This window comes from Elgaria multicarinata, chromosome 4, assembly GCF_023053635.1.
Source record: "Elgaria multicarinata webbii isolate HBS135686 ecotype San Diego chromosome 4, rElgMul1.1.pri, whole genome shotgun sequence".
In the NCBI taxonomy this organism is placed as follows: domain Eukaryota; kingdom Metazoa; phylum Chordata; class Lepidosauria; order Squamata; family Anguidae; genus Elgaria; species Elgaria multicarinata.
In genome coordinates, this window is record NC_086174.1 from 45,517,988 (window position 1) to 45,757,559 (window position 239,572).

Below are 239,572 nucleotides of genomic sequence, written 5' to 3' on the forward strand. Positions count from 1 at the left end.
AACTGCAGTGAAATTTGTTGGGAATACTGCAACCTCATTTGCAAGTTATTGAAAGGGGGCAGTGTTGCAATTAGTTAGTTCATGAGAATATTGACCACAGCTAGCCTTATGATCTCTATAGCCTACAGTGTGGTTTCCTGTGATTTCTTCCTTTTGCTCCCCCCCCCTCTTTCTGAGCTCCACCTTTGCTAAGAGCCGGTGTGTTTTCTTTCTTGCTCCTGCCTGTGTAATGAAATACAAAATGGACTGAACAAACTTCTTTTAAAACTTCACAGTGTACTTGCATGTTATATGTAAGAACATTTGAGATTAAATTATTTTCCCTCTTCTTCACTAAAGAAGGCTGTGGTCTTTTATTGTTAAGATAGCCTATGTGTTTGTGGCACTGGTAAATGCTCGTTCTGTTTTTCTTTTTGTTTTTTCTCTACTCACTGCCTTTCTAACAGGAGGCATCATTGCCAAATAATCCCATCAGTATGTAAAAAGCTGGTATCCAGAAAAGGGCCTTTCTTCCTTCAGGACAGCAGAACTGAATGGAAAAATTCTCAGCAGTTGAAGCCAGCTGAACACATGGAATCTACAAACCAGCTGAACACTTGGTTCTCCAACAAGAAACTTTCACCAAAACCATTCCCCTTGGAGATACTGAAGGAAACAAGCAAGTTTTATCTTATTGATTCCAGCTCAGAGAACTACTTACTATAAATTACTATACCTTTTGCAGTTCTACTATATAAGTGCATGCTTTGGGTTGTAGTTACATTTTCTTTTCCAACTTGTCATCCCTAGTTTGGGGCTTTGGAGAACAGATGTTGATCATTGCTTCAAAGCCCATGTATGATATCAAAGGTCCAAGTCTAAAATGTTGCCTGCCCAGATTAACTGCAGAGAACTATGGCTCATTTGACTACAGATTCCAGCAGTTATTTTCAGAAGAGCTTCTATACATACTTGGGTGGCAATTATTTATATTGCCTTTTGAACCAGCTCCTTCTGAACAGTCAGTATAAGTACATAACAAACAAGAACACTGTTTAATGATGGAAATGAGGGAAATGTCCACAGTGACTCATTCATAATTCCCTCAAATTAATTTCTAAGAAGACATGCCATTTCCAGCCACTAAGAGCTGGAGGGTAGGGAATTCAGTGTGGTAGAATCACAAGGAATCATGCTCTAATTTGTGTGGCCAATTTTTGCACATAGTTTGCTTACCAACATCATTTCCCTCTTTTGATGTTATTTTGTGAGCCCCAGTTGCTGCCTGACATTGTGCTTCAATTGCAACTCCAATGGAAACTGCCACCTCATAGGAGCTTTTACATGAGATGCATCCAATTTTTTCCCCCTCTAAGGATCTATGGATCCATAAGCCGTTTAGTCAGTGGGAGAGTTTGCAGGACACAACCACTCATGGGTAATTTATTGGAACAACCTACAATGTGCCCAACAGATGATAAAACTCAGGGCTTAGCTAGACCTAAAGCTTATCCCAGGCAAATGGAGGGGTCGTCCCTGCCTGCTCCTGGGATCCCCTGTGTGTCATTTGGATGCACAGGGATGATCCCGGGACGATCCCAGGATATAGGCCTGGTGTAGCTATGGCCTTAGCGCGGATTGTTCTCTCCCACCTTCCCTTTCAATCCTCCATGTAGTGTCCCAGGGTTTTGAGTACCCTCCCCTTTTCGTGGCTCCCATTTGGAGCAGTAATGGGAGCCACAAAAAGAGGGGAGGGCACATCTCTCTTAAAAGGATTTGCTGGAGACTCAGGGAAGTGTCGAATGCAAGCAGGACACCCACAAGTGTCAGCCCAACACTTAAAAACTCAGGAATCACCTTGCTAAGTGGTTGATTCCCCCGCCCTTTCCCTGATCAGTCACTATCAAAGGAACAGTGTCAAATTAGACTATATGCTGTCTCATCTTGTCAATTTCCTTGTATGTTTCATACTGCACTTCCTTTCCTTTGACAGCTGAAACCTACACAGGGGTTGCCTCTCCTTGTCACAGAGACTCTTTTTCACAGATATCCACATGCCACCCCACCCTTCCCCTTCCTGTTTGCACTGACCACGGCAACTTTTGACAGCTGTCAAACATAGTTGTGGGTAAGGCAAAAGAGTGGGTGGGGGGGAAGGGTGGTGTGCGATTTTATATAGAATGAATGCTGCCAAGTCGGGGAAGGGTGGATGGAAAGGGAGCACCTCTAAGGGTCGGGTCCACCCCTTAAATCCTGGTGAAGTGGGTAATGTTGAGCACTTGAGAGCTGGGGGAGAAATGTTTAGTATTACCCACTTCTCAAGGGGATCCCCAGGATTTTAAGCACGAACCCGACTCTTGGAGGTGACCTAATCCTAGATCATTGAGCAGGTTCTCTGATCTGATTTTCAAAGGGCATCCATCTCTCCACACCGCCAGATTACTCATCAAAAAACTGCTCTGTTTTCAGAGAACTGAGCTATTATTGTCAATGGAAATTAACAAAAATGCATGCAACTCTGCCATTTTTAAAGATAAAGAGATGAAACCTCGCAACCTGGTAGCTCTTAAATAGGGCTTTAGCCATGCCAACTTTAAAACAGATCCCTTCATCCCTTGATTTTTAGGAAAAAATTTTTTTAAAAAAAATCCCCTTCAAACCATTCCTCCACCTCTCTCTCTCTCTCTCTCTCTCTCTCTCTCTCTCACTCACTCACACACACACACACACACACACACAACTGTACAGGACATTTTGCTGATGCACAGTTGTGCACCTCCAGTTCATAAAAATGGAGATCTGCTTCAGTTTATAAAAATAGAAATCTGCTGAGTTCCCTGACCGTTTGCTCTAATGTGGTGAAATGCGGGTGTGGGTGTGCTCTCCCTATGAGAGGTCAGACAAGAACAAACATAAATATAATACCGTTATATATATTCTCAAAGCATATAAACTTGAGTCATGTCTTCAAAACAGGAGATCAATAGCAAACTTTTCTCTTGCTGCTCCTTCTTCTCTTGACTTTACGCCTGGCTGAGTTGTGTCCATACCTGTGGTACACAGATCAGCTTTTTGCACAAAATTCTTTTCCATATCCTAATATTGGCTTGTGAGACTGTATGGATCTACACTGCCTGCCAGAAATCATCACTTCCTGGGACATCATCACTTCATTATTTTCATAATGTGAGCCATTTTTGCTAAATCCTTCCTTTCAGACATCAATTTTTCAAGAATTAAGAAAATTGGTTATAGTTTCATTCTAGCTCAGACACAACTCCCATAATTTAAACATATGATACCAAGTCAACACACATGGGGGACTTCAATTTTTGTAGGAAGTTAGTTTCTGAAAGTCCTGCAAGCTCTCTTGAGAGAATATGAACTCCATATGGGAGTAGAACTTGGACTCTTTCTCACTCCACAAGCTAGCAAATGAATGAGTTCCAGGGCAGGAAAAATGCGTTATATCATTTGCAATCCATCCCCCTAAGCACTGTGATTGGAGGGTGGGGACAGGGAGGATGCTGTGGCTATTAGTTAGCCACAGATGTCAATCTCAAAACTACCCCTCTCTCACCCATCAACGACAGCATCTTCCTAATATGCTCCGTTAATATGTTCAGTTAGTTGTCCATCAACATGAAATGTGCCCTCACGTTGCCTAAAAATCCTTCGGATAAATATGGATCCATTCAGAGTTCCAAACGATCTTCTAACCACAACACGGGTTTCCACCAGTTTTAAAACTGCCACCTAACTGCACCGTGATTTTGGAGGTCTGTTGGAGGTCTGTCAAACCCCTGGATTTTCAGTGCAGAGCGCACACCCCTACTGTTCACACAGTAGCCAACCAGTTGTCAGCCAGGGACCCACAAGCAGGGCATGGTCCCACCCATGTTCCCCAACAACTGGTGCCTCTGATACTGGGAAGGAGTGGGAGGGGAACAATCCCTGATTAGCCCGATTGTCTGCTGGGTGTACAAATTACCCACTGTAGGTTGTTTGCAATACAACCCACATTGCATAGCTTGTCACCTACAATGGGCTGTTGTCTCATGTGAACTCATGCATCACATATATCCACAGTTGCCTGATTGTGTATAGCAGCCTTCCCAAACGTAGAGTTCTCCAGATGTGTTAGGCTAAAACTCCCATCAACCCCAGTCATCATGGCCAATATATATGTGGCCATCAGAACCATTAGGCAAGACTATTTCACCGTCACTTTTCCTGCCTTAGTTTCAGCAAGGATTTCTTAAACTGACCATTCTGCTTTGGAACCTCTTTTGGAAGTTGTGACCATCTCTCCTTCGGCATGCCCTACACCGAGCAGCCTGCTTTTTGTCTCCCTCGTGGCAAACTTGCAAAGAAGAGCTTCCGAACTGGGTCCAAGTCTGTACTTCATGGCATGACACCAAAGCTTTTTTGAAAGCCTCGTTTCAATGAGCAAAGAACCAAGATAGTATGATGGACAGTTTATTGTCCACGTCTGAATCCTTAAAAAAAATCTGTCACCTAAACAAGCAAATCAAATCATAATTATGTTAACATTTAAAATATTCTCTGGTAAACAAATCAGTCAGGGAAAATGCGCCATAACTGTGTATACTGAGAGTATTAAAAAGTGCATTAAAACTGGTGGGAAAATTGAATTTTATCATTTAAAAGTGTATTTTGATGGGATGACACATGACTAACCACAAAAGTCTATTGTCTTACCTCTGCTTCCTAAAAAGGAAATGAAACCACAAAACTTACAGTCAAACATCACAGTCATACCATAGTATATATCTTTTGTCTGGTATGCTGCCTCCAGCAGTAGTTAAATATCTGGCAATTCCAAGCAAATAGAACAGAAAACATAATGCACCTGGCCAGTTTTGGATGGAAATTTCACAAATGGCATGAGATGGTGGTGGGGAAAGAATGCCCTCTCAGTCTCTTTGGCTGGTCAATTTACACCCTAAAGCACAGAGCTCCAAATGCTGGATTTCTTGTCTATCTGACATAGCTGCATAAATTACTGTTATGTATAATCTGTCTGAACATCACTGTGACTGGGGGACATGACTAATCTCTCTCAACAGTGACAGAAAGGAACCTGTCTATACATTGGTCAACTTCAGCTATCAACAGGGCATAAAAACAGAAGTTGCTTTTCCCCGCTCTGTGTGATTTCTTTCCCCAAACATTCTACTGTCCCCCATCCCCAACTGCAGTGGCAATCTCTCTTCCAGACATTCTGCCTTGCTTTTCTACTTTGAACTTTTCTCTCATAGCCAGCTCAAAACATTCTGCTGCCTGAGGTGAAGGAGCAAATGACACCTCTCTCCCAACTCAAGATGCATAATATTCAAGGCTGGCCAAGTTATTTTGGCAGAAAAGTCCACAAGTACCCCTCCCCTCCTGGGAGTAAGAATACAAGAATAAATTAAATAGCTAACCATTTTCTGTATTTTCATGACCCGCAGAATCAGCTGCCTGAGGTGGCCACCTCACTCAGCCTAATGATAGGGCTGGTCCTGCCTCTCACCTTTAGACAGTGCAGCAACTAAACTAGCCTGAAGACGTGGCTGCCCATTTGTTCAGTAAGTGTCTGCTTTCAGAGCCAACCTAAGAAGGTACAAGTGCAACCACATATCACAAAAGGGGAGGGGATAGTTGTTTGGGAATAAATAGGTGATGTTGCAAAGTACATCTAGTAATTAAATCTGAATGATAGTTTCCTGTCTTCCACAACATGAACACTGATGCCTATATAACCAGGAACAGACAGAAAATAGATCTCCACATGCTTTGGATTTCAGCTCCCATCCTTCCTGACCATTGGCCAAGCTGATAGAGGCTTCTGTGAGTTGAAATCCAAAATATCTGGAGAGCTATATTCTGCCCACCCCTGCAGTATACAATTCAACCTCCACAACTCACAAAGTTCTGAGATTTAGTGCATCATTAGTGATCCAAGGTTTACATATACAGTATAAGGCTACAAGCTCAACCCCTGCTATCACCAATAAAAGTATTGCTGTAAAAAGGACTGGATACATTTGCCTAAGACACTGGAACAGTATCAGTCAGTGTAAACCGAATTGGGTTAGATGGCACAACGTGGCTCCTTAACCTCAAATCTTTCACATGGCTTTGCATTCTGTTTAGAATACAAGCTTTGATACTCAGAATCCAAACTGTTGGGTCACTCAAACCATCTGATGAATGGTTTGAGTGACCCAAACCATTCATCAGATGACATGAATGAAAACTCATTTTCTCTTTCAATGATGCACAGACTATTATGGATGAGTCATTAAAGCATGCTAGATACATCAGCTCATTTTCTGGTAGTCTGCTTTGCCCTTCTCTTGATTGCTGATGTCAGGATAATTTCCTCTTGAGTGGTGTTGCTCCCTACTACATCATCTTCCTTTCACCTGAACATCATAGAAATCAAAAGTCAGTGAGAAAATAATGTAGGTTTTCTCAAACCTTTTCTTAGTGATGCTTGAATCTTTTCTCATGCACTTACATATACCAAATTAAAAAAATAACTTTAGTAAAAGAAAAAGGAAGTGCATCATAATTTGACATTTTTAATTTATAAATGAATTTTGTTTGTCAATCCCAAGAGACAGAAATAATTAACCATAACCCCTAAAAATTGTGAAATTTAAATAGAAACTAATTTGTTTGTTCTCAATTCTTACTCATGAACAAAACATCAGCCATGTTTTTAAATTGTTGAAAACAATCTTTTGAAACCAGGATCATTGGAAATCTACTTTCCAAAAGTGAAAGCTGCAATTGACTTTAGGTTGTAAACCTTGGAAGCCGGGCTGTTGTACGTTTTATTTATTGCAAAGAGTTGAAGGCACATAAATCATGGCAATGTAGTTAATTCTATATTAACAGTTTAGATTGCAATTGTCATCCTTTGTTCATTCACTTTTAACAGAAATTCTAGTCGTCTGTTTCCAAATTGTTGCATTGGTACCGACTCTTGGTTTTTGAGGGGCCTTGGGCAAGGCACCCTCAGTGTCCCCCACTCCCTCAGCAAGTCATTGTCACCAGGTGCTATTGCTCCTCATCTTCTTTTTCATCATTGCTACAATGTGCTTGCTTGGCAGGTAGAGAGGCAGTGAGCAAGCAGGTCATGGCATCTATTGTTCAACATTTTCACCACCACCATTGTAAGGGCCAGAGTGAGAGGCAGGTGAAAAATCAAGCTGCAATGGTGAAAGACAGGAGCAAGCCAGGGGAGCACTTGTCAGTGGGCCCCTGATGGGGTGTGGGCACTTGGCAGGTGCCGAACCATGGCTACCCTTGATAACAGCCCTGGATTTCATTCTAGTGTTTGGTGTCTTGTCCTCCAATTTCCCCCCTCCGCCCAGATCCAGTTTGTTAAACATTGAAAAAACAGTTGTAGCACCAGGCTGTACTGAGACTTTTCATGGCTCCTGTGCATTTAATTAATAGCTTCTTGCTTGCAGGTTCTACCACTGATGAGCATAGCAGCAGGATTACTGAAGAATATCTTATTTTAACTACACATTGATATCTACTCCTGTTCTCTCTCTCTCTCTCTGTGTTTTTTTTTTTCATTTTTATACAGTGAATTATACATCTACTAATTAGCACTATTTCACTGTCTAAAAGTTAAAAGAAAACACGAGAGGAAGAAAGTAATAAAATCCCCCCTCCCCTGCTTAATAGAAACTAACATTAAGGATGAGTCTCTAACATTGTTCTCATGAACACCTCTCTTGGCTGCTGCCAGGCTTCCTGCCCCTTCTAAGTTTTATTTTGTTTGTTAAGACACTTTTTGTAATTAATTATGTTTGAATTGGGAGGCTGGCCTGCTACAAAGCAAAATGGCCCTCCAGCACCATCTTTATTTGGGTTTAGAAGTGTGGTTTTGTGTTTTGGAGGTCCGACCCCACCCCGGCTTGTATTTAGGCTCTTGGGAAAGTTACTTTTCTTTTATTCGAACCAGTTTATCTTCTGGGCAATGAGCACTTTGTGACTGGCTATGCCCACCATCACAACCATTTTGTGAAGAGACAAAGCTCCATCTGATGAGTATTTTTACTGCACATTCATTACTGGGCACTCACGATTTACTCACATGACGTTGTCTGCCTCTCACGCGTCTTCCGCCCCTTCTGGCCTTTGTTGTGCCGCAACCCCCACCCCCCCAGAGAAAGTCCGGTTGCTGTTCTCTCCTACCGGACTGAATGAGGCTAATTACTTCCTGTTTTCGGGAAGCGACATGGAAGCGGCAACAGAGAAGCGATGGGAGCCATGCGTTTGACCTAGATGTGATGCAGCTTACAGTTCCCAGCCCACCCATGGCTGTGATTTATGAGAATGCCTATGACATTCTGCCAAAATTCCAAATGTGCCCACCAACCCCAAAAGGCTGGGGACCACTGGCCAAGGGTTTATTTGTTCCACACAGGCTGGTTATGAGCGCAGAATACACAAAGAAGGGTGTCTTGATTTCTTCTTATTTACGGAGGGCTTGTTATATGAACCTTTTTACTTCTAGTTGCTGACTAAAGTGTGTGATGCTACTTGGGATTTTGGGAGAAACAAATTTAGGATCTACTGAAGGGAACTGAGGTTTCATCTGGTTTTTTCACTTCCTAGGCATGTTCAAAGCTTGATTGTATTATCTTTTCCATAGCCCTTTCAGATCATTAGATACAAGTTACTAAATTTAAAAACTGTTAAATAAGAATGTTGCCATGCCAGAATATACAATACATCTTTGGGAAACCATCAGTCTTTTGTGTAGGAAGAATTGTTTGACAAACCTCTAAATGATTTCACTGGGAATTTGTTCTGGCTCAAATGTGTTTATTCCTTTGCTGCTTGCTAGCACTTACTGCCCATTAATAACAAGTGAACACAACAGCTTATTTGATTCCTTTATGAACTGTGGATGTTTCAAGAGTTTTGACATCAACAGGATAGGGAAAGGGAATATGGCAACAAGCCCAGGAAAAGGCAAGTTGAGCGGCATTGGGAATTGGACACAAAGACAATAAGCCTTCAAGCCAGTCTTCATTAAATAGTTTTATATCCATTGGAGAGAGAATTATGATGTAATATATGCCATGTGGAGACTTATGGATGTTAACAGGAGTATTATATAAAGTCATATAAATCTATAGTGTGACCACATACAGATTACTATGTGCAATTCTGGTCACTTATCTTGAAAAAGATAGTCCAAAATTGGAGAAAGTGCAAAGAAGGGCAACTAAAATAGTCAAGAGGTTGGAGTGTTTTCATTATGAACAAAGGCTGAAGACCAAAGAACATTTTTATTTAAAAGTGGGGCATTGTAAATGCTGTAGAAAATCTGGAAAGACAAAAAATATTTTCTCACAACTCAATGGAACTTAGAGTCATCCACAAATTTTACTAGCAGTACATTCCAGGCAAATAAAGGAAGCAATTCTTCAGCGAATGTGTTATGGAAACCTGGCAATAAACTATACTAAGACAAAGATAATGGTCTTCGGCAGCTGCAGACCTACACACAAATGGACTTTGGACCAACAGGTCATTGACCAGGTTCGCTCATTTAGATATCTGGGTATTCTCTTTAGTGAGTCCCTCTGTGGAAAGGGCATAGGGAGGCAGCGAAATTGAAAGCCCAAAAAACTATAGGGGCTCTAATGAAGTTTTATTATAATAAAGGGGGACAATTGATCGAACCTGCCCTAAAAATCTTTAACACCAAAGCTGCTTTATGGGTCTGAAATCTGGGGGTCTGACAACACCACGACCGAAGCCTTGGAGATTGTGCAGAACAACTTCCTTCGAAAACTTTTCTCTCTTCCATCTGGTACCCCTGAAGCTTTTTTGCGCACAGAAGCTGGTAGTCCTTCACTTAGGGCAAGAATTGAGAGTGCGCAGCTAAAATATTTTAAACGAATCGCCATCTTGCAAAATGAGCGTCTTCCTACTAAGTGTTTTCTAGAAATGGATAACAATTGTCATTGGATGGCAATATTCCAAAAGCTCCTGTATAGTTATCATCTCCCTGAATTGAAGTTTGCCCTAGGCATGGATAAGAAGAAACTAAGGGATTGGTGTTTTGGGGTAGATTCCAGGAGGGACATGCAACTTATTAAAAATTCTAAATTCTCTCGGTGGTTCCCTCTTCTAAAAACAGAACACTATAGAGCATGTTATCTGTCCAAACTGAGGCCACTGCCCCTGAGAAATGCTTTCATTGAATTGAGGTTTCAAGTGATGCCAACTTGAATCGAGATTATGTATCTGTGGTCAACAACAAGTGGAAGACATAGCACACTATATGTTAACTTGCCCTCTGTATAGGGACCCAAGAGAGAGACTCCTGAAACTGCTGCTGACATATGGAGGCATGAATGCCCAAGCAGAAGCAGTTCTCTTCCTCCTTGGCGATACCAACAGTTATGTCACTCATAGAGTGGCCCTGTTTGCACTGGCAGCGAAAAAGATTAGGAAGAGAGAACTAGATAAAATTGCTATAAACTGCCACGGAGACTCAGAGTGCTGAGCGAGATGAGAGCTTTAGTCACAGTAAGTTTGGGCTTGTCTGTATGGTTCTCTTGGTTATTTTGGACTGTTGTGTACTTTTATAGTTGTATGCTTTTCTATGGATGTATTTGTTATGGCTGTAAGGGTTAAGAGGATCTTGGGACTGGCATGTTTTTTAATGCATGAATTTTATGGTTTTACGGTTCTATAGGAGGGGAGATAAGATCCAGACCAGCTGCGTGAGGGGGAGAAGACGGAGCCATCCGATTGTAACTGTCTTGTGGCCTTGAGTGATTAGCCATCCCGGGCTGAAGTGTGAAGTAACTCCTCGCATCAAAGCTGAAGGGAGGGGGGAATGGAGTGAAAAGGATAGTATAAAGAAACCCTGTGAAAAGAACAGGGAAGAGTCGGCTGAGTCTGGTCTGGGTGACGTATGATCTGTAGTTTTAGTTTTTAGCTTGCTTACTCTGGGTTCTGGTACTTTATGCATGTAACTAAGTTTTATTCTGCTGAATCCCATGTATTTCCTACCCTTATCCTGAATAAATTGTCTTAAACCTCATTCTGTGTGAGCTTTGAGTGTCCAAACCAAGGGTCCGTGCTAAATCCAGTCTGAAGCCAGCGGTTTGCTGGGCGTTTCTTCCTTTACAATGGCCTTTGGCTAGCACAATAAACTGATGATGATGATGGTGTTATGGAATTCATTGTGAGGTGATTAGGTGTTGCAACAGCCATTAGCTTAGGTATCTATCTTTAAAAAAAAGATGAGGAATTCTACTAATGGCTATTAGTTATAATAATTATTAGTGACTATTAGTTATAATAATTAATTTGAGTGGAAGCTCTATTTCAGGTGTGCAACAGCATGTTTTCAAAAAGCATAGTAGGGATGAGTGAGAATTTTGTTCAGGTTTTTTTTATATAAAAACATACTAAAATTCATAAACTGCTTCAAAAATGGAATGGAAATAACTTGAACTCACAAAACAAACAAACAAAGGAAGGAAGGAAGCTTTCACCATCCATCCAGAGGGCCTTGAATGCTTAGGTCTTAAAAATCTGGATCCAAATCCATGAATTCAGCCATGTTTGCAGTGCAGAATTACAGCTGACATCTTTTTTTCTGGAAGGTTCCAGATCTCTAGCAGTAACGTGGCAGGCAGGTACAACATGGTTCTCTCTGTGTTGGGAATAGCTATGCCTATTTAATTTGGCCAGTGCAGATGGCTAAGAAATTCATTCAGCTGGGTTTTCAGTCGGAATTTACCAAAATTGGTAAACTTCTTCATAAATGGGACAGAAATAATTTTAGATTTTAAAACTTTGCTTTAAAAAATAAAGACACTCTGTAGAACTGTGGTAAAGTGATTATAACCTTTTCCTTTTTTTAAGAAATAGCAAGCTAATGAAATTACAACAAAAAGTATTGTGGTAACGTAGGGCACAAACCTATGCATATTTAAAAAGCAAACAGTCCTAAAACGAATGCTGGGAGTTGTAGGACTTTTTTTCTTTGTTAACATGCATAGGATTGCACCCTTAAAGATTTGTTTTTGAAGCAACAGCTTAACACGGCTACACATCTGGAAATTATTACAAGGAAATTATGTCTTTGCTTTGGTTACTTTTTAAGAGTCCACCCACGTGATGAATATGAAAAGCTTTATGTTCTATCATGCAGCTTGTCAACATTAAAAAACCCTGCCAATAAAAAGATTGACACCTGCCCCTACCTAGAAAATCCTCCTCCCCAAACTGCTGCATTGTTACACTCTGTGGCATTAATAATTCTTGGCAATCTAACTAGAATGCTCCTTCTTCCATCTATTACTCTGTGTTTTACTGAATGGAATGGATCCACTAATGCTGTGTTCTTGTTCATGCCTCATTGGAGTTAGTACTATTGAACTCAGGACTTACATCTGAATTGACAAGCATAGGATTGGGTTAGAAGGGTGACTCAGATGCTACTTCTAGCAGATAAGTAAAATGGCATCCCAGTCTGTTTGATTCCACTATAAATTCCAGTTTGATGACACACGTTTTTCCTACAGATAATTTTTTTCACTTCACTATAGTTGTATATTACTTGCAAATTGACATGAATTGACTTGCTTACGACAGGCATGTTGGGAAAATGGTGAATATCCTAGTAAGTTCCTTGCACATCATCTTAAACAGCAACAACACTGAAATGTTGTTTGAGCTAGCAAATAAGAGTGACAAAATATGTACTTCTACATATATAAACTTTCAGTTTTTAAAGTTTCATACTAATGTTTACAGCACCGATAGTGAAATATTGGTACAAAATGCAGACTCACTTTTTTCTCACGTTAATCTTTTATGTTTAGATTCCTCACAACAACAGCTTCTTTTGGCTCCTTTGCATTTGGAAGAAACTATGAATGCAATCACAAATATCAATATGGGTAAATCACCTGGTCTGGATGGATTTCCAATTAAGTGGTATAAAACATTCTCCAGCCTTTATAATTATGTTTTTGAATCAAGCTCCCTTTCTTCACCATTAAATAATGCTTATATTTTCATGATTCCTAAGCCTGGAAAGGATCATACTTCTTGGGCTATCGATTTATATCATTAATTAATGTAGATATCAAAATATTGATAGCAATTTTGTCCAATAGCCTGCAACAAGTTACTGGAGCATTGGCTTGACAAGATCAGGTTGGATTTATTAAAAACAAACAGGTTGCTGATTAGTTGAACATCTGGTTGCCTCACATTGTGAAATAACTGACCAGGCTGCCATTATTTATTTATTTATTTATTTGGCAGAAAAGGTCTTTGACAAAATTCATTGGAAATTTATTTTTACAACATTGACTAATTTTGGTTTTCATATAAAGCTTTGAAATGGGTTAAAATCCAATACTTGGCCCTGAGAGCTAGAATGATGACTAATGGTTTACTTTAATGGCGTTCCCCACCCCCCTACTTGGACAGGGCACCAAACAAGGATGTCTAATTTCTCCATTGATATTCGATTTATGTTTGGAACCCCTGGCTTGTGCTACTAGACAAAACAGTAGCATTCATGGTTTTGTGCATGCCTCCTTAGAATTTATAATTATCCTCTATGGTGATAATCTTTTGCTGTTCATCTTGAAACTCCAATCGTCAGTTCCAACTCTGATGATTTGCCTTGCTATTCAGTTAACTGGTCGAAATCAGAAATAATGTCAATTGGAGATAGGGTACACTCTAATGTATTAGCTAACTGGCAATTTCAATGGTGCCCAGATTTCATTACTTGTTTGGGAATAATTATCTCTAAAGATATATCTCAAATGATCAAGTCAATTAAAGATATTTCACAAGATATAGACAGATGGGCATCTTTAAAGTTGAGTTTATAGGGTAAGGTTAATACATTTAAGATGAATACTACACCATGAATTGTTTATGTTATAGGTGGGATCTCCTTAGTTATACCTGACAAATATTTCCAAAAGCTTAATTCTGTCTTTCACAATTTTTGGAAGTTATTTTCCACCAAGAATACTCTAAGTTTGAAAAGGATGCAATTCCCAGTGGGAAAAAAGTGGGTTTGGCTTTCCAGATCTTGCTACATATCATCAGGCTTATCTACTGACCTGTACTAAATTTTGATCTTTTCCATGTGGATGATTTTTCACCTTGGTCAGTTTTGGAATCTTGTCTGGAGCTTCTCTCCAAATGGATGACACTAGTTTCTCATCATATTAAGGTGGACAGAGCTCTTCCCAAAATGTTAGTGATCAGCAACATGTGGCATATGCCATGTCAATTACAGTTTGACCCATTGTCCTTGCCAAATTGTCTCTATAGGGAAAGCCAGATTTTAAAATGGGAAAGAAAAGAGTCTTCAGTAGGAATCAAACAGCGAATTGGAATGTCCTATTTTGCCTAATCAATGGACCACCAGTTTGGCATCTATATCTGATATGTCAATGGACCTTTGGCTATGCCTTATTCAGCAAAAACTCATGTTTCAGGTCTAATGGACTCCACAACATCTCTTTAATATAGGTTGATTTAACTTAGCTAATTGTTGGAGGTGTAATGCAGTTAATGCTTATTTTATTCATGTTTTGGGAGGAAGTTATCATACAGATAAACTTTGTATCAGAAAGCTCTTTCATATTTACTGATGTACATGTTATCTTAAATTATTTACCTGCTTTTTGGAATGTAACAAATGGTCAGTGTAAATTGATTTTTCATGTCCTCTTGACTGCTAAAAGACTGCTACTACAATACCAGAAAGATAAAAGCTCATGCCTATAATGTTGTGGATTAAAGACCGAACAACACAAGCAACATACCTAAGAGTGGTATATAGGTGCCACTCACGAATGGACTTGTATTTGGATTTTTGGTTTGCTTTTACTGAAGTTTATGTGACATCTATTCCTTTTGCCTTTTTGTAGAAAGTTGTAATATTTGGAACTTAGGCTTTTAAAGCACGTAGCTATATTTCCATATATATTTTTAAACAATATAGTTTTGTTTTGTTGAAATCTACAATTAAAAAAATATTAAAAACATGAACCAAGTATAGTTAATAAGCTCTTTAGTTCTATTATGCAGCATTTCTTAGCAATTATTAGTTGTAGTGTCATATCTCTCTACATAATTGGTTACAACTATGTATAATTATTGTCCACAGGCTTCTGCTTTGTCCCATTGTTAGCAAGGGCATTAAACACAACCAGAGCTTAAGTGGATCATTGTAGCTCATTCATACATCACTTTCGTCATTTATCTGTGTAATCTAATTCTCTTCTCCCAGACTTTAAATGTCTTGCGAGTCAGGTGAATGTTGTCACTTCAGACAATTGAGAACTTAGACAATATTTACTATTTTAAACTTTGACAACAGTCTAAATTTAAAAACAAATTTTGCACAAGTACACTATTTGAACTCACATGCTCAATGCCCAATAGGTATGAAGGCTGTAATTTAATTTTGAAAAGGAAATGCTGGAACACTTACTTTAAACTAACCTGCCCCAACCTGGTGTCCCCAGAAGCTTTTGACTACACTCTCCATAGTCCCAGTCGTGCTGGCTGGGTCAGATGGGAATTGTAGTCCAAAACTTCTGTAGGGCACCAGGCTTTCTGCCAGGCTCTGGGGAAGGAGATTGGCAGGGAACAACAGCCTGCTTTCCGTGGAGGGCTGAAGCGGGAAGAGTAAATCCACATCGATTTCTCTGAGTCGAAAAACATACCAGCCGCGAACAGCGCAATTCTACAAATACCTACTTAGAAGTAAGTCCCACAGAATTAAATAAACAGGGCTTGTTTCCATGTAAATGAACATAGGATTGCACCTCAGAAAGCGAACTCTCCCAAGTTTACTGAACAATTTAGGGTGCAATTTTGTGCATGTTTAGACAGAAAAAAGTCCTCTAATTCCCAGCATGCCTGGCTGGACCAGGCTAGGAGTTTTCCTATCTAAACATGCCCAGGATTGCACCCTTAAGGTACTAGGGAAGGGGCGTCACACCCAAAGCTGGAGCAAGGAAACAATCCCCGAGCTCCCCACCACAGACGTCCTTCCTCGTCTCCTGCACGCGCTGTGTCGTAAAGGCTCCCCGCAACTCGGCGTTGTTGCGCAAGGCACGCTGGGTAGCGTTCCTTGGTTACCGTTGCTACGAAGGGCCTAGCGCCCCCATCGCTGGTCTCCCGCCAGCAGAAAGTTTGATTAGCGAGATGGTGAAGCAAACGATCCAGATCTATGCCCGGGTGAAACCCCTTGGCAGGAAGCAGCCGCCGGGGGTAGGTGCAGAAAAGGACCAAGGTTGGGGAAAGCATAGGGGGGTGGGACGCGAAGGATGACCGAAGCCGCCGTATCGGGTTACCGAGGGAAGGAATGACAGGAGGCAGGACGGAGCCTGGCGCGGTGGCTTGCGTGTATTACGTGAGGATGCACCTTAGCGGGGAACCCTGTTGTGGAGACTTGGTGGAAGAACTGAGCGGGGCGGGTCTCCTGCTTTGTGCTACGTGTGAAAGAACACGGTACTAGCATAGGTGCTCCATGAGAAGATGTAGACGTGGTTACGTAGAAAGAATGTGTGCATAACCGGCAATGGAAGGCATACTACGGTTGAATTCAGATGATTCACGTCTTTAACAGGTCCTAACGTTCTCGTGATTTGAAGCGTTCATCGCAGAAGTCGTTCTACCCGACCTCAAATATCTTAAAAGTTTATGCTTTTCTAGGAGATAATGCAACCCATTCTCACCCTATATCTCCATGAGAACGGATTGTTGGATAGGCGGGTACACGTGAATTGGAATGACTAAATGAGGATGTAAGAAGATAACGATTCTTCCAAATTAGTTTTTTTAAAAAAAGAAAGAAAGAAAGAAGTTCTGTAGAACTGTGGTAAAGTGATTATAACGTAGTTTTTCTTAAAGAATAGCAAGCCAATGAAATTCTAACAAGGAATCTTGTGGCAACTTAAAGGCTTACTTTTGATGCAACAGCAACCTGTCTGGAAATCGTTACAAGAAATTTGGTTACCTTTTGGTTACCTTTTAACAATTGCATGTCTGGCAAGTTTGCAAGTTAATCTCCTGCCCATATGATGAATAAGAAAAGCTTTATGTAGTGCCATGCAGCTTTTCAACATTCAAAAACCAGGCCAGTAAAAAGATTGACAACTGTCCCTTTCTGGAATTATCCTCCTGTCCCAAATTGCTGTATTGTCACAACCTGTGGCATTCATACTTCTTGGCAATCTTCCTAGAATGCTCCTCCTTCCACCTACTACCTTATATTTTACTGGATGGATTGGACCCATTAAGGCTTTATTCTTGTTCATGCTTATTTGGAGTTAGTTCTGGGCTTACATCTGAATTGATATACATAGGATTGGGTTTGCAAGGGTGATTCAGATACTACTTCTTGTAAATAGGTAAAGTGGCTTCCTAGCCTGTTTTATTACACTTTTAATTCCAGTGTGATAGCATAGATGCGTTTTCTACAAATAAATTTTATAATTACTTGCTAATTGACATGAATCTAAACCCTTCTTGACATTACAAATTTTGTTATGGGAATTATTTGTAGATATATTCCTAATAATAAAATAGTCTTCATGGAAGTTGTTCTCAGACCCTGCATTTTAGGCATAAGGATAATTTATGCTGTGATCTTTAAGGAATGGAATAATTTCACCAAGGGAAACATCATTTACAAAGACCACATATATATTTTGTAGATATATTCAGTTGATGAAGATGAGACGTCAACATTCAGTTTGGAGATTATTGTGCCACGTGATTTGGCAGATGGATTTGTGAATAATAAACGTGAAAGCTACAAGTTTAAGTAAGTTAATTTGGGTTCTGTGTTTGTGCATATGTACTGTTGTAAATGTTGTATGTTTAAACATTTGAAATGGCAAAACCAAAAGACATCATCTGATAATAGTTCATTGTCTCACTGGACAGCTTGTAACCCTTTTTTCCTCACTGATCTCTGTGCTGTAAAGGGGGAGGGTATTACATAGGATGTTCTAACATGGAGTTTGAGAGGTTGCAGCAGCTCCCCAGTTTCCCCTCAGATGTATGGGCTTCTTAAATTGTATCCTTCCCTTTTCTGTCTATCAGTACCACTTCCAGTTCTAATCTTGCCCTGATTATAAAGTTGGGGAGCCAACAAATCGTAATACCCAACAAGTTTAATTCACTTGAAAGAAATAAGATGAATTAGGTCAGTTTTCTTCCCACCTTCATAATATTTCTGTTAGTACCATACTATCAAAAACCTCTTTAACAGTCTGCATACTTTTATTTATGAATAACTGAAAAAATAGACTCATAGAACAGCGTCATTGGAAGGGACTTGAAAGGTAATCTAGTCCAACCTCCTGCCAATGCAGGAAATCCTCTGCTAGAGTATCCCTGATAGGGTTGGCTTCTGCTTAACAGCTTTTAATAAAGGGGAGTCCATCAACTTCCATGGCAGTCAGTCCCACAGTTCAACACCTCATACCATGAGGAAGTTATTCCTAATTTTGAGTCAGAATCTCCTGTCTTGTAATTTGAACTTGCTGTTTCAGGCCCTAAAACAAATTGCATATTTGAGGGGCTATCCTGCCATCTAATAATCACTTCAGTCTAAATGTATCCAAGTTCTTCATCCTTTCCTCACAGGACTTGGTCTTCAGGTTCTTACCACTTTTGTTGCCATCTGCTGGACAATAAATGTTCCAAATGTTGTATTATGTAGTATTAGTCGTAATATATTAAATGTATTCTCTAAATTTCATCTCATTTCCTAATACTATTTACTATCTTATTGGCTTTAAGATTTGGAATTGATTATAATTGCTGGATATAACCTCCAGGTTTGCCAAATGTGGATTTCATTAAGTTTTTTTAATGTTTATTATCATGAGGCGGCACTATTTTGCCTATAACTGTGTTGTGGAGGGAGAAAAAACTCAGAATAGACACTTTACAGCCCAATTCATTGCATTTTTACTTGGAAGTAAGTCCTGCTGATTTCAGTGGGGCTTTCTCCCAAATTGGTGTGCATGGAATGCCTTTGGGTTTAATCCAAATGTGTCCCTCCACCAGCAAAACTGGCATGTCTGGGAGAATGGATTCCCCTTCCCCTGCAATCCCCTTCCCTCCAAATCTGCTAGGCCGAGTTGGGAAACCCTCTGAAGCAGATTGGAGGGATGTGCAGAGAGGTGTGTTGGCGAGGAGAGGAAGGAGAAGTCCTATTGTGTGCACGGATGTTGGCTTGGGCAATGTCAGAAGTTGCACTTTGTTAATTATTTTGCACCTAAGCACCAAGCAGTAGTGTTTAGTATTGTTTAGGTTTTGAATTTAAAGCAGTTAATGTGTAGTGCAATCAAATAATTAATATAACTCCTTTCTGGTGGACACCAGTGAATTGTCTTGAGAGGCAGAACTCTAAATAATGCTTCTAGGGCACTTGCAGTAGAACAAAATAGAGAAGTTCAGAATACGGTAGTTTCTTTTAGAGAAAGTGTGGCAGAGGTGTTCTAAGGAGAAAAGGTCTCCTATCCAGAGGCTGCAGTAATCACTTTGAAATACATCTTATTGTAAGTGTAATACCACTTAAGGTGATAAACCTTCAGATTTTTATTTATGTTAGGAGATGGAAATATAGCACAATTCTTCTGAAGTATTTGATCCTCTACTAAATTACCTTTTTGTTCTAGAGAAGAAACTGAAAATAATCTGTACTGTTTATATGTTCTATTTGGTTCTAGGGTTGCATATATAAGATCCTGCGTGGGGCCATTTGGAAATGTTGATCCCCATGACAGTAATAAAATAGTTGGCTTTTTTTAAGCAGTATCATTTTATCAGAAGATTTTATTGTACAGATTTTGTCAAAGCAGCAGTGTTTACAGTCTTTTGTGGATTCAATAGTACAACAACATAGTGTGGTAAAGACTACAGGGAAAACATTGTACTGGGTTATGTAAGTCCAGTGATGTAAACATTGACTTAGTTACAAACAGAGAAAAAAGGGGGGGGGGAGAGAAACAAGTACTGTTTTAAGATTCTGCATGACCAGTTGTTTATAACTTTCAGATTTCAGAAAGTTTTTAATCAGGAATCAAAGCAAGATGAAATTTTTGAAGCCATTGCCAAGCCAGTTGCAGAATGGTAAGTGTAATTCTTTTAAGTGATCTGTGTGGGAAGTTTCATTTATCAAACCAATTTCTGATAATTATCCGTATTACTTTAAAAGTGGATTGTACATTCATTGGAAGGCTTCTGTTCCAAAAATGATATCTCTAAAGCATGGGAAGAGGAATTGTAACCCTCCAGATGTTTTGGCCTACAAGTCCCTTCATCCCTTATCATTGGCTTTGTTGGCTAGGGCTGATGGGAGCTGTAGGCTAAGACATCCACAGGCCACAAATTGCTCACCCCTGTTCTGAAGGGTAACAAGTGGCAGATGAGGGTGTCAAGGTAGGCATGTGCAAAGTGATGCACTTTGGGACAAAAACACCTTAACTATGCCTAGACGTTCAAAACTGGCTGTGTGTACCCAGGAAAGAGATCTTGATATCTCTGTAGAAAGTTATTTGCAATGATCTCCAAGACAACATCTTTACACTGCAGAAGTGAAAAATGCAAGAGTTAATGTTTTGATAGTCAAAAGGAAATACTATGTCACACAGTGCATAATTAATGGAGGGTAGGTATATCAATCAATGATAGCCATTATACCTAAATTTAGAGGCAGTGTCCCCCTGAGTACTAGATTTTTGGGACTGGAAGGGGAACATGATCACCTTATTGCTCTGCTTAAATGCTTTGTGACTGGTTACTGTTAGAGACAGGTAGCAGAAGTAGATGGCCTTGGCTGCTCCTGCAAATCAACTTTTATGTTCTTGTGTAATGTATGTTTGTACATGTGTGTTTTCTCAGTACTGACAGATTAATTATCCATTTAATACTTTTTAAATGTTCTGTTAGATAGTCAGAGTAGATCCTTTCCACCTTGATTGTGAGTGTGGGAGAGTAGTTAAAGGATGTCAAGTGGTAACTGTTATATGTTATCTTGGATAATGCTCTGTACATGCATCTGCTCTCTGCTTGTGACTCTGATTGCATGTTGTGTTCTGTGTGGGCGTAGTGGAGTGCCTGGGAGTATAGGTTGAGCTAAATATGTGACAGAATGAAATGGGATTGATCTGGTAGAGAATCCTGAGGTGATAGAATGACTACTTCAGACATTGCTGGAGAATGGTGGGCAGTTGCATTTTTGAATGCATCTATTTGCAGGGAGAGCCCCTTGCAAATAGAATATTACCATTGCAGGGAGCATGCTGGGTTAGAACATTTCTCTCTCATGTGCTAGGTTTTTTAAAAAAAAGCTTGTGGGAAGTATTAAAAGAAAAGGGGAAAGCTTTTTAAAAGTGGTACAACATTTCAGAATTCTGTCACCTCATTTTGCTGTATTTGTAGACCAGAGCTTGAAGTTACCCATTTCTGTACCTCAATCCCCCACCTCTATATAAGAATATGATATCATTATAGCCTTATACATTCTTAAATTGATTAGAGATAATTTAGAGTGAAATCCTATGCATGTTTAGACAGAAAAAAACCTCCATGGTGACTGGAGGATGCTGGGAGTTGTAGGACGTTTTTCTGTCTAAACATGCGTAGGAGTGCACTCTTAAGAAACCAATAGCGCTAAAGGGGCATTTTGATGAATATATCTGTTTCAATACGAGATGAACAGGCTCTAACTAGCAAGAAAAATCTTATACTTGAACACTCATTCAGTGGGCCCTTCAAGCATTTTTAATAATGAGCAATCTCAATCCTTGCTGTTTTAAGTAAATTGAATACAAATTCTTGTATATATTTTAAATGAATCTGCTGAATGTATATTTTAGGCTAATCCTAATTATAAATCATGCAGATTGTTTTTAGGGTAAACTGGTTGATTTGGGAGTAGTGCTGATCTGATTTTTTGGGGGGAGGGGGGAGGTTGCTTTTCATATTGAAAATCTTATTCCATATTTGAAAGAGCAGTGAATCCCTAGAAGAAGTAATTAAATCCCTTTTTATGTGAATTTAGGACCCGCCCACTTGCTTGGCAAATCACATGCCATGAGAAGAGGAGGGATCTCATTGAGCTATGTATATTATTGCTGATAACTATGCATGTCTACTCAGAAGTAAGCCCCATTGAATTCTGCAGGGCTCATTCCTATTCACCTTGATGAATCTAAGCAGGTCTGGGTTTGGTCAATGCCTGGGTGGTAGATCTCTTGGAACCCTATGTAAGTGGGTTCCTTGAGTAAATTCCATGATGTAAGAGAGGCAGGGGTATAAATGTATTTATTGAAGTGACTGAAGTATCTATCTGTAAGATTGTAGCTTTAAAGTGGCTGCAGCATATGGCAACTCTCTGCTATCCATGATATGTACCCACCATTCTCTGTTTTATGACATTGAGGTTTGTCTGAGCAGTTTAGGAATAAAGGTGGGATCAAAGTCTGAACGGAAAATTATGGAGGAAATGGGGATGTGTGCATCTTTCTGGATGTAAATATTAAAACATGAAAGCAAATTTTGCCTATTGTACATTAAAGAATATAATTTAAATTTTAAAAGCAACATTATAAAGTTAAAGTAAGTGGCCACCTTGTAAAGTTAGTGTCTATCCCTTGAAACTTTCTCTGAAATTCTCTCCATCCACCTTCCACTGAAAGCAGTAGAAAATCATCCATACTCTCATGTAAAGATGTGAAGGCCTGGAAAAAAACCAGAAAATATAATATATATATATATATATATATATATATATATATATATATACATATATATTCTGTTTCCCCCTGAAGCCTTCCGCCCCCCCAGACCTACAAAGTCCTTACAGTTCAGGACCTTGTAGCTCCATTTGTTGCACACATACACACACACACACACACACAAAAGTGAAAAGTTAATTCAATTTGTAACAATTGTTTGAATACACTGTACTTTTAATATATCAAATGTGATAATTTTATGCCAAACCAACTTGTACATGATTACATTTTATGTTCCTAAAGAAACAAAGTGACTTTCAACCTGTAAAGAGTGTTAATATTGCATTTCCCCCAAAATTTCCCCCAAAATTTCTGTTTCTCCTGAAAAAGTTCCAGAAATTTTACATCTCTAGATCTGAAAAAGTAGGGTGGGGCATTTTTGGCACACCTCTAGACTATATATGCTTCGCATATCCCGATCTAGCCATCCATCTAAACCCAGTTACAAGGGCATGTCTATAAGTAAGCGTGTAGAGGGAGGAAGGGAGGGGGGAGGATTGCGGACTTACCTGCTTCAGCGATCCCCCCACCCCCCAGTGTCTAGACAGCAGTGTGACATCCTGGAAGGGAAGAGGGACGTCATGGCGACCATTTTTTTTAAAGAGAAGCCCAGTTGTGCGGCGAAAAAGGTAAAACAACAACAACAACAAAAACCTGCCCCCAACCTGCCTGCCCCCAAGGGCATGGAGCCTCCCCGTGCAGCTCCGTGCCCAGCTCCGCTACTCACAGGGAGGAAGGAAGAAGCTGGGAGTGGATGCCACATTGCCTGCGGTCCTCGGTATGGTCCTGGGACCGTGGGCAAAATCGGGGAAACTGAGGTCTTGGTTATCCCAGGAAAATGTAGGAGTCATCCCTGCTTGCCCCCAGGATCTCCTGTGTGTCATTTAGATTACCTCAGGACGACCCCGGGGGAAAAGGCTGGTGTAGACATGTCCCAAGTTACACTTGGACCAAAGCAAGAAGTAATGAAGCAAGAAGGTTGGCTAAATGGGGACATACTATGTTTATGTATAGATATTGGAGGGAGCACACACTGTTGAGCCCCATGGGACTATTCCAAATGAGTGTTGTGCCAACACTATGAGTGGATTGAACCTTATATGTTGATTAGCAGCTAAATCCACTTTGATTATTAACTGGCAAACTTAAGTCTTTTTTTTAAAAAAATCCACTTGTATGTGTTTTTATTTTGGATTCAGTTTAAGGATCTAGTTTTGTCCAGGTTTTTTCCAAATATGGCTTCACACAGTTTTGGAGAAATAACAAAATATTTGATTAATAGTCTTAATCTGCAGCAGCAAAAGTCCTTCTTACCATGTTTGTGTTCTTTCTAAACTATGTTGTAATTTAGTCTATTGTTCTGGAGTAATACTGCTTGTTTCCAAATAGTTAAATAACAACACTGTTCTGTTTTCATTTAGAGAACTGTGGGATGTTTTCACTTGCTGGTAATTGCAGTTTTATTGCAACATAGCTCATTATTTGAACTATGCTTTGGAAGTACAGTTTTTTTTAAAAAAAATATTATTATGCACAATGTTATTTTTAAACTGTATCTATAAATATGTTCATATTCTATAGAGTTGTAGAATAGGGCTCCAGCTGCTTTTACAGTATAATTGAGTATGCCAAAATCCCTTTATAGTTTGTTAAAGTTAGATTAATTGTTGCTGTTTTTATATTGTGCAGTTCTTCATAATAATTTTGTTTTTGTTATCTTAAACAAAACACAAAGATTGGTTTGTCAGTTTGGCAGGTCAGTTCTTTTGGAAGCATAAATGAACATGTTCCTAAAAATAAAAGTATACCAGTAAGTGAAGGAACAGCTTTGCTGATGTGTTTCCAGGAATGTAACACAGCACAAATATCAATGTAATTCTTCAATAGAATTCTGAAGCTGTTTGTCATATGATCACATGGAAACTAACTTCAATATTTCATCAGAATATATCCAGAACAATGTCAAAACATTAAAAGAGGGTACATGCATGATGCTAATTAGTTTCCAGAGTCTTGCTGGCAGGATAAAGACTTGAATAATTTCTCCCCTATTTTTGGCTTTCTTTGAACTTTTTTCCCTTGTTGTTGCAATATTCTATTCATTTCAGTATTTAGGTCTGTAATCTCATCCACACTTAGTCAAGAACAAGACCCATTCAATGAGGTTCACTTCTTACTAGCTTGCCTGGGAAGTCTGACTGCTTGGATCACATGGACTCCTTTATCTTCATTTGAAATGCTACCTTACAACACCATAAAGAATGCTTATTCTCTTAAGGGATTTCAGCATTTGTCTTCTTTCAGTGATAAAGCTGAGACATTTCTTGATTTTCTAGTCTTTTGCTAGAGTGTGTGTTCTAAACCAGCAATAGCCAATTTCTGTTTTCTCAGAATCTAGTATAGTTTCAAAACAGTAGTCCAAGGGCCAGTTGCTGCAAGTAGCATAATTCTTTTTTGTTTTTAAACAGGCATTATTAACATAATGTCAACCTTCAACCCCATAGCAGGTCTTGAACTTGCAAACCAAGGTCAGGCAGGTATCCAACCTATGCACCACTATTGGTCAGGATAGAGTTTTATAAGAAATGAGACAGGCCGACAAGAGCCATCTGAACACCTAATAGATCAGATTGTCTGTTCCTAGCTACACTCTCATCTTTGCTTTGCCTTCATTGCCTTGTCTAGAATTTTCCTAAACATCACTTCCTCTTGCTTTTTTTTGGAGAGGGGGCAGGGCCTGTACCTGTACATAAGCCATTCCAATTGATGCAACTATTTGATACTCTGTTATTTTTGAATTTAGAGAAATGTTGCTTTGAACCCAGCATCTTTAGGATCCTTTGTGAGTTGAAAATCAAATGGTCAAATGTCCATTTGAAGATTGGGAGTAGAGATCATAGCATGGCAGGCAGTCCCCAAGGTGTTTTACAATAGCAATTGTAGTAAAGCAAAAAGAGATCTCAAAATGAAGATTGCCTCATCTAGGGCTGGATGCAGATGTAACATTTCTAATTTCCTAATCATGATTAAGAATTTAATCTGTATTTATTCTGTTTTAAACTTGTTAATATTTTAATTTTATGTTTTATTTTACTATTGTATTTTATGGTTTTAATCTTCTTTTGTGAACTGCTCAGAGAAGTTTAGCTATTAGATGCTATAGAAATGTGTGTTTTGTTTTATTTAAAAAAAAAAGGAAACTAGAGCATGCTGTGACTTGCATGTGTTCTCGTTCTCTATGTTTGAATGTGAAATCTTTATTTACATGGTTTCCTTTAATTATAATGTCATATTACATGAATGTTAGCATTAACTAGGATTGCCTCATAACAAGGGTTAAAACTATGGTTCAGATGTTACGGTAACCCACAATGCGTTAAATAAGCTACGATAGCATATTTAACCCATGGTGGGGTATCATGTCACCTGTCAGGATTTTGTAACCCATAATGGCTTATTTGCCCAAAATAACTCATGCAGATAACACATGTTCTGCATTAGGACTTATTTAAAACAGTATGGATTATTGTGTCATCTGGTGGACACCATGGGTTATTTTAGTCACCTGAGGAGTCATGCAGCAAGAGTGATCAAAACCACTCTTCCCTGAGTTTAGTGCTTAGGAACACCTTAACGGGACCAAGCCAGCAGTGTCAATCAGGAGAAATGAGCAATTTCCCCATTAGAAACAAGTTAGAGCAAATAAGCCAGCAGTGTCAATGGGGGAAATGCACATTTTCTCATTTGCGCTAAAGTGCTATAGCTCTTTACCGATCCTTGGAGCCAATTAAAGTGAACAAGCCTGCAGGGTCAATGGGAGGAAAACCCACAGTGTCAATGGTCCTGCAAATGCCCAAGGCATTGTTGGCATCACCCCCTTTTGGATGCACCTCGGATTTTTGCTCCTTTCCCAGTTAGTGTGCAGGGTTCTCTCAATAGGTGAAACAGTGCCACTGCTTAGGTGGGAGGACTGCAGCAGGACAGGGGGTGGGGGGATAACTCAGGTGCTGCACACAGTGGCTTAATAAGCTACTCATAGTATCTTATTAGCTCACGTGTGGCAGGGGATCATGGGTTATTTACAGAATAAGCTGCTGTGAGTAGCTTATTAAGCCACCATGGCTTAAGGTGATGTCCATTCATGGCCAAACCTTGATTTACGTCTGCAGTCCTGGTTGATGCTACCGATGGTTAATGCTGATGCACACATAAAGCAAACTATGGGAGAGAGGGAGGATTCATGCATTTGAGGGCAGGAGGGTGGAGGAATGAGTCCACTACATCTTGCCATTCTTTCAGCTTTGGGAATATTAGATCTGTGTCTGTCCTAAATATGCTACTCCTAGAATATGTTTTACTGGGCATCTTCATCTAATGAAGCACAGATTTGCACATTTTGGATATACAAATATTGTATGAATGTGTTGCTTTCCATATGTATGTTATGCAGGAGAATATGTGTCACTCTTCATTGCCTTCTTCCACAAAGAACAGCTATTACCCATTATTCTTTGTTCATTGTCCTAGCCATTCAGCTGTGGTGCAGCATATCACATTTTCCATCCTCTTGAGCTTGTTTTGTGGCTCAGTTGAGTGCAGCTGTAGCATGTTGATTCTGGACATGTAGGTGCTTTTTGCTGGTACAGTAGGTTGCCGGGCAATTTAACTGGCAGAAGAAGGGTTTCCAACACAGTGGCTGCATGAAGAAAAGGCTTTAAAAACACATTTATGCTACCTAAATACTGAAAAGAAAGATACTGTCGGTTTTTCATTTATAGATAATTTAGTGCTTCTGGTGCTTTAGACTGTAAATTCCTTGGAACAAGAGTTGTCATTTAGTGTTATATGTACACAGCATCTGGAACAGCACGTTCCTAACCTGGCTAAGCATACTCTGTCTCATATATTCTAACCAGAAGATTTATTATTGGAGTTTGAAGTTTTTGTGTTATTGTAGTTTACTTTAAACTTTAAAGAATGCATAACCAGAATAGCTGTTCTTAACACAATTTCCTCTGGAAATTGCAACTTAAAAGTACAAATGGCAGATATTTTTTTCATGGTCTAAGTCAAGGGTAAGGAACCTCTTTCAGACCGAGGGCCTAATTCAGTTTTGAAGAAGTTTGTGGGGGCTGCATTCCAATGATGGGTGGGAATAAAGGTGGTGGGACCAAAAGCAAATGGGTGGGGCTGAAAATACAATAAATAAATAAATACCATTCTATTGTACCATAAAGCTCTTACTGCTAGGATCGAAGCCTTAGGGGAGTCATTTCAACTGTTCAGAGTAGGGGGGGAAACAGCACAAAAGCCAGGAAATCACCAAATAATTGATGATTGGGGGAAAAGGGCTAGGGCCTGGGGAAGAGGGGGTGGCCCTTTGGGGAGCCCCATAGGAAGAGGGAATCCCAGAGGGTCAGATTGGAATCCCTCAAGGGCTGCATTTGTTCCCTGGGCCTGAGGTTCCCCACCCCTGATCTAAGTGGTATACTGCAGTGGCTTTTAAAACTTAATCCTTGGATCACTACCTTGGCAGTGGTACACATATTAGCCTAAGACCCTGGTCAGCAACTGCTTTTATGGGAAAGCCATCTTAAGCAGGAGGTTGAGATTGGTGGGCCAGTCCTTCCATTTCACAAAATGGACATGTCTGATGCTACAGCGTCTTGTCCTTCCATGCAGTTTTCTTGTCAACTGACAGTTCTCAAAGGTTCAGATTTGGCTGCGACTTAGGCCTTGATCCTTTTCATAGAAATGTTTCCTTTTCTCAGAAATGCTCCTAAATGCTGAACACTTCAAACAGTAACTCTGATATCCATATAGCCTATTTTTAAAATATCACTTTCATTGGACTCTGAATATTGCAACATGAAATCTGAAGTATTATTCATGAATGAATGATAAATTAGACGTCTGTGATCAGTGGAATCGAAACTTCTATTCACAGTACAGTACTTAGCTGCAGTAGGAAGCCAAACATGCATTTATATCCACAGAGACAACGTAGCTCGAACTCCTCTGATAAATCATTCCAGAAGTAGTCTGGAAAGAACAGGGGAGTCCTGATGTTTATGTTGCCAACTACTAAGTCCCTGACTACCGTCCTGCTGTGTTCAACCCTGCCCTGCACAACAACTGTGCAGATGGGCATGCATGGGAGAGATATGGTGATGGTGAGGCCATAGGAAACTTGCAGATTCCAATGGATACTGTCAGATTCTGCAGTGCCATTGGTCTCATTTCCTAGTTGAACTTGTCACCATTGACACTTCCCCAGTCTGAATGCCTGCTTACATGAAGCTGAATAAAGCTGACAAGACATTCCAGAGTTCAATGCACAAAAAGTGGATGGGGTGGTGGTGGGTCACCAAACTGCTTGCATTGTTAATTAACCAGTAGGTCAGAGGTATTCCAACTCTATGGAGGTGGATGCACATGCAATCCTGTGCTGAAGACTTCATTTCACATTGGTAACCACTTCTATGAAATGTGGGGGAAATTAACATCTGGAATATCATGTACTGCTAAATCAAAATAAAATCCCCACCCTTGGAAACCCGTAGGAAGCAGCATAAGGCTAGTACCAACCAATGCCCAGTGGTTGAGAATGATGTACCGGAAGCAGTGACGGTTCCTGATCTTTTTATATCTCTTGGTTGACATGGTACGCAGTGGTGAAACTCTATAATAGACAAACATGCATCACATCCTTATTCTTATTAGTGTAAGTGGCTTGACATAGAAGCCTGAAGAATCTATTTACAGCATGGTGGGGGAAGAAAATAATGCCCTTTTTGAATGCCACTTTGACATGATTATAGGGTTTTTATTTAGCATGATTTGAGTTTGTTTTCTTCCTTCCTTTTTCAATCTTGCTAAAAATGAAGTGTCAGAAGTGTACAGATTAAAGTGTTTTCTTGAAAGGCTTTTTCAGCTATGAAACCATGGATTTGAATTTATGTCAAGTATCATTTTTCATCAAACTGCTATTGTAAGGTGTATCTTTTAAGATTTATTTTGACACAAATTGCAGATTTTCCAACCGTTATTAAAGTTACTTATAGATTATAGTATGACGGTACATTTTATGAAATATTTGATTAATTTTTTTTCTTCCCACAGTCACTTTAGTTTTACAAGTTTACATATTTTACACTGCTTAAATTAAACAAACATCACACATCTTTTTTTATACCAGTTGTCATCAGTTTCTGTTGAAGTGGATGTATCCAGTATATCTTTGCACTGAAAAAAAATCAGAGCTGCCAAAAAAGGACTGAACATAGCTATGAAATGAAAAGCATTGCTAAATAGATTTTGTGCTGCAGATTTGGCATGGACACAAAGAGGTGTAATATTGAGATATTTTGTTTATTTTAATTAAGGAACTTTTATCTGCACTTCAGTTGAGAGAAAATATTTAAGTATGAGCCCTTTCCAAAGGGAAATCCTCTTTGAAAAGAATCTGTCTGAAAACTTAAAATTGAGGGTAAACTTTATTTTTGTCATAAACATCCGTACTTCAGAGTTCAGTTTGCCAACTCCATGCCAACTCCATTGTGGATCGAAAGTGCTTCTGTGATGGATAAAATGAAAGTGAAAAGTTGTCTGGAAAATAATCTAGGGAAGGGGTGTAGTAGAAATCATGATAGTTGATACATTTTGCTAGTAGGGATTTAAGAAAAGCTTGAAATGCTTCTAGACTTGATTAGTGATTGATTGAAAAAGGATGTTTGCATATGCTTTCTATTATTTGGCCTTCTTCCATAGCTATTGAAATGCCACTTCATTTAAATTGTCAGTGTTTAAAGGCTGCCATTACATTTCAAATAACAATAATGTGCATCAAATGTTTAAAATGTATTTAAGAAAACTCAAGCAAGGTGATAACTACTCCAGGGCTTACTACTCCTGCACTTGGGACTTGTGGGAACTTTCATGTAGGGGGAAATATAGCATGCTTGCTGTTTTGGTAGTAGCATTCCAACTGTAGAACTCCCTTGTATCTTCCTTAATGATTTTTAAATGAGTGGTTTATTCTGCAAGGCCTTTTATCTGTTTTAATTCTTGCCTCCTTGTGGTTTTGTTTTCATAGCTTCTTTTAATGCTTTTTGATTTTTACAATCTAATTGTTATTTTCTTTTAATGTTGTAAATCACCTTTGGGGCTCTTTTGAAGGCCACAAGGTGGTATATAAATTATTTGCTATCAGAGGTTCCTGGCACGAATCCAGGACTTGGAGAAACTAACACTGCTGATTGCATAATGTTTTAACTTAAAAGATCTTTATACCTCTGTGTACTTTATAGTATTGAATTAGGTAAATATTGTTAAAAGAACATGCCTCTTCAGAATCTTAAGGTACAATCCTGTGCATGTTTAGACAAAAACAATATCCATGCTGTCTAGGGCATGCTGGGATTTGTAGGGGTTTTTATGTCTAGACATACACAGGATTATGCCCTTATAAACAGCAGTCATATGAGTATATCCACCAGCCTAGTCTGGTAGAAATATCCATACTTCTTAATGTGAAACTGTAATATTGCAAAGGCTCACAGTTAAGTTTCAGCAGGTCACCTTTTTTGGATTATGGGTCTTTGATTTTGTTTGAAGTATAGAGATAATTAATTAAATAAAGCATTTCTGTAACCATGTAAATCTCAACTACCTAAAAGAAAAACATGGATGAGAATTTAACTTTTAGAAAGTTTGCCTACTGTACACATGGGGCAGAGGTATGCTGGAACTGGTTGCTTGGCTCCCCTTCCCTATCTGTCACTTGTTGCCTCCTTCATATGTTCTTCTCCAAATCCAGATCCCTTTAAGATGGAAATTGGCTGGAATTTAAAAGTTTTGCCAGCTTAATTAAACATCATTAAAAACAATACCCAAAGCATCTTCCTCCTCCCAGGTTCAAAACAGCTTCTTTGATTACTTTGTTTAGTTTCCTGTTGGAGGGCTGTTGTCTCACACAGATATCAGATGTGTGTTGGAAGTCACATAGCCCAGTGAGGGCTATGTGACTTCAACATTAGCATGGGATTTGGAATTCTTGTTAGACTTGGCTAATTTTCAGACTTTTCTTTCATTGATTAATAAAAGCCTTTCTACTAATCAGTTAAAAAAATAGTTCAACCCAGTGAAGTATTCAAACAAACTGGGTGGGTTCGGACGTCACACTAAGCTACTCTGCAAATAAGCTACGAAGGGTTGGTGGTATGCCCTACAGATGATAGAGTTTGTCATGGCTTGTTCTCCCTCTCCCTTCCACTCGGTGCTCCAGCCGCTCAGGCATGTATCCCTGCCACCTTTGTGGCAGAACCTTTCTTGTCTCCTCACCCTGGTCTCCTCCCAACTCTGATCACTACCCCTTTTTATTTGCCACCTTTTAAAAAAAATCTTTTGTTGCTTCAGGAGAATGCAAATGTGTTTGTAATCCCCCCTCTCCATTCTTTGACAAGTGTGCAAGATTGCACTTTTGCTTGTCCAATATTATTATTATTATTATTTATTTATATAGCACCATCAATGTACATGGTGCTGTACAGAGTAAAACAGTAAGTAGCAAGACCCTGCGGCATAGGCTTACATTATGAGAACTTTTGCTTTGTCAATGTCCTTGTTAAGTTGCAGCTGTGAACTGGAGCACTGAAGTGGCATAAGTAACATACAAGGACATTGACAAAGCAAGAGCAGGCAGGTTAATTTGTACACACAGTTGACAAGGAGGGGGGATAATACTAAGGGAGAGGAGGAATCCATTTGTGCAGTTGAGAAGCACAAGAAAGGTGGGGAAATGCAACAGCAATAAGTGCACCAAAGTGGGGAGTAATAACTGCTCTGTCTATTTGCCAGTATTTTTCTTTTTATTGTTCCTTACTGTTGCTCTTGTGCAAGAGCAAGTGGGGCCATCACACTAAATTCCTTCACAATCTACAACTTTGTCAATGTCCTTGTATGATACCTACTCTACTTCTGTGCTTCCACTGACAACATATAAGGACATTTGCAAGACAAGACTAAACATATTGTGCAGGTGAAAAGTCGAGAAGCACCAAAAAAGGAAACAAATGCAAGAGCCATAAGTATACCAAAGGGGTATGCTACCATTCAGTTGACTAACCCATGAGGGTATCTTTTTTCAGTTGGCCAATCAAAAGCTCTAGTGGGAAAAATGTCCCAATCCCGAAGCATCTCTATCTCTTAGAGAGGTCGTCAAGGCCAGTAACTGCCTCAGTACCCTTGATTAAACCTTTGCTTTGAATAGTGTACTTAATCTTTCCAAGTTCAGATCCAATGGAAAATTGTGGTTTAATGAATCCTGGAAGTATTACATTCCAGTGTGAGAGAGGAAGGGGATACCTTGGATACAAGGCTCTTCTTTGGTCTGATTGGTTTATTAGACCAAGATCATTGTATTTGAGCCAGCCCTCCAGTCTCCACCTCTAAGACTGGGGGAAAAGCTTGCTTTGTCATATAACTAGTGTCAAGACTGAAGAGCTTATCACCCAAGAATCCAAACATACTCGAGGGAAAGGAATTGCTTAGTTTCAATTCAAAAAATGCAGCATTCAATTTATCCTAAAGTTAACAAATAACTCTTTCATTTTAACAATATGGTATGACGTATGAAAAAACAATTACTTCTCTTCCAAATGAAGGTGGAATATTTGGCTATTAACCAGGTAAAAAGTAAATACTTCTGACAGTTCTAATATTTTTGTTGTGAGCACATGCTGGCTTTCTTTGGCATCTTATTGTGTGCTTTTCTTTGACATTTTGCTATTGTAGATTATACTGAGCCATCTGGCAAATGCTTAGGCTTCCAGATAAATGAGTTGGAGGCCCTTTGCCTCCCTCATGGCACCAGACTAGCAGTTGACCTACACATGGCCCCATCCTCCTAGGAACACAAGGAAGGTTTTGCTTTTTTAGGTTTGACTTATTTATAACTTTTCTCATAAACAAGAGTGCACACAAATACTACTTTCTTCTTCTTCTTTTATATAATGTAAGTTAGGTCTTTGAGCTGGAGAAATCCAGTACAAATCTCCATTTGAAGTTTAGAAAATCTTATCAAGCGAATAATTCTTCCTTGATTACTTTATCAAAATGACATGTTTCCATTGATATGGTGGTAGGGAGATTATAGAATTATGGGGGAAAGTATAAATTATACATTGAGTTTGTACAAAACTCTGTCATTTGCATTTAAAGCCTGTTCAGGAGGTAAAATCAGAAATGACTAATAGTTTGCTCAAATAATTCTTAAATGCCTCTAGAAATTTGAGTGTCCCATGTAGTGCTCCTGCATTTAAAAGCTAGTATAAAATGTCCAATAGTAAGGGTGAATTGATTTTGTCTGCTTGGACATAAATTAATCTCTAGAGTGCCCTTTTATCTTGGCTCAGATGTTCTAGACTTATCAAGGCTAAAGTGTCCTTTAATAGAATTGCCCTGGGAAAAACAAGCTGTTTGGGTTCTGTGCGACATCTTCAGAGCTTTCAGGATAGTAATGGAGAAAATCAGAGCTAGCTATTCTTCTAAGATGCCATATGTAATATGTGCAGCAAAGAAGGAAAAGTGGACACAGCAATGTAATGTCAGTAATTGTAGAAATTGGACTTTTGTAGACACAGCACAATCATTCCTACATTAATAATTAATTTTAATACAGAGCATTTTATATCTTATTGACTGTATATACTGCAGTCAATAAGGCATGTATGTACAGCAGTCAACTGGTGGTACTTCCAATATCACAATAAGCCCCCCTGAAAATAAGCCACAGCAGGTTGTTTGTTTGCTTGCAAATCCACGTTACTCCTGACAGATGATTGGGTGCTCTGAGGCTTGCCGCTGCTTATTTCCCCCTTAGTCTTCCTGCCCACTCCGGGCATGTATCCCCTGGGCCTTTGCAACACAACCCATCTCATATCTGTGTCCCTACAGAGGGAAATGTTTCCAGCTTCCCGCCCCACACCAATTGCTACTGCTTTTCTGCACAATTTACCCATTCACAGACTTTCTAAAAACATATCAGTGCTTTGGAAGTATGCAAATAACTTTAGTTTTTAATTTTATCTTTATTTTTCTGTTGTTCCCAAGCAGTGCACACGTTCACCTATTTCCCCTCTGTAGATGTTGAAATCCCACTTGTCAATTTCATCCTCTCCTTGCATAAGGTCCAAAAGCAACAGCTGAACAGGACAGAGGTATTGGGGTGGGTGGGTGAAAGTCCTGCAGGAGTATGTGTGTACTTACTATGAAAATGGGTTCTTTAATTATTATTTTTTCTGTTCACAAGTGGGCAAGTAATTATACTTTCGGAGTTTGGGGTCAAGGAAAGTGAAGTGAGGGAGGAGACTGAAGTCGGGCAGCAGCTATACTTGAGTGACCAGATACAAAATAGAGCAGGGATCCTGCTTCTTTAACTGTTGTGATGAAGAGGGAGCTTCACCAGGTGCTGCATGCACACAAATGGCACCTGCTGAAGTTCTCTTTTCTATAAGACTGTTAAAGATACACGAGTTCTGTTATGCTTTCCATATGGTCAACCTTTGTGAGCACATATTTCACACAGATTGAGAAGGTAATAGCAGATAGAACCCTAAATATGGATGAATAACCCCCTCCCAAATAGTGGTTCTTCTTCGTGGTCTCTATGCATCACACATATGGGCTTTGCGCCTGCGCAGAGACCAGACCGGAACCTTCTATAGCTGAGTGGAACGTTTTTGGCGGGAACCCCTCCCCCACGCTACCGTGCATGTCCATGGGGTTCCCGCCCTTACCTCAGTTCTTCGTCGTCCGCCATTGTGCACAGACCTGTTTAACCGAACCTCTAGCGTTTTTCTTATTAACTTTATTTTCTCTTTTACGATCTTCTTCGTTTTTCGATCTTTTTCTAAGACTTTTCTTATATTAAAAAAAAAAAAAAATTAAATTATTGAAGATAGTTTTCCTCAGCGACTTCGGTCGCGTGAGGCCTGTATGGCAGTTGAAACACCGTTTACGAAGTGTGTGAAGTGTGGGGCCAAGCTTCCACCTATTGACGGACACTCCCTCTGTGTCCTTTGTTTGTGCTAAGGCCATATCGTTGAGGCCTGCCATCATTGCATGTCGTTTACAAAACAAACGAGGAAAAGCAGAGCTGACGACTTCCCTCCATCTTGGGGGGAAAAAGCTCTCAGAGCCACGGAGGCTCCTACTATGGATAAAACGGCAGTCAGTAAGTCCGTTACCGACAAAACGGCAGCGAGTAAGTCCGTTACCGACAAAACGGCAGCCAGTAAGACCGTTGATGACCGTTGCACTGAGGTGCCTGAGAATTCCAGAGCGGCTAATAGGGCTCAGATACCCCTAACGCCTGGACGGTCACTGGTGAGTTCCGCGGCCAGGAAAATCTCCAAAAGGGCCCGGACTCCCAAATCTTCGATGATGGACAAAACGGCAGCCAGTAAGTCCGTTGATGACCGTTGCACTGAGGTGCCTGAATATTCCAGAGCGGCTAATAGGGCTCAGATACCCCTAACGCCTGGACGGTCACTGGCGAGTTCCGCGGCCAGGAAAATCTCCAAAAAAGGCCCGGGCTCCCAAATCTTCGACGATCGACAAAACGGCAGCCAGTAAGTCCGTTGATGACCGTTGCACTGAGGTGCCTGAATATTCCAGAGCGGCTAATAGGGCTCAGATACCCCTAACGCCTGGACGGTCACTGGCGAGTTCCGCGGCCAGGAAAATCTCCAAAAAAGGCCCGGACTCCCAAATCTTCTTCGGAAATGGAGCGGCGGAACCGGCTAGGAGTCACTCTACTCCTCCTGTCATACCGACCGCTTCGATACCGAGGCCTCCCTCGGTATCGAGATTCCAGCCGCTACCGATGGCTACGGTACCGACGCACCCTCCCAGTCTATCGGAGGGCGAGTTGCGGGATTCGGTTTCAGCGGCCTCTTTCCGAGAGCCTAGCAGGCCGTGAGAGGTTCAGGGACTAATCCCTCTACCGCCTTCGGAATGGGATCGATATCGCCCACTTCCAGGGTGACCACCAGTTCCCTCAAGAAGAGTATTATGCGCACCCTTCGCTTACATCGAGGGTGTGTCATCTACCGCTGCCTCCACCGCCCGCCCACCAATGTCCACGGTGTCGACGCCTCGACACCGTACCCAGCCATCGGCATCGACTGCCGCGGTTACCACGATACCGACGGAGCATGTGTCATCTACTGCTGCCTCCACCGCCCGCCCACCAATGTCCACGGTGTCGACGCCTCGACACCGTACACAGCCATCGGCATCGACTGCCGCGGTTACCACGATACCGACGGAGCATGTATACCTCCAGGTGGTTACAGTATCCTTGCCTGAAGAAAATTATTCATCGGATTCTGAATTGGGGTTGTCGGCTACTCCATCGATGCCTTCACCATAAGATGAGGTTCATGACAACGACCCTTCTTCCCCTTCCGACGATATGGTCAGATCTTCTGACCATATGCTTAGAATGGCTCAGGCATTAGGACTGGTGATCCAGCACCACATGCTTTAAAGCAAATGGCTCAATTATTCTGGAAAACACCGGCTATGTCTCAGGCCACATCGTAAAGGCTAGAGACCCTCTATCGAGTCTAACAAGAAAATGTACAGTTTCTGGTCCAACATCCCAAACCTAATTCGATCGTAGGGAGTCGGTTCAAGGCCGCTTACAGAAGGCACATTCTGCACCTGTGGACAGAGAGGGCAGAAAGTTGGACCTTACGGGCCGGAGGATTTACTCCTCTGCTTCTTTGGGCATCAGCCTACGAGGCTACCATGGCACGATACCAGCTCTTCCTCTGGGAGAAAATAGGATCACTAGGTGAACATCTCCCAGAGGACAAAAAAAAGAGCGGGCACGAGTCTTCCAAAGTGAAGCTTCAGCCATAGCCAGGCAACAAGTGTCGACAGCGCGACACCAAGTTGACTGCCATTCCAAGTCGATGATGGGACCCGTGTCCTTGAGGAGACATGCTTGGCTCCGCTCCGCTAATCTGGCTCATGACACCAAAGCCAGGATTTAGAACATGCCTTACGATGGCGAGGGCTTGTTTAATAGCAGGACAAGACCTTGGACTCTATATACAAGGCTTGCACAACAGCCAAGAAAATAAGTTTCTCTGCTCAGCCTGCTCAATACAAGCTGAGACGGTGAACAAGACCGCCTGCTTAACAACAACAGCAGCGGCCCTACTATCAAAGCCAACAGAGGCAGCAACAACAACAACTCCAGAGTAAGCGGCCATATCAGTCTACATTTCAACAAGACAAGCGTCAGCCTGACTTCACCAAGAAGCAGTGACTTTGACTTCTTTGTCCCACGTCCACCTCCCTTTGCGAACCGCCTAGCACCCCATTACCATCAATGGGAGTCAATGGCATCAGACTCCTGCGTGTTCACTATCATCAACTTGGGGTATGCCATCGAGCTCGATGTCCTTCCTCCTTCGGGGGTGAAAGTAACGGCGCCATCCCTTCCTCTGCTTCCGGAGGTACAGACCTCTGCTATTGAAGAGAGCCATCTCTCCCGTACCCGCAGAGGAACTCAACCAGGGTTTTTTCTCGCGCTACTTCACGGTCCCGAAGAAATATGAGGTCTTCGGCCGATCATGGACTTAAAGCAGTTAAACAAATTCATCATTCCAAGGAAGTTCCGTATGACAACGGTTACTTTTATTCTGCAGCTCCTACACTTGGACGATTGGCTTCTGGTAGCGGACAGCAGTTGCACGCTCCAGAAGGACATTTCAACCACCCTCAACCTGTTGGACTTGTTGGGTTTGTGGGTCAACGAGGAGAAGTCCATCTTGACCCCACATCAGAAGCTCGACTTTATAGGGGTAACTCTGTCGTCTCGAGATGGGAGAGCATACTTACCGTCGACCAGAGCGAACACCTTACAGCAGTTAGCCATCGATACCGAGAGCCGCCGAAAAGTTTCGGCATGGACAATTCAGAGGCTATTAGGCTTGATGCAGTCATCAGGTTTGCAAGACTCAGAATGAGAATATTGCAAGCCTGGGTTTTAAGAACTTTCGATCTTCGACACGATGCCCGGTGAGCTTACCTGTCGATCCTGACGCAAGTAAGGGCATCTCTGAAATAGTGGTTTTCGATGTCGACGCTCCTAGAAGGGGTTTCGTTCCAACAAAACACTCCTTCGGTAACGATCACGACGGATGCATCGTTGATCGGATGGGGAGCACACTGCGACTCCCTCACAGCTCAGGGCCGTTGGCCTCCTTCCCAGAGGGAACATCATATCTACCACTGCTAGCGGTTGAGAATGCAATAAGAACTTTTTCACAATTGATCGAGGGCCTAAACGTCCTGATCGCGATGGACAACACCACGGTGGTGGTGTACATCAACAAACAAGGTGGGACAAGGTCTCACCCTCTGAATCGATCGGCACTCAGGATTTGCATCTGGTGCATAAAGAGAAATACTCACCTGACGGCGACCCATGTAGCGGGCAATGAAAACATCTTCGCGGACGCCCTCAGCAGGTCTTTCCACGTCGACCACGAATGGGAGCTCGATACCGAAGTAAGAGACGTTCTCTTTCGGTACTGGAGCCTCCCTGCTGTCGATGTCTTCGCTACCGAAGAAAACGCAGCTTGTTCCAGGTTCTGCAGCAGAGCAGGAAGAGGAAAGCACTCGCTAGGAGATGCTTTCACCAGAACCTGGAAAGGAAATCTTCTTTACATCTTTCCTCTGTTTCCACTGTTGACGAAGGTGCTGGCCAAAATCCAGTCGGACAGGTCGGACTACATCCTTATCACACCGTGGTGGCCTCGACAGACGTGGTTCTCCACGCCCTTCGACTGTCGGACGGGAATTACATCAGACTCCCGCCGATACCGACACTGTTGTCTCGACATCAGGGCAGGTTTCGACACGCAAACCCGTCGACCGTCAAGATGACGGCATGGAGGATATCATCCACTCCTCCTCTCGTATCAAAGATTTAACTGTAGACCATATATTTTTGGCATCACTAAAGCCTTCAACAAGAAAATCTTATGCGGCAAAGTGGCAAAGATTTCAAACTTTTGCCTTGGAAAACGATCAAGCACCTGAATCTTGCCCTTTAGCGTTAATCCTCAAATACCTACTGACACTTTATCAGCAGGGACTCGAACTCACTTCCATCAGAGTTCACTTAGCAGCTATTACGTCTTTCATCGAGGCATGATTGGTTTTACACCTTTTGTGCGTCCAACATCGAGGAAATTTTTAAAAGGGCTTAAAAATATGATACCGACAGTAAAGAGTATCGTTCCACCATGGAGCCTATCAGTGGTGTTACAGGCATTGACAAAGAAGCCCTTCGAGCCCATGGCCTTATCTGACCTTAGGCTTCTAACATTCAATACTGTCTTTTTAGTAGCCATCACTTCTGCTAGACGTGCAAGTGAGCTTAGAGCTCTCAAGATAGTTGCTCCTTACACTATCTTTCACAAAGATAAGGTTGTGTTACGCACAGACCCTGCCTTCTTGCCTAAGGTAGTGTCAACCTTTCATCTGTCCCAATATATCACTCTACCAGCTTTCTTTCCGAATCCTACATCACCTGTAGAGTCTGCTTTACATACACTTGATGTAAGGAGAACTCTTGCCTTTTACAAGGCTAGGACAAGGAATTTTAGAAAAACAAAGCAATTGTTTATTTGTTATGGGGAGCCTTATAAGGGACTCCCTGTTTCATGTCGGCGTCTGTCACGCTGGATTGTAGACACAATTGAACTTGCCTACTCTATCTCTAAACTAGAACTGGTGAAACCTGTGACAGCTCATTCTACCAGAGCCGTCACAACATCTGTGGTTTTCGGCAGAGGTGTTCCTTTGACAGAAGTCTGTAGAGCTGCAACGTGGTCCACTCCATCCACGTTTGTTAGGCACTACAGTTTGGACACCCGTGCTAGGCATGACTGCTCGTTGGGAGGACAGTGCTCTCGGAGATCTTCAGATGATGCACCAACCCACCTCCAAATATATGTCAGCTTGCTACTCGCCCATATGTGTGATGCATAGAGACCACGAAGAAGAAATGCAGGTTGCTTACCTGTAACTGTAGTTCTTCGAGTGGTCATCTATGCATTCACACAACCCACCCACCATCCCCACTTGGTGGTGTGAGACTTATAAATGACACAGTTATGTGTGGAATGTACTTGTATTTTATTTACACTCATGTTTATGGGGGCACAATGTCGGACTCCTGTAAACTGAGGTAAGGGCGGGAACCCCATGGACATGCACGGTAGCGTGGGGGAGGGGTTCCCGCCAAAAACGTTCCACTCAGCTATAGAAGGTTCCGGTCTGGTCTCTGCGCAGGCGCAAAGCCCATATGTGTGAATGCATAGATGACCACTCGAAGAACTACAGTTACAGGTAAGCAACCTGCATTTCCTCCTCCTCTTCCCTCATATATGGAACTGGAGGGGATAGTCTTTGTTCTGGGTCTGTGATTGTTTTGCAAAATAAGATATACCCTTCCCTGACCTTCGCTGAGGAAGACATTATTCCTCAAAATTCCTTCTTTTGCTGGCTTTTAACCTTAGGCCTAGTCTTCTGCCAGACTCTAGGTAATGTATGCATTAGTAGAAAGGATTTAGCCCAACTACCCTTATATGTCCTTTAGTTTTCTTTAAAAAAAATCATATTGGAAGTTTGGAATAGGTCTCCTGATTTCTCTGCTTCCCTGCATTTCTCTATTTCCATGTTTTTTCCCCTCTCTCTTTACTTCTTCTCCCTATTTTTGTCTTTTGGTCTACCAAAGTGTGGCATTATAGAAATCTCTGGGCTGCTGGTGTTGCCCTTATGATCCCTGTTCAGATCCCTGGACAAGCCATGCCATCATTGTGGCCCCTTAATATTGCACTTCATAAATTAATACTTTCAGGATGTCTGATATTTAATTGTAGAACTGTCAGAATCTTAGTTCAAGATAATCATGGATATAGGAATGACCTTGCAGAAACAGTTCTTTTTCTTCTGAGTGATATCAACAGTTATGTGACACGTAAAGTGGCTTTGTTTGCACTGGCAGCAAAAAAGATAAGGAAAAGAGAACTAGACAAAATTGCCATAAACTGCCATGGAGATTCAGACTGATGAGTGAAAGCTGAGTTTTAGTTATGGTAAATTTCAAGCTATCTGTGTATTTTTGAGGTGTTTGTATTACTGTATATATGTATGGATGCTTTCTTTTGATGTATTTGTCATGGCCTTTGGCTAGTACAATAAACTTTGGATTGATAGTTCAAGATAAGGTGACATTTCTTTTCATCTTAAAGATAAAGGTAATATCCAGTCATATTAATAAAGTTTTCCATGGCTATACTAATCATACCAAATATCTGTTTGTTACACATGAGTAATATATGGTGTGCATATTTATTCATCCAATTTCAGCGCTTTAGGTGGCTACAATGGCACTATATTTGCCTACGGACAGACGGGCAGCGGCAAGACCTTTACCATTACTGGTGGAGCAGAACGTTACAGTGATCGAGGCATCATTCCACGAACATTATCTTACATTTTTCAACAGTTGCAAAAGGTACCGGCCATTCTTTCCGCTGTTTTTCTTTAAAAACAATTAATTAACTAATATAGGGATATCCCTAAGAAAATAAATCTTAATTTTATGTTGCTCTTTGAATTAAATATACCAGGGAAAGGAAAGAAGCAAATCAGCCCTCACATTTGCCATACTACAATAAGAGCAGATGACTGCATGTGAATTTCACTCATGTTTGGATCAGCTATATGCACTCATTTCATTATTTAAAGTTGAAATGCTTATAAATGCTTTGATTTTAAGAATTCTAAGGATCAAGTTTAAATCAGTTTTGGTCATTCACAAGGTCAATATAACACACATTTTGACCAAAAAAAAATCTGCGAGGAAAACCTGTTTCACTCAGAAAAAATTAAAGCAATGGCATAATTCTGATGGAAATATTTGGGTTTTCAGAAATGTCCAGAATGTTTTGGCAACACTGATGGGAGAGGAACAATGGGTTAATTGGTGCAGTTGGGTCAGAGAATGTTGTGATTGGGCTTAGCGATCATGTTTGCTGGGAGTAACAAGATGGTGTATAAGGCAATAAGACAAAGCTACACTGGAAATTTGACCAATGGACAAGTCCAAAATTCAAAGTCATAAAAGCTAGAATTGTCATAAGCAGAAGAGTTTCCCATGTAAAAGTTAAGGTCAACCACAAGACACATCTGGCAGACACAGCAGTAGGAGCTGAGTGAGTGGTATAGCAAGTGTTGAAAGGTAGGTAAAGAGAAAGACCGATGATAGCAAGGAGAAAAGCATAGTAGCAAGGCACATTTATTGGTCTGCAGAAAGCAGTATTATGAAGACAGTCCTGATACAAGGGTATTTGCTCCATATGACTGATAAGTGACTAAGCACTCTCATATAGGTGTGGTTATTGGCAGCAGTACCCAAGGTTCAACCTCTGCATCATCACAAACATTTAAGGTGGGGAGTTAGGGTAAAGTGAAACCTTGTATAGAAACTGTTCCTACATTTTCAAACCTTTCTCAATAAATTGAATGAGATTCTAAAGAGGATAGATTCTGAATCAGATGCGTAGTTGCATTAAGAAAATATATTTATTGCTATAATGCAGGTTTTCACAGAAGGAGTTGTTGACATTCTACCTTCTCTGTGTGGGCCCTTTATGGTCAAGTATGTATTTGAAATACTGATGAATGACATGTAAGAGGCTGATTCATAGGACAAAGCAAAGAAGGGATAGGTATTAGGCAACAATCTTTTTGTAGCTACAACTGCAGACCATATAAGCCAGGTACATCTGTGAACAGTAAAAACAATATGGCTTGGAGCAACAGTGTTAAATAGTTACAGGACCAAGACAAATGTCTGTGGGTGATACTGAGAAGTACCTGCAGGACCAGCACTTTTTTAAAAAAATATTTTTTTCTGTAACAAATGGAGCTACACACCCCTGAACTGTAAGGAACACTTAAACTGTAAGGAACTTATTTGGTTTTGCCAGTTTATGAGGAGCGGGCAAAAACAATTTTTAAAAAAACAGAAGAAACCATCAACATTAGTAACAAAGAAAAATATTTATGTCTCTGCTAGTCCTTCACAGTGTCAAGCAGACATTAAGCACTCATTCCCATAAAAAGAACTGAGAAAAAGGAGAGACCAAGATTCAATGAATATGCATGAAATATAATCAGACTCATTTTCTGAGCTATAGCTATTACTATCAGTTTCACTCTCTGCTTCAATGGCAGAGCCCCCTAGAGGCTCAAAATCCATCTTGCTCTTGCATTTGAGAGTTGTAGTCTCAACTTACAACCTAGGACTTGTTTGTCCTCGGTGCACAGAAATTGTAATCTGATACCGTACATAGTTTTTAGAAATCATTTGGAGAAGTAAATATCTAAACACCTTGTCTTAAACATTTCATTCATCGTGCTAAAATAAAGTATTCCATATTTTTTCTTAATATTTTTTTTCAATTTTTCCAACTTTTTTGGGGGAAAACAAACAAGGCTTCAGGGGGGAAATGGGGGGGGGACTTTTTACCCCAGTTTTTTCTGGTTTTTTCCCAGGCCTTCACATCTTTAGTCACGAGGGAGTAGTAGTAGAATCGGGATGACTAATTACTGAATGTGTTGGAAAAGTGGATTTGTCTTTCTGTGTCCACACTTTATTGTATCTGATCTTTCACTGCTGTCTGTGCTGGAAGATCTTAGCCGTCAGACATCTGTTTCAGTTCTTGGTACTGACAAATGACTACTACAGCATTTGCCTATAAATCAAACTCTGTTGTTGTATTGTCTTTTTGTAGATGCTATATTCATACAATGGGGAAACCCAGTAAGGCAATCATGAAGCTACTATGGGGAAATACACATGTGTGGACTACAGGGCTTTATCCAGTGAATTATGTCAGTTTAATGACTAAAAATAGAGCTAACATCTGGATATACTTTCAGCAACCTCCTGGTTCTCAAACAGGAATCCCTCCAGGAGTACAAAGGCTCAGGGACAGGAATGCATCTTCATGTCTATGGATTGGTGAAGTGTACTCTTAGGAGATAGAGAACAGCTTGTGTGATCATAAGTTCTCTCCATCCCTTCTGCTTTTTGTCAGCATTGTAGTTAGGGCTAATCAGGGTTCTCACTTAACCAAAATTTAAAACCAGGATTTAAAGCTGGCTGGAAATCTTGCATAAATGGGAACCCTACTTAGTCTTAACTATGCTTAATGTCAGTGTTGGCATAATTCTTAGTTGCACTTAAAGCAGGAGGGAGGAATCCTTTTGGGAAGGGAGGGGATAGGTGGAGGAAACATGCAATTCTACAGCTTGCTCATGGATTCTTCTCCATACTTAAGAGTATGTGTGTGCACTGAGACTATCCGTTTCAATACCCAACACTACTTCATATTGTTAGTAATATTTTTCCCAATAAAAGTTTGAGTATAGCTTTGATATTTCCCTTGGGTAATGTAACACTTGTAAGTAAATAAATGAAGAATCATATGTGTTAACCCTTAAACAAAACATAGTGGAAATTTTAACTAATTGGGGACTGATAAATTAATGAGGAGGTAAGTCTTCATGTCAAGTAAAAAGATGTGAGAACCTGAGAGTGAAGACTGCTCAACTTATTTTGCCAAGAGGAAATGAAAGGACCTTGGTATTTTTCCATTATATTTCATGAAAGAGAAAATATAATTTTGTTTATATGTTGAAATATCAGTCTGTCACCTCATTAACTATCTGAGGCAAAGCCAAAAGAGAACATTAATGTCCTTCTGACTTCAGTCCTTCATATATTCTTTCACCATCATTGCTAATTGGTCCAAGTGTTAAGCTACATTGATTTATAAGCTACTATTGGTAGAAAGGTGGCATGAAGCTACTTAAAATAAATACGAAACATACTTTTAATAAGTCAAGTTAAAATGTGACAATAACATATGTTTTAAAATAGATGTACTTAGTAATCTCCATTTTTTGGGAGGGAGGGTAAATTCACAACAATATTTTTTTCACTACCTGCTGCTAATGCAGTAGTTAGAAGCAAACTGAGTGGGAAGGTGCTCACTCCATCTCTAAGGAGCACACACTTATGCTAGGACCTCCCCTTTTAGGAAGGGTGGGCTGTGCCAACTTCCTTGGCTAAAAGTTCTGAATTGAACTCTGTATAGCTGCATACAGGCAAATAAACAGTTCCAGGTGAGGAGGAGCTTCAGATTGGGAAAACATCATTTTAAAAAAAGATTTCCCGCCACAGTGGCTCCTCTCTAAATTAGAAGGGTGGGGCGAGCAGCTGAATTTAACAATTTAATAAGCTGTGGTAGATGCAAGTACAGATCACCTGTCATTACATCTAGTTAGACCCTCAGATAAAATGTGCAATTATAAAATAGCTGTTAGAAGCATTATAGTAGGTCTTTAATAATGGCTTCAGCTTGTGATGGAAATTAATTTCTATCTCTGTCAATCACAGCTTCACAGTTAATTATTGTGAATTTTATATTGTTTGGATTTGTCTTGTAACAAGGAGAGAATTCTTCCTGTCTGCAGAAAACAGTTGGGTTGTATTACATTCTAGCAGAGCTGAACAGAAAGTAAGCTTGTAGGGGACAGCTGACAGCATATGCTGGGTCAGAGTTTTTTTTATTAAAAGGGAAAAAAAACTAGCATGCCAGAGGAGTTTCTAAATGAAGTACAGCTTTGATATATTTTTAAAGATAGCATAATATGAAGGTTTGCACCATTTTAGTAACGTGCTTCATAAAAAATATATCTTAGAAATAAATTATAAATGTTATGCAATTTAACAACCAAATTAATACAGTATATGTGTCCTAGACAGATTCCCATCATGTATATGGAAATGTGTCCATAAAGATGGGTTATGATTGCTTGGATAGGTGACTTCTAGCTCCAACTTTCCTTTCAAGCTGGCTTTGCCTTGCCTTTCTTTGTTTTGGCCTCTGCTTCTTTCTGTTCTTGGGACTTTTGCCTGTGTCCTTGTTTCCTCAAGTCCTGTAGTGCCACTCAGAGTGCAATCCTATGCATGTCTACTCAGAAGTAAATCTCATGGAGTTCAGTGGAGCTTACACCTAGGTAAGTGGGTATAGGATTGTAGCCTTAGTTGTGTTTTCATAGAGACGTCTGTGCTGGTTGTTGCTCTGTATGCCCACGTTATTTCTTGACCCTTTTCTTCCAAAACTGAAAGCCATGGGATTTTACTCCCTTTCCTTACTGTGAAGTATCATGGTTGGCTGGTATGCAGATAGTTCTGAGATGCAAGTGGGGACTAGAGAACTAGCGGTTGATGTCACAATGATACTGATCACCCCTAAAGGAGGGAGAATTGATGCTGTTTCCCATAAAGGGAGATGCCTTTATGGGATTTTCCCCCAGATGAAAGACTGCAGGTTCTCAGATACAGCTGATTACTTTCCACTCCCCCTCTTGCCTGAGTGAAGTTATTCTGGAGAAGATGAATGAACTCACAAGGATATGGGAGATTTTTGGAACCAAGATTAGCAAGTAACTAGTTACATGTGACTAAAGAAGTCCTATGAGGACATTTTCCCTTTATTTTCAGTGTGCTGCTGTTGCTCTTTTATGGCAGTCTTACCATTTTTTATGACTGCTTTTCTCATATGTATATAAAAAGGCAAATTGTCACCATGCTTATAATGGAAAATCAATAATTGAAAAGGAAAAATACTTCTATTAATACAGAAAGCCATATTTGAGTAACAAATGTAACTTGAATTGAAAATGCATCCAGAATGAGATATGGTAAGAAGGCAAATAGCACAGAACTTGGCCATATTGGTAACCTACCCTCATTTTTTAGGCAAGTACTGAATTGTTCTTTTTATTTTTCTTCCAATTCAGGATAGCAGCAAAGTATACACCACACATATTTCCTACTTAGAAATTTACAACGAGTGTGGTTATGATCTACTGGATCCACGGCATGAAGCCTCCAGACTAGAAGATTTGCCGTACGTAACACATTTTTTAAAATCAGCACAAATTGTTTCCCTGGTCCAAAATTCCAGCCCTCCTTAGATGCCCTTTCACTTTGTCCTTTTTAAAATATCATATGTGCTGATGGATTTATATGCAATTATTCTTAAAATGTTTTCTTCCCCATACCTTTTAGGCACTAAATATGTCAATATCACATTATATAAAAACACATTCATTTAAAAGCACATCCAAATTAAAATTTCTATTTAATAGTGGTTGCAGCATATTCTGGCATGAGATCTGAATTTACAGAGATCTGTCAACCGTATTGTTTAATGGTGTTGCTGTTTGTAAAATTACTGCTGTTTTTTCGGCAAAGTGTTTTTTCATCATGACTCCTAATTTTTGGGAATAACATATAATCAGCTAATGAAACCTCAGGGTTGCGATATAGTTTTCATGGAGAAGTACTCAAACTAGATTTTTCACAGATAGAACTAAGACAAAACAATAAGACATCTGTGAGTTGAACAAGCTACAAAAATCCAGGTGTCTGGTAGCCCTGGCAAATACTGCTGCTGGAATCTGGGCTGTTATTGTACACCTAGATTTTTGCTCCACTGTTTTGTTCTGGATTTTTGATCAATATACACAATCCTTTCGACAGTGATATATTACTAATGTAATGTAATCAATACATTAGTTTGATTATAAAGTATTACATAAATGGTCTCCTATATCAAATTGCAAAAAAGAGAAAAAAGTGAGAGAGGGAACATCGGTACTGTCCAGTATTTTTACTCATGATTCCAGCTGTATTACTAGCTTTGTTTCTATAGATAGTCTGTTTCCATCCTACAACACAGGTAGTAATGTCTAAAATACATAAGGATTAGTCCTAACTTGGATCTTGATGTGGAAAAGTACTGTTAACTATCCATAATGATGGAGAGGAGGCAGAAGCAAGGTTTTTGTTTTCTCTATAAACAAAGAATGTTTTCCATTTGGCTAAGTAGATGGAATTTGTAGACTCCTTTAAAGCTGAGTGGAATATGCGTAAAACAGTATTAGCCAAGTTGTACTGTACAAACTCTTTGGTTGCATCAGCCAAGCTGTAAAACTAGAAAGAGAACCTAATATCTAAGGACTTGGGATTTTTTTCTTTTAGAAAAATGCATGCTTGTTCAGCACCCCAGGTCCAGATAAGCCCTACTGCTCCCCCAGCCAGATTATGTAAGCTTCTACTTCTGGGCATCAGGGCTCTGACTCCAACTGGTCAAAGTCTTCAGCAGCCTGGCCTATATTTCCTGGGCATCTCTTGCACTTCCTGATTAATGCCCAGGGTCCTCCAAGAATAATTCTGAAAGAAATTCCACTTCTGTAGAGAAACTACTCCTCAAAAAAATTCACTGTCTACAATCCCTGTAAGTTCTCTCTTCCTTTTTTGCTGCTGGCTAGGCTTCCTGTACACACTCCAGTGACTGTAAATCCACAGTCATGAAACATCCTGCTTACTCCAGGACCCAACCAGTCAGAGTGCCCCCCTCAGATCTGTTACCTCAGTGTAACATAACTAATTGACATTACATCCAAACTAACATGGCCGTGGCTTATCTCTGAAAACAGGACTTGAAGCCTCCAGAGGCCACCATTAAAATGTTTCTGTTCTTCACACTCCTGACATTAGAGACATTGGAGCAGAAACATACAGTATCATGACATTTCAGTCTGGTTTTCACAGTGAGTCAGTGACAGGAATAATCTGGCTTGCCAGTTCTAAGGGTTTGTTTACATTGGGCTTCCTGACCACTAAATTGATCATGATGTGCAGCTTCAGCCTTCCACCTCCACAGCAAGCTCATCTGTGTTTATACATTATTATGTGGTATAATACACCCCTTTTTAAACTAACAGTCTTTTTTTGGTAGTAGCTACCACCCAAAATCATCACAGATTTTATACTTTTTATATACTTTTGTAGTTTTTATAGTATTTCATTGTATATCCATTGCCTATTTGTATATTTTTGTATGATGCTTATTCTGTACACCATTTTTGAGAGAGTTTTTCCCTTAAAGGCAGCCTAAAAATAATGAAGCAAAGAACTTCATCTCAAGTATCACTTCTGCGATCTAGGATTATCACTGAAATGGAATCTTCTAAAGTTCTAAAGATACAGTACAGAATTTCATAGTACAAAGACATATTTTGGAAATATTGGTCTTATTATTTATTTATTTATTTATTTATTGCCTTTCTATACTACACAATAGCTGAAGATCTCTGGGTGGTTCACAAAAATTAAAACCATCAAGTACAATTCAAGGTATAAAACAAGCCATAATAATAAAAAAAAAACAATATAAAAGTACAATATAAAAGCACAACCAGGATAAAACCGAGCAGCAAAGCAGAGATTTATACAGAGTTAAAATACAGATTTAAAACAGTGGAGTTAAAAGACTAAAATTATAAATCCTGTTGAAATTCTGGGAAAAGAAAAAGGTCTTCACCTGGTGTCGAGAACAGTATAACTTATTTTGTCATAGTAAGTATAATACGTTATACATAGAATGAGTTGAAGCGGGAGCAGGGAATAAACATTATTTTTTGATACAGAATATATGTGTGGCGTTACACCCCACAAGTCAATTCCAAATGTATGTCTGCAGTGTGTAAGTCTGTGGTTTTTAGAATGTTGGCCTGAGTGGGCGGAGTTAGAATGTCTTGGGAGGGGGGAGGAGTGATATATAAGGGAATGACTGAGGGGATTGAGAGTTCTTGTTCTTGTGCTTTTCAGGAAAGCTTTTCAGGGAGACTTGTTAGGTACTCTTAGAGTCTGTAGTGCTCTCTGTATTTATGGTACTTAAGTTCTGGGAAATTTGAGAGTCAGTGTAGTGAGTGGTGTCTTTAGGGTGTGGTGTGCACGTAGTGGAAGTATATTAATCAATACTGATAATAAAGAAAGTTCAAGAGTGATTGTGTGAGAGAAAGGAAAGCACGAATGTGAGAGTGACCGGATTGTATGGAAGGTTTCAAAAAGATTTTTAAATGTTGTTATTTGAAACAAAGCTTATGAACTTTTAAAAATAAATTTTGATTGTTTGTTTTAAAACTACCACAAAAATCCCACTTGTCTGTTTGGCATTTATCATTTTAAGTTTACACATACAGCACCCACTCTGACAATCATTCACCTCAGCAGATATAACTCACAGCACATTATTATATATATTAAAATCCATTCTCAATTTTAAACCCCTTTCTCCACATAGTTTATTATTATTATTATTATTATTTATTTATTTATTTATTTATTTATTTATTTATTTATTTATTTATATAGCACCATCAATGTACATGGTGCTGTACAGAGTAAAACAGTAAATAGCAAGACCCTGCCGCATAGGCTTACAATCTAATAAATTAGATTGTAAGCCTATGGAGGAAGGTGGGTTTTATCCCTTGCCTCAGGCGTATCAAGTGGTGGTGCTTGGCTTGAGCAGGGAGTAGCCTCGACCAGGTCTGGTGTTCAGAGCCTGTATCGCCCCATAAGAAGTGGTGGTAGTGGTAAGGTCTGGTGTTCAGAGCCTGTGTCGTGGCAATATGTTCTCCATACCATCATATAATCTCATCATTGCTTATTTATTGAACAGGTATTCCAAGGAAAAATAACATAATACTGAAAAGATGTTGTTCTCTTAACTGTTCTCTATTGTAATTTTTACAAGATTGACATCATTATTATTATTATTATTATTATTATTATTATTATTATTATTATTTACATTTATATACCACCCCCATAGCCAAAGCTCTCTGTGAGGTTTACAAAGAATAAAAACATGGAACATTAAAAACAAATATACAAAATTTAAAACTATAAAAAGCATAAAAACAGATTACATACAACATCGTCTTCATGTCATTGCCTTCACCTAAAATTTTCAAAGTTTTGAAGCATATAATTACCAGCATGACTGGTGGCGACAAGAAATAAATACATATATTTGAAATTGCTTCCTTTCATGAAAAGAAGAGATTAGTCTTTTCCCCTTGGCTATAGTATAGCTTCTAAAAACAAAAACAAAAGTATCTTGACAACTGCTTCTATTTTTTTTAAAAGCTACTTGGTAAGTTGCATCTTCTATTTGAACATTGCCACGCATATTATTGGTGTATGTCTCTATATAGAAGCCAGGCCCTAACATTCAGTGGGAGTATTCACATGTAATGCTAAACCATAGTTTTAGCACTATGTGCATGAGCAGAAAGGAGACCACAAGAAGGCTCAGGCTTGCATGTAACACCCCCCCACACACACATGACTGAGAGGAGAAATAAACCAGAACTCTGGGTAGTAACCAATAGGAGCTGTGTGTTTGCACCCAACCTACTGGCCCTGGTCCACATGCAGGTTTAGCTCTTCTGAGGTTTAGTGCTTCCAAGGGGAAGCACCGACGCAAGCAGAAAGAGGCAGTTTGCATCCCTTCCAGAAAGTAGTGTTTTCCTTGCATCACGGCTTGTCCCCAGAAGCATTATATCGCAACCATGCATAGTAGGACCTGAGCTGCCACGCATGGCTCCTTTTGGGAACTACCCTATTTCATATTAGCAGATTCTTGGCTTGTCATTCTATGCAAATAAGGAGCAGTGAGTTAAAAGAAATTCTTGTCGGTTTCTAAGCAAGCCACCATCAAACCTTGAGGTATTTTGCTGACTTGTTTAACAAATTAGAGTTTATTGTCCATCACTGTTGTTGATTCACACATAACATTAAACCAGGAATCTACTAAACTGTAATTGCATTCTGGTTTGTTCCTCCTCCTGGACACATGGGAAAGGGACCATGTGAGCTCAGTAATTCTTTCTGTTCGCCCTGGCTTCTTTCTGCTCATTCATGTACCACTAAATTATAGTTTAGCAGTACATGCAAATACTGCTAATATGTGTGAAACCAAGAACAGAACTGCTTTGTGTAAGGAAAAGGTGATACCTTGAAGATTAATGACTCTCCCTTACCCTACACTTAAAATGGGATCTAATTTGGGGATGGGAGATAATTGGGGCCAGCCAACAAATCCACTTACCAATAGATTAGGATAAAGAAGACTTTGATCTTGACAAGCAAGAATACTCAGAAAGGAAGGTTGTGTTACAGCAATTAAATTAGGCTGCCTGGGGTAGTTTTTGGGGAGAAAGTCTGTTCTCTAGTTTTGAAGGTGTTGGCAAGAGTTTCCTTCCTTCCCCAATTTCCTTCCTGGGAATACCACAGACTTGATTAGTACACTGTGGGGAGGGGGCTGGCTGCACCATTTTCAATCTCTCTGGTGTTGTTTAGTAGTGTGTTTTAGTTTCTTTTCCATGTGCAAAGCTGCATCCCCAACACACAGTTTCCTTACAAAGATATCAACAAACTCCTGCCACCTCATTCCAATTCAAGGTTGATTTCTAAAGAAAAATCAGGAAGATTTCTTTTGTATATCAGTTGACAACCTGCATGAGAGAAGGCAGAGAGTAATTTCTAATCTCCCTTTTACTTCCCTCGATGTCTCTCTCTCTGCTGCCTTTTTCTATTCCCCTTCCCCAATTTCATCAGCTCTCTCTCTCTCACACACTCCAACCTTTCTATGCCAGAATGAAAAAAGGCTGAATAAGATAAGAAACAAACAAACAAACAAAAAATCATGAAATGAGGCTGCTGCAAGGAAGGAAGAAAAATCTGGAGTGGATTTCTTTGAAGACAGGGAAAGATGGTGTCTCCTTGCCTTCTTAACCAGGGTTTTAAAAAGAGATGCTTGCTGTACTGTGCTGGGGTTTGCCAGGGAAGTGGGGCAATGTTTATTTTTTTTTAGAAAAGAGACCTATAGGAGGCTTAGGGAAGAAGGCCATCTACACTATTAGCCCTTTCCTTTAACTCTGTGGGAGGGGCAAGCTAGGTAGAAAAGGAAAGGCACTCTGTATGTTTTTCGAGGCACTTTTACTATATTCTTGATGGCTAATAAAAATATTTCTTGGCGTCTAAGCCTGGACATAATTTGTAGAGCCCTGTTGGGGACTGATGTGTTTTTTCCAAGACAAATATGGAAGTGAAAAGAGGCAATTTAGAGGTGGGTCAGGAGTAGAGTGAAAGGAAACGCGAGAAAGGGTGCTGGAGTTATGCTTCAAAGTACCACCATCTTGCCCATATTTTTTTGCATAGCTCTTTCTCTCGACGCACTCACAAAGAGAATTTATGTATTTGGGTAGTGGTGGTATGTACATGTGGAATATCCCCTGTCAGTGGGAGAGAAAACCTCAGGGAGCTGGTCTCTGAAACTACAGTCTGATGATTGGGTGGTGGGGAGGAAGTAAAGAGAAAGCCCATAGTTCACCAGATGATACATGACAGTGCAGAGCACATCCTCCCTCCCCTATTGTGCTCAGTCTGAGGAAAAGGTAAGTAGAAAGCGAAGTAGAAGACCCGCCCAGACCCCCCAACTCTATAAGAACTTTCAGCCTTGGAAAGAACATACAGGCTTGGGTGGCTCTAGCATTTCAAGTTCATGGTGAAGTGTACTTACATTTTCGAGGCAGTCCCCTTGGTCATTGCTATCCATCCAAACTATGGAATTCACTGTGACAAGAAGTAGTGATGGCCACCAATTTGGATAGACATCTGGCATCCCAGGCATAAATTTAGTATGATACCATATTGTTTTGGGTACACGCGGATAGTACTGTCTCTCGGTTTTTCTCATTTTTCTTTCTTATAGTTATAGCTATAGTAAGTATCACATGTGTGGTAACTTCTGCTCTTAGTCTTTTAGCTGGATTTTTGGAATCCAATGAAACTGGGTTTTCATTTGATTCCTCTTGTAGCATGGCTTCATTATATTTCTGTTTTCTTAGCAAAGTTTTCTTCAATATGCAGGACTTGTAACACTCATTTGTGCAGTGATACAGAAATTCAAAATCAGGAGCTAAATAATTAATTTGTTTCAGAACAATGGAATCAAAAACACGTGCCATACTTACTACAGCTGCAATCATAAGAAAGAAAAATGGGAAAACCCAAGAGACGGTGCTATCCACATTTGCCCAAAACAATATGGTGTCATACCAAATTTATGCCTGGGATGACAGATGTCTACCCAAGTTTTCCATGCCCTTTAGGCATGCCCTAACAGGATCCAGTGAGAAAAGTCGGCCACCTCACAATTCCTACAGGTCTTATTGCCAGGAACTGGTCTACAGGGGTGGGCTCTCCTTGCCGCTGAAACCTTTGAACTGACCGTGAATAGAGGTCAGGCAAATTCCTCTGTGCTCCCTCCAGCTCTGACAGTTCTAATGTTGTTGCTATGAGCGCCAGCAGGATAAATAAATGAATAAAATATGGATGCTGCAGTATTTCTACCTTTAATCCCAAACACCTCAATCTCTAGTCTTTATGGAACAAGTCAAATTGAAACATGCATTTTATTTACTGGGAAGGTTTGCTGTTAATATCCAAGAGCTGTGCAACTTACATTATCTTCTAAGAAATGTGCTCAAAAAATACAAATTGAGAAAACCTGTAGATTTACTTACTGTGAGAAAATTTACTCTGAGTTCTGAATAAAGCCTGCTATATAATTGTGGCCAAGTTTCACTCAGGCTCTTATTCTTTTCTCTCTCTCTTATAGAAAGGTGACAATAATGGAGGATCCTGAACAGAACATTCATCTGAAACATCTCTCTTTGCAGCAAGCAAACAATGAGGAGGAAGCACTGAACCTTCTTTTTTTAGGAGACACCAACAGGATGATTGCAGAGGTAAGTATCTTTGACCAGTAACAAACAATCTACATTTTTTTCTTGTCCTGACAGCATCAAAATGCTTAAGCTAATAGGATACCTGCCTAACCTAGCCAGGAATTTCTGATAAACTAATGACTTCTTTGTGAGCAAATATTAATTCTGAAAGCATCCATTGCTTTTGTTTTGCTTTCTAAGGCCTTTGTGACCCACAGTCCTATGTGACACAACCTTGATACTCATAAGTCTCCAACCTCGGAGGCTTGTGAGTACCCAAGTGCAGAGTGGGAGGAGAAACAGAGGTGATCATTGCCTCCATTACATCTCCCGCACTGCATTTCAGCTAGATGTGCTTTTTTGCTCACCTAGCTGAGGCATTGCGGAGGTGGAAAGAAGGAGGTCCGTGGAGAGGCATAAGATACAGCATAGGGTAGCCTCTCCATTACTTCCTTTCTCTCCATGCCAGCTGCAGGTTGGGGGACTTGGATTCCTGGGTCTGTGGTTCAAAATTCAAAATTCCTATGTTCCACCTCCAACTCTGTCTAGGGGGCCATAGGGTTGCTCCCTAAATCTCTTCTTTTAAATTGATATTTAATTCAGTTCACGGATCTTATGTAAACATGATGTTAGAGCACTTAATAGTATTTTGCACAAATGTTTGAAGGCTCAAAGTAAATTATACTGCATCTGGTTTTACAGAAAACTGGCTAATTTTACATTGGAGTGTTCTAAAACTATCCTTGAAATGCAGTGCATTTACACTGTTGTAGGTAGGCACAGCTCATATGCTTTTGGGTCTGAGGCATTGTGAGTCTCCTGACATGCTCATGGCATCTGCCTGCCTAAGTGTTTGCCTAATGGGAACTGTCTTTAAGCTGAAGACCTGGAATGTTTTCTCCCTCTCTGAGGGAGAGCGTCCACCATAAATGGAGGCCTCTGTGTGAGAGAGGGAAAGGGAGAATGAGTAGTATCTAGTAAACTTCCGTTTAACTAAATATTCATGCTGCATTATGGGGTGGGTGTGCACCAAATGTCAAAATGGGTTGAAGGTTACCTATTATCTGAAATGAAACTGGAATCAGAACATACTTCTAGGCATTGGTAATTGCCCCCAGGCCTCTGTGCCTGTTGTATCTTCACATCATAGACCAGGACTGACCTGCTGCCCCATCACCTTGCACAGTTGTCCAGGGGTCTCATCTACTATGGGAAGGGATAATTCTGGCTAGTCTCTCTGCCTGTGAGACCTCCAGCATGCCTGTAGACTGTGGGGCAGAATGTGAGGGCCTGATCCAGCCCGGAATTCTGTAGCTTATAGAATCATAGAATAGTAGAGTTGGAAGGAGCCTATAAGGCCATTGAGTCCAACTCCCTGCTTAATGCAGGAATCCACTTTAAAGCCTGCCTGACAGCTGCCTCTTGAATGCCTCTAGTGTGGGAGATCCCACAACCACCCTAGGTAATTGGTTCCATTGTCCATTGCTCTAACAGTCAGGAAGTTTTTCCGGATGTCCAGCCAGAATCTGACTTCCTGTAACTTGTGCCCATGTTCCGTGTCCTGCATTCTCGAATGATCAAGAAGAGTTCCTGGCCCTCCTCTGTGTGACAGCCTTTCAAGTATTTGAAGATTGCTATCATGTCCCCCAGTACCTCGCATGATTTAGAAGCTAAACTTCTATTAATGCATACCAAAATCGCATTTCCTTTTTTTTGCTGCCGACACTGTTGGTTCATATTCAGCTTGTGATCTACAACAATTCTAAGATACTTCTCGTTTGTTGTATTGCTGAGTCAAGTATCCCCCATCTTGTAACTGTGCATTCCAGGTGCAGGCGTTCCAGGTATGTACACATGGAGCTTCCTGCCCATAGCAGCTTTCCCATGCTTTTTAGAATGAAGGGAGCCAACCCGCACTTGCATTCTTGTATGTGAGAACTGGTCCCCATCTGCACAAGAGATTTAGCTAAATAGATATGATCTATCTGGACTAGGATAAATGCCTAGATATTCCAAAATAATGACTTCTTTGAGAATTGAACTTGCTATGTTGGCAGAAGACTTGTATCTGCATATATTAGTTGCCACTAAACAGCTCTAAATTGTGTGTGTGTGTGTGTGTGTGTGTGTGTGTGTGTGATGACTTTCAAGTGGAGAAGCTGAGGGCAGGAGGGGGATCTTGAACCCCTTCCCCCCCCGCTTCTGTCTCCCCCATGCAGTTGCTTTCCAAGTTGCTTCCCTCCTAGCTACATTTATTTGCAGTGTCAAACCCTAATTAAGATAAAAGTGACACGGGGGAGGATGTGGCAGCCAGAAGAGGAGTTCAGCACCCTTTTCCCAGCACTTCTCTTGAATTCACATCTACCCCCATCCTTGCTTTACGGCTGTCCATTTGGTGCAATGCAGCTGTTAGTTTGGATCTGCCATCTTAAACGACAATCCCAAATAATGCGTGAGAACTAAAATGTCACAGAAAATACATGTACATTAGCTTATTTGTTTTAAACAAACACTGTTTGTTTCAATGTTTCAATGATAATAAATCTTAATGGAGTTAGTATTGCTTGAGATTTATGCAAACTCTGTTATATGGGAAGTTAAGTACATGTTCCAATCCTAGACCAGTGTGAACTGGGAAAACATGATTTTGAGGCTTGCAAAATTCAAGGTGGATGGTGATCTGTGCACGCATTGGACTGTTTCTATGTACAATCCATCTTTATACGGGTATCATCATATGGTTTGTTGGGTTTTTTTAAACTCCTTTATGGTGTAATATAAGTTGTGTGTGAAGCCAGGACATAAGGAAGGAAAAATAAATAAGAGAACATGTTCACATCAGGTATCCTTTCTTTCCTCTTTGTGGTCTCTGGCATTACACATGTGAGCTCTGCATCTCTGCGGAGCCCCATTTCAGGAAACTTCTATAGCTGAGGAATTTTGGCAGGAGTCCTCCCCCAGCCATCCCAGTGCATATGTCCCTAGTAGGGTTCCTGCTTATTCCTGCAGAGGGGAACTTCTCTGCATTTAATCTTTCTGAAAGTGTTTTTCTGCTGAAGTTTTTATTAATTCTTATCTCTGTCTGTTGCATTTCATCTCTTTATTTTATTTTTATTATTGGTTGCTTTGATTTCACGATCTAGTGATCAAACGATGAACGTATGGCCCACCAGGCTCCTTTTCACAAGTCCATTGTGAAAACAAGTCATCTCTGACTGATGGCTGTTGTTTGTGCCTTTTCTGCCTGGAAGAAGGGCACAAAGTTGAAGCCTGACTGCATTGTCAGGTGTTTACCAAAAAGGCTGGAAAAAACCGATACGACTGGCTACAAGCCATTATCTGGAGGAAAGCACTGTAGGCTGTGGAGGAGTCTAAGGAAAATATTGCCCAGCCTTCTCCTAGCACCGTTGAGGGTGGGTCTGCCTCACCACAGCCTATACAAATGTTGAGGTTTGAAACTTTTTTCTCTCCATGTCTTATCTGGTTGTTGTCCCTGCTTCTCCATCTTCTCACACCTGAAAGTGAAGTAATTCCTTTGCGGGGTCCAGAACCTAACTCCTTCAGTTTGATGGACACTATCAAGTTGGAGCTTATTATATAACCAGATGTTATCATCTAAGCCATTTGAACAGTTGGTGAAAGAACAATCTTGGAAAGTGGCATTTTTGATTGCCACTACATCAACACAGTGCTTGGGTGAGCTATGTGTCTTGCACATTGACCCTCCTTACCTTACTTTTTACAGAGACAAGGTGGTTCTCCATCCCTACCCCAGCTTTCTGCCTAAAGTGATGTCTGAATTTCATCTTAACCGCAATGTTGTCCTCCCAGCTTTCTTTTCTCCACTATCAACTTCACATGAGTTGACACATCATGCTCTAGATGTTCTCCAGGTGTTGGCTTTTTATAAGTCAAGGACTGAGTCATTCAGATAGTCACCCCGTCCGTTTGTCTGTTATCATGGCAAGCATAAGGGGCTCCCAATCACAATCCAACGCTTCACCTTGTGGTTCATTGAGACAATTGAGTTGGTGTATGAGGTGACTGGCTCAAACCGTCTGCCCCAGTCCGAGCTCACTCTACTCATGCAGTAGTGACATTAGTCACATTTGACAGGAAATCACCATCCCTGCCTGAACTGGGGGTGGATGCCACCTGGTTGAGGCTGTCTACATTTATTTGGCACTATTCTCCGGACATTCGGAATAAAGCTGACTATTTCAGTTGCACTTTCCTCTCTCCTATTTTGCAGTAGGTCACCAGGTGGTAAGGTTGCTGGTGAGATACACAAAGACCATTAAGAAGAAAGATTGGTTGCTTATCTGTAACTGTCATTCTTAGAGTGGTCATCTGTGCATTCACACAACCCACCCACCATCCCCTCTTTGGTGTCATACTCGAGTTCGATGTGGGTACTGAAAACCCATCTTGGTTTCCAAGCTACAGTGTCAGTCTCAAGAAACTGAGAGAATAAGCAGGAACCTGCTAGGGACATGTGCCCTGGGATGGTGGGGAGGGTTCTATCCAAAGCTACTCAGCTATAGAAGTTTCCTGAAATGGGGCTCTGCACAGGCACAGAGTCCATACATGTGAATGCACAGATGACTATTCGAAGAACTAGAGTTACAAGTAAGTGACTTCTCTGTATTATGAACATGAACATGGTGGATCTAATGGCAGGATATACATATTCAGAAAGGCTCAGAAAGGAAAATCTGAAGTGGGAATAGCTGTTCACTTCAAATTTGTAAGCAGACTCTAGAGCAGCAAAATAATATTTTCAATGACATTTTTTCAAACTCAAGGCAAAATGATTTCTGATTTCTGGCACCTGGGAAGCAAGAATTTTTGGCACAATCAAATCACTTATTTTGGCTTGTGTGAAATGTCATGGTCTGGCTTTTTAAGAGTATTTGTATATTAACGCTAACTCTGCATATCTGGTTATGTTATCATCCAGAGTAGAAGTAAAACATTGTTTTGATTTTAACCTTTCAGTATTCCAGTTATTGCAGTGTACTACAAGAATGACTTCGTGATAATTTCTTAAAATTAGGTTACCAACTTCACATTGATAGAGACAAATTTAGAAGCTACTATGGTAACAAGAAAACATCTGCAAAACATAGTCCAGGCCTTGTGTGCATAGTCAAGTTCTTATGGCTTATTTTCATGTCCTTTCAGCAGAGCCAACGTTTTAAGGAAAAGTTATTAAAGTTACGTGTTTTTAAACCCGGAACACTAGAAGCAATCTCAAAACTTCAGCCAGCATTAGAGCTTTCATGAACTTAGTAAAAAGAATTGCATGGTAATTAATGCTTCTGAACTCATAATTCTAAATAAAAAACAGATCTGCTTTTGTAACCATTTCAGGGAAGGGGAGAGTTCCCTTTAGGTAGACCTTTTGTCCAGGGAAAGGTATATTTTGCTGTCACTTGAAGCATACATGTGGGGGACCAAGTCAAAACTTGATTTTTAAAAAAGGTTTTAGTCATCTGTTCCCAGTAGTTACTTTATTTCAGGAAGCTTATATGGCATTATCATGCCAGAATAACTGCTCTGTTCATGGATGTGAAGGAGCACTATGTCCTAAATTATGATTACGAGGTAGAACATATGCAGAGCCAGAGTTCTGCATGATGTTGGCACTACAGCAGCCAGATATTCTCATCAGTTTACAAGTGATTTGTCTCGTTGGTAGTTGGAGCTGCCCTATGCATAGATTTTGCTTCTTAGTATTATGGCCAAGGGGCAGTATCCAATTCAGCACTAGCATTATCATAAATTAGATTGTGCTAGTGTAAGCTATCTCTAGCACAATGTGATGGGTTTTCCAGGGAAACCTGTCGCACCAAGAAATGCTATTGGCGTTGCTCTAGAGGTTGCTTATATGAGCACAATGTAATTTATGTTAACACTAGCAAATTGGATACTATGCATGGTTTGTAGTTGCCTTGAAACCTTCTGATAAGTTTGTGCTGTCAGTCAATTGGAAAGTTGTTAACTATGTTGCATACTCATGATATTTCATCTGAAGTAAAAAAGGGAACATAGTCTGTCTTCATAACCTCAACTATGTCTTTGCATTTGACCTTTCTTGACCATAATTATAGGTGATCTGATCTATATATTCAGAATGAGCAAAATCCTGGTCTGAAACCACTTCTGAATGCATAAAGGGGATGGTATAGCTGAATACTCCCTTATCTAAACTCTGTGCTTCTGGAAAGCTGACATGTTGAGGGGAGGGGTTCTAGTCAGATGTGGAAGCACATTCAAAAGAATACAGTCTTGGACTTGCATGCTGAAGTGCTAAGAGTCTCAAGGGAATAGTGCCATATGCTTTTTTCTGAATGTGTAAATTGTCTCATGTGTATAAGTTAAATGTTTTAGTTCTGTATTTTATGTCATCTCCACAAAAGAGCCTAGTGCATTCATGTGATCTCAGTTTTATGGGCACATCAAATGACTAAAGATAGGTCAGGTGGTTTAAGAAAATTCAACGACTTTCTCACAGAAAGTCAAGATAGCAAGATATAGTGAAGCTGTAGCTAATCATTTTCTTCAGAACAATAATCATGAAAGGAGTTCTGCTAATTTTTCTGGCTTACAGAATTGCTTCAAGGGGAAGAATTCTAGCACGTTTTCCTGTCATCATTTCTCAACTCATCAATTTCTTGAGGCAGAGAAAGGTGGATTTCCGGGTGGGTTTCACTTTTTTTATGCCATCCATCCGACATAAATGAAATCGATATAAACTAAAGAGTGTGGTTACTATTTACAGTGCTTTCACAATTATGTAGGTCTTTCAAGCTGAAAAGGATTTTATGGTGTGCATAGTACTTTGAAGGATTTTATTTATCATTCAGCAACAAAATGGTTGAAATAATAGTTCATACTATGCAGAAACTTCACAAATCTCAAATCTTGTTTTGTTAGGAAGATAGATCAAAGTGGGCATGCAACTGAGTCTCCAAACCAGTATTCATTTTTCCTTAATGCAGTTGTAGCCTATTTTAATGAGAGAGGAAATGTTTATGTAGAGGATTTTATTGCTCTAGTTCTCTATTGCTTCAATTTAGGAATGCATATGAAGTTCTGTCACTTGTGTTTGAGTGTGCCTAGAGCAAAAAGTTTTGGCAGCATTCACATTTTGCTTAAATGGAAGTAAAGATTTTAAATATTTGAAGATGACCATGGAGACTTATTCCTAACCTCAGCATTGGGGTTACTTCTCTTTAAACTACTTTTATTATACTTGCGTGTATTCCATTACGTATTCCACATTTTCAAGCACCATTTCAATGTTTGAAGTATTTTAGCTGAAATGCTAAAACTTAGACCTCTTGACTTTTGGTCTTTAACAGATAATCTGGCACTTTTAGATAAATTGGTTTATTATCCATGCTCAGATGTCATTCCAAATTGTTACGAGATTTTTTTCTTTCTTTCCCCAAAACTTCTTTGTTGCTCTTTTATATCCTAAAATACCACTCGGGAGCAATGCCAGGTCCAGAAACACCCCCAAGCTGGAAACCTGATTCTTAAGTGGCAATGCAACCTCATCCAGAACAGGCTGTACCCCCAGTCCCAGATTAGCTTGCCTACTGACAACAATACTTCTGTCTTGTCTGGACTGAGCATCAACTTGTTAGCTCACATGCAATCTATAATGGCATCCAAACAGTGGTTTCAGACTTCAACAGCCTCCTTGAATCCAGTTGAAAAAGAGGCATAGAGGCGACTATCAGCAGCAGATGAGACCCAACCCAAAATTCCAGATGAACTCCCCCAGCAGCTTCATGTAGTCATCAAAAAGAGGGAACAAAATTGAGATCTGAGGAAACCTGCAGACCAAGTGTGAGCAACTGTGGGAGGTCTGGGGCCCATTTTCGCTCACTGGATTTCCCCTGTGGGCTCCCAATAGGTATCAGAGAATGCTCCCCTGACCAACCTGTAAATTTCTCAAATTATCCCAAAGCAAGATATCAAAAAACCAAATGACATAGGTCTCTAGGTCATTTACCCACAACGTGCTGCAAGACATTGCAAGGAGTAATGGCAAAAGCTCCACGTATGGTCCATAGGGCTTTATATGTAATGATTATCTTCTGCAATAACAAGTTATAAGCAGAGGCATAGTCTGACATCCATAGCCTGAAATGGACTAAAAACATGGATGATAGTACATCAGTAGAGTGCCTTGTCAGACCATTGGGCCCCATCCAGCCCAGTATTATGGATACTGACGGGCAGCAGCCATCCAGGGTTTCAGGGAGAATTCTTTCTTTACCTGGACATGCTGGGGATTGAACCTGGTATCTTCTGCATGTGCTCTGCCACTGATCTATGGCCCTAATTGCTGAACAGGGTAACTCAAAAAAAGAAAAAAAGGAAAAAAAAGAATGGGTATGCTTGTTCATACATTTTCCTATAAGCAAATAGATCATGGGTGTTGTATCTCCACTTCTTTCATTCAGTCAGTCTTTGATCAGGAATACTGATCCGCTACCAAGTATTTCTGTCTAAAAATAACAATATTGTGAGTATTTACATGTTGTTCTAGTCAAAACAAGATATTGAGGCAAATTACTGATGGGCTTGCTCATTCTCATAATTTGCTCTGTGATGGGGATACCTGTCTCCTTGAGAATATGGCAAGATGTTTTACCCTACCCAGTGCCTGTTTACCCTACCCTGTGCCTGTTTGCATTCTCTTACCCTCCTTATTGTTTTATTATGATTTTATTAGAATGTAAGCCTATGCGGGTCTTGCTATTTACTGTTTTACTCTGTACAGCACCATGTACATGGTGCTGTATAAATAAATAAATAAATAAATAAATAATAATAATAATAATAATAATAATAATAACTGTACCCAAAAGCTAAGAAGAGACTAGGGACAAAATACACCTGTAGAAGCCATATTGATACTTCGTCAGCAAGACATGTCCTTCTATATACTTGATGTTTTTATTTTTAATAATGCTTTCCACCAATTTACTTGCAACAGATGTTGAGCTAACTGAATCTTTGTCAAGATTGAAATTAGAGTACATGCAACGGCAGTAAGGAACTTTTGAAAATTCACATAAAATGTAAGAGCATGCCTAGGAGATGCTTGGGCTCATTCATTGTTTTAGTACTCAAATGTTTTAGTACGCAAATGTTCCCTGAAAAGGAAGAATAATATTTCATGGAAGAACTTTGCTTTGACATATTCCTTGGGCATCCAAACAGTAACTCTGTAAGAATGGAGTGAATTGGTATACACATTCACCCAAAACTAAAAGCCCCATGTAGATATTTTAAAAGATGTGTTGGGATAATTTGAATTTTGTTAAGATTGAGGGCAGGAAAATATTATTCAAAAAGCTATATTGGAAATACTTTCCCTGTTCAGTTCATTTGATCCATATTTCTACAAATACTTTCAATAAAATCAGCTGTAAGCTATTTATTTCCTCCAGATTTTATGCTGATGATCCACATTGCTATGGATGGTAACTTTTCATGTGACCATAGTGATAAATGTGTTATTACCTAATTTATTGGTTTCCTTCACAAACATTTGAGTCTGGTATCTTTGTTTTAATTTTGGCAACACTGCACAGTTTCATAATACCACAGTACTAGAAATATACAAGAAGAAAAATTTGAAATAGCTCTGCAGCAATTTTCTAACCAGAAGCTGATGCAATGCTGAATATTGTTCAAAGCTACAAGCCTTATTATAGCCAGACATTAAATACCACTAGTGAGCAACCAAGGTTGACCTAGAATGAACCACACTGGGTATTTTGAGATGGCACGTGATAGCCTATTTTGCCGTGTAATAGTTGTAAACTATGCAGTGATTGCTGATGTGTTGTTTTGGGGTGGTGGGAGAACAATATTTATCATGCGGAAACAATATTAACTCTGTCACAGGACTTGTTTGAATTAATAGAATGTTTCCTTTGTGCTCTTCTCATGATGCCATGAAGGATTGGAGCACTGTAATTTATGATGTCATGGAATCCCTTTATAGAAAAAGTTATTTGCAAATCACGGTAGTCTATCTATTTTTTTTCTAGCTATACATTTAGAATAGAAACCATCTGTTCTGAGATTGACCTGTTCTGTAATCTTCCTTCATCTTAATGAGTTCAGACACACATGTCTGAGATATTTTTAACAAGATAAAAAAAAGCTCTGAAACCACTAGCAAAATCTTGTAGCAGGCTTTAAGTCCTCATTCAAGATAGTTGTTGTTTTTTAATTTCAAGTTGTCTGAACAGCTGCATAGTGAATTTGCAGTGAAATTTCATCAAGGAGATGCACAAGTGGTGATGTTGACAAATGTGTTTCTGTGTGGTATGAGCAAAAAGTGTCAAACGGATAGAAGTGTTAAAGTTACATTTATGTTCCATTATTGCATTTCATAAGCAGCTTTCGTTTTTATTGGCTTACACATGTGGAAGTTTTCTCATGTGGAAGGCATATCTGCTAGAGCATAGAATAAATAGACTTCATGACTTTAAAATCAGGTCAGTATTTTTTTTTTCTCCCCCCCAGCCATCTCAGCCTAGTTCCACGATCTGGAGATTGTGAAAGCTTCCCCGCAATTTATTTGTTTGTTCGTTGCATTTTTGTTGGTGCTGAAAGGTATTTTCTGACTGTAGAGTTGGATCTTTCTAACAGACCATCCCAGTTTGCTTTGCTTTATGGAATAAGCAGTATATGATAAGGGGGGATGGGACAAGTTATGTCACGATAATAAGATTTAAGGAGTTTTTATAAAAACAACTTGCTATGCCACAGTGATTTCTACATCAGATCTGTTCAGTTTACAAATTGTAGAATGGGGCAAGGAAGGGGAAAAACTACTGATAACCTAGACTTTATAAGAAACAAAGTTTTGGTCTTTCTGAGATGTGCACTACTCCTAGGAATAATAATTCTGTAGGCTAGCATCCTTCTCTCAGAATGTCTGCAGTACTTATTTACCAGTGGCAAATATGCCATAAGCTGCCATGCCTGCATGGTAACATGTATTGTCTGCACTCTCCACCCAAGTGCTGTGATAATTGTGTCCAAATTTGTACCACATTGGAGATAGGTGGGTTCGCCCACTTGAGCTTCCTCTCTGGCAAAGGTTTTCTATAACTGGACATCTTGCAAATTCTTGTCCACTGCCTTTGTTTTTTCAAAAAGTGATATTGCACTGAGTTTGTTTTCTTAATCATACTTAGTAATTTGACATAATTCATGTCTTCACAATAAAATAGAACTGCATGATTTATATAGAACTAGCAATTCTTGCTAAATTTTATATGGGAAGAGAGAAGGACCAAAGGGTGGGTGGGTTACAGCAACTAAACCAAAGAATTTATTTGGTCCAGAATAACCCAACTAAGAAGCTCAGGGTGTGATTCTAATACACTGGAAATGGGCATACAGCGAAATACAAATGTATGTCAAACAGCAAGAGGCCACAAGCCAAGGTAATCTGCAATGTAGACATGGGGTGAAATCCAGTGACGTTTTCTGCTGATGGAGCTGCTTTCATTAGCAGAAATGGGAGGATTCAGTTCCCCTTTCCCCTGTGTGCCATCAAAATCTGCTCTAGAGGGTTTGGGGACCCTCTGGAGCAGATTTTCAGGGGTCATGGGACACTGAAGAGAGAAAGCCTAGGAGCTCCACTTGCATGCACCATTAACTTATGCCCGTGGTTCATTTTTAATTTATTTTTTACCTCTGTCACTATAATGCTTTAATATTTTGCTTTTTGGACTGGCTTTGCACAGGCAAAGGGGTTCTAAAACATATTGTACGTAGCAATAACTGCCTACTTGCGATAATTTGTAAGGATAAACAAATTAACCTAGACCTCCAATGACTCAGGAATCCTTTTGGTCAGAGTTTCTAACTTAACCTGCATCTTTTTCTGTACCAGAAAGTATAGATTTGTTTAAGATTTCTATATTTACTAAGTGCTTATTGAAAGAATGAACACCCATGCTTTTTTATAGTGGTGCTGTGGGAACATTTGTATTGTTGTTGAGTGTTTTCTTTTAGTCTGTGTGTTTATTTTATTTGTCCTTACTTGAAAATCAATAAAAAATAGTATTAAAAAAAAGTAAATTATTGCACATTGTGAAAAACGTATAACATAATTAATGTAACACATATTTATTTATTCAAAGCCTTTTTTACTTGCTCTTGTGCTGAAAAGGAATGCAGAGAGGCATATACAAGATGAATAAAACAAGCTAGTCCATGCCAATAGATTAATTGTCTAAAAAACATAAGAGCATAAAAAGAGAAGGGGAGGGGGGTAACAAACACATTAAGGCACTAATTTTAAAAGTTACATAGTAACCACCAGACTAATGTAGGGGTGTGATCCTATGCATGTTCATACAGAAAAAAGTCCTCCAGCTGCCAATATCCCCCAGTCATGGCATGCTGGGAGTTGTAGGGCTTTTTTTGGTCTAAACATGCATAGGATTGCATAGGATTTATAGCTTTTTAGTTTTTAAAAAATCACTAATGGAAGACATGATAAAGTTTAATAATAATAATAATAATAATAATTTGTTGCCCGCCTCTCCCTCTGGATCGAGGCAGGGTACAACACAAACACAAACACCATAAAATACATATAACTAATTAAAACATTTAAATCTAATACATTATTAAAAGCAGCACATTATTAAAAGGCATCTTAAAATTCAACTGGGTAGGCCTGCCGGAACAGATCAATCTTTATGGCTTTCTTAAATTCCGGAAGACTGTTAAGTTGACTAATCTCTCCCGGCAGGCCATTCCAGAGAATGGGAGCAGCAGAAGAAAAGGTCCTCTGGGTAATAGTTGTCAGCCTTGTTTTTGTTGACTGGAGTAAATTCTTTCCAGAGGACCTGAGTGTGCAGGGCGGATTGTACGGGAGAAGGTGATCCCGCAGGTATGTTTGTACTGGAGAATAGTGAACACAGAACTTTCTTTGCCTCTCTTACATAATACAACTTGGGATTCAGGACAGATAAGAGAATAGTTGTTTGTTTGTTTTGCACAACAAACAATTAATTTTTGGACTTTAATGCCACTTATATGGTGATGGCCTCTAGAATAGCTTTAAAAAGGGATTAGAAACATTCATAGGAGATAGTTTTACCAGTAGTTATTAGCCATGATAACTTGTTCAGAGACAGTATGGTCTGAATACCAGTTGCTCAGAACAACAGTACTGGAGGGCTATTGCCTTTGTGCTCTGCTTGCTTCCTGGAGGTCTTTAAGTTCACCACTATGGGAAATTGGATCCAGAACTTTGGGCTAATCCAGAAGATTTCTTATGTTCTTAAAAGGTTGGGTGCCCTCTTTAAAGGGCTTCTTCTGGCAGAGGCTTCCACTGGGAAGGGGGAGCCAGTTTTCATTAATTGGCCATGTGACCTATCCCCCCCTCCAAAAGAAAGCTGATCTGGGGGGGTCAGTGAACCTTCTAGAATAGGGTAAGAGTGCAGAGGGAAGTAATAGGTAGCAAAAACTGCCTCCTCTCTTTTTCTCCAGTGAAGCATACTGTGAGTGGGATTCTGCCCATGGGAAGTTTGAATCACAACGTGTTTCAATTCATCTTTATGACCTGTATTTTTCAAACTTGATCAGCAGATAACTTTCTCCTGTCATCTGTAAACTTTCTTGTTGGTCACTGTTAAGTAAATTGTATTATCTTTTCTCCTTCGAAGACTCCAATGAATCAAGCCTCCACACGTTCACACTGCATTTTCACAATTCACATCTCAAGCAAAGAACCAGGATCTGCAACCATTCGACGGTCCAAACTACATTTAGTGGATCTGGCTGGTTCAGAGCGTGTTGGGAAGACAGGAGTTGGAGGCCAGCTGCTAACAGAGGCCAAATATATCAATCTTTCATTACATTACTTGGAACAGGTAAAGTTGATATGAAGTCCAATTATTCATTTTATTACTACCTTAGAGAAGCACTTTGCTTTTAGAATGAACATGTTCCAATGCACTTGACATCAGGGCTATTTAATTTTGCTTCAGAGAGGAATATGATGTGCTTATCTGAGGTTACAATATGGTGGATGTAATTTCCATTATGTCATTTTCCTACACTATTTCTTTTAACAGAATTTCCTATTTAAAGACAATTTTAATAGCAACTGTTGAAATACAGTAATACTAATATTATTGTTCGATAACCAAAGGAAGGTAGGTGTATTTCATGGAAGGCTTTTAAAAAAGTTTAAAATAGGGCTGAATTGCTTCTTGTTTGGTTGTTAATACAATGGCCTCACATTAACCCTTTGTAAAAAAAAAGTGTTATTTTCAAGCTTTCCAGGGCTGGTTTAATAAGATCACTACATGATTTCTCGGAACCCTCAACACTGATTTGGCCAATCCAGCCCATTTCTCATAAAATGCTGACATTTAGATTCACTAATATTCTTTGTTATCAGAATAAAATTTAAAAAATACATTTCAGCAAAATTATACTATCAACATCTACATTTTTCCACCTTAGCATTTTACATGGTTTGTATTAGTGTCCCCATTATGTTGTTCATTACATTTTTTTCTTTGTTACACAAAACTTGGATCTCAAGCTTGAAGCATGGTAAAGTTGTATTAATAAGCTGTTAAATTATCACTACTGTGTTTATTGCTGCTGTTTTAATATAACTTGAACATTATCCATTTTTTCAAGTATTCTGCTTAAAAAAATAAAGGAATCATCACACCTGCTAGAAGTATTTTTCTTAAGTTTCAATGTAGGGTATTGTTTTCATAGCCCAATAAATATTAAGAATAATGGCAGCCTTTTGTTGATTTTGGAGTGCTCATGAACTTGGTGCTTTTTCCAAAAGTTTCTTTAAAGCGTTTATAACCCACAGTAACGGGGTACATGTCAACCCATGAAGCAGACATTTGTGGAGAATGTCAAAAGAAGAAGAAATGTACAATATGCTTTCTTTAACTATGTGCCTCACACTTTCCCCCCTTTGGTATATGGGAATTTAAAGTCGAACACTTAGATTTGCTGTAACTGAGAAATCTTTGCAAATAGTTTATTTTGTCTTCTGTAGCTAAATCATTGCTCTTGGACTAACCACATATTGAATAAATATCTTCAGCCTAAGGATTTTACCAGAACGTCTTTCATTGTTAAGCAGCTTCAGTGTCAGTGTAGTATCTGGAAAGTGCGACAAATTCAATGAAGGGAAATAAATTGAAGCTCCAGAGAAGACAGAGATGTTGATGGTTGTGGGTTCTCTCAACTTAGTTGATTTGCCTATTTGGACGAAGTCCCTCTCATCCTGGAGAAGCAGATTGACATCTTGGCAATTTCAATTCAGAGTTCTTCCCTTTGAATTATGAAGGGCTTCGAGGGTGGTTGCCATCTTAGGGCATCTGGACATGTCATATTCCTATATCTGGATGATTAGGTACTTGTAGTCCATTCAGAGGAATGTTGGCTCGTCACTGTCAAACTTAACAGTGATAATTGTGCAGAAGTTGGCTATAAGTTTGAAGAAACCAGCCTGTTATTTTACTCAAAAGATATGTGGGGATGTAGCTTTTTCTTGCTTATGTAAGTTTTTATTGATTGATGTTTCTTATGCTTTGGTGCACATTTTGGCATATATTATTCTAAAAACATGTTTAGGGTCAAAGTGTGTTTTATGGACTAATGTTATACCACTATTACAGTCAACAAAACTGTTCAATCTTAAAGGAAGCTTTTTCAGTATTAGAAAAACTTAAGTAGTCAAGAGCAAAATAATAAAGAGTTTAATAATGATTTTCCATTGCCATTCTTATTGCAGGTAATCATCGCTCTTTCAGAGAAAAACAGGTCTCATATTCCCTACAGGAATTCTATGATGACCTCGGTGCTAAGAGACAGCCTAGGAGGGAACTGTATGACTACAATGATTGCAACACTCTCAATAGAAAAAAGAAACATAGATGTATGTCTTCCATTTCTTATTATAATGTATTTTTAAAAATATTTTAGTTTATCTACTTAATTTCATTTTGATATGTTCCATTCTACCCAAACTTAATTTTATCGAATAGGCACTGGGAATGTGAAGCAATATTCAACTTTGTCTGCCTGCCGTTGGGACCGACCACTAACACAACAGGAAGGTAGCAGTTCCTAAACCAATCAGAAATGTGCTGCAACACTAATTTCCAGAATGGTGTAGATCAACAGAGCTCACAGGAGAGAGCTCCATTGACCTGTCCCATTCTGGAAACTTATATTTCAGCTCATTTCCAGGGATGTTTTAACAAGGGCTAGCTTCCTGTTGAAATGGTAGTCGCTCCCACAGGTGCAACAGAATGATTAGAGATGTGCATTTACCATTGAATATTTCCCAATCTTTTAATTATTTTGCTAATAGCAACAGAGTTTTGTCTAGCCTTAACCTGGAAGACTTTTTAAGTATCTATAATTACATAACAGCAATGTAAATGTGGGATTATACAGAAACGAATGGATCTTATGAAGATGATGCAAAGTCTTCAGGAGACGAATAGATCCCCCCCCCCGAAGAATTGATTTCCCCCCTGAATTTTTCTGTTTTGTGATTATGAAGAAAAACAAGATTGGTCTAATTCTGAGAAGTTCAAAGTCTCTATCATCTAAAAGTGAAGGGTTGTTTTGGTTGTGTGGGGGGGGGGGTTAGTGCATTGTGGAATACATTAACTTTTAAAAAGAAATAAATTGGCCCAATAAGTATTTGTTGGAGTCTAAACTACTTGGTTTCCATGAACCTACTCCCAGGTAATAGACATAGAATTGCAGCCTTAATTTGGGATATGATTATTTAATTTAATCATTTGCATTCTAAACATATGTATTGGTATGTCTATGACAATGTCATCAAAAAAGTTCTATGCCAACACAACATACAGTAGGATTCAGCCATAAGCATTAATTCTTCCTGGAGAACCTCTGTATGGGCCACTCATGAAGAGTATCTCTCTTGAAGAAGCTATAGGTATGTTAATTTTTCTATTCTGAACTTGCCTTCCAGCTAGTTCACCAAAGTGCTCTGAAGGTGGGGGAAGGTTGAATCCGTCCCTTTGTCATAGTCAGGTCACCTCCTGCTGAGGTTTAGATTTACAGTAGCTTTCACCCTCTGCAAGATGATGATCTGCCCCCCAAACTTCATCGATTGGCAGAATTCTGAAATGACCTGGGCAGTTGACACAATTGCTCCTAAATGCCCTCTCTGAAGTAGAGCTCATATCACACATTTCAGGAACTAAATATTTAAGAGAAAAGAGGGGGAACTGTGTGGGGGCTGCTGGTTTTGGTGGCAAACCATGTTTGGAATACCAGCTGATTCCATCCTCAGTTTTGATCTAGTAGCCTAAGTGGAGAACTGAACGTGTTTATTTTCTGCCAATATACAATTCAGTTGGCATTAATTTTAATAGGACTATATCAAGACTGCTGCTTTAGTTTGTTAATAGTAGCATATCTACCTGTTTACTTGGTTGCATGTTAAGAAGATATTTTGTCCAATTAGGAATCTATATCAACTTGTAGATTTGCTCAGCGAGTCGCCCTTATTAAGAATGAAGCAGTTCTAAATGAAGAAATTGACCCCAGATTGGTAAGCATTTTTTATTATTGTTTCTAATTAAAAATGACTGCTATTTCCATACTGAAAATTTCATAATTGATATACTTCATGGTTATGATGCTGGAAGACACAGTTATCTCAAGTGATGCAAAAATGTTACCTACCCAGTTCAATTTTAAGATGCCTTTTAAGAATGTGCTGCCTTTTAATAATGTATTAGTTTTATATGTTTTAATCAATTATATGTATTTTATGGTGTTTTGTATTTGTGTTGTACCCCACCTTGATCCAGAGGGAAAGGCGGGTAAGGAATAAATATATTATTATTATTATTATTATTATTATTATTATTATTATTATTATTATTATTATTTAATTTATTACATTTATATTCCAGCTTTTCCCATAGATACATAGCATTTATAGAAAATCTCCCAGCTAGGCAGACTTTCTTAGCTTCAGCAAGGTTGTTCTTTTGGGAGCCTTCAGATCATGACCTCCTATCTTCCTTTTTCACAAGGGATCACAGCAATGAAATGTGTGTGTTCATGCATGTATAAATCTGGTTAGTTTTAATTTACAATTAGTTATTTTGTCACCAACTTCCATGTATCTTTGGACACATCCAAACTTGCCACATTGTTAACTCCATCTCTACTCACTCAGTCAAACACTGGCCCGCTTTGCACGTAATGGGAAGCTACTAAAGGCCACAATTTTGAATATTGCATTGTGGTAGGGGCACACCCTAGCTTCTCATTATGTGCAAACCCAGGAAGGGTGTGTTTTGGGGTAGTTGACAAGTCACCCCAGAACCTATGGGCTGTTTTAGGGTTGCATATGGTTTTTCAACCACTTCAACAACCCATGCTCATTGGGTTCAAACATAACAATAAACTGTGATGTGCCCCTGCCATGCCCCAAATATTCAAAATGGCAGGCTGCCATGATGCAACAAGAAACCCCACAGGGAACTTCACCCACAGTAGCTTCTCGTTACATGCGAACCAGGTCAGTGTCTCAGGAACAAATATTTCTCAGGTTGTGTTACTACCCAAATATGAAAAGTGAAGTGGGAAAGCTGCAAAAAAGGTCACCTCTGCCCTTGACATTTTTCTTCCTCATAAGTGTACATACTCAGTCCTACTTCTTTTTCTTTCTTTTTTTACTTCTACCATTTTACTTTTGTTGCAGGTTTGAGAAAGTGAACACTTTGGGATTTGGTTTCTTCTTCCTGTAATATATGCTATCTAAACAAGCTCTCCTTCAGAAAATCCAAGAAGGGTTGGGAAAGGAGCAGGGATTTCATTTATATTTTATTTATTTATTTATTTTATTACATTTATATACCGCCCCACAGCCGAAGCTCTCTGGGCGGTTTACAATTAAAAATAGTAAACATTAAAAGTATACAAAAATTAAAAAAACATAAAAACAGTATAAAAACAACAGTATCCATTTATTTCTATGACAAAATACCAAAATTAGGAGCTCTGCAAGACCACAGAGGAACCCCAACAAAATCCTAGATCATGAATTTGCTATGTATCAATGGATATTTGATATTCCCCTCCCACTAGCAGAATAGACCACTAATGCAACAGGAACTAGCGGCTCCTGACACAACCAGAAACGAACAGCCATGTTCATTGGCAGAATGGGACAGGCCAGTAGAGCTCACAGAAGGGAGCTCTGTTGACCTGTCCTATTCTGTAAATGTGTGTTTTTGCTCATTTCTATGCTTATTCCAAGTACCAATAGTTCCTGTTGCATTAGCAGTCTGTTCTTCTAGCACTAGTGTAAGCACAGCAAGAGTATAGGATACTGCCCGATAAGTGACACCTATTTTATTTTTGCAGATGATTGCACGACTGAAAAAGGAAATTCAAGAGCTAAAAAATGAATTGTCCATGGTGACTGGGGAACAAAGATCAGAGGAACTCACACAGGAAGAGCTGCTACAGTAATGTTTGGTGTTCTTCTTTTTTGTTTTCTCTTATTTGAAATACTTTGTTTATTGGCATAATAAGAATCAATTCAATTCCTGGCACACTGATTTTAAGAGCCAGTACATCCCAAAGATTTCAGTAGAAGTTACTTCTAATTTCCAAGTAATATATTTCAATTAGGACCCAAACATTTCACTCTCCTGATACAACATCAAATTGCAGAAAATCCCAGGTTGTAGTAATTACTTGTCATGGAAAGCTGAACTAGACAGTGTGTAGTATTTTTCAGTTTCTATTTTACTTTCTTAAAGGCAAGAGAATGTGAAAACTGGGAATACTGTCATGTACTGATTATGGGGAACCAACACATGTAACTCACTTGATGTTCTTTTTGGCATCAGAAATATTAGATTCTGGTAGTGCATCTCAAATTTCTGGTAGTCACATGTCTGAGATGTGGTTCGGGGGAAGAAGGTGAACTGGTGGAATAGCATTAATAGTCTGATGGATGTGCTCATCTCTTGGAGACTAGTGGGAAGAAATGCAGTCAGAGAGGAGTTGGACCACCAGTTGTGGTCAGAGCAGGAAGATGTGAGGTGCCTGAGGATGTCCTCTGTGAGGAGGAGGAGAGGGGTATATCATGCTAACTCTCTTCTTGCTGGTCTGAAACTTTCTGCTTCTTCTGGAGGAAGATTCCTGTTGGCAAGAAGAGTAAAATCAGTTGTATGATAGTTCAAACCTGAAAAAGCATTCAAGAAATGTTCTTTGTGTTGAGAAATGCCGCAGTGCTAATTTCTTGTGTGCCAAAGTAAGCCTAAATTTACAATTTATGTCATGTCCAGATGTTTAGTATTGTAGCTCAGCTCTATATATGCAGAATATGTGACAATGTTTGTGAAACATATGGATTTGTGGGCTTAAGAATGTAGATCTATGATAGCAGGCTGCATAGTTTTATTTATGTGAACAGTTGCTGTTGAGTCCTCATGAGGGAATATGTTTTAGAAGTCTTAGGAAATAGGTAGGCCATCAGCTATTTTAAACTAGGTCAGCCCCCCACAAAAACATCCCTCTACAATAAGGAAGGATAATAAGATCCCTGTACAATAAGGATGGATCTAATTGCATGGGGTCCTTCAGAGTTTGTGGAGCTGACTGAATCAACTGATAGATTTCAGCACTACAGATGCTACCCACACATAACTGGATCCAAGGAGACCATATTATAAATGAGCTGCTTGGGACTGAGGTAGGCATGGATGTCCTTGTATCTCTAATTCTGGATGCAACTGTAGAGATGTCAACAGAGAACATTGATCTGGTGTGCACAATAAAAAGGCTTGTTTAAATAAGTGGTGCATGCTGGGCACCATTAGCCTAGGTCAGGTTGTCATGTCATCTGGACCTGGGCAGCATGGCTTCTTTGAGGGGGAAACAACCCTTAGGCCCAGTTTACATGGACATGCCCCTCTGATTTAAACTAGCCACTGTGGCTTGTCCTATCATGCAAACTGGGTGTGATTCCACAACCTCTTCCTAAGTATGGAATTATCATCAAGGAAAGCACAGGGCCAATGATACTACACTTACTTAAAAACAAGAATAGACCCAGCAATAGGAAGAGTGGTACACAGCGGTCTTCGCCCAGGTGTAAAACCATATTATTTTCCCAAATTAATTAATAAGTGCCATCCTGTGGATTTGCTTCAGTCTTTTTCATTGTAGCAGAGAGCATAGTCTGTTTATAAAGTTTATGATTTATATTTGGGTACATCTATATTCCAAATTAATTAATAAGTGCATAGAGAGCATAATGAAAAAATGAATCCCAACTTGCTCATCTATGACTGTTGCCAATTAAGTATGTCATCCTGTGGATTTGCTTCAGTCTTTTTCATTGTAGCAGGGAGCATAGTCTGTTTATAAAGTTTATGATTTATATTTGGGTACATCTATATTTCAAGGAAAAGAATGTGTTAAGATATGCACCTCGTTATCTGTAGAAACTCAAGAGAAGTGGCTACATGCAATTTAATGACTTAGTGGTTTTAAAGAATGAGTTTTAGATTTAAAATGCATCTAACATTTTCCTTATTTGCTTAAAATATTATAAATATGAGAACAATTGAACATTTATTTTTTAAAAAAATCATTTAAATTAAGGTTAGGTCCTAAGGTAAATGTAATATTTCCCCCCATAACTTTAGCACAATATGGAAATTAGGGATCTAGATCAGATGCTTGATCAAAGTCAAACTCTGGCCCAGTAGTGTACCAAGAACAGTTGGAAGAGAGTTAATTGGTTTTCATAGCAGATTCCCCAGATTAGATTCCCTAATCATACTTAAAAGACATTTATTCAGTTAAAAAAAAGCCCTCCACGACTATTTCATAACTTTTCTGGACAACTCTTCTGTAGCATGCTTCTTACTTTTTCTTCATGTCTTTTGGATATTTGATATAACTATGATCATGGTGCTCTTATTGCAGTCTTTGGAGAGTGTTAATTTCAAGTTTTGCTTTGATTAATTATATTATGTGTGGACCGTTTCTACCCATGTTTAAGCAGAACTAATAAGTCCCACTGAGTTACTCCCTGGTACGTCTGTTTAGGATTGCAGTTGTACAGCTCAATCGTATGCATAATTACCAGGGAATCTTTTCCATTGTTCAGTGTGACTTACTTGAAGTAAGCGTGCGTAGGATTGCAGCCTTGTGTGTAGTTTTGTATAATTCCAAAGTTTGCTGCTGGTGGTTTTTTTTGTTTTGTTTTTAACAGCTTTCACTTGAAATAGAATTTAGTGATTACTTAAGTGCTTCATAAAACTTTTTTAATTACTTCTTTAGATGCTATTGTCAGCCTTCCTTAAATGAAGCGGATGTATAATGGTTCATTTAAGCTAGTGTTCTTTGTTTACTATAAGTTGCCAGCAACTGTGCACATTTGAGAAAATGCAGATTAAATAGCAGTATGTTTCGTCTCTAAAGGAGATAGTACTGTATACTTAGAGGCTTCTGTATTATAGGCTTTTTAATGCTGGATTTAAACAGAATCTTTCTCCTTTTATACTTTATGAGGAGCATGCCAGAAGTAAAAGGGAGAGGCCTTTTTTGTTCGGACGTTGTTGGTATTTCTTCTTCCGCCAGATGAGCTCACTAGGAACTTGAGTTTGCCCAGAAAGTCAGGATTTCAAATCAAAACTGCTGTGTTCCATAGCACCCACGCATCCAGAACCTATGCCAGTTGGAACTCTTTAAGGCCCAGATTGAAAGTGCTGGCTTAGCACTTTAGTTTATAAATATCTTTACCTTTCTACTTTTATATTGACAAATGGACTAGAAATAGCCCTATGAATAAAGTAGGTAATATATCTTCTACCAGTATTAGGCTCTAAACCAAGTAGGTAAGGTGGACCCTCAAAATATAGTTAGGAAGGCACATAACCGACATTTTAAAAAGTCAGCCTTGTTTTTTATTTGCCCAAAGGGCAGTCAGCAACGTGTATGGAAATGAGGCTTAATTATAGCTTGAATTCTTTAACAGCTTCCCCTTGCTCTTTTTTAAATGCTATCTTTTACAGAGATACTTCAGACACCTACTTTGTGTCATTACCTATTAGTAAAATCTCTCAAAACAATTCTAATGACACTTGCAATTACAAAAGTGCAGAAAAAATATAATAAAAGTTCACTCTCCAAATTTCTGCAGCCAATAGTTAAACACTACAAGCATTAAAAGATAGTTAAAAAGGTTTTATTTTCTGACAAGCCTTCGGAAGATTTTTGTGGAAATATTTCGGCATTTAAATAGATAGCTGTGGCAGCTATGCATTATTATATTTTTTTGTTGCTGCATTGTGATTGTTTTGAAATTTTATATCTTTTATCTTAGCTATTATTTTAAGGCAAGCTGCTGTATGCTTTAATTTAAGGGAAACCAAGTTCACATGTGAGTAATACATATCACCTAGTCACTGCTCTGGCAGCTATGTTCTGGTCCGGTTGCAATTGCCAAAGTATTGACTAGGGTGCAGCACACAGAGGCTATAGCTAGACGGGGCGATTTATTATTATTATTATTATTATTATTATTATTATTATTATTATTTATTTATTTATTTATATAGCACCATCAATGTACATGGTGCTGTACAGAGTAAAACAGTAAATAGCAAGACCCTGCCGCATAGGCTTACAATCTAATAAAATCATAGTAAAACAATAAGGAGGGGAAGAGAATGCAAACAGGTACAGGGAAGGGTAAGCAGGCACAGGGTAGGGAAAAACTAACAGTAGAAAGTAACAGTAGAAGTCTGCACAACATCAAGTTTTAAAAGCTTTAGGAAAAAGAAAAGTTTTTAGCTGAGCTTTAAAAGCTGCGGTTGAACTTGTAGTTCTCAAATGTTCTGGAAGAGCGTTCCAGGCGTAAGGGGCAGCAGACGAAAATGGACGAAGCCGAGCAAGGGAAGTAGAGGCCCTTGGGCAGGCGAGAAACATGGCATCAGAGGAGCGAAGAGCACGAGCGGGGCAATAGTGTGAGATGAGAGAGGAGAGATAGGAAGGAGCTAGACCGTGAAAAGCTTTGAAGGTTAACAGGAGAAGTTCACCCCAGGATCGTCCCTTTGCATTCACATGACGCACAGGGCATCCCGGGAACAGGGAGGGATCATCCCTCTCTTGGCCTGAGATATCGTCCTACAGTTGTAGCCTGCTTTTTCCATGGCCTCGGGCTGATCCCAAGACGCGTTGGGGTTTGTCCCGGCTCCTTGCAAGTAACCGCAAGGAGCCGGGCACGGGTCATAGAGCTGAGCTCTGTGCCCATCCAGGTGGGGGAGTAGGGAAAAGTAGTTTTTTTAAAAAAATACTTACAATTTGTACATGAGCACTCATCCCCTTTAACACAAAAAAACCAAAATGGCGGGACGATGTCACGCGCCGCGTGTGAACCACGACAACAATCTTGTGATAAAAAAATCGCAAGACCGCCTCCCTCCGACCCCCCTCATCTAGTTGAGGCCTGAGTATATTACCTCATTATTGTACCACCACCAGTTTGTTTCAAGTGCTGTTTTTGAGCTTTAAGGCCGCAAACAGTCTGGGATTAGCATATTCTAAAGACTTTCTCTACCTATATGTACCTATATGAACATCATTGGTTCTTCTCCGTGTTTCCCCCACTTTGCCATCCACAGCAGCCCTTTAATCTGGGATTGCTGCTGGTGCAAAATCCCTCTGCCTGATTTTGGGTTATTACCCATCACACTGCAGCCCCATATGACACAGACCCCACTGTTCAGGAGCTCCCTATGTCTCTGGAGAGGGTTTTCAAAGATACAAAGGGCTACAGGAGGGAGGGAGGGTGGGTAGAGAAAGATTGGTTGTACAAGCTGCCTTCTGCTCATACAACCATTGGCTACAATGCTATATCCTTTTACAACTAAGTAAGATGTGTTTTTTCTTGGCAGTTTGTTTTAAAAAAAATGAACTGAAAATAGGGTATGCCGCCTCATGCCAGAGATTATACTGGATGACACCTGTATACCTTCCAAGGTCATATTATTTCAATAAAATGGTACAATATACTTTAATATTATTTAGGGTTCCCCCTCCCCCCAGTTTCCAGTGCAAAATGGTTTATGAACAAACTTTTGTTTGAAAGTAATTAAAACTAATACTAAGAAAGGGGACCTGCAGTCTGAATTAATTTATATATTATATATTATTATTATTATACTATTATCTCATGTGGTTCAAAAACATCCATTAGTCTCTGTTTTAAAATTATTTATACCACATAATGATTAGCATATTTATAACTGTTAAAGGTCATAGCCTGCTCGCCATGCTCATGATGTATTTTATTGAAATTGTGAGTTAGAACGATTACATGCCTAAATTAATGCCACACCTTTTTCATGGAAAGATCCAGCAATACAGTATGACTTTGGAATATTTATGTCACACACACACCACACAGCTGTGCCTCTCCATTAGTCCTTGTGCTACATGAATCCCGTCCAATTCCAGTGACTCTTCCACAAGACACATGATATGTCACAAAGTCTTGAACAATGGGAATAGATAATATGAAGATTTGCATAGCTGAAAATGTGCTTTTAACTTTATTTACAAGAATTCAGCTCAGTAACACAATATTCACTGATTTACATAGAAGTTGTTATTGGTTGGACAGTTGATATCTTTTTACTGATTTTATTTAGTAGTATGAATATTTCTACATATCTAAAGGAGTTAGAAAGATGACAGTTTTGGAGCAAAATTGCATTGAACATTAGGAACAGACAACAGTATCTTCCCCAGATTGTAAGGTTTTGGCAGGTACTTATTCATTTTTAATCTCTTTTTCATTGCATAGAATTTAGTATTTGGTGCCATCATCATCTTCATTGATGATAATTTAGCAAAGCTTTATTTTATTCTATAGCTTTCTCATTACAATATTCCTGGGAATTATTGATTGCTTTAATACTTCTCAACTTGCCTTTTGGCACCAAAAGAACTCTCAAATAAAATAATTTACAGCACAATCCCACCTACTCAGAAGTAAGTCTTATTAAGTTCAATGTGTCTTAATCCCAGGTAAGTGGGTATAAGACTTCATCCTTAGGCCGCAATCCTATGCAGTTCTATAACTCCCAGTATCCCCCCAGCCAGCCATTCCCATGGTGGGAATTGTAAGTCTTTTTTCTGTTGTAATATGCATAGGATTGCACCCTTAATTAGTTAAATAATATCTCTATTAAGTGGTAATGCATAACCTTCTCATATGTTTCTCAGTGTCTCACACCCTCTTCTTAGTCCTAGCATTAACAATTGTCCCTAGAAATACTTTCTTTTTTCTTGTTCAATACATTCTCTCTTCGCTGGTTTAATTTTCCTACTGATGCTCACAAGACTTATTTGGGTATCCCTTTTCTATTACAGTGATAGTTGTGTTTCAGGGTGCTTCCAGATCAGGCTTTAATAGCCTTCCTCATTTATCAAATTTTACAGGAATTCCAGACATTGTCATTGTCATCTTGTAATCCTCCTGTTGCTTCCTCCAACATTTTTCTTATTGCAGAAAATCCATTAAACAGGATGGAGGGTTGGGAGAGATAAATATCTGCACAGTGCCTTCTGATTGCTAGTGCTGGGAGCCATCCTTCTGGGAGCACCTTCAATTCATGCAGCACTAAGTAAATTAGGTCTTTAATTTAGTATTGGGATATTGTCCAAGTTTTACTGAAAGTTTATTTTTGAGTTCATGATTTCCAAAACACTTAGGGAGAGTTGTGTCCTTTTTAAAAAAGAGTCTCTTACCCTTTTTGCTATAGTTGACTGAAGGGCTTCAAAAAGAAAGGAATGGATGCTGTAGTAACCAAACTAAAATACTGCTTTATTCATTCAGATTTGTGAAAACATCTCCTACACACTCAGAAATATTAGGAAAAACTGCTTTGCTGGCAACTATTTTTAGAATGTTTGACGTTTGTTTGATGTGCTAAAAAGTCTATAGCTGATGCTAATGGGGATTCATAGTTCTTTAGATTAACTTCACTTTTGCACATGATATAACATACCAGGGGTCTGTGGTAAAAGGCAATAGCAGCCATAAATGAATAAATAAGGTCAAAGTGAGGGCTTCCAAAATTCCTTTCTGAGTAGAAGTCTTTCCTGTGTCTCATGGCCCTTCATCCTGAATATTATTGAAAGTTTTAAATGTAACTGTTCTACACTTGTAAAAGCACCTTATTGTTGGATCAAATAGAGACATCAGTTAAGTTATATTATCACACAAAAAGTATATTATTGATTTAAATGTGCAAGGATAATTGTTATTTTGCTCCAATCCAGATAAGAAAGTCTGTGTAAAAGAGGGGGGGGGATGGCATTCTGATCCTGCTCTAGTCAAGTGTAAATTATGTTTGTACATGTCTAGTTGCAACTGAATGGGGATGGGGACTCACTCTGAAACTATTCAGAATGGATAGGCGTTAGGCAACATCCACATTACCTTCAGTGGGAAGCACATTCAAATATGAGTCCCCATCTTCATCCTGATGTGATTAATCATGCATAAACATCCTTTTTATGTACAGCTAGAGTTGGATTTGGTGTTTTCCTTTTGTATAAGATCTAAATGAGGAGTTCTGTGGGCAAAATTATCTGCAACAATTGTTATGGTTTGTTGTTGGTGTGTGTGTGTGTGTGTGTGTTAAAGTAGATCATAACCCTATATGAATGGTTTATAAAAGAAAAACTAATATGTTTAGAAAGGGGTTAAATGAAGCCTTATTGCAAAATGAAACAAGTGTGGATGATTGTAAAAAGAAATTAAAAGAATATTTTGAGCTGAACTTAAATAAAGGCACAGATATAAGAATCGTTTGGGATGCAAGTAAAGCCTTTATTAGAGGTTACTTCATGCAACAAAATACACAGCTTAAGAGAAAAAGATAGGAGAAAACACAAAATATTTTGAAAGAGATAAAAAAAGAACTAAAGAATCATCCTGGAAAGACAAACATTCTCCAGCAAATTAAAATATTACAACAACAACTATGTTAACAACAAGATGTTTTATACTTTCTGATACATGTCTGATGCATTTTTTTAAAAGAAAAAAATTAGCTGGTTTACTATTTCTGTTGATAAAGAATAGGCCTTTGAAAATGATAAGGCAGATTCTACTGGGGAGATAATTTTCTCTGATAAAGCAGGGTTATGGCAACCTTCTGTATTTTCTGGTTTTAAGTCTATAAGCATGGCTAGCTGTAATTAGGTAAGTCCAATAAGAACATCTTTTTAAACAAATTAATCTTAAAAATAATTTTCGGTAGCAAAATGAGCGAAAGGGGCACCCCCACATTTTAGTCTGACTGTGCTATTATACTTTTTTCCCAATGAGAGCTCTAGGGTCTCTAGTGGATTACCTTTCAATACTCCCCTTAAACTAAGAGCAAACAGTGAGGGCACATACAGAGGCATTCTCAGGGACAGCTCCCCAGCTTTGAAATAAACATTTTGCAGAAGTTTTCCATAGCTTGAGCATATTGCAGAAGTGATTGCTGTTTAGACAGGCATTTACTTACTGAGGAGAGCAGGGAATAAGGTTTAGGGATATGTTTACTATGCTTGCCATCAGACATGCCCTTCTGTGAATGGAAAGTCTCTTTCCATTTGTAGAAGGGTCTCAGTCCAGTGAAGTCTCTTTTGTCAATTCCCTCTGTAATCCTACAGGACTGATAGTGAAAATCGCTTCCCTCCTTCCACCAGTAGTATCCTATGAACATCTCACCCAGTCTGGATCTCACCCTTTCTATCTCAACTTCCCAGAGTGATAGGAAGTTATGGGGACAGCCCTTTTTTCCCTTTTTCTTTTTTTTTACAAAGAATTAGGAACAGACAAACATCCAAACAATTATTTTTAGACTGCAATCTTATGCACAATTACCTGAGAGCAAGCCCTTATGGAAGATAGTAGGAGTTACTTTTAAGTAAACATACATAGGATTGTGCTGTAAGGTTTTAGTCTTTGAGGCAGCACCGCTTCCTCTAAACAACAGGAGCCAAAACTGCTGCCAGCTAACTGCAAATGCTCTGAATTTTATAGCTCAGTTTTCCAGTAGGCCAATAGAAAACAAAGTGAACTGGTTTAAATCAAGTCTCTATTAAATCATTCATTTAAATAAACAAGAAAATATTCCAGTTTAAACAATTGATTTAGATCCAAGTTTCCCATTCTGAAATTCATATATTTCCTGAGCAGTGATAGATTTTAACTCACTGCTCTAACAATTAGAACATGTTGGTTTGAAACTAAGTAGAGCTGTTATATAACCATTTTTAAAGGGATAATTCAAAATCCTGGCCAATGCAGCCCATATATCTGTAGAATTATATTTTATAGAAGGCATGTACACATCCAAGGAGACCGAGCAAAATCACTTACTTGGGAGCTAAAGCTACAATTCTGTGCAGCATTTGGAAACAAGTCGGAATGAATGAAATGGTGCTTACTTTTACTTAAACATTAATAACGTTCCTGAAGCAGAGATAGATATCACTTCATAAAATAGGGTTTCACTCTTACATGGAAAGTGAATGTCCATGCTGTTTGGCTAGTAGAATTATAAATATCAGAGTCCAGGTAGTTGGGCAACATGCAAGATCACTTCACACAAGAGGTATTCTAGTACCTGTGAAGACTTGCTAAAAGAAAAGTAGCCTTTCATACATTTTTAAGAAGGTCACAACTTCAATCTTTGGAGAGTAGTTATTTGAATTAAGCACAGGTTGTATTGAAAACCATTTTATCTTTAAAACTTAAAAACGTTAAATACAAATTATCATTTTCTTTTATGTTTATACACTCTATTAGAAAACTTTCAAAGTTGTGGTATATTAGAAGAAAAGGAGCATGCCTATTCTTGGTGTGTTGGCTTCAGAATTGACCACCTGCAGATGGAAGGACTCTTTCTGTCAATGGGAGCCTTCTGATCCAGTGGAGGTATCCTGCTGGCAGATAAGGCAACAATCTTCATTGATTCCCCCATCACCCTGCAGCCCCTTATGCTCCCTCTTTCTGCAGGCACAAGCATTCTTAGCAAAACTCTGTTCAGGGAATATTCCCACTGGTAGAAAGGAAGTTGGATCCTATCCAGAGTCTGATATTCATAGGCACTTTTTATCTTCTGAAGATGTGTACATTTTCTTAAAGATAGCCGTTTATTTTCTTTTATCCTGTATATTTAGGGTAGGCGAACAGATTAAAAGTTTTCTGGAAGATACAGATCCTGAGAGTATATTGGAGGTTGGAGCTGATATGCGAAAGATCAAATACTGTTTCAGCTATTTAAAGGTACATTTCATTGGTTCCATTTACAGGGTGAAGACTCTCCTTTGATTACTAGACATACCTGGGAGAAAAGGGACTAGGAAATACAGGGCAGAGATCAGAACCCCATGAAACCATACAACCAAGGCTTTAAATACACTGTGCATTTCTTAAAGGATAATTGTTTTTGGTTTGCAAACTGTAATTAAAAAAAAACCTCTGTTGTCTTAAAGACTGCTGGTTTGGATATAATGTTTAATAAACTGGGAATTAGTTTTATGCCCATGCACTCCCCCTTGCCCCCTCACCTTGGACATTGGCTTTGGTCCAGCTTGTTTGTTATTTAAACACAAGGCAATATCCAATGCTGCCCGTCCATGAGCAGGATCCACTGCTGCTTCTCTTCCACAATTGGCCAGCCCCACAATTTCCCTTCTGGAAACCCCACCCACCAGTTGTGGAACAAAGATTTAGCACTTCTGGGGGCAAGCCCTGAAATGAGTGGAAACAGTTGTTCATTCTTCATGGTCTCTGTGCATCACACATAGAGGCTCTGCGCCTATAGAGGTTTCATTCGGAAAACCTCTATAGCTGAGGAGATTTTGGCAGGAACCTGTGCACATATTATCCTATGCCATTGCCATGGCTTAAAAGAGAGGAAGCCTACATGCCACTCCCTCGTCCTTGGGTACCAAGATCTTTCCCACCAGGGGAGTCAACCTTTGTAGCAGCACAAGACGGCTGATACCAAGGGCAGCAGAACCCTACCTGCAAGCAGGCTCTTCAGTTTTGGTGCCCAGACAACGATCAGCCACACAGACCCCTGTCATGGAGGCAGATAAGGATGCAGAGTCGGCAGGTTCTCCAGCATACGACTACCATTCAGACTCCCTGTCTGTGTCACCAGTGGCTCCCTCGAAACCTTCACCAGAAGGAGCAGTAGGATCCCAGGACACGTAACGCCTTCAGAAGACATGGAGAGTTTTCCCAAGCACATTCTGAGAATGGCTCAAGCACTTGATGTAGAGAAGCAATAGCAAGTGGAAAGATCCAAAGACCCAGTCTTTGATACTGTTCTGATGGAGGCTACCTCATCACTCACTATTCCATACTTACCCCCTTTGCTCCAGATGATGCAACAATCTTGGAAGGCCCCAACATCAATGACCCCAGCTTCCAAAAGATTGGAGAACATGTACAGAGTACAAGAAAAGACGTTGGTTTTCTTTTTACACACCCACCATCTAAATCTGTGATAGTTCATTCGTCGCAAGGCAGGTCACAAAAAGTTCATCACCCGTTGATAAGGAAGTCAGAAGATGGCCTGCCAGATCTTTACCTCAGCATCCCTCAGTTTGAGAGTGGCCAGTTATCAAGCAATGATAGCCCGATATCAGCTCTTCTTATGGAAAAAAATCGGGTCACTATGTGACTACCTTCTTGATGACAAATGTGAACTGGGAGCCATGTAATCTGGCAAGACAGCAAATACATAGAGCACAGCACCAAACAGGCTGAGGGACCAAAGCCATGATGGGAGTGATCATGCTCTGGAGGCACACATGGTTGTGATCAGTGGGACTTACACAAGAAGCATGAGCAAGAATAGAGGATCTTCCTTTTGACAAGGTTGGATTGTTTCACTCCAAGATGGATGAAACAATGGATACGGTACAGAAAGCAAGAGCTACAGCTAGGGAAATGGACCTATGCCAACCACAGCAGCCCTTCTATCAGTGCAGATGGTACCGACAATATTACCAGGTTGAATAGACCCCAGGCGGACCATTCCTACAGGCAGCCATAAGGATCCTCGAAGTTCCTATCTTCATGCAGATGTCAAGACTTTGCTAAGAAACAGGATCTTTGACTACTCTACCCCCATTTGCAAAATCTCCCGCCTGTTTTCTTCGAATCCTGCCTCTCTCAATACATACACACCTGGGGGGAAATTACAGCGGATACATGGGTCCTCAGGATTGTGAGAGAAGGATACAGAATCGAATTTCACAGTGTTCCTCCTTTTTCAGGAATCAGATCTACCACCCACTCTCAAATCCTCTGGACAGTGGTGGGCACACTTCTGAAGAAGGAAACGATATGAGAGATCCATGATCATGAAGCCCACAGAGGGTTTCCCAGTATTTTACTACACTGAAAAAGGATGGGGGCCTAAGTCTGATTCTGGACCTCAGACTGATTCTGGACCTCAGAGGTGTCAGCTCTTTCAATAGCAACAGAAAATTCAGAATGGTCACTCTCACTTCCATTGTGTCCTTACTAAAAATGGCAATTGGTTTGTGACCACAGACTTCAGAGGCTACCAGAGCTATCGCTATATCGGTAGTGTTCAGAAGCAGTTTCTTTACCAGCACTCTGTAGAGCAGCCACATGGGCAAAGCCATCGACTTTCATAGAGCCAGTGGCTGGAGTGTTGGACTGGGAGTCATGAGATGCGAGTTCTCCATGGAAGCTCACTGGGTGGCTTTGGGCCAGTCACAGACTCTCAGCCCAACCTACCTCACAAGGATGTTGTGTGTGTGGGGGGGAATGGAGAGAAGGAGGGTTATGTATGCCACCTTGGGTTCCTTGGAGGAAAAAAGGTAGAATAAAAATGCAATAAATAAATCATTATTGTCTTGACGTCTGAGCCAGAGAGGACTGCTCTTTTGGAAATGCAGTACTGTTGGAAGTTTTACATTAAAGATGCCATGGTAAGTCAGCTTGGTAGTCACCCATATGTGTGATACACAGAGACCACGAAGAAGAAAGTAAGGTTTCTTACCTGCAGCTGAAGTTCTTTGAGTGGTCATCTGTGCATTCACACAACCCACCCATCATCCCCGTTCTGGTGTCAATGGTGTTTATACTATTAGTACCAAGTATCCCTCGGTACTGAGAGGCCACAATGGTCAGTCCCCTTGGAACTGAGGTACTGGGCAGGAACCCCTCGGAGTATGCGCACTGGGACAGTAGAGGAGGGTTCCCACCAAAATCTCAGTTCTAGAAGTTTCCCGAATGAAGTTCCACACAGGCGCAGAACCCATATGTGTGATGCAGAGAGACCACTCAGCTGCAATTACAGGTAAGCAACCTAACTTTCTAGAATGGCATAGGTCAGTGGAGCTCCCTTATATGAGTTCCACCAACCTGCCCAGTTCCAGAAACAAGCAGTTTCATTTATTTGGGGGCTTTCCCCCTGAAGTGCTAAAGCTCCATTCCTCAAGCTGTGGGTGTCATTTGTGAAAGCGGATTGGTGGGGCTGGATGCTTCCAGGTGTTCTCCATTGGATGTTGCCCGGAGTTTCCTGTTATGTCTGAATCAAGAAGCTAATTAATATTCAGTAACCAGGATCTGAGTTTCTGTACTTGCTCCCTTAAGCCTAAGTGTTACTCTCACTGCATTTCGTAGAGGAAAGCAATAGACTTAAGGAGAAGGATGACATAGGGGGGATCTACCCTACTGCTTCAAAGTGCTTTAAAGCGCTTTATAACAGTTTTGACTACTGTTGGGGCCCAGGACACACTGCATATACAGTTTTCAAAATGTTTTCAAAGTGCTTTAAAGCGCTTTAAAAGCAGTAGTGTAGATCCCCCCATGATCAAGCCAAAAGGGGGATTGACATTAGCAGAAATTCTGAATTGATGGAAGGAGTGGTGGCAGGTGGAGGGCCGTCAAGCTGGTCATTGTAGAGGCCTGCAATGTTTTTTGTTGTTTTTTACCTAGGCTAAAGAAGTTTATACAATCCCCTTCTTATTGGAAAACCAAGAAATGGAGTATTATTAATAGTATCTTGAATTAAATGAGCCCATAATTTTTTGTTTCTGTTTAATAGAGATTGGTTAATGATGAAAAACTTCCTAAAAACCATCTGCTTGCACCAGATATTCCTGCAGACAAAAGTGCTAATAGCACAATTGGGAATGAAGAGTTAAAGAAGCTGAAGGATCTTCTGCAGCAGCGGGACAATGAAATCAGTATCCTTTCTAAAAGGAGAATCATCACTATTTTAGTTCATTTGGAAGAATTGTTGGTTAAGGGATTTCTTCCCACTGGCACTAATATATCATGGTTTAATTTAAATGTTTGCTTCACCTTTTTTAAAATCAAACTCCAAGGTCTCATAGGATCTCCTGATTCTATAACAGGCTGATTTAATCTAGATGTAAAAACATTTGTGTTTTGCTTAGTTCTAACCCAAATCCAACTTTCTGGAAACGTTATATAAAGCAGAGTTTTTATAAAAGAAAAAAAGTAATGGAAAATAGTAATGCCATGTAAACAACTATTTATCACCTTTCAAAAAGTTGAATTTCCTGTAATTGTTATTTAATAAAATGTTGTGTATTTAGAGTACATGTAAATTTATATTCAATGTGAGATTTTGTATAATGTATATAAAACATAGCCTTTTCAGATTGTGCTGCCCTTTCTATTAATTCATAAAAATGAATACTTAGCTGTGTTAATAAGGTATCAAAAGTCAGTTGTTGTAGTTGTTCATAGAATTGTAGCAGATAACAACACTATCGTATTTCTGAACTGAGAGAAAAACATGATGAGCTTGAACCAGAACTGCTCTAAAATTCAACTTGTAGAACATTAATCACATTCTTTTGTTTAATAGCTATATATATTAAACAAACACAGGAATGCCAGTATAGTTAAGCTGAACAACTCAAACTGCATTCTACAATTTTAAACCCTGAAAGTTTCTATTATTATTATTTATTTATTTATTTATTTATTTATTTATTTATTTATATAGCACCATCAATGTACATGGTGCTGTACAGAGTAAAACAATTAATAAAACCTAGAAGTACTGGCCAAACTTCTGAAATTTGGTAAGGAGTTATTTACATCGGGAATGGAGAAATTCCAACCCATGGGCCAGATGCAGCCTTCAGAGGGTCCCCGTCTGATCCCCAGAGCCTCCCTTAATCCTCAGATTCTGTGCTTTGGATTTGGTGAAGGAAGGTGCTTCTTTTGTTTCACAACAAGCACAAAAAGCAGCACATTCACATTGCAATGCAGTTCCCAAATAGGTTGGGGAGGGGTTTTTTTTCTATCTGGAGGGTGTGGAGATCTGTGAAAAAAGAGATAGGAAGTTCCATTTTAAAAAGTTTGTGAGTAGGGGAAAGATCCTTTTTTAAAAAAATAGGGATAGGGTAAAGACGCGTTTGAATAGCATATATCTCCCCCATGACTAAGGTATGTAAATAGTGTGTGTGTGTGTGTGTGTGTGTGTGTGTGTGTGTGTGTGTGTGTGTGTCTTTATTGCTAGCTGAATAATAAAAAAGGGAAGAATTTTTATTTTTGTTTTCTTTTTCTTTTTTCCTGTCACGTAGCTGCTTGGTAACTTCATTTGGGAGTGTTTTTATTAGTAGGTTGAAAACAATTTGTGTTGGGGCAGATATCGTTTTCTCTGTCTATGCTTTAAAAGAAATTGTAGTATTTATTTATCATTGTGAAGTTTGGCTAAACATTTGTTCCCACCCATGAATTTTGTTGATGGTATTAGGCACGCTGCTTTCAACCTCAACCTCTCTCTTCCAATATAAAGTTAATACCTACCTTATAGGGTTCTTATATTGATTACCAAGATAATTCACATCAGTGCAGTTTTAAAGAGGAAGGGGCTCATTCCAGAACAAAGGGGGGCACTGCTTCTTTGTTTATATGAAAGAGTTGGGGGGTTGTGAAGTGTGTCTGTGGTGCTTGAAAGTAGTAAGGCTCAAATAGACATGGGGAATCTCCTGGCCACTGACCAGATCTAGCCCATAGAAGTCTCCCAGTTGGCCTGCAAACTTCTTCTGCAGCCCCCTTCTCCCCCCCTTATCTCTCATCACTGATCAGAGATAACAGCAGTTTAAATACCCTGCCAGATATTTAAACATTAAATACTTTTAAATTGTAGAACTGAGCTGTATTTGGTATGTCTGAAAGTTGTTGCACTGCAACAGCTTCTGCATAGAGTTGGACTGACTTCTGCATCCTGAAAGCTGTTACATTTGGTTTGCTGTCGGGTAGTTGTTATGCATAGAATTGAGCTGTGGCCTACATGTTTGGTAGGAAAATGTGCAAATTGGTGTGTATAACATGTGCCCTGCCCACTTGGCTTTGGCCCGCCCACTCTGCTCTTGTCCCCACTCCCAGCGTCCTTAATCCCTCCTATTGGCATACGCCCCTTGAGACCCTTCACAAATTGGAATTCAGCCCTGGACTGAAAAAGGTTCACTAGCCTTGGACTATGACAATCAGGCTCAGACCACTCAGAAGGATCTTGATAGTTAGGGAAGGAAGTACACCTGATCTACAACATGCATTTCACATGTTAATATACAAATGTCTTGGTAGAATAGAGAATTGAAGGACAGGTGCCAACATTCAATTTCCATGCATTTTGATACATGATTAAATTTGCTTGTAGGGTGAGGTATAAAACCATACAGTAAACCCACTTTTATTAGCTGTGCCTGAATATGCACTCCTTTCGTTTCATTGTTTGACCTACTGTACTTATAAGTATTATAGAGCCATAGTAAAGTCAAATTTTGTGTTTTCCCCCTTCCCAAGAGAGCTCATGTAATTGAATTAATTTCCTTTCCCAAGAAACAAGGATATTCAAATATTAATCTACTTGCAATTTCCATACTTTTTGGCACGTGAGTAAATTAGTAAATGAAAGCAACTGGACGTAAACAAATGCTATTAAACAAATGCTACAGTCTTGTCTATTCTGGCCGCTTAAAACTGCACCTCCATGCACCACACTTTCTGGTGGTCTTTCAACCCCTGTAACTCTTCTTCTGCAGGTTCGGAAAACAGTAAAACCCATGTCATTACTATATCAATGTTTATTCAGTTACATATTTTTAAATTCTAGATTCTACCAACTAAGGGCACAATGTTTATGCATGTTTAGGCAGAAAAGAATCCTACAACTCCCAGCATTCTCCAGCCAGCATGGTTTAATCTGGAAAGCTGGGAGTTGTAGGATATTGTCTGTCTAAACATGCATAGGATTGCTCCCTGGTTCTCTAATTCTCTTAGAAACTTTATTCTAAGCTGCAGTCTTGTGAATCTTTAAACAAAAGTTAATTAGCAAAGTAACTAGCAAAGTGTTCAACCAGAACATTAAACTGGTAGACTTGCTGTACTAGTTGTCACAGAGCAGCTTCAAAAACTTTCCTTATAACAAACTTTAGATATTTTAGTAAATATGTTAAAGAAGGAAAAAAAGAAAGCACAAGATGCACTTCTTCAAGTCAGAGCTTCGTCTAAGGAGATCTCAGTCTCAGAATGTCCTATTCTTTTGAAAAATACAGAAAATGAGCAAGTATTTTCTGTTACTTCGGAAACTAAATCTGGTTTTCTTCTCAGGAACACAGGTTAGTGACTTTATTGTATTCTCAAGTACTGAATTACTGAATGGCATCCCTTCAGGGAATGTGTTTAAGTGTGGAATAGGACAAAGGCTGGGAGTATATCACTTCTCTAATCCTTTTCCTTCTGTTTCATTTGAGAAGAAAGCTTGATGCATATCCTCCACAATGTCACCAGTAACTTTTATACTGAGGCGAGAAGATCCAGCATCCTCTAGAAAATGTGACTATGTACTATTTTCAGCGCCTCTATGATTTTGCTTGGACCAAAGTAGTAAAGGCCCCTGCACCAAATAAATTTAATACACATGGTATACTTAAAATATTGTTAGTGCGCTTTTGTTGGAAGCTCAAATTTAGTTTTTTAGTGCAGTATGATGTGTATCTATTCAAAAGAAAGCTCCATTCAGTTCAGTGGGACTTACTGCCAGTAAAGTGTGCACCTGTCTATGCTTACTTGTCAGCAATCCCACAGATCTCAATGAGGCTTATTTTTGAATATAGGCTTGATTTGCAAAACTCTTTAAAATTCAAATTGAAAGGACTGATATTTTATATTGGTGGTTTCTAAAGTCCTTATCCTTTTTTTAATACATGACCACCATTTAAATCATTTCCATTTAGGTTCAGCATTGGATTATTTATTTATTTATTATTATTTATTTATTACATTTATATCCCGCCTTTTTTCCTCCAAGGAATTATACCATAATGGTGATGACAGAGTGGATCAGATTGATGCTGTCTGGGTTTTTCCCCTGAAGCACTTTTATATTTGGTGGTAATTAATTCCTTTGAACTGGATGCAATGAAACCAGATCATTTATCCCAACTGTATAAGATAATGAGTTAGTATATTAGTTCTATATTAACTAATATTTTTGTAGTATAACCCCACAAAAGAGGTATTGTTTCTGGTACTGCTGTTTCCTACTGTAGTAAAAGATAGTACATTTTAGATAAACCAAAATTTTATTAAAGACAATTCACAAAGAACAAAATGATCAAACATGACAAATAACAGTTTTATATTCTGTAGAAAAAATGTGCACATCATTCATAATGATGTAAATATTATTTTTTAACAAGGCTCAAGCTGTAAGATGTTCTTCCTTGGTTTCTTAAACATTTTTGTATGAAAGTGAAATAAAATGAGATAAATGGTTTGGGAGAGAATTTACTTGGGGCAGTGGCACTTAAATAGCCTGTTAGGCAAATTAGATTTGACACGGGAGCAGTGACTGAAAAGCCCTCCTTTGTTTTATTGAAATAATGGGAAAGTCTTCATACTAAATGCCAGGACTGAAAAAAGACCATATTGTTCTCTTTAAAACAACAGCGGTCTAAGTGTGTTTATGTTGCTTAAGCATGTGTTCTAAATAGTCACCTGGAACTATTCAATGCTCTAGAAGTCCCCACATGACTCATTGCATCTTTTAACCTTTTGGGATTCCAGAAAAGAATTGCTTTGATTGCTGAAAGATATCTGAGCTGGGAGTTCTCATTCAAACAACCTGCGGCGTTAAGATGTTTCCACCATAAATTATGTTTTGGGTGTGTTAAAGTGCCATCAAGAATTAGATGATGAAATGAAGTTCTATATTCATCTAATCAAAATATACTTTGTCCAGACAAGGACAAGTAGAAAAAGGGATCCACTATTTATTTATTATTTTATTTATTACGTTTATATACCGCCTTTTTTCCTCCAAGGAACCCAAGGCAGCATACATAATTCTCCTCCTCTTCATGTTATCCTCACAACAACAATCCTGTGAGGTAGGTTGGGCTGAGAGTATGTGACTGGCCCAAAGTCACCCAGTGGATTTCCAAGGCCGACTGGGGATTAGAACCCAGATCTCCTGACTCCCAGTCCTTTTCTATCTGCACCCTCACCACCCTTGCCCCCCCCCCGTTACATTGGACATGACAGCAAATGTCTGCTTATCCTCAGGTTGAACTTCTCAGGTGCTTGTCCTGGGTGGTGGGAGTGGGAAAGACCGACGAGTTCAGTTCAGTTTGTTGGATCTAAGCCAATGTCATTTTTTAAAAAATAAAACAATCACTATTGCATGTTCATTTTTCACAAAGTATGCATATCAAAATGAAAGTTATAGAACTTTATGATTTTAGTATAAAGAAAGTTCTTAAAAATAAAATAAAATTGAACATATGCACATTTGGACCTCTTGTAAGGTGTCCCAAATTGTACTATGAAGAAAAAGAATGCTGTTTGAGTCGCTGAAAAATTTAAGTGATGTCAAAAATACTCCTTTTATTGAAAGCTAAAAGGTGGTTAATAAATATTCTCTAAAGTTAAACACTCCTAATAAGCTTGGTGATGAGATAGTGGCTGCGTTCAGACAACACGATGGTCAATGGTGGGGTAATAACTCAACAATTGTTTATCTAGGGGTATTCCCCACACAACATGATAATAATAACCATGGTGTGGATTAGGAATAGCATTGAATTGACTGTTAGTCCATGCTGAGTTGACTCACTCATCCCTGCCCTCTCATCCCCCCTTGGTCCTCCTGCTATTATCCCATCAGCCATTGCTGCTGAAAATCTATCGTGCCCGCTGGACTAGAGCAGCAGCTGTGGCTTTGACCGCTCTTGCCTTGCGACTCTGTGGCTGACGAATAATCAATGGTGCCCTCCAGACAACGTGATAACCAACAGTGGTTCAAATAGCCAACTCTGCACAGTGTTGGTTATTCGTGTTGGTTATTTCTGCCAAATAACCAACTGTTGGTTAAAAAAAAACTCTCCACATAACACGATAACCCACGGTGGGTTAAATAACCAACTAATGACTATTTCAAGCACCATTAGTTATTGTGTTGCCTGAACCCAGTCAGTGAAATATATAAGAAGAGGCCACTGGTGCTGAGCAGCAACCCAAGAGGGAAAGGGAGTTCCAACACACTTGATGGCAGAAGGCAAAAGATTGCCAAAGAATGAAGTAAAATGCTTAAATATAGTCAGTGTGCTTATTGTTACATAATGCCAGTGCTTCTCAAACTTTGGGTTGCAACCCACCAGTGAGACCCAACATGTTCCCAGTTGGGTATCCCCCCTCCCTTCATTGGGCTAACACTGCACCACCACAACATTGGCCAAAATGGAACCTTTTGCTTTTCTCCATAACAATGGTATAGGAGCCATTCACATAGACAAGAAAAAGTAAAAATATGCAGACAGGAATATAAGAATATAAGAAGGGCCATGCTGGATCAGACCAAGAGTCCATCTGGTCCAGCACTCTGTTCACATAGTGGCCAACCAGCTGTCGACCAGGGACCAACAAAGTAGGACATAGTGCAACAGCACCCTCTCACCCATGTTCTCCAGCAGCTGGTGCACACAGGCTTACTGCCTCGAATACTGGAGATAGCACACAACCATCACGGGTAGTAGCCTTTGATAGCCTTTGCCTCCAGGAATTTATCCAACCCCCTTTTAAAGCTATCCAAATTGGTGGCCATCACTACATCTTGTGGTAGTGAGTTCCATAATTTAACTATGTGCTATGAGAAGAAGTACTTCCTCTTATTTGTCCTGGATCTTCCACCAGTCAACTTCATGGGATGACCCCAGGTTCTAGTATTTTGAGAGAGGGAGAAAAATGTCTCCCTATCCACATTCCCCACACCATGCATAATTTTGTACACCTCTGTCATGTCTCCCCTTAGCCTCCGTTTTTCCAAGCTAAACAGTCCCAGTTGATATAACCTTCCTTCACAGGGGAGATGCTCCAGCCCCGTCATAATTTTAGTTTCCCTTTTTTGCACTTTTCCAGCTCTATAATATCCTTTTTTAGGTGTGGTGAACAGAACTGTACACAGTATTTTAAGTGTGGTCGCACCATAGATTTGTATAAAAGCACTACAAAGTATAAAAGCATACTTTGTACTGACAGAATGTTGGGAGTGTGAGATAAAATGTTGAAAACTGGTGGATATAGTATTTTAAAACACAATAAACTAACTTAGAACAGAGAACCATTGTATTTATTTCTCATCTATTTCTTTTCAAAGAAAAATAATTCAAAATATCAGAACCAAATTTAAGTTCACCTTGATACTGTTAGACTAAGGCTGCAGTCCTAACTCAGGAGTAAGCCCTATTGAATATCGTGGAAATTACTTCTGAGTACACATGCACTGGGTTGCACTGAACACTTGAAATTTGAATTTATCTCTCAATGATCCTGTGCTGTTTTAAGAAGGGTCTCATATCAAAGCCTAGGCTGACTTGGAATCCTCTCCTGCTTCATTATCAGTAGATAGGTTTTATAAAATAAATACCTTGGGTCTCAACCAATAATACAGAACTCCCAGGTAGATGTTATATGATATTATTTATTTATTTATTTATTTAGCACCAACAATGTACTTGGTGCTGTACAGAATATACAAATAAAACAGCAATACCCTGCCTAGAAGCTTACAGTCTAAAATCACATTAAAACATATGAAGGGGGGAATGGGTTTCTTAAAGCTGTGATGGTTTTCTTGGTATAAGTATTTTCCATGTTTCATTTATTTTATGTTACCAGTTTACAGTCAAGGAAAAATTTTAAATGTGTTGTTAAAATTTTATGTCATTTCCTTCTAATTTTTCATTTTGTAGCATATGTTATGTTTTCATTTGTACTTGTAGAAAATGCAAATCCTAATAACTATTTTAGTATCAGATTGTTATAAATCATCCTTTGCTGGAATTAACCTAGTTTTGTTCCGCATTGTTCTATTTGACAACCTCACTGCCTATCCTGAGCCTGAAAGCAGTTACACTAAGACTGCAATCCTATGCACACTTACTGAGAAGTAAGTTCCATGTACTGAGTCAATGTGTTTAGATTCATGCGGCACAATATCTACTTTTTTTTGAAGGGCACATGGAGGGAGTGGCAATAGCTATTTAAACAATCAATTACCAAAGTTCCCTCTTTTGTGCTCTAAGTTTTCTTGACATGAGGCCATGTAATGTAATCCCATGGCAGATGTCCTGTTAGGGTAAATGAATTATGGGCAGCCTGATGGATTTATATGCTGCTGTCAGTGCGGTGTAATTGTTTGCATAATTAGTTAGAATCCTATCATGTGTCACGGCTGTGTTATCGCTGTGAAACTGCAGGAGGTGAGGAACAATGGTTGTTCTTTTGGGTTCCTTATTTATTTTCAACACTGTGCTGGTGGTATAGTTGTAGCTACATGGCTTTATGCTGTCATCATGTCTCTGGTCATATATCAGTGTGGTGTCCCCAATGTCAACAAAGCTTCAGGATTCCACAGAACAGGGAATTTATTCACTACACTACATCCTATAACCATCTGGCATAATTGAATCATACTATAAGTCTCATTGAAACCAGTGGACAAATTTATCAAGACATAAATCCCATTGCTTTCAGTGGGTGTTCTTTATCACAACTAACTCTAGAATCATAGAATCATAGAATAGCAGAGTTGGAAGGGGCCTACAAGGCCATCGAGTCCAACCCCCTGCTCAATGCAGGAATCCACCCTAAAGCATCCCTGACAGATGGTTGTCCAGCTGCCTCTTGAATGCCTCTAGTGTGGGAGAGCCCACAACCTCCCTAGGTAGCTGATTCCACTGTCGCACTGCTCTAACAGTCAGGAAGTTTTTCCTGATGTCCAGCCGGAATCTGGCTTCCTTTAACTTGAGCCCGTTATTCCGTGTCCTGCACTCTGGGAGAATCGAGAAGAGATCCTGGCCCTCCTCTGTGTGACAACCTTTTAAGTATTTGAAGAGTGCTATCATGTCTCCCCTCAATCTTCTCTTCTCCAGGCTAAACATGCCTAGTTCTTTCAGTCTCTCTTCATAGGGCTTTGTTTCTAGACCTCTGATCATCCTCGTTGCCCTCTTCTGAACACGCTCCAGCTTGTCTGTGTCCTTCTTGAATTGTGGAGCCCAGAACTGGACGCAATACTCTAGATGAGGCCTAACCAGGGCCGAATAGAGAGGAACCAGTACCTCACGTGATTTGGAAGCTATACTTCTATTAATGCAGCCCAAAATAGCATTTGCCTTTCTTGCAGCCATATCGCACTGTTGGCTCATATTCAGCTTGTGATCTACAACAATTCCAAGATCTTTCTCATTTGTAGTATTGCTGAGCCAAGTGTCCCCCATCTTGTAACTGTGCATTTGGTTTCTATTCCCTAAATGTAGAACTTGGCATTTATCCCTATTAAATTTCATTCTGTTGTTTTCAGCCCAGCACTCCAGCCTATCAAGATCACTTTGAAGTTTGTTTCTGTCTTCCAGGGTATTAGCTATCCCACCCAATTTGGTGTCATCTGCAAATTTGATCAGCGTTCCCTGCACCTCCTCGTCCAAATCATTAATAAAAATGTTGAAGAGCACTGGGCCCAGGACTGAGCCCTGCGGCACCCCACTCGTTGCCTCTCCCCAGTTTGAGAAGGTTCCATTGATAAGTACTCTTTGAGTCCGATTCTGTAGCCAACTGTGGATCCACCTAATAGTTGTATCAGAGCCAAGTTCTGATAAATGCAAGACATATATTTTGATTTATTTATTTGTTGCATTTATATACCACTGAGTATAGTAAAATCTTGTATTCATTTATTTTTCTAATTCAAAATATATTTCTATCTTTTTTAAAAAACCAGCCTGACTTGAATTTTGGTATATATTAACATGGATTTTATGAAACCAAATTACTCTAACATTTAATTGCTTTAGATTTCTCAGGAATATTTACTCTTAATGCCTGTTATTTATTCAGAGATAAAGGCATCTGCTTGCCATCTTCTGTCTAGTCTGTTTGACAAACTACTGGCAACATATGCAAAACTCAGAGATCATTACAAAAGTAAACGTAAAATATATTAAATTTGAAATACTTTAATACTATATACCTGTCAAGCATGTGCAAGCTGACAGGTTTGACTGGAATGTAGAGAAATCCTTCATATTCTAATGAATACTAACTTTGGCACAAAGAAGAGAGATCTGTTACTTATTTAAGTTCTACTTTTCTCTTTCCCACTTGGTTAATTCTCTTCATTATCTTATCTATTTCCAATTGACTCATAAAAAGTGAGCCTGGGTAAAGCAGGAAAAGTAGAGTGATCTCACAGACTCCATTTGATTGCAAATATATATATATATATATATATATATTCTGGAAAGAATTGAAAACACTGGAGACAAACTTCTCCAGATGAGTTGGATATATTATTCTAGAATCCAACAAGAAGGCTGGAAAAACATGACCTTCAAATCTTTGAAGAAACATTCAGTGAGATCTGACTACACATCTTGATCAGAAATAAATATGAGGAGGTTTGACAAAGCAGCCAATAGGAATCCCTCCAACATCCATAAAACACTAACTGCAGACCACCTATCTTTATTATTTGTTGACTTTGGCAATTAAATTTTATTAGCTTTTTTTTCAACTTCACTTTCTTCTTCGTGGTCTCTGTGCATCACACATATGGGCTCTGCGCCTGCGCGAAGCCCCTCTTCGGGAAATTTGCATAGCTAAGAGCCATTTTGGGCAGGAACCCTCCCATCTCCACTTTGCATGTGCAGGAGGGTTCCCACCCAGATTCCCCAGTTCTTCTTCGACCGTCTTCGTGACTGCCTCGTAGGGAACCTTCTCCGTTTAAAACTTCTAAAATAGCTAAGATTTACCTTTCTTTCTAGTTTCTTCCTCTTCCACCTTCCTCTTCAACTCTCCTTCCTAAAAAAATAATAAAAAAAATTACCTCATTATTCTTCCCCTTTCTTTACTTCTATCCGGACCGCATGGGCCCCAAGTCCCCATTTAAAAAGTGTGCCTGCTGCGGGACAAAACTACTGCCGTCAGACGGCCATAACTTCTGCGTCATTTGCCTTGGAGAAGGACATAAGGTTGACACTTGCACTCACTGCGAAGCCTTCTCAAAGCAGACAAGGAGGCATAGGGCTAACAAATTGCGTGCCGAGCTGTGGGAGAAAGTACTCGCGGCGGTGGATAAACCGACCATGGCTTCAGAACAAGAGTCAGTAGTGCCTCCAGCTCCTGTCGTGCCTTCAGCTACTAGGGCAGACAGACCCCGCCAGGACCTCCCCGGTAACACTGGGGCGCTCCTTAACTGCCTCTCTGGCAAAAAAGCTATCAAAGAAGGCAAGAACTCCTAAGTCCACAGAACTCTCAAAGAAAAAGAAGGATAAACCAGCTCATAAGCACGGCCACAAGACCAAAATATCGACATCGACTAAAGTAACGCCGTCCGCCCCTGTTCGACCATCGACGCCACAAACAGCTTCGATAATTTTTCCATCGACATCGATGATCGAGCCGATACCGACCGCTTCATTGTAGGAGGGCGAAATAAGAGATAATGCATCTCTTCAACGGATGAGCCGACAACGTTCAGAATTGGGGTCAAGCAGGCGCTCAACCCCGGTGAGGGACTTGCCTGCTCTTGCAGAAGATAGACAGAGTTATCAGAGATCGCCTACTCTTTTCGATCGCAGGTCAGACCATCGACGTTCGCCCAACTCTGTTCGGTCAGTCGATATAGAGAAGGGGAGAGTTACTACTTCTCCAAACGGCACCGTTCTCGATCTTCTGTAAGAGAATGGGAAAGACAGTCGGAGTGGTCCCTTCTGCCTAGGCACACTTACTATTATAGAGACTGGCAAGATATTCAAGATCGCTATCATTATGACGGTCATCGACCATCGACCCCTTGACACCGACAGCCGCCTTCAGCGTCAGCCTCAAGGTCGGATCAAATCATAGACGTCGAACATCCAGCTCCACTTGCGATTATAGATGAACCTTACCTAGTCTTCCACCTGGATAAGGTAGTTCTTCGGCCAGATGTTCAATTTTTACCTAAGGTTGTTTCTAGCTTTCATGTTAATCAGGACATTGTCCCACCGACATTTTTTCCTTCCCCCTCTTCTCCTTTGGAAAAGACACTTCACTCATTAGATGTCAGAAGGGCTTTGGCCTTCTATAAGGATCGCACTGCTTCTTTCTGCCAATCGCAACGGTTATTTTTATGTCATGGACAGCATAACAAGGGTATGCCAGTGTCATCTCAGAGACTTTCTGCTTGGCTGGTGCAATGTATTACCTTGGCCTATCAACTGCAGAAGTTGGAACCCCCAACTTCAATCAGGGGACACTCCACAAGGGCTATAGCCACTTCATCAGCTTTTCATCGTGGAGTATCAGTGCCTGAGATATGCAGGGCAGCAACATGGGCTCGACCAATGACGTTTGTGTCACACTACAAACTTGATGTCAGGTCCAGATCCGATTGCTCTTTTGGCAGAGCAGTGCTGTCATCTATCCTCACATAAGGACACCAAACCTCCTCCAGTGAGTAAAGCTTGCTAATCGCCCATATGTGTAATGCACAGAGACCACTAAGAAGAAGGACAGGTTGCTTACTTGTAACTGTGGTTCTTCGAGTGGTCATCTGTGCAATCACACAACCCGCCCACCATACTCCCCTCTTGGTGTCTATCAAATATTATTATTATTAACATTTACTTCTAGTAAATTTTTCAGATACACCTGTAGGTGTTGATATTCCTCAGACAAGGCCTTTAGGTCTCAGAAGAACTGAGGAATCTGGGCGGGAACCCTCCTGCACATGCAAAGTGGAGACAGGAGGGTTCCCGCCCAAAATGGCTCTTAGCTATGGAAATTTCCCGAAGCAGGGCTTCGCGCAGGCTCAGAGCCCATATGTGTGACTGCACAGATGACCACTCGAAGAACCACAGTTACAGGTAAGCAACCTGTCCTTTTCATTCTGCTCCCCTATTATTGGTCATCTTCCTTTTTTATGGCTGGAATATTCCCATGGAAGTAGTAGTCTGAACCAACTTTGGGGGCATAGGAGGGTATCTTCTTTTATGTAGGTAGCTCCTGTGTGCAAGCACAAGGATTGCTGATCAGAGAAATTATTCTGCTTATAGAAAAATATGGGGAACTTCCTGTGTACAGAGATCCCTAGGAGCAACTGATTTTCCTGTTGCAATGCAGAGTGACAGTAAAAATCCTTTGCATGTTTACTCATAAGTAACTTTCATTATTTCTAATAGGATTGAAATATTATGGATTGCAGTCTCAGTGGTTAAGAATGTACAGTTTACTTTCTCCCTAAATATTGAACCTTAGAATATGTATTTTTCTAAACATGGCTATGCATTTTCTGAATCATATACACTGCCACAGAGCCCACTGCTAATGGACCCTCAGTGTTGGGCCACTCATGCTGGGCCTTGGCTGAGCCAGTAAATGGCTACTGCTGAACTTGGACTTTTTTTGGGTACTCCCCCATTACCCAAAGTGCTAGATATGTGGTCAGTAACCTACAGTTATGCTGAACTCTAAATGACCCAGAAATTACAAAATAACTTAAGCTAGTTTATTATGCTTCCTCAGTGTAAATGATATGCATATTTAGAAAAAGTCTTGACAATAGCAGTAGCAGCCAAACCAAAATCAAAATTCTATATTGTGGGCCAGAGGGCACCTGCTTGTTTCTGTCTCTTTCCCCTCCTCTTCTGTCTGACTCCATCCTACAGGACTAAAACCGTTTATAGGATATAGGCTCCACCCCTCCTTAATTGTTTCTTCCTGGGAGGAAGTAGAGCCACAACCTTTTCTAAACCACATAAAACATGTAAATATTAGGATGTTTCCATGTGTGCAATATGAGGGTGAGGGGTCAGGTACTCAGGAGGTCTCTTGAATCGTGTCCACAAAATTGAGAACTGGCCAATTTTTTAAAAAGGGCTGCAACACCCTTTTCATATTTATACATTAATTGATAGTCAGTCACATAGGACAGTGTAGAACATTTTCCAGTTGCAATTTTTATACTGAAAGCTTTGTGGGGCATGATTTTTTTCTGGCAAAACCAATTAACTAAATAAGATTACCGTTTTCTGTTCCATTTGCTGCCATTTGTTTGCCCTATCTACTTGCTGCTATGATGTGTGTATTTTCAGGTCAACACTTTTTTCCTTTCTGGATTTTCCCAGTCAATAAGGGAACACATATTGAACATGCTGACATCACAATATAATATAGGCACTAATATCTGGATACATGCTGATATCACTATTAGCAAATTAAGCCCATTCAGAATGAGGCAGTGCTTCCTTGAGTACTCACATGAGTAATACAAGCCAGATGATGATTATTATTATTTATTTATTTATATATCACCATCAATGTACATGGTGCTGTACAGAGTAAAACAGTAAAACAGTAAATAGCAAGACCCTGCCGCTTAGGCTTACATTCTAATTAAATCATGGTAAAACAATAAGGAGGGGAGGAGAATGCAAACAGGCACAGGGTAGGGTAAACAGGCACAGGGTAGGGTTGTTTTATGGCTGTTTTACCATGCCTTACAGGCGTGTTACTGATTTAGGATGCAACAAGGGCCAGATCTACACCAAGCAGGCTACAAAGCCCATTTGGGGGAGTTCTCCTTCAATAAGATTTCATTCTCTTTCATAGCAATCATTAAAAGAGTTGATAAAAAATGTTCATTAACAGCCCATGAACACCCTATCCCCAACCCCCACTTTTCACTTGTTATAAGTAGTTTCATGTCTAGGGATTTGCTAAATTGCTATATTTTGACTGAAAAAATTAAAAGAGGTTTATGTAATATTTTCCATCTGCAGTATTATAATTGAAAAAATCCTGGTGGGGAATTTGGGGTGAGGGATATTTATTCCCCAGACCATTTGTTTTTGTTTGTTTTTAAAGCTGGTAACTAAAGAATTTTAGTTCAATTAATTGTTTAAATTTAAATGTGCATGTTGTCAAATGACCTGAGTTGTGTTTTTTTTCTTGGTCTCCACCTGATGTATAAAGTATCCTTGCAGCAATGGTGAATATCTGAACGAAGCTTTGTAGGCTGCTCCAACCCCTCCTTCTTGCTGGCTAAGTTAGTGGCATCTGTGGCAGTTGAACTCATGTTTAAATTTGGTATTTTCTCAGTAATAGAAGAAAGGGAAAAGCCACAACTTAAAACTCCATGCAGCAAGAATTTTGCTGGCAGAAATGTAAAGGATGAAAAAAGCTTGTGTAAATGCGGTCAATGATCTCAGATGAATGGATTTCTTTTTATCAGAAATCACACATTTGTTATTGTCTGACACAATATTGTAAATAAAGACATGGATACTAATAGCGTGGGGGGAAGAGCTGATATTTATTACAACAGTTTTCAGAACAGTAAATTATCATACAATTTTTAAGACTTATTTCCAATTATGCCTACTGTCAACAGTCAACATGGGCAGGCATCTGCTGAGGCCTATTGCCAAGCAGAACCTCTAAACTGATATCTGATTTCAAATCTTAGCTGAGCTGCTGAAAAGCTGCTGCTTTATCTTGGAGTCCTTTTTTAATGTTGCGGACCTCTGTTCACCCTTGGCCTGTCACCACAGAGTCCACCTAGATACACCAGCGTAAGTGCTTTGGTGAAGAAGTGCAAGTGAGCAAGAGAAACGATTGGAAAGCAACAGCACTGGGGGAAGAGTGAGTCTGGGACTTAGCCAGCCAGCCTAGACCATGTATGTATATATTGGGTGGTGGAGGGTGGGGAGAAAAAACCTGGAGCAAACCCTGATTCCATTCCATGGGTGAAGCTTTAGCCTTGCAATTTGTTTGACCTTTTTATTCTCCCAGTATTTTAACAGTCTATAAATTAAATTTAACTTTGCTGTTTTAAATTTGTATTTTAAATTTGTATTTCTACACTGCTGCTGATTTTATCCTGGTTGTGCTTTTATATTGTATTTTATATTATGATTTTATACTGTTGTTTTATACTTTGAATGGTCTTAATTTTTGTGAACTGCCCAGAGAGCTTCAACTATTGGGCGGTATAGAAATGCAATAAATAAATAAATAAATTTATGACAGATGTTCCAAGTTTGGCAATTTATAAGTGATCTTGTACAAGACATGATAGAATACTGCTTGTTGTTTCCCCCAGCTCATATACTATGTGTGACTGGATATGGATTAATTTGAAGAAAGCAAAGTTGCTTACATATAACTGTTGTTCTTCAACATTCACCCTCCTGCCCTGCCCTTTGTTTGGAATGTTATGATACTCTACTTTTTATCCAGTTTTCTCCAGTTATTGAAGAAGAGATACCCCTTCTCTTTCTCCTTATACAGGGCTACACTCATAGGTTCTAGAACAGCTTTCTTCAACCACATGGCCTTCAGAGCCAGGGTTGTGTAGCGGCTAAAGTGTTGGACTGGGAATCGGGAGATCCGGGTTCTAGTCCCCACTCGGCTATGGAAACCACTGGGTGACTCTGGGCCAGTCACAGACTCTCAGCCCAACTCACCGCACAGGGTTGTTGTGAGGATGAAATGGAGAGGAAGTGTTCCTTGGAGGAAAAAAGGTGGGATATAAATGCAACAAATAAATAAATAATGTTTTGGCCTACAACTCCCAGAATTCCTGACCATGCTGGCTAGGGCATATGGAAGCCCAAAATATTTTGAAGATACTAGGTTGGAGAAGGCAGCTCTAGACTCTATGGCAGGGAGGGTAGGTACTCTTATGTCTAAATTGCAGTGCTTAAAGCAGGGCCAGCCCAACATATTTTGCTGCCTGTAGCAGGGTTGAAGGCTGATCATGTCATTTTGGGACCTGAGGCAGAAAATCCCACAAGCACCTCTCCCAATCCTTGGCAGTAAAACTACAAGAATAACAAATAATTCACTGCCTTATCATGAAACCCAAAATCCGCTACCTGAGGCAGCTACCTCGCTCTGCCTAATGGTAGGGCTGGCCTTGTCTTAAAAATGACCATTAGAGATAAGTCATTCTCATACTTCATTATATTCGTGTTTCATGTAACCATATAAGGAGCTACCTCATTTTATCCCCACAGTAGCCGTGTGGTAGGTTAGGCTGAAAGAGGATGGCTTGCTAAACGCCCAGTTAACTCTATAGTTGAGCACAGACTTGTGAATTTTCAGCATCTTCATAAAATGACAAATCCTAGAGCTCTTTAGAGGAAATCCTATCCATTAAATTTGTGAAAAGTCAATGCATGTTTATAGTATGGATGCCTTAAGATTGAGACTTGTTTCATTGGTTAGTGACTGTTTATTTTGTGCAGTGTTTTATTTTGTACGGTCATAGAGCAAACACCATGTCCTGAAATGATCTCCTCCTTAATCTGGATGCCGAGGGTGGGGAGGGAGTTGTCCAAGATCTTTATCAGATGCTTGTATCAATTTAAGAGTTTTTTTTGGTATTGGCCAATTTAACATTCTTACTCCATAATGAAGGACATCTATAGCTGAATTCAACGGTAACATCCCCAGTTAATTAAAAAAAAAAGCCTGATCTTCATTTTGTGAAGATGCTAGTATCCAAAGGCTAAGTAGAAATAACTGACCAAGAATAATGGGTTCATTTAGAAAATAAATTGCTCAGCAACATAGTTCAATGCATCAGGTAGGAAATCCTGATAATATAGAGTTTGTTTTATAGAAGGAAATAATTTTAATGCCTGAAAAAACAGAATTCTGTTTTGGATAAAAATGGAAAGCAGAATTCCAGTAGTGCTTCCTTATATGCAGTTTTGAAGGCTATAATAAAGGAATATTTGATTTTTAAAAATCAAGTTGGTTAGCTAGTGCTTAACTTCTGTATGGATTTCCCCCCTAAAGTATTTAAGTGTTCTATTATCGGGAAAGAGTTTTAAGCAATAATTAAAACGAGTGCTGTGCTGAACATTTATCCTACATTTTTTTCAATCATTCTCATTCAATTTGATAGAAAAGAAATTGCTTTAGAAAAGAAATTCAGTGGTGAAGAAAGATTTGGAGAAATTCCTATGCGTTGGGTTTGGGTTTCTTGTGCTTACCTTACTTCGGAGGTGGCTGGGTGTCCTGTTTTTCATTGTTACAATCATCTCTCCTGCAGATTGCGGCCTCCTCAGCTCTCCACACTTCAATTACAGCCCAGGGGAAGACAGCATTAGGTGAAATTTCAGATCAGGAAGCGAAGCGAATTTTCAGATCAGGAGCGAAGGAAACACACACTCACAGGCTGAGTTCGGACAACATGCTAATCAACTACGGGGGGAGTGGGGAGTAGTAGGAACAGAATGGGAAACAACTGTTGATTAGCGTGTTGCTCGAACTCAGCCACACACACACCACTCTCGGCCACCTCACAGCGATTAGGTAAGCTCAGAAACACCACAAAAATAAATTATAGAACATCATGAGAATGAGGCAGAACAATGGAAGCCTCTTTAATAGGGGAAGAAAACTTTCAGGAAATTGGAGGGCAGATTTTGGCACAGCATTAGCTCCACATCTTCCCTGGAGCTAGACGCAATACTGTCCCCCTTATACCTGCATTGTGATGGATGCAAAATGGGGGCCAGCCCACCAACATCATTTATGCTGTTGCCTCTGGCACTAGGAGCGCGTACCCACAAAAACACCTGCCTCCAAATCCTTACAAAACAAGGGAAGGAGCTGTGTTACAACTCCTGCAATGAACCCTACCTGTGAGAAATGTTGAGAATGTCTCTTCCCTATGGAGAAATTTGAGATGCCATTTGTGCACAGCTCTAATTAAAACAGGGAACACATACATGATTTGTGTGTGCATATTTCCCATTTATTTATTTATTTATTACATTTTTTATAGCGCCCAATAGCTGAAGCTCTCTGGGCAGTTCACAAAAATTAAAACCATAATAAAACAACCAACAGTCTAAAAACACAAATACAAAATACAGTGTAAAAAGCACAACCAGGATAAAACCATGCAGCAGAAATTGATATAAGATTAAAATACAGAATTAGAACAGTAACATTTAAATTTAAGTTAAAATTAGGTGTTAAAATACTATATTTCTAAAATGCTAGAAATATTAGTATTTCTCTAAAATACTCATTTTGCCGAGGCATTCCACTTTAAGGCTCTGTGTGGATGTAAAGTTCTCAAAATCCTAACCTTGTTTCATATGCAGAGCCACGTGTCTTCCTCCTCCTCTTTGCTTCTCCTACCTTACTAGGATTGCACTCATAACCAAAGTTTAAAAGCATGATTGTAGCGTGGCTTATGATAAACCTGGGTTTCAAGGAAACCTGATTAGTGTTAACCATAGTTAGTGCCAATCAAGATGTAATACCATACCACAATTAAAGCAAACCAATGAAGTAGGGGCGGGGGGGGGTAATTAGGGAACGGCAGATGTCTACTTTACTGTTAGCTTGTCACTATGGGAAACCAGACCAATATTGCTTCCCCCATCCAGGAGCACTGCAGCTGCTAGTCACCCCCACCTCCTCATTGTATTCACTTGTGAGTAACACTTCTGAATGAGGGATAAACAGCCACCATCCCATATTGGGCAAAATGCATTAACTGGTTTTGCAGACTTCATTTTGAAAAACAAGATGGCAGCCAATTCGAGCTGAGCAACTGCTTGGTTTCCATCCAAATGTACCACCATTGGGAGCATTTCAGGGGAAGGAGTGACTAGCAACTGCAGTCCTACTGCAAGTGGGGAGGTTCTGAGAGATGGTGGTGGCTGGTGCCAGGGAAGGGCATTGGCAGCACTGTTCTGTGGTCCAACAGGATTGGCACAAGCCCTGATAACTGATTATTAGACTGCTTTGGAAATCTGGAGGAAGAACTCTGATTCTACCTTTCTTCTATGATTATTATTTCTTCCTGTGTTACCATTCTTTTTGTGGATTCCCTTAAGTGTTTACCAACAACACAACTTTGATTGCTATTGATTGTTTGTTTTGATGATGCACAGATCCATCATTGACAAATGTAACAGTTGTGCTTAAGCACAGTTACTCTTATGCACTCCAAGTCATTGCAAAGAGATGTAAGCAGAAGGAGTAGAAAAGGGGTGGAATATTGTGCTGGGAGAGTGAACCATGTTAAAGATTATCTCTTCAATAATAAAAGTTATGGAATGGAAAAGAAGCTGGATGCAAAACTGTCATTACAAACTTACTTTTAAAACCAGAAGTGGAATGCCATGTGTCTCTTTTGGGAATATAAATGTTTCTTGGAAAATAGAAATATTGGAGAGGGATGTCGGCATTGGGGTTTTTCAGGCAGACATCCCTTTGTTTTTAAGCAGGTTTATTTAATTAACTAGATTCTGGTACAGAATTGTTTACAGCTGTAAGATCTATCACAGCATGCTGCATATTGAAATAGGATAGTATGACAAGTAGTTTCCATAATGTATCATAACTTTTTATCTTACCAGAAATAGACAACTTAAAAGCCTCAGAGAACTATTCAGGTGTTTGGGAATAATTATTATATTTTATTAGTAAAGCTTTAAGACTTAAGATTTAGTAGAAAAAACTGGTAGTCTGTGTCCTCTTCACACACACACACACACACACACACCTTTTTTTGTCAAGCAATAGAGGCTTACTTCCCAGTTCTTGTAGGAAGACTTTTATAAAGATGCTTTTAAGCAGACACTTGCCCAAGCTGTTTGCCAAGAAAAAGCTCCAGCAGCAACTTTAAATTTCGCTTTTCCTGACAGCTACAAATACTGAGAGAAACAAGGATACCAAAGTGGTCACTCACATGTGCTTTTCCCCCAACATGGGTATTCATATCTATCCTAGGGATAGTTCACACAGTACTGTGACAGAGATTGGGGGATGCAGGCATTAGGACCCAACTTACTGACCTTGTGACTCATGGCATACATGTGTACATCCATCTATGAATATACATGATTTCCTTTAAAATATAGGGGAGAGGAGGATGTGTGTATGGATAGATGGATGCCCATGGTCACATGTTAGGGTTTAAAGGAGGAAATGCACAGTCCTAATGTCTTGCCACATCTACAGAATTTTGGGTTAATGATTGAAAACCAGGCCTTAGAAACTGTAGTGTGACTTGAATCTAAATAACTGAAAATCAGAATATGCAAGATTGGGCATTCTCAGTGGCACACCCACCCCCACCCCCCCACACACACACCCTATTTATGGAACTGCCTCTCAGGAAAGGTGCAATTCGCCTCCACTATGAATACTTTTTAATGCAAGATAAAAACCTTATTTTCAAAGTTATTTGGCTCCTGCTTTGTTGGTTTTGGTGTTTGTAAGTTGCATTGTTATTGTTGCATTTTGCGTTGTTTTATTGTGACAGGGTTTTATTGTTTGTCTGGTACTTGTTTTTTTGATATTATAAGCTGTTCCGTGCTCCATTTGAAGGAAGGGCATGGTATAAGAATATTTGATGCTGCTGCTGCTGCTGCTGATGATGATGATATGTGAGTCTTCACTATTTTTGAAAAATCAGTGAAACTTCAAGGGCAATAGCGACTTTATGTTAGACATCTATTTCAAACGTCCTATTGATATTAATTTTAGTGATACACCCTAGCAGTTACCGTTCATGAACCTGGTTTGTTTTAACAATTGACATTGTTGAATCCAACAGAGCAGTAACTTGAGTGGCAGATGTTTCTGTTTGTGCAAGAGGAATTTTGATTTCATACTAATTCTTTCTTTGGGGTGCAGCTCTCCCCCCATGTAACAGATCATGCTATTCTAGAAGATCTCCTGATTGTCAGGAGTAGCTTCCTCCAAGGTAGGCTCCTCAGGGGAAGGCATCATTCTGCAACTGAGAATTTACTGTCAGTTTCTTGAATCCAAACCATTAAAAGTACCACTTTTCACGTGTCATTTTGGAGCTAATCGGGGAGAATGTCATGTATGAAAAGTCCATAGTGTAGGGCACTGTATCAGATTGATTGATTGATTGATTGATTGCATTTCTATACTGCCCAATAGCCGAAGCTCTCTGGGTGGTTCTCATATATATGAGAAGAGGCTCTAAACCCAAAATGTTAAATCACGTATTAGTCCCCACAAAGCACATCAAAATACCCATTTCACAGAATGGCATACTGGTGATACTCAGAGAAACACACAGGCAAAACACCAACTCACCCCAGATATTGACATACCAAAAAGAAGGGGGGTACACAAATTGTGCATACATGCACACACCACAGGCAAAATACACCCTCTCACTCCCAACCACCCACTCTAGCCCATTTTTCATAAAAATTATGTTTACATTTGTACTTTGGCACTGCAGAACTAAATAGTTGTATGTGACACTGGCATGACATTTCAGTCGTACTAGCATAATGTAATTTTTTACCGTGCTGGCTGGCATAACTCTTGACACATACTATCCTAAGCAATTACATTTTCGCATGCTGATTTTGGGATCATCTTGTTAAGCTGTCATTAACTCTGATATAAATTCTGAAAAAGCAGCTTGGAATTGCCCCCTAAATGGTAACAGGCAGTTACTCTTTTCAGTTGTGTACCAGAGTACACTTTCTTGAAATAAATTTCAGGAAACAACGTAATGAAATGAGACTCTAAAGCAAGATCACATTTCTACATTTCATTAAGTGACAGCTTGCTTTTTGGGAACATTAAGATTTTAAAATTAGATTAAAGCTCCCATTTTAAGCCTTAGAGGATTTGAAATGTTGTTTTTAAATCTAGATTAATTGCTGCAATCCGCTTTAGTTACATCATTCCCATATATTCCTGTGTTCTTTGTAACGAGCAGTTGTACCTAAGGGGAATAATCAGGCATAGTTAATGAAATGCCATGAATGTTTGTGGAAGATCCATGGAATTTCACAAAAAGTTTTTCATATTTCAACCAACCCCTCTGTATAAAGAATATTAAGGACACTAACATATTTCCCCTAAGCTAAAAAAATAGTGAGAAATCTTCCCACTCATATGATGATCTTATTCCTACACAAATTGATTTACACAGAGTGAAATTCACTCCTTAATAAAAAAAAATATCATGAAATGCCTATCCATTATTAAAACCTTAAGTTTTAGAGAAAATTAAAATGGTTAAGTTTGGATATTTTCTTTTTCAAACACTCCACCACTCCTACTCTGATCTTGGGTGACTTCAATATCCATGTGGATGACCCTCACGATGCTGCAGCTCTACGATTTCCCTTCAATTCTCTCCTGAAACCTAATCCACCATCTCTCCCCGCCTCTCTGTCTGCCAATGACTTTGCCTCTTTCTTCAATGCTAAAATCCAAACTATTCGCTCCGATCTGGCCAGCTCTGCTCCGCTTCCAGCTCCTGTTCCTCACCTGTCAGTTCCTCCTGCAACTCTCTCGGCGTTCCCCTCAGTCTCAGCTGATGAATTGTCTAAAATACTGCGCTCGTCGAAGCCTTCCACTTGTTCCCGTGATCCGATTCCCTCTCGCGTCTTTATCAATCTTATCCCCGCTATCCTCCCGTCCTTGCTTCACATCATTAATTCTTCTCTGTCCTCTGGCTCATTTCCCTCTGCTTTTAAACATGCTACTGTCTCTCCCATTCTCAAAAAACCCACTCTTGATCGACTTTCTCTGTCTAACTACCGACCTGTCTCTCTGTTGCCCCTTGTCTCAAAGATTCTGGAACGTGTGGTCTGCTCTCGTTGTCTTGACTTTCTCTCTAGTAACTCTGCTCTGGATCCCTTTCAATCTGGATTCCATCCTTTGCATTCCACTGAAACAGCCCTTACCAAGATCACCAATGATCTTCTCACTGCCAAGTCTAAGGGCCATTATTCCGTCCTTATTCTCCTTGATCTAACTGCAGCCTTTGACACGGTTGATCACGATCTTCTCTTAGATTCCCTCCATGACCTTGGACTCTGTGGCTCTGTCTATAACTGGTTTGCCTCCTATCTAGAGGGTCGCTCTTTCAGCGTGTCGGCTAACGGCAGCTCGTCCTCCTCCTTTCCCCTTTTAGTAGGGGTTCCGCAAGGCTCGGTGCTTGGCCCGCTGCTGTTTTCTCTATACATGCTGCCCTTGGGTAAACTTATTCAGTCTCATGGCCTCCAATATCACCTGTATGCCGATGACACACAACTATATCTCTCATCTCCGGAACTTTCTCCTGATGTCCACGATCGTATCTCGGCATGTCTTTCAGATATCTCAGCCTGGCTGCTTCATCGCCGTTTGAAACTCAATATGGCAAAAACTGAACTGCTTGTTTTTCCTCCTAAACCTTCTCCTCACCTCTCATTCTCTCTTACTGTCAACGATGTCTCGCTTACTCCGGTCAAGGAAGCTCGTAGTCTTGGCTTTATATTTGATTCCTCGCTCTCCTTTATTCCTCATATCGAGGCAATAGCTAAATCTTGTCGTTTCTTCCTGTATAATATTGCCAGGATTCGACCATTTTTGTCTGTCTCTTCTGCCAAGACTCTCGTTCACGCACTGGTTATCTCTCGGTTGGACTACTGCAACCTCCTTCTCTCTGGCCTCCCCTCATCTCACATCAGTCCGCTGGTCTCTGTCCACCACTCTGCCGCTAAGATCATCTTCCTGGCCCGCCGCTCTGACCATGTCACTCCGCTTCTGAAATCTCTTCATTGGCTTCCAATTCACTCCAGAATCCAATATAAACTTCTCCTGTTGACCTTCAAAGCTTTTCACGGTCTAGCTCCTGCCTATCTCTCCTCTCTCATCTCACACTATTGCCCCGCTCGTGCTCTTCGCTCCTCTGATGCCATGCTTCTCGCCTGCCCAAGGACCTCCACTTCCCTTACTCGGCTTCGTCCTTTTTCCTCTGCTGCCCCTCATGCCTGGAACGCTCTTCCAGAACACTTGAGAACTACAAACTCAATCACAGCTTTTAAAACTCAGCTAAAAACTTTTCTTTTCCCTATAGCTTTTAAACTTTGAGTATGTTCTGACTCTATACCGTTAGCTTCACCCTACCCAGTACCTGTTTACACTTCCCTGTGCCTGTTTGCATTCTCTTTCCCTCCTTATTGTTTACTACAACTTTATTAGATTGTAAGCCTATGCGGCAGGGTCTTGCTATTTACTGTGTGGTCTGTGCAGCACCATGTACATCGATGGTGCTATATAAATAAATAATAATAATAATAATAATAATGCCTGAGCTCTGTTTTAGGTAGTGGCATATCATCTAAGTCTTGGGTATAGATTCCCAAGGAAGTGTACCCTCTTGATTTTAACCTCTTTCCTCCATGCTTGTGTGATGAAAGTAGCTGCTTCAGAGTTCTAGAACTTCACTCATTTGCTGAAAATAATCTGCATGCCAATTCTCATGATCCTTGTGACATGATGAAGTCACCATGAATGGACTGTTCTACAGTTTTACTCGGGTGAAGTCATTTTGGTATGTTGAAACTTAGTGAAATTGCAAGACACAACATTGTGGTTGAATGGATTTTTTTAAGCCTTTTTTTTAAAGAATTTGCTGAGTTGCAAATTCATTGTATGGTGTCCTGCTTCCTTTCAACAGAAGTGTAGAGAGAAACTCAGCTTATGGTAACTTTGCAATATCAAATATGGTCCTGAGAATCATTTCTAAGATTTTTCCCCCAGCTAGCTTTCGTGGCAATTAAACACATTACAATTATAGTACACATAATATGATATAAGTAGATAGCTTCACAGCCTTTGTCAAATTACATTTGACATATTCTTTCTAACTCGGGTATTAAATATTGGGAGAACATTGGTAAGCCCATGTTAACATGGAGTGAATGGGATCCATCCAACATCACACAAGGAGACTTACCCTTGCTCTTCTTTTCCACTGGAGCAGATGGTGGTGGAACAGGGGAGAGAGGGGAGCTGTTCTGTCAGTGGTCTCATTGGCAGATGGACACAACTGGATACAAAGCATTGTGTGAATTGGAGCCCTATATTTATTATAATGGGCTCTCAAAAACTGTTTTGCTCAGTTTTAGAAGGCTTGTTTTCTTATTTCTCTGCTAATGCCACTACCTTCTAAAGGGAGGCTCACATAATTTTGTAACCAAATGAAAGCTAACCTTTTGTTTCGAGCTCATCAGATTTCTGCCAGATTTTGTAAGCACAATGAGTCATAATAATTATACATGGGTGAGAGCATATCATAGTTGTTTAAGGATGGGTTGTTTGCAACAGTGTGGATCTGAGACATGAAAGAATTGTCCATAGCATTTGGAATCCATTTACTTTGGATAGTGCACCAAAGACTTTCCCTTTTTCAGTCCTTCAAGGGAAAAGATGACTGCCATGAAAACAAATCAAAGCTAGTCAAAGGAAACTTTTAAAGAAGTGGTTGGAAAGCACTTGAGCAGCTGAAGCAAATGCCAGGAAGAAAAAGTAGCTAAAGAGTTACACCAGTGCTTCACAAGCTATAACCCTTAGGCAACATGATACCCATAAGAACATTTCAGATGTCTTCAAAGCTTTGAGGTTAATTTTGAGCTGTAGCTCTCCAAAGACCACTCTAGTTCCCTATATAAAAGTTTCCTGTACTTTTATGTCTCTGCCAAAAGGCAAATTGGAATAGGGAATACTTCTTTATGCATCTATATATCTTAATCCCTAAGATCTGGATTAACAGTAAAATGTTTCTTCAGATTGACAGATATAAACTATAGCAATACCAGTAGTCTTGCCGTCGACCAACAAAGACTGTTGTATATTGAGAAGACAGGTTGTGACTGATACATCTCGTGCACTGAAGTATCGGTGCAAGTCCTATTGGAAATGCAAAACAGTGTTGGACTGCTGTGATACTCCTTTAAACAACTGAAGGTATCATTTCTATCTCTGGCCATGGCTAGACCAGGCCTATATCCTGGGATGTCCCGGGATCATCCTTGTGCATCCAAATGACACACAGGGATCCCGAGAGCATGCAGGGACGACCCCTCCATTTGCCTGGGATAATCCATAGGTCTAGCTAAGGCCTCTGTTTCCTATTGTCACTCATCATTCTCCACATCTTCTTCTGTGAATTTTGCTATGACACCAGCATCAACTGCAAATTGTTTTCCCTGATCCTACCCGCTCTGGTTTGTTCACTGAACTGTTTTTGGTGTGTGCATGGTTGTATATCCTGTGCATGCTCATCCCAGGTGGTGAGAACGGAAAATACACAACTAGAAAATACAAAAATGATGCAAAAATGGCAAAACGTCAACATGTCTATAGAAACTTTGTTAGTACTGAACAATCAGGGACTATGATGCTGCCATCCACGTACAGAGGGAGACAATGAACTCATGATGATGAGGACACACATACACACACACTTCAGACACATCTCTGCGTCTCAACACACACAATAAACAAAATGACATCACATTGCCCCAGTCCCTAGCCAACAATGACTACAGTAGTATCAGTCCCCGTCCCCAGATATTCCTCTGGGCAAGGGTTTGAATCCCTTTATATTCCTGACGAGCACTGTTCTGGAGCATAGCACACACAGGCAAGGAAGGAGAGCCCATATAATACAGCGTTCAGTGAGCAAACAGGTCTCCTTGGGATAAGGGTTCATGACCCACCCAAGAAATAGTTGTGCCAATTCCAAGGTCCTTAAAATATTTTCTGCCTCTTCAGCTACAACAACAGTATCTCTCACACAGCAAAAAGTGTTGGGGTATTTTTAATGGCCAAGTAGTAGCATTAATTACTGCAGGCAACTGCATTCTTCATCAGATGTATGAAATGGAAAGCATGATTATTTTCAGCTGTAGTTATTTATTGAATTTTTGTATATTTGGGGGCTGGATGTTTGCTTTTTATCGCTCTGTTTTTATTAATTATTTGAAGTGTATTCCTTTTTATTTTTATCTTGGAATTGAGGTTGTTTTTTAAACTCAATAAAGACAGGCTAAGAATAGTTTTAATAAATAGAAATGTTGAACTATAGTGAATAAAATACTGAACAAGAGTTGCTAAAAGGGATGTACTCCAAGACAGTGACCTAGGTTGCACATAATGACACCCCATACTATGGGTTGTTGAATTGTGTGTTGTCAGTACGTGAAAACCCAGAACTATGGGTTAACTGTCAGTTGTTAAGCATGACTAACCTATGGAGAAAACACATGGTTTGTTGTTCAGTTGTTTAAACCATGGGTTATTACATGTGAATCCAGAACTCTGGGTTGTTCATGGGTTGTTTCACCAGGCTACAGACTTGGCAAGCAAGACCAATAACAACAACAACAACAACAATAATACACCTAGCAGCTCTACATGCCAATACTACAGCCCTGCAAAGGCATTTGAGAGGGAGCAGGCAAAGGGGACAGGAACCAAACAACCCAGGAATTAATCAAACAACTAGTGTTTTGCTCAGTTATCTGGCAGCCAGATTGTGAGTTAATTCTGGGTAAGGCAACAACTCATGCTTAATTAAAACATTGGTTATTGTTACATGTGAACCCAGCCTCTGACCTGGTCTGCACAGAACATTAACCCATGGTATGGGTCGTTGGGTTGTGTAGACCCAGCTATGCTAACAAACCATTGCTTGTTAACAATGAGCAACCCAGAAAGAAAACCCATGGTTTGTTGTTAAGCTGTCAACTCTGGATTGTTTTAAACCATGAGTTGTTAGTTGTGGAACCAAACTGGGTTGTTCATGGGTTGTTTTGTCAGGCTACAGAGTAGGCAGACAAGAGTGATTAAAACAACAATAGCCACTCTACATGCCAGTATTACAGCACTACAAAGGCATTTGGGATACAAGGAGGGAGCAGGTAAGAGAAGAAGGAAGCAAACAGCAGAGGGATTGAGAAAGCAAACTATGGTTTGTTCAATTGTCCACCCAATGAACCCTGGGTAGGGCAACAAACCATGAGTTAACCATGGGTAAAATAAACCATGAGTTAATATATGTGAACCAGGTCAGAAACATTCTAGTTGCAGAGATGCAGATGATGAAGCAGACTGCTGACTCCAGATACTTAAAGCATAAGAAATTGGTTTTGTCTTTTTGCTTGCATGTACTAACATAGCAACTATTCTGACAATTTAGAGCAAAGCAGGAGGACCAAAAATAGGACCCTAGAGGAGTAAGAGACAACTTGTTATTAATGAGCAGTCTTTATTTTAAACTGGGCATTATAGGGTATGATACACACAATTTGTCAGAAGTTATAGGAAAAGTGTGATTTCTGACACAGACAAAAAAAAAGAATACTTTTTATTTACTTAGATGTGGTGGCACAGTTGGGTGGGGCTCACAAAGTTCTTGTGGCTTTGACTACAGCTTTTGCTTGGTATCCACTCCCATTAGCTTCTGCCAAGCCTGCCATGTTTCAGTCCAGTCCAGTTTTTCTCCCTGTACCTACTAATTTAGGGGCTTTCTTTTAAAGTGTGTGTACATATGTACATAAAATGAAGTCAACAGCTGGAACATTTCAAAGCCCAACAGAGCAATCTTATGCATGTTTATCAAGATATAAGTCACTCTGTGCTCACTGTGCCTTACTCCTAGGTATCTCTGTATACCTAGTAAATCCACTGACTATGGAATAACCCCCATTGAACATAGCAGGACTTACTTCTGAGTAAACATGCGTTAGATTGTATTGGGCTGAAAACAACAGAATGAAATTTAATAGGTATAAATACCAAGTTCTACACCTAGGAAAAAGAAACCAAATGCACAGTTACAAGATGGGGGATACTTGACTCAGCAATACTACAAATGAGAAGGATCTTGGAATTGTTGTAGATCACAAGCTGAATATGAGCCAACAGTGTGATGTGGCTGCAAAAAAAGCAAATGCTATTTTGGGCTGTATTAATAGAAGTATAGCTTTCAAATTGTGTGGGGTACTGATTCCCCTCTAGTCGGCACTGGTTAGGCCTCATCTTGAATATTGCATCCAGTTCTGGGCAGCACACTTCAAAAAGGATGCAGACAAGCTGGAGCATGTTCAGAGGAGGGCAATGAAGATGATCAGAGGTCTTGAAACAAAGCCGTATGAGGAGAGACTGAAAGAATTGGGCATGTTTAGTCTGGAGAACAGAAGATTGAGGGGAGATGTGATAGCACTCTTCAAATACTTGAAAGGTTGTCACACTGAGGACAGCCAGGATGTCTTCTCGATCCTCCCAGAGTGCAGGACATGGAATAATGGACTCAAGTTACAGGAAGGCAGATTCCAGCTGGACATCAGAAAAAACTTTCTGTTAGAGCAGTACAACAGTGGAACCAATTGCCTAGGGAGGTTGTGGGCTCTCCCACACTAGAGGCATTCAAGAGGCAGCTGGACAGCTATCTGTCAGGTATGATTTAAGGTAGATTCTTGCACTGAGCGGGGGGGGGGTTGGACTTGATGGCCTTATAGGCCCCTTCCAACTCTACTATTCTATGATTCTATTCTAACTATTATTTGACTGATAATATACGAAAGGTTGTATTTTCTATCGGTTCCTCAAATTCTTTCCACAGTAACTTTATTAGGTTCCCCGTCTTCTTATGCTCCCACATTTGTTTTTGGTACTTCATTTCATTGTTGACATTTGCAAACCAATTCTTCATAGTAATGGGTTTAAGATACTTAAGTGCCACCATTTTGCCTTCATCCATTTTAAGAATTAGTAAGTTTAGCAGCTGTTATTTATTCTACTGCTAGTTGTTCGAACCATGGAACAAAACAGAATCAAACAAAGGCACTTGCATTACTGAGTAGAAATTAGAATTTTGTTGAAGAGCAATTGCTAGTAGATGAACAAGAATTCAACCAAACATTTTCCATAATCATTTTGCTGTGTGAATTATGAGTACTTTCTACAACATTTTAAGATTAGGTCTTTGCCTAGCCATGAAAAGATTACAAAGTTCATGCCAGGCAAGCCTTCCTGAGGAGGGAGTTCTATAAGGACTGCAACATTCAAAAAGTCCATCTCACTGGTTGCCTCCTGTCTCGTCTCAAATGGTGGGGGCACCTAGAGGAGAGTGTCTTCAAATTTTGAATTGTGCTCAGAACCTGACCAGAACATCTAGTCCAGTTAGTAGCCTAACATCTATGTTTTGAACTACTTGCAGTTTCCAGGCAGTCTTCAAAGGTGGCCCCATGCATAACTCATGACTGTAGATTACCAAGACATGCAGTTGCTCTGGCCAGGATATCTCTTTCCAGGAGAGGCTCCAGTTGGCACACTAGCCTCAACTGATAGGAGCCACTTCTTGCCACAGAAGCCACAAGGGCCTCTGGTGTCAAAGAAGCACACCCAGACTATAAAATCCTTTAGGGGGAGCACTATGCAGTCCAAGAGAGGTTAAAAACCATCTCCTTGAATAGACAAACCACCTAATCACAGCATCTGTATGTTGTCTGGATGAAGTTTTACTTTATTGGCCCCAAACCTCACCTGACTCAATGTAAATAAGTAAAGCTGTGAGTTATCTGCATATTGATTATTTTACCTCACGTCTCAGTTGACCTCATACAGATATGAGGCAGTTTCATACAGATATTAAAGAGTATGGGGGACAAGATGAAATCCTTTGGAAGCCCATAATCCTTTGGGTGGCACAGGGGACTGAGCGCGAGTCCCCTGTACCACCCTCTGGAAGTGCCCTCCCCCGAGTAGAAGTGCAACTGCTAAAGCATTGTGCTCCCAGTTCAGTCAGATGTTCCAAAAGGATATCATAGTTGATGGCATTGAAAGTTGCTGGGATGTTAAGGGAATAATTCAGATTGCACTCCCCTGCCTGTCTATCAATGACCAAGGTAGTTTCTGTGCTAGAAGCAGTCCTGAAACCAGGTTGAAATGGCTTCATATAGTAATCTTCTAAAGCTCTTTGCCTAAGAAGGAAATATTAGCAACCAACCGACAGCTACAATTAATGCCACAAAGTAACATTTTGATATTTACTGTGAGCTTTAGATGGGACCACAATCTGAAACTGAAGAATAAATCGCAGTACATAACTGAAATTTGCTGCTTCAAAAATTAGAACCCTTAAAAGAAAGGATTAGACAAATTAATGAATAGCTCTACCAATGGCTATTAGCCATTATGTCTTAACGCCAGATTTAAATTAGTTTGTCTGGAGGCAAGCAATAGGGGATGGCTATCACTTTATGCCCTGTCTTGAACTTGCTAAGAGTCTGACTACTGCTGGAACAGAATACTCATCTGGATGGACCTTGGTCTGATTCAGTGAGGTAGTTCTTATGTTATATTCGTTTGGTGTGACTACAAATGGCAGGGTGTTTTTGTAATGTTGGTATTAAAGGGATATTCTACTGTTTTGGAGTAAACTACACAAAAAGCAGTGATTGCATAAAATCTGTATGGTTTACCTCCTCATCTGTGGCATCTCAGCAGCAGTCATTATCATGAGAAGGCTGAAAGAAGAAAAGCAAATATTCTCCCTCAGTAATGGTTTTGGGGGAGGGAGCGGGGGAAAGATGAAGCTAATTGCATGGATTAGTCCTTAGATGTTGGTGAGATGATTCCTACACATGTATATAATTATACTGATCTCTCATTGAATGAAATAGACTCTATATGAAGGCTAGTGCAAAGCTCATACTCCAGTTAAATACCACCAAAACATGTACTGAGGACAACATGGGATTTAAGTAGTTCTTAGGCCTTGTGCCTGGCCCTCTACATTTAGTTCCATTGTGAAGCGTTTGGGAAGATAGCCTCATAAAATGTGGTTAGCTTGTTTTAAAATATCCTTACTGCCTGCCTATAAAATTATGATCACATGTGAGCAGTTTAAACCTAATGGTGTCAGTAGTGACACATTATGGTGCCAAAGATTCATTCAGCTCATTGAATCTGGGCACCCTCTTTTTCCTTTGAGAATTTGCATTTTCTCAAAGGCTCCATGTTCTGCAGTGTAACACTGCAGGGGTACAATGGGCTGCCTTGTTTATGCATTTTCCATTTTTGAAGTACAGCCCAGTGAAGGTATCCAGATGTATTACACATGCTCTTTTCGAAGACGTTTGCTGAAGCTTACAGCAGGGGAGTATTACTGCTGGGCTCTCCCCCTCTTTTAAAGGCTTCGTTCTTCTTGGTTCATTGTTCTCCAGCTCTGAAACTTTTACTCTTTTCTGTTCTGAGCAGATGGAGATGATAATATCAGAGAAATCCTTGTGGAGAATCAGTGAATTATGGCTACATGCAAACATTTCTAGTACTTTTTGTTTTACTACAAAGCAACTTCAAATAAATTGTTTTCAGCTTGGCATGAAAAGTGTCTATTTTTTATTGTTGTTTCATATCAAGTGGAAAAGTTTTTAAAGAAGTGTTCAGCACAATCCTATGCGTACGTACTCAGCTATCCTACTGAGTTCAACGGGGTTACTCCTATGTAAGTGTGCATAGTGTTGAAGTTGTAGCATGTTAATAACAGGTTTATTGATGGTCTTCATAGCAACCCACAGTCTACTTACTCCAAAGCAATCCTGTTGACTTTGATTTTTATATTTGTATGAACCAAGCCCATGAATGGCTCTTTACATACAAAGTATTTAGAGCCAGTTACCTTGCTCTTACTAGCCTTAGGTGATTGCTCACACGAGGCTAGGTCTCTGAACATTACTATTAATTCTTGTGAAAGACAATGGTGATGGATTCCCGCGCATTTTCACTAGCTGCCAGCCAATGTGGCTCCCTGCTAACTGCCCCATGTTCCTCCCCTGTCATTTCTAGCAAATGTCCATGCTATATAGATGTCCAGCAACTAGGTACAGAGCTAAATCATGAGATCAGATTTACCAGCTGTTGGCGGATAGAAAACTAAAGTACTACAGCTAAAGTCTTTAGCTATTCCAGATAGCTGACTTATAGATTTCATCCGCCACATGTTTGCTTCTCTTAGAGAACTATGCTACTCTGTTACAGGCTCTCCATGCAGCACCTGTTCTCAGATATTATGGAAATTCCCATGGACATTGACAAGAGGGCGATATTGGTATGCTGGGATAAATAGTGGTCAGCTACTTGTCCACAGTTGCGCAAGACCCACCACAACCCCCCAAAAGCTGGCAGTGGCAAACATGTGGACTCAGAAAAATAATTCCATTTGGCAATCTGATACGAGGAGGGAAAGTTTCCATTCATAGCCAGCAACCCCAGGGGACCAACTGAGGCAGCTGGACAAGCATCTGTCAGGGATGCTTTAGGGTGGATTCCTGCATTGAGCAGGAGGTTGGACTCAATGGCCTTATAGGCCCCTTCCAACTCTGCTATTCTATGATTCTATGATTCTATGAACTGCAGGAAGGGTGCTGCCATAGGAACTGAGGAAATAAGCCATCATGAATTGGTTGTTCACTCACTAACTCTACAGGCGATTGGGTGCTTTGCACCTTTTCGTGGGTTGTTTCCCCCCTCAGTCCTCCCGTTAGCTCCCAGCCAGTGTTCCAGGCACCTTTGTGACAGAACTTCTTGTTTTCATGGTGGCTTACCATGACATACAAACTCATCCATTGTAAGACAATTCTTCATTGTGTAATACAAAGCCCTCCTTTTCTGAAATGTTGTGGTATTAATATTTATATGCTTATAAAAATTGCTTAGGACCTCAACTCCTCTTTTGCAGGGTTGTTCCCATTACAAATAGGCTGGTAAAATAATAGTTACTTCTTACAGTCATTCCTAGACCTTGTTCTCTCCTAATATGATCGATGTCTATAGCAAATTAGTAGATTTCATAAATGTAATACTTTGAAAAATAGTGGAAGAAGCTTCGACGCGTCATTGAAGCCCAGTGTAACTGGAAACACCATATTTTAGCTCCCTTCAAGGTCTTTAAAATATTAACAATTATTTATGGCCACTATAGAGTAATGGTTGGCAGTTGGAATGCCATCAAACGTCATTTGGCAACTTAATAGGAAAATCTTCAAAACATGTTTTTCTTCCTGGTTTGTGATTTCTATTAGCACTGCCATTGTGTGTATTTCTGATGCACATTCATACATACAGACCATATCTTACATAAGGGACAGTTGGAAGACTGTGTAGTCTGATAGGTAAGAGTTTGCAGAGGAATTCAAAGGTTCACTTGCTCTTGCTGATTTTTAGGAAGAAATGACAAAGAGGCTACTAATTAATTGAGCTGGGAGGATTTTCCAGGCTGAGGGTAGCAGGAAAGAAGGCACAAAATCATGTGTGGGAGGAATCCATTTGAAAGTTGTATAAATCTTTATTATTAACTAAAACAAGTTCATCAGCAAGGGAATAATCTCTTTCTACCAGCTCATCAAGTTTCCCACATTTCTTGGCATTTCCTTGTGTTGTGCTGACTCTGCTGTATGTTTCTCCCAGTCTCTCCATCACTATCTTCTGTATGTAGAATTCTTCTGCAAACTGCCTTACACTCACATTTTGTCTAGACACTTATTTCCTACACTCCTGATTTGTCTCTCTGAGATTTGATGTTCTTTTCCCATCTCCTCATAGTTCTCCTTGAATGCCATTTTCAGAAAGCAACAGTTTTCGGATGCATTTTTTCCTGTATTTTGTTTTGATAAAATATCACTAAATCAAAACAATCTATTTGAGCAGGTTCTTTTGATGTCCTTTAGAGAACTGTAATAATAAACTTTTATTTTCCTTACTGTTCAAGGTTAAAATGATTTGCAGATGACCTTAGGGTTGTTGTTTTTTAATTTAACACTACCACATTTCGATCCTGTGAGGTGCTAAACTTTAGTACCATGTTGTCTTCTCAAATTAGTGCTGTTTCCTTAAGTATTTATTGCTATTATAATAGTATGCAACAGATCAAGGCCTATTCTTTAAAATGATTAAGAGCTTCTAAGTAAAGTGCTTAACAGCATAACTCTAATAGCAAATAGTATACATTTAAGAAATAAACCCTTAGCATGTTTACCAATAAGTAAATCCCACCAAATTCAATGGGATTTTATGGCCTACTAATGATAGTGACCTGGTAAGTATAATTAGGATTGCATACTCAGTTCTATTGATCACAGTGGGATGTGTTGTTCTTAACTAGGTTCTATCATTTAAATGAGGTTTTGTCAAGTCAATTATTTTAAATGATCGTTAGGCCAGAGATTGTTGTCAGTGACCATCCATAGTTCTGATACTCAGAAGCACATTGTATGACTTTTCAGCATTAATAAGTCTGGCTAAGCCTTAATCAGTTTGGGGCAGGCACTTAATGAAGGTCACTTCCAGTCATCTTTATTCCATAGGTTGGCTGGATTTCCTTAGGGTCCAAAATAATCCATAGTAAAAGTTAAACTGGTGTATGATGATGACGACAACGACGATGATGATGATTTATATAGGGCAGTATACAATATGCTGCTGCCTTCCTGCACTTTCTGTTGTGCTGGCGGGTCTCAGCACTAACATAATGGAGAGTTAGTGTTTCCTAAAGTAACCCTCCAGGAAATACGTGTTTCTGGATCAGGACAGATCACTGTAGTTCCTTTTTTGTGAGCTCTGCTGAACTGCTCTGTTCCTGAAATAAGCATTTCCACTCATTTCTAGTTGCTTTAAGAACCACTAGCTCCCCATTGTGTTAGCAGTGAGGCCTGCTATTGCATGGGCAGCATAGGATATTGCCCATAGTGCCATCAATGTGCATGGTGCTTTGAGTAACAATTGATCTCTACTCCCAGGGATCTTACAATCTAGAGACAAGGGAGGAAACAGGGCAACAGTAAAGAGGTTAAGAATACAAGTGTACCTTTCATGTACATTTGCTTAGTTTTAGGTTGAGAATAAGCTTGGGGTTACTGACAAAGTTTTCATAGAAAAGGTGGGTGAAGTGTGTGTGTGATGCTGATTTAATTCAAGTAATTTTCCAACCTACCATTTAGCTCTCTACTTTTTAAATAATAAATGTAATGTGTTTCAAGCTGTAACAAACCTTCCAGGTGGCTAGAGCATTTGTATAGATAGGAGCAAATAAGAAAACTTAAAAGTAGGATTTAGTTAGGAAAAAGGAACATAAATGCTATTTAAATAAAATAAAATGTAACTTAATTAATGTACTGATTTTGTAAAAGATGTCAAATTTCAGGCCACAGTGAACTAAAAGTTACAGAGTCCATATTTGTTTATTTAATCTATTCTGAACCAAGTGTCTTCACTGTATCTTAGGCCACAGCTAGACCTAAGGTTTATCCTGGGATCATCCAGGGTTCGCCCCTGCCTGAGCACTGGATCCCCTGTGTGTTACCTAGATGAACAGGTTTGACCCCTGGATGATCCAGGGATAAACCTTAGGTCTAGCTATGGCCTTAGTTGGCAAAGAGACTGCTTATATGCATGGAGCTACTTAGGTACCAGCCAGCTAAACTGACTATTAGAGAAAAATCTCTTTTATCTAGAAAAGGTTTTACACTGGATGATGTGATAATACCATATGGGGAAAGCACAGTTTCCAGTATCTGTCTGAAGTTTCATTTTTACCAGTGAATTTGGCATGCATTTAAAACAGGAAGATAAGCAACCAGTTTAGGAACTTAATATAAATATCAAGTTTCCAGGGATTTCTGACAAATGTCTGACAAGTCTAAGTAATGGAAACACCTTGACATATTTTTTTAAAATGCAAAAATTTGACATATGCCTGGTCTAGCTCTGGACTTGCTCTAATGTGTGTTCTTACATGTTCAGCGCTTTGCATTATGTGATAACCTGGTTGGGATGGAGTAGTACTTGAGTAGCTCTCAGGATAAACTGGGCAGGGAGGATTTTAAAATACCGTTCAAGATTGCACAGTCTGCGGTTTCATATATTACTGAGAGTATTACATGGGATGGGGTGGGTGGGGATAGAGTCAGATTGTAGCCATTTTTGGTAAATCAAATTAAAGTATGTTGAAGTTATTCTCAAAAGGAGAAAATTCTGCTGGCTAGTTGATGGTTCAGATTAAAGCTGGTCACATGTAAAACGCATCGTTTATTTTGGGGCCTGGCATGAGATGAGAACATTCTGTTTTTCAATTAACATCAAGCACAGTATCTCTGTCCTTTCCCCTCCAGCTCATTTGACCTATACAGATGTGAATACTGTAATGATTTTTTGCCTCTTGTTGTCTGATTTTAAAAGGTTGGAGTGTTACTGCAGACTTTTTTGCCACTCAAATCATTCTATATGGGTATGTTTACTACCACCACAACCCATCCATCTTTTGTTATCATATGTGCTCATATTCAAGTAAAATGGAGGGCAATATTTTCAAATATGCTTGCAGTGAAAAGTTGGTACTTTACATTTTCCCATTTCTCTGGGGAGCAATTGGATTATCATTTTTACTGCACTTTAGTCTGTCCTTAATATCTCTAAAGCAGGGGCAGGCAGCCTTGTGCCTTCCAGATGTTTTGGGCTACAACTCCCATCATCTCTGACTATTGGCCATGCTTGTTGAGGCTTACAGAATTTGAAGGCCAAACATCTGGAAGCTACCAGGCTCCCTACCCCTGCTCTAATGTGAAGGAGGCCATTGGTTCCAATCAGCACATGTAAAAATATCAAAATATAGGACAAGGTGATTTCAGTACCAATGGTAATATGCAAGTCTGGCATCTCCATAGTGGTGCCCATTGGCACCAATGTGCCTGTGGACACCTCTTTTGGTACCCATCAGGCTCCCTGCCCATCCTGATTTTAATGTTATTTATTTGTTTGTTCATTTTAAACTGGGGGGTTGCCATGCTGCCAAGCAAAGTTCTGCCCTCCAACACCATTTTATATGGGTCCAAAATCATCATCATCATCATCATCATCATCATCATCGTTTTATTTCTTACTCGCCTCTCCCTCTGGATCAAGGCAGAAAACAACATTAAATATAACAATACCATAAAATGCATAAAACTGATTTTAAAGCATATAAAACTGATACAATATTAAAATAACAATCGGACATCTTAAAATTCATCTGGGTAGGCCTGCCAGAAGAGACCAGTCTTTATGGCTTTCTTAAACTTGGAAAGACTATTAAGTTGACGAATCTCTCACAGCAGGCCATTCCACAGAGAGGGGTTTTGGAGTTCAGACCCCACCTCCTGAGCAAGTTACTTTTCAGCCTCACCAGATTTCCTTCAAGGAAATGAGCATTTTGTGAACTGCCATGCCCACTATGACAGTTACTTTATGCATGAGCATGCCCCTGTGGCAACCATTTTGTGAGAGTGCCAATGACATTCTCAAAATTCCAAATGTGCCCACCAACCCAGCATTAGATCAATTTTACTTTTAAAAGGCTGTCATATCATGTCAAACTTCTTCCCTTTTGTTGTTGATTTCTTTGCTGAGGAACCCCTGAATATCTGCAGTGGAGATGTTCTACCCCTGTACATGTAGAACATATTGGCTTCTTGTTAAACTACCCAAGAGTGCACCCCAATGTTGTAGTTAGAACTAGTAGTGACAAGCAACTGACTTTCACTTACTTTTGCTAGCTATGATTAATGACCTTAGTGTAAGGGATATAGCTCAGCAGTAAATCACATGAGGTGTTTGCAGAATATGCCAGTTTTAATCCCTAGCATCTCCAGTTGAAAATATCATGTAACAGATATTGTGAAGCACCTAAAAAAGCACTTGCCAGTCAGAGTAGACCATCCCTCCCCAACCTAATGCCTTTCATACGTTTTGGACTACAACTGCCATGAGTCTCAATCATCATAGTTAATGATCAGGATTTCTGGGAGTTTTAGTCCAAAACCTCTGGAAGGCACCAAATTGAGGAAGGCTGGAGCAGATAATACTGGCTAGATGCACAAATAGTCTGACGTCATATAAGGCACCTCTCTATGTTCATTAAAGAACGTCTAGCTTTCAAGGAACTCCAGTTTCCTAGGAACACAGTTTGAAAACTACTGGTCTGTACTGTTGTGAGCTTCTGCTCCTCTGAATACAGCAACAATAGTTTTTGTGCCAGTTCTGCTAGGCCTGTAAGGAGGGAAGATTAGAAATAAGGTGGGGTAATAGAGGAACAAACCGAAAACAGGTATTGCAAAGGCTTTGACCTCTTATTCCAGGCCAAAGTCTAGTTTCCTAGCAAAACAGTACTTTCCAAAACTTCAGGAGGTTCAAGCTCATAGACCCCATGGATTATGTGAACTTAAAACAATTAATGTGTAATCTTTTCAGCCTGAGGTAACTGCCTGTATTTATTAATTTGATTACTAATAGCATAGCATGGTATGTAAAAACAAAATGTTAAACAGAAGAGAAGCAACAGGAAAAATATGCATTTTTGCTGCCTGAAAATACCAATGGTTTTGAAAATATTTCCACTGCTTTGATTTTTTTACACTCTGGTTTTACTTAAGGAGACATTAATAGCAATTTTTTTATAAAAAAAACATGCAAAGAATTTAGACTCATGGATGTTCAAGTGACATAAAACAAAATTGAGTGTCATTTTAGCTGTATTATTATTATTATTATTATTATTATTATTATTATTAATTTATATAGCACCATCAATGTACATGGTGCTGTACAGAGTAAAACAGTAAAACAGTAAATAGCAAGACCCTGCCGCTTAGGCTTACATTCTAATTGAATCATGGTAAAACAATAAGGAGGGGAAGAGAATGCAAACAGGCACAGGGTAGGGTAAACAGGCACAGGGTAGGGTAAAACTAACAGTATAAAGTCCAAACAACATCAAGTTTTAAAAGCTTTAGGAAAGAGAAAGGTTTTTAGCTGAGCTTTAAAAGCTGCGATTGAACTTGTAGATCTCAAATGTTCTGGAAGAGCGTTCCAGGCGTAAGGGGCAGCAGAAGAAAAAGGATGAAGCCGAGCAAGGGAAGTAGAGGCCCTTGGGCAGGCGAGAAACATGGCGTCAGAGGAGCGAAGAGCACGAGCGGGGCAATAGTGTGAGATGAGAGAGGAGAGATAGGAAGGAGCTAGACCGTGAAAAGCTTTGAAGGTCAACAGGAGAAGTTTATATTGGATTCTGAAGTGAATTGGAAGCCAGTGAAGAGATTTCAGAAGTGGAGTAATATTAGGGTGACCATATGAAAAGGAGGACAGGGCTCCTGTATCTTTAACGGTTGTATTGAAAAGGGTATTTCAGCAGGTGTCCTTTGTATATATAGAGAAACTGGTGAAATTTCCTTTTCATCACAACAGTTAAAGCTGCAGGTGCCCTGCCCTCTTTTAAATCTGGTCACTCTAGTAAAGCTCCTGCAACTTTAAATGTTGTGATGAAGAGGGAATTTCACCAGGTTCTCCATATATACAAATGACACCTGCTGAAATTCCCTTTTCTATGCAACTGTTAAAGATACAGGAGCCCTGTCCTCCTTTCCATATGGTCACCCTAAGTAACATGGTCAGAGCGGCGAGCCAGGAAGATGATCTTAGCGGCAGAGTGGTGGACAGAAACCAGCGGACTGATGTGAGAGGAAGGAAGGCCAGAGAGAAGAAGGTTGCAGTAGTCCAACCGTGAAATAACCAGCGCATGAACAAGACTCTTGGCAGAAGAGACAGACAAAAATGATCGAATCCTGGCAATATTATACAGGAAGAAACGGCAGGATTTAGCTATTGCCTCAATATGAGGAATAAAGGAGAGTGAGGAATCAAATATAAAGCCAAGACTACTTACTTCCTTGACTGGAGTAAGCGTAACGTCATTGACAGTAAGAGAGAATGAGAGATGAGGAGAAGGTTTAGGAGGAAAAATAAGCAATTCAGTCTTTGCCATATTAAGTTTCAAACAACGATGCAGCAGCCAAGCTGAGATATCTGAAAGACATGCTGAGATACGATCGTGAACATCAGGAGAAAGTTCCGGAGATGAAAGATATAATTGTGTATCATCGGCATACAGATGATATTGGAGGCCATGAGATTGAATAAGATTGCCCAAGGGCAACATGTATAAAGAAAACAACAACGGGCCAAGCACCGAGCCTTGCGGAACCCCTACTGAAAGGGGAAAAGAGGAAGACGAGCTGCCATTAGCCCACACGCTGAAAGAGCGACCCGCTAGATAGGAGGCAAACCAGTTATAGACAGAGCCGCAAAGTCCAAGGTCATGAAGGGAATCTAAGAGAAGATCATGATCAACCGTGTCAAAGGCTACAGTTAGATCAAGGAGAATAAGAACGGAATAAAGGCCTTTAGACTTGGCAGTAAGAAGATCTTTGGTGATCTTAGTAAGGGCTGTTTCAGTGGAATGCAAAGGACGGAATCTAGATTGAAAGGGATCCAGAGCAGAGTTACTAGAAAGAAAGTCAAGACAACGAGAGTAGACCACACGTTCTAGGATCTTTGAAACAAAAGGCAACAAAGAGACAGGTTGGTAGTTAGACAGAGCTAGCCTATCAAGAGTAGGTTTCTTGAGAATAGGATAGACTGTAGCATGTTTAAAAGCAGAAGGAAATGAACCAGAGGACAGAGAAAGATTAATAATATGAAGCAAGGAAGGGAGGATAGCGGGAGTAAGATTAATAAAGACGCGGGAAGGAATCGGAACACGAGAACAAGTGGAAGGCTTCGAGGAGTGCAGTATTGTAGACAGTACATCAGCTGAGACCGAAGGAAACGTAGAGAAATTTGCAGGAGGAACTGACAGATGAGGAACAGGAACTGGAAGAGGAGCAGAGCTGGCAAGATCAGAGCGAATAGTTTGGATTTTAGCATTGAAAAAAGAGGCAAAGTTATTAGCAGACAGAGAGGCGGGAAGAGATGGTGGATTAGGCTTCAGAAGAGAATTGAAGGACGCAAAGAGCCGCTGAGGATGCCTAGCATTTGACTGGATCAACATTGAGTAATACTGCTGTTTGGCCAGTGAGATGGCAGAAGAGAAAGAGGAGAGTACAAATTTGTAATGGAGCACTCAGTCTATAAATGGCAGTTTAGTTTCCACAGAATTTGGAATCTGATTCATTTATTATGAGAATAGTTGCTGTGCTTATTCCAAAAAAAGACAGACAGGATCCAGAAAGATGATTTATTTATTGGGTCATCAGTGTTAGTAAATTAGCAGGCTTTTCAGATCCATCAAACTTCTTTGCATAGTGTGATTTGTCACTCCACTTCTGAAATCTCTTCATTGGCTTCCAACTCACTCCAGAATCCAATATAAACTTCTCCTGCTGACCTTCAAAGCTCTTCACGGTCTAGCTCCTGCCTATCTCTCCACTCTCATCTCACACTATCGCCCCGCTCGTGCTCTCCGCTCCTCTGATGCCATGCTTCTCGCCTGCCCAAGGACCTCCACTTCCCTTACTCGGCTTCGTCCTTTTTCTTCTGCTGCCCCTTACGCCTGGAACGCTCTTCCAGAACACTTGAGAACTACAAACTCAATCACTGCTTTTAAAACTCAGCTAAAAACTTTTCTTTTCCCTATAGCCTTCAAATATTGAGTTTGTTCTGACTCTATACTGTTTAGCTTCACCCTACCCGGTGCCTGTTTACACTTCCCTGTGCCTGTTTGCATTCTCCTTCCCTCTTTATTGTTTACTACAACTTATTAGATTGTAAGCCTACGCGGCAGGGTCCTGCTATTTACTGTATTATCTGTACAGCACCATGTACATTGATGGTGCTATATAAATAATAATAATAATAATAATAATAATAATAATAATAATAATAATTTGTGATTTTTCATTGTGCATAAAAGAACTAGTTGATCTGGTCTTTGTGGAATGTGTCTAAGAAGTAGTAAAATATTAAATCCCATTATTTCTGTAAATGATTCCATTTTGATTTATTCCCTGAGCAGGAGTGGGAGGAGAAATGTCACTCGGACGCCAAGAAGCCTTTGAAATCTTCAAGAGAGATTATGCTGATAGCATAACGATTGAAGACAATAAGCAGCTCCTTAAACAAAGGTAAGATTTACACTGAACTATAAAACTTTGAAAACATACTCTGTGAGCAGAAATATGTGTCTTTGGCTGCAATACAGAAACCAGTTAAGATGTTTAGATCTAAGCAAATAATTATCCCAATTGTGTGGACTATAGTACAAGGCAAGAAGTAGGTACAAATGGATGCCAGGGCCCTTGCTTCAGTGCAGCAACTCGGGGAGGTGCAACTTCACTGTGCAAAAACTTCCACAAACACGGAGATGAAGTGGGAGAATGGGAGGGCAGGAACATCAGTCCTATCCATGTCAAGAGGACCAAGAATGTAATGACCACATGTTATAAGTAGGTACTTAAAAAACAACACCAAGTGCCCGTATTCCAATGAACTCTGAAAGAGAATAGGTAGACACACACATTACGTGCTATACCATTCACCACATTGCCATCCCTATGTTGACGTCGCAGATCTGTCGATCTCTGTAGCCTCCTCAGGACAGCATCTTTGTGTTCCAGGCTCATACATCATTGGCAAATAAAGAGGCAGTCTTGTTTACCACCAGTAATTTCCCTATTCTTCAGCGTAGACACCTTTCAAAAGTGATGAAAAATGGCTGGCTTTCAGTGGCTTGTATTATTACGTTGTTAATAGTTTTGAAAGTAATATTTATTCTGTTGCATATTTGGCTTGTGCTTTTAAAAATATCAGTTGTCCCAATCCTTGAGAGTTGGTCAGACTAAACAGCTAAGTAAATGTATGCATTTTATTATCTATTATTCACTTAAAATGCAATAGATGCTATACACTTAAAATGCACTAAACGTTATACAAAATATATTTTTAAAGTTCTTCTCAAGTAGTTGTTTACAATCTTAAAAGTGGGTGATGAAATTAGCTTAAATTCCACTTCTCTCTTTTAATTGTTGTTGTAGAATAGGCTGGTTAGCTTCCATATTTTATGTATCAAACTGCACATGAAAATTTGGAGCAAAAGAATGATGGTTGTAAGGTTGTACAAGTATGCTAAAAAGAGCTTAGGTAATGCAACATCTTTAAAAAGGCAAAGGTTATAAGACCCAACCATAATGGTCTGCTTTAAAGCAAGAGGCTTTGGCTAACTTTGAGCTACAGGCCTCTTTACCTAAGCAGTAGCACTTTGCCCCACATGGGAAAACTGAATGCCAGTAAATAAACTCCATAGTGGCAAGTCATAAGGTATCCTATAATAACTTAGTCACAGATGAAATTGGGGAGAAGTCGGGTCTGTAACCACAAAGTCAGGAGGTATCATCAGGAAAAGGGTAAGCAGAATTAGATACAAACCAAGTGATGTAATGGGGCAGAGCCTTGAACATGGAGGGAACGGCATTCAGGGAGCTAAGAACCAATGAGGGAGTTTAAATCCTATTGTTAAACTTTTTGGTTTATGGGGTAGGGGCTAACAGAAACCCAATAACATAAAAAGAAGCATGTGCAACTTTCTGTCTCTGGTCCTCGAACCTGAAGGGTGAATCATGACTGCTCTAAGCCCTGGGTCAGCGCAACACCTCTGTCAACAAATATTATAACTTACAGCTTGAAGAAAAATGGTAAGACTAACTTGTTTTCCTTTCTGTACTTGTGTGAGTGAAAGTTCTTTTCTATTTTCAATAAAGGATCTCTCCTTTTAATTAAACTTGCTGTGAAACTGTGCTCTTTCAGTCAAAAGAGTAGATCTTAAATACCAAGCCCATCTCTATTTTCAGTGGGTAGGGTTGCAGAGACTTTGAGGCATAGAAACGAAAACCAACTCAACTAATTTTTGAGACCAAATTTATTTCCCTTACACAATGTCTGCAGAATTTATTGGCCAATAGCTACTCCTGACCATGATTTTAAAAAATCTTAATGAAATATTGAGGCTTTTAATAGTCTATTTACCAAAGTGAATATATGGATTATTTTCTCTGTAGCTCAGGACCATATAGCTTTCAGTTTGACTGGGAGCATATTGTGAACCGGTCAGAGAGCTGTGAACCACCCAGAGAGCATCAGAAATGGGGTAGTATAGAAATGTAATATAATAAATGAAATTAAATTAAATATTACTATTTGAAAGAATTATACTAGAGTAGAAATTTTGAAATCATGTTTTAGGAACTTCCTAAAATGGGGATGGAGGGAGACTTTGAATTTCCTCTGATAAAAGTAAACAAGACAAACTGTTTATAAAGTGATAGTCTCATCTCTGGTCTGGGATAAGCAGATCAAAGAAAAAATAATGTACATTCCTTGATGGCTTGCAGAATACTTTAGTGAGCCAGTGGAAGGAACACCAGAAGCAGGAAGCTATGGAGAATAGTAAAAAGACTTCCATTTGTTTCCTGAATTGTCAACACCATGTGGGTTCTACACACTACACATATTACACTGATAAGAGGCAAGGGCCAAAACATGTTCTGTTGCTTTCTTGAAAGTTCTGTCTCTAGAGAACACTTGCAACGTATTTGCATGCGCTTCCATTTCTTCCCTTTAGTGTGAATTATCAAAATTTAAAAATAAAAGATTGTGTCATAGTCCTTCAGTCAAAGAGAATCAAATAGGAGGAGGAGGATTCTCCAGTTCTTTAATTGACAATTGTTGTTAATCCTTCTCCATCTTCCAGAGAAGCTAAGTTATTGGCCTTTCCATGTGTGGGATTACACAGCAACTAGAAAAAAGAAAATGCTTGTTTAACTACCATTGTTACTTTTTAGTTGGCACTGTGTACAGTCATACTTTCTGTGTGGCTTCCCCTACATAAGAGTAAAATTAATTGCATCTGGATAAATGTGGGTCTCTGTGGTGGTGGAAAATAACTGAACACATCAGACCTGACATTGCCTCATATGCCATCCTCAAGACACAAAAAGCCTCAAGACAAGTTGAGAGGTTGAGAGTCATCTTTACCTTAGAGGTTCTAAATTGTGGTCTTCAAAGGTAGAGTTCTATATATGTATGACTTCATCTTGGAGGTCCTTCTTAGGGCCAAAATGCAACATAAAGATACTTTTTATAATTGACAATAAATACACAGAGCACCACTCAAAGAATAACAGTTATTATAAATAACTATTTTCCTTCCCTAGAATAGCTCATGCCTCTTTAGCAAAGCCACACCCACATGTAAAAATGCATAGCTTCTTAGAACCCTACATTGCATATTGGCTCCAATATGGGAGTCCTATCTGATATTACATTCACTGAATTATTTTGGCCTTTTCTCCAATTGCCTAGTTTTTTGCAGGAACAACACTACTATCATCTCTTGTATATTAGTTAAAATGCTTTGAGGGTCTTTAGTCAAAGGTATTAGAATAGGAGAGAGAATTAATATTCAGATGGTGACTCTTCTGGAAATTCCATCACAGCTCCAAACAAGGTTGTTTAGCCAATGATTCATAATTTTCCATTTTTACATTTGGCATATAAACATGGCAGATCTCCAGGACTCACTGAACACAAGGAGATGCATGGGAATTCTGGAGATAAACAGAGGTACTTAGACAGATGTCTTGCATCTCTTTTCACAGGCCTCTCACACTCTATACTCCTTTATCCTACCCATACCATCTGCTTTTGATTTTTCTTTTTCCTGCTTATGCCTTCTTTTAATATGCTTTTTTATTCTGATATCCATCTTTCACTTCACCAGAGGCATTGCGTTCAGAACCATGCCATACTTGATTAGTCATTATCTTCTGCTAGAGTAGCAGATACTCAACAGTTCTGGGGGGGGGGGGAATTACATTTGTTTATTTAATTACATAATTAGGATAGTTTATACCTATCTTTCTGTCTCATTTAAGGGACAGAAAGTCAGCTACTAATCATAATAAAAACAACCTATAGAGTAAAAATTGGAAAAAGAAATTACCTCAACATCTCCCACAGAGATGGACTACAAGCCATTAGGATTATCATTCCCGACGGTGCAATAGTATGTCTAGATATACAACATGTCTGCAGTATATCTGTCACTTTGAACTTACATACAGTTGGTTCAGCTTTGGGAAGAAAATATATCTTCAGTTCAATTACACTGCCATGAGAGCTTGCATAGCCCCACAGTATGTCAACGTCTTCATGGCTGTCTTAGAACAACACCTTCTCAGCTCCTGCCCCCAAAAACTTCTTCTCTACCAAAAATTCACCTTTATTATCTGGACTCATGGAAAGGAGGCCCTGTGAAATCCCACCAGGACTTCAGTAATTTTTACCTCACCATCATCCTGAGCCTAGATCAGTCCAAGCAACAGGTCCATTTTCTGGACACTACTGTAGAATTATATAACAGACATATAACCTTATACTGGAAATCTCTTCTAGCTGCTAACACATACCTACATGCCTATAGCATCCACCCAGAACACACCACAAAATCCATTGTCTAAAGCAGGGTAGGCAATATGTTTCTATGACCATCAGTGTACCCCCAGACATCTTTTTGGCACCCAGCAAGGTGCCTTACCTCTCCCATTTATTTTGAAATTAACACATTTTCTTAACTGCAGCTGGGATTGCTAGGAAATAGGTTTCTATTGGTGTTGAAAGATGTGGGTTCAATTGAGTTATTTAGTGCATTGGGGCTCAGATACTACCTTGATTTGTTCTTAGTCTTTTGGGCAGTTTACTTGTCCTTTGCCATGCCTCCCATGGCAACCATTTTGTGAGGGTGCCCAGGACAGTTTATCAAATTGCCAAATGCACCTATGACCCCAAAAGATTGCCTAACCCTGGTCTACAGCCAAGTCCTATGATACAATGTATCTGTTAATCCTTGTCAGATAGAGATTCACAGTTTAAGGATTTAAATCAGGCATTTCTCAAGCTTCAATACCCACCCAGTGAAGTCAAAAAGCAGACCACTGGGCCAGACTGGAACAGAACATTGTTGTCATTTACATTTCCTGGCTAAAACCATTCAAACATAATCCGTGATCTACATATCATCCTGGACAACGAGACTTCCCTCTTACAAACTCTGGAGTGGGGGTGTAGAGCTGTACTTGCTTATGGACAGTCACCCAATCTAAAACAGGTACTCAACAAGAGACCACATAACAGAGAGTTAGACATAAGAACCAAACCCTGCAACTGACCCAGATGCCAACTTCATATCTACTCTGGCAATAGCAGCACTTAATAATGCCATTTACAACATCAGATACAACTGCAGTGACAAGTACACAGACATTTGGTCTACAAATTTGGAATTGAATGTGCAGTGGGACTTGAGACCACCAATATGACTGTATCACCATAAACATTTATTTGCATTTTTATTCTTATTCTTATTCTTTTTTATTCTTTCTTTCTCCCCACCCCACCCCATTGTTTTGAATATTTGTGTAGTTTGTATGAACAGTTGCTAATAACCTGAATAAAAAGTGTGAAGACAAAAAAGACGATACACCTGCTCATCTTCCAATGGTATATGCTTCCTGTCTTCCCCTCAGAAGCTGACTGCTAACTAGGAAGGAATATGGCAACAGTTGTCATTGTCAGTTGTCACAGGGGACAGAACAGAGAGACTAATCGCTTCACTAGGAGCTCTGGCAATAGGAATGGGAAACAACAGCCCCAGATGCCCCAGATTCCTGTCACCCCCCAAAAAAAATCTTACAGGGTTGAAAAGACACACAGGCTCTCCTGGGAAGTCCAGGCACAAGCACAAACAGGGATGCAGGCTCCCAAAGGCTCTCTTCCCAAAGTTCCTCCTCTTCTAAGGCAGGATCACCATCTAGCATAGAGACCTCAGTTGGTGGAGCCCCATGCAGCCTAATTTCTACAAAAGACTCAAGGCTGGTGAAGACATTCCCCCTCATCTGTGAGACAAGCAGAAACAATAACGTAATGCCATGTTCATGGAAATTGCTGTAGATGTTCTAATGCAAACAGAGCAAGGGAATCTTTCTTGTTGCTGCTTGCAGCACACATTAGCAAATGAGGTCTGGATCTCCAAATACATCACACTTGTTCAAAACAAACTCCTCTCAGAACTACTCTGTAATTTGGAACATAGCTGCTGAACCACCACTTATACAGAAACTCAGTGACCCAGCCACTGTTCAAATTGCTAAGTAAGGATTATATATACAACACATTTCAAAGTTAACATAACTTTCTCCGAAATGTAAATCTTGCCATGTTTCTCATTCCATCCTTGACATTTGGTTCACAATTTTTTCTGTTCACTGTATTTTCTTTTCTTTGGCTTTACCCTCCATCCACCTTTTTTAAAAAAAATATATGGGTGGATTTTACCATAGACCACTAGAGCAATTCATATGTTTTGTAGCACTTGGAGATATCTGCATAGCTGCTTTTTATAGATTTTCTTGTGCTATTCTGTGGTAGGGTGGCCCTGCCTGCCAGTCCCAACCACACTAGGCATTACCTCCTCAGGCACCTTATCTTCCTTCTAGTTTGTCTGCAGATTGCTTCCAACTTGTCAGTATCCTTAATCATAAAATCATAGCATTGGAGAGGATCAAAAAGGCACCCAACCCAACTCAGTCCTCTGCCATAAAATTTCATCCATCTACTGACACCTCCCGCAATCAGCTTACACGGTCCAGACCACAGTGCACCACAAGTAAATGCACTGCAGAAGGTGCCTAAATGAATCCATCGCTCCTTTACAAGTCTAATAAAATAGACAAAAGTTCATACCAAAATAAAATCCATAACTTGAAATCTTGTCAGTGGAGATATATTTCCAAACTGCTTAACAAACTCCAGAGTGGTAGTCATGCTAGTCAGTTGCAACAAAAACAACAAAGTGTCTAACATATCTTTGTAGCCTAAGATTTGGTGTTATAGAGCTGACTTCAAAAGATGGACCAAGTGTTGACTTCTTTTGGGATAAGCTCACACACACACATGCACACACACACGGCTGAGTGGTGGCTGATGTGTCGCTGTAGAGGATATTAAGAGGATGTGACTGCTGAATGTTGACTGAGGGTCTCCACACCCTTTCATGGAGGTGTGTTGCATAGTGGCAGCAGAGATGTACGTGTTTGGAACTGAACTGTGCAGATATGCTGCTGCTGAGTGGCCGGCTGTCTCAATGAGGCAGCCTCTTGCTTCTATGGATGAAGCAACTTTGAGTATATGAAATGGCTCTAAAATGCAAGATTCCCATCTTGACTGACCCCAATTGAACTTTAGTCCAGCCCCCTTCCTTCTGGGCCAAACTCAAAATGGGTTCATACCCCGCCATAACTGTTTCCCATTTTCTCTGCCAGCACCCCACTTCCCTAAGGAAAAAAATCCTTACGTTGGGGGAGGGTGCCATGGTCCCAGATTTCTATGCCATGTCTGAATCTTCTATGTCATGTCTAGAAGGTCCTCGGACAGTCTCAGTTCTGCACTCATCTATGAGCAAAGTCTGAAAACATTTCTAGTGATCTTACATTGGGGGATTTCTCTTCTTTTCACAATTTGCAGGCAGCCCCTTTGATTATATTAAATCAACTACAGAAATAGCACGTTTTTAAAAACAGCACAAATGATGCCAGAACTTCTGCCCTGTTTGTATCGGAAGCAGAGTGTTGAGGAACCTCTCCAGCAGAGCCCAATTATCCTTGTTGGGTTCAGCCCTTAAAGGAAGTGAGCGTGAGCAAAAAAAAAGGGTGTGGAGACCTAAAATACTAATTGCTTATGGTTTGAAAGAAAAAATGATTAATTTAAAGGATACACTTGCCCAAGTTGTGCCTCGTGTGGAAAAGTCCTATTTCTTAGCTTTGTTCGATAAGTTGTGGGTTTTGCCAATAGTTTCTGCTAGACCAAATATTGCCTAAATAACCAGTTAATCCTAAACATAAAGGATGTTTATACACATCTGAGTGATCATTTGAAATTTCATGACAAGTGTATTATCCTGGCCACAAAATCATAACATAATGAGTCATTCTGCAGGTTTCTTTAATTCATTCCAAAGGAATTATCTTTGAATATACTTTGAATCCCTTCATTTTATTTCTGCTGTTGTTCATCTATATAAGATTAAGTGCAGATAGCATTAATTTTTTTGGCTGAAATATCTCTGCAAACTGAAGAAATAGAGGTTAGTAGGATAAAATTGCCAATATCTGATCAGTATAAACTCAGGGAAGGTTAAATCTGGCAGCTTCTCCCTGCAGTGGATCTCCACTAGCTGCTCTTAGGTCAGCAGTGAAATAGCTAGATCCCTTTATTTATTTATTTATTTATTTGTTTATTTATTTATTTATTTCACTTATGTACGACCCCCCATAGCCAGGGCTCTCTGGCAGTTTACAGAAATTCTAAAAAATTAAGATAAAAACGAGTATACAAAATTTAAAATTCTAAAACACAGAATATACACACATAAAGCATTAAAAGCCTTTAAAAATAGTCTTACCTACTTATTTTATTTAGGTTATTTAGGTGGGATTGAGGGTTCTCAGTATGAAAACTAAAAGCAGGAAGTGGACAGCCTTAAAAAGTCCTTGTTAGGGATCTTTTTGAATATAATAATACATTGTGCTCCAGTGGTCTCTGTTTACCAGGGACAGTTTTGATCATTTGGTACTACTCCTTGGTAAATCAGTGTCATTCAGTCCTATTTTGCCTCTCTGAGGGATTTTAGGATGCCTTTAAAATGTGTGTGAATTGCTAGTTTCCCATTCTTCAGGTTTCTGCCCACTCCAGAGGTTACATTTCAGAGTTGTGTCTAGATCACATGCATTTTGTCTTTAGATCACATCTATGCAAATATACAAGGAAGAACACTCAAGTATAGTCCTAAGATGGCCACCACTACGCTAGCGCTTAAACCAGTGTAACTAATTGGGACCCTATACTTTCCAAGCAGCAACATTAACAGCACAATAATAGTAGTAGGGAAAAAGTGAAGCAATGTAGAAGTGAAAGCCACTCAGTCAGAGTCCATAGCAATTCTGTCATCACCCACCAATTACAACATTACTCCAGATAATGCTTCCGTGTTAATCAGACATAGATGATGTACATGTTGAATAGTAATGATGCAAAAGGCAACAAACTCATTCTGTACTGTCTCCCACACAAAATGTGTTGTCGTGGCTCAGCAATAGAGCACAAGCTTTGCATACAGAAGGTGCCAGATTCAATCTCTGCTGTCTCCAGGTAGGGCTAGAAAGAATTCTGCCTGAAACGCTGGAGAACATCTGCCAGTCAGTGACCTGGTTTCCATGATCGTGAGTGGTTAAAAAGCCACTACGGCTTGTTATCCCCGCCTTGTGTGCTGGCTAGATCTCTCTAATTACCTTTACATGGCATGGCTTTCCACGTGGTTTGAATCTGGGTGGCATAGCTTTATTATTATTATTATTATTATTATTATTATTATTATTATTATTATTATTATTTATTTATATAGCACCATCAATGTACATGGTGCTGTACAGAGTAAAACAGTAAATAGCAAGACCCTGCCGCATAGGCTTACAATCTAATAAAATCATAGTAAAACAATAAGGAGGGGAAGAGAATGCAAACAGGTACAGGGAAGGGTAAGCAGGCACAGGGTAGGGAAAAACTAACAGTAGAAAGTAACAGTAGAAGTCTGCACAACATCAAGTTTTAAAAGCTTTAGGAAAAAGAAAGGTTTTTAGCTGAGCTTTAAAAGCTGCGGTTGAACTTGTAGTTCTCAAGTTTGAGAGGACAGTATCCGTCAAAAAACCCATGACCTGTTCTTGGGTTATTTGAGGGTTATGCCCCTCTAAATAAGCCATGCCACCTGGGTTCAGATGACATAGCATGCTGTGCCATCAAGGGTAATTAGGGAAAGCTCAGGCCCATTTGTCAGGCATGCAGGAAAGGGCTTTCTCCTATGTTGCTCCCAAACTGTGAAATGACCTCCCTCTAGAATGATGATTGGCTCCTACTCCCTCTGCTTTCAGAAAACACATTAAGATGCATCTCTTTTAGTTAGTGTTTTAAATTGCTTAAAGTGTGTTCTTGCTTTATGGTTTTACTAATGGATTTTGGTTGTAGTGGCCTTTATAGTTTTATGTTTTATTTTAGATTTATTTTGCACCGCATTGGAGGCCTTTTGGTCTAGAAATATTAATAATAAATAGAGTAGCAACACAAATTCTGGTCTATGCAGTTGTAACTCAGTCATCTTCCAGACTGAAAAGTTTAATAGATCATGGAAACATTGCTCCCTGTAAGCATAGAAGGTTATAAGGAAGAGTACTTTTGCAGTTGTAGCATTCCATTTCACCAATTTGGCCAGACCACTACGGCTAACCCATAACCTTGCGGAAGCAATCATGGGATATTTTTTCATGTGGTCAGAAAAGGACTTATTTTTCTTTTTCAGCACTCCTGAGTAAAACGTGGGTTAATTAAGTGAGTGCAAGCACAGAGGAAAACTTGCAATTTACCAAATCACTAGTGTAATTTCCAACAGCATGCATGTTTTCTTCTTGGTTTTCCATCCAGGAACTTGTATGGCTCAAACGTGCTGTGAAGCATTCCAAAATAGTATGCATGCATTTTTTTAAAAAAAATATTGTGGAAGTCTAATGAGAAGACCAAATGTGTGGTGTTAGTGCTTCTTCCTTTCCCCCTTCTTTCTTTTTTTAATGATTCTGGAAAATAACAAAATTTAGGTTAGAAACATTCTTTAAAAGCATGTATCCTGTTTTTCCACATACCTATTTATTTACACTTTTTATATCCCATCCTTCAGCAGAAAAAAAAAGACTCCCAGTGCGGCATGGCGGTTGCTGCCCTTAGGTTTACAAACTAAATTTAAGACATGGCACATAAGGAATAGGGAGGGGGGAGGAGAGATGTACAGCACCATGTACATTGATGGTGCTATATAAATAAATAAATAATAATAATAATAATAATAATAATAATAATAATAATAATAATTGTAAAACCAAAACCGCCCATCTGAGGAGATGGTGATGGTGACAGTTAAGAACGTAAGAAGAGCCATGCTGGATCAGACCAAGGGTCCATCCAAGGCAGTACTCTGCCCACACAGCAGCCAAACAACTGTCAACCAGGGACTCACAACCAAGATGCGGTGCAAGAGAAACCTCCCACCAATGCTCGCCAGCAACTGATGAATACAGGCCCACCACCTCTGATGCTGGAGGCAGCACACATTGACAGCCCTCTTCAGGAATCCATTCAACCTCTCCCCACTCAAAGCCATCCAAATCTGCAGTCATCACCACTTCCCATGGCAGCGAACTCCACAACCCAAACATGTGCTGTTTGAAGAAGCACACACCCACACACCCTGAATCTCCCATCAGCCAGCCTTATGGTATGACCCCAGGTCCCAGCACCAGAGGAGAGCGAGAAAAACTTCTCCCCGTCCCCATTCTCCACACTATGCACAACCCTCCACACCTCCATCATGCCTCTCCCCACCCTCTAAGCCAAACAATTCCTCTTCCTCTCCTTCTCACACAGCATTTGGTTGAGGAGAAATACCCTAGTCCCTGCTTGGTGAAGCAGCAGGAGGTGGACACGGCGGTGATATAATTTTGGCTCACTGGCTTCTTCCTCCTTTCCTGATTACAGGGCTGTTGGTTATAATGGCCTCAAAAACCACTCAAGACAATATTATTGACTATTGGTCTGGGGAGGGTTTTGGTTTGGTTTGGTTTGTCTCCCTCGCCCCCACCCCCAGGTAAGAAGAAGGTTTGTTTTGCTTTCACATTGAAATAAATATTATGAAATTTGTCAGAATGGTTTTTAAAAGAAAAAATCATGTAGCTACAAGCAAAGACTTTGGTTTGGTGGATGGGAAACATTGTTAATTTTGGGAATGGGTGCCTAAAAGACTTGCACTATGAGCTTCTCTCCATTAAGCAAAAATCGTGCATCCTTATCAGGCTTTCTTCTTGTAGAGTCCTTCCGGGCTTATGATGGGCTCCTTTAGATGGTGAACATGTGGTTTGGAATTGAAAACTTCCTTTCTTGGCAATGCTGTATATGTTCAATGAATCAGTGCCATCTAGAGTGGCTGAATTATACTGCAACACCAGCATTTCACACTGCCAATATGGCACCATTAACTTATTGCAAAAAGTTGAAAAGAGTGCTTCACTTAATTGTTTTGAAACTGGAAGGGGGGCACAAACAAAACAAAAGATGAACAGGAGACCCATAAAGCTATTGAATTTTGCTTGCAAAAAAAACCATAAAATCAAGGACGTTTCACAAGTTTAACCTGTTCATGGCTATCCATAAGCAATCGATTACTTAAGAGGTGTTTTTTTTAAAGGGATGTACAGTCATGGAATTAACAAAATACTCATCCTATAAAATAGATATAGTGGGAAACTTGCCGTTATCTCCATTTGAATGTTGTTCATTCTTGCCATTCAGTGAACTCATATTCAGTTTAATTTAACAAGTAAGTTACAAGAAGAAAATAGTGTTGATCTGTTGGATTGAATGTGTCACCAGTTCTAGTTTTCAGTAATCTAACTAATCTATACTGTTTGTATTGCTAGGTTTGCTGAAGCAAAATCTTTGGGAGAAAAAGTAAATGAAATAAGAAATAAAATCAGTAAGTACATTTTTCATGTTCTAGTATAACATCTAAATTTTAAGATTGCATCAACTCTCATCAGAGAAAATTGATTATTTTTCTTATGCAAGCTATTGCCACTAGTTACCACTTCGACTGACCTTTTTGCATGTTCAGCTCTTAAGTCCCTGCTATCATGGTTTGGTTTCTTGGAGAGGGAAGCGGACTGGGAGATAGTGAAGCATTGTATTGGATACTGTACAACCATGAGAGTTGTATTTGTGAAAGGCACTGAGAAATTATCAGCTGCAAAATGGAAAAACAGGTCTTATGTTATCACAAGACACAGTAGGCATGGAACATTCTTCAGCTGTTATCTTAAACCAGGAGTGCAAAAAATAATAATCAAGAGTTAATTGGGTCTATTGACCAGAATCTGTGTTGTTGCTGGTGTTTGTTCCTGTCTGTCTTCTTGCAAATCTTGCTGCTCCTAAGGTTTACAAAAATACAAAATGCTCACCCGCTGTTAACAGTGAACTTTATCTGGTTTTGTGGCTACTTCGCTGGCTTGGCGTGTGAGCAACCAACGTCACAGGTAGCTTTGTACTAATTACCTAATCTACCTCCCATGACTGCCGTGAAGATAAATGTTCTTTTGAGCTCTTAAGTGTGAGGAAAGTGATTTCTATCCTGAAAACAAATACTTTAGAAAATTATAGGTTAACTGCAGGGGTGTCAACCCTCAGGCCCACGAGCCAAATCTGGCCTGCCAGTCCAATCCTCTTGGGTTCCCCAAATGGCCCTGCTCCTTTCCCCTGGCACCCTCCCCTTTCCTCTGACCATCAGGTTGTTGGGTGTTTTCCTGTCTTTTGCATGGTTTTTTCCTCCATTCTAAAAGTGTGCAATATCTCTCCTAAAGCCTAGTTATTGACAGTAAAAGCTTTAAGCTAAAATATGCAGCATTTTTTTGCCCCACCCCTTCTTGCCTTTAGCCACACCCACCAGTGGAATAAGGTCCCCAAGAGCTTCTCCAAAGTTGAATGTAGCCCAAATATACTTACACTGCTGACGTTGCAGTCCTTCCCCATCAACTCAGGGAAGTTGGCAGTGAACGGGGCCAGGGCAGAGCACACAGCCCTGACTCCCTCCAGGATTACAGGAAGGCCTTCTTCAGCAAACGCCTGAAGAGGGCTTGTGTTCCAACCATTTCTACCACCTTTAAAATGCCATGTCTGTCTTCACCCTGAGTTTCTAATCACAGACTAATTCACTCCAGGGCAATAATTTTATTCAGTGGGCAGTCTCAAAATTTCATCTTCTTTTTATTCCTACAGTTCATTTTTTTCTATTCCAATATGCACTTAGGTTCTAAATTGTCCACACACGGGGAGGGAGGGAGAGAAGGAAGGCTTTTCACTGGACATTAGGCTGTCAGTGCATTAAGTTGGTTGGAATATTAATAACTGCCACCAACAGATAAACATGGAAATGACTAGTTCTAAAAGTACTCATCATCCTTTGTAATGGCATTTCTCAATGCCAATCATCTGGTAATATGTGTGCTTGTTCTACATACTGCAGGAGTTCCAGCTTATATTTTATGTTGGTTGTGTTGGCATGTGTCCTATATCTCATACTTCCTATGTTTCCATTGACAAGGTGCGCCTTTTCACTGTCCTTGCATCATTCTTCACAGTATGCAGTATTAAGTAGACTGAGATCCATGGGTTTGATTTACTTTGCTGCCTTACTCCAACAGCAATCTTTCTGAAGCATGTGTTTGTATAGGCAGCAGCATGTATTCCAGTTTATGTTCAAATGCACCACCAAGAGGTAGTTGCAAATAACTGAGGTACAAACTGACATGAGGCTGTTGGTTTTTTTGTTCCCACACCTTACAGCCTGTAGACTGCAGTATCACTCTGTGGAATTCCATGTGTCTCTCTGTTTGTAGATAAACACAGTGAGGATCCCCAATACTTCCCAGAAATACAGAGTAAAGAAATGAAAAATGCTTGCTAGAATTGCACAGTTCTTATACAGTAATAAAGGGATTCTAAAACAGCTTGACAAGGTAAGGGATTATCACCTCCCCCCAAAAGCAAGAAAGGGTACAATCTACTCAAAGATACACATGTTTATGTTCCACTGGTTTCAATGGAGAGTGTTAAGCACAAACTTAATTGTCCTGTTAAAATCAGTAGAACATACATGCTTACCTTTGGCTAGATCACACTCCCAATGTAGAAGAAATTGTAAATGGGCACAGCATGCAGCCATTGTTTTCTTCATGCCATCGATGTCCCTAAGATTTCGCCCGTCAGCTCAATTTCAGCTCAATACAGCCAATTTATAAAACCCCAGATCAAGAGAGTTGCCCTCATCTTGGATTCTTTATCTGAACCAAAAAAGTTAGACTGTTTGTTAAATAGCAACATTATTTAACTATGTATAACGTTGTTTGTAGTGTGCATACTCAGAGCATCATTCATTATGCCATGCATGGTTGCTAACCTGCCAGAATTATGCTGGAAAACCAGATTGCAGGAATTATAGCCATCTGTGGCCTGAAGCTATATATTTAATGTACTTTTATTGTTGTTTTGGTTTCCTTCAAGCATTCCTGGCTGCCCCAATGTGCACAATTAAGGCCAGATCGTATCAGTATCAGTTTCTATTTTTCCAGCCAACACTTAATAATATAAAACTCTCCACCACAAAGGTCATTGGAGGATCTTTTGGTAAGCCACTTCATGCAATGTAGGATCCATTTTACCAGTCTTGATGATTTGCAATGATAGTGACAGACAGCAGTTGGCTGAAGCTTGAATATCTGTCACATATACTTTATTGTTGCAATTTTCCATTGGAGTGACTGCTTTTTTGCAATAAAGATACGCAGACTACTGCCGTCACTTCCCAAGTGTTCTATGAGATACTGTAAAGTTAGGAAAACAACGAAAATAGCCAATGTTGACCTCATTCTTTCTTTTAGATGCAGGATAGGAGTATCACTATAATAAACTTTGTGTGGGATCCCTTAAAAGACTGTTCAGAGGCTGCCACTGGTGTAGCAGTGTTGAGGCCTAGCAGAACCATATTGTACCAGTTTTTCATTAGCTTTCTATAAGCTTCCAATCACACAATTCAAGATCCTGGTTTTGACCTAAATGGCTTGGTTGCCCTGCGCAATTTTACCCTCCTGAATGACCATTCTTTAAAATAAGGTGGCAACCACCCATGTTCTAGTAAACAAAAATGGCTTGTTCCATTAAACAAGAATGGCTTAAAGAGGCTTTCTAGGTGGCTGGTGCAGAGTGGTGCATTCCTTCCCCTCAAAGATTAAAGCCCAAGCAGGAGTTGGATTGCTCCAGCAGAAGTTAGAAAAGGATCACTTATTTGAAATGGTATTTCATAAGGCTTACAATAAAGCAAGTATTTTTGGAATCTCCATGAAATCAAAAGCCTAGAACTGGACAGAGCATGGCCAAATGTTTCAGAAAAGGGTTTTAAAAATAGTTCAGCTAAGCTATTTTGTTATTGTCGAGTTAGTGATCAAATGAGCTGATCATACAAAACATGGAACAGTAGGCAGACACATTTGATCCATGTAAGATTTTAGTAAAGATTTCCAGTGCATTGCTTTAAATGTGATGTTTACTCCAGTAATTGGTATAACCTTTCCAAGAGGAAAGAAATGAATCCAAGTGGTATTTGAAAGCCCACAGGGAAACAGCTGTTCCTTTTATTCTGTTCAAAAATCAATTAATGTTACAATTGAAGCTGAGTGAGAGGGGAAAGACAAATGTGGTGGTGGGGAGTACAGCCTTTTAGTTTAAACAGGACTTCCAGAAATAATCATCTTGGCTACTCAGTTAAAATGACACAAAGTTTCATTGCTCTTATTTACTTAAGAATTGTGGCTGATTCACACTGGATCAAAAATGCTACTACTAAAAGGTACTGTAATACATTTTTTCACATAATTCCCTATTGCCATAATGTATTGTATTAATAGTAACAGTAGAGAAAATAATGTGGACACCTCACTGTCTAGAAATGTGTGTTTTTTTCTAGATGTCTGCATTAAACCTAGTCACGATAGACTCCGTGCCTTATGAATGCAGAAGTCACAGTAGACAGATTTTTTTTTCTTTCCATAAATATTTTGAAGCCACTAAGAATGATGGAAAGAGGATAGTTACTCTTTTAAATCTCTACACAGGTTCCCTGAGGCTTTCCTCGTCATATACCAATTCCTAGACTTTATATTATAGAAAAATTCTTCCTTCATCTCCTCTTATTGCTCATTTTGCCTACTCTGTTTGGAGAAAGCTCATGTATTTCAGTCCCCTCAGATTCACTACTGGCTTCATTCTCATTCCCTTCCATATGCGCTGAAGGAAAGATTTTGGGACAAAAGAAACAAATCATAAAGAATGAATCACAGGTGTCTTCACCTGCTATTAATATCCTGTTTGAGGTTTGCAGGCCTCTAGTCTTATTTATTTATTTATTTATTTTATCCACCTGGTATGTAAAACATCAGAAGTAATTTTTATTAAAGTCTGTGGTTAGTAAGATTGTCTCTGTGGAATAACTGAAGTGAACTCAACTGAAATCATGATTTGAAATTAAGAAAAATAAGAAAGTTAGGATCATAAAATTAAGATGCAGCTGTCTTTATAAATAAGGGAATGTATGGAAATATGGACTGGACTGGATGGAGTAAAAGCTTTGCAGATTACAGTGATGGGATCACAGAAGTAAGAATGGAACTATTTGTTGGAAAACTGTACAGTGGCATTTGGAAAAAGGGAATATTTATGGAAATGAAGGTTTCCAAATTCTGGTCATATAAACAGAAGTCTTGTTCACCATAATAAATATGTCCTGTTTTCTCCCTGTTAAAATAGAGCCATGGGATCATAAAGTACCATTTTGGAATTACATTTTAACCAGTATGTTGGCTGTCCTCTGCCTATGTCAGTAATTATATTATTCAAAGTAGATTACCATTAGATTTCATCCGGCAGAACTCAATGAAGTAACATTGTGAAGCAACTTGTGGACTTACAGTTGGAAAATTCTCTTGTACTATTTTTGTATCATCCTTTCCAGTATGAATGGCACAATTTTTGAAATGAGAACTAACTGTTCAGGAAAGAGAATTCCATGAAAGATGACAGGAATATTGAGTGAATAGATATCCCATAATGATTAAATAGGTTTCGTTTATTCAGGAGGCATGTCTCCTCACAAAGGATAGTTCCACATTCCTGTAACTATTTTGTATCTGATAAACTTTAATTCAAAACGACAAGTTCATTAGATTTAGCCTTAAGGATTTTAGCACCATAGGTAAAATAGGGTATTCCCCTCTGACTTACCCTAACTTTAATATTGGCCTTGTAGCTGAGGAGAACCTCAGATAGTTCTCCTTTACTATCTGTTAGCACAGTCAGCTGACTCCAGGTAAGGTCCTAGCTTGTCCCAATTTGGAAACAAATGTTGCCACTTGTTTTGGGGCTTGCGATATGAAGTACTAAATCCCTATTGCACAACCAGAGGGTCCTGCTTGTGCAATGGAATTAGCAGGAGTGTAGTGGCCCCATTGAATGGTACCCATCATGGGATAAAAGTCCATAATCTTGATTTAAGCCAGAGGTAACAAATTTACTGTCCCAATGAATTGTAATTCAGTGGCAGGGCTGGCCCTAGGATAAATAGGGTGAAGAGTGCCTTTGGACCCCACCCCTATGATCAGCTTTTCAGGGTCACCCAAAGGGTTTATGGGGCCTGGTGCAGGTGTGAAGTTGGGGGCCCTTCTGCCATCCCCTACAAGGACCCATGCATATGTGTACAAATCAGGAGGCCACATGTGAGAATTATTACATGCACATACTACATACTACATACTCACCTGCAGCTCCTCCTTGCGCTGGGATCGAGTAGATTGATAGATGTGCTTCATTTTTTCTTACATGTGGACAAGGGAATAAGAATCAGGTTGTGTTTCTCCTGAGTAACTCCTCCAAATTCTGGCAGGGTTTCTTTCTGCTTCATGGGGTCAGTGGCCTCACACAACTCTTATGCCTTTTGCTGTGATAACAGCCCCAGGAAATTATTCTCCAGTGGCACCTTGCCTGGAAATCTCCAGAAGCGTTCACTCACTCCTTGAAATCTTTCCCTGGTGAGAAAGCTGTTGCTGCTCCTTTTCTCCTTACAACAAGCTCTGCAACCAGGGCTACTTGGCCTTCACCTTGCTCAAATGACATCAACGTGGAAACTGAAAAAGGAACATACTTTAAAACTAATTGAAGGAAGATCATTTGTGTAGTTAGTACCCAAACAGGTACCCAAACAAGAAAGGTTACAGACACTTGGGCTTTGCCACTCTAAGTACACACACACAGAGATTGAGAGAGAGACAAAGCCACTGAGCTCAGCTTGGCACACACCCACCCTGAGCTCAGCTTGGTGACCCCACCCCTTCAGCTCAGCTTGGTGCCCTGGGTGACCTCCCAGCTTGCCCACTCCTATGGCTGGTCCTGTTTAGTGGTTCCATGCTGGAGTTTCCTTCTGATATTCCTTTATTTCAGAATGACTACTTTTAAAGTCAGCCGTAAAATGTCTCATGAGGTTGTGTAGATATGGGGATAACATTGGCTCCTGTGTTTGTTGTAGAGTCTGATGCTTGTGCTTGTGTCTCTATTATGTGGCTTGCTTGTTGTTGCTGTGTGTAGCCAGTTTATGTTGAGGAGATGTCTGTAAACAAGTACAGGCCTACTACTCAGAGCCTATGAGAAGGAAATGTCATTGTCTAGGATGTGCCATAGATCACTGAGCAGTTTTAGCTGGGAGCTATCCATAAGTGGTGTTCTCTCATTTTCTCTTCTAGGACTATCCTATAGTAGATTATTCCTGGGTACCAGTCTGGCCCTGTTGATATGCTTTTTCATTTCATTGGTATTGTACTCTAAGAAATGCCTGATGTAAATCCTTAAGTTGTGAGTAACTGTCTGATGAGTCAGAGCAGATGTATCATGGGGTTCATCTGTGGACAATGGATTTTGTGAAGTTTCTGGCTGGAAGCTGGAATCATGTAGTGGTCAGTAGATTTCCAATGCAAGATGAAGCTTATATGTCCATTATGTAATCATACAGTACTGTCCAGAAAGTGAACTTGCTGTGAGGACTGTCTATCAGATTGATAGTGGCATGAAAGTTACTGAAACCTTGGTGGAACTTCTCAGGTGCCCCATGTCCATGATTCTAGATGATAAAGAAGTTACCAAAATATCTCTGGTAAATTGCGGGCTTTGGGACAGTACACAAATTTAATACATAATACTTTATGCATGAGGAGACCCAAAAGGGTGGGGGGAAACTCAGAAGAGTACAATGAGGACAAACCTGTTCAATAGTCATAGAACTCTGAGGATCTGTTGGACAAAGAGAGACAGAACACTGGGCTGAAAGGTGGAATGGAATGGAGTATCCTGGACAAGAACAAGGCCGGCTGGAACTTAGAACAGGAGCACCCCCACATTGCAGGTCCTGCTTGTTATGGTGTATTTTAAAACCTTTGTAAGCTACTTTATATGGTTTATAGAGTAAGTGGAACACACTTCATCAGTAACTTCGCTATGTGCCTTCAGATCATTCTTTGGGCCATAAGATAACCTTATTCCCTCTTTCCCATAGATCATTTGCAGCCTATTTGCCATGTTGATAAATTTGGATTGTACTCCTGCTCCCAGTTATACAGCCTTAAGCACATTGACTGAAATGGAAATAATTAGGTTCATTATGAAGCCCCAATCATATGATCACTAGCTATGTGGGGTTTAGGAACAGTTTATCTGCAAGGGGAAATCACCTGAATGGCATAGAAATCCATTTCACACAAATAGTTTCTATGCGGTAATTCAGCTACATAGTTGTGTTTTTCTGCTGGCAACGAGTATACTCCACAGTTATTAATCTGGTCTTAGTGACTTGTGATTAGAGGTATTTAATTAATGTACTTTACTTATATATTTTAATTAAGTGTTGTTTCTCCCTCATTAAGTGGCAAATTCCACTTGGAATTTAGCTTGCCTTTCAAAATAACTGATGAGAAGTCATCATGTTTCAAAAGCTGGAACACTAAGTCTGCATTCAATTAATATATTACTACTTAGAAAACAATACAGTTATTCAATTAAAGTCATTTCGTTCCTAACCTCGCCTAGCTGGCAGCTTTTCTATAGACCAGCAATAAATGAAAGGAGAAAATAGAGGAATACCAGGAACACTTTGCCTCTAATATGAAGTTTACTCTTTTTCAAACCAAGTGAGACGATCAGTATCTGATATCACTTAATTTTCATTTCATAGGACAGAGTCATACTCCTTTCATAGACTATAGCTACCACTTGAACAGCCTTCAACACGAGGAAGTCCTTCGTGGAGAAAGAGATAACACTGATATATTTCATCTGTAGTTCCATGTGTATATTCTGAAGTAGGATTTGGGGTGTGGGAGCGATGCTGATAGGCAGGTGAGGAGTCAGAGAAAGCTCTGTTACTGTGTTTAGAAACTCTACTGTACATGTTGTCCATTGATCTAATGTTCCACAAGAGCAGCAATGTTGCTAACTTGAAATATTTTTAAGCACCCCATGCTTAAAGTGATAATGCTATATTGGCAAAGCTTCTCCTTTGCAAAATTGTGTTCTTGTTTTTGGTTGTTATTAACAAATGTGTGACATTTAGAACAGCCAAATTCCTTTTGTTAACTCCTCAGTTTCAAGTAAGGGCTAAAGGGGGAAAAAGTGAAAAAACATAAGATACTTTTCTCCCTGGAGTGCCGCTGGTTGATGTATTTTCCCTGCTAGTATTTATATTTTTGTGCATAATGGCTCACTGCTACATTACAATCAGATTGACTTGTCTATATTAGCAGTTGTTGTTGTTGTTGTTTTAAAAAATATTTTTTTGTTAGTTCAGAGTATTTCTAAATTATGGTGTAAATCTTAGTATCCTATCACCTTTCTACTCTTTTTCAGTAGCATGAGTAATCGGGTCCTGGGATTTGATGAAAAGGCCATTCTGAACAGGGCCAATCTCATAAGACACAGTAACATTTAAGGAAGCTATTTTGTATGTGTGACCTATGGAAGAGACCAGGGCAGAATTCACAAAATTGCTGCAATAAAATATGATGGCTGGTGTTTTCCAACTTGATTAAACTTTAAATCATGTGAAATTAGCACTGTCAGCACAGCTGTTTCTGGATATTACAGTAGGAAAACTGTCTACTGCACAGTAAATTCCTATATTATAAAGCCATCATTGCAGAACTATAGCTAAGGTTGAGTCAAGTCAGTTCTTTAATTTTATGTTCGTGCTATATTCAAAGTTATGAAATGGCTTAAAATCCACATAAAGAGCCTGTTGTCTTTAAAACATCTTCAGTACGTATGCTAGGACTTTACATGGAATGTAACTGCTTTAGAAGGAACACCATTTTAGAGTTCATTGAAATGGTTAAAATCTAGGAGTGGTATTTCATTGGTTATATAGAAGTATGAGGAGGAGCCAATGCAAAGGGTTATAAAACCACTGAGAACATGAATGCCTTTATTACATTTTTATATTGCCTTTCCCTGCAAGTAGCTCAGATTGGTATATATGCACCCTTTTTGTTCCATGTGTCCTGATCTACACATGCATACTCCTGAACATCTATTCACAAATGACACGTTTTGGGGGCTTTAGCCGAGAGTCAACATATACTGTGGCAGTGATTGTTTCTTTGGGAGGAGACGTTATTCAACATAGCCACTAATACAACAGCTGGAGTAAAGCCACTGGTCACATAACACCCACTCGTTTATGAATGAAAATATGCAGTGTAATGAATGCTCCAATATACAGTGGACAGGTTTATTATATTTATTTTAGAGAATTTTCTTTAGAATAAAATTAAATCCCAAAGCAGTTTACAAGATGAAATGGTGATAAAATACAATGAAACCAATAACTGAAACAGTTAAACAATGATAAAAACAATAAGTTCTCATTAAAATAATCAGAGCTGCAGGTGACAGTGCTAGCAGTCATGGAAATGCCTGGGCAAATAAGGGCTTTGCTAGACCTACCGGGTGTTCCGTCGTTGAGGAGCGGTGAAAGCGGATTTTCCCGTTCAGCCGTGACGCCTCATCATCCACACCTGCCTTCGATTTGTGGCGGAAGTTTGCGCCGGTTGTGCTGCTGCCGCCACGAGCACGGTTGTGCAGCCACACCGGCCTGATTGCCGCGGCTTTTTTTTTCGCTCGCCACACGGTTTGCGCAAGTCCGAAAGACCGCAAACTTGCGCAGCCGTCAGCGATGCCACTTCCTGATGGGGGTCGTGGTGGGTGTAATATGACCCGAGGTCAATCGTCTGCATGGGCACTCTGTGCCTACATCTCCCATCATGCCTCTGAGGTGTCGCCGCCGATGACCGCCTCTGTGCCCTCTGCCCCATCCCAAGGAGCCAACCCACATCTGGCCGTAGCCATGGCAGCAGCCCACAAACAGCTCTGCCCTCTGCCAGCCTGGTACCCACACCAACAGGCAGCGTACAGCACCGCCATTATGCGGCCACGGTGGCTGCCCACCGCGAGGAGTCACCAACTCCCCATGAAGGCGGACTGTGGGATGCCCGGCTTTCCGAAAACTGACCCACGCACAGGTTGCAGTAGAAAAAACAGGCGCACATGCCCCAGCAGCGCACCAGCCACTTTTCCGGTCCTCCGTTCCTGCGCTAACTGTCACTGTGGAAATAATTTAAAAAAGCCGCTCCGCCGCACTGCCCCAGCTGGCGGGCTGGGCGCAAATGGCGGAGGCGGCTTGACCGAAGCCGCTGGCCACTCCCCTTAGCACGCCTTTTCCTGACCAGTGCGGACCGCAGTGACCTCACATCCTCCCACACGTACTCCGAATTACCACGGCCCGGCAGGAAAAGGCGCACTTGAACTTACTTTTTTAAAGTCGGGATAAAGAGGCTTCACCCCAGGATAACGACGGATCGTGGTGAACGTCATCTGGAAGCCTCGACGCGACTGCCGAAGGTAACGCGCGCTACAGCCTCGTCTAGTAACGCCCTAAGTGTGTCTAAATTGTTAGCAGAAGCACCCCATACTAAGAAGCCTACCTGGTGTCAATGGGAATATCATTCCATTGTCTCCTCCCATATGTATCTTCCCGGAACCTAAAGTCATCTTCAGGGGTCCTTCTTTGGGAGCTCTGCCAAAAGAGTGAAGAGGTGGCTATCAGGAAGAGGGCCTTTTCTGCTGTGGCACCACGGTTATGAAATGAGCTCTCTAGAGAGTTTTGCTTGGCACCTACGTCGTGCTCTTTTTGGCAGGTGGAAACCTTTTGATTTTCTCAAACAATTTTAGCATTTTAGCATTCCAGTTTTTTAGCTCTGCTGTTTTAAATCTGCAATTGCATTTTAAATCTCTGCACTGCTGCTAGGTTTTACTCTGGTTGCTCTTTGATACTGCAGTTTTTAAGCCATTATGTTTTATATTGTATGTTATGCTGTGTCTTGTGGTTTTAATTGTTGTGAACCACCCAGACAGCTTCAGCTATTGGGCAGTATAGAAATGTAATAAATAAACAAACGAACAAACAAGGTGGGGGGCATAATTTGAGACGGCCCTTCTCTGTACCATGGCTGAATGAATCTCAGTAGACTGGGGTATGGTCAGTATCAGTAAACCTCACAGTAAACCTGTAGTGACTGGGGCTGCCTGTACAGGAGGAGGTGGTCTCTCAGATATACCTAAGCATTTAAAATCAACCTACATTTCATACAAAATTAGTTTGTACAAGGGAAAAGTTCAGAATTTAAACAAAGAATTGTCACCAAGATCACTTTAGGTGTTTCACTGTAGTCCTTAAAATTATCTGGCACAGATAGCTGGGTATTGGGAGTAGTGCTACGAATCCAGTTTCTTTCCACTCATTATATGGCAGCAAAACCAGATGTACCACATGCACCCAGTAGGAAAGTACACCTAACCTGGATCTCTGAGTATATTTCTCTGTTGAGTCATGTGTTTCTAAGCCCGTTTTTGTCCCATTCACACATTACTTTTAGAGGTGTTCATTTAAATGCATGCTGCTAGGAAAGGCTTTACAATGGTGTAATGGATTGATGTGTAATTCCTTTCCACTCGGCATCATATAGTGTCTGTTTTGTGCTCAGAGTGGTGAAGGAAGCATCTTTCCCTTTTCTGCCATTCTTAAGCAATAATTAAAGGATAAAAATGCAAATAGAAATTAATCATATCTCGACTCATCTGGAGCCATTAAGGCTAGCCTGCAGCATCAGAATGAATATGTAATTGACTTAAAGGACAGTGAACCCTTATCCATCTGGGATTTGGGGTTTTGTTATTGGTTTTTTTTAACTGTGGTAATGGGCCAACTCTATATTTAATTCAAGGACAAACAGATGTGATAAACAACTCAGTGACTATGTCCAGATGCTGCCCCTCTAACTTCAGAAAGTTATTGACATTTATACCATTTATGAGGCCCTATGTAGAACCATAAAGTCGGAAAGAAACTGATGTGCCTGTAGTTCAGTTGACTTGCCTGGATCAAGGCAAGACCCAACAGATCTGAATAAAATGTATCATGTTGCTCCTTCTACACACTGTGGGAGGGGCCTCCAGTATCAGAGGCAGTAAGCCTATATACACCAGTTGCTGGAGAACATGCGTGGGAGGGGGCTGTTGCACCATGTCCTGCTTGTGGGGGCCCCCATTGACAGCTGGTTGGCTACTGTGAACAAAGTGCTGGACTGGATGGACCCTTGGTCTGATCTTGCATGGCTCTTATGTTATTATGACCAACAATGCACTATGTCAGACAGTGGTTGATTTTGCTGTGTTAGGCAGGCTCTGTTCTCTGACGTCTTCAGTGGGTGATGCCTTTCCATATGATGTAAGGTTCTGAAGCTTGGCTAGAAAGGCCAGTAGGAAAGGCACATCACAGCTACTCAAGGGCCATAAAATGGCTTGGAGTTCTTATGAGAAGGTGGGGAAGTCAGTATCTAGACATAACAAGATATTTCCATGAGTTATTACCAGGAAAGGTCATAAGTGTCACCCAAATGGTCATAGGCCCCTGGCTGGGTTTGAATGTCTTGGAACTATTATTTGTTAGTGTCATATTTCAGAGTAAAAAATAGCTCTGCCTCTGTATTTAATGTTGCCACTCGATGCTGTGTAGGAGGAGGGTGACTCTTCCCCTATTGTGTGGCTCAGTGGTGCAGAGATCCACACACAGATCTTTCTTTGTTTGTTGCAAAGTGTTAGCTTTGCCAGGCCAACACTCTCCCCCTCGATCCTTAAGTTGTAGACCAGGCCACTCCATAGTTCTCTTCCTCAATTTCCCCGCATTGCTCATTGCAGAGGTGGGCTGGCATTGCCGCCTACCTGCTTTGGCCCAACCGGTTATTCTGCACCGTACTGTGGCATGCTCCTCCACTTGAGTTGCCCAGTGCCAAGGCAGGTTTTCACTAGTGCTGTTTTGCCTACAAGGCAAGGATTTGGGGAGAGAGAAAAAGAGATGTTGCAATAATGAGTGAATAGGATGTCTTCTCTCCCTGGTGCAGCCTGGCCCAAAGCAAGGACAAATCAGGATCTGCAAAGCAAAGGAGCTGTGATCCTATGCTGTACTCTGCCCTGCTCATAGGTGAGGAGCTCACAAATCATGGTGGTAGTAAGGGTGCAATGCCACTGCCATTCGTTGGTCATAGTGGATTTACAATGCATTTATACACCCTGCTGGACAGAATCATGCACTACAACAGATGCTCCGTATAACAAATGGTTCTTTGCATCATTCGCAAGTAATTATGATAAATAGGCATGGATTTTATTGCCTTTGGATTGGAGTCTTGATGATTTGCTTTGAACTTAATGGTTCTTTTGGGGTGAAGAAAATTGGAGAGGAGTATAGACAGTTGTTGCCCCCAGTAGACTTTGTATTTTCTTATATGAAAGCTATTATTGTCTACACTTTAAAGTATTTTAGAGACTTGTTGGTCCCAGAGGATGAGAGGTTGACACAAATTGGTATGTTTTATCAGAACAACTTCTGTGGGTTGAAACGTTATTAATGTTTTACTTCAAATGAGACTTCTTAGCCCATTATAGCAGTCTTTAGCCAACTCGTTATTTCATTTACAGTGCAATCCTATACATATCTACTCAGAAGTAAGCCCCATTGAGTTCAATGGGACTTACTCCCAGGTAAGTGTTTATAGGATTGCAGGCTTATTGTAATAAATAAAGCAAAGCTGTTGTGTTACCAAAAAAATATTTTGTTGCAGTGATGCTGTTTGCCTCAAGTGACAGCTGAGAATTCTCTACTTCTTTATTCTGCTCTTGTCCAATACATTACTTCAATACATTATTTCATATCTGACATTTCTGCTCACACTGTACTATTAACAGTTATAGGCTCAGTTCAAACAACCTGTTAGTCAATGCAGTGTGAAAAGTCCACTCAACAGTTGAGTTTTTAAGGGGTACTCCCCACACAACATGCTCTAACCCCACCATTTGAGTGTGAGCTAACGTGGAATTGAGTAAAAGTTAACACAGTGTTTGAGTGACAGTTCCTCCACCCTCTCTCCTCCCCCAGTCCTCCTGATAGTATCCCATCAGTCATTGCTGCTAAAAAAAAAACAATGCCAGTGGCTCTCCTAGACTGGTACTCACTCCTTTCGCCGCTCTTGCCAGGGAACTCAGTAGCCAGTGGGAAAAGTCAATGCAACGCAACAGAAAACTCCATGGAAACCACCATGCAACACAACAGTTGTGCAGGAACTCTCCTCTACACAGCATGGATATTCTGCATGGAGTGTTTTCCAAAATAAACTCCACCTTGCGTGGAGTTTTCCCACCAGACAACACATTTCTCAACGTTGGTGTAAAAATGCCACCATGGGTTCTAAAATCACTGTTGAGAAATGTGTTGCCTGAACTGAGCCATAATCTGTGAAATCAAAATGTTAAAATGTGTAAGCATTATACACTTTATTATTTAAACAGGGCCACCTGCATCCATCCTGTTTTCCAGTGTCATCCTAAATCTATCACAGCCAGAACTACAAGACATAATTCTTCTCTAACAGCCAGATTTCTTTCCTTATCAGAAGCAGATACTGTGGTAGATCCTTTTGGTTGTAACCAAGGTTTCCTTGCTGTGACAGAAGGAATCTTCCTGTGACAGAAGGAGTTGCTAATGGAGGACTCCTTCCATTAGAGGAAGAGAGCCTTTGGGTACAACCCTACAATTGCAATAACTTGGAATTATATTGTATAAGAAAGGTTCTTCAGCCAATATCAGCCTGTGATATGATTCATATACTGAGAAATACACAACATTATAATGTCAGGACATGGGTGAATTCTCTTAGACATATGGCGAGGAGACACAGTTCTCACTTTCTGTGGCTGTATGTTGAATGTATTATGTAGTTGCCATTTTACCTACAGTTCTCCTACACCACATCCCCTTTGCAAAACCAGTACAAAAGGCTTCAGTGGTGGCTAATGAGAAGCACAGTGTTTTTCCTGAATGTATGAAAGCTTGACATGTTTTAGAGTGAGACACTGGAATGTTGAAGATTTAATTCAGACTTTAACAGGTGAATGCAGATTTTTCATGCACCTTATTAATTCTAACTCTTTTTTAAAAGGATAATATTAAAATCTAATAGCAGCAGATAAAAAGTAGCATAGGATTAACAAACAGGCCTAAAATATATTTTAAATGTCTGGGGATTTTTTTAAAAAAACTTTTGCACTGTACTGAAATGACATCAAGGTGGGCATCATTTCAGACCCCTTTGAGAAGAGCATACCACAAATATATGATATAGTTTGCTAGAGTTTTCAAGGTGCTTCACATAGATTTTTGTGTTTACATACTTGCAACAACCTTATAGAATGAGAAAGAATAATATTAATATTCTTCTCATGTTTCTGTGTGGACTCGGCTGAAGCTGAGAGAGTGGCTTGTCCAAGGATTACTTCAGAGTAAACATACATAGGATTAGCTGCCCTCTAGAGAGTTCATGGCACAGAGGATATTTGAGCCAAGGACTGCTTAATTTGTAGCTCTGTCTCTACATCTTGACACTACACCAGCTGTCCAGTGCCCCATCCACTTCAGAGGTAGCAACTTTATTTGCAGAATTTCACTTGCACTCTCAGCGTTCGTTTAACATCACATAGTATAATATTAAAATAATTATTGGGGGTTATAATCAAACTGCCAGTCACCCAGATAAAGTTATCGGTCATAAGGATTATCTCTTCTTGGAAGAAGGTATTGATTTTCTTTTTGTAATTTGTTGCCTGTGATGCCTTGCAGATAGAACTATTTTTAAAAAACAACAACAAGTTAAAGCCAAATCAAATGAAACCCTTTCCTTTTCTTACTAGTTGCTAATTAAGGACATGCAATTTGAAAAGTGATCTATAAATTGAAATCAGTGACCATGCTAATTTAATAACTAGAATTCAAACAGAAAACAGACTCGGCTCTTCTTCATCTTTTTCTGGTTTTGTCTTCTTGTTTCCTTCATGTCTTATGTCTTCCACCAAGAGTCTGCACACTTCTTTTGTTAGTTTCATCTCTTTTCCATACCTTGAGATGGTACATGTGTCCAGAAACCAATGCCAAAACTACCAGATTTATCACAGCCCTAATGACAGCTAGCTGCATGCTGAGTGAATTCCTCAACTCCCCAAAACCACTTATTTGCCAGAACATGTGGAGTTGCTGCAGCATTCAACATTTTATTGGTACTGTTATCTCCAAATGAAGAATGACTCTTTGGGAAAAAATGATTTGGGATCAACTGTGGGGATATTTTTAGCAACGTATTTCATGAAGTTTTAGAAAATATAATTAGTTGTTAGTTCCAAGTTCTAGGTTTTATGCAAGCTTCACTTAAAAGCTACCTCATCTACTCTTCATATTATTGTGATCAAAAGGTGTATTTCTTTAGAACATGGACACTTCATTGTTGCTTGGATAAATATTTGTATTTCTGAAAGTTATGAAACTGGCAGTACAAAATGTTGAAACCTTCCTTTTGTTTATATAAAAAGATCTGAACATGAAGCAGTTCTGGAATCATTTCTTAATTTTGTTGCTAATAAACCTACAAGTTTGTCTGTTGTGACATCTTTTCTGGGGTTTCAATATCCACATTAAGTCATACTATGTGTCTGCTAATCATATATGCAAATTCACGTGAACAGCTATGAAAGGGTAGCTATAGAAATTATAAGCTGATTGTTTGATCACCCTCGCCAATAATCCATGCAGCAACAAACACAAAAAAGCTACATCAGGTTGTGGTAACAGGAACATTGTTTCTAGTGTGCAATGTGATGATACAATGGTGTGACTATACACATGGAAACTCTGCTTATTTGCACCCTATGGTCATGTATGTTGCTGAAAAACCTTATGGAGAAACATTAGTGTGAATCAGACAGAATAAGATTATATAGGAAACTTTCCTATTAAAGTAGAATAAGTATTTGATTGTGATTGAGGAAGAATTGATCATGAAGATATATCATATCATAGAATCATAGAATCATAGAATAGCAGAGTTGGAAGGGGCCTACAAGGCCATCGAGTCCAACCCCCTGCTCAATGCAGGAATCCACCCTAAAGCATCCCTGACAGATGGTTGTCCAGCTGCCTCTTGAATGCCTCTAGTGTGGGAGAGCCCACAACCTCCCTAGGTAGCTGATTCCATTGTCGCACTGCTCTAACAGTCAGGAAGTTTTTCCTGATGTCCAGCCGGAATCTGGCTTCCTTTAACTTGAGCCCGTTATTCCGTGTCCTGCACTCTGGGAGGATGGAGAAGAGATCCTGGCCCTCCTCTGTGTGACAACCTTTTAAGTATTTGAAGAGTGCTATCATGTCTCCCCTCAATCTTCTCTTCTCCAGGCTAAACATGCCCAGTTCTTTCAGTCTCTCTTCATAGGGCTTTGTTTCTAGACCTCTGATCATCCTGGTTGCCCTCTTCTGAACACGCTCCAGCTTGTCTGCGTCCTTCTTGAATTGTGGAGCCCGGAACTGGACGCAATACTCTAGATGAGGCCTAACCAGGGCCGAATAGAGAGGAACCAGTACCTCACGTGATTTGGAAGCTATACTTCTATTAATGCAGCCCAAAATAGCATTTGCCTTTCTTGCAGCCATATCGCACTGTTGGCTCATATTCAGCTTGTGATCTACAACAATTCCAAGATCTTTCTCGTTTGTAGTATTGCTGAGCCAAGTGTCCCCCATCTTGTAACTGTGCATTTGGTTTCTATTCCCTAAATGTAGAACTTGGCATTTATCCCTATTAAATTTCATTCTGTTGTTTTCAGTCCAGCACTCCAGCCTATCAAGATCACTTTGAAGTTTGTTTCTGTCTTCCAGGGTATTAGCTATCCCACCCAATTTTGTGTCATCTGCAAATTTGATCAGCGTTCCCTGCACCTCCTCGTCCAAATCATTAATAAAAATGTTGAAGAGCACTGGGCCCAGGACTGAGCCCTGCGGCACCCCACTCGTTGCCTCTCCCCAGTTTGAGAAGGTTCCATTGATAAGTACTCTTTGAGTCCGATTCTGTAGCCAACTGTGGATCCACCTAATAGTTGTTCCATCTAGCCCACTTTTAGCTAGTTTGTTAATCAGAATGTCATGTGGTACTTTGTCAAAAGCTTTGCTGAAGTCAAGATATATGACGTCCACAGCATTCCCACAGTCCACAAGGGAGGTTATCCTATCAAAAAATGAGATCAAATTAGTCTGACAGGATTTGTTCCTGGGCTTCTAGTAATCACTGCATTGATTTCAAGGTGTTTACAGATTGACTTCTTTATAATCTGCTCCAGAATTTTCCCAGGGATGGATGTCAGACTGACTGGTCTGTAGTTCCCAGGTTCCTCCTTTTTGCCCTTTTTGAAGATAGGGACAACGTTAGCCCTCCTCCAGTCATCCGGCACCTCACCCGTCTTCCATGATTTTGCAAAGATAATAGACAAAGGTTCTGAGAGTTCTTCCGCTAGCTCCTTCATTACTCTTGGATGCAGTTCATCGGGCCCTGGAGATTTGAACTCATTCAAGGAAATTAGGTGTTCTTTGACCATTTGTTTATCAATCTCAAACTGCAATCCTGCCCCCTCAACTTCTGCTTTACTTTTTCCAGGGGGGTCATAGACCCGCTTTTGGGAGAAGACCGAGGCAAAGTAGGAATTGAGCACTTCAGCCTTTTCTTTGTCATCTGTTATCAATTTGCCATCCTCATTAAGCAGTTGAACCACCATTTCTTTCCTCTGTCTTTTACTACTCACGTATCTGAAGAAAGCCTTTTTATTGCTTTTAGCATCCCTCGCTAATCTCAGCTCATTCACAGCTTTAGCCTTCCTGACGCCATTTCGGCACTTCTGTGCCACTTGTCTGTACTCTTCTTTTGTAGCCTGGCCTTCCTTCCACTTCCTATATGTATCCCTTTTTGTTTTCAGTTCATCAATAAGCTTTTTGTGGAGCCACATTGGTTTCCTCTGTTGTCTTCTATCTTTTCTCCTTGTTGGAATTGTTTGTAACTGTGCCTTTAAAATTTCATTTTTTAGATACTCCCACCCATCCTGCACTCCTTTTCTCTTTAGGCTCTCTTGCCACGGGACCTTACTTATTATAGTTCTGAGTTTATTAAAATCAGCTTTCCTAAAATCCAGAGTACGTGTATGGCTACGCTCGACTTTTGTCTCCTTCATAATCAAGAATTCAAGTATGACGTGGTCACTTTCCCCCAGAGTTCCCGTAACTGCCACTTTATCCACTAAGTCATCCCTATTGGTCAATAACAAGTCAAGGATTGCCGATCCTCTAGTTCCTTCCACCACTTTCTGTAGGAGAAAGTTATCACCCATACGTGTCAGGAATTTCTTGGAAGGGCCGCTTTTGGCAGTAATGGTCTCCCAACAGATATCAGGGTAATTGAAGTCCCCCATCACTACTACATCACACTTCCTTGAAACACTGGTAATTTGTTTCTCAAAAGTTTCGTCCTCATCTTCTCCTTGATTGGGTGGTCGGTAGTAGACTCCGATTATCATATTCTTTTTATTCCTAGCCCCATTTATTTTAATCCAGACGCTCTCGACGGGGCTCCCAATCTCATCCGCCTGTATTTCTGTGCAGGGATAGGTATTTTTAACATATAGTGCAACTCCACCTCCCTTTCTATTTCTTCTGTTCTTTTTGAACAAAGTTATATCCTTCAATTGCTATATTCCAGTCATGGGAGTCATCCCACCAAGTTTCAGTTATACCTATCAAGTCGTATTTGCCTTCATGTAATAAGAGTTCAAGTTCATTCTGTTTGTTTCCCATGCTCTGGGCATTAGTATATAGACATCGAAGACCATGTGTTTTATAGTCTGGCTTTGTTCCTACCTTGTTGCAGACACTATTTTGGGACACTGTTGGAGCTGTTCTCTGTACTGTGGTGCATTGGCCTTCATCCATTGTTGCCTCAAAATTTACGTCTCCCACCCCCGTAAGATTCAGTTTAAAGCCCTCCTGATGAAGTTCTTCATGCTGTGGCCGAACTCATTCTTTCCAGCCCTTGTGAGGTGCAACCCATCTCTTGCCAGCAGTCCATGTTCCAAGTAGCATAGCCCGTGGTCCCAGAATCCAAAGCTCTCACGACGGCACCACCTTCGAAGCCAGTCGTTCATCCGGAGTATTTTTCTTTCCCTTTCTAATCCTCTTCCAAGAACCGGGAGGATGGATGAGAAAACTACCTGGGCCCCAAAGTTCTTCAGTTTCCTTCCCAGAACTTCAAAGTCTGAAATATGGTGTTGAAGTGATTATGATATTTGAATTGGATTGGAAAATGTATATGGCATTTTGACGTGGGTGACTAGGTCCTCCAACCCAATTTGAGATTGGAGAGTTGGAAATGTCTAATTTGGCTTTAGGCTGCAATCCTATACCCGCTCAATGGAACTTACTTCTCAGGAGGCATGTGTAGATCTACACTTTTAGAGACCAGGTCTCCTACAGTCTCCCAGCTGACTTTAAAATCAATTCTTTAATATGGGGGTTTAGAGTCCAGGTGCCTCCTTCACCCAGCAATGGGTGATCATGTGTGTGTGCTGAGATTCATTTGCCTGTAATGGACACTGGAGCATGTTCCATAGTCTAAATATTTGTCCTGTAACCATGGTATAACCATGGAACTCAATAGGGCTTAACAAATTAAAAAATGTACAGTTAAAACATATACAGATATATAAAAAATTAAAAAATTATATAGCTAAACATGCTACAATATTAAAACATTTAAAATATTTAAAAACATTTAAAATACAAATAACAATTTTAAAAAATCCAACACATAAATAACGCATAAGTAGAGGTCGAGACTACTCCCCAAAGGCCTACCGGAACAAAAAAGTTTTAGCCTGCCTCTGGGAGCACACCAAGAGGGAGCCAGTCTAGCTTTCTTGGGAAGGGAGTTCCAGAGTCCCGGGACAGCACCGAAAAGGCCCTCTCCCGCATTCCCATCAGGCGTGCCTGTGATGGTGGTGGGACCAAGAGAAGGGCCTCCCCTGAAGATCTCAGGGCATGGGCAGGTTCATAGGAGAGAATGCGGTCTTTCAGATAACCTGGACCCGAACTGTATAGGGCTTCATAACCAGTACTTTGAATTGTGCCCAGAAACAGACTGGAAGCCGGTGAGGCTCTTTTAACAGAGGAGTTGTATGCTCCTTGTAGCCAGTCCTGGTCAACAATCTGGCTGCAGATTCTAGACGAGATTGTACGGATATGTGTTGTATGTAATAGAAGAGTAGTGCTGGGCCCTAGGGAAGTATGATGGTTAAAATTTGTGGTTGGGTAGAAGTGTTCATTACATTCTTGAGGTGCACAATTGGGTGAAGGTGTAACCTTTAGACTGACCTAGTGGCTGAATGTCATATTTAAAGAGATCATTAATCTGCCTGATATATAGACAGCTTCTGTCAACACTTGTTATAAAGAAAAATAGTGGGTACAGTCCACCAGGAATATCACTTCCACAAGCATAATTTAAATGAATGGGGCTTCAGAAGAACACAGCTGTAAAATATGTGTTAGATGGACTAAGAGGAATCTGTTGCGCTTAGTCAGACAACAGATCTTGAAATAGACTTAGAGTATAAGCCAACTCATTTCTTTCATGAACATCAGGAAAAAAGTATAAGCTACGCGTAGATATCACCATAGCAAATGCTGTAAATATGAAAACCCTTTCAAATGTGTATGAAGAAATGCATATATTATGAAAGAAAAGCACATTACAGACATATTGCAAAATGTCTGCAATAAGAGTGCTTCTATGTAGGAATTAACAGGAATTGCATGTGTATGTTGTCATGGGTGATAGTCTCTGCTAATACATGTGCTGGGAGACCATATAAAATACATACAGTGATTTACTCACAAGTAGACTTATCACGGGCATGACACTCTGTGGAACAAATAGGCAACAAAAATGTTTTCCATTTGGCTAGAATTGACCCTGAGAGTGCACTTGGCACAGCTAGGACTCAGCCCTTTGGCAATAATCATTTAGAAACACATTTACTGAGTACTTGTATTTCCATTTATTCATATTGACTACAAGCTTTTCTCTATCAATTTAATGCCTTGTTATTTTCCTTGTTAATCCCCCTGCCCTCGGGACCTCATTTCATAGTTAGTTGTGCTTCGGGGGATCATTTATATTTCTTTGCAGCATCAGGTGTACCTGGTGCCATAGCATCGGTTTAAGGACACAGCTCCTTCACAGTCCAAGGCGGAAAGTTATGGTGACTTTGACAACAGTCAGGATGACAACAGGAAGGCACTGGTGGGGTTATAGGTAAAGAGAAAGTTCCCGTAGCCCTGTCACACAGCTACCTAGCAACCACTAATGCATTCCCCAGCCATGGATCGATGTGGATCATTTCAGATACTTGCTAACCAACTGAAAGCACTAACCATTTTGAAATTCAACGAACTCCATTTATTTTTATGAAAGACTTTAACCTTCTCATAACCTGTCATAAAAACACCTTAAACTTGTCTTCCCAGCCTGCATGTACATTCAATCCTTCCTCCGCAGCCCTAAGGGCTAGAAACGTCTTGTGTTAAAATAAAAGCTGGTATTCTCAGTTCTGTGTAAAAAATCTAGACCGATTGCGGGATATACACAGACATGCCCATGTGCTTGACAGAAGGGGGTAAAAACAAGACCAAAGTGAGGGTGTGATGTGCCACATCAAATTTTTGTTAGGAGTCTTTTCCTTTACTTCCAATTTGATGCTAAATGCCAAACCAAGAGCTGGGGAAGTGTCTGTGCCAAAGCAAGACTTGAGTCAATCCTGCTGCCTTGTTATTATCCATAAACATCTAAAGGTTGTCCAGAAATTTTAATTTCTCTGATCTGTTTCCAGCACAATCAAATCACAATGTAATTATAACATTAAAATCATCAATCAAAAACAACATATGACTTCCTGCTTTACTCTCATTGTCAGCAAAAGCAAGTTTTGCTGAACTCTTAATTAATAACAATTTTAGCCATGCCAGGAGAGATTATGCATGAAGAGAGACAATTCACTCACAATCTTTTATATGCCCTTAGCCAATAAACCTTCAGGGTTACCCCATGATATAGCATTGCTATCTACAAATAGTCATCATTATGTTCCTGAAACATTTGTCTTTATAAAGTGCTTCCTGGCTAAATCACAATGCAATTATTTTTACTATTTATTTATTGCATTTTTATACTGCCCAATAGCCGAAGCTCTCTGGGCGGTTCACAAAGATGCAGCATTGAATATCTTTGCATAGTTCAGTGTAATATGGTTATTATGTATGTATGTACGTATGTTTGTATTTAAATCACTTTTCTCTACTTTGAAATGACTTCCATAAGATTCATAAGGCAGCCTCTACCTGCAGGCTTACAGTCCGAAAAATATGACAGTTCTTAAAGTTAGAAAGTTCTTATAACAACCAGGGCAGGATCTACACCACTGCTTTAAAGCGGTTTATAACAGTAGTGACAACTGTTGGGGCCCAGGACACACTCCATATACAGTTTTCAAACCGTTTTCAAGGTGTCCTATCCTGCTTGGTGTAGATCTGGCCCAGCCTGAATGGAAACAGTTGAGAATGAGGAGGAACCCAATGGAGCTGGGCAGAGTGGCCCTGCATCCTATCTGTCCCCCCTGCCGTGGCCTGATGGAATGGCTGCTGCTACATGACAGTTAAGGGGAAGAGCCAAACAGAGCTATTACATGCCACGGTAACAAAAAGATATGATTGGAGAGCAGACATAAGCAGTTTTTTAAAAAGAAAGAGAAAAAAGAATCATGTTTCTTGCTTTTTGGGGAAATGTTCTTGAGTCAATTGTTTACTAAACATTTCAAAGCTTTAAATGCAGATTGAGCTTTAATTTAACGGACTCTTGCTCTTAATTGAAAATAGCACTGAAAATAGCAAGGCATATGAGTCAGAGTATGGGGTTTTTGAAAGTGGTTCTAGTAAACATCTGTTTTTATTTGAGTAATACTATAATATTAAAGAGTATCAGAGAAAGAGGATGACTCAGTCATTTGTAAATAATTTTTTAAATGTCAGACTTGCAGCCCAACCAAGAAAGCTGCTATTATTAGGTATCATGCTTTCTTTTCTGTTTTGGATGGACTACCTTGATCAGATGTCCATCTGCATCATCAATAAATCATTCAGCCCAGAAACTCAAGGGGCCTGCATTTGTGGAGGGGGAAAGTGCCTATGAAATTTACGTTTTCTTGCCAGCAGTGGGGGTCCTATGTATGAGCAGTGTTCTGAATTGCAACAAAATATACAAAAGTAAGTCTCTTTGATTTCCCATTTAATGATTCCCAGTCACGGAACTTTATGCACAGAAGCATTGATCACCAGTTTAAGTGGCGCAAAAGCAGAACCCAGATACAAGGTGCAGCCCCTCCCCCACCCACCCCACTTTCAGCAGCAGCATTGGCAGTGGAGCTATTCTGCATGCGGAACCTGCTTCCATACATGAACATTATTGTTTGGGGCAGGGCAGGTCAAGTTTGTTTTGGGGCCAGAGTATCTATAAAAGGCTGCTTATCATAGTCTCATGCCTAACATCACAACATAGTGCTTACTCCCTTTCGAATTATTATTTATTACATATTTATATAGCCCAACAGCCAAGGCTCTCCAAGCAGTTCACAATTAAATTTATAGCTGTGCTGTGTACCATGCTGTTTCAGTATACTGGGGTAAGGGGGGATCAGTAGCTTAGGTTTCAGACAAGACTGTGAAAAATATCAGAAAAGCACTGTTATTACTATATACACTACAGTCTTCCTGCTATAGTCTGCCTATCCTTGTTTAAGTTCTACTGGAGTCATTAGGACTTAGACAGTGCATAATTGTTGGCAGGATTGCATCTTTAGAGTTTATTTGAGCGGCTGGCTCTTGTAATGTATTGTAGGGAGAGAGAGAGCACTTCATAAGATGCTTGAAAATTGTCCTCTTTAATTCTTAAGGAAGTCAAACTTTTCTGGTTCACTATTGTCTTGGAGATTTCTTTTGCGTAACACCTTTTGTCAGCCCCGTTCCTTTGGACACAGGACATATTTTTTGGTTTCATTTGCTGGGTTTATATATGATATTTCCAAAGAAGAGGCCATAAACGTATCTCAGAACATATGCTATCCAATTCTAAATTATGATCACCTTCATTTTTCCATTCATTTTCCAGCTGTATAACTTTAGAAAGTAGTTATAGGAAGTATATATTAAGTTTCACTAAGTCTGTGTTTCACTTACCTTTCCATGCTTCAGAACTACCTCTTCATTATCATAACAGTAGTTCTTTCACTGTAGAGTTGTTTACTGACCTATTTCTTAACAATACATTTATTTCTCACTGGTTCAGTTTCAACTATTCTCTCACATCCTGCTGTGAAAACCCTATGGCGATCCCATACTCCCATGCACAGAATAGTCTCCCAGACCACGCCTTTCTTTGTTCTTCTTTCTTCTGTTTTTTCATTTGCATGTAACTCATAGGACACACACACACACACACACAAAGTTCTAGCCAACTGTTTCTTTTCAGGAGAGCAGCCATGGACTCTGTTGTGCTCTCATATTTAGCATAAATTCCACCCAAGAAGTTTGCAACTAGTGACAAAAATTGATTTAAAATGAAATTACCGAGGTATAGTTTTGATCCCTATGGAGGTACGCATATTTCTCTTTCAGCAACAATCCTGTAGAGAATGCAAGTATGAAGGCACCCAGAAATTTATCTGAGTTCTTTGAAAGACAGAAAATCTCTTAATGTTTTTATGATATGCAAACAAGTTCAAATTGTAGTTTATTTCCTCTTTAACATTCACTTTTTACTACAAATCATCAGTTATCTCTACAACTGATATCTCAAATAATTAGAGAACTAAATCAGTGCCATGGATGGACAAGACCTTTAATTAGGCAGGAATTAAAAATTGGCAAGGGAATGCATTTAGAAACAATGGGGCAAGGAAAAAGAAACTGCTCCTGCAGTATGTGGGGCTTCTAACAGCCCAGAACCAGGATCATGTGGAAGCATAATTTGGGGGAGGGACCATGCATAGCTCAGGGGTAGAGCCCATGTTTTGCATGCAGAAGGTCCTAGAGTCAGTCCCTGGCATTTCAATTGGTGCAGCTTGAGAATGTTGACAAGGTGCTTGGACACGTTTGTGCAACCACCTCTGCATTGGACCCTTGCCCTTCTTGGCCAATAAAAGCTAGCAGGGATGGAACAACTGGCTGGGCCAGGGAAGTGATTAATGCCTCTTTGCGAGAGGGAGTGGTCCCGGGCCGCCTGAAAGAGATGGTAGTGAGACCACTCCTGAAGAAATCTTCCCTGGAGCCTCACAATCTTAATAACTATAGGCCAGTAGCAAATGTTCCATTCCTGGGCAAGGCCCTTGAGCGGGTGGTTGCGAGCCAGCTCCAGGCACTCTCGGATGAGACCGATTATCTGGATCCATTTCAGTCGGGTTTCAGGCCTGGTTTTGGTTCACTGCGCTCAACATCCAAGGTCCTCCTCCGGGTGCCTACTCCGAGGGAAGCTCAGAGGATGGCAACAAGAGAGAGAGCCTTTTCCGCGGTGGCCCCCCAATTGTGGAACAATCTCCCTGATGAGGCCCTCCTGGCACCAACATTGTTATCTTTTTGGCGCCAGGTCAAGACTTTCCCCAGGCATTTAGCAATATGTAATTAGCCTGGGTTTGTTTTTGTATGTTTTTTTGGTTTTAAATTGTATGTTTTTGTGATTTTAAATTTTTGTATATTGTTTTTAAGTGTTTTTATCCTATGTAAACCGCCCAGAGAGCTTTGGCTATGGGGCGGTATACAAATGTAATAAACAATAATAACCTCCAGTTAAAAGGTAGCAGATGATGGGAAAGACCTCTAAGTGAGACACTGCAGAACTGTATCCAGAGTAGACAATGCTGTGTTAGATGAACAACTAGTTTAGCCTGGCATGAGGCAACTTCCTATGAAGCACATAGGTGGTGTGTATGTAGCTGCTTCAATTTTTTGCAATGATGACTGCTGAAAAATAGCAGGTCTTGAAAGTTTGTCTTCCACTCAGCTTGCTTTGAAGAGTTTCAGGGTACATATGTCTTTAACAGCACTACATGACACTTCCATGATAGTTACTGACCAGTTTGAGATGATCAGCGGGGGAAAAGAAGCCACTGTGGATTCTTTTCTCTGCCCTTGTGCCTACCATTTCCCTAATTACCCTCGCCGCAGCTCAGGTTGTCATTTCTTTATTTATTTATCTATTGCATTTCTATACAGCCCAATAGCCAAAGCTCTCTGAGCGGCTTACAAAAAACCACCCAGAGGTCATGTTGTCCAAACCTGGTGAGGTATGTGGCGAGGAAGGCTTCCAAACCACCCTGTGACCCCTACAAGGAGTCATGGGTTACAGAATGGTTTGGAAGCTGTTCACCTTGTTGGGTTTGGATGACACAGCAACCCACAACAGGGCGATGGTAATTAGGGAAGTGGCAGGCACACGAGCGGCATGCACCGGGTTTGGGAAAAGGAGCAACTGTGGTTTCTGATCGTCCAAACCCAGCCACTGCGTCACTGTCCTGGAACTCCATTTTCAGTGGTGTGTAGTTAATAAAGTAGTGGTTTGAGGTGTATAAGAAATACATTATTGTTGCTAATTTTGGCATTGAGAAGGTAAAGAAAGAAGGTTCAGGAGATCTCTTTTCTAGTGATATGGAATATACCTGTGCTGGCTGTTTATGCAAGGGACTAAAAAGCATGAAAAGTTGTTAGTGAAATTATTGACTGCAAATTCTTTAACCACTGTTCTTTGCCTTTTCACAGACCATCTGAAAGGAGAGATAACCCAGCGGCACATGCAAAAGGCAGCTCAATGTGAGTATGTTGCAGTAGTGATTTATTTATTTATTTATTTACATTTATATACTGCCCCACAGCCGAAGCTCTCTGGGCGGTTTACAACAATTAAAAGTAAGACCTTTGCAGACCTGAGCCGGATCTACACTACTGCTTTAAAGCGCTTTATAACAGTTATAAAGCACTTTAACTGCTTTAAAGCGCTATAAAACTGTTATAAAGTGCTTTAAAGCAGTAGTGTAGATCCGGCCAAGGTTTTCTCTCCATGCAAAAGACTCGTGATCTCTATTCTTCATGATGTTGGCCATGGGCTCCTTTTTGATATGTATTTCATGCAGTATTGGATGCTTTCCCTTCATGTTGTCAAGGGTCATGGGTCAATATTTTAATGGCCTTCTCTCATCACAAACAAATGTATCACCATGGTTAGTAATAGCAGCAGAAGATTTAGCCCTTTTGACTTCACTGGGGCTACTTTTCTCCACGAGCTAAGGATTTAGTCTGCTGCCTTCAGTTGAGCCATGTTGATTTATGCTTCAGTTTGTTTTAATTAGAAGTTGTCCTGGGATGAACCTCGACACCACAGCCTGTGAGAGCAGATACAAAAACATGTGCACTCTGTATGTTTCCAAACATCTTCAGGAACATGTGGAGACCTCTCAAATGTTTAATTACTGTTCATTCCTCACAGACACTGATGTGGGAAATGCTGCATTAATTAATAATTTATTTGCTTTAAATAAAATGTGGGCTTCGTTTTAATGGAACAGTGGAGAGTTGCTGATTATCAGTGAAGCTGACAATATTGAAAGTTCTAATACATTATCTTCGTACAGAGGAGAGGCCATCGGTTTGCATAAATCACATTTATATCTGATTAATTATTGCTTTGCCAGCACTGGACTGCACAGAATATCTTCCAGACTTTTTCTTTATTCCTTCATCCTTTTGAATGTATTGTAATATTGCAGCCTGATATTTGCAGCGCTGATTGAGGATCATTATTTACCTGTTGTGTTGTCAGATGGCAACAGCTGTCAGTTTTCCTAGGGAGTTTTCTTAATAACCATAAAGGCATCAAGGCATTCAGAAGGAACTACTTGGTAGCAAACCTAATTAAGACTCCAGTTGAAAATTTAAAAAATTATATCATGCCTTTCTGTCAAATACGAAACCTGTTTCCATTTTAAAATTTTGGTGTTAACATTTTCCAGCTGCCTTTTTTAATTTGAAATGTCCTCCTCTGTGGAGATACTTTATTTACATTTTGAATAATGATTATTTGGGTTTTCCTGATAGACATTGTTCAAATGTGGATTTCTCTCACCTTCATACTCAGCCAATTTTTAAATATTTTTATTTAAGGAGAGAAATTTCTGTAATTGTGTTTTTTTGGCATGCCCACATGTACAGGCAATTAATGATTAGATACATGTTTGGGGATCCTGGTGACTCACTACCAATTAACCAGGAATAATTTTTATCCTAGTTGTACTCCCATGGACAGGATATGTTGTGAAAGGTTACATGGTCCCATACCCAGTCAATTGCAAGGTATAGGACCAAGCTGCAAATTATATCAAATTTTGGATGGGGAGACTCAGGGGGAGAAATGCTGTTCCACCCAGGGTGAGCTATTCCACCTGCTCCCCTCCCCCCCACCACCTGGAGCCTTTAAAAGCAAGGCTGGAGCTGAAGAGAGGCGCTGCTTCAGGGGGAGAAACGCTGTTCCACCAAGGGTGAGCTATTCCACCGGCTCCCCTCCCCCCCACCTGGAGCCTTTAAAAGCAAGGCTGGAGCTGAAGAGAGGCGCTGCTTCAGGGGGAGAAACGCTGTTCCACCAAGGGTGAGCTATTCCACCGGCTCCCCTCCCCCCCCCACCTGGAGGCTTTAAAAGCAAGGCTGGAGCTGAAGAGAGGCGCTGCTTCAGGGGGAGAAACGCTGTTCCACCAAGGGTGAGCTATTCCACCGGCTCCCCTCCCCCCCCACCTGGAGCCTTTAAAAGCAAGTCTGGAGCTGAAGAGAGGCGCTGCTTCAGGGGGAGAAATGCTGTTCCACCAAGGGAGAGCTATTCCACCTGCTCCCCTCCCTCCCCACCTGGAGCCTTTAAAAGCAAGGCTGGAGCTGAAGAGAGGCGCTGCTTCAGGGGGAGAAATGCTGTTCCACCAAGGGTGAGCTATTCCACCGGCTCCCCTCCCCCCCCACCTGGAGCCTTTAAAAGCAAGGCTGGAGGTGAAGAGAGGTGCTGCTTCAGGGGGAGAAACACTGTTCCACCAAGGGTGAGCTATTCCACCTGCTCCCCTCCCCCCCCACCTGGAGCCTTTAAAAGCAAGGCTGGAGGTGAAGAGAGGCGCTGCTTCAGGGGGAGAAACGCTGTTCCACCCAGGGTGAGCTATTCCACCTGCTCCCCTCCCCCCCCCACCTGGAGCCTTTAAAAGCAAGGCTGGAGGTGAAGAGAGGCGCTGCTTCAGGGGGAGAAACGCTGTTCCACCCAGGGTGAGCTATTCCACCTGCTCCCCTCCCCCCCACCACCTGGAGCCTTTAAAAGCAAGGCTGGAGCTGAAGAGAGGTGCTGCTTCAGGGGGAGAAACGCTGTTCCACCAAGGGTGAGCTGTTCCACCTGCTCCCCTCCTCCCCCCCACCTGGAGCCTTTAAAAGCAAGGCTGGAGCTGAAGAGAGGTGCTGCTTCAGGGGGAGAAATGGTGTTCCACCAAGGGTGAGCTGTTCCACCTGCTCCCCTCCTCCCCCCCACCTGGAGCCTTTAAAAGCAAGGCTGGAGCTGAAGAGAGGTGCTGCTTCAGGGGGAGAAACGCTGTTCCACCAAGGGTGAGATATTCCACCTGCTCCCCTCCCCCCCACCTGGAGGCTTTAAAAGCAAGGCTGGAGGTGAAGAGAGGCGCTGCTTCAGGGGGAGAAACGCTGTTCCAACCAAGCTTTCTTTTCTTTTTATCTTTTTATCTGGTTTGTTTTGCTGTGAACTTGTATTTAGTATATTTTTGAGTATTATTGTGATGTTGCTGATTAGTATATTGTTAAATATTGTTGTAGTTCTAATTTTTGTAAACCGCCCAGAGAGCTTTGGCTATTGGGCGGTATAAAAATGCAATAAATGAAATGAAATGAAATGAAAAGACTCCTAAGGCATTACTATAAATGACTAGATGGACCTTATTAGGGTCCCAACATACAGTACTCCTAATCTTTGGTTAGTGCTAGGATCCAAAAGTGCATGAGCAGTTGGCCCCCTGTCCCGTGTCCACTGATGTCACAAGAAAAATGGGAAGTATCCTGCGTTGGCATCCTCAAGTCTAAAAAAGTTGCTGGGACTAAGGAAACCCAGTGTAATCCTGAATCTAAACACCATTATAGTAAATTATCCTGTTAGTGTGGTTCTATGACATGGGTTGTGGCCTTAGCCTTGTTTCCTAGCATAAGCATGCCACAACTATTGGTTGCTAGGCAAGCGCTGGTAGTTAGTTCAGGATATATTTAAACTTCACAATCTGAGGAATAATGGAAAACCATTGCCAAATTCTCAAATACCTCTACTGTGATAATTGTATTTTATTGCAACTTAAGTTGAACTGATTTCTTTCAACCCAAGATAACAATTTTAGGCCTTTTCCCCTTAAAGAAAAAAAGTTTCTATATGAAGGAAAGAGATCATATAAATATTTCTACTTGCAAATGACAGAAGCTGATAAAAGTGATAGTCTTCAGTTTTCCTATATAAACTCAAAGAAGTCTAAGGTAGATAATAAGTTCTATCAGAAATAAAAATGAGTGAGCACAATAATTTCTGGCACTGTGATATAAAAGTATTATGCCAAAGCAATTGAAATTACCAGAGGAACAATCTAATTGAAATGGATCTAGCTAATCCATCTTATCCAGAAGTCCTTGGAGCTGAGAAGCTGCCACACGCTCCAGCACCTTGCTGAAGAATGGAATATTGGAGACGCTTAGATGATGCGTACATGTGTTGTAGTAGGCATCCCCTTAGAAGAGATATTCCTCATGTGTGAGAGAAGGGAGAACGCCTCTTTTAAAACAGTTCTTGCCATCTGCAGTTTTTAGAATTGTTTGTATTAAAACTATTTTTTTCCAACAACAATAAAAATAATCTTGCAGCCTGATTAATCAGGGGCAGGTTTTTATTCATCATAATCTTTTATTATTTTATTCTTTATTAATCTTAATCTTTTATTATTTAGTATAATAAATATATATTTTTATTATTTATGTCTGATGTGTGCTAGGCACAGTACATAAATAAAAAGCATGCTTCTTTCTGCAAGGGAGTTAGAGACAATATGAGAATGAATGTGACTCTGAATTTACTAGAGTTGATAGATTTAAAAAGAAACAATTTTTGGAAATGTTATAGAGAAATTGCTGGTGGATTTTAGCTAGAGCAAAATCATGAGCTGTAAAAGAAACAGATGGTTCAAAGATAAGACCCAAATGCTTAACTTCTTGAGAAGACTGAAAGGGGATGTTGCCAATGCAAAGAGAAGGAGAAGGTAAATGCGAAGATTTAGGAGGGAACACAATAAAGTACCTCTTCTTTATATTAAATTTGAGACAATGATCTGACATCCCGGCAGATATAGCTATGAGACAATTAGAAATATTAGTAAGAACAGAGGGGAGAACGAGGGAACAGAAAGATATAGCTGGATATCGTCAGTATAACAGTGATACTGCAGGCCAACAGAAGAAACCAGATTTCCAAGAATATAAAGATTCAATGTTTTTAAAACTGATTATTCCAACAGATTAATCAGCTAAATATTGCAGGTATGCTAATGGCCATCCCAGTTTTTTTCTGGGCTTATACATGAACCTTATTCAGGGTTTTGGTGCCTGGCAATCTAACACATGTAGGATGGGTTCTTTACTCTTGGACAACCTAGATATATGGTGCATTGTGATCCTGACACCTCTGTACAATCCTATCTAGTTCTCCCTCTCAATTTCTATGTGGAGGACAAGCAGGTTGCCTACTTTCTGTGAAACAAATCCCTTGGCATCCTATATATTACCGGCATCTGCAGGACATAACTACACAAATATGCCTAATGGGTTGTCTTTTCACATCTATGAAGTCCAATAGATTGCAATTGGCTCTATATGCTCATATGCAACTCAGTGATTTCCATTCCTTTTATTGGCCATAGTTGGTTGGCCCCGTGTGAAGAAAATGATGGATTAGATCAGCGGTTCTCAACCTGTGGGTCGGGACCCCTTTGGGGGTCGAATGACCCTTTCACAGGGGTCGCCTAAGACCATCGGAAAATACATATTTCCGATGGTCTTAGGAAATGTATTGACTGAACTATATCATGTATCATCTTTTGTATTATTAAAGCTATTGTTATGTATTATTTTCATTAGCAAACCATCCCATGACAATGGATCGTGTAGAGAAGAACGAAAATAATTTTATGGTTGGGGGTCACCACAACATGAGGAACTGTATTAAAGGGTCGTGGCATTAGGAAGGTTGAGAACCACTGGATTAGATGGACCTGTGGTATTCTGATCTCTTCCTTCGGGAAGGGGATGACCCAACTGAGCTGACATGTGTGCTCTCCTCATTGGTATCACATTTTGTTGAGTAGTGTTTGTGTCTGTGTTGTGTGCCCCTACTGAGATTAGGCTGTATCCTTCATAAGAATTATGGGTTGTACTCCCACCCTTTGGTAATTTGAATGTATCCATTGTGAGAGAAGACATTGCATTGCCTTGGATTATATCAAGGTGATGGAGGTTGCCTACCAAGACCTGTCTTTTGAGTTACTGCAGTTTAGAGCTGTATTAATCTGAGTCCATTTTGGGGCAGATAGTTGTAATATTTCTTTTCTCTTTGTGGCCCTGGGGCAATGGAACGACTCATACTCCTTCCTCTATGAAGATCTCATGGTCTCTTTCAGTTGTGCTACTGCAGTCAGAGATTTCTGATTTTTGTTGGATGACTGAAGAAATCTGAAGAACAGCATGTAACTCTGATGCAACAGAGAAGTAACTATGGAACATTGAAACATGTTGCCAACCAACAGACAAAACTGGTTTTGGCTGTGCTGTGAATGAAAATTGAACATGCAACTGGCTTTCTCTCAGTATTTTACATCTTTAATTTTGTTTCAATGTTATAGTGCCGTCTGGTCTTTTGGATATTTGCGTTTCAGGTTTGAAACAATAACAGTTCACATCTGTCCGTGTGAGCTGACTATTCCAACCACATATAATGCCTTTGACTTACCTCCTAGAGTGACCTCTAGTGGCAGTTTGGGCCATTTGATATCCTCTATGGTTATAGAGAAATGCATTTTTCCAATGTTTCCATGAATTCAGAGTAAAACAATTGGCTTCACTCAGCCTTGAGGGTTATTTTTGGAATTCTGAGACTAAAAAGAGGTTGATCAAATGTTGAGCATAGATTTTTCATTAATCTTGGAACAGGATTTTGGTACCAAATCTGGATGAGTGTTTCAAAAACATTCCATGAATATTTGCCCCTGGGAAACTTTGAATCTCTTTTGACTGATTTAAATCTTTTGGGGTTCACATTTCTTCAGTGCCATAGCAAATGAGTTTATTGGCAGGGAATCTGCAAAAACAGCAACATAAGGGGAAATAAATAGGCATAGAAAGTAAATTTGCTAATTAAAATGATTGCTTGTGTATCAAGCCTGAAAATATCTCTTCATGATCTAATTGGAGAAAAGAAACAATAACATATGTTGATGTGTCCAGGCAAATCTAGATAAATATTCTAACTATCTGCTTCAATTAGCCACATGGAAATAACTGAGAATTTGTCATAGCAAGCATGTTATCCAATACTTTTGATAACATGACTAAATATGAGAAAGCCGATCTTTTGGGACAGTGTAGAATGAGAGGTTAAAGTAACACTCTCCATTATCTCATTATGAAGGTTTCAGTTGTTTTAATCAATAACGGTATACTTCCAGTACTTTTTTTTTTTTTTGGTCAATGAATGAATTCATATTTTGCAGTAAATTAAGAGGTATGATTTTAAATTTATTTGTAGTGTTTATATCCCTCTTAGTAACTGAAATTCCTGAAGCAGGTTACAAAATAAATATAACAAAATGGATGGCATATTAGGGAAGAGCAAAGGTGGATACAAGCTTTACCCCGGACCTCAGATATCCCAGCTGCGTCAGGATCTTTGGACTGTAGCAGATCTCCGAAGAAATGGCTGTAGCAGCAGCTACAGCAGCAGCCGGATGTTAGGCCCTCACAGGGCAAGGCTTCTTCACCTGGGCTGATATGTCTTGCAATTTTGGCTCCTGATGGCAGATGCACTGTAGAATAAAAGTGTTTACAAGCCTTTCCCTAATCCCAAAGGTCCCACAAGGGTCAAACCACATAGGCACAGATTCAGGGTTCCGTGCTTTGTGGAGGACGGGGAGGCGAATGATCCCCAGACAGCACCAGCAAACTGCAACATCTGCACTAAAAGACAGCAATCAACCAGCCAGCCAAGGCTGTAGCCACACATGAACCAATTTAAGGTATTTTTCCAAGTGTGAGTGTGGCAGCGAGCTGAATCAGTCAGTCGCTGCCTTTGGAGGTACCCAGCCCAAGGGAGCACTGGCAAAGCAAGGGGCAGGCCTCTCACCACTCTGGGGACCTCAATGTCCAAGTGCCCCCAAAGGCAGCATTTGATTGGTTCAGCTTACTTCCATTCCCACATTTGGAAAATCACATTAATGGCGTATGCATGGACTTTGGATATCGAAGAGCTGTGCCATGAAATGTACTGTGAGGCTTTTCATAGACTTGGACTTGCATTTGTTGTGGATTGTGTGTGTGTGTGGCCCAACTCAGGTGGCAGGAAGCTCCCCCAGAGCTAACGTTACATACAGGGAGTGAGAGAGCTACTCCTGTGAGAAATTCTGACAGAGATAAGCATGCAGAGACATTGACATTCTAAAACTATTCCTTATAAATCTGCCTGTCTTCAACAAGGCCTCTAGCCTTGTTGAAGACCTACACATGATCCCCACAAGTAGAACATGAGTGCAGTAGCACCCTCCCACTCATATATCCTCACCAATGGGTATTTCGAGGTATATTGGAGGTAACATAGCCATTAATAGACAAATAGCTGTTGGTTGGGAGTGAGCTTCCCAGGTTGGGAGACGGCAGCACCTACTTATAAAAGGGTGTGGAAAGTTGTTAAGCAGACACTGACTGAAGCTGGTAGGCTGTGCAGGAAGCTGGAAAACCTGGTGCCAGCTACACTGCTGAGCACTTCTGAATCCAGAGAGAAAAGAAGCAATTCAGGCATAGTGACACAGGCATTCTCCCATTCACACTCCATTTTTTAATGGGATTGGGTGAGCCATAGGCTTTCTGAAAAGATGTGGAAAGGCCCACAAAAAATAGGAATTTGAAATTCCCTCATGGAGCCAGAAAGAGACTGAAGGGGAGGGGGGGGCACAATCAGGTCTAATTTATAATACCCTTGAAGTTGAAACTCAGTGAAGCTAAACATCACTTATTGGCATAGTATTCTTTAAGTAAATATCCTTTTCACTTGGTGATTGGCCAAGTACTAAGAATGTTGCTGCTGTAGCACTTGAAAAATAGTTGAGATAAAATGTAATAACGATGTTGTGGGATTGTTTGTTTTTTGGGGGGAATTGGTCTTTTTATTCAGGCATAAATGAGAACCAGAACAGAAAACAACAACATAGGAATCTTATACTCTTATATACTATTGACTCCAAAGTCTGTATAGAATAGCCCCAATCCAGAGAACGTTAATCACTTTCCAAATTACGCTTCCAATGTCATCATAAAAGTGTCTCTAACGTCTAGAGCATGGGTTCTCCACAAGGGGGAATTCCCCCTGGGGGGGAATTTTAGGGTTCCGGGGGGGAATTGGGACCACTATTCAGCAAAGTATGATGTCCTGTAAATTATGTCTTCCTACACGTTATTAAAAACGTCCCAGAAAAGTGTCATGTCTTCTGCAAAAGCCAGGCCTTTGCTCTCTTCTCCCTCCTTCCTTCGCAATCCTAAATGTTTCAAGCTTCCCATTTAAAGGGGCAATGCAAAGCATGAGAGCTGAGAATGTAAAAGAGCCCATGCTTTACGTTGCCCCTTTAAATGGGACTAATATAGAAACAAAAGATTTTCAATATTATATGCATATTATTTGGAATGCACCTTTTGAGTTATACTATCTTGGGAAGGGGGGAATTATATTCTGAACAAAGCTGAAAGGGGGGAACGGAGCAAAAAAGGTTGAGAACCACTTGTCTAGAGACTATAGGCAGGGATGGAATCATCCTTTTTCTTAGTCACTCTCTGGGTGCTTCCAGACGAGGCTGTTACGGTGCCTTTGCCCTGCCTCATTCATGGAATTTTGTGGGGGGGGGGGTGTTTCCAGATGACATCTTCAATTCATGACCCTCCCATGTTTTCTTACCATTTCTTCTGTCTTTTTCCTTAACACAGAAAATATGTTAAGGAGAAAAAGATAGAACAGCTGCACAATGGCTTCTGAGTGCTAGCACTAGGAGCCCTCTGTCTGGAAGCAACCTCTGTCTCTTTCATTGATTTTGGAAAAGGCACTGTTGCATCAGGATGTGAGAATATTGCAGCAATGGTATGTTTTTTTTAAGTCATCAGATGGTGGAGTAAAAAAGAATAATTGTTTTGAGCAAGGAATTAATCATAAGTACACTACGTGAGCTCTGACTAGTGAAGAATAAAGTAGAATTATTACTTCCTGTGACTTGGAAATGAAAGTTCTATCAATGCAGCCTAAAATCACATTAGCTTTTTTTTTTACAGCAACATCACCCTGCTGACTTATGTTCAGCTTGTGATCAGTTACAATCCTAAGATCCTTTCTTCTTCTTCTTCGCCTCCTCCTCCTTCTTCTTCTGGCAAAATGCAGAACTTTGTTTCTGCTTAATTTCGTTTTGTTAGTTTTGCCCCAACTTCAAGGTCACTTTGAATTTTATTCTGTTTTCAGGAATGTTAGCTATTCCTCCCAGCTTGGTTTCATCTGCAAATTTGATAAGGATTTCCACTCCTTCATCTGTGTTCTTGATAAAATTGCTGAAGAGTGGGGGCTGTAGTTCAATCCCCAGGTTCTCCTGGTAGGAATGGAAAAACTCTTGCCTGAAGCTCTGCAGAGAAGGCAGCCTCCTATATTCCTAGTGCCGGGCCCATGACAGAGCCCGGTAGCACCGTCCTCTACACCTCTCTCCAGTTTCATGAGGAACCATTGATGAACACTTTTTCAGTACAATTTTCCAACTAGCTGGGAATCCACCTGTCATCTAACTTGCATTTAACCAGTTTTCTAACCAAAATATCTTGGGAGTTTTTGTCAAAAGCTTTGCTGCAATGAAAATAAATTAAATTCATAGTATTCCCACAATCTACTAAACTAATAACCTAATCAGAAAAGATATAAGGAACGTTCCAGGTTCAGTTCCTGCCATCTCTAATTAAAAAGGCCCATGTAGAAGGTGGTTTGGAAGGCTGCTGCCATATACCCTGGGAAGCCACTGGCAATCAGAGCAGACAGTACTGGGCTAATTGGACAAATAGTCTGACCATGTATTCAACAGCCTGTTATATCCTAAAAACTGTGATTGATTGTAGACAGAGGAGATAGATCTTTTCTCACTCTCATAATATTGGAACTCAGGTTTTCATAGAAGAGCTGATTAGCATTTTAGGAGAGAAGAGAATGCAATTAATTACATAATGCATAATTAACTATACATAAGATAAAGTGATGGTCACTAGCTGAGGTAACTTCTTAAGTGATTAAAAAAATTAATAGGGGATTACTCTGTCAAAAGCTATTAGCCATGATAGTTAAATAGTATGTTTTTAATCAGTTTTTAATGTGTATTTTATATCATATTTTTATACTGTTTGTTTTATACTTTGAATGGTTTTAGTTTTTGTGAACTGCCCAGGGAGCTTTGGCTGTTGGGCGGTATAAAAATGCAAATAATAATAATAATGATAATAATAATAATAATCAGAGGCATCCTTCCTCTGCATACCACATGCTGGAAGTTGGGGACGTCTGTTACTTTCATGCCCTGAAAGCTTGTCAGGTGTATCTGGCAGGCTGCTCTTGGAAGAAGAATTTTGGACAATGAACCTCAGTCTTCGCCAGCGAGGTTGTTCTTATGTCCTTGTTTTCATTTTCACTGAGATGAAGATCAAGGTAGGAGCTAATATATTTGTTGTAGGTCTTGCTTTGACTGTATCTATTAGGGATGTGCTCCGCTTCTAATCGGACCGGCGAATTAGAAGCGGAGCGGGGGGGGCTTCGCCTGCCCTTAAGGCGGAGGCGAAGAGGATTGGGGGGCCGACGGAGCGTGGCGAAGAGGATCGAGGTGAAGGCGGATCCTTCGCCTCGATCCGGAGCTCCGTGGAAAGGTAAATGGGGTTTACCGGGCCCTGCCGCTGTCGCTGTCGCCCATGCGGCGACAGCGGCAGGGCCCGGTAACCCCCCCTGCCCTCCTCTCCCTTACCTGCCTCCGTCCGCGGTCCGTCGGCGTCTTCAATTGAGCCCGCAAGCGGCCCAGACTTCCTGGTTGAACCGCGGGCTCAATTGAAGACGCCGATGGACCGCGGACGGAGGCAGGTAAGGCCCCCCTCCCCCTTGGTCCCTTACCGGGCTCTGCCGCTGTCGCCGCACGGGCGGCGATGGCGACAGGGCCCGGAAAACCTCCCGCCCTCCTCTCCCTGCCTTACCTGGCGCCACTCCCCTCCACTGCGGAGCTCCGTGCAGGGGGTCCGTGCACACCCCTAGTATCTATTGCACATACATGTATAATATAAAAACAAAGAAATTATGGCTTTCTCCCTGAAGCTGTTCTTTTATTAATATGCAATTTAATAAGGTTTCATGTATTAATGACTAATTAGTTTAAATACTATACTATTCATCAGTGTAAGATTTCTTTAATCTGGTGAAAGCAACTATTAAAGCTTTGGGCATGTTTGTCAGAGTTTACCCGTTGTTAAACTTTTAGGAGCAATGCAAATAGTATTGAGATCTTGCTACTCGTTTGGACTTGAAGTGTTCTTTAATCCCGTTTAATTTGAAATTCAAAAGTAGAATAGTTTTTTTTCCCGTTTTGCTCTTGTAAGTTCTGTAAACTGTAAACTTCTGTAAACGTTCTGTAAAAAGTTCTGTAAACTTTTGTAAACCGCCCAGAGAGCCCTGGCTATGGGAGCGGTATATAAGTGCAATAAATAAATAAATAAATAAATAAGTTCAAACAGAATTAATCAATTACAGAAGTTATCTTTCCATATCTCCCAAACTCCGCTTGTTGTTGGCCTAATATTAGTCCATAAACTGTATGTTACTAAGGTGTACTAATGCATGTACATGGCGATCTGGTTTGCACAATAACTGCAGCCCACCATGGCAACCACACCAACAATCCACCTTCGCTGGGTTCGCATGTAACAAGAAGCTACGGTGCGCCCCCACTGGGCCCTGAATATTGAAAATGGTGGCAGCCGCCATGACAAGAAGCCCCATGGTGACTTTTCATAACATGCAAACCAGGGCAATCTGACAGTTTGTAGATGGATTTGTGAAGTGTCTCAACTGAAAAATATTGTATTTGATATTATGTTCAGAGAAATGAAAACATTTTCTATAGTGATAGATCTGTGATAGATCTTCACTGGATGTTGTATTCATCAATAGGTGAGCATGTATGTATGAATTCACCCTAACTAGATTGGCATTATGGCTTTGTTGAACCATAGTGGTTGCAATGCAGTAGTAGACCTCTGGCGTACTACCAAATAATCCTAGAATGAACATGCTAATATATTTCTTCTTCTAGGTCTCTAATTGTTCTGACTGTTGTTGTTTTTCCTTTGAATTAAAAGCCAGTATTAACACGGCACTAAAAGCTAGTTTTGTGTTTCATGTTAATTTAAACTCTAATAAAACATGAAAAGAAAAGAGAAAAAAGATTGTTTTTTGCCAAGGTTGATTTCCCCACTTTCTAGGCATGAGAAGAGCATGGATGCAGATCTTCATGATGTGTCAGCAGTACTAATTCATCCCATATTTACTTAGCTGTTATTGAAATTTTATGCTGAGTTCGGTTTTCTAAGATCAAGGACGTTTCATCTATTGGAGCATATAAATGGCAATTTCCCACCTTGCTTAGACAGGTTTTTGCCTGCTGAAAATGTCATTCAAGATCATTTTTTTGGAAATTAAAAACTCAGACATTTTTATTATTGTTTACAAATAACATTAAAAATATATAACTTCCTAAAATATGTATGGTATAAACTGTACTATAGTATTCATATAATACTAATTTCAGCAGCTTCCCCAATCCAAAATTATTAATTTAAATGTAAAAATTAATAAATACATCACTGCTCATTAAAGCTGTAATGTTTATTTGAGGATAATTGGAATACAGTGAGTATGACATATCAGTATTTTTACTTCTTTGTTTATTTTCAGAACATATTGCATTGCATACTTTCCATTCATATGGGACCTTCAAGGCAGCTTACAATACTATCGTAAAATAGCCAAACAACTTACCACCAAAGTTAAACTACAGATAAAAAAACTCAAAAGTCATTTTCATAAAATGTATATCAGAAGAAGATTATCTGAAACTAATCCCTGAATGCACTTTGAAAAGTAATCTCCCCAGTTTTACAGGGCAGAGAATTCTACAGCCAGAGAATCACAGATGAGAAGGCCCCATCCTGTGCTCCCAACATCCACACTTCACCCATTAGAGGTCCATGGAAGAGGGCCTCTTTCAATAACAGCAGTGTGAGGGCAGGCTCACTTGAGAGGAGACAATCCTCCTAGCTGGAGAAATATAGCCTAAAATGTGTTACAAAAGAGAGAAGGTCCATTTGTGCCCGTTTATGACTTATCCTACTTGTGTATTCTTCAGCCTGCAAGATTAGTTGCCAGTTATATTTTACCGTCACTAAAGTCCAACCCCATAGCCATGGATAAGTGACAGTATCCTGGGATTGCTGCTGCATTGATCTTCACCACCTGAGGGACCTTGGTGTCTTCTAGGGAGAAATGGCCTTGCAGTGTCACCTATAGCAGCAATGCTGGTTTCAGATTTTTGAAGGCCCTTGGGCAAGACACCCTTAATGGGCCTCCTCCTTCAGTAAGTCTTTCTTCCCACTGCCATCGTCAGCAGCTGCTATCATTTCTCATCCTCTTTCACATCACTGCTATCACTTGCTTGCTTGACAAGCAGAGAGCAAGTAGGCAGTGGCATCTAGTGCTACTGCTTCTCAGCACCACCATTATCTGGGACAGAGCAAGAGGCAGGTGAACCAGCAGGCTGCAATGGTGAAGAAGTGAAGCAACATCAGGCTCTTGTCAGTAGGCCCTTGTTGAGGTGTTTGCCCCTCAGCAGGTGCTTGACCCTGCCTACCTTTCATGCTGGCCCTACATAGCAGGCAGATCAGAACAAAACTTGGAATGGCAAATTAAACTGAACAAAGTCTGTAGACGCCCTGTCAATAGCATCACAGAGAAGATACAGGGACTTCAGAGCTTTAAGTGGCATCTTATCCTTGACAGAGTGCTGCAGATTCTCCTACTCTGCTCCAAGCACAGATTTGATCCACAAGGAGGCTCTGAGGTAGTGAAAATGCCACTTGCCATGGCTGTACCTCCAAGGCAGGCAATATCCCCTGCAAACTCTTGCCGAATGTAAATACTTGCAGGGCTGCCTACAGCCCTTTATTGAAACAATACATTTGTTGGCCTAGTCTTCAAGTGCAGCTGACACCTTGCTTGAACCCTATCTGATTCCATCCCTGATGCTCTGCAAGGAACTGTGGTTGCATTGGGCCAATAGGGGACATGTTGCAATTCCCATACTTTTGTTTATAAGACAATCGCTGAGGATAAACAAAGTATGGACATAACTCTAAGCTAAAGCAAAACCTTTTGTATAACTTTGCCTGTTTCTACACCTGCCTTTTTTCCTGGGATTGTCCCGGGATCATCCCTGTGCATCCAAATGACACACAGGGGATCCCGGGAGCAGGCAAGGACGATCCCTCCATTTTCCTGGGATAATCCTTAGGTGTAAAAAGGGCCTTTGTCAGCTCTTATACTTAATGACTCAGTTCAGCCCCAAATATTGGAGCTGAACACTCCTCCCCTCCCCTCTCCTTCCTTCTATCATGTATCAGATTGGTATGAAGATCCTGGCCAATGTAAATAGGTGGCATTTGTGATTTCTCACCCTTCTTGGGACAGAAGACACTGTCATATAGTGGTTTTCAATAGGCATGTGCTCCGCTCCGATTAGAAGCGCAGAAGCAGGAGCGAATTGGCCTGCTCCGCCTTGCCCAGAGGCGGAGTAGAAGCGGACCGCGGACCCCAAGAAGCAAGGCGAAGAGAAGCGCCCATTTTTCAGAGCTCCTCTTTCAGGCGGACCACTCCGATCGCCATCTTGAAACATTTCGCCCATAGATAACTGGGTTGTTTTTGAAGCTATCGTTCTGAAAATTCTTGTGCTTAGACAGTCGTGGATGGGGGTCATTTTGAGACTACTCTCACCTCTCTGCGTCGTGCGGGTCGCGTGCTATATTTTTTAAAAAATTGGGTAAACGAACATTACAAACAGGGACAGCGCGGATCAAACGGCGGTTTTCGCCCATAGGATTGCATTGCAGAAAAGAATCGGGGATAACTTGGTTTTTTTTTTAAGCTATCCTTCTGAAAATTCTTGTGCCCAGAGAGTCGTGGATGGGGGTCATTTTGAGACTACTCTCAGCTCTCTGTGTGGTGCAGGTCGCGCGCTAGAATTTTTTAAAAAGTAGGGTAAAGGCGGGAAAAAGATTACCTTTTCGATTGCTGAGGGGCAGAGTCAACTCCCGGTCATGATCACATGATCCCAAAGTTGGAGGAGGGGATAGGCAAAACGGGTAACTTGGGATTCTGGGAAACTTCTCTTTCTTAATCTGAACGGACTTTTCCCAGTGTTTTTTAAAACAGTAGCCCCACCAAATGCACAAACACAACCTGTGAAATCATATACTAAGCCAATAATAAGAGATAGAAACAGCACTGCTACCCACCCTAACTTTGGGGAACAACTGAAAAGATGTGGTGCAAAGGGATGAGTTCCCTAGGGCATCCCATGTGGACGTGCCCTCACTCTCTCCTGTACTTGGAAGGCCATCAGAGCCTTCCAAAGAGAGTAACCCGGTGGAGCAATGCCTATCATGAGTTGAAGTGACAGTTCCACTTTTCTGTTGTGGTGAAGCAATGGCTTTTATGAGTTGAACTGACAGCCTTGCTTCTTAAAAGACTGGTTGACCACCAGTCAAATTGGCAGCTGCTGATTCCCCCTCCCCTGGGCACGTCCCCCTATTGCTGGTAAAAGACAGATATAGCCTTTTTTAAAAAGTTCTTCTTGTTGTTTATTCAGCAACACTGCTGCTTTTAATTCCACCCCTCCTTCGTTTATTTATTTATTTATTTATTCCATTTTATATGCATTACTGGCTTATCCTTGGCTCACTTCCTTATGCCCCCAGAAATGTCTGCTGCCTGTCTGCCTGCCTTCCCTCTCTCCTCCCCTGCCCGCCTTGCAGGGATGTTGTGTGTGTCTGGCTTTGACTCAGGGGAGAAGTCCTTCCTGCGCTCACTTGGAGTTTTGGAAGTTCCAAATCCATTTTTCAAGTGTGGAAGAAGATTCATACTCCCCAATTCATGGCATGTTGGGATTTCCTTTGAAATGGCCCCATTGAGATGTCTGCAGGTTTAAGCCCCGCCAAAAAACAGGTTATGATGGGACTGCCTTGAGTCTCGGCGTGCGGCGTATGTATCCCTGGATAAGCTGTCATGGTGGTGAGTTTGAGGGTTTTTTTTAACGTGCAAATTGACGGAGCTATTGGAAAGGGGTGTGAATGGGTGTTGGATTTTCATAAATTCCCCAAAAATCAGGGGATGATGGAACTGCCTTGAGTCTCAGCGTGCGTATGTATCCCTGGATAAGCTTTCATGGTGGCGAGTTTGAGGTTTCTAACGTGCAAATTGACGGAGCTATCAAAAGGGGTCTGAATGGGGTGCCCGATTTTCAAAAATTCCCCCAAAATCAGGGGATGATGGGATTTCCTTGAAACTTGGCGTCCATTTGGACACGTGGATAAGCTATCATGGTGGCGAGTTTGAGGTTTCTAACGTGCAAATTGACGGAGCTATGGAAAGGGGTCTGAATGGGGTGCCCGATTTTCATAAATTCCCCAAAAATCAGGGGATGATGGGATTGCCTTGAAACTTGGCGTGCATGTGTATATGTCCATGAGGTGTCATGGTGCCAAACGTGAGGTTTCTAACTTGAACAGAAAAAAAGTTGTTTTAGCTTTCAATGCAACCCTATGGGGGGGGGGGAAATGGAGCTCCGATCCGGAGCTCCGAGCGGAGCGGAGCGGGGGCGGGGCGAAGCGGCCCGATCTGAAAATCGCGGATCTGGAAGTGAAGCGGAGCGGGGGGTCCATGCACACCCCTCGTTTTCAAGATGGAGCTTTGAATCTTCCTGTAGCATATGACTGCTTCTTACCTAGTTTGCATCTGCATAATTCCTTTCCCATGAGCTCTCATCCATTTCTTGTGGAAGGTTCACCTGCTTGTTCTCTTAGATTCTCAGTCTGTAGCCCACTTTATTGGATGTTTTTGTCTAAATGTGAAAACATGAGCAATACATTCTTTCATGCTCTGCAGAACTCTGTCTCCTATACTTTTATGGAATTGCACTCAGCCATGGCTGCCTACATGATCCAAGCATGCTAGATGGTTTCCAGTTAAGCTCTTTGAAACCATTCACCCAGTTAAAAGTGTCTAGGAAGTAGGTACAGCTATTATAATCCATAAAAGAACCTCTCACTTTGCTTTACTTTCAGCTGAAATAGAACTTAGTTACAGAAAATGCTACATTAAAGAACTAGGGAAACAATCGTCTATCAACACTTCTATAAGTGAGTGGGCTTTTTCAGGATTGAGCCTGTCAAAGTGCATGTTTGGCATTAGCTTGTGGGATGGATAAGCAGAGGCTCGTTTGCCAAGCATGTTTCCAGTTTTGCATTGTCTTGTTAACCCAGTGTGATTTTGAGTCTAGGAACAACAAGTTTCCACATCTTCACATTGGCTAGATCTTTGGTTTTTAAAACCTTTTGGAACGGCACTATAAAATTGTCATCTCTGTGCTTTGTTCGGCTCTTTTCCAGCAGAGCTTCTATTGCGGCTAATATTGTTGCTAAATTTGTCTCACTTTTCTCATTCTTCTTGTATCTGGAAACCATCTGCAAAGATCTGAGCTTAGTTCTAATAATGTCACAAAGAATGCAACACTTAATTTAAAAACTATGCCTTTCATCAAGAATGTTACAATTCTAGCAGCGCTAAGCAGGCTGAACCTCCAAGCACTTGTTCTTGAGCAGTCTGTTAATTTCTGATATCTCATTGAACCACTATCATCTTTGGTTCTACAAATGTACTTTTGGCAGATGCTGCCTGGACACCATCTGATTCCACATACTGTACATGGTTATTATTTCAAATTGGGAAGTATTTGGGTCTTGATTTTTTTTTCCCATTTTGAATAGTCTGAACTATTCAACTCACTGGCAATACCAACAAGGGGGGAAGGAGGAAAGAGATTTTTCAAGTGTGCTTTTTGAAGTTGCCAGGTCTTCACTGGAGATGGTGCTTGTCTCATGAGAAGCCACCCACATTGCAACTGTAAGGGGCAAGAAAGAGGTAAAACACATAGAATAGGGTTAACCAAGGCCATATTTATTGAACAAACAATTTCTATAAGGGGTGTTGGTGTGGGAAGCTAAATCTACTTCATGGGGCAACTAGCCTGTGAGGTGTTTGGGGTGAGCCCACCTTGGCCTCAGAAAATGGTGGTCCTGCATCCACTGCTTCCCTGCCCAGGGCCCCACAGCTCTTGAGTGTGTGAGTAGCCTCCAAAGGTGATCCGTATCTTGCCCATAACTCCCATATCCCTGAGAAGCAAGCCTTGGGAATCATTGGTCACCATAAAAGTGCCTTAAGGTGGTCACCTACCCTTTCCCTTACATGCCTTTCCTGCACATACCTGCCCAGGAGATGGACAAGCCTTCTGCTTAGTTGCTCGCTGCACACCTACTGAGGATAAAGTTCTACAGGCCCCTCTGCAGATCAGTCAAAAAGATATAATTTAAGGTGTTGGAAAGATGGATCTCATTGGCTCTATACAGTTCAAAAGAAATGTGTAGCACATTTGGGTGTGAGATTATCTCTGCAGCCCTGTCCTCCAGAGCATATCTCTCTGTTAACTTTTTTCTAACTCTCTTCAAACTTAGCTGTGGATCACCATCACCCCTCCAATACTTATGGGGCAAGAAATTGTACCAAATAATTACCTGTCCCAGCCATCCCTGCCAGATAACTTTCAAATCCACATATCCTTGCAAAATAAGGGACTTGCTCTTCAATAAACCAAGATTGTTCATCCTCCTTCCCCCTCCCGGGGCCCTGCCTAGGTGAATTGCTAGGACCTGTGAGAAGACATGGACCAAACCTGGCTGGCACAGGGTGTGGAGGACATGTTCCCAAAGCATAACCTGCCTCTATAGTTATTGAATGGTGGCAAACTGGCTTGAGACCAAGCTAGGTATCAAAACTAGAGCTTGAAGCCTGCTTAGACCTATCAGCATGTTGTTGAAGCTGATGTATAAAACAGCAGGACCTCAAAAGGGGAAGCATAAATCTCATTCCAATAGTCCTTTAATCCCCCCAAAATGTCAGGAAATATTTATTTTTGGAAATCAGAGGAAGAGACTGATCCCAAGACCACCTTTCAAGCATCCTCCTAATTCTAAATCCGTCTCTGAAACCAACCTGGTTACACAATGGTATATCAATAATGCTGTTGTCCAGGCCGAGAATATAACATGCCAAAGAAAGGACACACACATTGGATTGTGCGAACCAGGTGAATTGCTCATATGCTGCATGCACAAGCCAAACAATATGTATAGTCTTCCCAATTCTGTGTGCAATTTCCCAACCCAAATAACCTCTTTCACAGAAAATATTTTACCCCAGGCCTGAATATGGGAAGGGAAGGCTGGTTGAGAAGAAGTACTTGTTCTGAGAGCCCTGAAGAAGGTCAGGGAATGAGCTTGTTGACCAACTGTCCTTAGTTTTGAGCTTAGGCTAAGATCAATAGTCCCAGAGGGCTTGAGGGCCCTAAGTAGGATTTCAGAATGCAGAGCAGGGCTAAGAAGACAGGCAGTTAGGAATCAGGTGCAGAACTACTTGAGATACAAAAGAAAGTTTGGGTAAGTGGGCAAGAAAGCTAATGAGGCAGGTAGTCCCAAGCACTTACATGTACTCCTTTAGAGCAGGTTGGCAGTTTGGGGTCCTATGGGCACATTTGGTAATTTGAGAAACTGTCCTGGGCACAACCATAAGATGGGTGTGCAGCAGATGAAAGTATCAGGCTGCAACCACCTGCCATCTTTGTGGGCAAGAGGCATTTGTGGTGTAGTGGCTTAGGTGTTGGACTGGGAGTCGGGAGATCTGGGTTCTAGTTCCCACTCGGCCATGGAAACCCAATGGGTGACTTTGAGCCAGTCACATACTCTCAGCCTGACCTACCTCACAGGGTTGTTGTGAGGATGAAATGGAGAGGAGGAGGATTGTGTATGCTGCCTTGGGTTCCTTGGAGGAAAAAAGGTGGGATATAAATGTAATAAATAAAAGAAGATGGAAGCAGCTAAAGACCCTCACTTTGTTTCTAAGCAATCCCAGAGGCTAGTAAGAAACTTCGTAATTAATTATTACTTAAAACATATTCTATAGTCAGGAAATTTCTGAATCAGTAAAAGACAGCATCAGTAAAAGACAGCAAAGCCCGTCATGTCCATCTAGAAAAACCGCCATGAGCAAGAAAGAGAGGAGGAGGAGGAGTGGGAGGAGGAGGACACCTCAGCAGGTGCCAAGAAAGGTGTCCGAGGGTGCACTAGTGCTTCATGACATTTCTCCAGTTTGACAAGAAAACATTTATATAATTCCACTAATTAAGAATAATAGTTGCTTGGCTTTCACATAATTTGTTTTTATTTTGAATTATTTGGAAATTTCTAGAAGCTACCCACAGTACCACAGGGCATTTCATGTGTTTCTAGTCATGCCTGATCCTGATAATTTTGTTAACGTATGTATATGATGGCACACTTCTTGGTTTTAAACCTGTATTGAAGACTTGAATTAACTTTTTTTTGGTGAAAATATAAACTGTTTGATATTTTGGGGGGAGTGGGGGTGTTAAGCTGCTAGGAGCTATAAAGATTAATGGTTGTAGCTGGCATGCTGACAAGCAAGGAGGGATCATTACTGGCCTTGCCTTCCAGCCAGATTGCACTCCTTTGACCTAGTAGCAGGTTTACGTACAATTTATTTTCTTGGCTAAGTCACTGATGCAAATGGAAGCCAACTTATATTGTACTACATAGCTTTTGTTTCGGGGATTTTGTTTAGCTGAAAATACCAAATATGTTTTCTTTAACGTTTGGAACCATTTGCACTACTATTTGAGTTAAAACTTTGATTTTGATGTTCTTTAACCCATTATATGACTTCATGTTTTCAATTTGTTTAACCTTTTTTGAGTGACAAATGTGAAATTAGAGTACTACTTGGCTTGTCATGGTGCCTGTGCTCTTCAAGACACTGTGTGTGTGTGTGTGTACCTCCCACAGAGCTTTGGCTATTGGGCGGTATAGAAATGTATATATAATGTATCAGTTGTCTTTTCTGAATAGAACCACAGCCTAGGAAATGTATACCAATAGCATACATTTAAAATTCAATTAAAACAACACAAAAATAAAAATCAGAATAGCCATAAAACATCAATACACAACAAATCAGCTGACAATTCACAGTTCAACAGCTGTTATAATATATTTGGCCTCCTAGAAACTTACAAGAATGAGTTCAATTGAGCCCCTTTAGAGAGGCCATTCTAGTATTATGTAGCATAAGAGAAAATCCTAGTGGTTATCCTTGCTAATCTAACCCCAATATAGTACACAGAGCAATGCCATCCTTCAGATTTCAACAAATGGTGGGGGTTGTATGTATGAAGATACTTCTGATGAACATATAATGCCAGAACGGAAGATCCATTTGCATTCTGTATGAACTTTGCTTCCTTGTTATTTCCTAGCTTTTGTTAGTTATCTGTTCTAAAGCTTTTCTACATAAGGCATTTGTTGTGCACTTGTCATTCCCTTCTCACGGTTATTTACAGGATCTTTAGATGAGGATATGACCCTCCAGTTTCTCATGTCGTTGTAAACAGCACTTTCTGCAAGGTTTTTTTTTTTTTAGAGCAAGGAAAAGGTGGCATTATTTCTAATGGTGAAAGAAAGCGGGATTTCCTCTTGTATATTTGCACTATTCTGCTACACCACAGTGCCACTTCATAGAATCATAGAATCATAGAATAGCAGAGTTGGAAGGGGCCTACAAGGCCATCGAGTCCAACCCCCTGCTCAATGCAGGAATCCACCCTAAAGCATCCCTGACAGATGGTTGTCCAGCTGCCTCTTGAATGCCTCTAGTGTGGGAGAGCCCACAACCTCCCTAGGTAGCTGATTCCATTGTCGCACTACTCTAACAGTCAGGAAGTTTTTCCTGATGTCCAGCCGGAATCTGGCTTCCTTTAACTTGAGCCCGTTATTCCGTGTCCTGCACTCTGGGAGGATCAAGAAGAGATCCTGGCCCTCCTCTGTGTGGCAACCTTTTAAGTATTTGAAGAGTGCTATCATGTCTCCCCTCAATCTTCTCTTCTCCAGGCTAAACATGCCCAGTTCTTTCAGTCTCTCTTCATAGGGCTTTGTTTCTAGACCTCTGATCATCCTGGTTGCCCTCTTCTGAACACGCTCCAGCTTGTCTGCATCCTTCTTGAATTGTGGAGCCCAGAACTGGACGCAATACTCTAGATGAGGCCTAACCAGGGCCGAATAGAGAGGACCAGTACCTCACGTGATTTGGAAGCTATACTTCTATTAATGCAGCCCAAAATAGCATTTGCCTTTCTTGCAGCCATATCGCACTGTTGGCTCATATTCAGCTTGTGATCTACAACAATTCCAAGATCTTTCTCGTTTGTAGTATTGCTGAGCCAAGTGTCCCCCATCTTGTAACTGTGCATTTGGTTTCTATTCCCTAAATGTAGAACTTGGCATTTATCCCTATTAAATTTCATTCTGTTGTTTTCAGCCCAGCACTCCAGCCTATCAAGATCACTTTGAAGTTTGTTTCTGTCTTCCAGGGTATTAGCTATCCCACCCAATTTTGTGTCATCTGCAAATTTGATCAGTGTTCCCTGCACCTCCTCGTCCAAATCATTAATAAAAATGTTGAAGAGCACTGGGCCCAGGACTGAGCCCTGCGGCACCCCACTCGTTGCCTCTCCCCAGTTTGAGAAGGTTCCATTGATAAGTACTCTTTGAGTCCGATTCTGTAGCCAACTGTGGATCCACCTAATAGTTGTTCCATCTAGCCCACTTTTAGCTAGTTTGTTAATCAGAATGTCATGTGGTACTTTGTCAAAAGCTTTGCTGAAGTCAAGATATATGACGTCCACAGCATTCCCACAGTCCACACTACATAACTTATAGGTTATGTAGTGGAAACGCAGGAAAGGAAACACTCCTCATGTAAAGTTCTGATCTCAATTCTGTGATGAAACTGAAGTTGATGCAATGAATTAACAGCCTCATGTAGAAAAGCCCCTAATTATAAGTAAGGGTGATGTATTCTTCCAGAACATTAGGAGAATGGCCTCTTGTAGATGATAGAAATGTGATTGTCTATTGGGATATGAAAACCCTTTATCGAACATTCTATCCTTATACATTGCTAGGTTAGTGGGTGCCAAGCACTTAGCATACTGCTAACTGCTAGGATTTGACAAATGCTTTTACATGTTTTTCAGTCAAATGTTATAACAGGTCTTCAAAAATGAACTATTCACCCTGCCATATATTTCATAATATTTGAAGGAATTCCTGATCTTCTAAAAACATCCCACCATCCTATTGGCTTCATAGTCACTCATGTCACTTTTGTTCCCGAAGTTCCATTAGCCCATGTGTTGTGTTTTGTCTAAGCTGTCCACACCTTTGCAAAGACCAGAAGGACTGGAGGGAAAGTTTAAGCTGGAGGAGGAAAAGGGCACGGGCCTAGTCAGACCAGGGTTGTTGTTTTTTTATCAGGGAGCAGCAACGGAGAAATAGACATCCATAATGGACTGCTAGAAGCCAGTAACTCTGAGGGAAAAGAATGTAAGGCAGACTAGATGGAGCAAATATTACAAGAGCCTAGGAACTCTCTCGGCTGAAGAACTATCAATGAACCCATTAGAAGCCATGATGGAATGATGAACAGTGGCTGGTGACATCACTGCTCTTCCTCATCACTGGAACAAGCAGCAATGCCAGGTTGGGGTGGGCTTGTTTTAGCTCCCGCTACCTCTAAAGCAATGAAGATGAGGATGAGAGAAGATGGCAAGATGAGCAGCAATATATGACAGCACTCCCACCTAGAATACTCTGGAAAGCGTAGGCCTGTCTCAGAGGTCTGCCTTTTGAAAACTTGCATACAGTGAGCTTCCAAATGTCAGACCTTGTCCCAGTCCACGAGGAACTATAGCATGTGACACCAATTCTGAGTCAGACGGGGATACTGTGGAAAGCCAGACGCCTGAGAATACAGAGCTACCAAGCCTCCCACCTGGTTACAAGCCAGGAGGGGCTGAGACTCAGGACACTGATACGGCCTATCTTCCACACCTGGGAGACCAGACCTTGATGGGGGGGGGTGCCTCTCAACCAGGGGTGCCTTCCATGGGAACAGGGCAGCAGGGGGAAGACTCTGCAGGGGAGGGGGTTTCTGGGGTGTGTCCCAAAATGGAAATTAGGTGTCAGGTGAGGTATAGCTCACGATTGCAAGCTAGGTTTCACTCCCAGAATCGATAGTGATCTTTAGTGGCCATTGCCCTGAATTTAAACAAGAGCAACAGTAGAGTTTGCTGGCAGCAAAAACTTTCTAACCTGAAAAGCTTTCTCATTTTGTTTCTTTGATGGAACTACAAACTCATTTTGACTTGTTCTGTGTGCTGGACCCAAGTTTGTTTGGGTCCTTTGTTGGGAAACCTTTAAACTGGTCATGGTTAAGGAACTGTCCTCTGCTGATTGTAAAGGCTGAAAGCCAATCACTAGAATTATGGCAATAAAAGCTTTACTGAAACCTGAGCCTCAGCATTGGGAAGTCAGGATTTGACACAAAGTATGAGGACCAAATGCACATTACATTAAATGCATGATCACATTTAATGTATCTGGTGTGTTTTTTAAAAAAGCCAGGGACGGAGCGCAGTCAGAATTGGGAATGTGAGGTAGGGAGGGGAGGTTACCCTTTCACCGTTTGGATTGCAGCACAGGGGGACAGGGTTAACCCTCGCTCCCTACATGCCTCAGTCCTGATTCTCCATTTTGTGGCTACTATTTTAAAACGTACACTCACACACATCTAAGGCACTTTAGGCAGATTTTTACTTAGAAATTTGGCTTTGATCTTGCCTTGAGGTAAATCCAAAGGGGTTGGGGGACTCATTGAATTCACTAGTTCACTAAAGATAATCTGCTGTAGCAAGTTCAGAATCTATTCCTTTGTTAGAAACTAGGCTCATACAACTAGACTGTACAAAAGTTGTGTGGTATCCCTTTGTACGAGACATATAAGGCAATTATCATTCCAGTGTATAAACATCGTCCTTTAGCCCTATATTTTACAACAATTGCTAATACTGATTATATCTTGCAGCTCTTGTCAGTCCTCGAGAAATGAATGAACCTGATCCGGTCGAAGAGACACTTCGGTTGCAAATTGAAAAGGAGAAGATAAGGTTATTTCAGTTTTCTTATCACTTTTTTAAAATGTTAGCTTACATGTATATGTTTCCTCTATGAAATTAAAGATTAACTTAAGTATGTTTTATTCAATTAACAACCACCACTACCACCTTTCAGTTTAACATGCTGTGTTAAAGGTTTTTCATGTTCACTCAAGCTCTAATATGCCAGGGAAATTACAGCCGTTAAGGGATACACCCTTAACAGATGCATTATTTAATCACCCACATTTTAATCACCCACATGTTTAGTTTTTTAATGGTTTTTAATGCTTTATGTGTGTATGTTCTGTGTTTTAGAATTTTAAATTTTGTATACTTGTTTTTATCCCAATTTTAGAATTTTTGTAAACCACCCAGAGAGCTCTGGCTATGGGGGCGGAATATAAGTGTAATAAATAAATAAATAAATACATATTTAGACAATATGCATATGGTATGGTATCCTACACTGTGGTTAGTTCCAAATTCACCACTGCCTTGGAGCTGGATGGTTGTCAGTGGCAGTGTGGTGGACCTAAGTTTCAAAGTTGTTTGTTCACTGGAATAGACACATGGTGTCTATGCCACTGAAACTACCCTGTGACCATTCCACATTGTAAGTAACCAACTGGCACTACTGGAGGCTTTGACTCTGAGTTGGGTGGGGCTCTGAATCCATTCTGGGTTTCAGTCAGAAAAAGCCATAACTCTAAAGGAGCAATCCAATGTGCTGAGCCGTGGATAACATCTATAGAATTCTGGCTGGTTCTGACTGAAACCCAGAATGGATTCACAGCACCACTGAAATTGGAGCCACCAGCCTCCACTAGTAGCATCCACATAGAATAATGGAGTTGGAAGGGACCCTGAAGTTCACCTAGCTCAATCGCCTGCTCAGTGCAATATAGCCACCGGTACAGCATTCTTCCTTACTCCTTCCGTACATCTCCCACATGGTATTTTGACTAGTTTTATAATCTTGAAACAAAAATTGTGTACAGTAGGTTAATATTTCCCCATATAAGAACATAATGCTGGATCAGACCAAGGTCCATCTAGCCCAGCACTCTGTTCACACAGTGACCAACCAGCTATTGATTTAAACTTTAGATTTCATAGGGTACTGAACTGCATTGTAATTATATGCAAGTTTAGTCATATTTAAGCCATGTGTAAAGACTAGGTTTAGTCAGAGTAGCTCTCCATAATAATATTGCAATCTTACTTTGTGTCATTGGCCTTGTTAAGTAATTAGATAAGGCAATATATATAAATGATACTGAATAATTGCACATACTTTATATAAGTAGTAAGTATTTCTCTTCCCAAACTTTCCTTGTAATCCTGATCTCCATTATAATGTCACCTGAGCAGGGAAAAGGTGGGGATATACCTGAAGAAGGGGCTAGAGAGATTGTAGATTACAATGTGTAAAAAAAAATGGAACAGCAATACACCCAAATTGGTTTCCTGTTCCTACATGGTCTGTCTGTTCTTCTTTACACAAACAAACAAATTCTTATATTGGGGCTCAGAATCTTGCAAAGAAGCTACACTCTGCTCTGAAAGCCTACTTGGCAAGGTTTTCTGGTGACTCATTTAGGAGGAAATTCCATTCTGCACATATTCAAAGATAATTTTATTCATGGATTGCATATTACAGAGCTAGGTCCTGACACAGAAAAGGATTGAAACAATGTTGCTTCAAATCTGAAGTGCTCAACAATACACAACATCACACTACCTCCATGCACAATCCTGTGATAGTACTGGCACAATTTTAGTTTCTGTCCTGACCATTCTCTCACTTGATCAGCTAATAGGAAAGATGGTTTAAAATGTTTTACCTGTGACAGGGGGTTGGATTACATGACCTTCAAAGTCCCTTCCAGCTCTATCAATGTGGAAGGTATTGGTACCCAGTTAGGTACTTATAACAGCCAGTTCAGTGCAGTCCTACACAATGCCTAACAGTATTCTTTTTAGAAGTGCCAAATTATTCTTTGGTAGTAAACTTTTTTCTTTTTTCAGTTATAAAACAATGTTTACTCGCTTGAAAGGGATGAAGATAGAGATTGAACACTTGCAGTTGCTTATGGAAAAAGCAAAGGTGAAGTTGCAAAAAGACTTTGAAGTTTGGTGGTCTGAGGAGGCAACAAATTTGCAGGTATTATGGTGTCTGAATCCTCATTATTTAGAATCAGTTTTGTTAGCTGAAAATATATTTGAGATATCTGGATATTACAGAGAATTTGAGTCAGCTTTTCCCTCCATCTTACTTTGGCACACATGTGAACACAGGAACAGTCTATGATTCTGCTGATGATGAATACAATAGGGCACTTTAAATGCCTGGACTTAGCCCACATAAAATTCTAAACTCCATAAGTGATTCTAATCAGCCAACACCTACTGATCCATTTTGAGTGCCTGAAACTTGACATTTTAAAACCAATCTTCAACACATTATCATAATGCATTAGGAATTTCTGATTCCTGCGATAGGATGGGAGGAAGGGTACTAGAGAAGTAGATAAAATGGTGTCGAAGGTTAGAATTATAGCATAGGATTTTAGAAGCACTCAGCATTTGACTTTAATGACATAGGGGTTCACCCATTGTTTTCCATTTTGACCATTCTACCCTACCTATCTAATGTTTCTTTAGCGCCAGGAAGAAAAGCCAGTTGTGCATAATTCAACCAACGTTTTAAAGACTCCTCCATTTTTTCTTGACACCCAGCCACATCCATCTGGTATCAGGTAAGACAAATATCTTTTTGTAGATGTGTGATCTGTCCTCTGATATTTTAGTGTTATTGAGGGCATTAGTTGTATGGTGGGATAGAAATTGTATCTATATCTAGATAGATAGATTGATAGATAGATTGATAGATATATAGATATAGATATCAATCAAACAGACATATAATGGGTTCCGTTACATTTGATGCAATGAATCAGTGTTGTGGATTTAAATATTGAGATTCGAATCATAGAGTTGGAAAGGACAGGCTCCACAAAGCAGTATGTAACTACAGCATCCTTGAGAGATGACCATCCTTGAGAGATTACCACCAGTGCAGAGCCCACCACTTCCCAAGGCAATCAGTTCCACTGTCAAACAGCTCTTACCATTAAGAGGTTTCTCTTCATTTTCATCTGCTCCCATGCATTGTTCACCCATTTGTTCTTGTCCACCCTTCTGGAGCAACAGAGAACAAATCTACTCCATCTTCTCCATGACACCCCTTCAGATAATTGAAGACCACTATCATATATCACTTAATCTTGAGTTCTTCAGGCTAAATATAGCTAGCTCTTTCAACAGTTCCTTATGGGACCTGATTTCCAGACCCTTCACCTTCCTGGTCATTCTCCTCAGGACATGTTCCAGTTTGTCAATGCCCTTCTTAAAATGTGGCACATAAAACGAGTCACATTTTTCCAGATGCAGCCTGACCAGCGCAGAATATAGTGGAATTGTTATCTTTTGTGATCTGAACGGTGTGCTTCTGTTAATGCAGCTTAAGACTGCATTAGCTTTTTAAAGCAGCTGTATTGTAGCGCTGGCTCATGTTCAGCTTGTGATCAACTAAGTGTGAGGGATAGCAAAGGCACTGCTGTGGGGTCTTATAGTTTTTTAGCTAAGATTTAATTTGAAGTAGCCTGGAAGCCGTTGGGCCTGTCCAGCCTCTGGAATGTCAGAAACTGTGTGAATTGATCTCTGTCAGCATTCTCAGAGCAGGGATGGGGGAGTGGTTCTACTCCTGCAGCCACCTGCTTGTTTTGGCCTTGGCAGAGAAGGTGTCTGTGAGAAATTCATAGAGAAATGGTGGGGTGTGTGTATGCAGAAGGGTTCCCCAGATTGAAGCATCATCTTGGTGGACTCAGCAGTGCCACACTGTTTGGACAGGGGCATTGCTGAAAGGCAAAGGCCCCTGTCTGTCAAGTGGTCTGGAAGAGGCCTACTCTCCCTTTTTAAGTTGGTGCAAAAGCGAGGAGCCTTTGCTAGGAACATCTGCTCTGCATTCCTGGAAAACCTCCCTGTTTAGATTCATCATTGTGTGGGAGCCTGGGGATACTCTGCATGTGCTCCCTCCTAAGTGGAACTTTGGATTACTAAGAACTTGTCATGAAAAGTACTGTGAGGCTTTTCATAGACTTGAACTCTTGTTTGCTGTCTTTGTCATCAGCTCAGTGCACTGGCAGACTGGGCTTGATCAGTAACTATTGGACCTCCTTTCCTCTGCCTAGACACATGTAGCAAGCAGTTGGCTGTGCAAAAGAAGTGGCACAGAACTCCTTGTATATGAGGATTCATCTTTCCCCCATGATCTTGTTGAAGCCTTGACCATGTTGCCTTTGAGTACCAACATATGATCTGAGGTTGGACTAGCTCTCTTTGGGTGGTTTGTTAGGCCTTTCAAGAATTTGTTCCTTTGATTACATGAAGGATCATGTGAGGAATGATCCCCCTCCCTTGTCCAGGTTTGGAACCCATGTATGGATTGACCTTCCTTTGTGTTCAGAACCATGGAGATGGCAACAGGGAAACCACATTGATGGGGATCTCATCGTGGTAGTAGTGATTAGCTTTTGGAATTTCTTGGCACCTGTAGCTACTGTGGGGAAAAAGCCAAAGGCAAGGGGCAGAACCAAAGGGGATCCCAGTCCTCCTTCAGGGCAATTCAGAAAAACAGTTACAGATCTTTACTCAAGCACAGTAGATTCACGATGAATTCCTAGGCATCAGCTATATGACCATCACCTATATGATTTCTGAAGTGTGCAACCATTAAGATTTGCCATGGGATTTCCTGCAATAAAGAAATCTCACTGATTTGGGTGTCCCGTGTCAGTTTGCCAGAATGTGTGCTTGCCTGAGGGACCAGGAAACCTGACACTAAGACACTTAAATTCTTTTCATGTGTACTGCTGCTAAGCCAGGTCTCCCCATCCCATAAATGTGTCTTTGATTATTATTTTTTGTACCTAAATGCAGGAATTTACATTTATCTCTGTTGAATTTCATCTTGTTGGTTTTAGCCCAATATTCCAGCCTGTTCTTGATTGTTTCTACTGGGGTGTTAGCTGTCCCTCCAAACTTCCCCTCAAATAAATCATTTATAAAAATATTGAACAGCACAGAGAGTAGGACAGAGCCCTGCAGCGCTCCACTCAAGACTTCCCTCCAGGATGTCCCAGACGTATTAATGAGGAATTATTGAGTACAATTCATCATTAAGCTGTGGATCCACCTAATAGTAGTATCTTCTAGGCCACATTTTACCATCTTGTCAACAAGGATATAATGGTAGATTTTGTCAAAAACTTTGCTAAAATCGAGATATATTATTTCCGTGGTATCCCCATGATTTACCATACTAGTAACTCTATCCAAAAAAGAGATATGACATGACTTATTCTTAATAAACCTAGGCTGGCTCCTAGTAATCAATGCATTATTCTTAACTTTTACAGACTGACTACTTAAACATCTATTCTAGTCCATATTTGCCTGTCTCTTCCAGCATCTCACCCATTCTTCAAGAATTCTCAAACAGCTGCTCTAAAATAATCTCCGCAGGATCCTTTAGCACTCTTGGATGTCATTCATCTTGACCTGGAGAGCTGAACTCATTCAAAGCAGCTAGGTGTTCTCTAACCATCTCCTTAGCTATGCTGGGTTGCATGCCCCTCCTTCTACTATAGATTGGAAATCTGGATTTAGAAGCACCATTACCCAGAGCGTTTACATGGCTCCTGAAACAAGCCATTTCTTCCTTCCTTCTTTCTGTTCTCTTTGGGCATCAAGAGAGAAGAGACCAGCTCCATTGATAGAACGGAGTGTTCAACAGCAGGCAGTAGCACTCACAGCTAAAATGAAAAACTGCCAACTACTATTGGCTGTTGTGCTTCCCTTGTGCTCCATTGTCTATGGAGTTGGTGCCATGCTTTCTCCCTCTTTTATGCCTACGTCCTCAGCTGAGGCATGGGCTCAGCACACTGATGAAGCCACTCTGGCATTCAATAGTTAGCTTTCAAATAGGGCATTTTGTGCCTCCTAAGCTACTTGTTCCATGGTGTGTCTGAGCTGTCAAAACTACCCATTTGCTGTCACACAGTGCCTTGATTCAGTATTGTAGCCATTGCGTGTAGATCTTCCATAGCTTTGAATTTTATTTATCTGTGTTAAAAACTGTTGGCAAATACCATACCATACAAGCTGACCAACAGTTTTATTTGTGTCTGCTTACCTTAAATCCCACTAAATACCACACCATGCTCTGACACCTTCCTCCCATCCCACATCCTTTAGAATGGGAAGATAAGGCAGAAATGCAATAAACTTAGCCAACCTGTGGTATCCATGATCATCACTGAGTGTTTTTTTACCTCATTAAGGTTTAACATTTGTCACGCTGCAAAGAAGTGTAATTTGACCTATGCAAACACAGCTGCTGGTATTCATACAGTTCCCATATGTTTGAGTAGATATGCTTCAGATCAGCACAGTCTCGGGATAAACTCATACAAGCCAGTTCTCAAGAGCTCTAATGCACACATGGAGCTCACTCATGAGCACTCATAGACAAGAATAATCAGAACCAATAACAGTGAACCATTGCTATAAATGTAGACAGATCCCCATTTGTTGTGGAGTTTCTTCCAGTGTTGGGCCAGCTTCATATGTCTGTCTCTGATAGCATAATTGCAAGGATTTTCTTTTGGAGAGCGGGTATGAAGTGGTCGGCATATTCTTTCATAACTATAAATTTCAACAGTCTATGAGAACTAACCCTTACTTCAGCAAATGTATGCACAGCTAGGTTCTTCCATTGTTGACTTTGGTCCTCATTTTTGGCTGTTAGATTGTCAGGTAGCCTGGAAGTTATGATTATGAAGCATGTCGAAGATAAAAAGCCAAGAATGTGAATAAAATGTGATATTCTATGTGGAAGAGACTGAGCAGTTTTATATTTATTTGTGGATATCTGATATCATCTATGCCATTACACTTGTAATGACCCTTTTAAGTTCTCCATGGACCTTTTTCTTTTCAGATATTCAAGGCACTTTAGTGTTATTGTGTGTTAAGCCTGTTAAACCCATTTCATGCAGCTATATTGTCAGTGTGATGCATGAAGAATTTGTAATGGAGCTCTTGACATTGTGAGAGGGAACAGCAAACTTTATATCCCACTGTGCTGAAAATTTATTCTTGTCCCCTTGAAGCCTGTTTGAGGCATTAACATTTCAGAGGCGAAGTTTCTAGTTTCCTACATTTAAGAATATAAAATAACAAATGCTCATTTCCCAAGGATTCCATTGAACCTGAATGACACTGTAACCTTACTTATTCATTCCCGTAATTGCATAGGATGAGACCTTTTGGCTTTATACTTTCCCTTAGCTCTATGGCCTAGGAGCACAGAAAGCTCTTTGTTACCAAATCCACCCAGAAGCAAACTGGTAATTTACTCATAGAAAGTAATCTAACCATCATATTCCATCAGTCAACTAATAGTGATAGTGAAAGTTCATGTGAATTATGTGGTACATAACCATGAATGTAAGTCAGTATAACTAAAATTCATTTGTAAAAAGGAACTTAGGTAGCAGATGTGCAATTGAATATAAAAGCTAACAATTTAGTAGAGCTGATATCAATCTTAAGAATATATCACTAACACACAGTAACCAGAACATTAAAGCTATTCAGGGCAATCTATGCTGTAAAGGGTGGTTAACACTTAGTACTCATAGCATTTAGTCAGTGTTCAGAGGAATGCAATACTAGCACAATGGTCATTTTCCAGATCTTACTCCCCACAGCAGTCATAGAATCATAGAATAGCAGAGTTGGAAGGGGCCTACAAGGCCATCGAGTCCAACCCCCTGCTCAATGCAGGAATCCACCCTAAAGCATCCCCGACAGATGCTTAGAGAACATGGTCAATTATGGGGTTCTCTGTTACCTGATCATTAGGGTTGGTTTGATCAGTCTGATTCAAAGGTAAAGGCAACTGAGAGCACAAGGACAGACCATGGTTTTGTTCCAAGAGGGCAAAGTACAAGATTAAGAACACAGGACGCTGAGTCAGATCATTGGTCCATTTTCCCCAATATTGTCAACACTGACTGGCAGCAGCTCTCCAGGGTTTTGGCATGACACCTTCCTAGCCACTCCTGAGGCTGAGGAAGATCAAAGCTCGAACCTTCTGTATGCAAAGCATGAGCTCAGCCATTGAGCTATGACCTTTATGGATGGCCATCTCTACCTAATACTTGCTATACTTTACTAGGAACATTTGCTTTTTTTCAAAGATATCTAATGTAATCTTGCAAACACAGCTTCCAGTGGAATTTCTACCCATCCCCAGCTTTCTTATTTTAAGTCTTCCCAATGGAAATAAATATCTGTAAAAACTCAATTGCAATTTCCTCTAATGTTACAATAAGAGAGAATTTCTATAAAATGTTATACCAATGGTATTATATGCCCTCCAGGGTACAAACTATGTAGTTTTCAAAATATCAGTGCTGGCAATATCATGCCAATAATTCTTAATTTTTGCATATTTCGCAGCATTGTAGTCATTCAACACTTTTGGAAAGAAGTAGTGGAAATAATTCAAGAAATACCTGGTACCTGGTAGGAGCTTCCTGTTCCGGTCTGAGGAGGGAGGACACCTTGCTCCGAGCTCTCGGAACTACCAACAATTATTTTAGTATTCTTTTTTTTAACTCGACCGATTTTAGCTCTCTTTTTTCTTACAAGCCTTGAACATTTTATCTTGTATTTTAAAACCAAAGCAAAAAAAAAACAAAAAACTGGCAGCCTCTCAGAAGGAGGACGGCTGTGCGGTATTTTGACCTCCTCTGTTTCTATATAGCAGAGTTGTTGTTTTTAACTTTTTAACTTTTTTAATGTTTTACTTGCTGCTGTGGAGCCGTGGAATTTTAATCTTCTGTACCTGAAGCTGGGCTGAAGCTGGGCTGTTCTCTAACAAGTAAGGAGCGGCAAATAGAGGGTTCCCTGGCTGTTTTGACTCCCTTGGATATCTCTAGAGAAGCTCCCCCGCATACCAAACCTCTCAGGCTGCATCGAGGAGGTAGAAGAACCAAACAAGAATCAAAGAATTAAACATGAAATAAGAGAGACAGGAACCTGGAATTAAAAGAAGTAAGTCATCAAAGAACCAAAGAATTAAGAAATTAAGAAACAAAGAAGAAGGAAGGAAACGGATAAAAAGGCAGAAGCAAAACAAACAAACAAAACAAAATATTTGATTACCAGTAACTACGCTATACATAAATCCTTGTCGTAAGTGATCCCACTCTCTAGATGCTGATTCCCCCAGGTGTGTTTAATGGCAGGACGTCAAGTCCAATTAGGAGCTAAGTATTGGGAGGTTCCGAAGCATTAAAGTTGTTCATCATCATCTAATCACTAACTCTTAAAGTTAGTGAACTGCCCTCATCTGCTTACAGGGAGACTGCTTTGTCTGTTAGTAAACCAGCTTATCTGCAACTTGGACTGTTTCTTCCTGCTGCCCTTAGAGCTACCGCCATTCAGACGTAACAAAAAGGAATCGCCGAAAATACATTGACCACCAGTTACTGGATATCACTCCTTGTGCCTCACTGGGCTCTTTCCAGCTCCCTGACTGTGTGCAACACGATAAGGAGCACAATGGTCCTCACCAGGGACGGATATAAACAACTAGGTCTGGTCCCAGTGACTGAAGATGTGATCTCCTATACTAAAGCCCATAAACAATTAAAAATTACTAACTTCTTTGCCACCAACTCTGAGGAAAATCCCAATCCAACGCCTGAGACAAAGACTCCTGATTTGGAGGACTGGTCCCTGGGTCCTCAGAGTATAATGAGGGTTATGGAGTGGGAAAACCCAGAGGAACGTAGATGCAGTTTAGCCGCAGAACTTGCATCTGTGGGGGCTCCCCTTGCAGAGACTAGACCTACGTCTCACGCATCTGAAACTCCTCAAGGCAGTTCTACAAGTCCTGTCATACCAATCGGCCGGGATGCATTCTCGGACAAGAAACTCGATTCTTCATCTTCATATCGAAACACTCACTCTATCTCTTCTGAAAACAAAGACCTCCACGCAGTAGTCAATATGCTTAACAGCCAACATGAGCTGACCAAGAAACTGTTTCTGAATTGGGCTGACGATATATCTTTGATAAAGAAGTTTCTATCAGAATGCAAGGAGCTTCTGACTACTTTAACAGTCTTTGCGCTTGGCAGATCTAAAGAAGGAATCCAGGGCAAGTCAAGTGAAACTGAAATAAGGACTTCTGGAAAAAAATCGACACCAACCTCCAACGTCATATATGTCAGCGGGCTCTCTGCCAAAGATCATCCAAATAGGGAGGTTAATAAAAACACTCACGATATGAAGAGTGATGATGAAGCTGATGTTGATGAAAGTAAAGATAATAACAAAACAGTCAAGCTCAGCGGCAAACGTAAACTCAAAACTTCAAAGGTCCCAATTTGTAACACAAAGAAATCAAAAAATATAAAAACCCTTCCTAGTTCGAGAAGCATACCCAAAATGCAATTTGATAGATTATTTAAGCTATTGGAAGAAAACGAGAATGGAAGGGACAGGAACCCACAGGGAAGCCCCTCGAGATCATGCAAAAAAATTAAAAAAGCAAATAAGGACTCTGCTAATAGGGCCTGCCTGGAACAGAAACCAAATGCTCTTTGCCTTCAAACCCCTGTTTCCATCAAAGATGTGACCCAGGACCCCTGGTCAATCTCACATCTCCCAAAAAAGGTAATACCTATTACCTCAGCGGTATTGGAGTTTAATCCAAACTCGAACTATAACTTAGCTAACAAACCATGGCAGCTTCAGCTTCTGAAACAGAATCTAGTTTTTTCCAATTACCCGAAGCCCAAGGGGTGCTTAGCACAATCGGAGCGTATAATACACCTTATACAGGTTATAACAGCTTGCACCTCACTACAGCTTAACTCAGACTCGGTCCTTAAAGTAGAATATATCTTTTATAACTACCACTCAGCTCGAGCCATTGTAACATTTGTGTCACCCAATATAGCTTCCAGAATCTACAAGGCTAAAGAAACATTCCAAAGGATTGGCATGAGGGTGAGCAGGCATTTTGAGGATGTATCCCCAGTTTTCTCTTTAAGAACCCATTGCTTCCCCAGACTTGCTAACAATGCTCCACCGGTAGGGGAACTGATTGATCTAAATATGTCTGATGATTATCCCCCTACTCTCTACCAATCATTCGAAATTAACCATAGTGTAGGCTTCTCAAATGACAATAACAAAATCGACTGCTTTAAGAAAATTACACCAGACAGTACCAACTCTGTCAACAAGGACCTCTCACCCGAAGAAATTCAGCTAATTGACAGCTATGACGCCCTACCGGTGCAAGAACAACATAAGATTTTACTGAGACTTTCCAACCTTAGAAAGCTCCTTATGCACAATAACCAACACAATACAAAGTGCCTAACGACAATCAGCCCAAAATCCCCTGACCGCTATTCTGTCGTGGAAGCAATTCCAGCAGAGGATCACTGTGATACGTATGAGGGTGCGCATCGAACATGCGATCTGCAGCAACCATATTCCAAGGGAGGCGTGGCTTTGAGCCCCAAGATTGTGATATCAAAATCCTGCAATCTACACCAAAACACAGCACTTGGCAGTGTGGGCAATAGGGAGTCCTTAGCTGATCCACACAGGTGTACTAAAAACGACCCTAAAAGTAAAATCTTAAGTTCAAATCACTTATCTTGGTCTAACTCGAAACAGCCAGAACCCCATGAAGGTGTTTCCTCAGATCCTATCAAATCATGCAAGCTAACCAGGGATCTACCCAGCCCCCAAGTAAACTTTTCCAACGGCTGTATCCTGGAAAACCTGGAAGGAATCCTGGACACAATCACCAAGCAAGATTGACAAGGAAAGGGGAAAATAACTCCTCCCCTAAAACTCCTCTCCTGGAATATCGCTGGGTGGAACTCTAAAAGTGGGAACCAAAGTTTTCTCGACTATCTGACAGACTTTGATATTGTCCTGCTACAAGAGACTTGGTGTTGCGAGCACATACATGTGAATGGATTTGTATCCTTTTGTCTTCCTGCACTTCCCAATAAAGGCAAGGGTAGAGCAAGCAAGGGGCTGAGTCTCCTGATTTCATCCTCCCTCGATGCCAAAACAACAGAGCTGCCTAGCTGTGACTCCTCTGTGCTGGCCCTGATCCTGGAACTGAGGGCCTTTAATTTGACCCTACTTTTATTTAATGTCTATTTTGCTCCAGCAACTTGCAAGGAGGAGGCAATGGCTTCCTGGCTTAAAGCCGATTGCTTCTATCTGGAAACGATAGCCAAATATCCGCACGCCTACCCCATCATTGCAGGAGATTTAAATGCAAGAACAGGAACTTACCTAGTGGACCCTGCCAACCGCGGTGATAGCTTGATTGCAAGCAAGGAGCAACTTAGAGCCAATGTACGTCATTCTAAGGACTCATTTGTAAACCCTGCTGGGCAATGTTTGCTCCAATTTGTCTCAAAAAACGCCCTGCTTATCTTGAACGGCTGCTGCACAGATGATAACTGGGGTGAATTCACATTCATCTCCTCCAGGGGGGCCAGTGTGGTCGACTACATTTTAGTCCATAAGGACCTGAAAACCCTGGGGTGTAACCTCCGAGTTGCGGAACGTTTTGACAGTGACCATCTGCCCCTAGAGCTTTCTCTCCATATTCCAGGGCCTATTAGGATGGAAGCGAAACATTTTCCACTCTCCAGCCCACCCTTTGCTGTGTGTGCTAAAAAGCTCAAATGGACAGACAAAACGGCACAGGCTTTTGATCGGCTAGTCCTCTCTCCCAGCTATAGGAACACTATCGCACAGATTTTAGTAGACGCGCCCCCTGAGTTGGGAATCTTAGCCTACGAGGAGCTAATGCAGGACTTGTACTCCTCCCTCCTAAACAACCTCAGCAACCCCAAATGCAAGAGAGCTCGTACTAATAAATGGTTTGATTGGGACTGTGTAAACCTTAAAAGAAAAATTCAGCTCACCTACCGCTCCTACCGTGAGAACAATGAACGCCAACTACCACGCACATACTATGAGTTAAAGAAAAAATACAAGAAGCTCCTGCAACACAAAAAAAGAGAGGCAGACAGGGAAACCTGGCAACTACTGATAGGGGCTTCCATTTCCAACAATTGTAAAACCTTTTGGCAGATAGTATCAGGTGCCCTAGGCAACAGCAATGGCAGCATGGAATGCCATATACCGGCTGAAATCTGGGAGAATCATCTCCATATCGCCTTTAATGACAGCCACATATCAAATTCTGATCCGAGACTGCCACCTGACTCCCCTAACTGGCCCAATGTCAATATCAGCACTGTAGAGGACTTAATACTACAGTTAAAGTCAGGTAGGGCTCCTGGACCAGATGGCATCCCTTCAGAGATGCTGAAAAGCAACATCAGCTGGTGGACTGCCCTGCTAGCACCTCTTTTCTCCTTAATAAATAAAACTGGGTTAATTCCCGCAACCTGGCTAAAAGCCATTGTCATTCCAATATATAAAAAAGGACCCAAAAATGACCCATCCAACTATCGACCCATTAGCCTCTTATCTGTAGTTGGTAAGGTCTATGCCAGTTTCTTGGCCTTGAAACTAAAAACATGGATCCTTGATAACAATATATTGGGAGAAGAACAGATTGGCTTTAAAGCAGGCTGCTCTACTCTTGACCATTGCCTGGTACTGGCTCACCTGGTTCATAAATATTCTACACCCAGTGGAGGCAAATTATTCACCGCTTTTATTGATCTCAAATCTGCCTTCGATTCAATATGCCGAGCCCATCTTTGGAGCAAACTGGAACAGCTTTCTATCGAAAGCAGGCTTCTGTTCCTGATTCAATCTCTGCATCATAAAACATCTGCCCAGGTTCGTTGCAGTAGAGAAGGACATCTCACAAATGAGATTGTCACTTCACTTGGTGTCAGACAAGGATGTGTTCTCGCCCCCATCTTGTTCAACCTTTATCTGGCAGACCTCCCTGTCTGGTTGGCTTCATTACCATCGCATGCACCCAAGATTGGTTCAACAAAAGTTTTCGTTCTTCTCTATGCTGACGATGCCGTTTTGATCTCCCAGACTCGACTGGGCCTCAAGAGACTACTAAATGGTTTTGCCAAATACTGCAAGAAAAACCTGCTGACAATTAACTATTCAAAAACCAAAGTGGTAGTTTTTGCCAGGAGGAAGGTAAGATTCCCCTGGTCCATGGGGGGAAACAGAATCAACCAAATTGACGCATATAAATACCTGGGCATATGGTTTCATGAAGCTCAAAACTGGAGGGCACATGGCAAACACACCAAGAGTAAAGCTGAACAAACTATTGGTGCGTTATCCCGATTCTTCTATGCGAAAGGTGGGAAATATCTACCGGCAGCCATCCAGGTTTACAAAGCTAAAATAGTGTCTCAGACTCTATTTGGAGCTCCAATATGGTTCCCACACTTCAAAAGTTCTCTTGAAGGAGTGCAACATCTCTACCTCAGGCTTATATTTGAAGTCCCTAGATGTGTTTCTGGTGCTGCCCTCAACTTGGAGGCTGGACTAAGCACACTTAAATGCCAAGCTTGGATATTCACCATACACTACTGGCTCCGCTGTCACCTAATGCTCACCCCCAACTCCTTGGTTACCAAAGTCCTGTTAGAACCCTCCAAATCTCACTGGTCTAGGGCAGTGGTGCAAAAAGTAACCTCAATAGGGCTATCCCCTTTTTTCCTGCTATCTCTGGACTTGGACAGCGCTAAACAGATCACCAAACAGAGACTACTGGATATAGACCACCAAGAGCTCCGGGGAACTGCCTGGGGACCATGTTCCCCCCAATCATTGGGTCTCCCAGTCCCTTCTTGCAAAGACGGAATGACATACCTGGGTTGGTTAACCATTCCCAAATACAGGAAAGCATTCACCCTAGCAAGATTTAACGTCCTCCCCTCCAAGTTGCTGGAGGGCAGATATAAGAAAATTCCATCCAAAAACAGATACTGCCCATGTAATAACATCGAGGTGGAATCCATTTTGCATGTGCTCTTCCATTGCAATTTTTACCAACAGGCAAGAAAAGACCTATTATGTCCTATTATGCAACGTCTCCCTGGACGATCCCCTGAGTCACTCCTGATTAGTCTACTTCAGGGCTCCAGTAAATCTACCACTGAGCAGGTGGCCAAATTCCTGAATTTGGCCATCCGCACCAGATCGCTTATGGATGTTGATTGCGTTTAAATCCACAGATTAGCAATTTTATTATCTATATATCCCTCCCTTTTTCACTATGCTAGGCCCCAATAACCCAATTCTGTTCCCTTTTCAGAAACCAACAAATAACCATCTAGTATCTTTAGTGATTTTGTAACACTCCTTCTTTTTATCCCTACTCTGTATTGTTTTATATAATGGTGTATCTTCTTGTTTTATATTGGTCTGTTGACTGTAAATAAAGGAATACATTCAATGCCTTTTGGTACCTGGTACCCACGTTCCCAGAAAATCCTGTCAAAAATCCTGTGGCTCATACTTAGACACTATTTGGAACACAACAAGAGCCCTGCCAGAAACTTAGCAGTGATGGAATAAGAGGAGAGGTCTTCATATGATTAAAGAACAGAAAGCAGAGAATAGGAATAAATGGTAAAATCTCCCAGTAGAGGGATGTAAATAATGGCGTCCCACAGGGATCTGTATTGGGACCAATGCTTTTCAACTTGTTCATAAATGATCTGGAATTAGGAGTAAGGCGACCAAGTTTGCTTATGACACCAAATTATTTAGGGTGGCTAAAACAAAGAAGGGATTGCCAATAACTCCAAAAGAAACCCTCCAAGCTGGGAGAGTGCATCAAAATGGCAAATGTGGTTCAATAGAAACAAATGTGAAATAATGCATATTTTTTCATGGAGTCTTTCTTCTTCTGTTCTGGGTGGACTTATTTAAATCAAGGCTATTTAAATAAATAATTTAAATCAGCAAGAAATAAAGGCTGATTAAATCATTGGTTTCATCAGGTTTCCCACAGATACTTCTTCATATATATTTTTAAAACAATGATCCAAATCTGACCACTGAACCATACTCATTTATAACTAAGTAGAGCATTATTTACCCTGTTGTTTCATTCTTACTACGAGCCCTTGCATCTTTTTGTTGCATCATATACATTTTGCACACTTTTCTTTCTTTCTTTTTCGTGTTTTTTTTACGTGTAGAGGGAATGTCTTAAAAACATGCCTATGTAAGATTTTCTTATGGCCAGCAGCCATGGCAGTTTGTGAGATTAAGGAATATAGCAACCTGCGCACTGGACGATTTTGTGTTCTCTTCTTTACAGCGTTGCAATGTTCTGTTTCTCTCTGCTTTTATTCATGCCCATGACTAATAGGTTGAAGTAAGGCCTGATAATTAGGGGAGTTTATTTTCATCTGATGAAAATGGGATGCCTGTATTTGATAGGTCGAGTATAAATATTCCCATTTGAGAAATAATCCAATTGTTTCTTCATTTACATTGAAAAACTACTTTTAACTCAATGTATCTAATACAGCACTGATTTTGTTTAAATACAAACTCTAGAGCTAACAAAATATTAACGGAGTTATTCTTTAATAGAAACTTAGTACTTACGATTTTTAAAAAGATAAAGAAATCCAGTTTTAATATTAAAAACAATCATCATGACTTATTTTTATCTGCTGCGCTTTCTCTTTTCGTTTTTGGTGTCAGGAGAACAGTCTCTTCCTCCCTTCTGATTGCTGAGATCATGATGCACTATTTATTTTTTTCTGCTTCAGTAGTCAAATAGTTCTTGTCCATGCAGTGAGGTGTTACTCTACTACTTAGCATCAATTTACAGTTTATGAGCAGCTGAGTTTGAGTTTGCTATTTGTCCACTGCATGCCTCCCAGTAAATCTTGTAAGAGTTGAAGGGACACACTCTTCATTTAATTTCATTTCATTTCCCATCCCATCTGCACTGCTGTCATGCAGTGTTTCCATGCAATATACAAAGAGAGGGTACGGGGCAAGAGGTTACGATCGGCTGCAGCTCCTTGGCACGTGTCTACCATGCATTCACAGACCTGTCTTTTTCCTTCAAATGTTATAGGTGGTGTTAGCTGAGAGACATTTTGTAGACTAGTGATGAAACCTGCCATATACAGAATTAATTGACTTGCGGGCAATACAGGGTTAAAGGGACTTTGGTTTGTTCCTGCTTTCTCAGCTGCATGGGCAGGAAGCCCTTTGCCTTGGTGGAGTCAAAAGTCTGTGACCCTGTCTTCCAACCAAGAAGGGATGCTTTCTTGGCTGTTGTGTCAGTACTAAGAAATGATATTTTCCATTTCCTCTTTGAATGCTTTTTGCCAGAGGTATCAGTTTGGAAGCCAGAGTGGATGGCCTTAACTTAAGCCCAGAAAAACAAGAACACCCCAAGCTTGCCATCTAGTGGTTGAATCTTGGTTCAGGATACATTCATATTTCAAGCTAATGCTTGAAATAATGATACAGCGAATCATGTGTCAATCCAGATGTTAAGGAATTACAGTCAACCATAGCACTCCTGCAAAGACTACCAGAATTTCATCTTTGAAAAGCCCAATATATTTTCTGCAGGAGACCCACCCATATAAAATTATTTGACCATTTTGGTTAAGTAAGCTCCTGATTTCCAGACTTTCAGGAAATTCACATTAAAATATGTGCCCCATTGAATGCAGTCTAATTAAAATAAATGGCATCCACACTGAAATATACATTCCAATGCTTTTTTGGATGTACATCCAATTAAGCATGCCACTATTGATCCAGCAAGTTATATTTGCATGGACTTGTGCATATAAATCTCCTTAGCTGGATTAGAATTCACACAAGGGAGCAACCTTTTTGATGTGCAGACTGTGGAAGGTGTTTCAGTAGAAACAGCCACCTAACTTCTCATCAAAAAATTCATACGGGAGAGAGACCATGTGGAAAAAGTTTTAGTGTGAGCACAAACCTGAGTAGATATCGAAGAACTCACAGAAACCATATAAATATGAAGAGTGAGGGAAGAGCTTCAAGTAGAGATCAAATTGAAAAACCATATAAATGCGCAGAGTGTGGAAAGAGTTTCAGTTTGAACAGAAACATCAATAGACATTTATAAAAACTCAGGGGAGAAGCCATATAAATGCTTGAAGTGTGGAATAAACCGTCAGTGTGGATGCAAGCCTCTGTTGAAATCAACGGGGAAAGCAATGCTTGGAGTGTACCTATCAGCCTGATTTCTCATGAAAAAGTTCATATGGAATAAACCATAGACTTGCCTCTCATGTTAATTTTTGTGAACCACCTAGAGAGCTTTGGCTACTGGGCTGTATAAAAATGTAATAAATAAATTAATTAAATAAATAAATAAATTATAGAGTCAAGAGAGCTAAATCTTCAGCCCTAAGAGTCTGATAATCTGGATGAAAAGTGCCAAGATTGTTTGATATGACTTTAGCTATCAAAATTTTAAAAAGAGGTTGTCTTGGTCTTGATTCCTCATGAATTTGAAAAGACATTGGGTATTGTTAGAGGTTCAGTTCATAGCAAATACTCAGGTTAAGGCTCACAATTATTGTATGTACTTTTTTAAAATGAAGTTAAAACAGTACAAATTCTCATGCAAGCAAATTATATCTTAATGCTTACCTTTAACCAAGAGCAGGGGTGGGCAGCCTGTGGCCCTTGGCCTAATTTTGTGTGGCCCCCAACCTAATTTCAAAAGCCCTCTGCATGCAATCAGTTTAGACCTCTGGCAACAGTGATCTGGCAGCCTGCTGAGCAGGAAGGAAAAGAGAGAGAGAGAGAGAGAGAGAGAGAGAGAAGAGAATAGAAATAAGAGAAAACGGGTGGCCCTGTCCACCACTAACTTTGGCCTGTTGACTGATGACATGCAGCACCGTACAAGGGATTGCAGCCCTTGACTGAAAAAAGGTTGCCCACGCCTGCTGTAGGGATTTCGTGACATGATAACATCAAGGAATGTTCACACTATCAAAATTATCACTTGTTATCAGTACTATGAACATTGACTGATTGATAGGCACCCACTGGAATATCCATTATCCAACTATGTCTCCAGGCAAAGAAATTTTTCCAGCTACCCAGGAACAGCAGTGCAGAGGCAATGCCATTGTCACCCTTCCAAATGACTGCACAAATAATAGTGTGATATAAACATAGCTTTGCTATGAAAAGCTACGTGACATTGATTTTCAGTGAGTGGCTGCACATTTGGGTAAAAGAAGGTGAAAGGAAGGAGACATGGGTAAGGAAGAGAGAAAGTCGGAATTAGATAAGGTAAATGTAAACGATAAAGGAAAAAAATGGGTGCCGTGTTGAGGATGGGGCCAAAGGAAGGAATTTGGAATGGTTAAAGGACCCTGTTTCATTGAGTAGACTTTTAAGTCCTAAAATAACCACTAGAGACCATATTCTCTATATATCATCTAAATTAGATAAATATTTCATTCTTTGCTTAGCTTTTTATGGGTAAAAAATAGCATCTTTAAAATGCTGCATTGTTGTAGCTATCTCAGATTTTTTCTCTCTCTCCAGGGTTCCAAATAACAGCAGAACCAGCTTCAATGAAGAGATTCCCTCAAAGAGCAGTGTGAGCAGAATCAGCAGCTCAATTTCAGAAGCAAGGTATGCAGCAATTGCAAGTTGTTCTGAGAAGAATCCTGTAAATACACTGAAACAACCTTCATTAGCAATTAGGCTCTCTGCATACAACCAACACATGGAGAGGGAAGCACCACCACTTCCCAACGTTACTGTCCTTGCTGGAGCCATCTCCAGACCTTTGTGTGTTTGGCAGAAGGAAGGTCTGAACAGGGGGGTGGGCTACATGCGTTCAGCTTAATGTGCATAGACTCCACCTCACAACCAGGAGCCCCTAATTAAATGCAGGAGCTCATGAGCATTCAGTTGAATGCATGTAGATTCTTCACCTTTCAGACTTTCCATCCAACATGTGAATCTCTGGGTGTGGAGCCATCAGCGGTGGTGAAGTTGCAGTTTGGGCCACCATGTGTGGTCCTGTTCCCCTCTGTACTTATTAGGCCTCAGTGAGTGGAGCCTAATTACTAATGTCTCTCAAATGCATTGGCTCGCTGCATCTTCCCTTGACATTTTTCTGTTGTTGTTCACACTTTATGCTGTGCCTAGCCTTGGATGTGGCAGCAGCCCTGAAGTCTTGAGCAGGACATTCCAGAGCCTTTTCCCGTCAAGCAGAGATATCCATCATTTCCAATAGAGGCACATTGAAAGACAAAAGATATTCACAGTTTTTCCAACAAATTGCGAGTAGCATAGATACTGAAGTGTAATTAATACATTGTGCAGGCCTTGTTTTCTTAGCACTTCCAACATACAAAAAAGATAGAGGTTGGACGAGTTCACATGACAGAACAGTGTGTACTAGCCAGCATTTTCCATATTCAACTCCTGACCAGGGGTCATCATGTCATGTGAACCTCACCACTGTGGGTTGTGTGAGGGTTAAACAATCCTCACAGGATGCAACAACCCTCAGTTGTGGGGGTTGAATAGGCAAAATGGTGCCCACAGACACCACAGCTTGTTGTGGGTTAAATAACCATGGTGACATGTGGCATGCCTTCCAAATGAGGTTGTTGAATAGATTAAGATTAGGCCTATTTCCTAGAAATGGGGAGATCAATATACAGTCTTCACCCCACCCACCCCAAATGGACATAAAATCAGAGCTGTGGATAACTGATCTGAAAGCTTTACTATACTTTGTTATTGCAGGATTTCACCAGTTGCAAGTTCATCCATCCCATTCACAGGAGACCGTCAAACTGATGCTGACATTCTAGCTTTCATTAGAGCCAGACAGAATCTCCTACAGAAGAAAGGTAAATATACTATCTGGCCCAGTTGTGATCTGGGTTATAGAATTATAAATCTAGGGATATTATGTGGTCTCAACCAGATTTTCAGCAAGGAGGCAAAGCACTCCTTTCCATAAACATGGTCAGAAATTTTCACAATAATCCATGTTAACATGACATCTTTATTCACCATTGTCTTACTCATTGTTCTTAATTATACTGTTATACTGACCAATTAGGATATTCTTAAAAGTTTGAAATTATTGTCATTAATTAAAGGGCTATAATGGTATATTATTCTATTTCTTCTTACTATAGATCAAGTTTGGGGCTATTTCCCATATTACTTTCCTGTGGCATTGGTTTGCTCTCACATGTCCTTCCTGGGTTGCTCCCACACTACTTCAGTGCTACTGAGACATTGCTTTTTGGGGATCAGTGAGGAGTGGAATTTAAAGGGACATTCCACATGGCACTGTATTTTGCAGCAACGCCTTTCTGCGCAGCCTAGATCCTTCCGTAATATTTATGCAAAAGTAAGTGCCATTCAACAAAAATCTGTGCAGCATTAATTGAAAGCGTCCTGCTTGCTGGTTCTGTCCGTTTTATTGCTGCTTGTTGAGCATGATGGCTGGATTACTGATAAACAGCCTGCTAATTACCTCATTAAATAGATTAGAATGGGTGGGGCACTTCTTTGTCCTGAGGGCTGGAGTGCCACCCTAAAAGTGCCATGAGGACCACATGCCAGCAGTGAGCACAGCCAGAGCATGGCCACCTCACTCTCTCACATAGAAATGCACATATCGTTCACACACACACACATGCGCACACAATGTTCAAACGTGTACACTCCTCAGCAGATCCATGCAGATCAGCTGAAGAGGGCATTTCTCAGCTCCCTTTCTCAGCACTGAGAAGGGAAAGGTCTTATCTCTGATCAGCAGCTGATTGGAGATATTATTTTATTTTATTTATTTATTTATTTATTTATTACATTTTTATACCGCCCAATAGCCGAAGCTCTCTGGGCGGTTCACAAAAATTAAAACCATAATAAAACAACCAGCATGTTATAAGCACAATTACAAAATACAGTATAAAAAGCAGAGATAAGAACATTTCAGGGCATAGGTGGGAACACTTATCTCCAGTCAGCTGCTAATCAGAGATCTTGGCCGGGTAGAAAGGCATTGCTGCAATGCTGCATAATAAAGTACCATGTGGAATGTCCCTTTTAATTCCACTTCTGACTGATCCCATTCCCCAGAATGGTTGAAAATCAACAGAAATTGTTGTTCTGTATGTAAGTTTCACCCACGCTTAGAATATATTTCCCTAAATTTTTTTACCATCTGATGGTGAGCTTGCTAGCCTTCGCACCAGTTCATATATGGCCTCAGGGTTATACATGCATGGCACTGTTTGGGGGTCTCCCTCAGTCTCCTGCACCCTTTCATGCTGCACTTAAGCTTTAATGCAGGGATGAGGATCCTCCAGCCTGTGAAACATGAACCTCCCCCTCCCCAGGGCTTGACCCCTCTCCCAGAGCTCGCGAAAGACTGCCTTTCTCTAGTTCTGGGAGAGGAAACCCACTCTTATCTCCAATCACTAGTAAAAGGTAAGACCAGGGACTCTCAGCACTAGACAAAGGCAGCCTGGGAAAGGAAACCTTGCTCTTATCTCCTATCACTGATTGGAGATAATGGTGGAGATTTCTTCTCCCAGCCTAGAAAGGAAGCCTTTCTCTAGTGCTGAGAGGGACTGTCTTTGGTTTGTGCAGAGAGAGGCAGGAGTGATCACTCTGTGCCTCTCATTGAAGGGAGCCCTATGACATAAGGGGCAGGGCTTTGGGGGAAGGGTGGGGCTTTCTGCAAGAGTGAACCAGAGCTGCAATGGTTGCCCATTCCTGCTTCTATGTGAAACGGAGTCTATGGATGTAAATGTTGTTTATGTAATTTATCCATTGTGGAAAAGATGCAGACAGTTTCTGTGAGTTGGACTTATGTGCATAGACACTTACACTTGTAGGCCCATAATGTGTGAATGCACAGATGACCACTCAAAGTTACAAGTAAGCAACCTGCATTTCATGTTCAACTCTTTTGTAAAGTAGAGGAGGATGCCTGTGCCAGGATTCAATCCCCAAACTCCATCTCAGGCATACACGACACATTCAGATTGTGTGTGAACAAGACCCCCTGGATGATGAATGTATTGCATTTCATTCTCTTAGGAAGATAACTAGAAATGGCAAGAGGTATAAGACATTCAATAAGAAATAGACAACAGTGGCACCTGAAGGTAACAAGGGAGTTATTAATCTCAGTAAAGAAAGCAGAGAGATTGTAGCAGTGGTTCTGGAGAGACGGGAACAAGTTATACAGTACACATGAAAGCAGCTGTGATTAGTGAAGCAATAGTTTTCCATCACCACTCAAGTGCTGATGACAGCATTACTCAGCAAGCTATCAGCACCTGCCAGATGGTGTTAGCATTATCCCATAGTGGAGCTTTTGTCTATCTCTTCGGTTATCAGCAATAATTGTCAGGCGTAAACAGAAAGGCTGCAAAAGCAGCCACCTTCCTCCATCCCAAGCAAACATTCTACACACTTAGGCTTTGAGATGTCATGTGTCTCAATTTAGTGAACTTGCTGTCAGGCTCCTTCTGAAGATATAATTAGATTGAATTGTTTGTTATTCTACAACAGACCATCATGGAATAAAAGCAGTGAGTTTAAAATTCTCTTGGTTTTTAAACTAGCTCATTTACAGTTTATGAAAGAGCCCATCTTAGTAACAATATCACAGCTGACCAAGAATTTGTCATCTAATTTCAGTACACCAAGAAAAACCAGTCAACATGCTAGAAGGAGTTCACAGGAAAATAACAAAGGGTACTCATGGTCTTACACAATCCTGGTGGGGCTATGTCTAGATCAATTTCAGCAACTACATAAGATTGATCTGGGCAGATGGTGACTGGGCAAAGAAGTTTATTCTACTCAGACCTTTTCTGACATTAAACAATAACACCTGTTCATCATCCAGAGGCCATTTCACCCATTTGCTTTATGGTTAAAGAAACATCCACAATATAATTGGGTGAACTTAGAGTGAAACCTTTGGGCTACTTCAAATGTTACCGATTTCATGCAGGGAACTACTTGTGCAAAGAAAAAAGCATGAAAGTTGAAAAAAGTGCTACTCAAACAGCACTGTGAAACTTTATAAAAGCTCTCCCTGTGGTTTTCTGTTTGTTTGTTTGTTTGGTTTTTGAAAGGCAATGGCTTTTAACAGGCAAACATAGATGTAGGTGCACAGCAGGATCAAGAATCTGAATAGGCAAGGAATAGGCTGGAGATAATCCAAACAGAGAAAGCAAATTAATCTGAAAGGTTCTGGGAATAGCCAAGGAGTTGTAGGGAGGAATGATTGACCAACCTGCCAACAGTCTCTTCCTGCCAGTCTTGCCAGTGGTTGGCCCACATCTGTGGTACCCCTATCAGTGTACACCTGGGATAGGAGTCCACCCATACCAGGCAGAATTTTCAAAGTCAAAAAGAATGGCCACGGTAACAGGAAGTAGCTAGCAAGTGTAGGCAGTAGGTAACAAAACAAGTACAACATCAGAGGGATAGGCGCCATGGTCAGCAGCAACTTCTTAATAAATAATCTAGATACTCAGGACTTGGTGGTGGCCAGAACTGCATTTGCCAACTATGCCTATTCCAAGAGAATGCAGGTCTGGACATGCTGACACATTTCTTAATTACATCACATCCGGATTACTGCAATGTGCTGTATATAGGTCTGCCTTGAGAGTACTTGGGAACTATAACTGGTACAGAATGCAGGGGCCGGGCATATAGGGAGCATGTAATTCCCTCGTTGAAATAGCTGTACTGGCCTCCTATTTGTTTCTAAGCAGAATTCAAAGTGCTGTTGATGACCTGTAAAACCCGGAATGGCTTGGAACTGGGATAGTTGGAGGACCTGCATGAGTCTGCCTATTGAGGTCATCCTTGGTGGCCCTCCTCTCTGTCCTAATATCCCCAGTAATGTTAGTTGGGACCTAGGACATGGCCTTTGTGGAGATTGCACAGCTGCACCTAGGCTTTGGGACTCCTTTCCAAGGGAAGCCCATCTCACCTCTTCTAGTGGCTTTCCACAAGTTGGTTTTTTTGTTTGTTTTTTTAAAAAAGGAAGGCATTTGGGCTATCAATTCCTGTCATTGAATTGAATTTTTAAATTTCTCTGGGTTTTTAATAATTTTTATTACTGCTGCATTATGTTTTAGTATATTCTTATACTGTAAGGGTTGTTTTAATTTGTTGATGTATGGTTTATCATTACTGTTGAGCTCTCTGGAAGAGAGCTCTCTGTTGAGTACCTTCAACACTCTGCTTTAAATAAATCAATAAATCTACAGGATCAAGTATAGCTCTCCAGGTGGCAGAGATATTGCTGTTATGAAGAGCAGATCTCAAATGATCCCACATTGGAGACCTCTAAAGTATTAATCCTAGAGTCAGAGGAGAGGAACCCATTCTCATCCTCAGAGATGTTTGCTGGAAGTCCCCCTCCAGCCTGTGTTTCAGATTTGGGAGCTGTCATACATTCTGGCATGGGTTCCTCTGGCCCCTGGTCACTAAGGGTTTCATGGCCCAGGACTTGGACCCTCTGCTGAAACAATGAAAAAGCAGCTCTTATTCATGGTACTAGGCAGCATAGAAGAAGGCCAGTCATTGGTTGCCCTAAAATTTGTTGGGCATTATCCAATGGTGTCATTCTGCTAGTGCAAATGATGGTGTGCTAATGGAAACTAGGTTCCAAACTATGCACAAAAAGAGAATCTAATTAAAGTTACATTTGTGCAAGTACTGTTGTGCAACTGTTTGTGTTTACACGTTATGCTTGCACAACGGAATGCATAAACACAATGAGCAAGCACTTGCACTATGGAAAGATTCAAAAGACCTCCACTAACACAGTATCCAATGACACTACTGGATACTTCCCTTACATTAAATCATTTTCTCTTTTACTCCACATTTTTGCCTGTGAGTTTAAAACTGTTTATTATATTTATGCCTGATAATCTTATCTTTCTCTCTTTCAGGATTGGGGAAAAACTGAATTCTGTCTTATGTAGCAAGCTGACATTTCCAAATTAAAACTAGCAGTATAGGGTATACCTATAATGCTAGAACAAAACAACCTTTGAGTTGCAGCTGAATTTACAGGAAAACACATGGACTTTGTTTTTCTTCAAGGAATGGCATTCGGCCTGTGTCTTCTCTCTCTTTGTAATAGCAAATAACAAGCAAAATCAAAACAATGTGACAGGAACCTTTAATATGTGTTAGTGGAAATGTGGTAGCCATTTAATGTAGCTTGTAAAAGTCATTATTATTTAGCACTGCTAAAAACACTTTTCCATGTCTAGAACAAGCAGAAGAACTATTTGCTTGGATTATATATTTTTTCATCCCTTGGACACTTATGAAAGAATTGTCTAATTTTCAGTAAGTTTGACTTGCAAATTTTGTTAGGCTTTTCTTTGGCTTTGATTTGTGTCAGCTCAGTAGTTCTGTGCAAAAATAGGATTTTTTTTATACCATATAATTTCATGTAGAGCTATTAATTAATGCCAGCAATCTTTTTTTTATATAAAGAAGCTGTGAAAAGCCAACTTTCATGTATTTGGAGAACACATGTTAAATTGCAAAATCTATTTATATTCATTATAAAATGAAATTTTCATAATTACGTTTTAACAAAAGAACACGATTTTCAGATAAATTGTAGTCCATAGGAGTGCTAGCTGGTCATCTAGACTCTTCTATATTTTTAAGTGCTGGATTATTTCCCCAATAGTATTTTTTTCTAATAATTACATCACTTACCTCAATCTGAACATTAATTAGCATGTAATGTTTGATACTGATTTTTCTCTTCCTTGTAGTAGTAAAATCCACAGTCTAAAAACTACTTGAAAAGGAGCCTTATCTCAGAGGTTTTCAAAATGTGTAATGGTGGGCCTTCAACGTTTGTTTGTATGTATTTAATGGGTTTATTTGTGGGACTAGCTAAAACAAAATAAAGACACATTCAGAAAGAGATTTACAAATAAAAAGGAACAGTCATATGCTGAATGCTTTTGTTTGAGATCCTAAGAACAGATTATGTACCAATACTCATATCAGAGCCTTGAAGCAGCTCTGTGTTCGTACAATTTGGCAGGCAGACAATATTTTTTATTGTGCAGTTGCTCTACCCTATTGGCAGAATTTTACAGGAGGTCTACATGTCATCGTCTTCCACTCTAACAGCATCACAATCTTACTAGGATAGAGGTTTAGTTTATTAGTTGCAGTTCATTGTTGCAGCCAGGCACTTATCTAGCCGATCCACAGCCTCACCCGATGACGGTGAAAAGGAGAGGTAGAGTTGTATGTCATCAGCATGCTGATGGCAACACACTCCAAAACTCTGAATGAATGACCTCTCTCATGTAGAAGTTAATTAGCATGGGGGACAAAACCAACCCCTGCAGAACCCTATGCTGGAGAATCCACCAGACCAAGCAATATCTCCCAAGTACCATCTTCTGGAGCCATCCGTCCAAGTAGGAGCAGAACCATTGCAATGCTGTATCCCCAGTTCAGACAATCACCCCAGAAGGATACCATGGTCAATTGTATAGAAAGCCACCAAGAGATCAAGGAATATCAACAAGGTCACTGTTCCCCTATCTCTCTCCTGGCATAGGTCATCATGCAGGATTACCAAGGCTGTTTCTGTGCCAGAACCTGGCCTGAACCTTGACTGAAATGGATCCAGATGATCTTATCCAAGAGCTTCCAGAGATGGGTCAGTAACCAACTACTCAAGGTCTTTGCCCAGGAAAGGAACATTTGCCTCTGGCCTAAAGCAATAATCTTCTGGGTTCAGGGGTATTCTTCAGGAGTGGTTTCACTACCACCACTTTCAGGCAGCCTGGGACCTTTCCGTCCTGCAAGGAGACATTAATCACCTCCCCTGCTCGGCCACCTGCTCCCTCCCTGCCAGATTTAATAAGCCATGAGGGTCAAAGATCCAGTATGTAGGTGGTTGCATGAACCTGTCCAAGCACCTCATCAATGTGCTCGAGCTCTACCAAATGAAACTCATCCAACGAAACAGGACAAGACTGCACTCTGGGTACCACACCTCTTTCACCTACAATAATAATCAAGTCTAAGTCCCAGGCAATGCAAGAGATGTTATCCTGCAAGTGCCTTGCAAACCTGTCATAGTGGGCATCAGATGGTTCCATGATCTCCTTAGGACCAGCATCTAAAAGCTTCACGGGACAACATAGAGAGATGCAGTAGAGATGGAAACTACATCCTAATCTTGCCCACTTGGGGCAGCAGAGAACAAATCTTTGCCCTCTTCTGTGTGCCAGCCCTTCAGCTATGTGAAGAATGCAATAATGTCTTCTCTTCTACAGGCTAAATATACCCAGTTCCTTCAACCTTTCTTCATAGGACTTGCCCTCCATACTGAAGATCATCTTTGTTGTCCATCTCTGAAACCATTTCAATTTGTCTACACCTTTCCGACCACAGTATTGCAGATGAGGTCTGACTAGTGGAGAATAAAGTGGAACTATTACTTCCTATGACTTAGAAACTATGATTCTACTGATGCAACCTAAAATTGCATTAGCCTTTTTGCGGCTGCATCACACTGCTGGCTCATGGTCATGTATTTCAGCAGAAGTGGTTAAGACAAATAAATGGTTCACCTCCCATTGAGGTCCGATTGAGGCCCATGCACCAAAGTCACAAAATATGTTCATCACTCCAGCACCTCCTTTTGTCATTAATGGTGACGTTGGCTAGCTACTATTTCCATCACCACCTCATCATGAGGGGCCAACTACAGTGTATGGTTCTGGATAGAACAGTCACCATGTGGCTAGTCCCACAGGGGTACACTGCTCACATAGACATTTATAGATACATGTGTAGAAGGTAAAACAACAATTCATCTCCTGCCCCAATCAAGACAAGCACAAATATGGTATGAACAAACGCCTGTGGAGTTCAACAGAAGTGCATCATGTGTACAATTCCTAGGTTGCTGCTCACTAGGTGCATGGTTTGTTTGTTTTTTACAAATGCTATTAAGTGGATATTAATGGGATGTGCCAAATGGCTGCAGTCTGAGGTGTTCGTGTTCACTGTACTCCTCAATGTCCATATGTCCCCTTCCTGCCCTAGAAAACATATTGGTTCTGAGTTATAGACCCAAACATTGACTCAAAGGATATGACTGGAGCCATAAATATGAACAGAGTGGAATTTTTCCTTGATACCACACACATTTACTGTCCACAAGGCATCCTTTTTAGGCTTTAGCTTCCTCTCCTCAGCTGGTATCACTGTTACAGCACTGCCATTAACAGCATGGAAGCAGTGACGCTGGCTGCCTCTGTGTCATTGTGAGGAGGAGAAGGCTTTCCCCTTTCCAGCAACCCCAACAGGCATTGCGGCTTTTGCACTGCCAATTAGCAGTGCGGAAGCAACATGCTAATTAGCAAAGGGAATTCAGCAGGCCAGGAGGAATTCGGCAGGGCAGGGGAGCACAGAGGTCACACAACATGTCTCTGGGGCTGCATGTCCATGGGCCACAAGATGTGCAAGCCTGGTCTAGGAGGGAAGGAGAGCTATTTGAAATTAATCTAGAGCAAAACACCTTGTTCCCCATTTTTCAGTGAATGCTCACATCGTAGTTTTAGGCATTCCTGTAGGAAAGGGGACAATCCTAGCTCATGTGCATTTACTCAGAAGAAAAGTCACAATGATTTCAAAAGGGTTTGCTCCATAGGAAGTGTACGTGTTAACTCAGAAATGTCCCACTTGATTAATAGGGCTTACTCCAGGGTAAATGTGCATAGGATTGCAGTTCTAATGTGCTATACAGAAACTACTCCAATTATTTCCACACGCATTGGAAAAATGATTTGGTGCTTTCAAAGCAGAAGCTACTGTTCTGAACGCAGATTTATGTTTGTATTTCAGCCTGCTTAATTGCCAGTGGAAAAGTTTTCCTAGGTAAATTGTCTCTCACGCATGCTGAATACTAGGGGTGTGCACGGACCCCCCGCTCCGCTTCACTTGCAGATCCGCCATTTTTCGGAGCGGGTCGCTCCGCCCCGCCCCCGCTCCGCCCACTTCCGCTCCGCTCCGCCCGGAGCTCCGGATCGGATCCGGAGCTCCGTTTTTGCCCCCCCATAGGCTTGCATTGAAAGCTAAAAAAGTAAACAACTTTTTTTCCGTTGAAGTTAGAAACCTCACGTTTGGCACCATGACACCTCATGGGCGTATACACACACACGCCAAGTTTCAAGGCAATCCCATCATCCCCTGATTTTTGGCGAATTTTTGAAAATCGGGCACCCCATTCACACCCCTTGGGATAGCTCCGTCAATTTGCATGTTACAAACCTCAAACTCGGCACCAGGGCAGCTTATCCATGTGTCCACATGCACGCCAAGTTGCAAGCAAATCCCATCATCCCCTGATTTTTGGCGCGGCTCTACCCTCTAACGCACCTCCCATAACCCTAATTCACACCCCTTTAGATAGCTCCGTCAATTTGCACGTTAGAAACCTCAAACTCAGCACCATGATAGCTTATCCACGTGTCCACATGCACGCCAAGTTTCAAGGCAATCCCATCATCCCCTGATTTTTGGGGAATTTATGAAAATCGGGCACCCCATTCACACCCCTTGGGATAGCTCCGTCAATTTGCATGTTAGAAACCTCAAACTCGGCACCAGGAGAGCTTATCCATGTGTCCACATGCACGCCAAGTTGCAAGCAAATCCCATCATCCCCTGATTTTTGGCATGGCTTAACTCACCCCAAATTGTCCCATTCTACAACTACGTCAATTTGCACGTTAGAAACCTCAAACTCAGCACCATGATAGCTTATCCACGTGTCCACATGCACGCCAAGTTTCAAGGCAATCCCATCATCCCCTGATTTTTGGGGAATTTATGAAAATCGGGCACCCCATTCACACCCCTTGGGATAGCTCCGTCAATTTGCATGTTAGAAACCTCAAACTCGGCACCAGGAGAGCTTATCCATGTGTCCACATGCACGCCAAGTTGCAAGCAAATCCCATCATCCCCTGATTTTTGGCGCGGCTTAAACTTTTTAACTCACCCCAAATCAAGTCCCATTCTACAACTACGTCAATTTGCACGTTAGAAACCTATCCTTTGGTCCCATGACAGCTTACCCATGTGTCCCCATGGACACCAAGTTTCAAGGCAATCCCATCATCCCCTGATGTTAGGGGAACTTTTGAAATTTGAACACTCCAGTATGTCAGGGATTTAAAGTTGCAATTGCAGACAGCTCAATGGGGCCAGTTCCAAGGCAATCCCAACATGCCACGAGATAACCCTAAATCTTCTGGCACATTTGAAAAAGGGATTATTGAATTTGATAAAGTCTAAGTGAGCGCAGGAAGGACTTCTCCCCTTAGTCAAAGCAAGACACATACACCATCGCTGCAAGGCGGGAAGGGGAGAATTATTATTATTATTATTATTTATTTATATAGCACCATCAATGGAAAGCAGGCAGGCAGCATGCATTGTAGTGCCGCAAGGATGGCTTGAGCACTAACGCATAGCAAACCAACCCATAAGTGGGCGCAAAGTGAGGCAAAGATGGCTGGTTGTTTCTTTCTAAGCCAGCAGTTACGCCTTGAGGGGCACAGAGGAGGACGATTGGGAGCAAACCAGGCACCAGGCGGGCAGAGAGGCAGGCAGAGTAGGCGAGGAGTCAGTCCTGGCAGATGCCCCACCACAGCAGCACCCCGGGGGAGGCGGGCAGGCAGGCAGGCAGGCTGCGGGCATTTCTGGGGGCACAAGGAAGTGATGGCTGGTTTCTAAGCCAGCATTGCAGTTAGTCACGCATTGCAAACGCAAACCATCCCAGCGAGTCGGTCACCGAGGAGGACAGGCTAGCAGAGGGGCAGGCAGAGTGACATGTCATAGATCTAGTATTGGGGAGGAGTCAGTCCCGGCAGATGCCCCAACACAGTAGCACCCTGGGTGGGCATTGGAAAACGCCATCTTGTGGGTCAATACTTCCCCCACCCCATGTCCTGCAGGGTTGCCTGCCTAACCCTTGTGGGGATGGGAGATGGAGAGCTTAGAGTGGCAGTGCCAGCAGCAGCCTTCGGCTTTCCCCTGGAACCAGTCGCCTTGCCCGCCTCTTTCCCCAGCAAGATCGCCTGGTGCTGCCTATGAAGATGCATCTTCATGCTGCTGGTTCCATAATGCCCTGTCGATGAACCCCTGCTTAGGCTGAGTTTGCAGTGGCGACAGACAGCAAAGCGGGGATCCGCTCCCAACTCAAAGTGGTCCCACACGATGCTTGTCTTTCGTTTCTGTGGTGACACCACCAATTGCCCGCCTGAGCTCTCTGGTGTTGCCACAGAAACAGGGGTGTGGGATGAGACTGGGGAGAGAGCCTCGGCCTGCTGCTGCTCCTCCTCAGCCCCCACATCCTGGAGGCCCACCGCCTCCTCCTCCTCCCCCCCCTCCACTGTGCTGAGGACCTCGTCTAGGTCCATCAGCGGGCTCGTGGGCTGAAAGGAGAATGAAGGAGTTGGGGATACTCCTCCTCCTCTAATGGCACTGCTGCCACGTGCCTCTTGCAAACGGGCACTTTTCCCATTCCCACCCTCAAAAAGAGAACGCCGGGCACAAGTTGCAGAAGAGAGTGGCTCTGCCTGCTGCTTGTCCTGCTTCTGTTTTGGAGCAGTCAGCCAAGGAGTTGCCCGTTTGAGTTTCACAGGAGGAGAGGAAGCCCTGCTGGCAGACTGAGCCTTGCTGCTTTCAGCACGCCTGCTTTCTCTTTTCATGATGACTAACAAAATATTAATACTACTAATACTATGTATAAGGTACTACTAAGAATATGTATAAGAAGAATATAATATGTTTAAATGTAGGGAAATGGGACAAGAACAATAAAATATACTACTACTAATATGTATGAGAATATACTACTAAGAATATCTACAAGAATATAATAATATGTTTTAGAATATTACTAATAAATGTAGGGAAATGGGACAAGAAATGGGACAACCACTACTATAAGAAGAACAAAATATGAATACTACTACTAATATGTATGAGAATGTATACTAATAGACTACTAAGACTATGTCAAAGAATATAATAATAATATGTTTAAGAATAGGGAAATGGTGTGCGTATGCTTTCCCCAAAATGCTCAATCTGTGGCTGCCTGTTGAACTTGACAAAAGCAGCCCACTCCGTCGAAGTTACACAGAGAAGAAAAAGAGAATCCAATTTTTTTGGTATATTTGGTATATAGAAGATAGAAGGAAACACAATCAGGATTTAAGAGAGGGGAGGGGGAAAAAGAACCAACCACTACTATAAGAAGAACAAAATATGAATACTAATATAATATGTATGAGAATATATACTAATGGACTATGTGAAAGAATATAATAAAATATGTTTAAGAATATAAATGTAGGGAAATGGGACAAAAAGTGTGTGTATGCTTTCAAAAGAAAGCTTTCACAAAAGCAGAACAGTCAGGCTTTAATACAGGGAAGGGGGGGGGCAACCAACCCAACCACACACTCCAAAATTCAAAAATAAAGTTTATATTAAATCAAAGTAAGGGGAAAACACAGGGCAAACTAAGCTACAAGTCAGAAAGAAGCAAACAAACACACACACGCGCCAAACTAAACCTATATTAAATTAATCTATCTCCAAAGCAGGAGCACTAGCTAAGTAAGTGTTCCCTCCACGAACGCCAACCCACAAAGAGACACAAAACAGAAAGTTCTCAGGGTGGGTCTGCCTTAGTCCCCCCTCCAACGCTGGGATTGGAGGAGGATGCTTTCTGAGGAGATGAATTCTCATCAGGATTGGGAGTTGAATGTGCCTGTCATCGCTTCCAAAAAAATAATAATAATAAAAAAAAAAAACCCAAACCCCGATTTTTAAAAAAATATTGCACGTGAACCACAGCACGCAGAAAGTTGAGAGTGGTCTCAAAATGACCCCCATCCACGACTCTCTGTGCACAAGAATTTTCAGAACGATAGCTTAAACCCCCCCCCAGTTATCCCCGATTCTTTCCCTCAATGCAATCCTATGGGCGAAAAGCCGAAACGGAGCCCCGCGGTTGACCCTATTTTTAAAAAACTTCTAGCCCGCGACCCGTACGATGCAGAAAGTTGAGAGTGGTCTCAAAATGACCCCCATCCACGACTCTCTGTGCACAAGAATTTTCAGAACGATAGCTTAAACCCCCCCCCAGTTATCCCCGATTCTTTCCCTCAATGCAATCCTATGGGCGAAAAGCCGAAACGCAGTTTGAGCCCCGCGGTTGACCCGATTTTTAAAAAAATATTGCACGTGAACCACAGCACGCAGAGAGGTGAGAGTGGTCTCAAAATGACCCCCATCCACGACTCTCTGTGCACAAGAATTTCCAGAACGATAGCTTCAAAAACAACGTAGTTATGCGCGATTATTTGCCGCAATGCAATCCTATGGCGAAATGTTTTCAAGATGGCGACCGGAGCGCTCCGACTGAACTCGGAGCTCCGAAAAATGGTCGCTTCTCTTCGCCTTGCTTCTAGGGGGTCCGCGGTCCGCTCCTACTCCGCCTCTGGGTAAGGCGGAGCAGGCCAATCCGCTACTGCTTCTACGCTCCTAATCGGAGCGGAGCACATCCCTACTGAATACTAACCAGTGACTATGATATCAAACTAGTGGCTGTGTAAACTTGTCAATATAGTAAATACTATTTATCGTTTCCAGTCAGGGTAAATTACTCTGACTCCAACTGCTTTGTTTACAGAGAAGTCCTGGCTGAAGACATGAAGCGCTGAAATGAGCAACAATTACCAGGAGTCACAATCACCCCTCACAACACACACACTTTAACGAAACTAGTTTATTAAGATACTTTATAAAGATTCAAACTAACATAGTTGGTGAGTCTTGGAGAGCTTTCTTCCACTGGCCAGTCAAAGTGGGGAACTTTGGGTACTCTCAAGTCTCTTTAAACAAAGAAAATACAAAGGATTTCCCTCATTTTTTGTTTCTTGAAATGTTTACAATGGCACATTATAGCAAATAAAATTCATTGTCCATATTTACACATGAATGAATTGAAGTACTCAATAAATCGCCCAATTTTCTTTTTCTTTTTTTTAATGCATAAGATTTCCTTCTTTGGTTCAAATGTAATAAATTAGTTTAAAGAGAATTGCATAACTATGAATTTTGTTTCCCCATTGTTCCATATTAAGAATATGTTCTGAACTCTAGTGAATGAATGAAGCCTTATTGAATAAGTCTTACGACCATATTATGGTTTCATTCAAATGTAAGCCTATGCGGCAGGGTCTCGCTATTTACTGTTTTACTCTGTACAGCACCATGTACATTGATGGTGCTATATAAATAAATAATATTAATAATTATTATTATTTCAAAAATCATGTGAAGCATATATAATTCATTCTGCACTAAGCATATATGAAATCATTTATGAATTGCATTTCTGATATCTTGTTAATATATGTGTCAACTAGACACACCTACTATAACTAGTTATGTGGGTTTTCTGGCAACTTTGAATTGGAATTTATTTGATGCAAATTAAAAGAAGTATCCATATTAGTTTTTTTGTCCCACTACAACACAAGTATTTGACTAGAAATATTTGAGATGGGTAATTAAATCACATTGAATGCAATTTAAATGTTATATTATGTATTTTAAAAATTGGAATACTTGTAAAAAATTAAAGACAATAGCATGTTTAGATGTGTGTGCACAGGGGGAAATACTGAAACTTTTTGACACATTAATAAATTTTAACAATCCACAGAACTGTGCATGATATCCTGACAATCACTCATTTACAACTTGAAAACTGCCAAGCTCTGTCTAATATTGTACTTGCAATTAGCATCCATTAATTGTTACTAATAAACTTATAAAAGTTTTTTGCTGCAGAGAAAGCGGTGGAAAAATTTCCATGCCATATCACTGACCATCAGTGATATAATGTGCATATAAGGTTTGTTTGGGGGTTTTTTTTGCACTTCGAGGACAATGAATTACAATTCCATAGTATCACTATTTTATATCAGTTCTTAGACTGGTGAAAATTGAAACATCATTACCATAGTTCTAATGAATCCATAGTTATCTGTGATATGTAATTTTAATTCCTTCCTTTGGGGAGGAACAATCGCTGAGTCAGTTTTCCTCTAGCAATCATGTTGCAAAGAGGGTATCTCCCAATTTGAGTAAGTTCCAGATAGGATGTTTTCTCGTATCTTGGAGACCTTGAGTGTTTTTATTGTGCAATTGCTGTTTCTCACAATTGTACGAAGTGTGCATGTGTGTCCAGATGACACTTTCATTGTGTGTAACCCTCCCATGTTTTCCAACAGTGTCCTGTCTTTTTTTCTTACCTCAAAATGCCTGTTAAGGAGTGAATAGCTATACAATACCTTTTGATTGCTAACGCTAAAAACTCTGTCAGGAAGCACCCTTTCCACATTAATTTTTATTTATGTATTTATTTAAAATATTGATAGGCCATCTTTAAGGGCAAGAGCCCTCCCATGGTAACTTACACAATGAAGTCCCATACAATGATGAAAGCAGCAAAAATTAATATAATATCTTTAAACACTAGTAATAAAACTTCTAATCCAGACAGTACTAAAAAAAGAAAAAATCACACAAAAATGTAGTGATAATAGCTTTCAGAAGCTTTGCACGACCCAGAGGAAACCCCCACTAGTATAGGGAAGTAACAGGGCAGAGCCTCATGCTAAGGGCAGGGCAGGAAGCAACAAGGACAGACAGTGGACTGAAGGAGCACAGTGGGAGCAACGGTGTGCAAGCTTAGTACAGGCAAATGAACATTATTCGATCAAAGGCTCTGGCTTCTGACCTCCCCATGAGTAAGAACATCACACATAATCTTACTGAGTGCAGATACGTAGGCAGAGCTTCTGCTAGCTGTAATATCTCTGAGAAGATTTTACTGTTTCATTTAATTTGGCTCCCCACGGACTTCCTGGGATGGCTGATACATGCCTATAAAGCCCTGCTGGGCAAGAGCGGCAGGAGTTTCTGATGCTCTTGCCTTGCAACTCTGTGGGCATGTGAAATAGTCAACAGAGCTCGACACTTAACACAATAATCAACAGTTGTGCAGATAGTCAACTCTGTGCACCATTATTTGTGTTGTTTATTTCTGGGAAATAACCAATCATTGTGTGTAAAACACTTGACAGATGACACAATAGTCAACAGTTGACTATTAAAGCAACGGCTGACTATTGGGTCGCCCGAATCCAGTCGTCTCCTTATGGAACTGCAATGAATGATGGCCCCAGACAAGTGTACCTGTGTGATACACATACAGTCATGTGAAAAAGGAAGTACACCCTCTTGGAATTGTGTGATTTTACATATCAGGACATAATAACAATCATCTGTTCCTTAGCAGGTCTAAAAATTAGGTAAATACAACCTCAGATGAACAACAACACATGACATATTACACTGTGTCATGATTTATTTAACAGAAATAAAGCCAAAATGGAGAAGCCATGTGTGAAAAAGTAAGTACACCTTATGATTCAATAGCTTGTAGAACCACCTTTAGCAGCAATAACTTGAAGTAATCGTTTTCTGTATGACTTTATCAGTCTCTCACATCGTTGTGGAGGAATTTTGTCCCACTCTTTCCTCCTTAGCATTGTGTTAACACACACCTGAATGCTCCAGACCAGCAAACTGAAAAAACGTTGGCCTTTATAGAAGTGGTCATACTTGCTGATGATCAATTAATCATGGGCATTTGGTTAGCAGCACCTGTCTGCTACTTAGCATCTTAATTCCTATGGAAGCAGCAAGGGTGTACTTACTTTTTCACACATGGCTTCTCCATTTTGGCTTTATGTCTGTTAAATAAATCATGACACGGTGTAATATGTCATGTGTTGTTGTTCATCTGAGGTTGTATTTACCTAATTTTTAGACCTGCTAAGGAACAGATGCTTGTTATTATGTCCTGATATGTAAAATCATACAATTCCAAGAGGGTGTACTTTCTTTTTCACACGACTGTATTTGTAAATTTGTCACATGCACACTATGTTTTTAG

General features: G+C 40.5%; 1 protein-coding gene across 1 annotated transcript; it reads left to right on the forward strand.

Annotated features, from left to right (window-relative positions):
* The first annotated feature begins 16,217 nt into the window (after positions 1–16,217).
* KIF6 (kinesin family member 6) lies at positions 16,218–227,666 on the forward strand. The gene is made up of 22 exons (XM_063125614.1): positions 16,218–16,299; positions 17,748–17,857; positions 20,104–20,178; positions 42,306–42,453; positions 47,817–47,926; positions 55,559–55,688; positions 69,395–69,601; positions 71,503–71,646; positions 73,219–73,305; positions 75,135–75,238; positions 85,983–86,088; positions 89,900–90,041; positions 93,276–93,458; positions 134,066–134,174; positions 146,673–146,728; positions 175,220–175,270; positions 201,204–201,285; positions 203,305–203,440; positions 203,941–204,035; positions 220,990–221,079; positions 222,208–222,314; positions 227,415–227,666. The coding sequence occupies exons 1-22, from the start codon at positions 16,234–16,236 to the stop codon at positions 227,429–227,431; spliced, it is 2,355 nt and encodes a 784-aa protein (XP_062981684.1). The 5' UTR covers positions 16,218–16,233; the 3' UTR covers positions 227,432–227,666.
* Positions 227,667–239,572: the final 11,906 nt, after the last annotated feature.

Bases quoted from the DNA above. Each gene is read 5' to 3' on its own strand.
- KIF6 (XM_063125614.1), top strand. From the start codon at position 16,234: ATGGTGAAGCAAACGATCCAGATCTATGCCCGGGTGAAACCCCTTGGC. The intron at 86,089-89,899 runs GTACATTTCATT...TCTGTTTAATAG, and splicing joins ACTGTTTCAGCTATTTAAAG to AGATTGGTTAATGATGAAAA. The intron at 201,286-203,304 runs GTTATTTCAGTT...TTCTTTTTTCAG, and splicing joins ATTGAAAAGGAGAAGATAAG to TTATAAAACAATGTTTACTC.